Source organism: Eucyclogobius newberryi, unplaced genomic scaffold (assembly GCF_026437365.1).
Source record: "Eucyclogobius newberryi isolate DKJ021-1_F unplaced genomic scaffold, fEucNew1.0.hap1 SCAF_16, whole genome shotgun sequence".
Classification (NCBI taxonomy): domain Eukaryota; kingdom Metazoa; phylum Chordata; class Actinopteri; order Gobiiformes; family Gobiidae; genus Eucyclogobius; species Eucyclogobius newberryi.
In genome coordinates, this window is record NW_027315790.1 from 19,261,459 (window position 1) to 19,549,816 (window position 288,358).

The following is a 288,358-nucleotide window of genomic DNA, read 5'->3' on the forward strand; positions in this document are numbered from 1 at the left end:
TTTGACGTGAACACTGCATCTGCTGTGAGACGTGATCAGCAGAGACTGCACCAGGGAAGTCCAGGAAGTTCAACTCCTTTTCCTTCCTTTCTGTGTTGTTTTTATCAGTCCTTAATGGAGGTGGCTTTATGTGTTTTTCCTTTATTTGCTGGTTTAACAACCGCTCTGTCAGAGACAAAAGCAGTCTTGATTCTAGTGTTAAATCAGTTCATAATAATAACAGGAGTGCAGCAGAGAGAAGCTTATTTCTATAATGCACAGGCCTTACAAACCCCAATGTGATTCTCAGCTCACGGAGCCAGTTTTCTTTCTTTCCTGTTCCTTCTAAGACAAATGCGTATCTGAAGTCTTTTGTCCCTACTTCCCTACAGACTACAATCGTTTTATTGGGTACTTTTACTGACCTCAGAGCTTTGTTCACAATCGCTCTATTGTGTGTTGTATGTTCTTGTGGTGTGTTGTGTCTACGGTCTATGTGCTCTTTTACTGCCCCTGATGGGATTAATAAAGTTGTCGGATACTGAATCATACGTGTCTGTTTCAGAAGTAGGATGTAGTAAACCTGATGCCCTACCTGTTACTCTGCTTATTGAGGAAGAAGAAAAGCTGCACGTGGAGACTATTCGTCCTGCATTTCTATTCACTGCAGTTTTTGTCTTTGTCTAATATTGTATTAGAGTAATATGTGCTGTCACTATAGTGAAGCATGTACAACACATGGATAATCCTATGGTAATTGTTTATTATTCCTGGTTCCACAAGCAGAGATGTTTTGTGTACTCATTTTACAGGTATATAAGATAAATGTGCATGTTTCAACATGATTTGCTCAGTAACGCAGCGGTTAGCGCTGGGATCAATTCCCACGTGGTGCGGTGTGGTGTTTGCATGTTCTCCCCATGTCTGCTCAGGTTTCCTCTGAGTACAATAGGCTCTTTGAGACCAGGACTCCCCTGAAAAAGAGAAGTTCCATCTCAGTGGGACTTTCCTGGTTAAATAAAGGTAAATAACTAAATTTAAAATGAGGCATCAATGAAGTTTCAAACATAATGTTTTTTGCACACAAATCCAGCTGTGTATCCTGGACATAAACAAAACAGACCTTTAATCCGTGCCAACACATACATTGGCTGTAGACCAAAGTTGATCATTGACCATTAGAAAGAACTGAATCTCCAACTCAATTAAAACTTGAGTATTTGCACAGTGGATTTACTATAATGTTATTGCTTCATTGTCTCTCCGTCATAATAAATGTGTAAATGTCAGGTTTGGTGAGGGTATTTCCCTTGTTATCATGGTTCCATTCAGACAGAAACCAGCCCACACTTGCATTTTTCATGTGGTTTCACTCGTGGCATGAGGTAGCTGAGCCTCTTATTTCAAATCAAAGCTCCCCATTGAGCCCCGTCACAAGAGATTATTGTAACACACAAGAGACGAAGTGTCCATAAAAGATACAATGCCCACATTTACATTGGACATGGAATTTATAGCCAGAGCAACTGCTGACTGGTTCAGATGATTACAGGCTTCTCACACTCAGTGACACAGGAAATAGGTGAAATCTACAGGTGCACTGTGTAACTTTTCTGGTGGTTTGCCATGACTCTAGATTTCCCCACGATCAGAAATGTGCAGTGGACACCTGGCTTAAGAGCTGCTTTTACGAAAGATTTGTATTCACCTTATTCTGCCCCGCCCACTTTTTCTTCTATTTTCCACTGGCACTTCTGTTGTAATTGCACTTCCGGTCCAACAGGAACTCTATTCTTAGAAATGAAGAACGAGGGAAAAGTCTCGCTGCTAGAACATGCTATAAAGTAGACTGATTTGTGTAAAATGTTCTATGTTCAGAGCATATGTGCCCGAAAACGGCTTTTTAGTGTGTGTAGAACTTCTTTTCTCTGGAGGTCAGCAGCTCTGTGTTCACTAATACAACCGGAAGGAGGATTAAGTGGAATGGCGGGCTCAGGCGGACTTCTGGAATCATATGAATGGAGTAAAACAGATTTTGCTCAACTACAAAAATCGGGTGGAGCGCTTGAATTGTCGTCGAGTTTGAATCTGACAGAAAAAAATAAAAATGTCCATCTCCATAGAACCATCAGCCTCCTCAGCCTCTACATCTCCTCTTGCACCTGTGTCTAGGACCAGGAGAAATACTTTATTATTAGACAAATATTGTTTATTCTCAGTCGACTTTCCCGGGTAAAATTTAGAACGTTGTTAATTCAAAATCATCAAAGTCATTCAAATGTATCTTATCTATACGGTAGTATGTTTGTTTGAAGTATGTAGTTGCAGTCGTGTCACATATAGGACTATGCAGTAGTGTGGTTTAAAAATACTCTCGTGTACTGTATTTGCTCCAAAAACATTCAAACAATCACAGCCCAATAATCTAATTCAATTCCAAAACGGTCTAAATACATTTTGACAATAATAACCAGTTGATGTTGTAATAGCATTGGTAAAATAAGGTGCACAGGGTGGATTAAGGAGGAGGAAGTTCTCAGTGACACAGGGACATTAGTCATTTAGCTTCGCACGTACTTTTATTGGAACGATGGAAAATGTTTAGTAAGAAGATGAATAAATCTACTTCCTCAGCTCTGTGTTTTTATGAGCTCTTGATTTTTATACATATTGGATTGATTCACATTAAAGGTTTAAAAGTGGAGTATTTTAAACTTAAACATTCTTCCTGTGAGCGAGCTCGTCTGGCCTGGTGGTGCCAACTGCTCGTCTCCATGGAGATACGTACATTTAATGCCATAATGCCTGTGACATACTAGGCAAAGTAATGACATCTCCACAGAGACAAGCAGGTGGCAAATCCTCGTTTAGAAAAGTTACATAGTACACTTCAGATATATACATAAACCCCATCAGTTTAATTTAAACTGAGTATGGCAGGATTTTACGATTTTCTAATATTGACTTCTTACATATAAATTATACTTTTACACCAATCGAGTAGGTATTTGTGGAGAAAACACTGAAACATCTGTGGAAAATGACAGAAATTGACATCACACTAGGGACACTCTTCAAGTCAGAGTTTATGCTTAATTTAGACACACACAAAATTACTTTTTTGACTCTAAACATTAATTCAGCAAAATAAAGGTTCCTCTGTATTTTTTATTCGTCAAATAAAATAATTGTAACATTAGATGAGTTTGTACGCAATGTTTGTTGTTCTTAAATAATACTTAAGTGATAAAAAACTATTATTTTTTTGAGGCGAGGGGAACAGGACAGGGAGTAGTGCCCCAATTTGAATTTGGAACTTTTGGAACACTTTTCTTATCTAATCAAACAAATACTAGAAATATACATGTATTTGCTCAAAGTTAAAACTTATGGTTTAAACACATGTTTAAAACTGTTCCTGCTTCTTCTGCAGAGTGTGCAGCGTGTCCTCCTCCATGGTCCCGGTCTTGAGCCGTGTGCTGTGTCCAGGCCCTGTGATGATAATGAGGGATCCACCCATACCACATGTGGCCCTTCTGAAGTCATGCCTCCTCCCTGTGAACTGTGCCAGCCGGGAGTGGTGATCAGTAAACTAATACTACGACTAGTCTTGGGGGGGGAAAGTGAATTATTGTGATACACCAGTCGCCTTTACTCCTTAATTCAGACTCAGAACCTTATTATCAAGACAGTCTCACACCAAAATGTTAGTTATAAAGGTGATAATGGTAGAATAATGTGGAGCAATTCACCTGGAAGCCTGAGGGCCTTAGTTTGGACACCTGTAACAGATCAAGATGTTTGAATAACACTAAGGAAGAAATTATCTTTCAAATCAGAGGCCATGGACTAAGAATTATATTGTAAGTAGCTTATTCAAGGATTTCATCTCTAGCCGCAACTATAGTGACATTTTGACGAAAACGTTGACAGTGAAAATGATGCACTGAGTGTGATGGATTCTGACCTGGTCAAGCCTGTTGCTACATTCAATGTTTAAGTGGAATTTTGAACAGAACAGAAATAAATGACCTTTCTCAATCTTTGACAAACAGCCTTCATAGGAATAGTGAGGTAACTCGTTTGTACTCAAGTATCTATTTGCTTTGTATTGAATAATTCACTATTGTTGACTCAGTGAGAACACACCACAGTAATCAAAGCTCCATATTTTATTTTGCCAAACGACTGCAGCTGTAGTATTAGTACGCAGTGTATAAAGTGTCTCTGTGATGTATTGATCCAAGGACCAGGCGGTACACATGATGTAAATTGAACAATATAAAAAATATGACTATGAGGGAACATACGATCACACATCAGATCATCATGTTCAGTCGGGCATATCTGTCCCAATTAGTCCAAAGTCTTACGATTTTTTCCATTATCAAATGGAGTTTGAATGTACTTTTTTCCATAACAATTTCAGGCCAGTCCTTGATCGTCGGTACATTTTGTGTCATTCATGGGCCTTTTCTGTGCTGCCAGGATTATGCTCTAGAGACAGCCATTGATTGTGTCCATGGCAGGAGTCCAAATATATAGTTCTGAAATCTGTAGCACTTTATTGAAGACAAAACAATAACCCAGAGCAACAGGACGGTCCCAGAACACAGGGTTTGCCTCCTGCATTTCATTATCATACAGGGGTGACCTGGACACACCCTTTTTTAATTTTGTATTTAATTTAGTTATACAGGAATGAAAACTACACAAAACAAACCATAACAGAATCTCTAGCTAAAATGTCAATAAAAAGCACTAGCATTTTGGGTTGACTCTAACAAGTGCTTTGAATGCATTGAAAGGCATAAGATAATTTAAATGAAAACATTTGAGCAATATTTGTGTTTGGAGGACCCTAGTTTCCCCCATCTACCAGACAAAAAGAGAAGGCAGAATAAATCATTCCTGTAAGTATTTCACAGATTCTACATGGTTATGGGTTAAATTGCAAAAGGAAGTTAACACTTTCTCAGTGGTTTCCTCTGATCTTCCTGCATTCTTTTCAAATCAACAGTAGCGATTGACTGATGCAGAGAACACTTTCCCCAGCTTTGAAAAGGCAAATGTGTGAAAAACGATGACATAGTAAAACTAAAGGTGTGAATGCAAATGAATAAACAAGGGAAGGAGGAGGTGGGCACAGTTTCCTGAGCAGTGGGAGGGGGCAAACATGGGGGCAAACCTGGGGTCAAACGCATCAGCATTTCCCCTTTTACAGCACATCTGCTCCAGGAGTGAAATGAGCGAGAACAGAATCTTTTTTTTTTGAAAGGTGTGAATTCTCCGTCCATCACAGAAAGATACCGTGTGGTTTTAGCAGGCTGTCCCGAGTTCTGCTTTTGAAAATACACACTCTTAGTTTTGAAACCCTGAAGAGAAACATGTCACATATGATTGTTTGTTGAAGAGAAGGCAATAGGCGAAATATTATAAATACTTTTACAATACTTTATAAAGACTTAGCAAATGGAACCGTATACTGTTTTCCGCGGTCATAGACAAGCCGAGTGGTCTAAGCAGCAGCACATGTGCCAGCCATTTGGCCGGCCTCAGTTTTGTTTTGAGATTTGTTTTCAGCTCTGACAATTTGCCGGAAGTCCTCCCTATTCATCTTCCCCATTTCAAGCTACACTGTCCTATCCAATAAAGCTTACAAGCGCACATAAAATAAATAAAAAATAAAAAAGACAAGCAAACTATGTCAATAACCTTAAAAACTAATACAATCTGACTTATCATACTTATTTTAAGAGAGAATGAGTGTGTGTGTGTGTGTGTGTATATATATATATAATATATATACACACGTGTATATATATATATTATATATATATATATATATATATATATATATATATATATATACACACACACACACACACACCCACATATACACACGTGTATATATATATGTAAAAAAAATAAAAATCTTTTTTTCTTTCTTCATATAGGTTAGTTTGTGTTATGTGAGTTTCGTTGCTGTGTATTTAAAAGATAATAAATAGAGAAAAAACTGAAAAAAGATGAGGCTACCCCAAATAAATTGTATGTTTGCTGTAACCCGACCCAACATTTTTCAAGTGGGTCGGTCGGTAGGTAGGTAAATTCTTTTTTTTTTTTTTTACTGTGAAGGCAAAAAAAAAAAAAGATCAAAATTTTGCAATTTTTCGACTCTGAGTGACCGCCAGGGGTCAGGCTTCAACAGTCAATGACGGAAAAACGTCTCGATCAACCCGATCAGGAAACTAAATCTCACAATTTTAAGATATTTCAATCGACCTTTTGTTTGCCGTCATCCTTTATTTTGGTAGTGAATGCAAGCGGGGGGAACATGCGGGGGACATGTTTGTTCTGATGACGCTGCTGGCCGTGTTTCCCTCCCAGAATGCATAGCGCAAGTCAAATTTTAATGAAGCCACACCATGAAGCAGAACGATATGAGCGGTGGCCAGGCCAGTGGCGCTGACAGAGCCTAATCAACAGGTAAAAGACAATGTAGATTCCCTCCTGCATGATCAGTGTAAAACAGAAGCATATGGAGGACAGAAAATGAAGATCCATATGCGTTGCGCAGTGTGTTATTTGTCAGTTGGGGTGAAAGATAGGCTTACCAACACTATAAAATTATTCTACATGGCGGTTTAGGATCGAACGGTCGGCGAAATATTTGAAAAATGAAAGAATTTGGCGGGATTTTTTTTCTACAAAATGCTGATATTTGTGTTTCAGTCTGCTAGTTTTAGACCGGGTCGGTCGGGTTAGGGCAAACAGACATATTATTTTGCTCAGCCTGATGAATCATTGTTATATCAGCTGGAAAAGTAAATCAAATGATACTGGCATGCGGCCTATGCACTGATAATGGACGTTCCTCATTGTGTTTGCTTTTACTCTCCCTTCAACGTGTCAAAACTCAAAGTGAAACTCCACTAAATGAAGGAAATTCTTTTTTTTGCTGCCTCATGCATTGCTTTGCACAGATCATGGGTTTAATCACCCAAGTTTGAATCATCAGTTATCTGTACATTTTTTTGAACCTTTAGATTATGCAATATAGCGAAGCAAATATCTGTTTTGATGATACACTGTTGCAGTGTGGTGGAAGAGAATGGTCAAAACCTAATTGAAATACTGTAAATGTGAAAAGTCAAATTTTATCTGTTCTTTGTTGTTTCCTTCTGTACCTACTTTGTGTTGCAACACTGGAATTCCCCCATTGTGGGACAAATAAAGGCTTATCTTATCTTATATTATCTTATTATCAACAATGCACCAGTGTTGGCTTGAATTCCTATTTCATGATGAGCATTCCACCCTGAAGAGTCAGCTTTATTACATGGCTTTCTTCGGCGCGCAGACCTCTGCAGAAGACATTGTGATTATGGGTGTGCCATGATAGATCTATATGAGATGTCTCTGCTCAGGGTCTGGAGACTGGTGGTGGTAGATATGATGAAGAGGGCAGAGAATGTGATGAGGATGATGTGAGGGAGGCAGAGGAGGAGAAGGCGACGTGGTGGGTCTCAGTACGGTCTGCAAGTGGCTGAGTCAGCTGCATGAGGGTTTGAATGGGGCAGACTGTGCACTGATTGGGTGTAGAGGAGGTGCGCCGTCCCACGGGGGGGAGTCACTCGGGCGTGTTGATTGAGGCGCAGGTGAGCTCTGGTGGAGCAGTGGACGTAGATGGGGTGGAGTTAAATCTTCCAGGCTGAATTTGTGCTTAGCTCCATTATTCATTGTATTGTTTTTATTGATACAAATCATAGTTCTGAAATCTAGTGGGATGTTGGTGTCAAAAATGGTCCGCAATCTCTTGTTAATGGTCAGCGCAATTACTGACAGCCCAGGTCAGAACAAGAGGTGTGATCATGCCAATATGAGGTGAAGTGAAGAGAATTGAGGGTGTGGTGCATTCTGTGAAAGGCCAGACTGCACCATATTCTGTGCTCAGCGCCTCTTGGTTTAGTCTGGGTATAGTCTGGGTATAGTCTGGGTTTAGTCTGGGTTTAGTCTGGGTATAGTCTGGGTTTAGTCTGGGTTTAGTCTGGGTATAGTCTGGGTATAGTCTGGGTTTAGTCTGGGTTTAGTCTGGGTATAGTCTGGGTTTAGTCTGGGTTTAGTCTGGGTTTAGTCTGGGTTTAGTCTGGGTTTAGTCTGGGTATAGTCTGGGTTTAGTCTGGGTATAGTCTGGGTTTAGTCTGGGTTTAGTCTGGGTTTAGTCTGGGTTTTGTCTGGGTTTTGTCTGGGAACCCTGGGGGTTGCGCAAAACAAATAAAGGTGAATTAAATAATGTAATAACTCTCAGAGGCTGCCTTTCAGTATAGTTATTTTATTTAGGCTATTTTAAAATTTTGGGAACTCATTATAAAACAGGAACTCAAACCGTTTTATTGCCTGAATATGAGGCCATGACAAACATCTCCCACACAGGAGGTGCTTTTGAAGTTCTCAGTCATTGGTTCAAACACTATCACCATATATGGACTGGCACATCCCACTCCCATAATACGGAATCGGGAAGTTATCGGGACAGAAGTTACAGAATCCAATATGGCGGCCCTCGTGGCGGCCCAAATCACTATCTTAAAAGACAATAATTATGTGGCGGCCCTCAATACGCTTCAGACACTGGGTTTGGGTTTGGGTTTGGGTTACACTTCGGATTTGGACCCAAGAGAGAAAATGATTGCCTGAGCTGTATCAGCGGGACCGGTCTCAGTCGCCGCCATGTTGGAGTCAGTAACTTCCGTTTCGGTCACTGCCATATTGGAGCACTTTTGTCCCAATTCCGTATGTGATCTAGTGCCAACCCAGAGCTAATGTCAGCAAGGTAGCAAAAGATGGACCTGGAACAGCCCCCTGGAAAAGGCTCCTATTAATACTAAGTCCAGGGGCAAAATACTGCCCTAGATGTGAAACTCTCTTGACCACAGGTCACTGAGCTCAGACAGAGAATGAAAGGAGTGTTATTCATTATAGTCCAATCCTGTTGTTAACAAAGTGGTAGAAACAACATACAAATTAATCTATATTTAGACTATCAATGGCTCATGAATGCCATTCTAAAGTGCATGACGCATGTGTATGATAAGATTAAAGCGCATTTTTGGGCAGTGGAATACAACAATCGTCATCATTTGTCTACAGCAGGAAGTGAAACATCATCAGCTCAGGTTAATATGGATTGCACATATATATGACCATAGGATTGTGAAATATTGAGCATGAATGATGCTTCTGTGGTTTGTTATTACACTCATCATGTCTTTCCAATCCAAGTGACCCAAATACAGAAGCCCCTGTTGACGCAATGTTTGTCAAAAATCAGTGACATTGTAGTGATCAGCAAAGAGTAAAACAGCCACTTACTTAAAGACAATCCAAATGACACTGTGTGATATGAAGATGAGAAGGGCTTTGGGAACAACACCAGCTCTGAGGACAAAAGACTGTTATAATTCACAGCATACACAGTGAAGCTACTAGAACAGGAGCATTTGCCCAACTGGATGGTAACTGGTTCAATACTTATCGAGAAAAATAAAAAAAAAACATATTTTTGTTTGTGTTTGTGTGGGATTGTGACTTGAGGACAGAAAAAAAACTTTTTCAGTACCATTAAATATGCTATATTCTGGATAATTTAATCATTATTATTATATTAATTAATAAATTATATTTGGACAGTTTTTGGACACCTGTCTAACTTGAAATATTGCTTGTCTATGGAATTGCTTTTGATGAGAAAACTACATCCTGCCTTGATTAAAGGCTAAAAAGTTAAAAAGGTCATACAAACAACAGTTAGATCTAAATGTTGGTGCTGGAATGAAGTGATTTTTTGAAAGGCCGTGGCTGGAGAGCCGCGGCGCGGTCAAATGGCTGCGCAGTTTCAGGGACCGCGGTATTTCCCTTATAGCCAGTTATAGCCTCATGGCTAACCCTAACCCTAACCCTAACCTTAACCTTAACCTTAACCTTAGCCTTAACCCTAATCTTAACCCTAACCTTAACCCTAATCTTAACCTTAACCTTAACCTTAACCTTAACCTTAACCTTAACCTTAACCCTAACCCTAACCCTAACCCTAACCCTAACCTTAACCTTAACCCTAACCCTAACCCTAACCCTAACCTTAACCTTAACCCTAACCCTAACCCTAACCTTAACCCTAACCCTAACCCTAACCCTAACCTTAACCCTAACCTTAACCATAACCTTAACCCTAACCCTAACCCTAACCCTAACCCTAACCCTAACCTTAACCCTAACCTTAACCATAACCTTAACCCTAACCCTAACCCTAACCCTAACCCTAACCTTAACCTTAACCCTAACCTTAATCTTAACCCTAACCCTAACCTTAACCTTAACTCTAACCCTAACCTTAACCCTAACCTTAACCCTAACCTTAACCCGGCGCGGTCTAAAACGGCACTAAAACGCGGTCAAATAGTGGCGCAGTTTCAGGAGCAGCGGCGCGAGGCCGGCACAAAAATAACATGGCAGTTTCGGCCGCGCGCCGCTGCACTGCAGACACTCCCTTTTTGAAAAGGGAAAAGTGATTTATTTATTTTCATTACTCATTACTAGTTTCAATCACCTCCAAAATTAATGTTCAACCTCACCCTAACCCACTAAATATGGAACTTCAACAAATAAGATTTCGTTTTTTAAATTCACCACAAAATTCCCACAGAATCGGTTCGAACTTCCATCCACAGTCTCTTTCTGAGCGCGTGTGGAGTAACGTTTGCAGTTTCCTCTTCCTCTTTTGTGACATCACCATGGACTTTCCCTCAGCATTGATTCAGATATTTAAGGGCTTGCTTGCTCCTTTCAATCTTATCCAGTCAAAAAACAAACGCGACAGACAAGAAAGGATGTCTACAGATATGAAGGAGTACAAGGTCCAGATGGAGGAGAGGGAGATAAGAGAAGAGAAGTTCATTCCGTGCACCAAGACCAATCTGGCTCTGATGGTTTGCACTTTGTTACTTCTGGGATGTGCAGCGACTGTTCTGCTCATGAAGCCAGGGAATCAGGTGAGAAACTGCCATCGATCATTTGAAATATGAATGATTATGCCAAAGTAATGCAAGTTAATTAAAGTATATTTTTGTCTTGTCCATTTAGAGTCAACAACAGCAAGACGGACATTTTGAAGGTAAGAGAATACAAATATATACATGATAGTCAGTGTTCTCATACTCTGCATTTACCTGGATACCATAGAATCTATAAGAAGATGTACATGCTGCAATATTTGAATAAAAACAGTTGCTACAACACATTTGAACTTGATTTAGATGTTTTATCACAGTTGTTTGAGGGTTTGTCAAGCTTTCAAACAGTATTACATTGTATAAAAACAACGTAGACGCAAAAAAATGAATGTGGTTTTGATGTTTGATAATGTCCGGTATCATTCAGTCATTTAAACAAATAAATCATCTTGGCTTCTTGTTTTTTTTTTCCAGAGCTGAGACACTCTCTGAGGCAAACCGATGTCAGAGCAGCCATTCATCTCGATGGTAAATGTGCACTCTACAGTCTTTTATCACCAACAGGAATAGAAGTACAAACAGACTACTGTACCATACATTCACAGCTAATACTTTTAGGCATTTTAGAAGTAACCAGAAATTTACAGCACTGACAAGACTTCTGTGCTTTTGTGCGGCCGCAGTGTCAGTGTGACTTCAGATCTGAAAACTGCAAAATTTGCTGCATGTCCTCCCTTCTCTCATCCCCATGTCATGCTAAGCTGTCCAGTCTAATAAAGCATACCGGCCCAAAAAGCTCACGACACTGGAGCATAAAACATGTCCAGATGACTCCCACTGAATGATTACAATGACTACTTCATGTCTACTGCGCCGTACTTATACTTAAGCCCTTTGTTAGCCCAGTGCAGGAAAACAATGTTAGATATGTTACAAATGCTCAAGCAAAGACGACATTCAAACTGAGCGTCCTTGTGCTGTTGTGCAGGTAAATACCAGGAGACGTCTAAAACAGTGCAGTGGCAGCTGGACACGGACCAGTCGTACGCTGCTGGTGGTCTGACGCTGGTGAAAAATGAGATCGTGGTCCCTCACAGCGGGCCCTACTTCGTGTACAGCCAGGCGTCGTACCGGGTGAACTGCAACAGTGACCCTGAGGAGCAGCAGGAGTACAGCCTGGTGCACCTCAGTCACGTGGTGGAGCGCTGGACCGACTCGATGAGCTCAGGGGAGGAGCAGGAGACCGAGTACAGGCCCATCCTGCACGCGGTCCGGACGGCCTGCGAGAGGCACCCGCAGCGGGGCCACTGGTTCTCCGGGGTCTATGTGGGAGCCATGTTCAACCTGAAGACCGGAGACCGCCTCCGCACCAGCCTGACCAAAGACCCACAGCTGCTGTCCCAGCTCGAGGACGGCCACGGGGAGACCTTCTTTGGGGTCTTTGCTCTGTGAGCTCAGCCTGAGGCTCACGCTCAGACTCTTATAAAGTCTATGGTCGAAGTCCAGGCTGGTACCTTGGACTAGAGATGGACCCAGGACCATGCTCAGACCAGGCCTGGACTGAGGAAAAGGTCCAAGTTCTGCCGTTACCTGCTGCACTCACTACAGACAGGAGCTCAGGGACAAACGAGACGTTTACAATTGTATTTATTTAGATATTTATTTATGTGTATATTTTTGTATTTATTTATTTCTATTTAATGCAAATGTTCCTATTTAAAAGCTGTTGATTTGATATGATTTTATTTATTAAAACGATGTACTACACCTGTGACAGTGGTGGAAGAAGTATTCACTCTTGTTACTTAAGTACAGATACAGGAGTAAAAAAATACTCACAAATAATACCATACTTTTATATGGTACTTACAAAAGTAAGTACCATATAAAAGAGTATTGAAGTACCTGTTTCAATATAGCCTACTTTTAGAGTAAAAAAGTACTATTTCGCACAGATTTTGAGTCAAATGTACCGTATTGAACTGGGTCATCAGTTGTGAATAAATTATTGTCTCAAATTTTCTAGTCATTTTGATTTATTTTTGTTTGCTAAAAGTCGGGACGTGAACTCAAAACCTTCAGATCGGATGTCACCATGAATGCACTAAAAATAACCTAAATACACGTTGAGTACTTTGACTGTTCAGTCAAGTTCAAACATGTAGTACAGATATCTGCCCCTGTAAGAGTAAGACTAATCATTAGGGCCGTTGGCCAATAAAATGTTGTTCAGTTTTGTCATTCATCCTCTGACCTACGCACTTCCTGGGTCTGGGTGTTGCTCCACGTTCCTCCGCTCTCCAGTGCCGTGGCCCGTCACCTGGTACCGCTTTGTTAACGCTCCGATGTGATCTCTGCTGACTCGGGATTGTTGTGGTCTCGCTGTCATGGCCCCACAATGCGTTGTCCCGGGCAGCTAACGTGATGTAACGTGATGTAACGTGATGTAACGTGATGTAACGCGATGTAACCTAAACTCTCTGGAGCGGCGGTCTGCGCCGGAGCCGTTGCCTTGCCCTGCCCTCTGTTGATATGGATGTCTGTGCCTTGTGTTGTCCAGATCCACTGGACTCTTAAAAGACTATACATCCACGCATAAAGAACTGATACGAACTGTGTTGTTACCTAAGCCTGTGTTGGCAAAGTATTTATTAAATTAATAGCCTGTTAAATAAATTACATGTGAAACTGGAATCTGCCTCTGTATAATCAAGAACGAATCTGTGTCCTTTTAGTTAGTTTTCCGGGTGTAAGCCCGGTGGCGTTGTTGGTTTTATTTTCTTTATTTTTATTTAATGTAAATTAGTTTAAAACATTTATAGTACCACCCGAATGCCACACACTGTAAAGTAAAACTGTACTTAAGTACAGTACTTTGTTACTTTCCACCACTGACCTCTGAAGCTGTAATGAGACCTTTGGCCATCAGAGTTACTTTTACAGACCAGTCACACTGAAACTCTAAATATAGACACAAATCTATTCAAAGTCTAATCTCCCACAGTCCTCTCTGTGGGCCGCAGCCTGCGCCACCTCAGAAGCTGGTGTGGGATGTTTGATTGGGACTTTTATTTGGTTAGACACTACTTCCCATTTTCTTCAATGGAAATTCAAAGCTTCCTTTTTGTTAGACTGAATGCAAAAGTTGTCAACAGTTTGTGGCCTGTCCCTGATCTAAAAATAGGCCTTATTGAAAGTAAAGGTGCAGTCCCTCAGCCGGTGATACCATTGCGTGGGCGGGGCGGGGGTGTGCTCATGGGGCCCGGGGACTTCCCTGCTCTGTGGACAAAATGAGGATGCAGGGCACTTTCAGATACACGTTTCATTTTCAGGACATTTAGCAAACTGTTTGATACCAAAGGCTGTGGAAATCCTTTTATGGACGTACACATATTTGTGACATAGTCAGTCATCTTGCCTCACACCCAGAAGATCTGTGGTTTGCAGAGGTGGGAGTAAACTATGTGCCAGTCACAAGCAAGTCACAAGCCTCAAGTCATCATGTGTGCAAGTGTTGCCTAATCTTCCCACAGTCTTTATGTTCAGGGCCACACAGAGCATAAAACATGTAAAAGCAAATAAACAAGACAAATCCATCACATCCATTTACATTGGAGTAGTAGACCTTTATGTTTTGATCCTGACACCAATGAAATATAGCCAATTTGTAAATAATACACTTCAAATAATCAATATGCTAACGCTAACTAATTATTTAATTCGAATGTGATTTTGTTCAAAGTCTGCTTTCTGTTTTAGTTCATTTTACGTCGTTAACAAGGTATTATCATGTATTAAATTGAAAAAACGCCCCTGGACGTCTGTCTGCAGTCACAGGAGTGTGGTCTAACGTCTAACGCCCTGATTATGTTTCTAAAGAACTATAATGCTGTAAATGCTGTAAATGCGTTGTGTTTACATGGGCCGTGTGCTCTTGTACTTTCAGTTTCACAATCGCAACGCTTCAAATCACTTCAGAACAGGATCTAACCACAGATATCTAACTGTGTGGCGTTTGCATGTTCTCTCTGTGTCTGGGTGGGGTTCTATACTGTAGCTATGGTATGTTCTGTAATTAATCCCACATTCACCAGTAAAGACCCTCAGGACGCTGCGACTGCTGGAAACAACTGCATTTGTGTTTAAACGAGTCTAGTAAAAATACCAAACTCACACCGCCCTCGGGTGGTGACAGTAAGAACTATTATTCAACTTGATTTTGAGAACAAATAGTCAATATTTAACTTCCAGCTCCATTTTCTAACATGAATTAATGTATTTAGGAATTTTGATTAAACTAAACTTTGCCCGCTATATTTTAAAAACATAAAACAACAAAACAAAAAGAATAGAATAGAGGATTTGTTATTTATTTTACGTATCGTGTTGTTTATGAGGGTCTTATAACCAGAAAGTTTGTGGTCCAAACCATTTTTTTTTCTTATTATTTTCTGACCCTCGACACTTCCCCCAGTTCAATTCCAAATTAATGATGCACTTTAACCAGCAGATGGCGCTGTCATCCACAGACAAAACCTCAAAGCCATCTGAAATCATAACAACCAGGTTTATTCATAACTGTTGCATTTCATATCTTCAGTCTGGGATATGTCCGCATATAGAAATATAATTTAATACAGTTCCACATGAAATACACACTCAAACGCCCGGATATGTACAAGTCATGTTTCATAGTTACCGTTTACAAACTCTACGCCATATTTGGACACACATACACATATTTACAGGTTTGACATGATGCACAAAGTTCTCACGCTTGTTTTGTCCAATCACGGCTCAGAGCGACGAGGATTAGCCAATCACGTGCTACCACAGAGAGGACGGCTAACTCCACACCGGCTAAAGTCCCACAGTGAAGTCCAGAGCCAAGGATGAGCACGACACAGCAGCAGAGAGGAGGAACTTGGTCGCCATGGAAACAGAGATGAAACGTTGTAAAACTGGGTTGACATAGAATCCGTTTTATGTCATATATCCATAAGAATATAAGAGGCAGGTTATAGTTGAGATGGAGGGCAGGCCGAAGTTTATGACTCTAGTAATGGATGTTTTGTTGAGGTTTGTGGTTAATATCGCTGTAATATTGAAACAAGGCACTGAGTTCATTAAGAAAAAACAAAAATGCCCCTTTTCTTGCCTCATTTATGTTCATGAAGTCTTTGTTTGCTCAAATTAGCTTTAACAATAAAATGAAAGCTGAAAGTAGTTTTTCGTTGTGTGCAAGGCTTAACTAGGTGGCTTGCTAACAACAGGGGGAGATAAAGGACACTTCAATTAGCACATTTCTGTAAGACATGGACTCAGAAATATCATGTTTAAGGTATTTAGTTTGACTGTGTGTGATCCCTACGCCTGTGTGTTCCTGTTTATCGTTTTTTTAAATTGTTGTTTGGTTTATTTTTTTATTTTTGAGATGTAAGGTACAAACTGAACATTTAGTTATTAGAGTTATTAGACTGTTGCAGCTCTTTCACATTTTAAATGTGTTTGTAGCTCGCCACTGACATTGGCAAGCCCGCTTACAGTAAGGATGTACGTTTTACAATGACATAAATACAGTATATTTGAGTCTATTTTGTGAGTGTCAAAGGTGGGGATTTAAGTAAGGAGAAATTATTTGAGCAGTTTTATAAGTATGTTTATGACCTTGTAGGGCTGTGTATTTCATCAAAATTGTGATTTCAATTATCATTCAATTCAATTACACATAAGTTGTAATGGAAAAGACAATGAATGAATACGTAGCCTGCCCTCCATCTGTTCGCCATGACATCAGATTCTAAACAACACTGAGAGGGAAGTTCACTTTTGTGGTTTTACTGATGCATCATTTGTACCTTGTTGTGAAACATGATAATGACAACAATATTGACATTTTCAAAAGTTGGAAAATTGGCAACAATGAGGAGTTTCCTGAACTTTAAACTAGAAGAAATACTGACCTCTTGAAATTGTTCTTTCCTCTCATATTATAAATAATGATGAATTACTCTGTCTACTTTTGGACACCTTCACCTTGGCATTTGATCTTTTACAACTTAAAATAATGGACATCTATGAAAAAAACAACAATAGTCAAACAAATTGTAGTCATTGGATTTGTAAACGAAAAAAAGGACATGTTTGCCAGCAGAGGGCACAATTTCATCACCTCTGCAGTTGAAATGAGGCCAAAGACAATGAGCTGCTCAATTCATAGCAGCAAAAATACCTTAATTTTTTAATTGAATTCAGAATATTGATTTGAGTTATTTCGATGAACTAGAGTCAATTCTACTTGCCTGGAAAATTCAGAACGACATCTCTCTGTATTTGTACACGGATCGATATCAGTCTGGTTGCGCATAATCTCCCAGAGTTCAGATGGCCGTGATTGACAAGTGGATTGGCCAATCAGGGACTGTATCAAAATAAACATGGCTGCTTGCGAGGAAAAAGGAAACAAAAATCTACTCCAATATCAAGTCATTCTGAATGAAGTTACAAAACAAATACATTCAAATGCTATGAAACTGTAAATATTCTCCACTTAAAGCCGTATTGTGCGACATTTCAGCCAATTAACAGCCAAACTAGGCAACACATTCTGAATTCCACTCGTGTATCTAAACTAGACTTTCCTTCTTGCAGTGTGAACAAGCGTGCAAATCTCTGCTCAATCCCACAAAGCCCAAATCAAATGACACACGTCGCTCTTCAAATTTTCTCTTAATTCAAAAACGCAGAGTATTCTTATAGTCCAGGCACTCCTTTAGTCCTTCCAGTGCCTTTAGGGTCTCCTTAAACAGAGACTGATAGAGGATAGAAAAACCACCATAGAAACACACAGGAGCTAACATGACAAAGATAAGTCTATTGGACACGACCACTCACTTTGTCAAGACATCATCACAGAGGCGGCCCTGGTCTGCAAGAGTTTGAGGCTACAGTTATAGTCAGGTAAATGCTTCACTTCCACACGAGAAACCGGCGAGCCAACCAGGAAGTCTGAAACGGCGCTTTGGGTCCAGGATAAGAAAGATTCACAGTTTATGGAATCATGTCCGTATTCTTTTTATTGACGTCCTTCCAGTCATAACTGTTGCGACTGGAGTGGGTTAAACATCACCAAAGACACGATGACAGAATGGGCTTGGGCGGGAAGGGAGACAGCAACCCTTTGGTAGATAGGCAAATGCTTAACCCACTACACCACTGCTGCTCTACAACAAGCTCAATATAGATTCAAAATGATCGTAGTAATGACCACTAGACACAATGTGAGCCTGTCCTTAGTGTTTTTTCCTATAGTTGTTAGCATTAGCCTGCAAAAATCACAAGTTATGAATAATTAAAGGTTGAATGGACGATTTTTTGGCATAAATTTGAGTCTTATTTCCTCGTGGCGTGGACTGCCGATTAGTCCTGCCACGTATCAATCATAAAACGCACCTACCGCTCACCTGCAGCCGCGTGCAGTTCGTCCCACATTTCCGCGTGTCTAAGCGCATTGATCTATCATAATATAGTTCCTTCAGTGTACGGGCCAAAATGAAGACGGAGAAGGACTGTTCGAGCTGACGCAGAAGTGGACTGAAATCTACGGTAGACGAGCGATGCGATGCGCTCCATCGCGCTAATAAACAAACACACGAGTGTGTTGTATCAGTCCGCACGGGGGAGTGCGCATGTGCACTTCCACCTGCGTTCTCAAATCGCCGAAAAATCGTCCATTGCGCCTTTAAGTGGGTTCGGGCTGGTACCAACCCATCGAGCACATTTAAATGTGGTCAAAGCGACATTAAAAGTCTTAGTTGAGTGTGTAAACCTTTCGGTGTTTTATCTTAGATCATAATTAGCATGTAAAACTGGGATGTGCTGATGTGTGCTATAAGCTAGTGACCGCTAAGCATGTTATTAATGAGGAGACGAGAAAAATGTCATATGTATCATGAGATAAACATTTGACATACTTTAATATGTTCTTGGCTTCAGCATTTATTTGTAAGTAAAGTAGCTTTTGATTTGATGTAGCTGGTTTCAGTGGTTAGCTGTAGCTCAATGAGTTGCAACACAAAAAACTCAACCCATTTTTTCTCTTGAACCGGTCAATATTGATTAAACTCCAAAGAATGTTCAAAACTGGAGAAACTAGTGACTTTAAAGAACTGGATTGAGAACTGTATCTGATTAAAGGTTAGTTTGATTGATGAATTTGTATATTTTTCGAACAATTGCGTCACAACCCACAGTTTCAGACTTCCTGTTGAACTGACTCGGTCTACAGTACAAGTACGTAAGGTAACACTTGATCTCATCCGTCATGGCGCGGCTGCCCTATCCGTGTCACTTCCTCCAACTTCCCTCCCCCGCTCATTTTCACTTCCTGTTTTTGGTCACATGGTTTTGCCCCGCCCTTCACTTGTAGAGCATCTGCAGCCGGCTGGTGTGGCAGTTGTTGCGGTTGAGCTTGCTGTCAGCCTGGTACAGGTTGGAGTTGGGGAAAGTGGGCGGGGACGTGCTGATGGCGGGGTCCAGTGTCGGGGCGGGATATCCGGGGGGCGGGGCCAGCGAGCGGGTGTCGCTGATTGGCTGCGGCGGGGTGCTGCTGTGGTTCTGGTTGGTGGTGATGGTGGAGGCTCGTCGCCGGGAGCGCAGGGCCTGGCGCTCGGACAGCTGGTTCCTCAGCTCGGACACGCGCTCCTCTTTCTGCAACGAGAACCAACGAGAAAGACGGTTGGAACATTTAGATTAGCTAGGACAAAAAAGGAGTTTGTGCTTTTGTATTTGGCACCCACACAGTTGTTCAAGTTGCATCTAAAGAGGAAGTCACTGCCTCACCAGGAACTGAAGTATCTGAATGAGTTGCCTGACCAGCCATTCCCAACACATTTTGGCAAACTACTTATCGAAACTGTGTGTGGGTTTTGGGGCTCGACCGCTGCGTTTCAATTTCTAGGGCGGAGTCTAGAGAGCAGAGACAGAACCAATCACATAAACCCAGAAGTGACGCAAAAAACACGACACGCTTAGGCGGATGTTACGTAGCCCGTGTCAACAAGACGTGTTCCGCGTTATCCGTCCCCGAACGCAGAAAATGTCTCCTGAATCGCGATGACGCCCTTCGCATAACCGCATCTAACGCACGTTCATCACGGCGAGTAGAGCGGACTTTCCTGATTGTTCAAACCGAAGCGAGAGCGGAAGTAAACACTCGGTCATGAGCCGGGTCACGAGCCGGGTCACAAGCTGGGTCTCGAGCCGGGTCCGCCATCTTGAATGTTTTGGAACGGGGGTGGAAAGCGCTACTTCCGTATCTCAGTGTTAAAACCTCCGACTGGGATTGGATAGGTAAATGGATTACCTACGATTTCATTGGCTCTGACTCCGATTCCAGACCCTTACGCATTCGAACAGAATGTGGGCGGGGCTGGCAGGTCAGGCAACTGAATGAGGGGTGAAAGGTCTGCACTTGTCCAGTTGACCAGATTAAATGTTCTTTTTCTATCTAAAGAGAAAACCTGTACTGCGTTAAAGGCCCAAACTCAGTCAGACCACTCTTCTACAGCAGGTCAAAGAGCCAAAATGGTGGGAACGGGGGCTGAGAAACAATCAGAGGCTCCTCACTAATAATTTGCTCTCAGTAGAACAAATAAAAATACTCTGGTAGTTTTGACATTCACTAATGCAGAGGCCCAAAGCTGAACAACACCTCTCTGTGGTCATCTCTGCTAATCTAAAACGACACGTCCAATGCATCCCCGGCTGCTCCTGACCTGGTGCAGTTGAATGCCACTTCTAATCTGCTCCAGTGTGATCGCACAGCACTGTTACATGCAGCACTACACGCACACTTCTACAGACACCACCACTGAACATGGAGGGTGAGGAGGAACGTTCTGCTGCACACAATTTGAAGCCGTTACATTGGACTGTTTCATATGAAAGTATCCGGTAAAGCACAGAGCTACAGGCCCCTACTCCCATGGAGAGGGGACAGCTACACATGCCACAATGTCAGAAGGATTTCTTCACTTCGGTTGCCATGGTAACATCACTAACCACTGATGACACTTTGCTCAGGGTCATGAGATGGATGTGTGCCCTGTTTCACTCATAAATACATGATTCACTGTTCTGGGGGCGTCATTACTCACCTTTATGTGCGACGCCAGGTCAAATGAGTACGTTTTGTGTGAACACAGATTTTTGACGACTAATGTATGTATAAAATATTCTGTCTGTGTTACTGTAGCAACATGGAAGAAAAAAGGCTATATTTTATGCTGTGTTGCTGTCCTTGGAACTCGGAGTGCTGTTTTCTCTGCGTTTGTGTGTTCCAGTTTCCAGTCGGACAGACAATGAGCTGAACATTACAGTTCATGTCGGCTACAGTAGCGACTCAAGTCATTGACGTGGAAATGTGCTCAAACAAGACTAAATGTGGATCCATTTAAGTAATGTTGACTTTTTTACGTTTGTAAGTTATGAAAAAGGGAAAGTTTGAGAGAGAATTTCTGCTTTTGTAGATTTATGTTGAGCTGCTTAGACATTAGCAACATTAGCATCGGCGCATTATACCTGGAGAGGGCAGGGCCGTTTCAGGTGATAACTCCTCCCCTCCGGTGGGGCTAATCCAGCTCAGAGCAGTATAACATCTAGTTTCTCAAAACATTTCTGGCTGATGGAAATGACTGTTGGAAGGAAGTCAAAAGTCCTAATTCTGATTCTGTGATAACTCTGAAGCTGTCTCTACTGTGGACTACACCTGGACAAAATGGGATTACACTGAAATGTGAAACTACAAAACAGTATTCCTCATGCGTCTATCTCCTTTTAAATACCACACTTGTTGACCTAGATGCCTGACACATTTTCCTCATCAAGCCTGGATAGTCACTTGCCTGACCCGCCAGCCCCGCCCATATTCTGTTCGAATGCGTCTCGGTCTGGAATCGGGCCATTGGGGGGCGTCAAAAAAAACTTTCCAGCATTTACCGGTCCAACCACCGCCGCTAATTTGTGTCACTTGTCTCTCAAATGCGGAAGACTTTGTGTCACGTGTCTCTCAAATGCGGAAGACATCTCTCAAATATTTTCGGAACGTTCAGAACAAAATTTATAACTTCATTTACCTCAGATTTACAGAGTTTAGTGCGTCGCTTGTTGACTCTTTTTATCCTTTCCTCGTAATCCGCCATGTTTGTTTAGACACGAATGGACAATGCGTTTGTCTGATTGGTTAATCCGCCTGTCAATCACTCCCTTTGGAAATTGGCGCGACTGGGTTGGATCCCAGACCCTCAGGTTTTGTAAAGTAGTCAAAACGTGTTGGGAATGGCAGGTCAGGCAAGATAGTCACATCTTGATGCTGTTGCTCTCGGCTTTGATTGTGAAACCACTAATACTGTGTTTTTTTGCATCTGTACATCCCCCTAATTAAGAAGTGTTAATTCCTAGTTGAATCCCACATATTCCAATGAATCCCTATGAATTCCCGATATTTCATTTTCCAACTTTTTAAATAGCAGACATTTTAGAACCCTAATTGTGAGTCTGGTGTAAATTGTATGAAATGTTGTGAGACCTCCTGGATGATCTTCTGCAGCTCCTTGTTCTCCCTCTCCAGCTGCCTGGACTTCTCCTCGTCGTTGTTGTTGGTTGAGGAGCCGGTCTTCATGGTCTCCTGGGCGTCAGACTGCCACTCTCCTCTGGTGATCAGGCGACGCATCTGTAGGAACACACACGCACACACATGCACACGCACACGCACAGACACAGACACAGACACAGACACAGACACAGACACACACACACACACAAAGACACAGACACACACACACATACACACACACACACACACACACACACACACACAGACACACATACACACACACACATACACACACACACACACACAGACACACACACACACACACACACAAGCTTGGATTTAGTCAAATTCAAAAACATTAAAAGAGACAAATTATGCTTTTTTCCCCCATGTGTTTAGAATTGAACTGAATGTCATCAATTTACATTTTGTCCATTGAAAACCACATACATTCTAATTATTGTTATTATTATAATTTTCGAACTCTAAATGTATCACTCTGAGAACAAGGATGTGGGCGGAGATAGGGGGTAGGTGAAAACAGGAATTTTCTGAGGACTAAAGCCCAATACAGAGTTACTCAAACCATTCAAAATACACTGTTGTGACAAAGTTTACCGCTCATTAAAGTTGATAGAGCATAAAACGTGACTAATTCTCTGGTATTTTATTTAATACTGTAGCTTGGTTTAATTTGAGTCGTTTTTTCCTCTACTCCTGTGGTGACAAGGGCGGACATTTGTTTACATTTCTCTCTTCGACGAACAGGGATCATATTTTATTCATGTGGATCTGCCCGCTCAGATTACTGCCAGAAAATCCGAATGTGGCTCCTCTGGTTCCTCTGCATCAGTGACAGTTACATAACCACCACAACACACACGTACAGTATGCTAATGAGCAGACAGGAAAGTCAAAGTGTAGTTAGCAGCATCGCCACTAGATGTCACCAAACGCCTGCATCAGAAATAATTCAACTTTAACGGTATCTTCAGGCTAAAGGCAACAAACCAAATGTAGGGAGAATATCATTTTAGCATATTATTCACCAATATGTCTTGATGAATAAATAAAATAAACAAAATAAATAAAATAAATAAAATAAATAAAATAAATAAAATAAATAAATGAGTACTTCTTAATTTGTCTACCTGAATGTAAAAATAATAATAATAATCAGCATGTAAAACGGAGTTATTGCCTCAGTTGTGAACATTTTGCGCCATAAACATAAAACACAATAGACAATTCAGTTCAGATTGGTGGTAACTGTTCTTGCCAGATTGTGTGGTCATACCTTGGGCACAAAGAGCACCACCAGAGTGATGTAGACCGAGAAGACGATGGCGAGGGAGGCGAAGGCGAAGGAGGCATCCTGCTGAGATGACAGGATCATGGTGACCGGAGCCGTGATCATACACAGGACCTGCAGACACACAAAGCACAAGGCTGTAAGTGGACTCGCACAGGGGACATACATGTTCTGTATGGTTCAGACGAAGGGCATGGGAACACTTTAATCTATGAACCATTCTTACATGTTTGGAAGAAACCGACAAACAGAAGATCCACAAATGTTCAGACTTTTTTTTGGGATTGGGTCCACAAACTTGCCATATTATTCTATTGGCTAAAACTTCTTTTTTCTAATTGTCTTTTCAATGTGTCTGTGTGAAACATATTTCTAAATTAATGAAATAACATAAACCCTACACCAGAACATCATATCTTAACTGCAGATTCTATCTCATGTTTGTAGAAGTCTAAACCAGGGTTCCCAAATTGCGGGTCGTAAGGCCCTGTGCTGGAGATTCATTAATTATTAATTCATTTTCTACCGCTTTTTCCCATTAGGGCTCGCGGGTGACTGGAGCCTATCCCAGTGACTTTGGGCCTTAGGTGGGGTACACTCTGGACAGTGGGCAACTCGTCGCAGGGCCAACAGACATAGACACAGACAACCATTCACTCTCACATTCATCCACTAGGGCCAATTTAGAGTTGCCAATTTTGCCTAAAACATACATGTTTTTGGACGGTGGGAGGAAGCCGGAGTCGGAGAGAACCTACGGTAACACGGGGAGAACATGCAGACTCCACCCAGAGTGTGATGTTGGTCTGGCATGGGAATCGAACCCATCCATTCTTGGGAGGCAATAGCGCTAACCGCTAACCGCGCTGCCTTAATTTTCATTTGCAGGGCTCATTTTTGTATGTTTCTGCTTTCTTTTTAATTTAATTTATTTTGCGAGTTGTAGCCATTCAAATCAAATTTCAGATGCAATGCGTTTGGCAGAACTGCTTGGCAGCTCTATTAAAACGTACTAAGGAAAAAAAGAAAAAAAACTCAAACTTTCCCTTGTACTAAAAGTGAATTGCAAACAAATTGCCTCAAAGTAGCAGGCCAGAAAAATGACAGAGGTAGAAGATGGATGATGGCTGCGATAGCGGAATATAAAGGATCTCACACAGCCGCCGCACTGAGCAGAAGAAACATGAGTCTCGCTGAAAATCCATACATATCGATCTCACGCCGCCGCGGAAAAATCCCTCTGGAGGGGTGAAGAAGGAGCGAGCGGCCATGTCCTCTCCCCAGCGCCATCACTCACAGGCAGAGCAAGCAACAGGCCCGAAACACTCCTATTCATTTGAACAGGAGGCTCCCCGGGACAAACGGAGAGCAGGGCACTCGCTAAGGAATTGCGGGTACAAATCGGAACAGACACATTCATCAGTGTTGAGACGGCAGATGCACCAGGGAAAAAGGGGTTTAGGAAATGGGTGTGAAAATGTAAACAGCGATGTAGTGGTGGTGCAGTTGGTCATCCTTTGCCCTCCAATGAGACGGTAGTTGGTTCAAACCTTGCCCAAAGCTTATACTGACTGTGCCCTTGGATGAGAGCGGGCATGATGCTACAGTTTTATATGTTACAGTCTCTGTTTCTTTGTGTGTCACATGACTTGCGGACACAGATAAAGTCAGACACATTAATCAGCTTTAGCGGACGCGCCGTGGCACCAGGGACCACAGTTTATCCAGAGCAGAGGCCGTGTCGTGTGTTTGGCTTCTGCACTCAAGGGCCGGGCTCCAGTCAGTCTGTTCTGGACAGAATATGCATTAACCAAGATGGCAATTCTGAACGTGACACTAACGCTGATTGCAAAGAGTGCAAAATAAGCATTAAAACGATTAGGAGAGATAAGGGCTGAGCAGTATATCGGTCGGCAAAGGGGAGGCGCTGGATTGAAATGCTCTGAAATAAGCTAACAAAAATAAAAGTTACATTCAGCTGAGATCACAGGGGTAAGATAAGTGATATTTACTGCACATTGCACTTTAAAATGCTCGAAATTGTTTCTGTTTATGTATCTTTATGTAGTGAGGAGAGCTAGGAAAAGAACTAAACATAAAAGTTAAGCGTCCGACGTCAGTTCTGGTCTACACTTCCATTAGAAGCCGTTTCTACATGTCTTCTCAAGCGTCTGAGGAGGACAGCAGTGTTGTGGATTGAATAGATGAGCTGACAAGATGAATTTACTGCCCTCAAGTCCAAATAATGCAGCCGTCTAGTGGTTCGTTATTGTGAGAAAGCCTATCTTGCGTCTTTTGTTAAGTTCCATAACAAACCGTGCTATCGCTCCATGCCGTCGACCAATCAGAAGTGAGTCGGGATCAGGCAAAGATTTGTTTATCGGATTGTTTTTTGATGTGTCTTAAATTCTACCTATAATCAGTCAAATTTGGTGAATTTTAAAAACACTGCTGCTTCAAAGAGCACTTTATACAATTATTGCTTGAGTATTAAATAACTTGTTTAAAGTCTACTACTTAAATTGAAAGATAAGTACACATTTTATTTTTAAAACTTGCAAACACTCTCCAGTTTATCCATTCAATAAAACATGAATCGCTTGTTTTGCTGGTTCAAATATAAGTCAATATTATATAAGGCCTGTTAAAAGTAAAAAAAGTCACATGATTTCTTTTGCAACCTTGACACGTGGGAAATGAGAGCGTGTGATTGGTTTGATGGAGGAGTACACACATGCCAGGTCATATCTATATCTCCTTTAGGGCGAAGGCGGCGTCCCGTCTCGGATGTCTTCACAGCAGCAGGACGGTACATGGAACAGACGAGCTGTCAGCAACAACCGGATGGGCTGCGTACGTATGTCCAGACTCGTCCCCTGACCCGTCATTCACTATATAGTCCTGCACTATTAAGCAGACTTTATGGAGTACTAAATCACAGCGCGATTCGAACACTGAGCTCGCTACTTTCTCCACGCCGCGGGTCACGTGACTCTGGCGTTTGAGTGAAAAAAAAGTCTGTGAAACATAAAAATAGATCTATGTAATAAATATTGGTAAAATCCAATACAAACGGACTGGATTATTCAACTTTTTGCCTGTGATGGTGACTCAAGCTGAGGAAAGCGGCTAATGCTAGCAACTTAGCAGCGTAACAGTTTATTTACGAGTGTTTTCTTCATATCCTCGAGTCAACAGTGCATTTAAACAGCTGCTATAACAAATACATACAATTATTACTGAAAATACTACCAACTACTCACACTACAAACTATCTGTTCTTTTCCTCTGTATCTAACTGCGTTGCAACAATGAAATTTCCCCTTGTGTGGACAATAAAGGATTATCTTATTTTATCTTATTACTACTACCAACTACTACAACTACCAACTACTCCCACTACAAAGTACTACAACTACTGTCAATGACCAGCAACCACTACTACTACATACAGTAGTTAAAGGTACAATACTCTGCAAAATGTCCTTTGTTTTTAGCTCAAACTGTAGCGGATACATTGAAGTAGTTTTGGTGTGTTTTTGAAGAGGAAACATCATAACTTGATCTGCATATGATATGAGCTTAAAATATTCAAATCCTGCCGGGTAATTCAACACTTTCAAATATTCCCAACATAAAAAATGTCTTGAATAAATTATTATGTTATTCTCTATTACAAAACAAATCCTTTTAATTCACGTCATGCAACTTGAGTCCCCCCTCGCCTCGGGCTAAATCTGGTCCATTCAAACGTGCTGGCTGTGGTGGGTAGAAGTTTCTGCGACACGTTAAACAGTACGGTGTGTGACAGAGAGAGCATTAGCACGGAAGACTGACAACCAATGTGTGAACTGATAATTAAGTGCAGAAGCAGACACCTCCAGGTAAAATGTGTTGTTCAGTCGCGAGGAAAAAAAACATGGGGGATCAAAAGTTCTCACATCTGCAAATGAAAATCAAACGTGCTGTATGTAAAGGCTGTATGTAATGTTAGTTAATAGATAATAGTGAGTCTCGACTATAGCTTTTGTCATCATGTACAGCGATTGATAAAGCACTGCCATCTATTTTCAACATTCCACTTTAAAACGATGTCCATTATGGTCGACATTGTGAAATAGTTCTGCAATATAAGTGTTGAAATAATGCATGAATGTGTGTCTATCAACAGTATTAATTACAGGAAAACATCGCCGCCACCGTCTGGGACTATCAACTCCTGCAATGGAAACAATAGATGGATATCTTTGGAAATCCCTTTTAGCAGCATTAAAAAAGCTAACACAAAGAAATGGATGACACATAATGAACCAGCTGTGGGCTTTAATAACATGAATGGAACAATAAATAATGAATAACAATACATATTTACGACATGCACGGCTTCTAAAGGATTTGCTACACTTGTTTTGTTACTTGTCAGTTACAATGACCTAATCCTGATACTAAGGCGGCACAGTTACTGCATTAGCGATATGCTCCTAGTATTCCGCAGTGTCGTGAGTTTGAATCCCGACCCTGACATTTTACTGCATGTCCTCCCTTCTCTCTCCTCCCCCATTTCACAGTCTTTCTTGTCTAATTAAGCCTACGGGCAAAAACTCTAAAAATAAGGGAAAAAAGTGCCATATAAAATAATGTGATAAACAAATATGTTGAAGATCACTTTGACACTAAAAATAATAATCCCTGTAAACAAAATTAATGTTAACGCTGGCCAAATATAATATTGTTCATCCGTCATTTTGATTATTAGGAATTATTGTGACAGGCAATTCATTTCATCAGCACAATGTCTTCTGGTCCAAAAGTTATCTTACTTGTTAAGCAAAATTCTCAGGGGCCTAGTTAAAAAATACTCATTTATTTGAATAGGCCAGAGCAGGCTGCTGTTTAATTTGCATGATTCGAAAGCTTGTGTGCGGCTAAAGCTGCACTAATGAGAGCTGTGGTGAGGGGCGGAGCACAGGGGCATTTTTGAAACTAACATGAGCAAAAGTAGCTTAGAAAAACAAACTTGTGTACTATGTTAGTGTCGAAGAATGAACCATTTGAAGGCCGATTCTTTTGCTGTGGTTTGCAATATTGTTTCCTTAATTGCACACTTTGCCATTTGCGCATGGTCATTTAAGAAGAAATGTTGATCGCATTTTTGCAATGATGATCAAATAGTTAGGTGTAGGGGAATGGAGATGGACATTCCACGGCCAGATAACAGAAAATCTCTCTTTGAACATTGGGGGTTTTCGTTCTCCCTCTCTCCCTCACCGCAGGGGAGCCGCTGTGACTTTTTGTGATAACAGATCTTCTCCCCAGTGACTTACAGGAAGACGCCCCAATGAAAACCACGTTTTATGTGATTATGCCATGAATGTTCGTCTGAACCAACTCCATACACCGCATGTTTCACCTTGTGTTACGTATTTTTCCACTGTTTAAGGTTTATATTCCCAATGCTTTAACTCAAGTGCCCGTCACAGGTGAAAGAAGATGTAAAATGTATCTACCTCAAGAAATAATGTGTACAAACTGCCCAAAAATGTTTAACGTGTAAATGTTAAAACAGGGTTTAAATGTTTTGCCATTATTTATGTTACTCTAGCTTTATTTTCTCGGCCAGGAAATGTTAAACGGGAAATCTGCGCAGTAGCGCCCGCCCCTTTCGCTCCCAGCATGCCCTGGTATCATGGTACCATGCCAGGTATCAAAAGGACGCTCCAAGCTAGAAACGCTCTCTTGTTCTCTTCTTCTCATCCCCTTTGTCTTTTCTCTTGGAAGCCGTCTCCACGGACGGGCCTTTCACTTTTCCTTTGTCTCAACAAAATCCGTCCGACACGTGGTCGACAAGGCCATGCCAGCCCTGGACTCTGAAACCACCTGAAACCACCTGGAACTACCTGGAGCTAAGCTTAAGCGCTAAACCGGACAGAGACTTTCTTTGCTACTTCGTTTCTCTCCCTTTTTGAAGTAATCTACGCCGTTTACGTGGATCAGCGCTACGTTCTCATCTGAGTAAAGGCCGCGTGAGGAGCTAACACGCCGCTAAAGCGTTCTACCGCTAAGGAACTCCCGGACATCGCCTCCGTTGCCGCCGCCGCTTCAAGGACGTCGCAGCACACCGCTCCACGGCCGCCGCCCGCTTCACGAACCTTCGCCGTCACACCGCTCCACGCGACGCCTCGCTACGGACCTCGTCCGCGGACAAGGACCAGTCGGACCGAGTCTCTACAAACCGTAAGCCGAGTTCAGTGTGCGGTTCTTGTGTGGCGTGATTTGGGTAGAGCTCAGCTGTTCCTCCTCCCTTTAGCTTCTCACTTTCCCTCTTTTTGATATAGATTAGCATAGACACGTTTGGTTATCAAAGGCAAAACCCTGGTTTAACATTATCTGCATGAAATTTGCTGTTAAATCTGATACAACATCACCTGTGATTTACCTGTGCGCATTTCTGCTCCGGTGTGTTTGATTGCCCTTTGGATAAATAAACTACACTAAAGAGTTATTGACTTGTTTGTTTGATTAGACTATGTGTAAGTCCCTGAATCGTGAAACACCCTTCAGACCTTTTTAACGAGCGCGATTAAGGACCGTATCTTAGCTCTTTGGGTTTTACCCTGGTGCCCCGTCTTGTCTCGTTTCTGCTAAGAAATCTCCCTTAATCATAAACTGAATACCTGTAGTTTGAGACCCTACATAGGTCTGTCTCCCATTACTCACTGCCACGTTGTAGATGGCCATGCCCACGGCGCGGTGGTCGTTGATCTTCTCTGTGGAGACGGACTTGGTCTCGTAGGCTAAGAAGATCCCCAGCAGCAGGAGCAGGCCCTTGTACCCGTAGACCACACCTGAGGAGGGGCAAGAACGTTATGAAGGTGGATTTAACACACAGGAGCTTTAAAGGTGTCCTATGTGACTTTGTAGATGAGGGGGGATACAACAACCTGCTTGTTTCCATGGAGATGTTGTTGCTTTGACCTGGATTGTTTTACATTTTAGTTACTTTCCACCATTTTAATGTCAAACTGTGAAAGAACTATACTTCAGTGTTTCTGTTCATGGTGACATTTGCCTAAAGGTTTTGCGCAAACAAAACCGTATTAATAAAATTACCTAGAAAGTATGTAGACTTTTTTGTGCAATATTTTTCATCCCCTCTATCTGTCCTTTTTAAAAAAAATAACAAAACTGAGTACTTTTTCCATCCATCTTGCTTTTATTCAATTCTAGGTGTTTGTATTGCCAAGAAAATACAATTAAAAAACACCCTTTCTTACTGTGAGTGGGCTCGCCTCTACACAGACCTGACATGTGACCTGACCTGGTGGCGTCCCCTGCTGGTCTCCATGGGTAGAAAGGCTTAATGACATACTATGGAACATTCCAGGCAAAGCAATAACACATCCAAAGTGACAAGAATGAGGTGGACATCTTTTTTTTGTGGTTGTTGTCTTTATATTCAGGGTTGCCACGATTAGTTGGAAGGTGATGTGGCAAGTTTTTCTGCAGTGAGTCTGAACCACGGACCCTCTGGTTGGTGGGTAAAAATCTAACCCACGGCACCAACATCGCTCTGTTCTAGAATCACGAGGAACCAAATCACACGCTCAATCGCTCTCACCCAGCCACGTGTTCATCTTCTCTGAACTGCAGTGCTCGAGCAGAGGTTGGATCAGGACATCCAGGTCTCCTTTAGGGTCCTCTCTGGTGAATTTCTATAGAGGAAAAAGTCACAGTGCATTAGCATGGCGTATTTTGCTTATTATCTATGAGTTAGCGACATCACAAACGTGTTAATATGACATGGTAAAGAAAGCCGTACAATTCAAAGTGGTAGTGACATGGCAGGTCTAGTTGTCTTACCTCCACTGTTATGTGCAGGGGGTCCACTATCTGCCAGATCATGAGGGACAAGACATCGATGCCCAGAAGGACACCTACGGTCGCGTACAGCTTCCATGGTTCAAGGTGCTGCACAGAGAGATGAAAGAAAGACAGAGAAATGGTGTGATTTAAAGCTTTTTAACACAGTACATACATATCATTCAAATCTAGTTCATTAATCGTTTCTGTAGTTTTGGTTTAGTTCTGGTTTGGTAACTGGCTGAAGCATCAATTTACTGTGAATGTTCTTTAATGGTGGAGAGTCCAGAGAAGCCAGAAAAAACCCACCCAGGTACAGGCAGAATATGCAAACTCCAAGGAGAATTTCCTTCAGAAACATGTCTTTGCCTTTTAAAATGCTATGTCATCAGAAAGTAAAAAAATGTTTTATTCCAATATATTTCTATTACATGTTAATTTTTATTGCAGGCGACTATTACATTCTGTCTTATTTTTCAAATTTTTCTGTTGTAGAGCTCCAGTGCCAGAAGGAAAACCGTCGTCCAAACTCAGTAAATCGTGCCGCCTTTGATTCCCTGCAGGAGGATTTATGGAGCCACAAACAGAGCGGCCAAAGCACAAAACACTGATCCATCACTAACTGGGGCCAATTCAATCAAAGTGTGGGCACTGGGCCATGACAGTGCCGGGCGAGGAGAGTACACACGGACATCCACACACAGATAAATGTTAGATGTTTGTATAAGGAGCAGCGGGACGTTCTATAAAATGATATTGCATTATCTTCGCATGTCACCTGGACGAAATATGAACAGCAACAACTAAGGGATTTTCCAGCCTCAAAAACAGGCTTGGTCAATGTGATTCAGTTGCTGGCTGTTGGAGAACCTTCCATCGCACACGTGACTCACCTCCAGCCTCAGTCGCTAGTCCGTAAAGTAGTAAACAAACAGCGGCTGTCGACAAAAAGAACGTCTGTTTTCTTCTTCTTCCCCTTAAACCATTACAGACACAGACAAACGTCATAATATGCTAGAATATTTCTGCAATTGAACAACTACTATGACTAGTTTGTCTGAGTAAATATCAGCTTGCTGTGGTCGCTGCTGTTGTACCAGTCAGCTGTTTCTTGCTAGCAGCGTTTTTTGAGTTTGTAAAAGTTACGAAATTAAAGGGGAATCGGGAGGATTGTGTTTACTGTTGAGTCACATGTTTGACAGAGATTGATCGTAAACACAGGGATAGAAGCTCAGTGGCGTGCGCTCGGTGCCTGGGCGCTTCCCCGCTGTTCCGAGGAGCATTATGGAGCCGTCTCCCTGTGAACCACCGGCAGGAGGAACTGTAAGGGCCCAGCAGAGATGTCCACGTAGAGACTGGGCAAGGCAAGTTTATGTGTTAAGCACAGTTTGTACACAAGGCAATTCAAAGTGCTTCACACAGCAGGAAAAATGCGTTCAAATCACAAAGACGTAACAGAAATCACAAATCATTTTAAGACATAAAAGAGAAGAGTGTAAAGACAATAATTTCAGTCATATGCACAGCTAAAAATAACTGTTTTAAGCTTAGATTTGAACATTGCCAGAGTAGAAGCCTGTCTCACATCTTCAGGAAGACTGTTCCAGATTTTGGCTGCATAAAACTGAAATACAGATTCCCCATGTTTTGTCCTGACTCTGGCACCAGCAGGAGGCCGGTCCATGTTTTGTCCTGACTCTGGCACCAGCAGGAGGCCGGTCCATATTTAGTCCTGACTCTGGCACCAGCAGGAGGCCGGTCCATGTTTAGTCCTGACTCTGGCACCAGCAGGAGGCCAGTCCATGTTTAGTCCTGACTCTGGCACCAGCAGGAGGCCGATCCATATTTAGTCCTGACTCTGGCACCAGCAGGAGGCCGGTCCATGTTTAGTCCTGACTCTGGCACCAGCAGGAGGCCGGTCCATGTTTAGTCCTGACTCTGGCACCAGCAGGAGGCCGGTCCATGTTTAGTCCTGACTCTGGCACCAGCAGGAGGCCGGTCCATGTTTAGTCCTGACTCTGGCACCAGCAGGAGGCCGGTCCATGTTTAGTCCTGACTCTGGCACCAGCAGGAGGCCGGTCCATGTTTAGTCCTGACTCTGGCACCAGCAGGAGGCCGGTCCATGTTTAGTCCTGACTCTGGCACCAGCAGGAGGCCGGTCCATGTTTAGTCCTGACTCTGGCACCAGCAGGAGGTCGGTCCATGTTTAGTCCTGACTCTGGCACCAGCAGGAGGCCGGTTCATGTTTAGTCCTGACTCTGGCACCAGCAGGAGGCCGGTCCATGTTTAGTCCTGACTCTGGCACCAGCAGGAGGTCGGTCCATGTTTAGTCCTGACTCTGGCACCAGCAGGAGGCCGGTTCATGTTTAGTCCTGACTCTGGCACCAGCAGGAGGCCGGTCCATGTTTAGTCCTGACTCTGGCACCAGCAGGAGGCCGGTCCATGTTTAGTCCTGACTCTGGCACCAGCAGGAGGCCGGTCCATGTTTAGTCCTGACTCTGGCACCAGCAGGAGGCCGGTCCATGTTTAGTCCTGACTCTGGCACCAGCAGGAGGCCGGCCCCTGAGGTCCTCAGAGTCCGAGATGTTTTATAAGGCACCAACATGTCCGAGATGTACTTTGGCGCTAGGCCATGGAGGGACTAGGCTCTCTCCGACGCCACAAAAATGGATGGAGAAATTGGAAAGATACTTCCATAATCCAAAGTGTGCGCTAAACCAAACTCAGCTTGTCTTTGTCAGACCAGTCTTATCCCAGTCTACAGCAGCTCAAAGAACAGAATATATGCCATCGGGGGCTGAGGGACATTGAGGGACATTAAGTAGTTTCAAGCAATACTTTGTAGCTATAATTGCTAATAAAAACGGCTATCATATGTACAACCACACTTTTGGCAAACATAGATAAGTGACACCTCTTTTACATTGACCATTGGAATTTCAAACATGCTAGAAACTGCATTACTAACAAGTTATCTACTCTCCAAATCCTGTAGTTTTTAACATTCATTGAACGTAGTGGATCAAAACAAATCAACTAGTACTAGTCTGCAGTGATAGGATCTGGTACCTCAAGATACTGTGGGTTCAAAAGGAGAACATGACAAATGACACCCAGCTTCCTCCAAAAATCTTTACATTAGATTAGTGCTATAATCATAATTTGGTGTAACCCTGGCTTTAGCTCCAAATACTTCAGAGTAATAAGCGATGATGAAAATGCTGAACAAAAACAGTGTATGAACAACATATTTATCAATTAGTTTACAATAAATTATCTCATCTTCTTGTTCTTTTGGACACGATTTCATGTCTGGTCTGATCTGGTGGAATGTGTCTGTCTCACCCAAAGTAGCATCAGGACATCGACACTGCACTTAAATCAGCCACAACAAACACACGCTTTATGCCAGGCTTCAAACTTCACTTTTGAAACATTGTCTTTGGACGGAAATGTGTAGTGTTAATGTGTTAATGTGCCCGTATGATGGAGCTAAACTGTGTGTTTTACAGCAGCGTCGCACACAGGGACCCGGCACACACTTGGGGCTTTGAGGAGATGTGTGAAGCCTGCGGATTTACATGAGTCACAGGCAGAGCTTGATGGAATAATCCCACATGAAAAGAGCTCTCCTCGTATGGATACTCATTTCCGGGATTAGCAAAGATTGTATTTTCTTTAAGCTAAAATACTTGACTTTTTCTTGGATCTCCAAAGTATTGGCAGCTAGTATGGGTGTCTTAGAGGACAAAATATGTTTCTGAAGGAATCTAAATAGGCTGATTTTAGTTAGTTGGCCAAAGTCAAGGATTTTAACATAGAAGCTGGAAAGAAAGCGGTACAGTTGTCAAAGTGTGGGTAAAATGAGACACATTTTGAAATGTGACTTGGCACTGACCATTTTAAATCTGCAAAGCTGTTTATCTGTAAGCATTCACATTCAGAATGACTTTTACTCACTCCCAAAAGGAAATTATTTTTGTTACAGACATGCAGCCGGCCAGCAGAAGATCAATATCATATCAAAAGAACAAACTAAAACAGAATATCAGTATCACAATAAATCCATCTTTTTTATCAGCTAAACCCCCAGTTAAAAAATAATACATTTACATTTCAAATATAAAAATATAGTATAAATATTTGTCCAGGGACACTAAGAAACTCTTTACTGAGTCTCTTAGTGTCCCTCATACGTACCACAGTGCACATGATGGCACTGGACACCATAGACTTGTAGAACATCCTGAGCTTTGTCCTGCAGATGTCAAAGGACCTCAGGCGCCTCAGCGTTCTTATTCTTTCTCCAGTCCAGTTTATCTTCCAAATACACCCCAAAGTACAGTACTTGTCCTCCTCTACCACGTCCACTCTAACCCTCAGGATGGAGGGGGGGTCACAGCAGCTGTTTAGTCTGCCAATGAGGTATTCTGCACACCAGGACAACAGAGGGGATCTACCTGCATCACTGCCTGCTTCTCCGCCCGCAGAGCCGGCCTGATCATGGTTAAATGTACTGAAGTCAAATGACTCTCACAGTGGTGCTTGTCCAGGTGTAGAGCAGCTAGATGATGGGGCTGGTGACGCATTCTTTATATTGTCAATGTTTTGTTGATGAATGTACATTTTTAATACTGTTAGTTTAAAAAAAGGGTTTTTATATGGTCTGCTTTGGGCTTCTATTATCAAAAAGAAATACGATTACTATTATAAACTATTAGGTAATGAAACTATCTGTGACAAAACTTATGATGAAATACATTAGTCGACAAAATGAACACAAGGTCAAAGATTGTAGGTCCCTCTTTATTATAATCCAACTCCATGGACTTCATCCAACCATGCCTGCTCATCCATCTTCCATATTCAATACCCGACTAAACCTTGCTCCTCCTATAGCCTCACAATAGGACAATCTATTCTGAAACGTCCTAACCATCACGTCCTTTTCACCGTGGCACGCTTCACTGCCGTCACGGAAACCAGGGAACCGTCCACTTCTGCTGGGACCAATCGGAAACGAGCACAATGACAAATAGATGCTAAGTCTTGCTCAGGGCACAGCCAGTAGCCGCAGAGTCAGTGCTCCAACAGGGAATTTTAACCATTTGACTTCATTTACACGACCTTGAAACATAGCAAATGTGCTTATTAGGGACTGTTCTAGAAGCAAACAATGAGAGATGCGTGGTGTTTAGTGGATGGTGGAGCTGCACGAGGGAGCCATGCTTCTTCATAATTGGTCCATTTGAAAAGGACAAAGTTGCTTGTCTGAAAATGTAATTGACCAGATTTGGCCTTGTGTTAATCTGTTTAGTGGGGTCACGAGGCAAAGTCCATCCAGATGATAAAACTGCTCCTGAGCTGAGGGATACAGAAGACAAAGCACATTGAATTTAAAACAGTTTCTTTGCAAATAAAAGAGTAAGATAATGTATTTATATGAATGGATAGATAAGGAGGCTTAGGCAGCAGACTTTGCGTGGAAAAAAATGACCAATATACTAGAGTCAGCATCCAGGGAACGTCCACTTACAGACCTCCATGGGGAAAGAGTGGTAGGAAGATTGTGCCCAAAACAGATATGATGAAGACGAATCAAATCATCTACCTGCCCAATTTCGTACAGTTGCTAACGGTAGCTGTGGGTAAATGCTATCGCTATTGCTAATGCTCTTTTAAATCCATTGGACAATCGATTTACTTTTCTGAGGTAACGCAAATAATACATACAACAAATACATTGCCAGGAAACATTTTAAAAAAGAAGAGAAGTTTTTTATGATGTGTGGCTGAATGTATCAATGAGTACATCATTATTTTGTATGTCTTCATTGGCTTGTACTTTCTTGTTCTTGATCCACTGCTTATTTTGTTGCATGTTAACGCAGATCACGTGTATCAGTCAAAAACCTGTATGAAGGAGTCCCGCTCCCGTCTACACGCGATGCTCTCCTTTTAGTCCCTGCCTCCCTCTCTCAGCGCACTCAGAGATGAAGAGCAGGTTGTATCAGTGCAGATGTATGCAGATGACACTGTGCTCTACATTCACAGAAACATCAAAAACTCACACAGGCCAAGGTTCATATCACTGACTGGTTTCAAAATTCATCTTTACAGTTGAAGACATCCAAAACCGTTCTTCACCAAGTCCCAGAGCAGCTCCATCGTTGATCCGGACGTCCTTGTGTCTGGCGAACGGCTTCAGGTGGTGACAGAATATAAATATATCGGTGTTGTCCTCGATTCCAATCTCACATTCAAGTCACACACACACACAAATCTGTAACAAATGCAACCTCAGCAACTTCAACTTCAAACACAACAGACACCAAATGTGCATAAGAGCAGCAAAACCCACTACTGTCCAATACTGCAATACTACATACTGTCCTACTCACCTGGGGAAACATGGTCCAATACGCTCATCTGTGTCTCATTTACAAATCAATTCATGGCTTGTCATCTCCTCCACTCAGACAGTTCCATTAACATCTTTAGAACACAATAGAACGAGAGGAGCAGCGAGAGGCGACTGCAACGTCCCCCTCAGAAAAAGTCTGTTTGACCAAGAACCACCTTTTCTGTACGAGCTGCCCATCGCCATCGGAAACCTCAGCACATACGCTTCATCTAACGTGCAGTTAAAATGACTCATCCACAATAAAAGCTTTCAGCATCAACATATTGAAGACCCAAGCTGACCGTTCACAATTAAAATGGATTGATTACTTACACAGCCCTGCTCTGAAGTCTCTAAAGAATATTAGCTTTTTGAGCTGCATGTATCCTGAGACAAGGAGAAATCGGACTCCAATCAGACAGTTGGCGGTGTATTCTGTGCGAGTAAACGTGATGACTGTGAAAGATGGGAGGGGGAAAAAGGAAAGAGGCCTTCTTGGTTGTATTGATGCTTCACAACTAAAATCCATTATTAAAGTAGATTGATTATGCTCTTTTAGGTATGTAGTATTGGACTATTAAAAAGGATGATCACATTTTACAATTTCTTCATTGTAAACTGCAGTACAGTACAGTGCAGTACAACTGCAGTGATTTATAACAGCTCTGTAATAGAAACAGGTCCACTGACTTCCTGTTCAAAAAGATTCTTCATCGTGACATTTCACTGTAACAAGCAGGAGATTGTCATTTACATGTTTTTATTTGTGGAAAGTGGCTATGTGACATTTTGGAACCCTATATCTGGCACTCGGAGGCAACATTTTTCAAATGATTGTAACTACCGAGAGGACATGGATGTGGGCGGGGATATGGGGTAGGTGAAAACAGGAATTTTCTGAGCACTGTAGTCTCAGTTGCAGGACAATACAAGATGACTCAAAGCTCTATAAAGTTGATTTTGCATAGGACATACAGTATGTGTAAAGGTCTGCATTTTACCTTCCTGCGGTCCTTCTTCTCCTCCTTCTTGGTGAAGACGGTGTGGACCCACCAGATCTTAGTGAACATGCTCCCGTAGGCCAGACTGAAGCCCAGGCCCAGCAGCCACAGCCGGAACTGCCAGAGAAACATGGAAAAGTAATTCTGAGTTATAAACTGAAGTGAAGAACAGCTCGTTCCCCTCTCTCTCTCAGTCTGTGGAACGCCTGTGGGGTCACCTTCAAGTCCAAACACTATCTCGCTCCAACTTGGACGAGCCTCGGACAAATTAGCAGCAGCCGCTAAATCAAGGCTCAATTCGGAGAGGAGACGTGTTCCTAATCAGTGCTTTGACAGTTGATTAAAAACCCTGCACATAATTAACACGGCAATAAAATAATAACTGGGAATAAATCATTTTGGTGATTGGGGACTGAGGAAATGGAAGGTTTTCATTCCGGTAAAACCAATCGCAGTACAACTCTGGAAATAAGGTGGAAAATTGTTTTATGCTGCTCCGTATCACCAAAGCAAGTTCCTATGTTTGTGTATTTTGCCCTTATGATATAGTAGCCAACTGGGTGTTGAGGGCTCTGCACTTGACTGGCTCACATCCTACCTCACCAACAGGCAAGAGTTAATTTCCCTCTCCGGTCACTCATCCACCCTCTCCCCAGTAACGCAGGGGTCCCCCAGGGCTCAGTCCTCGGCCCCCTCCTCTTCATCTGCTACATCTTCCCCCTTGGTCACATCCTCCGCCAACTCAACCTGGACTTTCACTGCTACGCTGACGACACCCAGATATACCTCACCACCAAATCCACCCAAAACCCTCCCCTCAGCCACATTGAAACCTGCATCTCTACAATAAAATCATGGCTCACTCTCAACTTCCTCAAACTGAACAGTGACAAAACAGAGCTCCTCCTCATTGGCACCAAATCCACTCTCAATAAAACTGGTCCCTTTTCACTCAGCATCGACACCTCGACCATCACCCCCTCTACCCTGGTACGCAATCTCGGTGTCATCATGGACCCCACCCTCTCCTTCACTCCCCATGTCAGCCACATTGTCAAGACCTCATACTTCCACCTCCGCCGCATCGCCAAAATCCGACACTGCCTCACCCTCCCCGCTGCTGAATCCCTCATCCATGCCTTCATCTCCTCCCGCCTCGACTACTGCAACTCCCTCCTCACTGGCATCTCCTCCCATTCCCTCCATAGACTCCAAATGGTCCAAAACTCCGCTGCCCGCCTCCTCACCCACACCCGGTCCCGTGATCACATCACTCCCGTTCTCCGCTCTCTCCACTGGCTCCCCATCAAGCAGCGCATAAACTTTAAAATACTCCTCCTCACCTTCAAAGCTCTTCACCACCTTGCCCCCCCCTACCTGTCTGACCTCCTCATCCCCCACCGCCCCACCCGAGCTCTCCGATCCTCCTCCTCTCTCACCCTGACTGCACCAACATCCCGACTCAAAACTTTTGGCGACAGAGCATTCTCCCGAACAGCACCCCGACTCTGGAACTCCCTCCCCCAACCTGTCCGCCACTCTCCCTCACTCACAACATTCAAATCCCGCCTAAAAACATACCTCTTCACCCAAGCCTATGACCTCCCCTACCCCTAGCCTCCTCTACCCCATTGCCTACACTTCTACCCCCTGTTACATCCCCATCTTTTTCTCTCTACTTCTTCTGTCTTGTTCATTTTATCTGTATATTAATGTGTTCTGTACGTGTTGTCCCCCCTGTCTGTAAATACCCCCCCCTTTTTTATTATGTTCAGCGTCTTTGGGTCACTGAAAAGCGCTATATAAATAAAAGTTATTATTATTATTATTAGTAGTATCATAAGGGCCCTGTCCATTTTACCTGATATTCATTTACTTTGTGCCCATAAAAACATGTATTGAAAGCCACTGCGGTTAAACTAGGACTCAGAAGGCACAGGTGTGAAATATGTTCAAATAATATACTGTACATGAAATAAACTCATTGAGGGCAATGATGGACAAACTTTGGCAGGTAGAGAAAGAAAAAAACATGCTATTTAGTATATATTTCCGATTTGTTCTTTGCAAACTACTATCAAGCACATTCTTATTTGTTCAATGGCAATAAAGTTGTTGAAACAGCAATAAATTAGTATGTGGCATTACTCGGGTCAAGCCTGTTCTAAGGGTATTTCCGCTCATATATCCTGGCTCTTGTTCATTAGTTTGGGGAGGATGGAGCGTGAGATTGCCTTCCACAAAATGGTGGAAGCAGAAGTCAGCTCAGGTAAAGTGGTTCAATAATTGGTTCTTACTTTTGCTGAGGAGTATGAGAAAGTGAACAAAATCCCAAATACTAATAACAAAAACTGGTTCAAAGAATGTGGTGTATCCAACGTTGAAATGTAAAACTTTTAATCACTGAGAATCCATTAAAAACTATTATAACTTTTATATTGGACATGATTCGTATTATTTACAGTATAACATAGTTTAAATGACGCATTCTGCTTCATCTGAAAGTTCACACTAAATCCATCTGTCACTCACTTGGAGCCTTAGAGCTGATATATAAGGGGAGTGGGAAAGTAACTGCATTAAATAGAAAAATAGGGAATCATACATGACGATAATAGCAAATTGTCAAAGATGAGACATACCATTGTTATCATCGTGTTATCCAGCACTACTTTCAGCACCCCCTGCTGTCCACATTGAGGACAATAAATCACTTGCAATGAGGTTTGGATTAGATTAGCCTTTATTGCCCCCGTTTGACTAAGGGTTTGACTAAGGGCGCACTCACATTAGGCTTTTTGAACCGTGCAGAGCGTTCTGTGGCCCTCACTCATGAACCGACCAATGGGCCAGTGACATAATCACCATTCACGAGGCACAGTTTGTTACATGTGGCAATAAAGTGCTAATGCTGTAGCTGAAATAATAGATCCAGCAGCATGAATTATCTCTAGGTTAATATATTGAGGCAGAGATGAGTTTGTCAGTATGATTAAACAACATCAGTGAGAGAATTGTCATTATTAAGCAGAATAGAATGTCAAAAATGTGTTTGTAAACTGAAAGTGTTTCTGATTTCCTTCCCTCTGAACAGGGGGAGTTGTGTGTCGTTCGTGCCCCTGCCCTTCCCCCTACAGTGCTACATGTGTTTGTGCTGTAGCGACTCTCCTCCCCTGTGGACTGTACATCACGACCTCTCAAACACGAACACTACATGTTTTACTACTGCATAGGACCCAAGGGAGTCAGGGGAGAGATGGTACTACATTTTATATACAGCTCATACAACACTCTGTCAATGTTATGTTTAGTTCATTCTCAGTGCGGAGGGATCAAACATAATAAAAACGGTGTTATTCTTTTATATATATTTGCATGTTTCTGTTTTGTCCCACTAGAATCCACGAAACCAACGGTAGTAACACAAACCTTGATATGATTAAAATAAAAATGATTTGTGGATATTAGCAAGCAGATGTATCTTAAGTTAGAGTAAATTCCAAAGGGCTTCAAAGATATTTCTGCTGGTATTTTCAGAGAAATGTGGAAAGGCCATCTTACATAATGCACAATGTGCTTTAATAATTTACTATTTATGTGCACACTTACAGCAAACATCAGACTTGCCCTTTTTTGTAGTACTTTTGAAATGTCAGACTTTTGAGTCGAAATTTCTTGTGTCCAGATGACTACAACTGAACCTTTTTTCTACAATTACTCGTTATAATTTCAGCAAAACCCCTGCTCCGCCCCATCTCCATCACATCAGCAGAACCCTCAGCCTCCACAGCCTTTCCATCTCCTCCTCTTGCACCGTTCATATGTCGGATTATTAATCTCTCCTCGCTCGTTTGTCTGCGTCTGTCCCGGTTGAAACAGTTTGGCGATGGCATACCTGGCACACCACGGGGAACTGCCTGCGGTGCACGTGGAGTCCATCGATGCCCAGAGGGAAGACTGCGGCCAGCGCCATCATGCAGCCCACGGCCGTCATGTTGTTCAGGTACGGCTGCGAGTTCTGGATGTACCTGCACGAGACACAAAACACAAACAGAAGACAATGCATTTAGAAAACTTTTGTAATTAAAGAATCACAGTTTTACTTTTTTTTTACATCTTTTTCTTCAATGTTGTTCTATAGGGGTTCTTTAAAATTATGGTAAAATAATAATCATGTCTCTACCTTATTCACACATGTAACTGGGATTTATGTTCTTTTTGGTGGGCAGATATTTCCAGCTCTGAAGGCTTTTTTAAATTGGTATTTCATGTAACTTAAAACGTGTTTGTTTGCAATACAAGTAAAAGGATACACTTTTTTTTGCATTATTTGTATTGTGTTGACCTTTAAACATGCTCTTGTGGACCTTTGCTTTGGCATTTCATGTTTAGAACTTGAAATAATGAGATAATCAGATTACAGATGTCATGTTCCTCTAGAAGTGCTCCCTATACTAGGATCTGGTGTTGGAACAGCATCTACTGGCAACAGAGGAAATTAGCAATGAAAAACCTGTTCCAACATGCTAATATAAGCACACAGCTGTAATGAACACTGTGGTTTGAGAGCAGAAATGTTCAGAGCCTTTTTTTATGGACGTAAAAACAGCGCAGGAGACTGGGAGACATTTGTTTCAAAGTGTTTTTTGAATGCTCAAAAGAGAGAACTTGATGAAAAAAGTGTGAATGAAGCTAAATACAACTTCAGCTATGTTTTTTTTTTGAGGGAAAAATGTTATAGCATATAATTTGCTAATATGTGTCCATCGACTCATCTGATGTAAGAAATACTCAGCTCCAGCAGAATGTGCAAAGACTCCACCTTAGTGCAAGCAGAAAAGTAGTGTTGAACAAGTGAAAAGGTTGTTAACTTCAAAGTTGGCTAGCTGCGTAGAGGGGCACAATTTGAGCCCTGACATTCAATATTTTTTCAGTCAAGACTTTACAACGTGATTGTCTGCTCCTCAGTCACTTGTCTGCAGTCTTCAGCCTGTGACGGACACTTGAGCACCCTGACAATCTCCTTCTCTGCTACATTTCATTTAGTAAAGACACCATCCATCTTGCTATTTACACTGGCGTTCAGTGTGGAGTCAATGACGCTAGGCAAAGACCTGTTCAGCTCAGCTGCTCTTAAAACAAAGCTATTAAATGAGTCACTGTGGTGAGCAGCACAGATTTTTTTAGTTGATATTTTGGTCAATGTGATATTTTTGTAGACTAAAACAAAATGTCATCCAAAAAGACGACTTTTTTCAAGCCCCAACAGATTATTGCGCCCTCAGACTGTTACTGAAATAGGGTAAACATCATATCCTGTTTATTTTAATGGGCCAGCAAACTAATTACATACATTTTGGTTTGTTTATAACAATTTGCCCGTTAAGAGCTATTATCTCACTTCCAATTTGGTCACTAAAGGCTAGTTAACCTTAGATTCAAGACATGTTTATTACGTGGCTGTTCAAATTCATGCCATTAAGATGAATTATCTACACTAAAAGTTTTCAAGTGAGGCTTTGATATTATTCAAAAACCATGTATTGTGTATTATCCCAGTCGGGAAATTAGTGCTCTGCATTTGACCCATTCTTCAATGGCTCTGGGGCATCTCCTCAGGGGCAGTGGTCACTGTAGTGCAGTGCTCGGTCAGGACTAGGCTCGGTCAGGACTATCGCAGCTGGAGGATTTTAACTGCTGCATGTTTTGGGTTGATGGGGAAAATTGAAGTTTCTGGAGAAAACTCACCCAGACCCAGGGAGAAACATGCAAACTCCACACAGAATGGCGAACCCTTCTTGCTGTGAGGCTAGAGTGCTAGCCACTCTGCCACCATGACACACAGTATAGAAGTGCTGAAGAGGACAGCTATCAAGTCCTGTTACTCCAAAATAGTTTCCAATAGAGACCATTTCATGGCACTTCAGACTGAATTTGAGCCAATTGGAGCAAATCACAGGAGCAGCGGAAGCGAGGAAAGAACAAGCATCCAAGCTATTTGCTAAAGCTCATAACATCTAACACTGAACACTCTGCTTGGTGCTAAGAGACGTTCAGGGGTGTCTAGTAGTTTATTATTAGCGCTAAAACGTTGTAGCTATAACTGCTAACACATAAGGACGTTTTTGCCAATATAGATAAGTGTCAACTCATCTACTTTGGCCATGATTGTCAGACATGCTAAAACACACTTTTCTACGTTTTAATGCTTCGTCAATAAAAAGCTCAGATTGTACAGCAAATAATGTACCTCCAGGCGTCCTTGTACCCGGGTTTGGGAAGCCTTGTTGTAGATTAAATCCTTTTCTTGTTTTTAATTTAACAGTTCCGTGATTTCAGCACTCAGAAGTCGTGCCTCGCTTGCGGCAGTTTGTAGGCCAGGCCACCAGGGGAAACGGGGTTGCACTGCACTTCAGTTTGCTGTATAAAACCTACAAGACATTCATCCTCCCAAGGCTAACATCTAACTCTGAACTCCAAAACAACACTCGGAGTTCAAGGCTTTGATACCAATACATCCAACTTAAAGGGGACGTCCTATATTTCAACTTTTATAAGCTTTTACCCTTGTTCTAACAGTGTTTGCTTATCATTACCGCCCTTAGAGTTTTACAGTATTTTGATTGACTGATATTTATTTTATTTATTTCTATTTTATTCATTTATTTTTATTCTTATTTCAATTTTAATTTTAATTTTAATTTTAATTTTAATTTTAATTTTAATTTTAATTTTAATTTTAATTTTAATTTTAATTTCAATTTCAATTTCAATTTCAATTTCAATTTCAATTTCAATTTCAATTTTAATTGAATGTTATTTAATTTAATTACATTTTATGTATGTATGTATGTATTTATTTAAACATATTTAATATTTAATATTGACAGAATATTTAAATGTATTTATTGTTCGATATGAATGTGTATGTTTGTGCTTTTAAGGTGAAAGACACTGACGAAAAGGCCTGGAGCCAGCTCAAAACTACTGAGATATGGGGGGAATAGCATTAGTTTTAATTGGGCTTTTGCATGTTTCTTTTATTAGGTGTTTGATTTTAGGGTATACTTTAGATTGGGTTTTACTTGGTTTACTTTGGTATGGTTTTACCTAGCAGTATATAAGGCAGTAGCATGCGGTGACATTTTTGAATGGGCAAGCAGACTTGGGGTGTTCATCAATATCTAGTGGATAACATTTGCACGCAAAAATGAAACAAAAAACATCTCCCATCTCCCGCGTGAAGGGCAAATGCCTATCGTACTGAGCCAAACTCCCAATACCTGTAAAAACTGGAGTAAATAGTCTCACTTCACCAATCAATTCAGTCCACAAACTAGCTCTCTATATTCTCTATGTAATACTGTCTGTATTTCAAACTAACATCTAATTATTAGAAACATGAACAGAACCTTAGCTACAAACACAGTATCTAAAAAAAAACTGCAAATATCCTTGATTCCCACAGGTTTATTCAGTGTGGTTTGAGCACAGATCCATGGGTTTGAGGCTGTGTGGTCCTCAGAGCTCATGTGCAGACCTCTAAAAGAAGCTGCTGTCTGCTCTGGATCTAAAAGCTCATGTTAGAGAGCGAAGCATAAACGGGCCTCGGAACACGCCCGCAGACTGAAAAGGGGAGAAGAAGAACCAAGCTTCCCGCGCAGTATTGCTCAGCTGCCTGTAGAGGACACTAAAAGACACCATAACTTCCAGCCAAGCTTCAGAAGCAGAAGTGAGGGGGAAATGGGCTTATTTGGATATATTAGATTTTATTGATCAATCACTGCCCTGACCACACCAATTTAGCCAATTTTACAATGTCCTTGTTCTGCTGCTGGAGTAAACCTGATCCGGATCCTCCTCGCACTTTCCTTTGGTCGCTTTATATTTTATTTGTAAAAGAAATAATGGAAGAAAAAAATCCACTGCTTGCCACAATGAGAAGGCGGGGCTGGATTTTTTTTAACGGGAAGTCAATGGTCCCATTTCTATTACTAAGCTGTTTTAGATCCTGATTACAGTTTGCAATGAGCAAAATTTTGACACATGTGTTTACTATTAAGAACTAGAAAAAAAACAAGATGGACACGTGGTTTAAAATGTTCTTACGAGAAGGAAACATTTGTTCTTGGAGTAAAATACTTTGCTGTAAGGTTAAACTGACTGCTGCATTCGCATGCATTGTCTAATTAATCATTTTAATGCATGGAGATTTGTTGATGTTGCCTAGGGTCACCCCTGTCACTCAGACAAAAAGTCAGACTGTCACAGAGTTAATGTTACTGTGTTGTTAATGTTGTCACAATACTAACATTTCAAAGATTTCGATACTAAGGAATAGGCAATACTCGAGACTGATTTCAGTACCAAATGGTAATTTTAAAAAGCTATTTTACAAGACAGTAGACTCATTTTCAACACAAACTAATAGAGCTTTCTTTATATCACCTTATGCTCATATACTAGTTCTGATAAAGCTCAAGGTCATTCTGAAACTCTTCAGGAAAGGTCAAATTTTGTTTGGTTTATGTGATTTTTTGGGGGGGTAATTAATATTGTATCACATAAATAAGCCTTTAGTTTCAATATAAGTTTTAGTATCATTTGATGTCTGATTTTTTTATTGTTTTGAAAGCCCTAGTTGGTGTATATAAGTAAACTCTTCACAGTCGGAAAGTAGTAAAACCTGAATACGGGGGAAGAAGGTTTGTGAGAGCTAGAGACACGTTCAGACCACGATAAAATTCAACTTCATCCCTCTACTGCCGTTTGAGAACCAGAGAAATCAGGCTTTAACTCAACGCTTAACACATTTTACAGACTGCCACCATCATGCTCTCAGCAACATCTGCACTGGAGATGCGGTTTAGAAAGGGAAAATCTCTCCTCCTACACAGCCCTGGAGTGGAGCACAGATGGATATTTCTGTCATTCAAACGTCTCCCGGCTGCTTGCCTCAGTATTAGCTGTCTGTCAGGCGTAGCTAACACAAGAAGCGCTCGGCTCCCTCATAGACTTGGATCGGGTCTGGATTACACCTCTCTCTCTCATATTAAAATGTCCCGCTGGCTCAGAGCAGGGGCGCAAAAGCTTAAGAGTGGAGTGTGGCTTTCTCCTGGAGGACGACAACACACACTCTGGCACCGGAAACGGAAAATCCTCTTTAGCGGTGAAAGCTAATCCAAAACATAACACCGCCCGCAAATACACACTTTCTATTGTCTTGTCAGTAATTATTGTGGAAGGAAGATTTTCTAGAAGATCGGAATAAAGTGTTCAAAATGTGCTCATCATTTTAGAACATTTGCTTAAATCAGTTTAAAGTTACCCGTTACTTTTTTTTCTCCTCATTAGCGACTATACAATATGCAACAAATACAAAATTGGTGTACTGTGTGATTTTTCGAAGGGGGTACGCCACTAGCTTGTTTCCATGGAAATAGTTTGCTTTGCCTGGATTTGTTCACAGTGAATGGTGCGTAACATTCCAGGCACAAGGAAGTGGTGCACCATCCACCAGAAAAGTCACAGTGCTTGATAATTTTAACAATACATGCCAATATATTATATTAAGTATTTAAAAAGCAAAAAAAATAGGACTTTTAAATGGATGCGTGTATTTTATTGACATTTACTATCAGATTCCAAAGCAGTCCTGGTAAGATGAAAACATTTAGCTCCGACGTACTTGATTTCTCTTACACTACTTGACTATTATTTGACACTAATTGTTGGACACATTGGTTTGTGCTGGGGTAACGACAGTCGTGAGGGACGGCAGCTCTACCTGACATTGCTGTTGTAGATGTTGAAGGTTAGACACACGATTCCCAGCAGAATTCCCAAACCGGCGAACACGGACACGGACACAAAGAGCTTCTGCGACAGGTAGCGGAACTCTTCGATGACCACCGTCTGGTCGGCAGGTGGCCCGGCGCCTGTGGAGAGAGAGGAGAGGAGGGCATGAGCGGACGGCAGAGGACATAATGAAGGGAAATGGAAAGGAAAGATAAAGTCAGCGCTTCAGTAGACCATTATACATTCACTCCGCATACTTGCTGGTGTAAGCGTATATAGCCGCAACAGCCCAGGGGTTGATTGAGAGACGTGGCTGCCATGTCGTGCCAATGGGCTCTCCGACAAACACCAACTGACCCACTTGCACACGCCACATTCAAACAAGAAAAGTGAGGCGACACATAGTTCTCTTAAGCCCTTTACAAACCCGGGCGATCTCTGGGTCATTGCAGTTATGTCAACGCTACTATTTTACCCACATGTGTTAGATGTTAAACTCTCTGTGGTTCTCATACTTTTCTAATTATGACATTGTTTGGTGTGAATAGTGTTGTGGTAAATAGTGTCTGTGGTAAATATTTATCATCGTTTTACATCAGTGAAGTTGCAGTTTGTGAAAATAACTTTGTTTATATCATTAAGAAGCAACATGACATAAAAAATGCTGGGACAATTGGAAATGCAACTGACATATTTTTCACACAACTTAAACAATACTTCAACAAAAAGGTTAAATGTATGATCAGGTATTATTATTTGTCAAATCATAACTATTGTGTAATCTATATGGATTTTGGCCTTTGTTTACAATATGGTTGCAGGAAGCAGTTATGGACCTCTATTTATGTCACATGCTGCTCATGTCCAACCAGGAAGTTCAATTCTAGACCTCACCAAAATGGTCAAAGTTGGGGAAAACAAGTTTTTAGTGAAAAATATACTAATGTTTGTACTGAAATATGTAGTCTAAGTTGCTTTAAGTAAATAAGGAAATGTGTCCAAAAATAAAAAAACAAATTCCAGGTGGCGCAGACAAAGCTTTAACACACATCAATCTGCTTTGGAACAGAGCAATAAGCCTTCATAACTCAATTTTGCTTTGAGCATGCACAAACTGTGACTGAAAACACATCTTAAAGCACTACAAGAAAACTCAGGTGTCTCACTAAACAACCTTCATTTCTCTGCTCACACACCTGACACGGCCTTAGGCTCTTGTCTTTGATTTAGTCAGTAATCTGCCCAAAACATGGTTAAAGCCAGCCACACTCAGCACCGGGCACTGGAAGTATCACATCCGAGTGGGAAAAGTGGATGTAGCTGTGTAAAAATAATTCAACACTCATCCGTGCTGTCTAAGTACATTTGAAATGTTTTATTTGGAGAAATAACCAAAACAAACCACTAATCATCACAGGATACTTCAATATATACAGACTTTTGAGTTACCATCAACAGCTGGACTGACACATTCATACTACTAAGCAACAATCAACAATCTGGTGCAGAACATCTTTGTTTTTTATGAGCTTAATGTCTCTGTGTGCATTATCCCTGCAAATAAAGACTAATCTAAACTAAATCAAGTACACAACATTTCCAAAACTTTCTTTGTTCTCTAACTTTGAATGATGTCACTTTGAAGTTGGCACAAAGATGGCACACAAATATTATCTTATTAAAAAATGTTTCCTAGGAGGCTATTATTTTTGAAGCTAAAAGCAGCTTATCACGATGGAGAGAAAGCTGAGTGACAGACAGGGCCCGTGCTGTCCTCACTGTGTTCAAGCAGAGCCCCACACAATACATAATTATAGCGTCGACATGATTTTTGACATTCAGACGGAGGGGGAGGAGTATGGGCTCGTGTTAACATAAACATGGGTGCTGTGTTTTGTCCAATGACTGCGAAAGAAAATATGAATGAAAAACGAGCAGGGCACATGACTCTGAAGACACCATCCCCACTGTCGATCACAGTGGTGGCAGCATCATGCTGTGGGGCTGCTTTTCTTCAGCAGGGACAAGGAAGATGTACGGCGCCAAATACAGGGCAATCATGGAAGAAAACCTGTTGGCGTCTGCAAAAGACTTGAGACTGAGGTTCACCTTCAGCAAGACCACGACCTAAACATAAAGCCAGAGCTACAATGGAATGGTTTGGTTGTGAGTATTCAGTCAAAGTCCAGACCTAAATCCAATCGAGAAAACTGCTGTTCACAAACGCTCTCCATCAAATTTGACTGAGCTTGAACTGTTTAACCAAGAAGAATGGGTCGAAAATGTCAGTGTGCAACGCTGGTAGAAACCCAAAAGTTGTAGCAGTAATTCACACATAATTCTAAGTTCGTAACCAAAACAATGGTGCAGGCAATTTTCTGGCTTTATTCACACATACGCCTTCCCTGCATTGGTCCTGGGAATTTACCAGGAAAATTGCCATATTAAAAATGCAGGGAACATTCACATGTGTCGAGGCTCTGCCAAAATGCCAGGTACATTTCCAGGTAAGACTTATTGTGTTTATTGTGCATGTTCAACCTGTCAAATTGGGCATTGTTGTATAACACGGCATCATCCTTGTTTCAAGCCAGGCTGCATTTTAAAAACACACTCACTGCTCACTATGTATCTAAATGATAGCAGCAGTCTGGCCTGTGGCGCGGTGCCATCCATCAGAGCGTCTGCCTGTCAGGGTTATGGATGTTCAGACGGACTGAGTCGGTTTAGAGGTGTCCTGAAGCAGACACAGAGCGAAATGTATGCAGGGGAAATGCATTGTTCCAGGTTTGCTCAGGCAAGCGTTTATGGGCAAAGCTCCAGCCACGGAAACTAAAATGAGGGTAGGATTGTCAAAAAAAACCACCTAAATATTAATTGACGCTAAAACAAAAGCAAACAGAGGTTTTTAGGAGTGAATAAGCCAGTGTGTAAAAGCCACACTGTCAGATCAGGTTGAGTTCAGACAAACTGTAGACGCCTTGGGCCTGTGTCTCCTCTCCTCCAATCCTCAATTTCTCCTCCGCTCATTCTCTGCTCCCCTTTTCCTCCCTCCTCCTGTTCAGAGATGTCTTTCCTGACAAATATAGCCTTTGACCCTTCACTCAAAAGCATATCTATTAGGGCGCATCAGAGAGGGGAGTGACTTCTGTAGCCACAACTGCCCAGGGGCAAACTGTCAGCTGGTAGAGGGGATCTGAACCGCTTCTTGTGGTAAATTGAGTGAGACAGGGTAAGATGTCACTCTTAAGACACGCTTCAATTTGTATATGGACAGTCTATCTGAAAGACAGATGTAAGACTTTGAAGGCTTTGAAGTTTATGTTGTGCCTTGAGGACTCGCAAAACCAAATTGTTAATATTTGAATACTGCCTTGGCACAGCAGTCAGATACACGTCTGGAGGAAGTGTACTACTGACAGTATGTTATTATATGGTGTTGATTGTCTTTTGTATGTTCTTTGTTGTTTATAATTGTTCTATATGGACCCGATTATGTCCGAAATTAAAGTTTGATTGATTGATAAAAACTGCCAGTCTCTGTGTCACAGGCTAACTCCGTTATCTGTTAAACCTCTACGTGAAATGCCTTTATCTCTCACCTTCATGTCTTGATGTGAGGCATGTTCAAAAGCAGGGTATGACATTTGAAAAAGCACAACAAGCCTCTCAGTCTGCGCGCTAATGAAGCAGCAACCTCCGGGTCAGGATTCACCTCAACAGCTAGACTGTGTAAGCCATGTCAACATATCGCCATAGCAACAGAGACATCATACCGGCTCTATACCTGCAGGGCTCATTATGAAAGCCGTCACTGGGTAAAGACTGTGGAAGAGTGTAATTGTGCACCATGAGAGGCTCTGAAGGATATTAAATGTACAGTTTCCAGTGGCTTCCAACTGAGAGAACAGAAACGGAGCTTATGTGTGAGTGGTACGCCGTGCATGGGATCGAAACACACATATATCTTTTGCGCATGAGATAGTGGTGGGAGATATTGGAAAATGTATCTTAAATTAGAGTACAGGCAACAGGTATAGTCTATAATAAAACAAATAATTCAAGTGATGCCTGGTGGTCAAGTGGTTAAGGCGGCAGTACACTTGCCATGCTTAATGTTGTAGTGTTGTGAGCAGTGTCCCGACTCCGACAGTGTACTGCATGTCCTCCCTTCTCTCTCATCCCCATTTCACGCCCAGGGACAAAAACTTAAAGGACATACAAAGGGCATCATTTGCATTCTCATTGGCCTTGAAACCTGCTCTTGAGTTGATCTTAGGCATTTAGTTTTAAAATTAAGAAATAATTTGTCTACAAAAATCGCACATTAAATCATATGAGACAGGCATTTCCCGGCTGAATTGAGGATTTGACGGCTGAAATGCTCAAAACGAGTCTGGCCATGATTTATGAAGTTAAAACTGCACAATAGTTCACTAGCAAGGACCACGACACAACAATGGAATATGAAAACATGTTTATTGATAATAGTGATGATGGATCGATGATGGATCGATGATGGATCGATGATGGGTCGATGATGGGTCGATGATGGGTCGATGATGAATCAATGATGGATCGAGGAGAGTTGGCTAGGTAGAGACTCAGAATGGGGGCTCTGTCTCGGATTATCAGCCCAGCCGATTCAGATGATGATGTGTTAAGGTGAAGATGATAGAGACATGGGGTGGGAGAGCAGAGAGCAGAGAAAACAAGAGATGCTGGGATAGACCTGTATAAATAGGGCTTCTTGTGTAATTAGGTGTGGTTTAAGAGTGGAGGCGTGGTTGCTGGAGCAGTAGGAGGTTTAGGCGTGGTCCAGCTCCTGAAACTCAGTCAACAATTAACATCATCAACTACATTTATTGGAGTTCGACATATGATGTCACAAAACTGGACCATTCCAGTATTTTTTGAGGCTCAGAGGGAGAGGACTTACAGGATTGATCAAAAAAGCTTAAATGAATCTAAATGCAACTCCAAGTATGTTTTGATGAAGGAACAATGTTAGGACATGGTTAAAAATGTACATTTCTGTATAATATCGGACCTTGAAAATAATATGTATTTATTTATTTAATTGTTTGTATGTATTTTTGTTGTTTTGTTTCTTAATTTTTTGTTTCATTTCCTGCAATGTTGTTTGTCTATTTTTGTTTTACTGTGTTCTATTTTATTGAACACTTTATTATTTTTGATTATATTTCTAATGGCCATATTGTTTGAATATTAAGATATATAGGTCATATCAAAACAAAAAAACATTTTCACCAACATCCCTTGCCCTGTAATGTGACTTGGGTTGGGTATTACAGCTGCAGATTGACAGTCACACTCCTGTCAGTTCGCCCCAGGGCAGCTCAGCTGTATCTTACCACCGCAATGTGGTCTGAGTAATTATCTCACCTCTGCACTCCAAAACACATACTTCCACCGGGCAAGGCAAGTTTATTTGTAGAGCACAATTCATACACAAGGCAATTCAAAGTGCTTCACACAACAGGAGAGAAAAATGCATTAAAATCACTCAGATATGACAGAAATCACAAAACCTTAATTTCTATTAATCCAATACTTATATGAATCATATATTTTGTCCGTGCTTAGTGATCCGCCAGATGGAAAACCAAATCTGTTGGAACACACTCCAGACACTCTTTCCCATATTTATTTGACATTATCAGCGTGACAAGTGTCTCCTGGACTGGCACATCGCTCTTAGATTGATTCTTTCCCACGTTTGACCGTCCCGAGATGTCAATGCGCTATCTGCCTCTGCACACGTCCGTGCTGAAAGTGGAGGCCTCCACCTTATGTGTGGCGCTTTTGTATCTTTAACGACGGACACAGTCTCGTCCTCCCCCTCCATAGATTTAGGGAAACTACCAGACAAAACTTGACCAAAGCTTTTAGTGTTAAAACTCGCTCTTGATCAGTGGGTAGGTGCGCCAGGCTCTTCCTGGACTTTGTAGTGTGAGTGTGTTCTAACCCTCCCCAGGCACCCGCTATGCGGCTGCGCTTGGACACCTATTGTGTCGAGTGGAATTATTTATGTTCAATTGTAATTGTGTCTAAATAATACTTTTATAATTGCAAAGAATTTCTCTAGAGTAAGACCTTTTAAGGAGCTATTTCCAGTCTAGCTGTCAAATAGTTAAAGTAAAATCCCAAAGACATGACAGAAATCACAAAACCTTTTAAGACATAAAAGAGAAGAGTGCAAAGAAAATCGTTTCACTCGAAGCTAAAAACAGTTTTGTTTAGCTGTGCATATTATGCACAGCTAAACAAAACTGTTTTTAGCTTAGACTTAGAGTAGAAGCCTGTCTCACATCTTCATGAAGACTGTTCCAGATTTTAGCTGCATAAAACGGAAATGCAGATTCCCCATGTTTAGTCCTGACTCTGGCACCAGCAGGAGGCCGGTCCCTGAGGTCCTCAGAGTCCGAGATAGTTCATATGGCACTAACATGTCCAAGATGTACTTTGCTGCTTGTACACAAGCAGAGCTGCTTTAAAGTCTATTCTCTGAGCCACAGGAGCCAGTGCAAAGACCTGAGAACAGGACTAATGTGTTGGTACTTCATGGTTCTAGTCAGGACCCGAGCAGCTACACTATATTTTGATTTTGGTAATGTTTTTTAGATGGTAAATAGCTGTTGATGTAATTGATTTGATGTGGCTGTTAAAATTCAAGTCTGAGTCGATTATTACCCCCATATTTCTAATTTGGTTTGTAGGTTTTAGAGCGAGACTCTGGAGGTGACTGCTAACACTTTCTCTTTGTTTCTGTGGCCAAAGATGATTATTTCAGTCTTGTCTGAGTTCAGCTGAGAAAGTTGTTTTGCATCCACAAACTGATCTGTTGGATGCAGTGACAGAGTGAATCCACTGGTCTATATTCACCTGTTGTCAGTGAAACAAAGATTTGAGTGTCGTCTGTATAATTGTATAAGGACACAATTTCGCTGCTTATCAACTGACCTAAGGGAAGCACATAGAGGTTAAACAGAATTGACCCTTGGGGCACTCCACAGGTCAGGGGTATGTGGTCTGAGACACAGTTACCAATTTCAACAAAGTAATTCCTGACTTCCAGAGAGGACCGTAACCAATTTAGGGCAGTGCCAGTGATGCCCACCCAGTCCTCTAGTCTCTGTAAGAGGATCCCATGATCGACAGTGTCAAAAGCAGCGCTCAGATCTAACAGAATTAAGACGAAGCTTTGCCCGCATCAGTTTTCAGGCAGATGTCATTTGTCACCTTGACAAGAGCAGTCTCAGTGCTGTGATGAGGTCTAAAACCTGACTGAAAAACATAAAAGGAGTTGTTTATTAAGAAGAAATCCGTGAGCTGTTGATAAAGAACCTTTTCAAGGACTTTTGCCCAAAATGGCAGATTAGAGATGGGCCGGTAATTACTCAGTACTGCGGCATCAAGACGGCTCTTCTTTAGGAGAGGCTTTATGACCGCAGTTTTCAAAGACATTGGGAATGTTCCAGATTGAAGCACAGACTTTAGAAAATCTGGTGGGTAACACATCGAGGCAGCATGTAGATGAACTCAGACTGGTGATGATCTCCTGGACAGTTTTGCCAGTTACAGGTGCAAAGTAAGTTAGCTCTAAATGTTTAGGTGGTTTTAGGGTTATTTTTGCATTGTGGAATTTATAGCATTTTTAATGCCCTGAACTTTGTCATTAAAGAATAATGCAAACTCATTACATTTGGATGTGGAAATTAGGCAGCTGAGCTGGAGGGTTTGTTGATCTGTTTACTGTGGCAAACAGGATCGTGTGTCCTGTTTGCCACAGTAAACAGATGTTACTGCAACTTCCAATTATTTTAGAAAAACATCCTTCCCTAGTTCTACATAAATTGAGTTTGTACATGTACAACTTCTCTCTGTAAATATATTTTTGAACCTGGAGCTTTGACTTGTGCTATTTCCGTTCGGCCCGGTGGCACTCCCTTTTCTGTGCCCTGACCGAATCATCATTTATCCATGGCGGGTTCTGCTTATTTCTAACAATGTTAAAGGGGCAATGGTGTCCAGAACATTCAAAACACTAGATGTAACAGAGTTCAACTAATAGTTTACATTAGAACATGAAACATTTTTAAAACTTTATCATTTCCATAAACAGTGCGCCTGTGCATCATTTATGTGTCTCCTCTGAACAACTGCAGGACCGGTCAGGACAGGTCAAAGAAGACACAGAAATGATCAGACAGAGCAGCATCAACAACACTGACATTTGAAATATTAACCCCCTTGGTAATTATGAGATCTAGAGTGTGCCCTCTGCTGTGGGTGTGGCCTCTCACATGTAAGACTGAAGGTTTCAAGGACAGTGTTTCTGTCACAAATACTATCAACATGAACATTGAAACCACCTGTAATGACCAAACCATCAAAGTCTGTGCATACGACTGAAAGCATCGCAGTAAAATCATCAATTAAACTATGGCAGTGCTGGGGAGGCTTGTATAAAACAATGAAGAGAATTGATGGAGACTGTTTGGATCCATTTTAAAGGATACATACTCAAATGATGAAAACACCCCAAAGAACAACCTGTGGGTAAAAAAAACTGCACAGATACCTCTACCCTTTTTATTTTCTCGTGTTTCAGATTCAAACTTAAAGTTGGGTGGAGCAGATATGATTAGAACTACATTTACTGTGTTTTTGTTAAGCCACGTTTCAGTTAAAAACATAAAAAAATAAAGATTATAAGATGAAATATACTTATTAATTAAGAATAATTTGTTACATAAGGATCTGACATTAAGCACAGCAAGTTTCAGACTAGATTCAGTGGGACAGGGCGTTATCTTTTCAGGGAACATGAATCAAATTCCTCAGATTTGGCAGCCTGACTCACATTTTGTTTTCCCACCTGAGTGTTGTGAATAGCACTAGAGGGGGCTGATTGTACACAGGGCCCCGTGTTGGTTTGATTAATATTATGACTATGTCCCGGCAACGCTGAGACCCAGTGCATCCTATCTATGGGAGATACCAGGTGAAAGGCGAGGGGGGAACGGTGGGGCGGCTTTTGTTGATGTAGCGAGAGCTGGGGAGAGTTTGGGAACAGGTTTAAGGCGGGGGGGGGTGTAGATGGGGCAGTAGGCAGGAGTGGAGCAATCTTAATGCCTGATTTGAGCAGATAAGCAAGAAGGCTGGGAAAGCCCCTGGGTGAGAGTGGAGATGGGAAGGAGAGTGAGGAATCTGTAGTGGGAGTAGATGTTTCAGAGGGGACCCAGGGCTGCTCTGAGGGAAGGGGCAATGACAGGGATGCTGCCGGTCCTGTCACAGATGGGCCCAAGGCCTTTGATGAGGACCCTGTGTGAAATAACTTTAATGACTCTTGCGCTGGCCGCGGTGAAGAGTGTTGTGGTGCTGCTGCTGATGAGTCCTTCGCTGGAGGAGGTGTAGGTGATTGTGGAGAAGCTGGAGCTGAATTCTCTGCTGGTGGTTGTGCAGCTGGTAACAGTGGGCAGATTTTTACTATGCAATCTACGCTCACTCGGCTAATGAGTGGCTCACATGTACACAGCATGTATTAAAGGGGATGTAGAATATGCTAAATCCAAATTCTTTTAAGAGCAATGTAAAATATAATATATGTTATTTGCTCCTCAAAAACATAACTGTAGTTTGATTCTTTCATGTATAAGTGAAATAAATGTTGCTAGATTTACTTTTTTCTCTTCCGTGTGATGGGTAGAGCTCATTCAAAGTCAAATTGAGCAAAAGGTTAAGTAAAAAGATAAAAGAAAATGTAGAATTTGCTTTTGAGTTGTCAAAATGCAAATGTGTTGACCATGTTTGTGATTACTGTCATTTCTCTCAGCACAATATTGACATTGTATTGAAAAGTGTTGGTGTAATTCAATTATGCAGGCATTACAGTACAGTCAGTTGAATGCCACAAGCTGGGAAAGACGCCGCGCTCTGCTTTCTTTCAAGGAGTTCTACACGGTGGTGGATCCGGTGACGTCATTTCCGGTGAGTGTGTCGCGTTTTCAGAGCTGTTCGTTCTTAGAGCCTTTTACCGATTAATCCACGAATTATACACACTATTTACGCATCACATTCACGAAAGTGAAAGTTTGATTACTCCGCAAACAATCCGGAGCCTCAAACCGCTCGCTTTTCAGTATTTCGTGGATTAAAAAGCCCTCCTCACTCTCTAGCTCCAGCCTGAACTAGCCTAGCGTAGCCTAGCCGCTAGTGTCATGGCTGGATCTACCTTTACCTGTTTGAGCTGTCATATGTCGAGTCAGAACCCTGGCTCCTTCTCTGATGATAGGTGCGTGAAGTGCAGTGTAGTGGTAGTTTTGGAGGCCAGGGTTACGGAGTTAGAAGCGCGGATCCGCTGTTTAGAGGAGCTTAAGTCCAGTTATAGTTCGGTTTTAGCGCGAGGGCTACCGGACCGCGCTGCAGGGCGTAGCATTAGCATTAGCATTAGCAGTAAGGCCGAGCTCAGCCCCTCAGCGTCTCCCGTGCAGCCGGGACTAGACCAGGAACAGAATAGGGACCAATTTGTGACAGTTCGGAGGGGACAAGGCGCTAAACGCCGAACCTCAGAGCGCTGTGAGCTTCACGTCTATAATAGGTTTTCTCCCCTCAGCGATCACACGCCCGCTGAACACACGAGAGAAACTCTTGTAATCGGGAGTTCTATTGTCAGAGACGTGAAGCTGCCAGCTGCTAGCGTTAGGTGTTACCCGGGGGCCAGAATGGGTGACATCGAAGGAAACCTTAGGATCTTAAAGCAGAGTAGGACCCGTTTCCGGCGAGTCGTGATTCACGCAGGCGGTAACGACGCCCGGCGGAGACAATCAGAGGTGCTCAAAGTTCAAGTAGCCGCGGTGTGTGACCTAGCGAAGTCGATGTCAGACACTGTAATATTTTCTGGTCCCCTGCCCAATCGGATCAATGCTGAATTGTACAGCCGTCTCTCAGCATTCAACAACTGGTTATCCAGATGGTGCCCTCAAAACAACGTTGTCTTTATTGATAACTGGAGTGCGTTTTGGGGAAAGCCCGGGCTCATACGCAGGGATGGCATCCATCCGACTTCGGAGGGTACATCCCTATTAGTTCGGAATTTGACCGATAGTCTTAGTCGTGTTAAGTGACCATCTAGGGATGAGCCCCGGGCGCAGAGCAGCAGTTTAAGACGCTCCTCTGTCGCTGAACTCTCGCCCGTTCTGTTACATGTGAAGTGTTCAGATTCAAGACAGATAGAGACTGTCTGTGTCCCTCGTGTCCCTCGTACAAATAATGCCAAAAAGTCACATCTCAGAAAAAAATATTTCAGGCGTCAGACCAAATAACTTAAGGAAAATAACAATCACAAATGACACAAATATACAAATGAATAAACACGTAAAATGTGGACTGCTAAACATTAGAGCAAATCCAAATCGCTCTTAGTTAATGAATTAATTAGTGACTATAACATAGATCTTCTAGCTCTAACTGAAACGTGGCTTCAACAAGACGACTACGTCAGACTAAATGAGTCCACCCCATCCACCCATGTTAACTTTCAGACTGCCAGGAGCACAGGCCGAGGTGGTGGTGTGGCAGTGATCTCACACTCAAGCCTACTCATGAGCCCTAAAACTAACAATGCATTTCACTCATTTGAAAGCCTTATGCTGTCAATCACATGTCCAAATATGAAAAACCAAAAAGGAGTTTTGTTCATAGTTATCTACCGACCTCCTGGTCCCTACTCAGAGTTTTTAACAGAGTTTTCTGACTTTATATCAAACTTAGTGTTAGCCTGGGATAAAATAGTTATAGTTGGAGACTTTAATATCCACATGAACATGAGTGATGACCCTCTCAGTAATGCCTTCAGCGCCTTGTTAGACAGCATTGGTTTCACTCAGAATGTAAATAAACCGACTCACACTCACAAGAACACTCTGGATCTTGTCCTAACGTATGGAACAGAGATTAGTGACCTCATTGTCCTCCCTCAAAACCCTATATTGTCAGATAATTTCCTAATTACCTTTCAGTTTATTCTTAAAGATCATCCAGTCCCACAAAATAAAGTTATAATGAAAAGGACAATATCTGAAAAATCTATCTCAAAATTCAAAGAAATAATGGAGCCAATATTCAGTGACATGTCATGTGATCCTGCTGAGAACAGCTTTAGTCCCAGTTTAAGTGATCAATGTGTCGACTTGACCATGAATTCTCTGAAGTCTGCTCTTGACGTTGTCGCGCCGTTAAAACAGAAGGTCATTAGGCCAAAGCGCACCTCCCCATGGTACAACCAAGAACTGCGTTCACATAAACAAAGAGTTAGAAAGTTAGAGGGATTATTTCGTCGCTCTCACACCGAAGAATCCCTAAAAGCATGGAAAAGTTGCCTGCTGTCCTATAAGCAGGCTCTGCGTAAGGCTCAAACCAGATATTATTCAAATCTAATAGAAGTCAACAAAAGTAACACTAAATTCCTTTTCAGCACTGTAGCTAGGCTAACAAACTGTCACAGTGCAGTAGAGCCCTCAATCCCAGCTACACTTAGCTCTGATGATTTCCTCCTATTTTTTAACAATAAAATAAACACAATCAGAGATAAATTAGATGAAATTACCCCCGCTATTAGCCCTGAACTAGCCCAAGCTTTAAATCTAATGTCCCATATAAATCCACCTGTAAACTTAGAAAGGTTCACAGCTGTTGATCAAACAGAGATAACTTCAGCCATTATGTCCTCTAAAAGCTCAACTTGTGTCCTAGACCCCATTCCAAGCAGACTCCTCAAAGACATTCTCCCCCTAATTATAGACCCTATTCTTAATATAATAAATACTTCACTCGAAAGTGGCTATGTTCCACAGTCCTTCAAACATGCAGTCATTAAACCTCTTCTGAAAAAGCCTAATCTAGATCCCAACCTATTGGTAAACTACAGACCTATTTCAAATCTTCCCTTCGTCTCTAAAATCCTTGAAAAAGTTGTAGTGAAACAGCTTTGTCGCCACCTGCAGGATAATAACTAATTTGAAGTTTTCCAGTCAGGGTTCAGAGCCCACCACAGCACTGAAACTGCACTAGTTAAAGTCACAAATGATTTGTTATTAGCCGCTGACGATGGACTGGTCTCAATCCTGGTCCTGTTGGACCTCAGCGCAGCGTTTGACACCATCGACCACAACATTCTACTGCAGAGGTTGGAATGTGATGTAGGTGTTGGAGGAACAGCCCTCAGCTGGTTTAAATCCTATCTATCTGATAGGTACCAATTTGTTAATGTAAACCAGAGCTCCTCACCTTGCTCTAAAGTAATTTACGGTGTGCCACAGGGTTCGGTACTCGGTCCAATTCTGTTTACTCTTTATATGCTGCCATTAGGCAACATTATCAGAAAGCATGGCATTAACTTCCACTGCTATGCAGACGACACTCAGCTGTATTTATCAATGAAACCTGATCAGAGCGATCAAGTAGACAGACTTAGTGCTTGTGTGAAGGAGATAAAAACCTGGATGACACTAAACTACCTGCTTCTTAACCCTGAAAAAACCGAGGTCATTGTGCTTGGCCCAAAGCATCTACGAGATGCTCTATCTGAGCAGATAGTCACACTGGACAATGTTAGTGTAGCCTCCAGTTCTACTGTAAGAAACCTTGGAGTCTTATTTGACCAGGAGCTCTCATTTAAAGCTCATATAAATCAAGCTTGTAAAACAGCCTATTTCTGTTTGCGCAACATCGCCAAAATCAGAAGAATCCTGCCTAAAAGTGATGCCGAAAAACTTATCCATGCATTTGTAACGACTAGATTAGACTACTGTAACTCCCTGCTTGCAGCGTGTCCTAAAAGCTCCATAAAAAGCTTTCAACTGGTTCAAAATGCAGCAGCAAGATTACTAACAGGAACAAAAAGAAGAGAGCACATTACGCCAGTGCTGAAGTCTCTTCACTGGCTCCCCGTTGAGTCTAGAATCAAATTCAAAATTCTACTCTTGACCTACAAAGCCATAAATGACATGGCCCCATCCTACCTCAAAGATGCTATAGAACCATATCATCCAAACAGAGCTCTTCGCTCTCAGAATGCCGGCCTTCTGGTGGTGCCAAGAGTCTCTAAAAGTACTGTAGGAGGTAGAACGTTTAGCTACCAAGCTCCTGTGTTATGGAATCAGCTCCCGACCCATGTTAAATATGCTGACACAGTCTCTTCATTTAAGTCCAGGCTTAAAACGTTCCTCTTCGAAATCGCTTATGGTCAGACTAGTTAGGAACAGAAACATAAACCCACAGCTTTAGCTACGCTGCCCTAGGAGTAATTATGCTGGGGGAAGTATGACAGCTTGAGCACTATCCTCTTCTTCTGACTACTTATGCTATCAAACAATATTTATTTTTTGATTCCACTTGCAAACTGTTCACCGCCTTCTTTTTCTTTCTTTCACTCCTGAGGACCTGTGGACCCAGATGCCCCTCCCCTGGTGAAGTGGTCCCTGCCCTGTGTGGACGGTCCCTCATCTGCCTGAAGAGTGGGTCCAGCTCGCCCCGACGGTCCCTCATCTGCCTGAGGAGTGGGTCCAGCTTTTTTCCCAAAGAGGTTTTTTTTTGTAGTTTTTCCTGGCCGAAAAGGAGAGTCTAAGGACAGAGGACCCTGGGACATCGTCCCTCGCCACCACAGACATTGTCTGACTCCCTCGCCACCACAGACATTGTCTGACTTCATCGCCACCACAGACATTGTTGATTAATTTCTCCCTGTGGCCCTCAGAGGCAACTGTTGTTGTGATTTTGGGCCTTACAAAAATAAATTGATTTGATTTGATTAAAACTGTGGATTTTCCATTTGGTTGTCATTTCTTTTCAAAAGCAATAAGTTATACGACTCTCTGAAATTATGACATCAAATTCTGTCATGTCGTGATTGCATTCTCTTTCATCTTTTAAAAAATGGCTGTGCCGCCAAACATGAATTCCTCATTATTCACTGCTTGCAGTTGCCAGCAGAGGGCTCCACATATCCAAATGGAAAGTAATATAGAAATTGCAAAGTTTATTATCTGCTATTTAGTCATTATCCATGACATCTGTGGATTTTTATATTTTGGACTCTTTAAATTGCAGCATTGATAAAACTACTTAAAAGAAAGTGCCAGTAGGAAAATGCAGCACTATTTTCCACCTGCCTCTTTATGGTTAAAGTCATCGCCACAAAAAACCGTGCTGCCAGACCATGTTGCAGAACCCGCCTCAGGATAGTTACAACTCACGCAAGCAGCATATTAAGAATTAAAATTCAGAGCCCCAGTAAGTACAGAACAGTGGGCATGTCTGGGGATGTGGAGATGGCAGCGATGTTCACTCATGAATCCCTCAATTACAAAACAAATTCCAGTGGGTAAATGAGAAGGGAAAACAATTATAACAGGTTAAAAGCTCTTAAAAGTTTAAATTGAAGAATGGATCTCCTTTAAGTTATGCAACATGAGGCAATTTAAAGGTTTTCAAAAAAGCCACAGCAAAATACTACCACTATTAGAACCAAGCATGGCCCCTGTATGACATTTGAAATCTAACAGAGTTTGTAGCCGTTGTATAGCTGCCCTGAAGGAGCGGTGTCCACGCTTCAGCAGTCCGTCTCCTCTCACAGCCTGGCACAGTCCTGTCTAAAGCCGACCAGAATCTCAGGGTATTTTTACACACTTCAACAATGAGTTTTCCTCTGCCTCTGACACACGCAGGACCATAGCTCAAGGCAAAGGCTAACCCCGAGAGGATTAGCTATAGAAAATCTGCCAAATAGGCACTTTTTCATTCTCTTTTGTGTCATGCAGTCACTTCCAATAAGTTTTAGGACAATTTAAAGTTAGAGGGAAGTTGAATGGTCGGATCTTTAGGGATTTTGCATATTCAAATAGGCGTTGTGTATAGTCCTATACATTTCATCCCTATTTTCCGGACATTGGCAGTGAGTTTTGAGTTTGAACCACCAACTAAACAGTGCCTGGTTCAAATCTGGCGCAAATACAAAATGCTCTTACGTATGGTATGATAATAAGACACTCAAACTACACTTTAGATATCTTATGTTTTAGTTGCAACTGGAACAGGCCTATTTTGATACAGCTGGTCCTGTCGTTGTCTCCATGGAGATAAGTAAGTTTAATGCCATACAGTGGAGCCATCTAGACAAGCAATAACATGTCCAGATAAACAGATTGTAGACCCTCACTGGAAACATCACATATAGGGCAAATTAAACTTATTTGTCCCTTTAGAGAAATGTATCGACTGTATTTGACCCATTGTTCAATGCCGCTGGTGTCACGAGCATTAGGCGACCACATTGCAGCACCCGGGGACCCATGACCACATTGCAGCACCCGGGGACCCATGACCACATTGCAGCACCCGGGGACCCATGACCACATTGCAGCACCCGGGGACCCATGACCACATTGCAGCACCCGGGGACCCATGACCACATTGCAGCACCCGGGGACCCATGACCACATTGCAGCACCCGGGGACCCATGACCACATTGCAGCACCCGGGGACCCATGACCACATTGCAGCACCCGGGGACCAGGTGCTGTCAGTTTACAATACCATGTAGATAGCCCATTACAGGGCTGTTAGAAAACAAAGAGGGTAATTTCAAGTAACACCAAATACTCCCTTTATCAGGAGGGCCCGCCCAGTGGGCATGGCTTACTCAGAGTAGGCTAAATATCTGTGTTCCCAAGCTCATTTCACAGACTGAGAATGACTCTTGGATGGGAGTCGAAACGTCGAGTCCAGATGATTACAACTGAATTGTTTTCTACACCGTTGCCATAGTGATTAACAATTTAAAAGGATTTTTTTTTTTTTTCAGAATTTGAAAAAGTCCTCAAAACGTTGTATATACTAACAGAAAGCTAGTATTTAAATATAATTTAACTTAGTAGAGCACAGCAAAAATATAGATCTTACTCAAAGGAGCAGTCCACAGAACAATGTGACATTTAAAAATACACCACTGCTTTCCATTTTCTTCCGAGTGGGCGACTTCATATTGGCTCCAAAACAATCCTCGCTAGAGCGGCTGCAGTAGAAAACGTGATCGCATGTTTTATTAATGCGCTTTCAAAATAAGATACCACTTTTTTATTTAGAGCAGCTTTAGCATATTACACATCAGCTGTGGAGCGAGCGCACAGTGCTGAGGAGAAATGAAGACAGATGTGGTGCCAGGGAAACACGGCTCAATGGGAAGGGCCATTTGTGATACTTATACTTTGGGGTAAAATAAATCAACTATTGTGTATTTGTAGTGTTTGTTGGATGAATGAGAGAAAATCGGGTGGACTCTGTGGACCTCAACAGCAAGAGAATTATGTCTGAAAAAGGATTGACTGGTTCAGCTGCATGGGCCAGAGTCTGTGAGCAGATTTCAATCATAGATATTATTCAAACTTGACTTGGAATGCTGTGGTTTGAATTCACAGAAAAGTGGTGGAGTTGTGTTATGTTTCATTTGCATGCATTTCAGTAAACCTGCATGTTAAATTTTGTTCCATTTATTTTACGAAGAGCCCAAAATCACAATTTTCACAACATTTCTGAATACCTTTACTTTGGTATTGCATGTTTTAGAAGTTCCCACGTTAGAAATTGAGTTAGTGCTCCATCTACTGGCTGCAGAGAGGATTACAAAGGGGAAATAAACAACCCTATGGTAACTTTCCCTCGACGCAGTTGTAATGAACATTGATTGTCTGGCAATGATTTATAAACTTATAAATGAACAACATAGAAGTCCTTTTTGTGAACTCTGATGCATATTTTTTGACGCTCAGATAGAAGAAACTTACAAAACAGGATTCAACAAACAAGCATGAATGAAGCCAAGTAGTCATTGTTTGGTAGAGGCACCAACAACCTTTCCTCGTCTCCTGCCCCAGACCTCATGACGCCTCCTGCAGCTGCTCTATGTAATCACATCCTATTCATGAAGCTCCTCTGTGTATTTTAACCTGTTCGGATCATTTCCCTGCTCAAATTGCCACTGTAAAAGACAATTTAGCAGCATAGCTAGTAGAAAATCTGCTTGACAGTGAGAAATGTAAGTGCTGATGAGTGCGACAGTGTATGGACTTCAAGGTGCTCTATACAGCTTGTCTGATGGTGGGTCCGCCACTTGGACACAACCTCATCAAACAAGCTAGAAAATGATAACGTACAGTACTCTAAAAGGTACCATTACCTATTGTCTATTCTTTTAACACAAGCCATTTCTCTTCCACTGTCTTTTTCTTAAACACAGCTTTTAGTATCCAAGGCTTGATCATTTGCTTAAAGTTAGGCCGTGCTAACATACTCATGGTTAATGGAGGGCGAGTGAATGGGCTGTCAGCTCTACAGATGAGGGCCTTATTAGAAGCAGAGATAGGCTTTGGAACATTAACTCTACACAGACGGAGCGGCTTACTGGAACACGTCCCAGTGGTGGAGATAATGTTTATTTTACTCTACAACGCTGCGTATGAGAAACAAGTCAATATTAGCATGACAAACTTTGTTGGTCGAGTGTTGAGAATGCTATTACAAATTAGATTAGAATTTGTTTTTGTGAAAAGAAAAAGTCCAAAATGCTCATGATGTTTTTGCGAGGAAAAACAAACAAAACAAAAACATGGTGTTACTATTTATTTCAATCATAAAAACATATTGCCATCCTTGTTATTTTTACTAAAGTGAAAATATTAAGGCCCAAAGTCACTGGGATTGGCTCCAGTCACCCGCGACCCCCAACAGGAACAAGCGGTAGAAAATGAATAAATGAATGAATGAAAATATCAATTATATATCAAACTTAAGATAGATTTCTATCCATAGCGAAAAAACAACAACTAACTAAAATTATGGGCCAGAGCAGCAAGCCAATAATATAATATCTTGGTATAATTGATAGTTTATGAGTAAATTTGAGTTTGCAATCGTACGTGGACGGAGGAAAACCAACTGACACCCTGATAACCGTCCACATTTAGCCTCGTCTCCCTGGAATTGACTTGTGCTGCTTTTCAAGGCCTTCCCGCAGTGTTACAAATGACAGCAGACAAACAGGTCAATGGTCCGTCCACAGAAGGTCAGACAGGAACAGTACCTAAGGCCCAATCGATACAGGCAAGATGGAACGTGTCCTCTGCTTAGACACAGGGGACGGGGGGACGATCGGACCACAGCAGCACAGAGTGGGACTTTAAAGTTGAACAGTTGTGGGCTATTAAAGCGTTTTAACGTTTGTGAAGTGTAGAGAAATGTATTGTTGCTAGGTCTGCCATGAGAAAGACTATATTGATTTTAATAAAAGATCTAACAAAGGTTTTGGGGCTCATTATTTATCATGTGTAGCATTTCTTTGCATTAACAATAAACTTTACTTTAGTGTTTTGTAAACTGTCAACATGTGTGCAGTAGAAGGTGATTAATTAACAACTACAACTCATTTATGGCACTAATTTTAATACAATAAATCTCACTTCAAAATGTGTTCTGAATCCGTTTAAAGGTTCATTATATATTGTACTTCCTTGTCTTTATGAATATGTTATTGTTTTGACTAGAATATTCCACAAATGCCATTAAACCTACTTATCTCCATGGTGACCAGTGTTGGTACGATTATTTATTTTAAAATATTATAAATAAAATCATAAAAAAGTGGAGTGAAATGCGTCACGATGAAGAGAATTAACAAAATAAATAAAAGTACCTACAAGCTCAGAGACTAAAATAGAATAGTGCAAGTACACTTTTCCTCTCAAGGAAACATGTTAATCGATTAGATTAATCGATGTTGCTAAACGTGGCTAAATAAACTCCAGAACACAACTCAAGAAATGTTTCTGTAAAGAAACAACAGTATGATGACTTTTGTTTAAGATTAATGGCGACCAAATGAAATGTTTTATGCCTGAATTTAGCAAATTGCAAAAACTGAAATGATTTAAGAGCCTCTGCAAACACAACATCACAGATTATGTTAACAACAGTAGTTTAGACCACTACAAACAGGTGATTAGTTTAGCAGCACATATTTCACTCTCCTCTCAAATGATGACACTCCATGTGTATAAAATGTAGACAAATGTCATTGCAATACTTGTCTGACAAATCTCACAACATGTTCAGCCCACATTTGTATTCAGTGCAAGTAGTGCACGTCTCCAGGAACTTCATAATATCTGTATGGTGTAGATTTTGATGAATAATATAATCCCCGCCAACATTTCCCGATGGTTTGTAGAACTAAAGATGATAAATGTTCAAAGTTTCCTCAATTTGTTTTATGTGGGAATGATCTGACTGAATGACAAGCACAAATATTTGGGTTATTTTATTACTGATGAGCGTTCAGATGATCTACAGCGTTGCATGATGTATGCACAGGCAAACAGGCTTGTGTGCAGAAACTGTAAAAGAGCGAGCATACAATGGATGCAATTGAAAAGTCTGGGAAGGGAAAGTCACCAGTTTGTGTCAGCCGGGATCAAAACTTTTCAGTACAGTTTCATTTGGAGCCTAAATGTCTTATCATGAGCCGGACTAATGTCTAACCCAAAGTACTAGTCTGATCTGTGGAGACACTGGTACAGATGAATGTAAACTATGGTGCATTGTGTCAGAGGAGTGGTCTTTTAAACTTTTAATGGTTGAATGGACGATTTTTTGGCCCAAATCTGAGTCTAATTTCCTCGTGGTGTGGACAGCCGATTCGTCCTGCCACGTATCAATCATAGGATGCACCTACTGTTCACCTGCAGCCTCGTCGGCTCGTCTAAGTGCATGGATCTATCATAATATAGTTCCCTCAGTGTACGGGACAATAAAGACGGAGAAAGACAGTTCGATCTGGCTCAGAAGAGACGGAAATCTACGGGAGACGAGAGATGTGATCCGTCGCGCTAATAAACAAACGCACGTTTGGCCGCGAGGCTTTTCTCTGCATCCGCTTGAGTTCTCAAATCGGCGAAAAATCGTCCATTACGCCTTTAACTCAGAGTTTGTAATAAACTTTTGATGATTTTTGCCCAAAAGAAGGTGTAATGTATGAGGTGTATTATTAACATAAAGAGTTTAGACCTAATTCTTCTTTTCATGTAATAAAGTAAATGTATGTATGTTAATATTTTAAAAGCAGTTTTTAAGGTCAAAATGAGACCACTGTGTGCTGTCTGCATCTAATGATCGATTCTCTGTGAAGCAGGGAGTAAGCTGCTAGCATGCTAGTTGTTGTTAGCTTTACCGTGACAGCAAAACTGGTCCTTGCAAGCAGTGAAAAGTGTTTATGAACTCAACACAGTGAATAATTAAGATTACGACCACTGCAAACAGTTTCAAATGAACTTGTTTAGGTTTTCTTTCCTAATCTTTTTTTCTTCATTCTGTCCTCCCTGGAATATTAAACTGCTCGAATTAATGTATCAATATAGAACTTTGTCTTCCAACACTCTTCAGATCCCTCTCCACTAAAACTCTATCACTCTGACAAATTGGAGAATGATGGTAATGAGATTTAGCTTCTGTCAAATTTGCGTTTCATTTACGAGTCGGGCTCAAAGCGCTTGGAAGAGGACTGTTCTGTGATGCCTACTTAGCTCTTTCCAACTTATTTGTGTGTGTGTTTGGAAGATTTAGAGTTTGAGTGAAAATGATAACAAAAGAGATGTGGCTTGTGTTGCGAACAGGCAGATCTGAGCCCGGGAGCTGCATGGTTCATGGTTCATGGTTCACCGCACAAAGAAGGGGGATTCGTTAGTCAATAAGGGTAAAACATGAAGTAAAGGATGCTGGGAAATGGACGCTTTTCAGATACTTAACAAGTTGGTGGCGGATTCTGTTAACTGCATTTACCACAGCAGAATTTGAGTGACACAGAAGTAAGAGAAAAAAGGAAAATGTAATAAATTGTAATAAATGTTGAACAAATGTACACAAGAGGCTCTATCAGCACAGAAGAAATACAAGTTCAGGACCACAGAGCGCCGTGCATCTCCATCTTGAATCCTCTAATCACTCGTTTGAAGACGGTGAGGTGAAGGTTTTAAGCAGGGAGAAAAGATGGTTTGAAAGAGGAGTCAAGGAAGCTATTTTTGTTAAAAAGAAAGACCTTCTTTAAACAGAAATGGAGGGCTAAGGTTTAATCTTCCTGTTATTTATAATGGGATACTGAACCCCTGGAAAGGTAGAGGACCAGCACAAGGACATTAAGATGCTAATCAGGTACTCAGGGTGGTTGAGCCAGGGTCTCACAAAGACAAAGAGGTTTCTAATAGCCCATTAAGATTCTGAATAGGCTCGGTAGATACAAGGGGGGAGTTTCTGTTGAAACAAACAACTCTTTCTACTTCAGGAAGGCTCCGCCCAATGGGCGGGTCTTACCACAGAACAGTATTAATATCGGAGTTCTCGATCTAAATTCTTTTATTGACAATGACTCTTGGATGAGAGTCGAAACGTCTATTTTTTCAAACTGAGTCCAGATGACTACAACTGAAGCTTTTTCTACTATGGAACACGCCTGGACGAATGAGGGATTACACCGACAAATGTACTAGTAGTTTTCATGTATTTGCAATTATATATATAACGACATATATTGAAATGCTACATAGTGCTGAAATGACCAAATTAAGAATATATATATGATAAACAATAATACTGAAACTACATTATGCCAGTGACACAATAACCCAAAAGCAGGATGAACTAAATGTATTTATATTGTTTAAAAAACATGAGCTTCCATAAATGTCTAAGATTTAGACTTTCCTTAGGCTTTCCTTTTTAGCACTTAAAAGGCATTTACAAGGATTCATCACTTGGTTATTGGAAATTGTTCATTAAGCAGCTTATTAATGCTCTTACAAACATTTTGTACATGTTTCATAACACAAGGTTTTGCTAATGGCTCAGTTTTAATGAGAAAATAACAAACGTCCTCCACTGTGTACCTACGGGAAATATTGTATTTTAGATATTGATGCATCTATCATTTATATAAGTCGGAATAGAAATGATTGGGACATATTTTACGTTTTTTGAAACATGTGAGTGAATACATGAAGTTGGTTGGCTGAGTGTGTAGACGGAGAGGACCTTCTTATCTTTAACATAAAAGTAAAACATTTAGGACAATCCACTTTTATCTCACTTCACACATATTATATTCATCCCTCATGAGGACTAATGCATGTATGATGAATTTAAATGAGTGGTAAATATGATTAGCAGTGATTGAGTTACATTAGTGATGGATGGGCGTGACATGTCTGGGATTAGTCCAATAAAATATAGACGTTCTGGGGTAAATGTGTCTGTGTGACGCACAGAGGCTCACAGGGGCTCACGGGGGCTCACGGGGGCTCACGGGGGTCTCACGGTTCATCTGCCTGACAGCTGTGTGGAAACGCAATTACAGGAGACTCAAGCACACCATTACACGGCCCATCCGCGCAGGCGCGGCCACGCTTGGGTGTCATAGCGCAGAAGATGGTGCTCTATGTTTAGCAAAGCATAATGTGTAACAGAGTAATAGAGTTAGTAAAAGTTTGCTGCCAAATCAGGAAGATAAACAAAGAGATGTTGCTAAATCAGCCTTTCAGACACACAACCACTAATCTCATCAGAATCTCATGTTGCTGAATTCATTTCGCACACAGTAGGGCTGGGAACTTTTTTTTTTCAAGACCAGTATACAGCAACGTTCTGTATTTTTTTTTTTTTTGTGCCTGTATTTTTTGTAAATTAATCACTATTTTTTTGTAAATGAATCACAAATGCAAACATATTTTTCAAGCTTTTAACCCTGTCATTACTTAAAAATATGTCGTCTGTTCAGTTGTGACCCAAAACAAAAGCACAAACACAGCTCAATCCTCACATTTGAAGTTAAATAATAATAGAAATTATTATTTATTCACGTATATATGGAACTTAATGTCAAGACGGCACAAGTATTTATGTGAAGCTTTTACCTGGAGTGAGGAGGAGGAGGATTATTTTGGAGGAGAATAGATCATATCTTTGGGATTTTATCAAAGTTTGTTGGTGTACTTTTGTGAAATGCAATAAGATGTTGTCAGCAGTCAGAGTGTACAATGAAAACATAAATAAATGAAGCCCTTAGGTAGCTTGAATACAATGCTTATAGCGCCGTGCTTTTGGTGTGAACACAATTCGACCACAGAACAAGAGGTGTTATTATTTGCCTCTGTTGAAACTATCTGGAGAAAGTTTAAACTTAATGCTTTTTTAGTGCTCAGAGAAGACAACCTTGTAAACAGGATTCATAAAACAGACGTGCAAGATATGTGTCCTTTAAGGCTTCTCTGTGTATATATTATATCAAAATATAAAGTAATTTAAGTAAGTAAATTATTGAACAGATCATTGAAAGTCTAAAATCTAACTAATCAGACCGTAATGGCTCTAAATATTGAACCTCTGACCTCCTTGTTGTGAGACAGGACAAATCTCTCATCGCCCTAATTTCTATAAAAATATCCCTTTTTGTGGGTAGTCAAACTTCAAATGTTGCAATGATTTATAATTCCAAAAAAGACTTCACTTTTGCAATCCCCATTACCATATGTTACTGCCATCTGCTCCGTAATGATTCAAATACCAGATTAAATGGCTTGAAGCTGAAACTGTGGGGAGGCAGAGGATCGGGGGGGAGCGAGTCCTGGAACTGGACTGTCCTTCCCATGACACTCACACATGCTCATTGTGACTTTGGACATGACCTTGGACATGACCTTGGACATGACCTTGGACATGACCTTGTGATTAGGGTTAAGTGTTAGATGCATGACCAACACACTCATAATGACGCACTCTGCATGTTTGCTCCTGTCTCGCATTAGCACAACTTCTACACGACTTACTACAGTAGGTTCAGTGTGAGTGTGTGTGTGTGTGTGTGTGTTGTACTAAACTCTGAAAATTAAATCATTATAACATGAACATAAAGTTGTTTAAACATGAAACTTAACTTGTTAGAACATGAAAATAAAGTTGTCAAAACAATAAAGCTAACGTGTAAAATATTCTCGTTTTAAGTTAATACTTTTTCATTTGAACTAAAAACTCAGAGAACAAAGTTTACGCCACACTGAAAGTTCTATGTGTCAGTGAAAGGTTAAACACACTAGGAGCCCAATAGATTGAAAGGTAAAAACCCACCTCTGTTAGAAGATAACAGTCACTTTTACGTTAATAGAGCCAGGAATGACAAAACTATGAACCTTTAAAGACTCTCTTTATATGTCATTAAATGAAGGCTCTCAAAAACCCAATCTTTTTCCTTTCGACACTATCTCAGAGAAGGGTCTGTTAATACATTTCTTTGTAATGTTACATAAATTCAGCAATCTGAAAGAAGAGAAGCAAAGAGAGCGTTCAGTGTTTTAAGAGAAGGTGACTGTGCAGGAGGAACAGGAAAGCAGCCCACATTAAAAGCATATTATAATGCTGTTTATTTCCACCAATTTAAAATTCAGAGCTGTAAATCATTTAACCAAAGGAACTAAAACTCATAGGTTCATATTTTATTCTAATTACCAGAAAAAAGAACATGGTAAAAGTTTTCGACAAACAAGTCAAAATTGAATGGATATCTTGACTCATGAATCGTGATACATAACATTAACTGTAACTAATTACTTTTTTGAAGGAGGCTGCAAAACACTCAATTATATCCAATTAATCAAGTCCATTTTTAATTATAAGTATACTGTATATAGTCCATTTCCTCATGTAAAGCCAAGAAAAGGTCAGCCAGTGCGTCACCGCTAATTACTCGTTCATGGCATGTACATTTTTACAGCATCTTGGCATTTCAGGTGCTAAAAGTTTAAACCTTTCCCAGACGACCTTCTCCCACAAGCCATTTTTCTTAATTAGGACAGGACAACCATGACAGCATCTTCAGTATTTGACCAAGCATGTGACGGCGTGTGCTAAAGCCAACCTTTCTCCTGAGTGGGAGGGTCGCACACAAAATCCATGTGCGATGCATGGATTGTGCTAAGCCATGCAAATTTGTTTAATGCGTTTACATATGTGGGCAACGGCAAACACATTAGCATATTGGAGGTTGTTTTGCTACCTCAATTGGGAAATGAGACAGATAAGCAATTATAAATATGGAAGCAATATACAAAAGCAAAACAAATTTAACAAGGTCAATCAATACACTTGGGACAAAATATATATAATGTAATATATATACATATATAGTTATATTTTTAATAGTGTTTATACATATATAAACACTATTGTGGCCGGCAGGTGTGAAACAATAGCTGCTTGCCAGTAGTAAGTCAAGAGAAGGTACTTTGAGTGGTAAAATGGCCAAGTTCAGTAAACGCAGTTGAGTGTCTCATGACAACGTTTTAAACTCATGAGAAAAACATGTGCTTCAAATAAATCTCAGCTTTTGTGATCTCAGCGAGTGAACTATGGTTATAAGATCAAATTATTAGTGCAATGAGTTCTTTAAGCCGACCTGGCAGCAAAAGCATTATAAATATACATCTAAATATGTTTGATATAGATGTAGAGATCAGCCAATAAAGTAGCTCTTACAAACACCAAACTGTATAATCTTGTACCCAACAAGAATTTGCCAGTTCATACAGAAGGATTTATTGATCTTTAGTTCTATGCCTGATATATTAAGGTTTTAATTTCCAAAAATTGGGCAAAACAGTTTTTATGCAAATTCTCAAATTCTAGATAAAATATCCAAAATACTCAGTGTGTATTTTCTTTCATCCAAAATGTCAACACAATTCAGCAAAAAATGTAAACCTGGCTTTTTCAATTCAATCTAAATCCTAAATATGTCCAATTTGGGCAATTTTTACAGATAAAATGCCTTATTTATAAATGAAAATATTACATGATACTTAAATGTATGTACACAGAACTACAGAAGCGGTTTCAAATAGACATGTCTAAATTTTACATTTTCTGCAGTCTCGCTTCGAAGGGAACAAATTATGCAAACTTGACTTTAATGAGCTTTTAACCTTGTTATAATGATGTTTCCTCATCATTAGTTTCCACAAATAAGTATTTTGATGGATTTCTGCACGTTTGAGTACTTCTGTATTGTCCCTTAATTGCAATTATTTGAAGAAAAATCTAAACTCCGAGTGATACATGTAGAGTTCTAAGATGTCATGTAGCCACTGCAGAAATAAATAAATACATTCATAAATGTTACGCTGAAATAACACTATGAATGGGCGGAGCCTCAGCAGCTTTGAACAGGAAGTCAGTGGAACAATTTCTATTTCTATTTTTTATATAACTATTTCAAATAAATATTACAATGAACAAAATGTCAAATGATGAGCTAATAGTATATAGTTCCAGCACCTGGATTATATGTCTGCTTTGATACTAATCATAGCATTTTTGCCTCACCATCTTGGATAAGCCTTAAAGTATCTGAAACCTTGCCATACTGCAATATGATGAGTTATTGTATGCAATCCCCATGAACATAATGCAACTCTGCACAATGCCCCCTCAATGTATGTAAAGCCTATATGTGCATAGCATAGCAGACTGTCCTTTGGGAAAACATTCCCCAGCACTAATACCTCCAGCTCTGCCCTTGATGCTGGAATCGGGACAGTGCGTTTCCATGGCAACCGGGCCTTGAAACAGTTACCATGGCGATGTGGGCGAGAGATGCAGGCAGTCCGTGGTGATGCAGCAGCAGCGGCGGGTTGTCACGGAGACGGTGGGGACCAAAAAGACTGTGAACAAATAGTTTTCTAAACTAAGGATGGATGAGAATGTGTCGAAAAACCAACGGGAATAACACACAAAAAAAAGAGTTTCACGCCAGCGCAGCAGCAGAACCATGCCTCCTTCACATCTCTAATTTGCACCACCACCACCACCACCACCACCACCACCTTTCCTCTCACAAATCTTCATCTCTTATTAAATGACAAAATCCTCAAATCACTATGCATCACTTGTTGAATTATCATAAAAGGATTGGGTCAACTTTAATAACTTTTTTGAAAGGTTTTTGCTGTGGTTTATGCAGTGGCAACCTTTGGATTAGTCTTTAGCCACTAATCCAAAAATGTATGGTTCAATTCAAACTCTGGTCAGTGCGATTACAGGTCAAGGGGAGGAACATTAACATATATTTTCTCAAAAAATATACTATTTAAATAAAAATCAAAAACCAATAAAAAACAGACCAACAGCCATTTAATGTCCAGCTTGTTCAATCTGTACTATTAGGACTCGTCCAATACTTTAGAATAGCACACAGTGTTATACTTGTGACGCACTTTATAGGCTTTGGTAGCTTGTGGAAGCTTCTCAAAGCCCTACATTGAAATAATAATTCATATTCAGTGGTGGTAAGCTACACTTATAGTCAGCTGCCCAGGGGTAGCTTTGTATTGTGGTAAAAAATTAAAACAGAACTAAGTATTAAAACTGTGAAAAATGGTTGTTGATTTTGTTTGTTACATTTGCCAGCAAGTCAATATTTGCAGTATCAAGCGATTGTGGTCCTCCTATATTTTTCTTTCAATCAAAGGTTGTTAGATCTTATGCTAATTTCTGTGCAAATCGCTACCTACATGAATGAAGCCAAACACTTTTACACGTGTAAATGGTTTTAACGAGCCTCACGTCTGGTCACACTGAAGTCAGGATGGATGAACTATTCTAAAATAATAGTGACAAAAAAATAATCAAATACAATACAATAGAACATCATTTGCATAGCAGGCAATTTAATAAACCATGTTTTGTTTTTGATTGTCTAATAAATTGGGCCAATGGTTCCAAATATAAATCAAACAGGAGGGGAGACCAGTTACAGCCATGCCTCACCCCCCTTTCCAGATGACCATTGATTTTAATTCTTGATGTTGGACCATCGTAAAGAGCCCCAATATTTTTATAATTAAATAGTCGATTCAAAATTTCTTTAGCACTTTAAATAAATATGGCCGAATAACAGAAACAAAAGCCTTCTGAGCATCCAAACTAATTATTACGGCTTTGTTTTGTTATTTTTGTATACGATTCATTATGTGTAAGACTTGTCTTGTGTTTGGCGTCTGCTAATGCATCCTTTAAAGAGCATTTTTCCTACCTAGTTTGTGTGAAGTCAGATCATTAATTTCTCCTCTTATCTTTTTAATTTCTTGTAGCATTTTAGGACACCTGTTTTTAGCATGATTTTCCTCCAACAATTATTTTTTTTCTTTCAGATCATTTAGTTTTTTTCTCCTTTGTTCTCCTTTGTTTCTTTTTTTCGGAGGCTATGGCTATAATTTGTCCTCTTAAGAATAACGCATCCCAAAGGAGGTAGGGAAATTTCCCCAGTATCATTTTCCTCCAGAGAAGTCAATGTTTTTGGAAATGTTTTCTTTAAACAAAAGGTCATTAAGCAGGCTGGCATTCAACCTCCAGTATGTTTTTCGTCTTTCCTCTAAATCTACAGAAATAGCATGATCACTTATAACTATTGTGCCTTTATCTGATTCAGTGATTTCAGATCTGTCTTTATTGAGAACAAAAAAGTAATCTATTCTGGAATAGATGGTATGTGGGTTAGAAAAATGGGCATACTGGCATGGCGTGCCCTAGGGTTCATTTCCCTCCATATGCAATCAATGCTATATTCTTCAATAAGATACTGAACTTCCCTCAGAGTGGTTCACAATCAGGTCCATGAGATCAGCATAGAAAGCAATATCACTTTCCATTAATATTCCCCTTAACCAGTACATATCTGCCCTTTATACATTCAAAACTCTGTTCAAGAACTCTTCGGTTTGAAATCAAAATTGCAACTCCCCTTCTATGTTTGCCTTTGTATGATGAATGATAGGAATTTTATAACATCAGTTTTTGATGTTCAGTGTCATTCAAATGTCTATTCTTTCTTTTTTCATATTTGTAAAAAACTTTGTTTGTTTGATTAACATTGAATGATGCGACTTGTAACTCTTCTGAAGCCATTGGGTTGATTGTACTGATCGTATCGTTGATAACTCTTGAATGTTTTTATTCTCTCTGGTCGAAAACAACAAACATACACAAGAACCATAAGAACACAGAGCAACTGAAAGGGAAAAAATGAAAAAAAAAGGGTTCATGCTAGGAACAGGCATAGAACCCAAAACCTGATCAAGAAAAAGATCGTAAAAGGGAGGGAAGTCCAATCCTAATGAAGGCCACCCCAAAAAAACTCCCCAAGCACTCCTGACACCAATCCTCAGAAGGAACTAGGTATTTGACCTCATTAACTCACCACAACCTGGCAAAAAATTCCCACAAATCTAATCTCCCACATTATTATATCTAGTCACAGAGTACATGTACAAAAGCAGACAGCCAACATAAACAAGCATAAAGTCATCAGTCATCAGTTCAGTTATTAACAGAAGTGTATCACCATGTGACCACAACCCGAACTCACATACCACAAGCTGGAGACTCCATCTCTCGAACTCTTCGGCTCTCTGTGTTTTGCATCTCCCTTGGGAACACCTCAGCTTCTCCTGGTGTTCTGAGCATGTGTTTTTTACCTTCAAAAGTCACCAGAAGAGTTGCGGGAAAAGAGAACCCATGTCTCAGTTTTCTCTTCCTGAGCTCTTCACAGATGTGATTGAACCTTTGCCATTGTTGACAAACCTCGTATCAGATATTATCTGGAGCAAAGAAGACACGCTTGCCTTTGTACTGGAGGTCTCCTTTAGCCCTCGCAGCCTTCAAGACACGTTCCTTCATGCGATCGTTAAGAAACCTCATTATCAGGCCTCGTGGTTTATCAGAGACTGGTCTTGGTTTGCCCAGGCGATGTGCTCTTTCGATTGTGATGGGAGGGACTTCAACTCCTGAGCCATCAAGGAGCTCAGGAATAATCTTCTCCAAAAAGCGTTCTGTATCCTTTCCTTCTTCTCCTTCTTCTACGCCCACAAGCCTCAAGTTAGGACGACGTGATCTGGACTCCAAATCCAGGATCTTATTTTTCATATTATTGTTCTCCAACTCCAGCGTCGTCACCCTGGCTCGCAGAGCCTCCATCTCGGCTCTTACTGTCTGCAGATCGTCCACATTATCTGCTCTGCTTACTCCTGCTGCCTTCAGCTCAGCGGCTACTGCAACAGAAACGACCGGAGCAATGGCCGCCATCATTTCCGCTCTGAGAGACACCATATCCCGCTGCATTTTGGGTCTTATTTCAGACATCATGAGCAATAACTGATGATTCGTCATATTCTCTTCCCCTTTCAATTCAAACAAGTTGCGAGAATCACCATCTGGGCCGGCGGGACCCTGCGTCTCCGTTGGGCAGGGATCGCGTTTCTCTTCGTCAGGTTTGCTGGCCATGTTAGATGTTTGCTTTGATACCGTAGTGTTACCAGACTTGTTTATTCCTTTTTGACTCATCTTTTGTTCTTCCTCTTTAGGATTAGGTGGGTCAAACGTGTTTTGCAGCGGCGGTGGAAGTTGAGTCAGCTCTGGATCTTGTTCTAACATATAGAATAGAGATTAGTGACCTAATTGACTTCCTTACAATTGATGTTGCAGCTCTGTTAAAAACAGGTATTCCCAGGCCAGCCAAGAGACATAGTCCCTATGTCACATTGTAGTTGAGCTCTAAATCCCAGCTACTCTCATCTGATAATTTTCTTAAATTTTCTAAACAATAAAATCACAACAATTAGAGATAAACTAAATTAAAAGACTCTCACTATTAGTACTGAACAAGCCAAATCTGTAAAACTAGTGTTCCATATAAATCCATCAGTAACACTAGAAAGGTTCACTGCTGTGGATCAAGCAGAGATGACTTCAACTTTTATCCTAGGATCTATTCCAAGCAGACTCCACAAAGACATTCTTCCCCTAATTATTGAGTGTCTGCGTGATGACTCCGCAGACACTATATGTTCTTGTATTGTGAGTGATGTCACAATTTTTTTTTATTATTATTATTATATTTTCCATGATTTTCCATTTAGCCAGTTTCAACTCCTTAACGCTTTAACCGATTTCAACAATTTATACCTCATTACGATCGCTTTCACAGTAGTACATGTGCTATTACGTTTGACATTTGAAAAACTTGTACTTTTTGCAGAATTTTCAAAAGTATTAGTACTTTTTCCCCATTTAAATGAATTTGGGCATTATGAGCGGCAGTATGAGATGGGGGGAGAGGGAGAGACGCAGACACTCCAGCAATGGCTTCAGCCATTGCAGATTTTCTAGTAGATTATGTTCTTAATATAATAAATACCTCATTAGAAAGTGGTTGAGTTCCACAGTCCTTCAAACATTCAGTCATTAATCCACTTTTGAAAAAGCCTAATCTTGATCCTGACCTGTTGGTAAACTACAGACCTATTTCAAATCTTCCCTTTGTCTCTAGAATCCTTGAAAGAGTAGTTTCAGCTTTGTCACCACCTACAAGACAAAAATGTATTTGATGTTTTCCAATCAGGGTTCAGAGCCTACCACAGCACTAAACTGCACTAGTTAAAGTCACAAATGATTTGTTATTAGCTGCAGACGATGGACTGGTCTCAACCTTGGTTCTGTTGACACTATCGACCACAACATTCTACTGCAGAGGTTAGATTGTGATGTAGGTGTCGGAGGGACAGCCCTCAGCTGGTTTAAATCCTATTTATCTGATAGGTACCAATTTGTTATTGTACCTATGGTGTACCGCAGGGTTCAGTACTCGGTCCAATTCTGTTTACTACTTATGCTGCAGTCTGGTAACAGGATCAGAAAGCATGGCATAACTTCCACTGCTATGCAGATGACACTCAGCTGTATTTATCAATGAAACCCAACCAGACCGATCAAGTAGACAAGACTTAGTGCTTGTGTGAAAGATATAAAAACCTGGATGACACTTAATTATCTGCGTTTTAGTCCTGTAAAAATGAGGTCATTGTAATTGGCCCTAAACATCTGCAAGATTATTTATCCGAAGAGGTAGTGAATAATGTCAGTGCAGCCTTCAGTTCTACTGTAAGAAACCTTGGAATTGTATGTGACCAAGAGCTCTCTTTCAAAGCGTATTTAAATCAAGCTTGTAAAACAGCCTACTTTCATCTGCATAGAATAGATATAATCTGAAAAATCTTTTGTTATATCCAGGGTAAAACGCGGCAGCAAGATTACTAACAGGAACTAAGTCTCTTCCTTGGCTCTCTGTTGAGTTTAGAATCAAATTTAAAATTCACCTCCTAACTTACAAAGCCATAAATAACATGGCTCCCATTCTACCTCCACTTTCTGGTGGTCCCAAGAGTCTCTAAAACCACAGTAGGAGGTAGAGCGATTAGCTACCAAGCTCCTGTGTTAGGGAATCAGCTCCTGTCCATGTTAAAGATGCCGACATATTCTCTTCATTTAAGACCAGGCGTAAAATATTTATCTTTGAAATAGCTAATGATCAGGACAGTTAGGAACAGGAAAAAAAATGCTCCTCAAATGCCTGGAGGAACACTCTCTACTCTAGATGAACGGCTCTTCATCTGGATGAACTGTCTTGCTGGATGAGCCGCTCTCTCTCCTCCTGAGGGGTCCTGGCCCCACAGTCTATCTGCAAATGGAAGCGCTTCAGCCTGTCCATATGTGCGAATACAATATCTCCTTCACTGTGGTTGTTCCAGATGTTTCTACTTTTTCTCACAGGATTTTGTAGTTTTTCCTTGTCGAGAAGGAGGGGCGTTATCCATTTGCTAACTTCCTATGAACATTGTTTAATATGTTTTTCATTGTCACCCTTCGAGGCAACTGCTGTTTGGGCATTACAAAAATAATCTGAATTGAATTGAATTGAACTGAGATTAATATTGATATAACGTTAATGTAGCATAGTCACATCTTACATCATAAACCTAGACAGATGAATGACATGTTTCATGATTTGTGAAATGTGTGTGTGTGTGTGTGTGTGTGTGTGACTTGTTAGCTTAGATTGTATTGGTGACAAGCTCCCACTGCTGCTGGTAAGCTGTTTGTGTGTGTGTATTTGACCTTTTTATGAATGAGTGGCACACTGTTAACCTGCTGTCACTTCTGTCGCCTCTGCTAATAGAAAATAGCCATCTCTGGTCTGTGCAATAATTTAATTCTGCAACGTTACTGTCAAATAAATGAATAAATACATGAGTAAATAAATCAAATTGGTGAACATTTTGTTTTTCCTAACATATCTCTGCCACCTAAAGTGCTGACAGTGGCTATGCTTTTGTCATCTTTCATCTTTACGGTATTTAGCCAAAGCTGTTTCCTCTTTGGACTCTGGAGCCTTATAAGCCAAAACAGTCTTTATCTTAACTTCCACTCAAGAATCCCGCCTCGGACTGTTCCTGTCTGAGAGCTGAGAGAAGAGGAGACTTAATCCTGGCTGTCGGGACTATTTTTGGACAGGACTTCCAGCAAGGACACAAACCCCTCCACACCCTCCGCCACATCAAGCACAGAGACATGTTGTTGACAAGTAACCAGGGCTGTCAGGGTCAAGAGGCTAGCTCAAGTGTACAGCCAGGGGGGACACTAATAATCAGAAGTTAGTAGAGGAAAACAAGGAAATCAAGACGATATCGATATTCACAAACTAGTCAAAAAAACTGGCAAGCTAAATTTCTGTATTTGAAATCTGTTCCAGGATATTTGTTGTGTCGATATTCTTGTTGTGCCAATGTAGTAAGTTCACATTGTTTGCACTGTTCTTTATACAATGCCTGTCCAAAAAAAGTCCCCACTTGGATTAAACTAAGCAAATACAGGAGTAGGTGCTCTCCTCCAACTGGATAAGTGCTGCAGTATTCAAACCCAACTGATGCAGTGAGAGTGTTCGAGAAGGGTCAAATCATTGGCATCAAGCAGAGAAAACATCTAAGGAGAAGCAGAAACTAATCTACTACAGTTCTGAGCCCCAGTGAGAGTGTTTGGGACGAGCTGGAGAAGGCTTTGTGCAGTGGTCACTCTCTCCATCATCAATCCAAGATCAATAGGTGAAATTGGTGTGTGATGTAATCAAAGCTATAGGCGCTCCTACGAAAAATTAGTGCAGGTTTTTTCCCTGCATAATTGTGATAGGACACATTTTTGCTGCGTATCAGCTGACATAACGGCAGCATGTAGAGGTTGAACAGAAGGGGACCCAGGACTGACCCTTGGAGCACGCCACAGGTCAGGGTCATGTGGTCTGAGACACAGCTACCAATTTCAACAAAATACTTCCTGTCTTCCAGATAGGACCTTAACCAGTTTAGGGCAGTGCCAGTGATGCCCACCCAGTCCTCTAGTCTCTGTAAGAGGATCCCATGATCGACAGTGTCAAAAGCAGCACTCAGATCCAACAGAATTAAGACTTTAGTGTTTGGTCCAAAGTCCAGCTGTAAATGCTCTTGCAGACCATAGTCCAGACCAAGCAGCTGGTCGTCAGTTCAAATCCGGTTCCCAACATAAAAACACCCTTGATTGTAAAGCACTGTAAGTGCCTTGAAGGTGGAAAAGCGATATATTTACCATTCGGTCTGTGAAAAAGAGGCAGTTTAATCCAGTGCAGTGTGAATGTGAAAGCTGAGACCTCTGGACCAAAGCCAGGAAGAAACAGGAGTTCGATCATGAGTTCAACCATGCAGAAACAAGCGAACGTGCAAAAAAACGGGCACCCAAACGTGAGGAGAAACCGTGCACAGTGAAGAGTTACGCAGCTCTCGATTTCATCCAGTGTCAAATAACTATAAAGAAATCCGCCAAAATACAGCCTGCTGCTTGTTCGAATAGAAGATTTGCCAGATTTCCTCAGCGTTCAACAGCCCTATAAAACAGAGTACTATCATCTGCAAACAACCACAAAAACACAGGGTAAACTGCCATGTACCAAACGCACGCCGATACCAGAACATATCATACAACAACACTTGTACAGTTAAAAGTAAAGGATGAAACGCAAAATAAAAGACAGTACTTACCATGTGGTAGACAGCTGTATCGTCTGCCTCACATCTTTTTTAGTGATTTATAAACTAGGAGTGTTATATGGCAAAAAATAATATCACCATTTTTCAAGCCAGATCATTTTATTGTGACTCGTGAACACGTCTATTTTCAGTTTTATTTCGTAATTATGTGTTCAATATGCCAGTATAAAACATAATAACCTACTAAATGGCGATGTAATGGGTATGAAAATGGTCTCCTCTTATAAACAGTTAATGTTATCGATTAAATAATGTCTGCTTGTCTAATGATAAAAGTCATCATACGCAACTGGCTTTACTATAAACTTATGATTAAGGATATGGAGTTATTAAGATAAGATAAGATAAGATATTCCTTTATTGTCCCACATGGGGAAATTTCATTGGTGCAACGCAGGTAGATACAGAGGTAGATACAGAAGAACAGATCACTTATAGGAAGTCTGAAAAACACTTTCAGTAGAAGATCTCCTATAAATAAATAAAAACTCCCATAGACAAATAAATAAATAAATAAATAAATACCATTGCATGTGATCCCGACAGTAATTGCACATGAATATGTGTCACGACAGCACATAGATTGCACATGAATTTCACAGTAATTGCACATGAATTGCACATGAATTCCAACAGCAATTGCACATACGACAGAATTGCACATCAGTATTAGGTTAGGTCAGTATTGCGACGGGATAACGTGACGATCTCCGGGTAAGACGACTGTTCTCCGCAGTTTCATTAGTTCCTCCTTTGTGTAAACGCGGTACGGCGCCGGCCGGGGGGCGGGGCCGGAGCCGGGGGGGCGGGGCCGGAGCCGGGGCGGGGCCGGAGCCGGGGGGCGGGGCCGGAGCCGGGGCGGGGCCGGAGCCGGGGGGCGGGGCCGGAGCCGGGGGACTCAGAGCCAAGACACATCGCAACGACACGACGAAAACACTCAATCCAGTCGAATAAAGTCAAAACAAGTTAATTTAAAGCGATTCCAGTGAAGTGTCCCGATCGTTCGTGAAGTTCCTCTTTCATATAAACGTGTATATAAACGTGTACCGACGACACGCCGTACTTTAGCGCGGCCGGAGGGCGCGGGGGGGAGGGGGGCTGGTGGGCTCGCTCGGAGCTAGCTCACGTCACAACAACACAACGAACGCAACGAAAAACGCTCAAATCCAGCCGAAAAAAGTCAAAAACAGTTGAATTAAAAAACTATTCCAGCGCGTGTCCCTATCGTACAGTAAAATAGAAAAAATATACTAACTATATTTACAAAATATAGGAGATAAAGCACAATAAGTGTGAGAAAGAAGAGAGAGCGTTTACACCGGGCTGCCAGCTGTACCAGCGCCTTATGACGTATTCAGCCAATATCCAATATGTGTTTTGCAGTTGCTGAATACTGGGATACAATATCATTTTTAAAACCATTGTGGCTTCAGGGTTCCTCAATTTCCATTTTAATACACTAAAAACAGTGGTTTGAAAAAGACATCTGATTCAAATAACACATGGACACTCAGAGACAGCGCAGAAATAAATAAAGGCACAATTTCTGTCAATCAATAGTACCACTGGTATTGTTAATCCCTAATCAAGCTTGTATGCTCTATTGTAATCATAAAAAGTGTTAAGAGGCAACAATATCAACATTAAAACGATTACTATAAAGATCTAGTTTGAATCAGCGCTGGTGTATTGATCTATGTGCATAAGAGCATAACTTAAATTCAGTTGCTAAATGTGTAAAACTCATGAGTGTCTTCTCATTGTTAGGTCCCACGCACAACAAACTCCTTCCCACACTGACAGCTCCTCACACAATGAGAGTAGACTTTTGTTTGGAGCAGCAGCTAATTGATTTAGTTGTCAACATTCAGAAAACGTCCAATTACGTTGGCTCAAGTGGCGAGAACAGTCGAAAACTCTCAGAGAAAAGCGGTAGAGAGGATTTCCAGGGTTACGAGTAAATTGGAGAGTAAAAGCAAAGAATAGGTTTAACCATGGCATTTTGGATGTGGTTTTCCTTTTATAAATAGATGTACACGGTAAGAGTTAAAGCAGTTCACCATCAGCCAATTACACCTTAGGATGTTTTACACCCACAAGACTTTATGAAAGACAGACAAAAGGAATCATAGACCATGCAATGTTTCCCACAAGTTTACACAGAGGCTATAGTTGTACAAGCGACTCATCATTCATCAATTATTGTATTTGTATTAAGATTTTTTTTGCCACTTAGTTGACACTGCATAATACTCCTCATTGTTTCATGCTTATGTAAAACGCTGCTTAACTAAACTAAACTAAATCAGGTAGACCAAACTTGGACAAAACCAGGTATAACACTCGACTAAATTAGGACTAAACCCCATGTAGCCCAGAAGTAAAAATAACAGGTATAATATACTATCAAAGTAAACCCCCCTCTGATCAACACTGACCACAGCAGCTGAGAACATCAAACAACCAGGATTAAATCATAGACACTGACCACTGAAGCCTAGTAACACCACTGAGGACATTTTCAGCATTTTCAGGACATCTTTAAACCGGAAAGCAAACCCGGTCTAAGGAACCTCTATTCCTAACAACAGCTGACCAGTGACAGCCCAAAAACAGTTGCGGTTTTGGATTCGTTCTGACCCGATTCCTGCCACCTGGCTTCACATGTCAATCGCCCTAATGTGATAGCTTTTTCTTTGCACAATTACCATAAAGTCACTCATCAGTACATCCCAGTATAATCCGTACAATGGTTGTCCATGTGTCCGATTCATCAGTGTCTTCTCATTGTTAGTGGAGACAAAAGCTGAGTGTCCATACTCCAAGGCTCCACTGACAGCTTGCTCCTCACACAATGGAAGTAGGAATTTGTTTGTTGCTGTAGTTAATTGATTTAGTCATCCACATTTTGAAAACGTCCAATTATGGGCGCTCAAGTGGGAAGAAGATGCTAATTCTCTCACAGAAATAGAACGCACGGCTTAAAAGCCTTCTGCGGCACGCTCATAACATAAACAAAGCATTAAAAAAAAAACATAAGTAAAAACCTCTAATGGGCTTGATGTTTGTGAATTTGTGCATTTGGGGGATTAAACAGTCTTAATACATCATTTTTAGACATTTCAGGACACAATTGTGAATCTCTACGTGATCAATTCCTGCTTGTTTTGTCCTCTGAAGCCTCTTAGCAACCTCAATGACTGCTTCATGTGACCTTCAGCCATTGTCTGTGCGCCCGAATGGACATGCGGAGCTGGAATAATGAGGAGCACACCGGCAGACTAACCACTAGCCTGCGCTTGAACCTGGCTTCTGAAACATTCTTCTACACACACTAGTAGCAGGAGCGCGCAGAGAGAGAAGTAAAACAATGCAGAAAGAGCCGAAAGTAAAAACAAAGTCGTTTTCCAAATAGGACTGATCTGTGCCAAACGACTGCAATCATGGTCAACTTCCGATCAATGAATCCTTGACCATTTGCCTCGACTTTTCCCTTTTTTCACTCTTTCGATAATCGCAAATGCAATCACACGACAGCACATCCCAAACAAACAAACCCAGGTCGCCTCATGCTTTTCAGGTTCACCCACCTTCTCCCTTTCACGTGGACTGGAAGCCAGGTGGAGGGAGACGCACATGTGGACAGAGCTGACAATCCCAGCAGAGGACACGTTTGTTCAAAGTATTTCATAAGAGGAAAAACAAACATAGTTTCCTGTATAATTTTACTTTTTAATTTTGTTTTTGTTTTGGCAGAGATATATTGCTAAATGTTAAACAATTGTAAATGCATCCTACCGGTATCACTATTGCCACAGAATGTATTACCTACCTAAATGCTCAGTGGTGCCCCCAACCTACTTCAAATGTGTAAAAAGTACGTAGGCGTTTGATGTCTTTAATTCAACATTTAGGAGACTATTTATAGTTATGTTTTATGTCCAATATTCCCAACCCGAAAAACTGGAATATAGTTTATTGGTATTTTTTATGAAAGAGCAACATAAAAAAAAAAAAACAATAAACTGCAGCGTGCTAAAGTAGCTCTTATGATTCAATAGAGCCCCCATGTGTGATCTAATCTCAGTATAAATGCAGCATTTCTGTGAAGGCCACATAAGTTTTAAGATAATGTTGGGGAGGAAACAGCTTCAGGGATTTCAAGGAACACACCAGACAGGTCAGGGATAAAGTTGTGGAGACATTTAAAGCAGGGTTAGGTAATAAAAAAGATTTCCGAAACTTTGAACATCTCACAGAGCACTGTTAAATCTATCATCTAGAAAAGGAAAGAGTATGGCACAACTATGGCCCTCGAAGAACAGGGGATGCTGGGACGTTGCTAAATTCCTATTAATATTGTTTAATCTGTTGTAACTGCTGTTGTAATTTCAGGTGCTACAAAAAGTGTTTTAATTGAATTGAACTACAAACCTACAAATTTATGGCCGTCCACCAAAACCTACCGGCACAGAGTAGTGATATGCAGCCAAGAGAACCATGGTAACTGCAGAGATCCACAGCTCAGGTGGAGTGGGAATCTGTCCACAGGAAAACTATTAGCCATGCGCTACACAAATCTGGCCTTTATGGAAGAATGACAAGAAGAAGCCATTGCTGAAATTCAGCCATAAGAAGTCATGTTTGCAGTTCGTCAGAAGCCATGTGGGACAGAGCAAACATGTGGAAGAAGGTGCTCTGGCCTCATCAGACCAAAATAGATGTTTTTGGCCTGAAAGCAAAAAGTTATATGTTGTGGAAAACAAACAGGGCACATGACTTTGAACATACCATCCCCACTGCCACTCACAGTGGTGGTGGCAGCATCATGCTGTGGGGCTGCTTTTCTTCAGCAGGGACAAGGAAGATGTATGGAGCCAAATACAGAGCAATCTTGGAAGAAAACCTGTTGTGTTGACGTTTGAAAAAGACGAGACTGGGGCGGCGGTTCACCTTCAGCAGAACAACAACCCCAAACGTAAAGTACGACGCACAATGGAATGGTTTAAAACAAGACATTTTAAAGTGTTAAAACTTAAAAACTGCTGTTCACAAAAGCTCTCCATCAAATCAGAGCTTGAACTGTTTTACAAAGAAGAATGGGCAAAAACTTCACACACTATAATTTGGGAGAAAGGCAGTTCCACAAAGTATTTACTCAGGGAGGATTAACATGCTGCACTTTTCAGTTATTAGTTTTTTTCTTAAATCTTTGAATCTTGTATATTTTTTGTATATAATTATGTGTCCCTTTCACAAAAATGCCAATTAGTTTGTGGCCATGATGTGAAATGTGGAAATGTTCCAGTTGTACAAGCCGCTGTACTTCCACAATACGAGCTGGCCCATTGCGTCACGACAGAAGCGAGCGCCGCTGCAGATCAATCAGCGTGATGGCGGCTCGAGCGGAGCTATCGCGGGCACAGAGCGAGGCCAGGCAGGGCAAGACCTTACAACGCTGTCTTGGGCACTTTAAAAGCATTTAAAGAATGTAAAAGGTTCATGTTGTGAAAATGGAGAGGAATCGCTTGAAAATATGACCTTTGTGGAAACTGTAGGTGCCTTACCTGAACATTAGCAGCTTAATTTCCCACAAAAAAACAAAAAACATTGGATCGCTGTGGGAGAATTCTGGAGCTCGAAGTGCAGTCAAGTATGGAGTGGCAACTAATCAAACTCTTGCTCTCTCTCGGACGGATGAGGCCTTGGTTTATCGTGAGAGCAAGGCCCACACATGTAGCCATTCAAGCTGTTTCTCCGAAGATTAAAGACATTTCCAAACGTAAATTTCCAAAAATAACTAAAAACAACAACTATATCTTGCCATTGCATATTCAATGATCTTACAAATCCCACAAACCATCCATCTGCCATTTGACATTCTTGATTCATGCATTGTATCTAATTCAATCAACTTCAATTGCTCTGTATTTTCCATAGTCCACAACACAAATCATCCCGGCACATTTCTGCGACGCGTTTGCATAAGCTAGCTCTGAATGTGTACTTGAGTGAACAAGCTCGCGGCCGCAAAAATCCAAGGTCAAGCCCAACGCCAATCCATTTATCTATTCATTCAGACAGCTAGCATCTTAGCGCCTCTCTCGTTAGCGCCCAGAGTTTAATTACTAAATGGATTGAGAGGCTCTGATCTATTAGCATGCTCATCCGGCTGTGGCTAACTCCCCAATGTGCTCAAATGTGAATGTTGCGATTGATGAGTGCTGTGCGAGAAGGAGGAGTGGAAATTAAATGAAAGTTTTAGCTATTGTGGTGTAATTCTTGATTCGATCTGGTTTAGTTCTGGTGTAGACCCAGTGTTTGTAGACCCAGTTAGTTCTGGTTCAGGTATAGTTTAGAACTGGTTAAGTCAGGGGTATAAAAAGTCTTGGTATGTTCTCGGATGGGTCAAGTATTGGCCTGGTTTAGTCCTGGTTTAGTCCTGCTGTAGTCCTGGTTTAGTCCTGCTTTAGACCAGGTTTAGTCCTGCTGTAGACCTGGTTTAGTCCTGATGTAGATCAGGTTTAGTCCTGCTGTAGTCCTGGTTTAGTCCTGCTTTAGACCAGGTTTAGTCCTGCTGTAGACCTGGTTTAGTCCTGATGTAGATCAGGTTTAGTCCTGCTGTAGTCCTGGTTTAGTCCTGCTGTAGACCTGGTTTAGTCCTGCAGTAGACCTGGTTTAGTCCTGATGTAGACCTGGTTTAGTCCTGCAGTAGACCTGGTTTAGTCCTGCTGTAGACCTGGTTTAGTCCTGATGTAGACCTGGTTTAGTCCTGCTGTAGTCCTGGTTTAGTCCTGATGTAGTCCTGGTTTAGTCCTGCTTTAGACCAGGTTTAGTCCTGCTGTAGTCCTGGTTTAGTCCTGATGTAGACCTGGTTTAGTCCTGCTGTAGACCTGGTTTAGTCCTGCTTTAGTCCTGGTTTAGTTATGGTTTAGTCCTGCTGTAGACCTGGTTTAGTCCTGCTGTAGTCCTGGTTTAGTCCTGATGTAGACCTGGTTTAGTCCTGCTGTAGAGCTGGTTTAGTCCTGCTGTAGACCTGGTTTAGTCCTGATGTAGACCTGGTTTAGTCCTGCTGTAGACCTGGTTTAGTCCTGCTGTAGACCTGGACCTGGTTTAGTCCTGCTGTAGACCTGGTTTAGTCCTGCTGTAGACCTGGTTTAGTCCTGCTGTAGACCTGGTTTAGTCCTGGTTTAGTTCTGCTTCAGACCTGGTTTAGTCTTGGTTTAGTCCTGCTGTAGGCCTGGTTTAGTCCTGCTGTATAATCCTGCTGTAGACCTGGTTTAGTCCAGGTTTAGTCCTGCTTCAGACCTGGTTTAGTCCTGCTGTAGACCTGGTTTAGTCCAGGTTTAGTCCTGCTTCAGACCTGGTTTAGTCCTGGTTTAGTCCTGCTTTAGTCCTGGTTTAGCCCTGATGTAGACCTGGTTTAGCCCTGATGTAGACCTGGTTTAGCCCTGATGTAGAACTGGTTTAGTCCTGCTGTAGTCCTGGTTTAGTCCTGATGTAGACCTGGTTTAGTCCTGCTGTAGACCTGGTTTAGTCCTGATGTAGACCTGGTTTAGTCCTGCTGTAGACCTGGTTTAGCCCTGATGTAGTCCTGGTTTAGTCCTGCTTTAGACCAGGTTTAGTCCTGCTGTAGACCTGGTTTAGTCCTGCTGTAGACCTGGTTTAGTCCTGCTGTAGACCTGGTTTAGTCCTGCTGTAGACCTGGTTTAGTCCAGGTTTAGTCCTGCTTCAGACCTGGTTTAGTCCTGGTTTAGTCCTGCTGTAGACCTGGTTTAGTCCTGCTGTAGACCTGGTTTAGTCCTGCTGTAGACCTGGTTTAGTCCTGCTGTAGACCTGGTTTAGTCCAGGTTTAGTCCTGCTTCAGACCTGGTTTAGTCCTGGTTTAGTCCTGCTGTAGACCTGGTTTAGTCCTGCTGTAGACCTGGTTTAGTCCTGCTGTAGACCTGGTTTAGTCCTGCTGTAGACCTGGTTTAGTCCTGCTGTAGACCTGGTTTAGTCCAGGTTTAGTCCTGCTTCAGACCTGGTTTAGTCCTGGTTTAGCCCTGATGTAGACCTGGTTTAGTCCTGCTGTAGTCCTGGTTTAGTCCTGCTGTAGACCTGGTTTAGTCCTGCTGTAGACCTGGTTTAGTCCAGGTTTAGTCCTGCTTCAGACCTGGTTTAGTCCTGGTTTAGCCCTGATGTAGACCTGGTTTAGCCCTGATGTAGACCTGGTTTAGTCCTACTGTGACCTGGTTTAGTCCTGCTGTAGACCTGGTTTAGTCCTGCTGTAGAGCTGGTTTAGTCCTGCTGTAGAGCTGGTTTAGTCCTGATGTAGACCTGGTTTAGTCCTGATGTAGACCTGGTTTAGTCCTTCTGTAGTCCTGGTTTAGCCCTGATGTAGAACTGGTTTAGTCCTGCTGTAGACCAGGTTTAGTCCTGCTGTAGACCTGGTTTAGTCCTGCTTTAGACCAGGTTTAGTCCTGCTGTAGACCAGGTTTAGTCCTGCTGTAGACCTGGTTTAGTCCTGCTGTAGACCAGGTTTAGTCCTGCTGTAGACCAGGTTTAGTCCTGCTGTAGTCCTGGTTTAGTCCTGCTTTAGACCAGGTTTAGTCCTGCTGTAGACCTGGTTTAGTCCTGATGTAGATCAGGTTTAGTCCTGCTGTAGTCCTGGTTTAGTCCTGCTTTAGACCAGGTTTAGTCCTGCTGTAGACCTGGTTTAGTCCTGATGTAGACCTGGTTTAGTCCTGCTGTAGTCCTGGTTTAGTCCTGATGTAGACCTGGTTTAGTCCTGCTGTAGACCTGGTTTAGTCCTGCTTTAGTCCTGGTTTAGTTATGGTTTAGTCCTGCTGTAGACCTGGTTTAGTCCTGCTGTAGTCCTGGTTTAGTCCTGATGTAGACCTGGTTTAGTCCTGCTGTAGAGCTGGTTTAGTCCTGCTGTAGACCTGGTTTAGTCCTGATGTAGACCTGGTTTAGTCCTGCTGTAGACCTGGTTTAGTCCTGCTGTAGACCTGGACCTGGTTTAGTCCTGCTGTAGACCTGGTTTAGTCCTGCTGTAGACCTGGTTTAGTCCTGCTGTAGACCTGGTTTAGTCCTGGTTTAGTTCTGCTTCAGACCTGGTTTAGTCTTGGTTTAGTCCTGCTGTAGGCCTGGTTTAGTCCTGCTGTATAATCCTGCTGTAGACCTGGTTTAGTCCAGGTTTAGTCCTGCTTCAGACCTGGTTTAGTCCTGGTTTAGTCCTGCTTTAGTCCTGGTTTAGCCCTGATGTAGACCTGGTTTAGCCCTGATGTAGACCTGGTTTAGTCCTGCTGTAGACCTGGTTTAGTCCTGCTGTAGGCCTGGTTTAGTCCTGCTGTAGTCCTGGTTTAGTCCTGATGTAGACCTGGTTTAGTCCTGCTGTAGACCTGGTTTAGTCCTGATGTAGACCTGGTTTAGTCCTGCAGTAGACCTGGTTTAGTCCTGATGTAGACCTGTTTTAGCCCTGATGTAGACCTGGTGTAGTCCTGCTGTAGACCAGGTTTAGTCCTGATGTAGTCCTGGTTTAGTCCTGCTTTAGACCAGGTTTAGTCCTGCTGTTGACCAGGTTTAGTCCTGCTGTAGACCAGGTTTAGTCCTGCTGTAGACCTGGTTTAGTCCTGCTGTAGTCCTGGTTTAGTCCTGCTGTAGGCCTGGTTTAGTCCTGCTGTAGTCCTGGTTTAGTCCTGCTGTAGTCCTGGTTTAGTCCTGCTGTAGACCTGGTTTAGTCCTGCTGTAGACCAGGTTTGGTCCTGCTTTAGACCAGGTTTAGTCCTGCTGTAGGCCTGGTTTAGTCCTGCTTTAGTCCTGGTTTAGTCATGGTTTAGTCCTGCTGTAGACCTGGTTTAGTCCTGTTGTAGACCAGGTTTAGTCCTGCTGTAGACCTGGTTAAGTCCTGCTGTAGACCTTGTGTAGTGGTCATGTTGTACAGTGTGCATGTTGGTGGATGGGTGCAGGGACATGGGGTGCAGGGAGTAAAGTGGGTGCGGGCCGATGGTGCCGGGTCAGAGGGAGCAGGAGATTAGGGGCTGGGACAGTGATGGATGCCGCTCACCGATCCACTTGTCGTTGCCGTACCAGGACAGATTGCCTTTGGTGCTGTCGTAGTATCCAATCTTCTTGTAGCTGCCTTCTGTGGACACAAACACACGGCCGAGTTTAGGAGAGGAAAGCATTATGGATTTTCATCAGCGTACACAGACATGGGCGGGACTAAAAGGAGGAGACACGAGATGAAGTATCGGGCGAGTGGACATGTAACAAACTTCATGGGTGTTGTTTTTACGTCTTGTGTCTGGTACCAACTTCACAGTCTGACAACCCATATATCATTCACTCAAAAAATCAACTGAATATACTATGTTACTGTTTTTCATTTTAATTATTTTATATTAATAATTAAAAAAAAAGTAAGATGGTCATTATGTATATATATATATATATATATATATATATATATATATATATATATATATATATATATATATATATATATATAGGAAAAAGGAATACTAAGGAAAAAGGCTTAATTCAATGATGATTTGATTAGTTTTAACTTTTATTCACTTAAAGAACTTTGGATTGCTTTGATTTTGGAATGTAACAAAATGTATATTCTGTTTTATGCACAAACGTATCTGTAAACATGTTTTATGCAAACATGTTGTAATTTGAACGCATGTAAAAAACAATAAATAAAATTCATACTGAAATAACTAATAAAATGACTAAACATAGCTGCATTTGATTCAACATTTGATTCAACCTTTTGTATAACTAAACATAGTACAAATGATAAAATTAGATCAGTCATTCTCTCATCTGCTGCACTCTCAATGTCTAATGTGTACATTTATTGAATTCAACCATTCATATTTTGACTGGCCCAAGAACATAACTGTAGCACTATTCCTACTCACAAACCTCGCCCTCAAAAACAGACCCTTGGATATTATGGTGTTGACTGTTTGGTAAAAAGGCCTTTGCCTGATCTGCAGAGGTTTGTTTAGTCATAAAGTTAATAGCTTGCAGTAAACGCAGACATTTAGCACAGCTGCCTCCATTAGCATTTAGTGAGCATTTGCTTGATTATAATGACAACAATGCAGTGTTACGGCTGTCCAAATGTCTGCAAGAGTTTAACTTTAAAGCTAAAATAAACTTCACTGTGCCTGTATGAGAAGCTTATCCTCTGCATTTGACCCATTCTTAGTGTAGCTTATGAAAAATGTATTAAATTGTATACCTCAATATTTACTTTCAACATCCCAATGACAATAATCGGACAATATTTTGGCAATCCATTAGAAATGTCCTACAACATGTGAATGTCTCGTAGGTAGGACTGTTAAAATGAAACGCAAATGTGGAGAAATAAACTCTTGTACGGAAGTTTAGTTTATTTTTTCCATTTATTTTATCATTTATTTTTCTGTTTATTTTATTTCTAAATAGTTTTTACTATACAAACATTTCAATCACATAATGTTCAAACAAACTTTTGGCCGGTATGGATTTTTTCAGCTGATATTGGTATGTGTCTTGCTGTGCAGGGCGACACCCGACATATGTCAATACAAGGCCAAAGCCCACAAATAGAAGTAAATTTAAGACGTTAAACTGAAATAATAACTTCGTCCTTTGGTAAAAATGTTTTAACTGAATATGTTTTTTAGATAAAGATCATGTTTTATGTACTTTTATGATTTTGACAGCCACTTTTTAACAGCATCATCGATGCCTCTTTCACCTATAACGTCTTTATGGACACATCTCCAGCTCTTAACCTGGATCCGTGGACTAGAGTATGTAGCAGGAAGATTATCTTCTGATGTATGTATGTTTTAGATTGATGGAGGAAATCAGAGTACCTAGAGAAAACCCACCCAGACACAAGAAGAAAATGTAATCTCCACACAGAAAGGCCCCGCCCGCCTCGTCACTCATTCAAACACACTCTATTTTCATTAACCAAGTGTCAATGCTTCAGGTGCTAATAATCCATGTGAGCAATGAGCCTATATTCATTGTTTGTGGACTACATATTAATGAGCACACGGTTATTTCAACCAGAGACGGGCAAATGTGCTGCAATGAATATATAATGACTTTGGTGCGTAGACCCCGGCAGGTAGAAAACAGGGATGTGATAGAAGGAAAACCTGGTGTCCTCTCTATGAATTGTTTTATAAGATTTATAGATGTCTTATAAAAGAAAAACATGTCTATGCAACATTTTATTCCGGGGTTTGAATGTTTGAACAGAAATGTCTCCTGAAATCAGGAGGATTTATTCAAACAGGAACGAAAAGTCCAAATACATTAGTAACAATTTATAACAAATTAGCTTTTATAAAACATTTTCAAAAATACTTAATTATTAATGAACAAAAGATGTATTAAGAAAAATTCAGGCTTTGTAAACTAAAATTCATACCTTAACCCAGAGCTCCTAAACTTTTTCTGGTGCACCCCCCTGGGAGATGAAAAATAACACCCCAAAAATGTGTGTAACTCTCAGACTCAAGGTCTTTCTTTGGTTTGTGATTGAAGCTATGAGGAAATGTCACAACACAGAGCCTGACTGCTGTACAAATGTGAGCCTCACTGCTCTACAACTCCCTGAGTGCTCTTCTGCCCCTCTGGCTCTTCTCCTCAGCTGTGCAGACAGGGCAGGTCAGTTACCTGTCTGCAGTGGGACAGTGCAGAATTGGCGCTTCACTGCGGGGAATGAGGCGTTTCAAGGAGAAGACGCACTCTCGTTAGTTCTTGGTCACTTTTACCATTTACCACGACTGTCACAAAGACACTGTTTACTCTGCTGTGCTGACTCGTACCACAATGCTTATGGTTCATATTCAACACAAAAAGCGCACGGGATCAATGCGGAAATGAAGCAAATGTAGACGTTATGCCTTCCCATATTTTACAGATATACTTTATATCGCCCTACGAGCTGTCAGAAGCTGAGATAAACCTCAAGTGTAAAAATAAGACTCAAAAAGGGCAGGGAGGAGACGAGCGGGTAGGGAGGCTATTCAAAGTGTAGTTATGTGAATAAGCTTGTGATGATTATACCAACGTTTCCTTAAACAGGTCAGGACACAAGTGGTGATGAAGAGGATGAGATGAGGCTGAGGAGGCTGGTGGCTCTGCTGCTGTGGAGGAGGAGATGGGGCCTATGTTAAAACAGCAGGATGAAGGAACAGAGAGAGAGTGCACTGAAATTGGATGAACATAAAAGGCATAAAAAATTAAAGTGTAAAGCCATTCTGTATTTGGAAGAGGAAAGAATAGCACAGTCCTATATTTGAGTCACACTCTGATGATTCTGTGAGGAGCCCGTAGCTATGACCCTGCTGAAATATTGAGCAGATGCTTGATAAACTCCTGCATTAATAATATTTAATGTGGTGGGTTTGCTGAGAGCTGCTGTGAGAGGGCAGAGGAGTTAAGAGGCAATCAGAGTTCACAAAGGTGAGTATGGTTCAGAGCATTATAACAGGACTCCCATGAGCACAGCAGGCTGAAGCAGAGGAATATTTGAATGGAAGTGCACATTTCAAGTGGCCAGGCTGGTTAAGACGCTCATCCATTTCTATTCAAGGAGGCTGGATTTTAGTCTTCAAGGTTTGATGGGCATGATTTACAGGCAGCCCAATAAGCCCAATGAACCAATAAGAGAACACAAACAAAGAAACCAAAAATGGCGACTATTTAGAAATGTTTGGAACAAGATAATTACACAAAACACTATGAAACAGCTCATATTTCTACTAAAATCAGAAAATGTATTATACCTTTATTTGTATTGGATTTTTTCTTTAACATGCTCTTTATTTGGCATCTCATGTTTATAAAATATTGCACATATTGAAAACTTTACAGGACTAAACAGCAAGGCATTCCCTCCTCAAGATGTGGTGTTAGCACTATTTAACGGGAGCAGAGGGAATTAAGTGATTGCAATGATTTATAGATTAATCTATAGATTGATTTTTAGACTTAAAAACAGCACAAGACACGTCTGCATTTTATTTTGACATTTTCGGAGTCCCAGACAGAGACAACCTTGTAAACAGGATGAATGAAACAAGTGTGAATGAGGAAAACTATTACTCCTGTTGGTGTTAAAGTGAAAAAAAAAAAAAAAAAAAAAAGCCCCTGTATTTCGGCTTATTCCTTTTTCTTTTCAGCCATAACATTGGTATTTTGCCTTTTTTGGTTTGAAACAATAGTGCCAAAAGGCTTGGCTCCGTTTTGTCACAGTCTCCTGGCTCGGTGTGCTCTCTCGGTGCCACAGTGGTGCATGTGTTGTTGAGGATGTGCTGAAGTGACATGAGCCTGTTCCACACGGCTCTCAGAGGAGCATGTTAGCTGCACCTGAGACTCACAAGCTACAATTCTGCGCTCAGACAGGAACAGGGTTTTCTGATAGATTAATTTAACATTTTCTGTGGATAATACACATTAGACTGTAATAGAGACTTTTTTTGGACCAGTTCTAGTCATGCATGGTTTAATCTTGGTTCAGGCCAGGTTACTCTCACACACACACTGCATCCGTCCTCAAAATGCAAGACAATGTGACGACAAAAATCCGATTATGATCTGATCTCTATGACAATCTGTTATTTTAGTGAAACTGTGATTCAGTGCGCTACTGTTTAATGCAGCTCTGTGCCCAAACACAGACACTCCATCCAACTAACTCACCTGTCATGCTCTGAGTGAGTGACAGGTGGGTTTAACCAATCACAGTGAAGAGTGAACATACTGTATGGGTGGAGATAGTGTTTTAACGGTGTGACATTAGCATGGATTTTCAGTGCGCGTTCACAAATTTTGCGTTGTGACAAGTGCACAATGCGTAACGTCACATTTAAGTATCACAATGCATCGTTGCACAAAAACCCTTCAGTATTCCGGCGTGTATCTAATATATGCATTAAAATCAATAGCTTTATTTAATGGCACTGCTACTACTACAGTCTGTTCATGCAAATCAAGATCCCGTATACAAACAAACACTAGTCTATTTACAATGAACAGGCTACAAAGCATGTGTTCTGTTAGCTATGATACATTAGCGGTCGGCCCAATCCTCCATGGAGATGTTAAAGTGTTGTTTTTGCACAATTACACTATTCAAAAGAGAGAAAGTATTCTGTCTATGAAGATGAAAATAGTGTATAATAGTAGAAGTGCAGAAGCATATATTTTAAAATAGCCCGGGGAAAGAGTTGATTTGTGTGGCATTTATTTTTCAACTTAGTAAGACGCAAATGCGCCTTTGTTAAGGAAGCGTGACAGCAAACTAAATGTAAAACTAATTAGGGGTTTCTGACGGGTGAAGTGTTCTTGGCACTCAACTGTTCTAACTTATTTAAGGCAAGAAAGCTAAAAGTGAAAAATAAATAGGGCAGGTATTTTTAATAGTCAGTGATGTAAAAAAAACATGTTTAGCGAATAGAGAATAGCATCTAAAGAAAGCAAATTCATTGTGAGAAAGAGACAGTAGTTTTTTTTCTAAGACTTTATTAATCATGTCAAATAAGAGCTGTGAAAACAAAAGGCACCCTCACGTGGCACCTAGCTTGAAACGTTGTAGAGGCTTGTGAAAAAGACACTAGATTGTTTGCTGGACTTTTCCTTTTGTGAGTTAGAGAGTTGATCTATCCCGTCACGATTTGCCATTTATCACAGTGTTGATTATGAAAAAACTCAAATGAATTGGATTTATCATTCAGCCCTACGTCAAAGTCAATCAATTAACAGGAAAATGTAGTCTAAAATGGGGGAGAGGGCAAAGAGGACATTCAGCAAACTGTTGGAGCTGTGACTCAATCTCACAATGCTGACGATGCTGACCACACTTTGCCTCACAGTTACTGCAACTTAGACCCCTCGACTACCTGGAAACATTTTGAATTAAAGCGGTGTAATATAGAGATATATTATATATGAACTATTATAGATTACTACACTATATACCGGGGATTAAAACAGGCTGCAAAATTCCCCCAAGTATGATTTAAAGTGTGCATGATTTCATTCATTTACTTGCAGTAGCAGTTAGGTGAGGTTTGAACTGCTGCTTGTTGAGAGAATGCTAATTGCAACATTCTGCCATGTTGTTCTGTTCTCTTGACCCCACATATTCCATATGTATCACCACATGGTGTGCGAGAGTATCCACGTTTGCTGTTCCGTGGGGTCAGTCCCATACATATGGAGAGTTTTTCTATTCAGAGAACCTGGGTTACAACATAAATAGGTTGTATACATTGTTTTTTTGTTTTTTCTAGGAATATCCTTCTTTGAACAGAAAACAGATATGTTCAAAAATATCAATGGGGCTAATAATGAACTTCACCATCTCGGACTCTGAGGACCTCAGGGATCGGCCTCCTGCTGGTGCCCAAAGTCAGGACTAAACATGGACCGGCCTCCTGCTGGTGCCAGAGTCAGGACTAAACATGGACCGGCCTCCTGCTGGTGCCAGAGTCAGGACTAAACATGGACCGGCCTCCTGCTGGTGCCAGAGTCAGGACTAAACATGGACCGGCCTCCTGCTGGTGCCAGAGTCAGGACTAAACATGGACCGGCCTCCTGCTGGTGCCCAGAGTCAGGACTAAACATGGACCGGCCTCCTGCTGGTGCCAGAGTCAGGACTAAACATGGACCGGCCTCCTGCTGGTGCCAGAGTCAGGACTAAACATGGACCGGCCTCCTGCTGGTGCCAGAGTCAGGACTAAACATGGACCGGCCTCCTGCTGGTGCCCAGAGTCAGGACTAAACAGGGACCGGCCTCCTGCTGGTGCCAGAGTCAGGACTAAACATGGACCGGCCTCCTGCTGGTGCCAGAGTCAGGACTAAACATGGACCGGCCTCCTGCTGGTGCCAGAGTCAGGACTAAACATGGACCGGCCTCCTGCTGGTGCCAGAGTCAGGACTAAACATGGACCGGCCTCCTGCTGGTGCCCAGAGTCTGGAATAACCCTGAGGTATCTGTGTTTCAGTTTTATGCAGCTAAAATCTGGAATAGTCTTCCTGAAGATGAGAGACAGGCCTCACCACTGACCCGCCCTGTCCCAATAATCAAATTATGCTTTACTAAATCTGTTCTGCTACTACATAAGAAACTCTTGTTTTCATAGAAATCCAACAATTTTCTCTCATTCTTCCACTGCCTAATTGCCATGACTCCCACTGATCCCGTCTGTTATGCGTCTCCGTGGCTCCGACATGCTTTCACAAGCAGCAGCAGGATCCATGGGACAGATGCAGAAACTGTCCAATCTCATGAGCAAGTTAAACTGGAATGAAGGTATTCAAATGAACATTAATGCTTACTGGCAAAATGCAGATGGGCTAATGTAAAGCAGTGAGTGGATTAAAAGTGCATTTTATTGTGTCCTTGCTTAAGAATATAGGTTGTGAAGAAAATAACACTAACTATAAGTACTTACAAATGCCCAGACCCTCTATGTTTATAGGGCTTGTTATAGAAATGTAATCACTTTAAAAAGCATTAAATAACATTGACTTTTAAAAATAACAATGCAAATGTTCCGGGGTTAAAGTGGAATCTGGTGGTGGAACACATGGCAAAGCATGTATATATTGTACATATATTTGTATTATTTAAGTCTAAGATGCACATGTAGGCCATTTAGGTCATTTAAGCATATTGAAATAATATGTGCCCTATTAATCGTTGGCAAAGGTATATGCCTATTTCATATGTTTGAATTTCATTATTTCATTTAGTCCCAAGAACACAAGATCTGCTGCATTTGGTCAAAGCTCTGTTTTTCATTTGAGTCACATTTAGTGAAGGACAAGAGCACCATGGAAACGCTAAGGTGAGGGGCCTGACAAGCTCAGACTCAACTTTAGTGTTTGAAGTCAGGACTACCAACAAACAATACTGTGTGAAGGACCAACGAAGTAAACAAGTATGGCACTCTCTTTTACCTGTCTCCTCCTCTTTGCTGTACGAGCAGCAGAACACAAATGCTGCTTAAAGGAATAATGGAGGATTTTTTGCGAATTTGATAACTCAAGCGGAAGTGCTCATGTGCACTCCCTCCGTGCGGAGGCACACAAAAGCCTCGATGCTACACGTGCGTTCATGCACTTAGACACAGGCAAAGGTGCTGCTCTCCTGGGGACGAGACAGATCGCGGCTGCAGGTGAACAGTAGGTGCGTTTTAAGGTGATTCTATGATTAGGACTAATCGGCAGTCCACGTCACGAGGAAATGAGACTCAGATTTGGCACCAAAAAATCTTCCATCACGCCTTTAAGTCATGACTGTAGCTCGTTGTAAAACTCGCGTTTAAAGTACTCATGGTAGTGAGTTGCCCCGTGTGTAATCAAAAGCCAGACGTTAAATGACGCTCCAGAAAACAAATCTAAACAGGGCATAACTTTCATTCTCACGTCTACTCTCCTGACAATGCAGAAGTGGCTGCTTAATTTATTTACTTATCTACTTCAAACTAACACAGTGGTAGTGGCAAATAGAGAATGACCCAAAACTAGTCAAGTAAATAACTCCTGAACATTGTCCATACAAATAAAGGATTACACTAATTTTAAAAGCACATGTCTGTTTGTATGTTTATCCAGTCAGTAGATTGTACATTGTGGACATTAAATGCATTTTAGGGGTTTTAAAAAGTACTTCGGACTCCTGGGTGAAGGGAACAGATAACATTTAATTATTTCTTTTGGGCTGAAGCAAAGCAGAGGAGGTGCCCGGGGCTCGGATATGCTTCATCACTGACCCTCACAAAGCAGCACAACAACATCCATTTTTTTTTCAACACCCCCGAGAGCACAGCGACACCACAGCGCATCTCTGCAGACAGGAGAGAAGAACAGTGAGAGCACCAATAAAATGACAAATTATGGAAACTCGGAACTACAAAAATAAAACGGTCAGGAATACACATCGAGCGTTAAACAGCGTCCAAAATGTTAAAGGGTGTCATGGATTATATACTGTAGAAGACAAAAGAAGAGCAAGGATTTTTCAACATCATAAATCACAGTGAAATTTGCAATATATAATGCCTATACATTCCCCAGATATGAAATGAATCAAACTAGTACTCAATGTTGACAAAACTAAGCTAATGTTGTTTCCAAAGTTTAAGAAGGTTCCTCGATCTGTTCAGTATTGTCCTCTCTTGAAGGAAATACCTTGGGGTCTTAACTGACGACTCCAAAACATTTATTTCTATTAAAAAAAAAAACAATTTTAATATACAAACCAACACAAAGACACAGAGAGTTTTTATTTATACATAATTTAGTAGTCCAAGATTTATTGTCTGGCATATTTGTCCCAATTAGTCGAAATTTGTCAATTTTCAAGTTTGGTCTGATTGTAATCTTCTAGATTTTTCGAAGGTCAATTATAATTCAGTCTCGTCCTTAGGTGTTTGTGTCATCCATTTTCCCTGCAGCCAGAAGAATGTTCCAGAGGTATCCATTTACTGTGTCCATTGCAGGAGTCCTTTGAAATTGAGTGGGATGATGATGTCAAAAATAGTCTGCATTGCCTTGATAATTACAGTCTAGTAACAGGACATACAACACATGATAATGACGAGGCTCCTTGCAACCACAATATCTCCAACAGTTAGATCGTCCTGTAAATAATTTGCACTTTGACATTGTGTTATGAAAAAACATGACACATTCTTCAAACAGAATTCTTTTCAAACAAATCCGTCCAATATTTATGATTATATTTATTTACCACCGATATCAGTCTGCAATGTTACTCCTTGGTAATGAAAGAGGTAACTCTGCCGTCTTTTTCAGAAACAGGAAGAGAACTACCGTGGACAGAGCTGTAAACTTGAATACAGTCTTTATTCTGAGCCAAAAGACCGACAGACTTAACAGACTTAAAAGCTTTAGACAAAACTTATCTTAATATAAATATAAGCACGACGAATTCACTCACACTTTGACAAATTTTTCTCTTAAACGAAGCAGCGACAGGAATGATGACTCACAGACTAGAGGTTTGATTCTTTCTCACACTTCAGTCTGAGAAATAATCAAAATTAAACAGGATATGGAAAAGTGTGAAGGCTAATTGAAATCATATATTATAGCCTACATTTAAACACAGAGATAAAGAAAACACAGAGCTAGAAAACCAAGAAAACTTTTTCTTTTTCAAACGTTGACCTTTTTCCCCCAAATGAAGAGTATAACATGTTCTAACTCTAAATCATAAAAGAGATTTGATTCTTACTTTAAAATACAGCCGAAATTGACAATGACAATGGACAAAATAGGACTTTTCTTTTAGATTTAAAATGCTTCAACACTTCTTTTCTTTGGATGCCATTCCTTTACTTTATAATTGCATTAATTACTTATCCTGTGTGTTCTCTTCTGGTCTATTTGTTTTTGTTGTTAAAAAAAAAAGAAAAAGGGATGGATCCAAGGGAATGGAAGGAAAGTAACCCCACGACCTCTGTCAGTAACTGTCACCTGGAGCCATCTTGGATTCTGTTTTAGGATGGGTGTCACGGCAGAACGCAGTTTTGGTGAATGGAACACTTTCCGGGTGAGGCCAGGGGGAGAGTGATGTGATGCCGCCTGACACTTCAATGAGCTGTTTGACAAGTCCAGGATCCGCAGAGAGGAGCCACAGAAAAACTGGGGCAAAGCACAAGTCAAGACGATGTTTGATAGAAGTGTGAAGCAGCGCCACATTCAGACGGGAGACTGTGAGAGAGAGGTCGGATTTTCATCTAAAAATGTTCTTTGAATTTAAAACAGAAATAGCTCCTCCATCATTTATGCTCAAGGACAAGCTCTGAGGTTCAGGGTTTAAGCTTCAGGTCAAAAAAGCAAATAAAAAACATGCACCCCATGAACCCCAAACGTCAAGTACCCAGATAGGCTTTTGAGCAGGTTTAAATATGATGCAGTATTTTCCTCCGGCCACAGACGAGCACAGAGCTGGCCTAAACCCTTCACTTCCACAAAATGATTCTTCAAACATTATTTTATTCCACTGCAAACCAACAAATCTGGTCCATGTCCTGTCACTGCGCTCAGTGATCATTGAAATGTTGGTTATTCCAACATTCACTGCACTATGGGCCATTAACGATCAGTTTCATGATATGTTCACTGTGTAATAAGTATCTGCACTAGTATCAGTGGGTATGAGATATCTGGCAAATACCAAAGTCGGGACTGAAAAGGCTGGATTGCGAGCATGACTACAGCCTTGCTTAATTTAGTTTGGCTTTTTGGAATGTTGGTAGGATGTTTTATTTCAGGATTGACAATGTTTGAATCTGCACTTGACCAATGAGTTCTCACCAAAATGTTTCTTTAGAACAAAGGACTCATTTGTGGAGAGTGGCAGATGGCTCCAGACTCTCTCTCTGCACATTCTGGGAAGCCACAGATTAACAATGATGATGAATCTCTTATGGACAGCATCTCTGGACACTATTTTAACTCATTGATGTTTGCAGGTTGATCTATTGCTGGGCATTCGGTGCCTGAGCCCTTTGTATATTAGATGATATTTTCTAGCATCTGACTCAGTAGTTGATGTTGTCTTGCAGTTTCTGTTTCCTCATCAGCTCTTGGGAGATTCAGTTGTTCTGAGTCTATGTCGGAAGAAGAATCCTCATTTCCTCCTGAAATCTCACTGAGGTGGAAAAGGGAAAAGTTTCTGTTCTGTTTCTGTAAATACCCTGTATCTTTGAAGCTAATTACATTGTTGGAAATTGTTGGAGCAAATCCAAAAAAGCATTCTCATCCTCAAGACCAGACCATATATTACAGAACATTGTAACAACATCCTCAAGTTATGTGGCTGCTTCTAGATTTGCATTCGATGTAACAAACCTGTTGTGACCCTATACAGGCCGAGAAATAATTTTCAAAGTTAAGGGCCAGGGGTGCCCCCTATCTAAAAAAGATAGAGGCCCCCCAGCAATTTCAGGGGCCCACAAGCGCGCGCGACATCGATAAATGTGTTGTTTTAAACCTCTTTATTAGCATGTAAAACAATTTAAAGTACTTTTAAGAAAACATCTTTTGAAATTATATTTATATTTCGCCCGCCTGTTCAATATATTTCATCGAAAAATCCGTAAACCAAGTAATAGAATAACTACGGCCTTACTAGTTAAATCTTGATTTTTTTCGAGGAATTTCGATACAGGGGCACGGGGGGCCCCCTCCAAATTTAAACCCCGTGCCCGCCGGCGATTTGAGGGGCCACGGGCCCCGGGCCCCCATCTATTTCGAGGCCTGCTATACTCCAATGGATTCTTTAGTCATTACTGTGCACAGTGATCCATCTTGGACAAAGTAGTCAGTTCCACATTTTGCCCAAGACCACCATCAGGGACCCTCCCCATCAGGGACCCCCCATCAGGGACCCCCCCATCAGGGATCCCCCATCAAGTGATTTATCCGTTTTAGGTGGTCATATTTGGATTCAGGATTAAAAGGGTAGAACACTGCAAGAGACAGCAGCCCAGACCCCATGTGACCGCGGCCTCAGGCAGCTGCAGCCCCAAGGTGACTTCTGTGGCACAATATCCCAGCGACTGCATCCTCATCCCAATCTTTGCTTCATGTTTAAGTATACCAAGCCCAAAGTCAATGAATTTGACCTTGAATGGCTCCTTTTTTGTGGTCCACAAGCATCATATTATCAGGCGTAATATCAGTGTGCAGACCATCCAAAGCAACCAGTAGCTCCTTGGCCATTGGTCTGATTTCGCTCAAAGAAAGAGGATCTCTTCGCATTGTCATCATTCCCTTCACATTCAAATCAAGCATCTCAAACACCAAAGAGTGAATCCCTGGCACTGTTTGGAAATAACTGTTGAAACTTATTACAATGTGGCATCTGTGTCTCGGATACTAATTGCTTTGAGAATTAAATCTTTCTCCTTATCACATTCTCAATGTTCATTTTCACACATTTTACAGCCACAATGTGTGCTTAGTCAAATATTCAATAACTTTGAAGAAAATCCCCTTACCCATAACCACCAGTCGAAGATCCATATCGTCAAGGTTAGATATGCTGTACTTTTTTTTCTATATTCAACTGAATTTTAGTAGTTAAAATGGATCAATAACAGGTGATAACAAACAAAGTTTGCATCTGAATCTGGTAAGTGAATGTAACAATTGTCAGGAGTAGAGATAGTTTGTTTTCTTTAGAGGTTTATAAGAAAATAAAGAATTGATGACATCACAAACAGTGCCAATCTGTATGGAATTCTTAAATATAGCATTATCAGAGCTTGTTTTATTCAAACAAACATTTTTATATATATATATATATTTTTTTTTTAATAAACTGCATAGATTCATGTCAATTATTATTATATCATTTAAATTGTATTGTTTTTGGCAATTGAAATGTTGTTATTGTGAATTATTTATCTTTATCTATTGACCTTTATTTAACCAGGAAAGTCCCACTGAGATGTAGCATCTCTTATTCAGAGGAGTCCTGGCCCCAGAGGGGAGGAGCCTATTGTAAATATTTTAGCATGTTAATGCCAATGTAAACTAAAAATGGCAAGCGTTACTTCTGGTGTGAGTGAGTGGGGCCCTGAAGCGTCATCCCCCCATAGTCTCTCTGACACTTGGAGGAAACACAGTGTTCAGTTCTTAACGCTGCTCGTTCAGACTTGTTGCATGCTTTGTGTGGTAGCATTGATCAGCTTATGATGTGACGACAGGGGGAAGACGTGCAAAGTGTTTCACTCTAATATGTCGCCCAAACTTGTTTCAAGCCTTTACGATTGTCAGTGTAATTAGACGTGTGGGGGGGACAACAGTGGTTGTGGATAGTTAAATGTGGATGGACAGCAGGGCCTCAGCACACCTCTGCAGGTGAGCTTTAGGGTCGCTTTGGCCTTTTTACTGATGGTTGCATTTGGAAATACGAGTGTTTGAAAGTCTAGGTCCTGAGGCCACAGTTTGTGAATACAGGACACGATTAAGCTCCTACAAACAGCCTTGGGAGAGCAGACCTTTGGCTAATCTGCTGCAGTTCTCGGGATGTTCCTCACATAACAATTCAGTGAGATATTTGATCATCCATTTTCTACCGCTTGTTCCCTTTTGGGGTCGCGGGTGACTGGAGCCTATCCCAGTGACTTCGGGCCTTAGGCGGGGTACACCCTGGACAGTGGCCAACTTGTCGCAGGGCCAAAATATGAGCAATATATTTGAAAATAAAAAAATTAAACAGCCATGCAAATGATCCTGACATTACATCAAAGTTCTACAGAAGTGCACGTCTCATTGAGCTGACAAATGAGCCTAGGAAGCACAGCGGGGAACAGAAAGATTAGGCATGTGGAAGTAGCTCACTTTGTACTATAAACAAAGCTACATTTTGAAATTGTCCTTGGATATTTTTGGACCAGTGGGGATTTCTCTCCCAGTGAGGCCAACCAAGAGAATTATGTTTGTTGGATTAGCAAACTCATTTTAAAGTGTATGATGAAATATTTCAATTCTCCTTAACTATTAATATCTTCAAAATGGTAGGGGGCACAAAACACATTTTGCAGAACAGATTAGTGGCCATATTAAATGTTTGGTGAGATTGTCCCTGTGGGAAACAGTTATCATAGTTTTTCATCAGTCAAGTTGCAGTTTGTGAATACATTTGACAAATAAACGTCACTAAAACAGGTCATCATGTTTGATTAACTCTTAAATGTAAGAATATTTCCTTTGTTTTAATGAAAAGTGTAGTCTAAGGTGTCATTTGGACTTTAAGTGTAAGATAATAAAACATGTTTTACTAATAATTATGAATTGCACGTAAAATATCATTAATCATTTGTATGCCGTTATTTAAGAGAGCTTCGAACCACAGAACTATATCCTAAAGTCAATATTTCACTCTCCTTTGAAAGAGCAGCTCACTCCTCCCTGGTTAAATGATAGATGGATGTAAAGTATGTAGGACATGTACAGGTCAGTGGATTATGAAATAGAAGAGGTGAGGGGCCGTACCTTGAAGTTGTTCAATCAAAGTCCAGGCCATGCGAGAACCCTGAGCGTCAAACACAACGTGACCCTGAAGAAAAAACAAGAGGAATAATCATGTTTTACAAACTCCTTTACTGTTTTTCTAATTATGACGTAGTTTGGTGAGAAGTATTAATCATAGTTGTTAGTCAAGTTGTGAAGAAAATTGGACAAATAAAAGTTGAAAATTGCAGGAAGTAGAGCAGAAAAGGACTAGGAATCATTAGAAAAAAAAATTATCTCGGAAATTCTTCATTTTGTGGTTCGATGGCCAACTGGAACAGCCCGCAGCATCGTGAGTTTGAATCCGGCTGTACGTTTTTGGACAATAAAAGAGTGAAGAGTGAAGAACTGTCGTCTGCAGGTCCTACTTTATGTGGACAACAGGCCCATTTCACAAAAAGTGTGGATCTTCACCCCCCGCTCCATTTATTCTCTATGTGGAATAAGCTCAGTCTCGCTAAAATAAATCAACAGTTGAGAGCGAGTTACAGATGGTAAATCACTGGCAGCATTTTAAGACCTTTACATACGATGTAAATACTGCACCAGGGGGAAAACCAGGGTTAAACGGTTTCACACAACCAGGTAGGTTTGGATTTTGTTTTCCCTAATAATAAAAACCTTGACATGCAAAAAAATAAGACATCAGCACGCTTTTTCACACAACTGTAAAAGGTGGTGTTTGATCCCAAGCTAATGTGAACCTAAATAAAATGGAATCAATGATGTTAAAATGTGGGGTGCACGGTGGCAGAGCAGTTAGAGCACCACCTGCATGTCCTCACCATGCAACTCTAAAAATGCCCCTAATGAATGAATGTGAGAGTGAATGTCTGTGTGTCTGTGACTCTGTGTTAACCCTGCAACGAGCTGGCAGAAAGTGGTGGAAAATGAATGAATGAATGTTAAAATGTCACCACAAACTGAACTAACCGGTTTATATTTAAGTTCATTTGTATTAGCCTTCAGCCTTTGAGACAGAAACACTTATAAACACACAGGTTTCATGCAATATTTACATGGTACATAAAGATCTTAACTTAACATGCTGTCACATAACATTATCCATCTGTAACGGCTAACACCCCAGAGAGAATGAAAGGAATGGGACGTGAAATCTGCACTTTGAGGGAAACCATAACTAGCCAGGCGGTATCATGAAAAGGGCCTACTGAAGCTATATTTTTGTACAACTATCAAAGAAATCAACATGTTAGAGAGTTTTGAAATTGCCCTCAACATTAAGCTAAAATGCCAAAATGAAGCCGATGATTACTGACCGACACTCCCTCGAAGGAGCTGGTGTTGAGTGCTCTGTAGATCTCGGCTGTGATCTCCCTGTTGTTGTAGTTGAAGTCCTCCAGCCTGTAGCCCTTTGCCTTCAGGGGACCCACGGTCTTGTTGAGGGCCAGAGCCAGGGCCCACACGGCGTCGTAGGCCAGAGGAGCCTCCTGGAAGCCCCCCGTGTCCTCTGGGTTCTTCCCCCCCAGTTTGGACATGAGCTGGTCCAGGAACTCCTGAGAGGTCTGAGGAGAGAAGGAGAGAAGATTGCTCAAAAATATTGGACTGAAATGAAAAAGGCATTGAATGTTTTTGGCCTCAAAACTCCTGCCATGAAAACTGTCAATGGATACATTTGGAGTGTACTTCTAGTGGCAGCGAAAAAGGCCATTCCCAAAAAGAATTATGACACAGACTGCTCTGACAATCAAGGACCGGACCAGTATTATGTAGGTCTATACTACAATACAACTAAAAAAGGACCTAGAAACTCGACAGAAAAGCAGATTATTTTTGGGATTTTATGTCCATAAACTGTGAAAATGCACAAGATTAAAAAGAAGACAGACATATCAATAAATGTGCTTGAATAATGTTCACACAATATAACAAAAACACCAACTGTGGGCAGTAATAAGGGGGTTGGTGGAAACAGACATTTTCTGAGCACTCAGGCCTCAAATGCAGGAACATACAGGATTACTCACACATGCACCATTCAATCAATATAACTCTGAGTAAGCTGATGGCGGGTATTGTTATAACATATTTAAAAGCTCACATAATATGATATGATGTAACACAATTTACTAAGAAAATAAAGAAAAGGATGACTTCTTTTCCTTATGTAAAATTCTTCTTGTTGCTCTTCTTTGCATATACTTTTTACGGTGTCCAATACTACACAATATACACTATTTGATACTGTAATATAGTAGAGGGCATGAATAACCCACAGCCTTCCTCTCGCTCCCGCTACAGCTGCATGAAATATTCACATCTCCTCTGGACTCCAAGTACCTGTTGGAACACATCAATATGTATGATGCCGCTGAATGCTGTCAGTCACTTGATGTTCCTCAAGGCGTCATAGATATTAACTTTAAGTCATGTCGGCTGCAGCATACAGTACGTGTGAGGCGTTCATAACATGTGCAAATGTATGGAGCTGTGCTTGTGAGGCCAAATTGAAAGTCTTTATGACAGATTAGAGCACACTTTCAGTAAAACAAAGGGAAAATTACTATATTTAAGATTATACCAAACATTTAGCCTGTTTTTCTCCAATTTAGCAATTTTGGTGACATTCTTTGTTTGACATGGCCAGCAAATAGGACATAAGAAGAGGTAATTCCACAACTGTTATCTAGCAACCAGATTGTAAACAAGGGCCTAAAGCCATCTAAATCACACAATAATTACGATGACAAATAATAATAACAGCTGATAACATATTTATTTTGTCACCTGATTGTTTAAACTGTCATGTAAGACGCATGCAACTTTTGTCTGAATGATTGGCTGGCGCTTTTTGATGACATCACAGAGATGGAGGTATTCTGTTATAGAACTCGTCACAAACTGAAACTTGACTGATGAAAAACTATGATCATTATTTGCCAATCTCACCAAACAACATCATAATTAGTAAAACATAAGAACCTTTCACATGGGCTTTAAGAGGAAGATATGGCACCACAAAAACAAATCATTAAAGGAGCAACAGTAGCTCAGTGGTTGGAAACTTCATCTAACCTACCCGAAAGTGTTAGGTTTGAACCTCACTCAGGTCAGGGCATACTGTTGTTGTGTCCTTGGACAAGACATGTGTTGGCGTACACTATGTATGAAGGACAAATAAGCCCATGATCTTACTATCTTACACGCCCCCTGAACAAAAATAAACTATAATTCATGGCACTGAGCTCCTTCCTCATCAAAATGATATTATAAATTATATTCTCATCAATTTTGCTCTAGGCCTTTGACCCATCCATCATCTGGTGTGTACTTGAGCATGAGAAAGGAGTCAGGAGCTGGAGGATGTTTGAAGGAACCATGTAACTATACCTTAATACCTTGATTAGCCTTGATATAGCATGAAAACAAACTTAATTCATAGTGAAGAAAATCTGTTTATTAATAATGGTTCAGGCTTAGTAATTATTTAATTAAGGGGTGAATTATCAAATTATGAATTAAATCTATGTTCATGCTTTGTTAAGCCTAATCAACGTTTATTTTGACCAACCGGCGCAATAGAAGAAAACCCAAAAAAGGCCCGTAAAGTTACAGGATTGGAACCCAGAATCTGCTGGCTGTGCATGTCATGTCATGCCATGTCACATTTACTCCTGATGCCCAACTATACCAACCTCTTTGCCCAACCATACCAACATCTGTGCCCAACCATATCAACCTCTGTGCCCAACCATACCAACCTCTGTGCCCAACTATACCAACCTCTGTGCCCAACCATACCAACCTCTGTGCCCAACTATACCAACATCTGTGCCCAACTACACCAATATCTGTGCCCAACCATACCAACCTCTCTGCCCAACCATACCAACCTCTGTGCCCAACTATACCAACCTCTTTGCCCAACTACACCAACCTCTTTGCCCAACTACACCAACATCTGTGCCCAACTACACCAACATCTGTGCCCAACTACACCAACATCTCTGCCCAACTATACCAACCTCTCTGCCCAACCATACCAACCTCTGTGCCAACCATACCAACCTCTGTGCCCAACCATACCAACCTCTGCGCCCAACCATACCAACCTCTTTGCCCAACCATACCAACCTCTGTGCCCAACCATACCAACCTCTTTGCCCAACCATACCAATCTGCTCCTCACTCCAGCGTGTAGTAATGTTCGTATCATCAGCAGCCATTCCCTTCCTCTTCCTTCGTCTCTGTGATGCATTTACCTTCCATTAATAAATTTCACCGCAGGTTCACATGTTTTTACAGACAATTAGCTTAATAAGGCCACGCTAAAGATGTTAAACAATGGTCCAAGATGGGGGGCGGGCTTTTGGGTGCAATGACGCATGGCGATGGGTGCTTTATTTGGGTGCTCAGGGCCGACAGACAGCTGTGCTCCAACAACTGCAGCTGTTTGAAGGGGAAGCGGTGGAGAGGCCAAGCGTGCCAAACCTCGTTGTAATTCTGAGGAGGGCTTCGGAACAACAGATGGAGAGAGAGGAAGTGAGAGAAATGGAGAGGGAAAGAGAGAGAGAGACAATTCCCCCCTACGCCACTCAAGAAAGGTTCTAGGAAGATTCATATTAAAGGAGAAATTTTATTTAAATCAGAATCGGAATCAGAAAGGGGTTTATTGACCGCGCTTTTGACCATGTTTTAATGGTTTCCTCTCATCATTAACTCACTCGAAGTTGTACTGTAAGTGATACCTGTTGGAGTCTTTGTGAAGCACTGTTAATTGCCTTGTATAGGAATTGTGCTCTACAAATAAACTGGCTTCGCCTTTAATCTTTATTGTAATGACTTGAGGTGTCATTGATCTGAAAAGGCAGGTTTTCCCATACCCCGGACCTGTTTTTTTACATCCTGTTAAAACCATTCAGGATTAATTGCAGACATACAATAAAGTGCATGTTGGTCTATTTCAACAAAAAGTGCATTGTAGTAGTCTAAATGTCAAAAAATAAAAGCATGCATGACACGCTCCAATGTTTGTGAGATTACACAATTAATCATTTGTTGCTGTTCTAGTCGTTTTGAGCAGTTAACATGGCGTACATCATAACCACGGGAACAAAGAGTGCTTTGAAGTTTAGACTTTTCTGAAGTTACAAGCTGGATTCATGCATCAAGCCCCAAAGGGAGTTTACACAGTTTACAGCAGAGTCCCATGTCTCACAGAGGACAGATTTGACTGCATCTGAGCAGAGCAGCATTTCACGGACAAAGAGTTTTCTCCTGTGGGCCTTTACTCTCCTCAAATTGTCTCTATCTAGTTATATATCTATCCATATTTGTACATTTTCTTGGCATAAAACATAGATAGCTCCATGGAGACAAGCATGTGACTCCACCAAACCAAGTCATTGTGGCAAGAAAGACATCTAATGGAACAAATGAAAAATACAGTGGCTTGCAAAAGTGTTCTCCACATTTTCTCACATCACAACCACAAAATTAAATAACTCATATTGGCATTTTTTGTAGGAGAGCAACACAAGTGGGACACAATTCTGAAGTGATCAGTATTGCTGAACGAATGAATGGTGAGCTAATGATTCAATAGAGCCCCCCTGTGTGTAATCTAATCTCAGGATAAAAGCAGCATTTCTGTGAAGGCCACAAACGTTTTAAGAGAATTTTGGTGAACAAATAGCTTCAGGAATTTCAAGGAACACACCAGACAGGTCAGGGATGAAGTTGTGGAGAAGTTTGAAGCAGGGTTAGGTTATAAAAAGATTTCCCAAGCTTTGAAGATCTCACAAAGCACTGTTCAATCTGTCATCTGGAGAAGGAAAGAGTATGGCACAACTACAAACCTACCAAGACATGGCTGTCCACCAAAATGTACAGGCAGAACAAGGAGAACACTGATGCAGACAAGAGGCCCATGGAAGACACAACACACATTTGCACTGTGGGCTGTTTCAACAAAAGTCTCAAAACAAAGGATTCCTCTTCTATAACATCCCTATAGACTCTGTTTGTTGCCAGAAATGTACGACTGCGGTAAGGAGGGACCAGTGGACTTACAGAAATCACTCGCAGACCGTTTAACAAGCCTCATTTCCATCTGTCCGGGTGTTATATTTTAGGATCAGCCACAAAGTCCGTGCTACTTAAAATACAGTGGCTTGCAAAAGTGTTCTCCACATTTTCTCACATCACAACCACAAAATTAACTGCGCCAACTGGGTGTTGAGGGCTCTGCACTTGACTGGCTCACATCCTACCTCACCAACAGGCAAGAGTTAATTTCCCTCTCCGGTCACTCATCCACCCTCTCCCCAGTAACGCAGGGGTCCCCCAGGGCTCAGTCCTCGGCCCCCTCCTCTTCATCTGCTACATCTTCCCCCTTGGTCACATCCTCCGCCAACTCAACCTGGACTTTCACTGCTACGCTGACGACACCCAGATATACCTCACCACCAAATCCACCCAAAACCCTCCCCTCAGCCACATTGAAACCTGCATCTCTACAATAAAATCATGGCTCACTATCAACTTCCTCAAACTGAACAGTGACAAAACAGAGCTCCTCCTCATTGGCACCAAATCCACTCTCAATAAAACTGGTCCCTTTTCACTCAGCATCGACACCTCGACCATCACCCCCTCTACCCTGGTACGCAATCTCGGTGTCATCATGGACCCCACCCTCTCCTTCACTCCCCATGTCAGCCACATTGTCAAGACCTCATACTTCCACCTCCGCCGCATCGCCAAAATCCGACACTGCCTCACCCTCCCCGCTGCTGAATCCCTCATCCATGCCTTCATCTCCTCCCGCCTCGACTACTGCAACTCCCTCCTCACTGGCATCTCCTCCCATTCCCTCCATAGACTCCAAATGGTCCAAAACTCCGCTGCCCGCCTCCTCACCCACACCCGGTCCCGTGATCACATCACTCCCGTTCTCCGCTCTCTCCACTGGCTCCCCATCAAGCAGCGCATAAACTTTAAAATACTCCTCCTCACCTTCAAAGCTCTTCACCACCTTGCCCCCCCCTACCTGTCTGACCTCCTCATCCCCCACCGCCCCACCCGAGCTCTCCGATCCTCCTCCTCTCTCACCCTGACTGCACCAACATCCCGACTCAAAACTTTTGGCGACAGAGCATTCTCCCGAACAGCACCCCGACTCTGGAACTCCCTCCCCCAACCTGTCCGCCACTCTCCCTCACTCACAACATTCAAATCCCGCCTAAAAACATACCTCTTCACCCAAGCCTATGACCTCCCCTACCCCTAGCCTCCTCTACCCCATTGCCTACTCTTCTACCCCCTGTTACATCCCCATCTTTTTCTCTCTACTTCTTCTGTCTTGTTCATTTTATCTGTATATTAATGTGTTCTGTACGTGTTGTCCCCCCTGTCTGTAAATACCCCCCCCCTTTTTATTATGTTCAGCGTCTTTGGGTCACTGAAAAGCGCTATATAAATAAAAGTTATTATTATTATTATTATTATTAAAGCTCTGGGGCTTGTCCGGTGCAGTGGGATGAGCAAGAGCAGATTTAAATGTCTGCAAAAGTTTGTTGTGGCAAGTTGTCACTGCTTTTAACTGTCATCGACTTACTGCTGTAGATAAAGATCAAAGCCCTTAACTTCCGTCTTCTTGAAATATCAACCCTTTTCATTTTAAGTTTTATGCTGTTTATCATGACTATTTCACAGCGGAGATAAGCAACAGCATGTGGTGACATCTTAAAAATGGCGGTGACAACAAACCCAACTGAAACCCATGGATTAGTCGTGAATTACACAACTCTGGCCTTTACGGAAGAGTGGCAAGAAGAACCAATTTTTGAAAAACAGCCATAAGAAGTTCTGTTTTCTCACCTCCGGTTCAGACGTCATTCTCAGGTAAGTTATGAGACACCTATGGTCTAAAAGTCACAATGTCTAATTAAGATGTGCTGCTGCGATTGATTTAAATTTCTGTTTTCTCCATAGGGCTCATGCTTGGCAGACGTGAGGGTGTGAAGTCAGCCCGGCTGTCTCCACACCTCCTCATGAGCTCATATCATTATCACCGTCTCACTCTGAACGCATACACCGCCATTAAAGTGACATATTCTGCTAAATCAACTTTGTGGGGCTTTGATCGACTCACAATTATCATGGAAACATCACAAGGACATCACAAAGTCATTCGAGGCCACGCAACAGGCGTTACAGCTGTAGTTCTGTGTGGTACATCTGCCTCTCAGTCACTGCAAAATCAATACTGAGACACCTGATATGCTCAAAGATCGTGGGTCAACCCTTGAACGGACTGTTTGTGACCTCATGTTACAACAACACTGTGCGATTGGCCAAGAACATCGATTCTGACCCCAGTGCTGCTACACACTGTGTGCCATGCTTCACGGCTCAAAGCATCCTTCATACATCGGTCCATCTTAAAACTAAACCAGGAGCTTAATCATCAGCTTAAACATAATTGATGTCTAGACAGATTTGTTTGTTGTTTGTTCCGTTTGTCTGTAATGTCCTTGTGTTTGTGTGACATGGACTGGACCTGACAATAAAGTATGATCCATCTATAATCCGTGATAATATGTGTCTGACCGTGGCTAAACCAGTTACATGTCTACCCGGAGACATTTTGAGTTATTCACAGATTCTGAAAGTGTGAATTCAAAGCTTTCAAATGATGTCTCACTCATGTAGATCTGATAATATTTGAGTAAGTTGTGGTCATTTGAATGTATACAACTCTCAAACCCATTCACTATGTTTTCTGCCACTAATAAACGTCCTCATACACCATATCCATACCTGTCAAAGTCGTTTTAATGCTTATTCTGCTTGCATTAAAACACATTTTTAGTTTTTTTTTTATAATGCCTTACTCTAAAATGTGTTTAAATCTACCGAGAGTAAACTTTTCTTCATCTCTCATTCATTTGTCTCTTGAAGTCTTTCCAGTGAGATTGTTAGAGTTTGAGGCCGCGACTTAGCTCCGAGAAAATGTGTCTCTATCTTTTGATTCGGAAGTCAACAGTGAGGCCATGAGCATCTGCAGCACCAGAGCTGCAGATAAAAGGCCCAGACAGAGGGACCAGATTTGGTGCCATATGTCAGAGTGACGATGAGAGCCAAACCACAGAACCACACAGCTTTGATCAGAGAGAGGCTGCTGCCACCACCAACCACCCTGACAACTGGGCACGAACAGGGACAAGTCAGGCACGCTGTTCAATAGCTATTTAGATGGATTCAGAACTTGAAAAAGCACATCCTAGACAGGCCACTTTTTCAACTTCGTCAAGTTAAATTCCACTTGTAATTTTCACTGTAAAGACTTTCAACACAGAGTAAAGCAGTGATTGTATGTCGTACAGTTTGTGTTATTGTTTGCTGAATGTTTTGTATTACAGTTTTATGTTTTTCTATTGTTTTGATTTGATTGGAAATATTTTTTTTTGGGTCACCTTAAAGGACAAATATTACACATGATTTGCATTGTTATCGACCTTTGAACATCCTCTGGAGTATTATTTTAGAACTAAAAACGCAATGATTTCATGTCACTTCAGCGTTTCCCATCACAGGAATTGACTTGGGCTCCAACTACTAGCTGCAGTTAAAATTACAAAGGGGAGATAAACAAATGCGAGCTTCCCCCCCGACAAGCTAATGCAGCCACGCACTTGCAATGAACGTGATGCATGATAGGGCGGCATAAAAGCTCAGAACTAGTCTGGCAATGATTTACAGACTTAAAAGGGCAGATATCGGAACTCGACGTATGACATAATATAAACTGTGAAATTCAGAATATGTGAAGTGTTTTCTGAAGCTTGGAGGGAGAGGAATTTCTAAACAGAATTCAACAAACTATTGTAAATGTGTTGAATACAATTCCAGGTATGTTTTTGATGAGGGGACAATGTTATAATATGGTTAAACGCTAAAGAAAAATAGGGCAAATTGTGATCAAATTAAACTCACACAGTACACATTATCATCTAGGCTCTTTTAGAAGAATAAATAGGCCATTATAATGGACATTTATCCCGTGCATTACATACTGAAGTTGCCATAGCTCCTTCCTTTGCCCTTGTGAGTCAATCACTGTCATCAATCATAAATGCAGTCACAGTAAATGAATTCCCATCTGCTCCACAAGTGCCTCTCAGAGCAGAATACAGCCGCCTGATAAAGCCAGTCAACTGAAACATAAATTTAACCAAGAATTAGAAGAAAAAAAGGTATGAGATTTCCACTATGATAAATATGACAAAAAATATCACTTGGAGATGTAGAGTTTTTGAATGCTTAAAATATGTGAGGGATTCTTAAGTACAAAGTGTTTGTTCCTTGGTTATGCCCTACTTTACTGCAGAGATTTGGGGAAACACAGAACAGTGCTCAGGGTAAAACAAGTAGTGAAAGGCACAATAATTGAAATGTTATTATTTGTTTATTTGACAAGGACAGAGTAATATATAGTATAGTAAATGTACCAGTTTATTTTTAATCTGTCGTCCCTGGCCAGATTTTAAAATTGTCTCCCTAAAAACAACATTGATTCAACAAGAAAAGATCCAACATGATACTAGTGAGTCAAAAGACAAAGCTCTCGATTTACCGGTCATTATACGTTCCTGCCCTCACCTACGGTCATGAGTTTTGGGTAATGACCGAAAGGACAAGATCGCGGGTACAAGCGGTCGAAATGAGTTTCCTCCGCCGGGTGGCTGGGTGCTCCCTTAGAGATAGGGTGAGGAGCTCAGTCACACAGGAGGAGCTCAGTCACACAGGAGGAGCTCAGAGTAGAGCCACTGCTCCTCTACATCGAGAGGAGACAGCTGAGGTGGTTGTTCCGGATGCCTCCCTGGCACCAGCCTGGGGAGGTGTTTCGGGCATGTCCCACCGAAGAGGCCCGGGGAAGACCCAGGACACGCTGGAGGGACTATGTCTCGGGAGGAGTTGGAAGAAGTGTCTGGGGAGGGGGAAGCCTGTGAGTCCTAGCTTAGACTGCTGCCCCCGCAACCCGCCCCCGGATAAGCAGAAGAAGATCATGATACTAGTAATAATAAGACTTCAAATTAATCTCTTCCCTTCTGGTTATTGATGAAATGTTCTGTGTTACATTAAAAAACCTGAATTGACAATACGAAACATAAATTATTTTACGTGCATTTCTGATCACCAAAAACATCTATTCTTAAAGAAGATTGCACTTCTGTTGAGTAACAATTTATTTCTGGTGACGAAGGAGTGTTTTGTTTATCTGATTTACATGTTTCAGCTACGTAAAATATCTTTCCTCACATCACATCCCAGGATGTTGTAGTGACGGCCACTACGTTGAACAATGTTTCGCCGAGACAGGAAGTCTAGTCTCTGGTCTCCAGAATTGCGGTAACAGTCTGATTCCTTCCCATGTGTGTCACAAGGTGTAGGCTCCCTCACCAATTATATTTCTTGGACCTTGTTTGCGGATCTCGGTGCCCTCTCAAATCCAGCTGTGTTATTTGTTGGTGCTGGTTCAGATCTGGTTGCTTTTCTTTTCTTTTCATTTTTTTTTGTAATACACATTTCTTTATTCTGGACATTAATGCACCAACAACATAGCGGGCCACATTTGACTATAAAATGTGTGTTTTGTTTCATCAAGTGCAACAAATCCTACAGTAATAAGTTAACTTGGATATCTATAGGTATTAGTCAGTGGCAAATGTGATGAACCTATAAACAACATCCACGTGTCTGTCAAGTGCATCTATTCTAAACACATCACTCCTGGAGGGTTTGTGGGAGCATTTCGAGCAGGTAAGCTATGGAGCACCACTTCCCTTTGACCCTGTAAGAAAAATCTAAGGTTAATTCAAACATATGAGAATGAAGCTACACGCAAGTCCAAAAAAAATCAATTATGTATACGTGCCCTTTAATCAATTTCTTCCTGTTTACATTGGACTGACAAGATCCACAGCTGTATTGGATTCTTCTGCTGATTTATTCTGAAAGTGATCTGCCTAACAATCCCAAACGCTCTTCATTCTCTCTGTTTGCGCTGCCTTTGGAAATTCCGTCTGTCAATACCATATGAGATTATTGTGAATCAAAATGAAAAATGTCCCAGTTTGCGCACAGCCTCATTAGTTTGGTGGGTCGATATTGAGCTGACAGGTAGACCAAGCACCGGGATGGAAAAAGAGAATTGAAGATTGCAATGAAAAGAGGTGAGCTCCAAAAGGGGCCAATTTCAGTCTAATTAATTTACTTTTATAGACAAAATAGAAAGCTTGAACTTGAATAGTCAGTTGAATAATGATGCCATGTTCTCAAATCTTTCTAATAAATAATGTACTACTATTCTGTTAGTGTGGAAATAAATTATTAAAGGTTTTCATTTTCATAGACCATTTGCTAATCTGATACCGTCTTCCCTGGCAAGTCCCAAACTAGATTTCTGTATTTTTTTTCATTAAGTAACATCACACTGGTCCCCATCCCCCCATCACGCCTCAAGCCAAACTCGTGCAGAGATGTGCAATCAAATTTGTATATTTCAGTTCAATGATCATCTTTCAGTTAAATACAAAGCCGAAATTCTCTCACCTCAGATTCTGCATCAATCTACATTATTTTTCAGTTTTCAATGATATGTTTTGTCCCTCTCTTTTTCCTTTGTAAGCTGCCATGTTTGTTTTGACAAGGACAAACTCGACATGCCCCTGATTAACTGATCCACCAGTGTCCAGATGAACATTTTTGTAGAGTATTGTTTATTCTGGATGACAGGCAAACAACTGACAGCAGTGTGAAGTGACACATTATGAGAAATAGGGTTAACATGACAACATGGCTACTGTCAACTAGGGCTGTCGCAGTACGATCACTAAAACCGCAAAAGTGACCGTGGTAACAGCATTTTACATTTTAATGAAGTTTTGCGCACATGTTTAGCATAATTGAACTGTTTAATGATGAACTATTTCATGTTTTCACACCCTCTTCCTTTGAAGAAAGCGTTCCTCGTGTTCTTCCATCAGAGTCGGCTCGAGTCTCGAGCAGACGGGAGTTTGGTCTTGGCTTTAAATGAATCTCGTCAATGAGTCGATAAATACACAGCACAGATGTGACAGTGCAGATGTGCACGACTGAGCATTCTGCACAAACAGCACCATGTTTAACATAAGCCTATAATGACTCGAACAAAGCACGGTGTATCAGCTTATCAATAAAGAACTGAAGGGCCAGAGTGGCCCTTATATCCTCCCGATGATCCACACTTGGCTGTAATCCTCCTCGATCCAGGAAAAGACGTAAAACCCAAGCAAATGTGGCGTGGTTAAACTCTAGTGAGAAGATGCAGCCAAACAGAGTCTGTGTAAAGTTCAGTCAAAAGGAAAACTATCCACTGCAGATCTACTCAATCTGTCATAATCCTTCTCCTCCACCCATAAACGTGTAGTCAAATCACAAACACATCTGTGCTGTATGTGCGAGAACAAAAGTGAAACTTACATGAGAATCAGCTGTGAGCTGATGCCAGGCGCTTTTCAAGATGCTTTTTTTTACATAATATTGACCAGTAATGTACATACACATACTGTCCCTTATGCCTGCTGTTATTTTTGTTGCTATTATTCAAGTTCAACCTCAATTTAATTTGCTGGCCCCTGTCCAGGGTGTGCCCCGCCTAAGGCACAAAGTCACTGGGATGAGCTCCAATCACCCACGACCCTGAACAGCAACAAGCGGTAGAAAAAAATATGAATGAACCTCAATTTCTATGCATTATTATGGGCTTATGGGTCATAACAGAATACCGCAAACCGTGGTGCTGAGGCATGAAAAGTTACCGCAAGGGAAATTGTTTAACCACGACCCCACGGCCCTACCAGCAAAACATGTTTAACAATGTGAAGTACCGTAAACACAATTTTGGAGCCTGTTGTATTGACTTCCATAACAGCAAGTTCCATTATCAACATTAGAACGTTCAAACCAAGAGTTTACAGAAACAAAGTATCCAAAGTGACCAAGTGTGCAGCATGTCTTTTCTGATCGGAGGCCCGCATTCTTCTTGTCTCCATTGAGATGTTCAGGTTTTGCCTCGAATAGGACACAGTATGGCATTAATGTTCCACTCCAACGTTCATGTCATTACAGGTCTTACTGTGAGGGGAGCCCCTACACAGATCAGATCTGTAACTTGGACTGGTGGAGCCACCTGCTTGCCTCCATGAAAATGGATAGGTTTAATGCCAGAATGTGGTACACTTGAGGCAAAGCAGTAACATAGGGATGCTCCATTATTGAAACTATAATCATGATGAAGATTCAAACTATTATTTACTTTAAAATGTTATTCCCCAGAAAAACAAAATACGCTTTCTTCTGTCCCCATAGGCTATAGATAAGTCAATTTGTTTAATCTACACATCTACATCAGTATTTGACTCATTAGTAGGGTTAGGAAATCCTGCTCATTTCCACGTGGAACAGTCCACATAGTGGGATGCATACCTAAACCCACGTTCAGGTTCAAGTCCGGATTCGAATCCAGAGGTTTAGGTTCAGGTCCGGACCTAATGAGTCCGGCTGAACTTATGCCATTTTTGCATAATATTATAACAGCATAACACAAGCTGCTTGGCTAAATTAAGTTGAAGACACATGAACAAGGACGACTATCAAACACAAGGCTTAACTGCAGATTGAAATAAACTCAATTTATCTGGTTTATTCACTGTTTATTAACATAAGTTACAACTTACTTACAAGCTACTAGCTAACACACATTCATGTGTTTTACTAGAGGAACAACTTCCGAACAAGAGCAAGTTAAGTATTGGTATTGGGGCAGCTGTTTCTGTGTTTGTCAAGTGTATTACTGGTTTGACTGGGCTGTTTCCCACACTTGAAGTTTAATGCTTTAGATACATTTCCACTCTTTATTTTTGCAGATCCATTGGCATCAAAGTCATGTAAAAACCTTCAAAAACTCGCATAAAAGTCAACTAGAACCACAATCAACTTAGCAGTATCAAAAATAGAATATGAAAATATTTTACACTACACACAATACATCATATTAACAGCATTAAACACAAGACAGTATTTAACAACTGCAGAATACAAATACTATTACAAAATATAAGCTCCAGCAATTAAACAATATTACTTTGACTTAGTATTTACTTAGATGTATGAATATGTATATTCCACATTAACCCACCTAAATAAATGCTACACCACAACATAACAGTTATTTTATTCATATTGTAGCGACCCTAGTCTCTAGTGCGCGTGCGCGGTCTCTGGGGCGGAGCTAAGAGCGGGCTCAGGAGACGAGGTGGTTTTTGATGTTCCTGCTCCATCACCATGGTTACGGCCAACAGTAACCAACTCTGTTCAAGAAATAAAGTGGCAACTTGTGAGCACTAAACCAGCATTACTGACCTGAGTGAGAAGTTACAATATTTACACCCAAACCAAAGCACAACCCGCTCCTTTAACGTCTTAAACTAACTCACGGAGCGGCACAAGCGGCGACGCACGCGGCGGCTTCAAACGATTCAAATAATCCAGCGATCTTCCCGAAGGTTCGGTCTCTCGCGTCTTTAAACTCATTGCGCCGGCTTCAACTTCTGCCGCGGGGAAGACGCGTGCGTTGCTGATGCTCAGGACGCGCCATTGACAGCGATGTCAGTGTTAACGTCTTTTCTAGCGCGAATTTCGCGATCTATGGAAGGTTTAAGATGGTTTAGATTCTAGAACGTAAAGGATATAGAATGTGAGTGGTAGATTTTTAATGAGTCCAGAACCGAATCACCGGGATTTCGGTTTTTTTGGACCTGAACCGAAACGTTTTTACAAGTCCGGATCCGGTCCGTCGTAGCAGTACGCATCCCTAATGTCACCTCTCAATTACACATTTTTTGTAATTATGTAAGGGCTGTAATTAATTTACAGCCCTTTCAATAACATCTCCATGGAGACAAGCGGGTGGCACAATCTACATCATAAAAGTGACATGGTGCATCTTTGAATAATCCTTACACCAGAGATGCTCCCTGTTGGATGTTGGTCTTCACAACAGTATTTATAGTACAATAACGTGCCTCTTTGTACTGCTTTAGCTCAGTGGATAGAACCATTCAAATACATCCAGGTGGTTCATACAGAAATGATTAGGAAAGCAAATTGAAAACCTAATCTCAATCCCTGTTTAGTTCTTGTCCAATAGTGCTGAGTTTGGACTGATGCCTCATACGTCTTATCTGTGATAGACAGCACCTCCTTTGCATATATCAGGAGTCAGTGGAGACTTTGGTGTTACTGCCTTTTGCAAAGGCCGAGAATCAAGAGAACTGCCACTTTTATACTCTTTGATGTCAATGATCAACCAGAAATTGTATAATAATTCAAAGATAAAATGTTCAAACTGCTGTAAATCTTTTTTATTTGATTGTTTTTAACTAAAAAAGGGAATGTCAGAGAATATTTCAGTTTAAAAACGAACGCAGCATATAAATTTGGCACCTGAAACACACTCCCTTAGAGGTAACCTTCCTTACACTTAATATTAAAGTTCACAAACTTGAGACACCATCTTGAAAGGCTCCTGCTGATTTGTTTGCAGTCCGAATCAGTGGTTTAATGTACCAATCACAGGCCATTTGGGCCCGCAGGTGGGACTGGAACCAATCACTGATCAGCATTGCAGAACCAAAACAAACAAGGCAGGCGGTGCCTACTTAGGAGAAATACAGATGTTTTTGTTTGTCAAAAACGTGCGCACAATGGCCCTTTTTGCATTTGTGGATGAGAAAGAAGACGGTGCTTTTCTGACCACTGGATTAACACAACACATTGTGTGGCAGGGAGCGTGGCCATCTTCTCCTTCACTTCATAAACTCCTCCACCATCAGTATTTCAAACCGATCGTCTCGTTGCCACTCTGACAGATAATTCCATCTCATTCGATAGTACTGCCAGAGATTTTGTGCTTTTGTACCAGCTGCTCCTCATTTTCCAGGGCGTCAAATGTGTTCTTTAATTTGAATAAAACTGGTTTCAATAAATAAAAATAAAGAAATAGATATAGAATTAGAAGTCTTGAAATTAACTCATGCCTCACAAACCCCTGGGCATTCCAAAAAGCCTATTTAGGATCATAGAGTACCTTACGCTCCATTCACCATAATCAAGCTTCAAACTATTTTTGGTACCTCATTTCCAGTAGTATAATTTCTATATTTTCACGTCCAGACCTTTTCGGCTTGTTACTCATAGCAGGCCACCTCTACCATTATCCTGTGTTCAGACCAAGAGAGCTAATGTCCAGCTGTGGTCTACTGTGGGTCATCAAAGCGGCTCGTGTGATTGGCCCCTGAGCTCTGGAGTCCCGCCCACTGGTGTTATTTTGGGCTGTAAGGCTGTTGTGCGTCTGTGGTGCATGCCTCTAACCGCAGGATGTGTTGTGCGTCACTGTCTGAACACCCACACTGCTCCACACGCACTCTTCCTTAGGCGATTGCAATCTTTATTTTTCGTCCAAAGCATTCATCTATTTGTGCTGTTATGCTTATACTGTATCAGGCCCATAGTGTTGAAATGTGATTCAAGTTTTGAAATATGTATATTCATTTTGTTTTAATTAAAATTCAGTTCACAGTGCACATAATAATGTCCTCTTATGTTAGTTTATTTATATGAGAGAGGGACAGTGCACAATATGCATTAACCTTATCAGGAGAGATTATTGTACCAGGATGTAACTCAAGCTAATTTCCACCTGTCGTCTCGTGGCAGGCTGATGTTATTAAGTCCCACTGTCCTAGGAGCCAATTGGACATGTTTTTAGTGGTAGGGAAATGGAGTACCCGGAGGAAACCTAGGCAAAAGAAAGAACATGCAAACAGAAAGGCCCCATCGGGACTCAATCCCAGGACCTTCTTGCTGTGATGCGAGAGCTATTACAACTGCCACCCATTATGAACATTTTAAATAGTATTTAACTTAACTAAGTGTACCAAGCAAAGTTAGTAAAGGGACATTTAGTGCTGAAATGATCAGAAGGAGTCTTGTAAAAGTTACTTGAAAAACTGCAGTGGCTAAACGAGTGATTGGTGTACTGTGGGCAGATTGGCAGCCTCACTTATGTCATTCTGCCCCAGGCAGCTGTTGCTTCAAATGTTCACCGTTATCATGTGTAAAATTAATAATGACCAATACATATATAAGGCATTATTAGAATGAATGCAAATGGATGAAAGTTTGCCTATGTTATGGTTAAAATCTCACAGGTTCACATGGATGTGTCTCGTATAAATCTGCACAATTATCAACATTTTCCCAAAATAAAGGTGAAATCCAAAGGTTGACTGCTCTGTTACTAAGTCAGATTAATCATCGCCAGACTTAGAATTTTTGTCATCAAATCACGTCCTGTACAACTGCTGGCTTAAACATGTCGGCCATGTTCTTGGAAAACTAGCTTTTTTAATGGTGATTCCCACTGCTGCCAGTGTATGTGTATTCAGATTAGGGAGTACAGACTGATGCAAAGTAGTGTGTTTTTTTTTTTTAAATAGTAGCTTTTTTACATTCTAAATCATATAGGCCAGGTATAGGCCAATAACAATACAAATGATGCTTACTACACTGTATGTCCTTTAACATGCAACGTCCCGCCGAATAAATCAACATAAATAGCAGTAGTTCATATAGTGCCCAGTAAACACTGCTCTAATATTCTAAAATGAGCAGCACAACTGCAATAATTATAGTATTGATCCGCCCATGTGTTCCCTCTGTAATTACATAGAGCTAAACAAACAGCACAGTGGGCTGGTCCTGTGTGTACTGCAGAGGAACACTTCAGGCTGTGCATTTAGCATTCACAATCCCACCAGAGACCCTCACATTAAACTGCTGCCTGAAGCTACAGCGACAGTTAACAATGTGATAAAATTACATCTTTGAGATAGACTTCATGAGTGCCTGAGCATGTGGACTCATAAGTACTAATCATGTGGTGGACTGATGAACAGACTGAGGAGTATAAATGGAAGAGCAAAAAAACAACAAATTATATCATATCTCAAATAAATGCATTCTGTTACTTATTGTCATTATTTATTTATAAGCGAAAATTTCCTTTAACTTCTGAAATAGATTTGTGGGCCTTGCTATACATTTTTAAATTGAAATATCGGCAACAGCAGCAGGCCAAATATCAAATATCGGTATTTTGTCCAAAAAAAACCAAACACATTTCACAAATTATACATTTTGCTCTACATCAAGCTGTTCTTTTTTTAACAGCCCAAAGCCACTGTAAAAACTGTCTGTGGACTGTCTGTCTGTGTTTTCCGTACCAGGTTGGAAGCTCCCCGGACCGTCTCGGGGTTGAGCATGACGATCTCTGTGGTCACATGGCCCTGCACGGCTTCGGTCATCTGCTCCACAGTGCAGTTTATTGCCGGGTCTTTGATTTTGAACCAGTTGTCTGCGTACCAGCCAATCAGGAACCACACATACTTTTTACCAAACAGCTTCTCCTTGTACACCTGCAACAGAGGAATAACACCAGGGTGGTACTGCCAAAAACAAGTCTGAGTGGGGTTAAATGTACTTCATGTATGTTTGTGTGATCCTGGATCTTTCTTGGGCACTATTCAAAAACTATTTGAATCTTCTTTTGCACAGGTGACCGCCCACAAGTTTACGTAACCAGGAAGTGTCTGCGGGTATTCTGCTCCGCCCTCGCCCCACAGAACAGAGCGGCAGATAGGAGCGCTACAGCTACAACACAGTTATTTATGACATATTTTTGGGGGGCTTTTTATTAAAAATGTGTTCAGACAGAAGTGCATTTGGAAATCCAGAAGGCACACTACTATTCACACTTCCCAGGAATGAGGCAACTCAGAAACAGAAAGGGTTTATTGCCATTGTCCATGAACAGAATTCATAATATAGGAACTTGCTTTGGTGATAAAACAATGAACAATGATAAAACAACCTATAAAAGTCAAAAAGAAAAACAATTACAAAATGCTATAGGATACAAATAAAATAGGCTATAAGATGGGGGGAAAAAAAGGCTTACAATGTACACAAAATGTACAGTTGAATTTACATTATGTAGTGCAGAAAGTGAACTCGGTGAAAGGGTAGCACCATCTGACCATCTGAGAAAGTGTGTTTTGTTTGTTTACCCCATTTCACCGAAGGCTGTAGCTTCTTCAACAAAAGCTTGTTGAATAATGGACTAAATAAAACACTGCCACTAAAAAAGGATTCTCTCCCAACAGTTAAGAGAAGTCTGGTGAGTAAGTCTGTTTTGGATACAGATTTGTCAGTGATTACTATCATCAGTGGTGAGATACATCATGCAAATAATCACTTTTGAAATGCTCTTCTTTGTGTTTATTATTGTTATACTCTCATTAAACTGTGTGTGATTGTGTTTCTGTGCTGCCGCTGATTCAACACGTTGTTTTTGGTGAGCATTTTCAAACCAACAAAAGGTTGACATGATGTTCTATTATGCAATGTGTTAACAATTAATACCCAGTAAAAGTGTATTTACCCTTTAAAGAATTTCATATGAACTAAACATTTTTCAATCCTTGAGAACTCGAGAAATGTTTTTGATTTAACGTTAGTGATGGGTTTTTTTTCAAAACAAATAACTTTTAGCTTTTGAAGAGGCTGACAAGAACCAATCCTACTGGTCATGTAGTGGGGTAGATAAATTGTATGTTGACATTAAAGGTGCTCTATGGAGAGAAAGTAAGCAGTCGGGAGTATGTGAGCAATAAAAACACTTGTAATAAATGGAAAATTTATTGTGCTGTAAAATGTCCACCAAAATGTCCATCTCTATTTAAGATAGGATAACCTTTATTTGTCTGACATTGGGAAAATTCCAGTGTTCCAACAGAGTAGGGACTGAAGTATAACAATAAATACAGATGACTTAGAAATACCACTTATTTACAGCTGTTATATGGACAGAAAATATTGCACTGCAATATTGATGTTCACTGGTGAGGGGGCAGCAGAGTTGCATCTGCCGAAGTCCACCACCATTTCCTTGGTCTTCCCTGCGTTGATGAGGAGGTGGTTCCGCTGACACCAGTCCACAAAGTCCTGCTCCAGTCCTCCGTACTCCGCATCGTCCTTGTCCGTGATGAGTCCGATGATGGCAGAGTCGTCAGAGAACTTCTGCAGGACACAGCTGTCCGTGTCGTGTCTGAAGTCTGCAGTGTAGAGGTTGAAGAGAAATGGCGCGAGGACGGTGCCTGGGGCGCCCCCACACTGCAGGTCCTGGTGTCAGACACACAGTCCCGTGCTCTCACAAACTGGGGTAGTTTGTGGGGTAACGGTGTAGCAGGGAGATGACGGTGTCCTCCACTGCGATGCCAGGCCGGTATGCAAACTGCAGCGGGTCCATGGCTGAGCTTCATCAGATGGGACGTGAGAGCCACCGGTCTGAAGCTGTTGAGGTATTTGGTGCTGGTACCACACAGGAGGTTCAGACCTGTGGTACCACCCTCAGCTTCAGGCTCATGTTGAAGACATGCTCCATAACTCCACACAGTTCATCTGCGCAGGACTTAAGGAGCCTGGGGCTGATGCAGTCAGTTCCTGCACCCCTCCTCACTTTAATCCTCTTCAGCTCTCTCCTCACCTATGCTGTTGTGACAGTCAGTGGTTGGCAGGGGGACTGTGTGCTGGGGGGATGGGTGAGTCCAGGTGAAGTGATGAGCTGATGGACCGAAGCAGAGGTGTGAAGAGGAACGGGTGTGGGCCATTGTCCAGCTGTGGAAGAGGGAGCATGCAGCTGTGCAGGGGGAGGGGTGGGTAATTGATCAAATCTCAGGAAGTGAGAGTTCAAATCATTCACCCACTGTAAATCCCCCTCCATCTGGGCAGGGGGGACTTTGAAGCCTGAGATGGTTTTCAGGCTCCTCCACACTCCCTGAATGTTCTGCTGCTGCAGTTCTTCCTCCATCTTCCTCTTGTAGCCTTCTTCCTCCTGTCGGATCTCCCTCCTCAGCTTCTTCTGCACAGGCCGCGACTCCTCGTTGTTCCCTGTTCTAAAGCTCTCTCTCTCTCTTTTCCCTCAGCAGAGCTTTCAGTTCATAGTTAATCCACGGCTTGTTGTTTAAAAAAATACATTTATATAGTTAGTTAACTGACTCTTCACAAAATACAGCTCAACTCTTTTTGAGGTTCCCCCAAATTACAGCAAAATTATGTTAATAACTTTGAACATGTCATGTAAAATTATGGACGAAATAGAATGTGACTTATTTTAATAACTCCACACCTTGGACCTCACCCACTGCCGCTCAAACGTATTCGAAAACTTGTTCATTTGAATTCTGCTCAGTGTCTCGAAAATTACAAAGCGTTATAGTAATTACCTCGCAGAAGACCTTCCTGGCCTCCGTCTCGTAGAAGAGGCCCACGATGATCCGTGCGTCTTGGCGCTGGGAAAATAAAAAAGAAAGGGAGAAAGAGAAAAACAGAAACATTAGCGAAAGGGCCAGCACTGCAGAACCCAGCGGTACAGATCTTCTTTTCACTATTCAGACACACAATTAAACATGGGCGACACGCTGAGCTAGGGACGAGGAGACGAGAAGACGAGGAGGCGAGCGAAGGAGCAGCAGAGAGGAAGTGAAAAGTAAGGACTCATCATTAGTCAAATCAAAAACTCTAATTTGTGCCTGTTTCTGCCAGTTGAGCTGTATTTCATTTGCAAGGAGGAAAGCTGAACATTAAATGTTCAACAGTGCAGCTGCATGGATACTTGATTGGGCGGTTAGGTGTGTGTGTATATAGATGTATGTAGATTTAATAATGAAACAGAATAAAAACAACAAGCTTTATTAAGAGTTTAACATAATTTAAAGTAGATCATTATTGTGGTTGTGAATGCTCTAATTAGGACTGCCGGATCTTGGAAAATATTTTGATATAGCTGTTCAGTACAGCAATATTGATAATACTGCGGTATATCAAATGACTTTTTGACACATTCATTAAAACAAAAACTAAGTTACTTGTCAAATGAAGGGCATGTAGAGGTTAATCTTGGACTTGCATTTTCTTTTCTTATATGTTTTCTTTTCAAAAACTCATTAGTGTTATTGTGATACAATTTTGTTTGTGCATCTGGGAAGTACTCACAGCGTGTCACTTTGTGCACATTGTTGTTGTTGTGTTACAGCCTTATTCCAAAAAGGATTGAATTAATTGCTTAAAATTATACCCCAATAAACAATACCCCATAATGACAACATAATGACAACCATTCTTGTGTACACACTTGTACATAAGTATTCAGAGCCTTTGCTCAATACTTTGTTGAAGCAGCTTTGGCCCTAATCACAGCCTCTTTTTGTGTTTAATGCTACAAGCTTGGCACAACTATTTATGGACAGTTCATCCCACTCTTCTTTTGCAGAAGCTCTCAAGTTGTTTAGTGAGTGTCGGTTCACAGCCATTTTCAGATCTCTCCAGAAATGTCCAGTTGTTTAAGTTTAAGTCTGGCCTCTGGGCCACTCTAGGACATTCACAGAGTTGTCCTGTAGCCACTCCTTTGTTCTCCTGGCTGTGTGCTTAGGAACCTTCACTCCAGTCTGAGGTCCAGAGCCTCTGGAGCAGGTTTTCATCAAGGAAGTATCTTTATACTGCTGCATTTATCTTTCTGTTGATCCTGACTAGTCTCCTAGTTCCTGTTGCTGAAAAACATCCCCACAGCCTGATGCTGCCACCACCATGCTTCAGTGTAGAGAGTCAGGGGACCCGTACCATCCTCCAGACATGACGCCTGCTATTCAAGCCAAAGAGTTCAATCTTTGTTTTATCAGACCAAAGACTTTTGTTTGTCGTAGTCTGAGAGTCGTCAGGAGCCTTTTTGCAAACTCCAGACAGGCTGTCATGTGCCTTTTACTGAGGAGCGGCTTCTCTCTGGCCATTCTACCACACAGGCCTGATTGGTGAAGTGCTCCAGAGATGGTTGTTCTTCTGGGAGGTTCTTCTCTCTCCACAGACACACGCTGGAGATTTTTTCAGTGACCATTAGGTTCTTGGTCACCTCCCTGTCAAAGTCCCTTTTCCCATGATTGCTCAGTTTGGTCAGGCCCAGCTCTAGGAAGAGTCTTGGTGGTTCCAAACTTTTTCCATTTATGGATGATGGAGGCCATTGTGCTCAGAGGAACCTTCAATGCTGCAGAAATGTTTCTGTACCTTTCCCCAGATCTGACAATCCTGTCTCAGAGGTCTACAGACAGTTCCTTGTACTTCATGTCTTGGTTTGTCCTCTGACATAACTGTTCACTGTGAGACCTTATACAGACCGGTGTGAGCTTTTCAAATCATGTCCAATCAACTGAATTTACCACATGTGGACTCCAAACAAGTTATAGAAGCATCGCTAGGATGATCAGTGGAAAGAGGTCAATATGTACAAGTTATTTTTTCTTTCAAGTTGTCATTATGGGGTATTGTTTTTAGAATTTAGAGCACATAATGAATTAAATCCTTTTTGGAATTAGGCTGTAACAAAACAAAATGTGGAAACAGTTAAGTGCTGTAAATTGTGGAGTTCTAGAATATTGATCTGTAGCTAGTGTTGGAAGATGTTCAATTAATGACAAACTGTTTTGATCACTAACCAATGACGTGGTATGGGCATGTTGACATGAACAGGGTTAGGGTTGAATATTATTATATATTAATAATAGGGTAGAAAAATGACTGGAAATTATCTAAATTTGGACTAGTAAATTGCAAAATAGCTAATTAATATTCAGTTCACCTTGCGTGTTTAAACACACCAAGGTTGCTATATTTGCTTATTACGACTTTTATTGAAATTCTGATTTAATTATGATTTTTTTGCTCTAGACCAAATAAAAAAATACTGACTTATGATTTGCTTTTAAACAGCTAACCTCAAATCTAATTCTATCAAACTTCACTAATATCACTTAAAAAACAACAGTCAACCAAAGTGCTGTACACCAATTAAAAAATGAAACAAAACACCACCAAAACAGAAAATAAAAGAAACAAAACAGAAAAATGTTACCCAATTAAGAACAGAGCTCATTCTATGGTTTAAAGATGAGTGGCGATACTAGAAAGCCATGGTCCTGTAAAGTCCCCCCAGGCTGGTTGACTCCATTAGGCAGTGGCACAGATAAAGCTCAGTGGAGGATGTGAGGTGTGGTTAGGGGCTCCACAGGGAGATGGTCCCTGGATGACCGACTTCAGATTTGGCAAGCACAGCCCCCAGTGGAACATATCCCTCGGGAATTTCCCCATCTTCCACCATAATAGAGAGGACTATGCAGGGTATTTTACTTTTCATTGCGTCAATTCACCATCTACATCATTTTCAATGAGACATTTTGTGCAAAATGTTTTCGGAGCTTTTAACCATGTTATAATGGTCTTCCCTCATCATTATCTTACACATTATCTGGATCAACAAGACACTTGTCATAATCAGGTCCTTTAATTGAGCTAATTCAGCCCTGATGTAGACTTGGGTAGAACCCTTTTTAGTCAGTGTTTAGTCCAGGTATTGTTCCAATATTTATGTGGTGAATGTGCAAGTGTGAATGCACCCTTACTCAGAGTTAGCCAATACTGACAAAAATGACAAAAATGTTTTCAATATATCTTTGGGAGAATCCTCATAACGGTACTCAGACAATATTATGTCAATCCAGCAGAAATGTGTTAGAATGTGTTCAAACATCTCTTTTCTGTCAAATTAATCACAAAAATAGCCGAAAATTATTTTTGCTTTAATTTTTATTTTTCTTTATGTAGCATTTTTCCTACAAACGATAAGGTCAATATTCAAATTTAGCATATCTTCAAAACAGCATTCACAATTTGTATGTAAACTTTCATATATTGCCCACCTCTACACTAGTTACATCTGAAAGGCCAATATGAGGGGGCGGAGCCTCTGTTCTGCAGTGTAGACCAGGAAGTCATTGAATCTCTTTGGGTGGTTTTAGATAAATATAGCATTTTACAATAAATAAAATAATGATCTATATATTCCATTACTAAGTACCGTATTTTCCGGACTATAAGTCGCACCTTTTTTCATAATTTTGGCCGAGGTGCGACTCATACTTATATACTTATATTCCGGAGCGACTTATATGTGATATTATTTGTTATTTTCACACTTGCAACCGCATTTCATACTCCATTGCAGCTTATATATGTTTTTTTTTCTTCAATATTATGCATTTTTTGGCTGGTGCAACTTATACTCCGGAAATACGGAATGAGTGTACAAAGTACTGTACTCTTTGGGCTACTTTTCCCTCACGATTTGAACCCTGCGGTGCATACAATGGTGCGTCTAAATTTATAGATTTTTACTGGCTAACGGCCACCGGGGGGCACTCTAGCAGGAAGCGCAAGCGTTTGACACACTGTAGAAGAACACATCAATGGACATTATGGAAGAACCGCGCCAACCAGGCTTTAAACATTCATGCAACTTCAATCAGGAGATCCTTGCAGTAGTGGAGGTAGCATCTTTATCTAACATGGCCAATTTTGTGTTTTCTGTTTGTTAAGCTTCAAAATGCTGTGTGCTTTTTTACAATCCAACTCATATTCACTGGAAAATTAGTCTAATCAGTATAATACTTATGTGTAAATATCTCATGTTACAGCATTGTTACCTGCGGCTTATTGACAGGTGCAATATGTAAAATGTATTTTTTATTTGTGAATTTTGTGCAGCTTTTATTCAGGAGTGCTGTATAGCCCGAAAAGTACTGTACCTGAATTAAAATCCACACAGGAAAGGATTAGGAATAAGACAGGACACCGAGTTTGATTTTGAATCAAAGTAGCTTACCACTAGTGAGTAAGATTCAAATTAATTATGCAATTTAAAAAACATTGGGTCATCTTGGAAGGTGTATTTTCAAGGCATTATTATCATGAATAAACTAAGTTATCATCTAGTTTAATGTAAAATGCAAATCAAATGTAAATCAAGTATTGCGTCCAGAACTATCTTCATTTGATTTATGTATGAGTTTAGTTCTCAGTTAAAACATGAAGACCAACAGTGATGAGAACAAAATGTATATATATATATATATATATATATATATATATATATATATTTCTATTTCTATTTCAAGCCTTAAAGAAGCAAAGAGATCAGTTCTAAGCTTGGTGAATGTTCCAGTTCAGACATCCTGCTGGTTCTGGCTGGTCAACTGTTTCACACTCACAGGGCAGGAGCCAGAGTCCAGCTGAGAGGAAAGGGGCATGCAACACTTTCCCACCGAACAAAAACAGGAGAAAAGACATGTATAGAAGCTGCGGGAACGAATGCCGAAGTTCTGTGAGCAATGAAGGTTGACAGAAATGATTGTAAATGGGTTTCAGCTTCCAAGTTATTTGCAACATTTTGAGGGCTTATCCGAATGTCCAAACTAGCCCCTAACCCCCTCATTCACTGCATAGTCCTGCACTATTTAGCAGATCATACAGTCACGGTGCGATTCACTACATTCTCCTCACAGCGGGTCACGTGACTCTTTCATCTGGGTAAAAAAAAAACTGCAAAATCAGATAAAAGATTATTTCTGTATTAAATATTGGTTTAAACTGATATGCACATAAGTGTATTTGTGGACTAATCATTATAATACAAGTTTAATTTATTTAATTTGTATGTTTTGATAAGCTGCTTCCATGTTGTAAGCACAGTTTTTGCCCAGGTATTCTCAACATCCATTAGATGACTCAACTGTTTGTCATCTGCCTATAAAGCCAGTACAGGAATCCCAGGCACAACATTAATCTCAATGTTTGTCCATTGAGCTTCATATTCTGGATCACACCAGTACAGCAATGCTCTGATTTGAGCCGAAATAGAGTCATTTTTCAGACAAGGCAAACACCAACCTCCTTTTCCCTTTAACAGTTGAATGGTTTTGAATCGGACTCAAGGTTTTTGCCTCTCCATACAAATCTTGAGATTGTTTTATTCCACTCATCAAATAGCTGAATGGAGTTGGAAATCAGGAGAGTCAGTAATAGATAGAGAAATCCGGGCAAAACATTCATGTTTATAGTTTCAGTCCTTTGCCTTAGACTTAAGTATGGGATTAGAGTCCATTTTTCAAGATCTTTCTTCATAGTGGACAAAAAAAACGTTAAATAAAATGTGCAAATAACCCTTAAAACCACATGTTTCTATTGTCAGTAAAATAATTGGCAGTAACACAATGAGCTTCTGTTAAACGGCGCATTGTCCTGCCCCCAGTATCTCTCGCTCTCTTTTCCTCCAACTAGAGGACACGAGGCACTGGCAAAAACAGACACGGAAAACTCAAAAAGGTACTTATTTGAGTTTGAATTTTTTTTTTTTCTCCATTATTTGACTAGTTTTCTTCCTAAACAATAAGCTTAGACATGTTTACTGCATATAAATTTAGTGTGAGAGGTTTAAAGGAAAGAAGAGACTGAGTATGAGGAGTCAACATGATGACACATGGACTGGAGAGGCACAGAGAGACACTTTAGCCCTGTTAAACGGTTAAAAGACTTGACCCTTGTGTACAGTTTTCAGCAATTATTGGATCAATATACAGATGAACAGCTCTGACAAAGTCCTGTCAGAGCTGACTATGTTTAGAGACATATGTCTCAAAATGTGCTCCTGAAAAAACCCTCTATATGTAAATATGGCCTAAACACATTTCCAAACAAAATTCACAAGGCATCTGTATAACAAATATGGATTACGTACAGATTTAGATCAAATAGTGATATATGGAGTCAGTTTAAATGAGAAATACATACATTTAAGGACTTTGTCTTTTGTAAATTCTCCCAAAGAGAACAAATAGTTTTGTCTGTAGTGGAAAATGATAAGTTCACCACAGGGATCCAGTCCGTGGTTTTAGGCCAGGTTAGGAGTAACCATTTGCTTTATTTTCTTTGAAGATAAAACTGTTGTCACTGAGATGATTCCAAGGCCTGAGGGACTTAACGGCCTATCTAGTATTTCACAAAGAAGACATTCAGTAAGTAGTGGCCCTATGGAGACACTTTCAGACAATTCCATTCCACTCCAAAACAAACCAGTGGGAACATGGATCTATATACAGTGAGGAAAGTAAGTATTTGAACACCCTGCGAGTCTGCGAGTTTTCCTTAGATATTATGGACGGGTCTGAAGTTTTCATTGTAGGTGCATTTCCATTGTGAGAGACAGAATCTAAAAAAAAGATCCATAAATCACATATAATTCTTAGATAATTTATTTGTAGGTTATTGCTGTAAATAAGTATTTGAACACCTGAGAAAATCAGTGCTAATATTTGATACAGAAGCCTTTGTTTACAATTACAAAGGTCAAATGTTTCCTGTAGTTCTTGACCAGATTTGCACACAGTGCAGCAGGGAGTTTGGCCCACTCCTCCACCCAGATCTTCTCTAGATCTGTCAGGTTTCAGGGCTGCTGCTGAGTTTCAGCTCCCTCCAAAGATTTTCTATTGGACTTAGGTCTGGAGACTGGCTAGGCCACTCCAGAACCTTGATATGCTTCTTACAGAGCCACTCCTTGGTTCTCTTGGCTGTGTGATTCGGGTCATTGTCATTTTGGAAGACCCAACCACATCACATCTTCAATGCTCTGGCTGAGGGAAGGAGGTTGTCACCCAAATCTCACAATACATGACCCATTCATTCTCTCCTTAACACAGTGCAGTCGCTCTGTCCCCTGTGCAGAAAAGCACCCCCAAAGCGTGATGTTCCACCCCCAAAGCGTGATGTTCCACCCCCAAAGCGTGATGTTCCACCCCCAAAGCGTGATGTTCCACCCCCAAAGCATGATGTTTCCACCCCCAAAGCGTGATGTTTCCACCCCCAAAGCATGATGTTTCCACCCCCAAAGCATGATGTTCCACCCCCAAAGCATGATGTTCCACCCCCAAAGCATGATGTTCCACCCCCAAAGCGTGATGTTTCCACCCCCAAAGCATGATGTTTCCACCCCCAAAGCATGATGTTCCACCCCCAAAGCGTGATGTTTCCACCCCCAAAGTGTGATGTTTCCACCCCCAAAGCGTGATGTTTCCACCCCCAAAGCATGATGTTTCCACCCCCAAAGCGTGATGTTTCCACCCCCAAAGCATGATGTTTCCACCCCCAAAGCGTGATGTTCCACCCCCAAAGCATGATGTTCCACCCCCAAAGCATGATGTTTCCACCCCCAAAGCATGATGTTTCCACCCCCAAAGCATGATGTTCCACCCCCAAAGCATGATGTTTCCACCCCCAAAGCATGATGTTTCCACCCCCAAAGCATGATGTTCCACCCCCATGCTTCACAGTAGAGATGGTGTTCTTGGGATGGTATTCATCCTTCTTCTTCCTCTAAATATGGCGAGTGGGGTCTCATCTGACCACATGACTTTCTCCCATGACTCTTCTGGATCATCCAGATGGTCATTGGCAAACTTCAGACAGTCCTGGAAATGTGCTGACTTAACACACGTTGGGGAACCTTCTGTACCTTAGAGACTGTGGTCCCAGCTCTCTTCAGGTCATTGATTCCTCACCTTTCTTATCATCATTGAAACCCCACGAGGTGAGATCTTGCATGGAGGCCCAGTCCGAGGGAGATTGAAAGTCATCTTTAGCCTCTTCCATTTTCTAACAATTGCTCCAACAGTTGATCTTTTTTCACAACGCTGCTGGCCTATTGCCCAGTAGCCCTTTCAAGCCTTGTGGAGGTCTACAATTTAGTCTCTGGTGTCTTCTAATAGCTCCTTGGCCTTGCCCATGGTAGTAGTTGGCCTGATTGTGGGGTGGACAGGTGTCTTTATGCAGATAATGAGCTCAAACAGGTGCTACTAAGTTAGATTAATAAATTGAGCATAGGTGGACTTTTCAAAGGTAAACTAACAGGTCTTTCAGAGCCAGACTTCCTGCTGCTTGGCAGGTGCTCAAATACTTATTTGCAGCATTAACATACAAATACATTATTTAAAAATCATACAATGTGATTTCCAGATTTCTTTAAGATTTTGCCTCTCACAGTGGAAATGCACCTACAATGAACATTTCAGACCCCTCCATTATGTTTAAGTGGGAGAATATGCAAAATTGCAGGGCATTTCAATTTTTGAAAGTGAGAGGAACCTATTGATCATACATGACAGAAACCAGGGTGAAGTGTCTTTCCCAAGCACCCAACAGTGTATAATGCCAGTAGTTTAGATTGAACAGCCACTATGATCATATATAAAAAGAAATGTGTGATTCATTAGTATTCTTCTGGACAGATTCATCATTAGTTTGCATGAAAACCCCAGCAGCACCTGATCGTTAGGTGCTAAAACCTTATTAAAGAGAATCAATAGTCATTTACTCATTGTTTTGGGGGTCCAACTAAGTTAATTGCATATTATAGATTATGTTTAGTGGTGAGTAATTAATACCACTTGTTCAATAAGAGGAACACGTGTCAATCCAAAGTAAAATGAAAGATGTCAACTTTTGAGGCTATTTTACAACAAGGTTAAGTGTTAAAAAACAAGTGTCTTGCAAAATATTCCACCTTTTTGCCACATGCTGTCGCACTCCGTCAATAGGAAATGTGGGTGAAGTGTATAGTGATGAGGATTTGATTAGCCACGATCTGGAGCATGCAACTCTCACTGCATCGTTGAATATTATTCCACGATTCAAACAGTAACAACCACCACCAAGAAGAACAAAATACTGCATTCAAAAGAGGCTAAGTACCTGCCTTTGTCTTCCTGCTGTTTTAGCTGATACAACTCTCCTCTGCTCTGCTCCACCTTCAGCTCAGCCTCTTCTCACCTGAGTCTAAAAGTACTATTACTTTAGAAACTATTACTCAAGCAGAAGTACAAAGTACCTTTGAGAGACTACTCAACTGAGTAAAAAAAATGGGGAAGCTACTACCCAAGTAAGAGTACTGCACGAGTAAGTGTATGGACATGATTTATAATTTGAAGGTACAAGTGTCATACATGATTTTTAGCTTCTTGAAAATGTGAGAAACAGAACTAGTTCATTTTAAATTGAAAACAAATTGTTCACTTGCCTAATGCATTCCAAGCATCCTAATAATTCACAGCGATGAGTTCAACCAATTTTCACAACTTTTTGATGCTAAAGAAAAGTTCACTGTAGCGGCAACAAATATTAGCACGCTAACGGCACACTTCCTGCTTTGCAGAGAATAAAATGCTCTATAATTAGATGCAGACAGCACACAGCTGCCTCATATTGACCATATTATCTACTTTAACAGTATGTTGAGTAACACCATAACATGATGCAAAAATTATGGCATTTTCAAAAGATGGAAACAAAATAAAATAATATCAGACGGAGCGGTGTAAGAAACACAAATCTTCAAATGTTATTGTCAACATAAAGTTCTTGTCTCTTACAGTGAGAAGGGTCACCAGAACAAAAGCTACTGTTACTGGCATATATTACTCAAAGTAGAGTGAAAGTGTGGCATGTGAAACTACTCTGAGAAGTACCAAGTTACTAAAGTGTTTGAGTAAAGGTAACTGAGTAATTTGACCAAACAAATCAATCATGTTCCACTTTCACAACAGACCTACCAAGGTCAGAGTGCCAAGGTTCATACATTCAACAGATTTAATCCCACCTCACTAACACTTGAAACATCAGTTCATCTACGCCTGGAATCTGTTTGTTTTTCTCCATGGTTTAATCATTATCAAACATCGGGATTGCATTCAATATTCAGTCGAACAAAGTTAATGTAGAGTCAGAGCTACACTTGTGTGTCTGTTAGGTCCACCTACTCACGGCTCAGAGGTCGGGCTGGTGAATGTGGACGTTATTGTCACACCAACACTCCCTCACCAGTCAGTGTTTAGTTTAGTTTAGTCTTTATTTGAAGGGACAATGTACAGAGACATTAAGCTTGTAAAAAACAAAGATGTTCCGTACCAGGCTGTAGCTAAATAGCTCATTTCTACCGTTAGTCCCTGAGTAGAGACATTGTAACAGTTATTGGTCCTGGTGGCCCACGTTATTACAGTCCGGATTTCATAAACAGCTCGAGGCATCAGGATATGATTTTGTTATGAAGCGGCTCCTATTTTTGCTCGGTGAGTTTTACCATCTCCACAAGGCAGAAAGTCACATTTACAGACAATGAAAAGTGAGAAAAAATAGATAAAAATCAAATCATACTTTTTTTCTATGGAGCACATTTTACTATGGTATACAAATAACCAAAAGATGAAGCCAAAGTGTCTCTTACATACAAGTATAATAGCAATAATATTCGTTTCTATTTTTTAAATGTATAAAACAAAACTGAAAACAAAAACACGGTTGACACAGAGAGAAAAAAACAGACAATAGCGACACAAGTTCAAGGCACAAGTCGCCCAACATTGAGTTTAAATGTAATTTGTCAAGTTTTAACAGTTGTGTCCAAATTGGTTGGTTCAATTAATGTGTCATCCATTTCGTTGTGTCCATTGCAGGAGTTTTCAAGCAAAATAATTATAAGTTAAGTAGTTCTGAAGGTATAAGAAATACCCACGCCAAAAACATCCAGAAGTCCCAAAACATATGATAATAATGGTGGGCCATATTTAAACTTTAACAGCTGAACAAATTCACTGCATTCACGCATTTTAACTACAACTTTTCATATTTTAACTATTAACTTCCGAGCACATTTTAACACAGGCCTATACTTCACTGCTGACACAACTTCAACTGTGACTGTATCAGCAGAAATATTAAGAAAGCAGCAGGTGTCAGAGAAAATGTCAAAGGTACGTTTTTTCTTCGCCCTGATGTGGGTAGGGCATAGTACTTGCACTTTGTCGAGATTGTTGTATTGCCGTTGCTAATTCTAATCCTAAATCTAAAAAGTTAAGGGCATTTGTAACAGTGGAACGATGAAAGGACTGTAGATTCCACGGTCCAATTGTTGACCAGACTGTCAAGGAAGAACAAAATGTCCCTGGGCCAAAATATAGACATGAAAGACCTGTCACCAAGATGTCACAAGATTTGTCACAAAATGTCCCCAAGAGAGCCTGAAACTTTGGCAGAAATGTGCAGTCGACCAAACTAAAAACTTTAAGGACACATACAAGGCAAAACTGACCTTTGAAGCTTGTATCCGAGTTTCTCTTGTCAAAAATATAGATATAGAAGACTAAAGCATAATACATCTTTGAGTTTGTGAACTACAAAAGGACAACTTGACATGGAAATGAAGGGTTCGATCCATAACCTCTTTTACTCTTTTACTTTTACGCATGTGTCAAGACTAATGTGTCCAAGAGTAAAAGAAACTATTGATCATTTAGAACATTTCAAATATGAATGATTTTCTTGACTGTTGGAATAGAGCTTTTACAGAAACAGCTCAATTTGTCCAACCATCTTTTCATCCGTATGCAAATGACGACCCATTAAATTATTACAATGATGAAATGATTCAATTATATCTGACAATTATTTTCTGACAGTGTATGTGTTCTGCCATCGGGCCCATTCACTGAGCTAAATTAAAACATATAGGAGAGTGTGCCGCTGGGGGACGATTATATTTGAATGCCACCACTCATTTGAACAGATTTAACAAACCCCAGGCCACTTCACAACTGTTATGAAAATTGTCCAGATTTTTGGTCCAGTTTTAGCCTGAGGGAGGATCAGCGTCACCCCAAATAACTCCAGTGAATGCAAGAATCTATTAGTGAAACCACTTTTGGACTAGTTTTGCCTCTAGAATAGCGTTCACAAATGAATGGATAAAATAAAGTGTCAAAATGTCCAATTTCAAGTTATGGTCACAACAAATACTTTGCTTTTACGAATCTCACAGGTCAAACCAGGAGCTCGTAGACATACGTGGGTTGCAGCATTCTTAAAGTGTCTGTATGGCTTTCAATTCTCAATAACAGCTCACGGTGTTCTTGAGAAATCAAAGCCGTGCAATGGTCGTGGGGTTGTTACATTGTGCTCAAGTGTGCTGTGGCGTTTTCCTAATGCACCTTTACATCAGTCCTACTGAGCAAAACAATCACTCATGTTTTGTGAGTGACTGTTTGTACGGGTCATTGTGGCCGAGGCTTCAGAAAAGGTGCAATATGCAAGTTTAGTGTGGAATGGACAATATAGCAACATATACATTTTGATTTTATCGCTATTGATTTTTATCTCTTGATGATTTTCAATAGATTACATTTTGAGTTCATTAGTGCACTCCATGTGAGCAATCCGCAGAGTCATGAGCTTAAATTCCGGAGTCCATGCTGTACTGTCAAAGAACCCGTGAAGGACACACATTATGCGAAATGTACTTGTTTGAGCTTTTAACTATGTTCTAACGTTGTTCCCGCATCAAAAACATAGCTGGAGTAGCATTTAGCTTCATTCACACTAGTTTGATGAATCTGGTTAGAAAATCCTCTCCCATCTGACCATCAAAAACACTCCGTCCTGAATCTCTGTAAAAACTGATACTTCCTCTGTAACTGATGTAGTTCTGAAGTGGCTCTGAGAATCTTCTCTGCTGTTTTTAAGCCCATAAATCATCTCCAGACTTGTTTTGTGAATTTATTCAGTCTAATCACACTGCGACTGCGTGCCGAAACCAGGAAATGAGAGCTATGTTATATTCGCTGGCCCCATCTACTGGCTGCAGAGGGAATAACACAGTAAGTCCCATGGGGGAAAAGTAGAGATCCAAATGTAATTTTGTTTGTTATAAACTGTTTTTGTTGTTGTTCTAAAACATGAGATGCCAAACAAAGGGTATTCAAGAGCATGTTTAAAGGCTAATATCAACAGAAATGACGCATAACATTTCACCTTTATAAAGAAGAGAAAGGGACATTTACCTAAGAAAAAACACATTATTCCTCCAAAGTTTGAACTACAAACTACATGCTTCTATTGACAAAAGATGTGCACCAAACCCAAGCTGATTCACGATTTCAAACAGTTGATCATCGATTCAATTCAAATTCAAATTTGACTAATTGCACAACTCTATATTGAGTATACAGGTTTTAGTGCAGATAACAGTGTTGTTGAGGGAGAGTGTGTGTGTGCGTGTGTGTGTGTGTGTCTCACCTTGAGGTTCTTGACAGCCACAGCGGGGTCAGTGAGGAAGCTCTGTCGGACACTAATCTCGATGCCCGCCTCCTTCACCCGCTCCTCCAGGTCGTCCAGCGTCTGGGGACAAGAGGCCGACAGCTTAGTATTCAGTCCAACACAAATAGTCAGTCAGTCAGAATAGGGATGTTGTTAAGTTTTAGTTTAATAACGTTGTGAGTTTCTTGACATTTCTCGATTACTATACCAGATGCCAGAGATTGTTTTATTCCAGTCGAGTTAGAGGCGAGAAGAGCAGGCCAAAGAACGAGCAGCAGAGTGCGTCAGGCTGCTGTGACTGCACAAACTGGCCTCTGAGGAGCTGTCAGTGGCGCTTCTTTACGCTTTGTTTTATTGTGGGACACGACCCATTGCCAAGTCGAGTCTCTATTCACGAGCCCAAAACATCATAATAATAATGCTAGATAAGGTAACATCATCTAACCAACCATGGCCCTTTCAAAAACGAATCTACATTGATGAGCTGCAAAAAGGGCCTTATTATGTAGAGGTTTCAAAATGACAATTGTCCTAAAAGCGGCAGCAAAATATAAGTGTAGAGTTGTATAAAATTATTATTATAAAACGACTGGCAGCTAATATTATGACCAAAATGGTATTATACTCTTATCTGTTGTCACAAAATAGTAAATTAATGCTTGTAAATCACTCTATACAGGGTGAAATGAGGGTGTATAAAAACATTTCACCTTAAAATTGGACTGTTTCTTTTTGTACATTTGTAATTACAAGAACCGCTTCATGACCTCATTATTCAGACTTGTTCTTGTATGCTCGTACTCACAGAGGTGAAGACTTCGGTGGTCTGCTGGATGGTGGCGATCTTGGTCCACTTCCACTTCTGGAACAGCTGCACTCTGGTGGGGTTGTGGAGGGTGGCCGAGGGGTGAGTGCGGAAGAAGGTGGGGAAGCGCTGGCGGTTGGAGAGCGCAGGGGAGCTGGAGCCGTACGACAACTGCAACAAAGCGAAAGGACTCGGATCAGCGTGGTTCTGGAGACCATGGAAAAATAATATTAACCCTGCTATATATCACATGCAATGGTATTTATTTATTTATTTGTCTATGGGAGTTTTTGTTTATTTATAGGAGATCTTCTACTGAAAGTGTTTTTCAGACTTCCTATAAGTGATCTGTTCTTCTGTATCTACCTCTGTATCTACCTGCGTTGCACCAATGAAATTTCCCCATGTGGGACAATAAAGGAATATCTTATCTTATATCAATCCGAAAGGGCTCCTCTTGAAGAAACTAAAGAGGAGGATGGACTTTTAGTGGACAAATTTGCAGCAAATTTAACCAAGCAAAGCTCAATCGCTCCACTCAAAATAGCCACGTTCCGACTGGCCCTGGAATAGTACGATATTTTATCCTCAGAAGACAAACAAAAGACTGGTTTGATAGAGGAAATAAAACATACATAAAATCAAGGAGGGCAAAATTAACCTTCTCGGAGTAATTTAATGGTTTTCCTGAATAATACTATTTAATGGTGAGGCTGAAGGCTCTGGCTGAGGCTAGAGCAAACATAAATACTACTTTCTGTTTATACATGTTTCAACGTCTTGGGTTTGGATAATGTTCGATGCACTTCAAATATAATATTATTGGTCTTGACCGGAGTGCCATGTGTCGATAAACAGGAAACAGCTGGTGCTAACGTGCGCTAGCTTTGTTTTGCTAAATCCGTCAATTCAAAACCCTAGATAATGATTATTTGATCAGTAAATTTGTTGACTATTATTTCTATAATTGGTTGATTGGTTGCAATTAACTGATTAAGCAGAATAAATAAATATGAATGTGTGGACAACTTTTTTGAATCATTATTTTGTATGGTTATATTTTATTGTGGATGAACGTGTAACAATTAGTCAAAATGTTTCAAGATTTGAAAGATTACATACGCTAACTTACTTATTTCCTTACTTGCTTGGATATTTACTTATTTTTTTCCCATAAAAATAACCTAGTTGGAGTATTAGCCGTAATAAAACACTATTCCATGTACCTGTTTTTCCTATGGTGTGACACTCTCAGTAACGCGTACATGCAGTCTCTCTTTTCCACACATTTTCTGCTCTATTTGTGCACATCGTGTCCATCTCCGCTCCACACTCACAGCCAGAGTAATGGGACTTAGCACTTGTTCTGATAACGTCATGTTTACTGCACTCACGCCACACATTTACATTTGGCTTGCACAACAACCATCCCTGTGCAATGATTTATGTCCATGTTAGGAGTAATGAGCCTGGATTAAAGCAGCGTGTAATGGCGAGCACTGTTTAAGTAGAAGGTCACACATCACTATTACAACAATTTTAGATGTAATGTATGGACTACTTTTGGTACTAAATTAAAGTACATAAAGGAAAAAAAAAGAAAAAACATCTAAACTACGAAGAGTGAAGCAGTTTAATCATGAACGGGACAATAGATAGATTTACTGTACATGGGATTATGTTTTGTCTTAGTTTGAATATATTAATACATTTATTAATACATTTATATTTATAAAAATCAAATCACCTAAAAGCATAATCATATTTACTGTAGCACTATAGCTTTTTCATGCCAATACAGATTCTGATTCCAAACCCCAAAGGTATTTAGTATATATATTATTGTATACAGTATACACAAGGGAAACTAACAGTCCCTGTAGGTTTGTCTTAAAGTACAGTATCCCCAGCCTGGCCTGAATGTGAGTCGGAGCTAGTGTGAAAGGAATAGCTGCGCTGATGTAAAATTAATGAATGGGTTTGAAGGTTTTTTTGGGTGCGGGAGTGTTCTGTGAGCTCTTGCCCCTGGAGTGCACACATGAGGGCAGTGAGCAGGTTGTCTCCTGGCCCTGAGACAGCCACGCAGCACACAGGGGGGCTAACAGGGGGCTGACATGAGGCTAACAGGAGGCTAACAGGGTGCTAACAGGGTGCTCCACCCAATAACACCCAGATTTGCAGGAAGAGCGGGAGTAAAGGGATGTTATAACACCCTAAAAGACCTATAAAGGGTGTACATGACGTCACAGTATTTGAAGTAACGACATGGCAATACTGATGAAAAACATTTGCAACATTTGTATGATTGACAATTTAACAAGTGCAAGACAAAATCTTTATAACTGTGGCCTTTACCCGTATTTAGGCTGTTGAAAGCAACAGCGTGTAACTTTCTGGAGGTGGCACATCACTTGCATGATTCCATGGAAATAGATAAATAAAACCATACCTCTGAACAATCTCCATGGAGATGGGTAAGCTTTATGTCATACTGTAGAATATTATAGCTTAAGGAACATTTCCATGGAAACTAGCAGGAGGAAGCTGCTCCAATGTTTTCAGTGTAATAAAAACATTTTTAAAATTTATTTTAGTTATTTTAAGGCCAAATAATGATAATAATAATAATAATAATAATAATAATAATAATAATAATAATAATAATAATAATAATAATAAATATAGCCGCAAGCGGCAATGATCGGCCCTCGCCACGCCGCCGCCACGCCGCCGCCACACCGCCGCCACACCGCCGCCACGCCGCAAGAGGAGGGGGCGCTAACGCGCCCCAATTGTCCTTTTATTACGCCTACTGCTGAATCTGTGACGCTGTCACATCTTCTCCCCTTTGTTTTACCATCAAAAAGCAATTTTATTTTGAATTCTTGGCAAAATGTGCGGCTTTGCCGCACAGACACCGTGACTCTTTGAATGAAAATGTCGATAACTTTTGATGGTCTTGAAGATGAGTCTCACCAAATTTCAGGTTAATAGGGCTGACGCCCTGGGAGGAGTTTGTGAAAGTCTAAAGTGTAAACATGTTCTGGCGATTTCCCCATTGGAATAACATGAAAGGTTTCGGTCATCGTTACGGCAACGCCATAACAATTATGACATGAGTCATTGACTTTTTTGATGGGGATGCTAAAATTGAGTTGTGTGTCAAATTTCATATAATTTCGCAAAACTAAACATTTAACCTCCATATAAAATCTGTAGGGGGCGCTGTGGCGCCAAATGAATTTATTTCACTTCAAGTAGGTTTAGGGCAAAGAGTTTAACAACTGATTCTAATTTGACGCAATTCGGACTTTATCTGCGCAAACGGCAGAAATTTTAAATATGGGAGATTTCTGAAATTCTAGCTACAGTTTGCGGCTTCGCCGCACAGAGACCGTGAGAGGTATCAATGTAATTTGGATAACTTTTGATGTCCCACTCCTCAGTAGCATTTTCACCAAATTTCAGCTTTTTAGGGCCAACGCCCTGCGAGGAGTTCGTAAAAGTACGACGTTTGGAAAAACTCCGAAGTCATGTTTAGCCATTTTTGAAGCAATATGGCCGACATTTGGTTGGGCGGACGGCGTTGCCGTAATAATATTTTTTACTTCTCTTGTCACCATCTACCTCTGCGCCAAATTTCATGATTCTACGATCAGATTTTTTTTGGGTCATTTCCCATCTCTCAATGCATTTTTGGTACATTTGGGGGCGCTGACGCGCCAATTTTTTTAATTTTAGAAAAGGGAAATAGCCAGAATGTAGAGAGGCACGATTTTTAGAGGCGTGCAAATTTTTGTGACTTTTCGTCAATGTTCACTGGGTGAAAAATAGGGGGGTTGGTCCCGAGAAGAAGAAAGAATATTAAAGCCGCAAGCGGCATCCAACGGCCCTCGCGGGCCGCCGGCCTTCCGACTCTGCTCTCTGCATTTTACAGAGATGGCGCTAACGCAATTGTCTAAGAACTAAGACAGCGACACATTGGACATGTACAATGCTGTGCTTAACCAGTGCAAATTAACACAAATGTCGGTCAAATGTGCAGCTCCAGCGCACAGAGACCGTGACACTTGGAATAAAAATATGGATAACTTTTGATGCTCCGCTTGTGTAGATTATTTTTCCCAAATATGAGCTTGATCGAGCTATTGCCCACAGAGGAGTTTATTAAAGTGTGAAGCATAAATGTGAACATTTCAAGGATTTGGCGTTTTTCCCATTTGTGACAGTATATTTGCAGCTCCACGGCACAGAGACCGTAGCACTTAAAATCAAAATATGGATAACTTTTGATGCCCCATTTGTGTAGATGATTTCCCCAAATATGAGCTTGATCGGGCAATCGGCCTAGGAGGAGTTGGTGAAAGTGTGAAGCGTGAAAATGTGGTCATTTTGGAGATTTCGCTGTTTTCCCATTTCTGACATATATTTGCGGGTCCGCCACACAGAGACCGTAGCACTTAGAATCAAAATATGGATAAGTTTTGATGGCCCGCTTGTGTAGATGATTTTCCCCAAATATGAGCTTGATCGGACAATCGCCCTAGGAGGAGTTTGTTAAAGTGTGAAGTGTAAAAATGTGGTGATTTGAGCGATTCTACGATTTTCCCATAAGGATAACATGGGATGTTTCTGTCAACGCTACGGTTACGCCGTACAAAATATGACTTTGGCTCTCATACTTGTATGATCAGGATGGCAAATTAGAATTTAGTGCAAAATGTCATGTCATTTGGAAAAACTCTATTGTTTATAGGCCACTCTGAAGGCCAAATAGTCAGAATTCTGGGAAACGTTTGCGGCTCCGTCGCACAGAGACCGTAAAAGTTATCCTTAAAATTTGGATAACTTTAGATGCACCACTTGTCTAGAGGACGTACACCGATTTGAGGTTGGTGGGCAAAACGCACTAGGAGGAGTTCGTTGAAGTGTAAAACATAAAAATGTGGTAATTCGAGAGATTTTGCGGTTTTCCCATAGGGATAACATGGGAGGTTTCTGTCATCGCTACGACTACGCCGTAAAAATTTAGGCATTTTTGTGATTGGCTTTTGTGATCGGGACGGCAAAATAGAATTTTGGGTAAAGTTTAGACAATTTTGGTAAAACTAATTTTTGACCTTCAATGTTAATTTAAAGGTCACTCTGTAGGGGGCGCTATCGCGGCCATTTCAATTTTGTCAGCCTAAACTGGTCCAAACTAGAAAGTTTAACAACTGATTCAAATTTGGTCCTAATCGGACTGGTTTTGATCAAATGGGAGCAATTTTTAGATCTGCAATATTCCAAAATAAGTTGTCCAACTTTGCGGCTGCGCCGCACACAGACCGTTAAAGGTATCTCAAAAAATTGAATAACTTTAGATGCCCCACTTGTCCAGAGGACGTACGCCGATTTTGAAGTTGGTGGGCAAAACGCCCTAGGAGGAGTTCGTCAAAGTTTGACGTGAACAAAATGACTAACACAGCGTATTTTCATTTTCAAAGGAAGATGGCGGCCATAGGGTAAGTCTGGGGGCGTGGCCACAATGATTTTTTTTGTTCGTCCTCACGAGAGGAATACGTGTCCCGAATTTCGTAGCTTTACGCCAAAGTTGACCTCGGGGCGTCTCCCATAGGCGCAATGTATTTTGACTTTTGTCGGTGGCGCTGTCGCGCCATTTTTTAACGAAAAAAAAAATGGCCCAGAAAAAATCAAATTTTTCGCCGATTCTGAATTTTGGGCAAAGTTTGGTGAGTTTTTGAGCACGTTCAGGGGGTCAAATTAGAGATCAAAAAGCAGAAGAACAAGAAAAATAAAAATAATTAAAGCCGCAAGCGGCATCCAACGGCCCTCGCGGGCCGCCGGCCTTCCGACTCTGCGCTTTTGACTTGATAAAGATGGCGCCCTTATTGTGTGTTGAATAAAAAAAGAACTTGACAGACGGCGACACATTGGACATGGCCAATCCAGTGCAAATGAACACAAGTGTCAGTCAAATTTGCTGCTCCGCCGCACAGAGACCGTGACACTTGGAATAAAAATATGGATAACTTTTGATGCCCCGCTTGTGTAGATGATTTTTCCCAAAGTAAAGCTTGATCGAGCTATTGCCCACGGAGGAGTTTGTTAAAGTGTGAAGCGTAAATGTGAACATTTCAAGGATTTGGCGTTTTTCCCATTTGTGACAGTATATTTGCAGCTCCACGGCACAGAGACCGTACCACTTAAAATCAAAATATGGATAACTTTTGATGCCCCGTTTGTGTAGATGATTTTCCCCAAATATGAGCTTGATCGGGCAATCGGCCTAGGAGGAGTTCGTTAAAGTGTGAAGCGTAAAAATGTGGTGATTTTAGAGATTTCGCTGTTTTCCCATTTCTGACATATATTTGCGGGTCCGCCACACAGAGACCGTAGCACTTAGAATCAAAATATGGGTAAGTTTTGATGCCCCGCTTGTGTAGATGATATTCTCCAAATATGAACTTGATCGGACAATCGCCCTAGGAGGAGATGTTAAAGTGTGAAGCGTAAAAATGTGGTGATTTGAGCGATTCTACGATTTTCCCATAAGGATAACATGGGATGTTTCTGTCAACGCTACGGTTACGCCGTACAAAATATGACTTTGGCTCTCATACTTTTATGATCAGGATGGCAAATTAGAATTTTGTTCAAAATATCATGTCATTTGGAAAAACTCTATTGTTTATAGGCCACTCTGAAGGCCAAATAGTCAGAATTCTGGGAAACGTTTGCGGCTCCGTCGCACAAAGACCGTAAAAGTTATCCTTAAAATTTGGATAACTTTAGATACACCACTTGTCTAGAGGACGTACACCGATTTTGAGGTTGGTGGGCAAAACGCACTAGGAGGACTTCGTTAAAGTGTAAAACATAAAAATGTGGTAATTTGAGAGATTTTGTGGTTTTCCCATAGGGATAACATGGGAGGTTTCTGTCATCGCTACGACTACGCCGTAAAAATTTAGGCATTTTTGTGATTGGCTTTTGTGATTGGGACGGCAAAATAGAATTTTGGGTAAAGTTTAGACAATTTTGGTAAAACTAATTTTTGACCTTCAATGTTAATTTAAAGGTCACTCTGTAGGGGGCGCTATCACTGCCATTTCAATTTTGTCAGCCTAAACTGGTCCAAACTAGAAAGTTTAACAACTGATTCAAATTTGGTCCTAATCGGACTGGTTTTGATCAAATGGGAGCAATTTTTAGACCTGCAATATTCCAAAATAAGTTGTCCAACTTTGCGGCTGCGCCGCACACAGACCGTAAAAGGTATCTCAAAAAATTGAATAACTTTAGATTCCCCACTTGTCCAGAGGACGTACGCCGATTTTGAAGTCGGTGGGCAAAACGCCCTAGGAGGAGTTCGTCAAAGTTTGACGTAAACAAAATGGCTAACTCAGCTTGTTTTCATTTTCAAAGGAAGATGGCGGCCATAGGGTAAGTTTGGGGGCGTGGCCACAATGATTTTTTTTGTTTATCCTCACGAGAGGAATGCGTGTCCCGAATTTCGTAGCTTTACGCCAAAGTTGACCTCGGGGCGTCTCCCATAGGCGCAATGTATTTTGACTTTTGTCGGTGGCGCTGTCGCGCCATTTTTTAACGAAAAAAAAAATGGCCCAGAAAAAATAAAATTTTTCGCCGATTCTGAATTTTGGGCAAAGTTTGGTGAGTTTTTGAGCATGTTCAGGGGGTCAAATTAGAGATCAAAGCGCTGAAGAAGAACAAGAAAAATTAAAGCCGCAAGCGGCATCCAACGGCCCTCGCGGGCCGCCGGCCTTCCGACTCTGCTCTCTGCATTTTACAGAGATGGCGCTAACGCAATTATCTAAGAACTAAGACAGCGACACATTGGACATGTGGACAACCAGTTCAAATGAACACAAATGTCGGTCAAATATGCAGCTCCAGCGCACAGAGACCGTGACACTTGGAATAAAAATATGGATAACTTTTGATGCTCCGCTTGTGTAGATTATTTTTCCCAAATATGAGCTTGATCGAGCTATTGCCCACAGAGGAGTTCATTAAAGTGTGAAGCATAAATGTGAACATTTCAAGGATTTGGCGTTTTTCCCATTTGTGACAGTATATTTGCAGCTCCACGGCACAGAGACCGTAGCACTTAAAATCAAAATATGGATAACTTTTGATGCCCCATTTGTGTAGATGATTTCCCCAAATATGAGCTTGATCGGGCAATCGGCCTAGGAGGAGTTGGTGAAAGTGTGAAGCGTGAAAATGTGGTCATTTTAGAGATTTCGCTGTTTTCCCATTTCTGACATATATTTGCGGGTCCGCCACACAGAGACCGTAGCACTTAGAATCAAAATATGGGTAACTTTTGATGCCTCGCTTGTGTAGATGATTTTCCCCAAATATGAGCTTGATCGGACAATCGCCCTAGGAGGAGTTTGTTAAAGTGTGAAGTGTAAAAATGTGGTGATTTGAGCGATTCTACGATTTTCCCATAAGGATAACATGGGATGTTTCTGTCAACGCTACGGTTACGCCGTACAAAATATGACTTTGGCTCTCATACTTGTATGATCAGGATGGCAAATTAGAATTTAGTGCAAAATGTCATGTCATTTGGAAAAACTCTATTGTTTATAGGCCACTCTGAAGGCCAAATAGTCAGAATTCTGGGAAACGTTTGCGGCTCCGTCGCACAAAGACCGTAAAAGTTATCCTTAAAATTTGGATAACTTTAGTTGCCCCACTTGTCTAGAGGACGTACACCGATTTTGAGGTTGGTGGGCAAAACGCACTAGGAGGAGTTCGTTGAAGTGTAAAACATAAAAATGTGGTAATTTGAGAGATTTGGTGGTTTTCCCATAGGGATAACATGGGAGGTTTCTGTCATCGCTACGACTACGCCGTAAAAATTTAGGCATTTTTGTGATTGGCTTTTGTGATCGGGACGGCAAAATAGAATTTTGGGTAAAGTTTAGACAATTTTGGTAAAACTAATTTTTGACCTTCAATGTTAATTTAAAGGTCACTCTGTAGGGGGCGCTATCGCGGCCATTTCAATTTTGTCAGCCTAAACTGGTCCAAACTAGAAAGTTTAACAACTGATTCAAATTTGGTCCTAATCGGACTGGTTTTGATCAAATGGGAGCAATTTTTAGATCTGCAATATTCCAAAATAAGTTGTCCAACTTTGCGGCTGCGCCGCACACAGACCGTTAAAGGTATCTCAAAAAATTGAATAACTTTAGATGCCCCACTTGTCCAGAGGACGTCCGCCGATTTTGAAGTCGGTGGGCAAAACGCCCTAGGAGGAGTTCGTCAAAGTTTGACGTGAACAAAATGACTAACACAGCGTATTTTCATTTTCAAAGGAAGATGGCGGCCATAGGGTAAGTCTGGGGGCGTGGCCACAATGATTTTTTTTGTTCGTCCTCACGAGAGGAATGCGTGTCCCGAATTTCGTAGCTTTACGACAAAGTTGACCTCGGGGCGTCTCCCATAGGCGCAATGTATTTTGACTTTTGTCGGTGGCGCTGTCGCGCCATTTTTTAACGAAAAAAAAAATGGCCCAGAAAAAATAAAATTTTTCGCCGATTCTGAATTTTGGGCAAAGTTTGGTGAGTTTTTGAGCATGTTCAGGGGGTCAAATTAGAGATCAAAGCGCTGAAGAAGAACAAGAAAAATAATAATAATAATAATAATAATAATATTTTTAGCAAAAACAATATAGCCGTTTTTACTATAACAACAAATGATACATCGTTTGAAAGCTCTAAGCCTTCCCGATGCCGCCATGGGGTGGAATCATCATTACGAGCGCTTACGCGCTCGTCACTCCCTATTCCGTCGGGATGCCCCGCCCACTCCCCATAGACTTCCATTGATTTGAGCAGATACAAGCATGGCCCATGCCTGCGGCATGGATTCTCGCGTACGGGACGATGCCAGGAGGGTTTTTGGAGGAATGCAGCGCTTCGCGCTGCTGTTGTCAACAATTAGTGAATGGGCTACGCCCATTCACTAATTGTTGACTATTTCTGTCATAGCAGGAGTAAGTATGCATGATCCATGCCTTCGGCATGGGCTAGTTCACTGTACTTGCCAGGGGCGACGGGGTACCAAACATGCGGGCTGCGCCCGCATGTTTGGTCAGACAGTTGCAACGCTGCCTTCGGCAGCGTTGCGGGAGCAATAGGCCCTCCCCCTGCTGGGGCTCGGGCCTAATAATAATAAATATAGCCGCAAGCGGCAATGATCGGCCCTCGCCACGCCGCCGCCACACCGCCGCCACGCCGCAAGAGGAGGGGGCGCTAACGCGCCCCAATTGTCCTTTTATTACGCCTACTGCTGAATCTGTGACGCTGTCACATCTTCTCCCCTTTGTTTTACCATCAAAAAGCAATTTTATTTTGAATTCTTGGCAAAATGTGCGGCTTTGCCGCACAGACACCGTGACTCTTTGAATGAAAATGTGGATAACTTTTGATGGTCCACCCCTGAAGATGAGTCTCACCAAATTTCAGGTTAATAGGGCTGACGCCCTGGGAGGAGTTTGTGAAAGTCTAAAGTGTAAACATGTTCTGGCGATTTCCCCATTGGAATAACATGAAAGGTTTCGGTCATCGTTACGGCAACGCCATAACAATTATGACATGGGTCTCATTGACTTTTTTGATGGGGATGATAAAATTGAGTTGTGTGTCAAATTTCATATAATTTCGCAAAACTAAACATTTAACCTCCATATAAAATCTGTAGGGGGCGCTGTGGCGCCAAATTAATTTATTTCACTTCAAGTAGGTTTAGGGCAAAGAGTTTAACAACTGATTCTAATTTGACGCAATTCGGACTTTATCTGCGCAAACGGCAGAAATTTTAAATATGGGAGATTTCTGAAATTCTAGCTACAGTTTGCGGCTTCGCCGCACAGAGACCGTGAGAGGTATCAATGTAATTTGGATAACTTTTGATGTCCCACTCCTCAGTAGCATTTTCACCAAATTTCAGCTTTTTAGGGCCAACGCCCTGGGAGGAGTTCGTAAAAGTACGACGTTTGGAAAAACTCCGAAGTCATGTTTAGCCATTTTTGAAGCAATATGGCCGACATTTGGTTGGGCGGACGGCGTTGCCGTAATAATATTTTTTACTTCTCTTGTCACCATCTACCTCGGCGCCAAATTTCATGATTCTACGATCAGATTTTTTTTGGGTCATTTCCCATCTCTCAATGCATTTTTGGTACATTTGGGGGCGCTGACGCGCCAATTTTTTTTATTTTAGAAAAGGGAAATAGCCAGAATGTAGAGAGGCACGATTTTTAGAGGTGTGAACATTTTTGTGACTTTTCGTCAATGTTCACTGGGTGAAAAATAGGGGGGTTGGTCCCGAGAAGAAAGAATAATATTCCGATGCGAAAACAATGTTTCCCATTTTTCAAATATCATAAACTATACATTTTCGGAAAGCGCTCGCGCTTTCCTACCTCATGGTGTGGGTCCCTGGTCACTGACGGGTACTTTCGTTAATTTTGAGTGGGCTCCGCCCACTTTGTGTTTTTGGCCCTCTATACAGTAATAATGTTCAATTTTTGCATTACATGCTTATATGCACGGAACATGCAAGAGATGGGGAACGTATTCGTGAGCTACTTAGCGCAAATGAGTGCTTTATATGGGGATGACGACCGCTTCGCGGTCGTCATCTCAATGTAAAGTGCTCGTTTAGTGCGCACTTTTGCACGGGCTTCGCCCGTTTACAACGGTAATGTTCCATTTTCCTACTACTAATTAGTATGCACGGGGCGTGCATGAGTGAAGGAGTGCGTTAGTGAGTGTTTGGAAGTGGGCGAGCGCTTCGCGCTCGATTTCGTGCGCACTACGTGCGCACTTTCGCAGCCGTGCTTCGCACGGCCTTACGAGATTAATAGGCCTCTCGCCAGCTTGTGGCGCTCGGGCCTAATAATATTTTTAGCAAAAACAATATAGCCGTTTTTACTATAACAACAAATGATACATCGTTTGAAAGCTCTAAGCCTTCCCGATGCCGCCATGGGGTGGAATCATCATTACGAGCGCTTACGCGCTCGTCACACCCTATTCCGTCGGGATGCCCCGCCCACTCCCCATAGACTTCCATTGATTTGAGCAGATACAAGCATGGCCCATGCCTGCGGCATGGATTCTCGCATACGGGACGATGCCAGGAGGGTTTTTGGAGGAATGCAGCGCTTCGCGCTGCTGTTGTCAACAATTAGTGAATGGGCTACGCCCATTCACTAATTGTTGACTATTTCTGTCATAGCAGGAGTAAGTATGCATGATCCATGCCTTCGGCATGGGCTAGTTCACTGTACTTGCCAGGGGCGACGGGGTACCAAACATGCGGGCTGCGCCCGCATGTTTGGTCAGACAGTTGCAACGCTGCCTTCGGCAGCGTTGCGGGAGCAATAGGCCCTCCCCCTGCTGGGGCTCGGGCCTAATAATATTTTTAGCAAAAACAATATAGCCGTTTCCACTATAACAACAAATTATACATCGTTTGAAAGCTCTAAGCCTTCCCGATGCCGCCATGGGGTGGAATCATCATTACGAGCGCTTACGCGCTTGTCACTCCCTATTCCGTCGGGATGCCCCGCCCACTCCCCATAGACTTCCATTAATTTGAGCAGATACAAGCATGGCCCATGCCTGCGGCATGGATTCTCGCGTACGGGACGATGCCAGGAGGGTTTTTGGAGGAATGCAGCGCTTCGCGCTGCTGTTGTCAACAATTAGTGAATGGGCGTATTGTTGACTATTTCTGTCATAGCAGGAGTAAGTATGCATGATCCATGCCTTCGGCATGGGCTAGTTCACTGTACTTGCCAGGGGCGACGGGGTACCAAACATGCGGGCTGCGCCCGCATGTTTGGTCAGACAGTTGCAACGCTGCCTTCGGCAGCGTTGCGGGAGCAATAGGCCCTCCGCCCTGCTGGGGCTCGGGCCTAAATATTCCGATGCGAAAACAATGTTTCCCATTTTTCAAATATCATAAACTATACATTTTCGGAAAGCGCTCGCGCTTTCCTACCTCATGGTGTGGGCCCCTGGTCACTGACGGGTACTTTCGTTAATTTTGAGTGGGCTCCGCCCACTTTGTGTTTTTGGCCCTCTATACAGTAATAATGTTCAATTTTTGCCTTACATGCTTATATGCACGGAACATGCAAGAGATGGGGAACGTATTCGTGAGCTACTTAGCGCAAATGAGTGCTTTATATGGGGATGACGACCGCTTCGCGGTCGTCATCCCAATGTAAAGTGCTCGTTTAGTGCGAACTTTTGCACGGGCTTCGCCCGTTTACAACGGTAATGTTCCATTTTCCTACAACTAATTAGTATGCACGGGGCGTGCATGAGTGGAGGAGTGCGTTAGTGAGTGTTTGGAAGTGGGCGAGCGCTTCGCGCTCGATTTTGTGCGCACTACGTGCGCACTTTCGCAGCCGTGCTTCGCACGGCCTTACGAGATTAATAGGCCTCTCGCCAGCTTGTGGCGCTCGGGCCTAAATATAGCCGCAAGCGGCAATGATCGGCCCTCGCTACGCCGCCGCCACGCCGCAAGAGGGGGCGCTAACGCGCCCCAATTGTCCTTTTATTACGCCTACTGCTGAATCTGTGACGCTGTCACATCTTCTCCCCTTTGTTTTACCATCAAAAAGCAATTTTATTTTGAATTCTTGGCAAAATGTGCGGCTTTGCCGCACAGACACCGTGACTCTTTGAATAAAAATGTGGATAACTTTTGATGGTCCACCCCTGAAGATGAATCTCACCAAATTTCAGGTTAATAGGGCTGACGCCCTAAGAGGAGTTTGTGAAAGTCTAAAGTGTAAACATGTTCTGGCGATTTCCCCATTGGAATAACATGGAAGGTTTCGGTCATCGTTACGGCAACGCCATAACAATTATGACATGGGTCTCATTGACTTTTTTGATGGGGATGCTAAAATTGAGTTGTGTGTCAAATTTCATATAATTTCGCAAAACTAAACATTTAACCTCCATATAAAATCTGTAGGGGGCGCTGTGGCTCCAAATTAATTTATTTCACTTCAAGTAGGTTTAGGGCAAAGAGTTTAACAACTGATTCTAATTTGACGCAATTCGGACTTTATCTGCGCAAACGGCAGAAATGTAAAATTTGGGAGATTTCTGAAATTCTTGCTACAGTTTGCGGCTTCGCCGCACAGAGACCGTGACACGTATCAATGTAATTTGGATAACTTTTGATGTCCCACTCCTCAGTAGCATTTTCACCAAATTTCAGCTTTTTAGGGCCAACGCCCTGGGAGGAGTTCGTAAAAGTACGACGTTTGGAAAAACTCCGAAGTCATGTTTAGCCATTTTTGAAGCAATATGGCTGACATTTGGTTGGGCGGACGGCGTTGCCGTAATAATATATTTTACTTCTCTTGTCACCATCTACCTCTGCGCCAAATTTCATGATTCTACGATCAGATTTTTTTTGGGTCATTTCCCATCTCTCAATGCATTTTTGGTACATTTGGGGGTGCTGACGCGCCAATTTTTTTTATTTTAGAAAAGGGAAATAGCCAGAATGTAGAGAGGCACGATTTTTAGAGGTGTGCAAATTTTTGTGACTTTTCGTCAATGTTCACTGGGTGAAAAATAGGGGGGTTGGTCCCGAGAATAAGAAGAAGAAGAAGAAAGAATAATATTCCGATGCGAAAACAATGTTTCCCATTTTTCAAATATCATAAACTATACATTTTCGGAAAGCGCTCGCGCTTTCCTACCTCATGGTGTGGGTCCCTGGTCACTGACGGGTACTTTCGATAATTTTGAGTGGGCTCCGCCCACTTTGTGTTTTTGGCCCTCTATACAGTAATAATGTTCAATTTTTGCATTACATGCTTATATGCACGGAACATGCAAGAGATGGGGAACGTATTCGTGAGCTACTTAGCGCAAATGAGTGCTTTATATGGGTCGTCATCCCAATGTAAAGTGCTCGTTTAGTGCGAACTTTTGCACGGGCTTCGCCCGTTTACAACGGTAATGTTCCATTTTCCTACAACTAATTAGTATGCACGGGGCGTGCATGAGTGGAGGAGTGCGTTAGTGAGTGTTTGGAAGTGGGCGAGCGCTTCGCGCTCGATTTCGTGCGCACTACGTGCGCACTTTCGCAGCCGTGCTTCGCACGGCCTTACGAGACTAATAGGCCTCTCGCCAGCTTGTGGCGCTCGGGCCTAATAATAATAATAATAATAGCTTTGGCTTTAAGTTACTTAAGGTTCTGCCTCCATTCCACAAACCCTTTCACTGTATAGATTTGTGATGGTTTTACCATCTACACAGCCTCCACAGTCAGCTCCTCTGGGCATTAGCAGTAGTTACAGTGTGCAAGGAAATGATATCAAATGCTTCTATAATGGTAATGCTTTTTACATGGAAGATCAGTGAGTCAAATCTAATTAAAGGTCCTGTACCTGAGTTTTACTGTCTTAACTATGTGAAAAACAGAACTACTTTTTTGAACACAGCCCTACAACAACCTGTTCAGATGGAGAAGTGAAGCAGGGTGGACCACCCTTTCACAGCCAATCAGCTTCCAGTCCGTCTTATGGTGACTCACATGGCTCAGTCTTACAAGTTTGGGAATTTTTATAATATGATGAAAGCATCGTGCAGTGGCCTGATTGTTGTCCAAAATGTACTAATTTATGAGATAAACGTTGGATGATGCAGATTTAAATAGGATGACACCAATGATACAAAAGTTCTAAACAGAACAGAAGAAAAATGTGAATAAAATTGACTCAATATTGAGCAAACACTAGAACTGAAGAGGAGTCGGAGCATCACCAGAACAAGTGCGTAATCACCAGTACATGGGCCACAGCTTTCATGGGCCAAGTAAAAATAGAAACGTCTGTTTTTTTGTGAAACAGCTGTAATGATGCAATCCATTTGATTTTTGTTATCTTATGTGTGTCCAAAAATATTACTCTTATTCTTCCAATAGAAAACAATGGTTCACATTTGAAGGTAACTGGATTTATAAAATGCAATGTAAAGGCCCTTATTAATTGTATTGTTTGTAAAAGATTTTAGCCATCTCATATTGTTTTTATCTAATCAAAGTCTCTAACATCATTTAAATGTGTACATCATTTAGAGCTTTAAACCGTTTTAAACCTTAATCAATCAACTTTTAGGTGATAAGAATAAGACGCTGGTCAGGCCTGTTCTCCTAAAACGAGCTCTTCCTGGAGGAACCTGTCGTGTGGTGTTTTATGGGCCTAATACTTGTGTTGGACCCTGCAGTGCAAACAAATGAGTCCATAAATCAGCTTTATAACTGCACTTGGTTTTAGTGAAACTCCAATACGTGCTTTTTCTCAGCCAATGCATTATCACCACTGCCTTTGTGCTTTAATGTGGCCTCAGAGCTTTTAAACAGCTCCACATAAAAGGCATTCGTCAACATTATGAGCGCCCAATTTAAAACCAGTCAAAATCTACATCTGTGATTTGTGATTTTACTTGCTATAAATACAGAGGTTTATTTTGCAAATGACAGAGATGGAATAGATAAGAGTTCATTTTAGTGCAATGAGATTCACTTCCTGGAGGGATGTGAATGTGTTGTATCATAAAGTGAAACCAGGAAGTGCTCCAAAGTGTTTTTAAATCATTTTAGATAAAGCTTGAGATAGAACATGAAAAACGACGTTAATGTTATGTTAATGTTATTCAAATCCGCCATGTTTGTTGTGTGCCAAATGTCCATAGAACTGCTTTAGCCAAAACTGTAGTAAGAAGTCAACAAAAGACATGTGGAACAACTAGATTGCTAAGTCACTAGTCACTACTGGTCAAACCGTTTTTCACACTATGGTGTCGGAATACTTACCGAGGAAACTTTCGTAAACAGCATCTTGAAATGTATGATACTTTAACATCAGGCTTTATGTTATTCACTTTATGTGCATTATATTCATACCCAGATTTGATCCAGGACTAAGGCAGAATTAAACAAGGACAAAACCAGCAAGAGAAAATATATCATGAAATATTTGGAAGCTGGAAACGTTTAGAAGCCCTGATCTGGTCCACGGGCCTTAAGTTGAATAGGCCTGTCTTACATTGTAAGTTGACTTAAATTATTGATAATGTTTAAAGGAAAGATATTTCAGTCCGGATTGCACGCAGTAGTGGGAGTGTAAAGCAGTTAAAATAAACAGTACCTGTTTCTGTCCATGTGGAATGTAATAACACTTCTTTGTCTAAATGGCTTTTTAGTTTTTATGATGGAATCAAACCAGATGACTTAAACGTTCATGAATGAAACTGTTACAATTTCCTAAAAGTCAAAGGAGCCCATTACGGGGGCTTTAATAACACTCAGTGTTTTAGCCAGTAAAGCGAATACAGCTATTTCCTTGAAACACTTGGACTTCACGCTTTAAAACCAGTCCCATTCAAAAGCTTTGGAGTGAATATGCAGAGTGTTCCTTACCACAATGAGGTTCCACATGCGCGCCGCCTCTGCCACCAGCGTGGACACGGAGCTGCAGCCCGGCATCAGCACGATCTTTATGGGCTCTGTGTAGAGCAGGTCGTACAGGAGCTTAGTGGCTTCTCCAGGGTCGCACTGAGGACAAGACACAGGCAAAAGACTGTCAGGGACCAAGCCTCAAACACTGTGTGGGCCTTATGTCATTACTATGTCATTACTATGTCATTACAATGTCGTTACAATGTCATTACTATGTCATTACAATGTCGTTACAATGTGATTACTATGTCGTTACTATATCGTTACTATGTCATTACTATGTCATTAATACGTCGTTACTATGTCACTACTATGTCACTACTATGTCACTACTATGTCATTACTATGTCATTACTTTTGCCATAAAAGCATGACATTTAGAGAATTCTTGGAATACATGTTTGACTCCCTCTGCTGGTGGAAATTCAATAAAAGCACCGTCAGTTATGTGTGTTCTCTGTTTGTAAATGTTATGAAATAGTGCTGCACATATGCCAGGCTCCAAGTGCAGCCGGCCACAGTGTGGTGAGTTCAAATCCCAGCTCCGACAATTTGCTGCATGCCCTCTCTTCTCTCATCCCCATTTCACGCTAAATTGTCCTGCCTAATAAAGCATTTGGGTCAAAATAATTGTTAGTTGCAGGCTTAATGAAAAGTATATACAATAAAATCAGCATTTACATAATAAAAAACATCCTATTTTGCAGAGAGTGATTGGAATACATTTTGGCTTCCCTCTGCTGGTGACAGAGAATCATGCTGAAAACTCAAAAGAGGCACTAATACTTCAGACAGATGATGTAGTGAACCTAAACAGTGAACGGAGGGCAGCACTCTACAAGGACTGCATTTAGGTACTTGACGTTTGGGGGAGTAACACTTTTATCTTCTTACATATGTGATTTTTTAACGTCGCATCACAAGACCTTTCGATTACAGCAGAGGTGGCAAGTAACAATACCTACAATTATTGTAGGTTATTTTGTAGGTTGTTACTGTACTTAAATCATTTTTTTTTATTTATTTGAGTATTACAATTCCTTTTCAACTCCTTACATTATCAAAACAGGCTTGTTACTTTTGTTTGAATTTATTATTAATTTTTCCTTTTAAAAGAGCGTCCGAGTCATTTATCGCCCGATTTTTCCCTTTCACTTCTACTTTTGATCCAGCAGCGAGGTGTGAGCTCACAGACTCACGTACGAGCTGTTGGAAGAAATATAAGCCGATTGGACCTAAAGCCGTGGCGTGAACACGAGAAGAACCGGGGGAGAGAGAAAAGAGAGCTGCGAGGCGAGTGAGGCCTGGAGGTGAGAGAGGAGCAGCACGTTCACATGGCGACGGGGCAGGTAGACGCTTAAACAAACTGACAGGATCATTTTAGTGGTGTAACTTCAACTTCAGCACCTACACACTCCAAACTTTACAATCCTGTACTTAACAAAATTTTAACAACACATACAAAAGCATTTCTTAAAATCTAATCCTGCACTGGATTTATTGTTTAAAAAAAAAGAGAGAGTGACAAAATGAGGCCAATTTTTCGACATTTTCGAACAAATCTAGTTTACTCAAATACTAAATAAGATCCAAAAGCCACATGTGCACATAATGGCTCTACAATTTATATATTCAACAAATATGTGTAATTTTGGCAATTTTCAAACATAAAAGGCCTTCATGCTAACTTTGTATAATCAAAAACTTGATACACATTTTCCCTTAAACTAAACTACTGAAGAAGTTTCCATGGATATCTCTAAATTTGATGGATCTGTTCCTGCAGTTTCTCGCCTTAAACCTATTTTGTGGAATAACGACCTTCAATGATTTCTTAAAGTCTCTAAGAGATGACTTTTATTCTTGGAAAGGAGTGAATGACTGCATTGATGCATTCAGCCCTGGTGCTCAAAGCTCTTTACATCAAGTGCCTTTTCATTCACAAAAACAGGCCCAGCCAAGAGCCCAGGTTCCCAGTGGCCCGTGCCTCTTAGTCAGTGTCACACAGAGGAGCCAGCTTTGTGCTGCCAACCCTCCTGCTCACTGGACACCCTGTGCTACCTCCGGGCCCTCACACCTGTAATGGATCCAAGGCTCTGAATTGGCACTGTTAAAATGCATTCATGAAGTATAAAAGCAAAGCACATTTATTCTATCCAACTGATTCAATCCAGAAAATGTGCACCATTTTTAAATCTTGGTAAACGTTCTTTCCTCTGGTGAAAGAAGGTCCTGAATGTTCCCTAACAAAAGCTCGTTATTACGGAGATTGGCATCGATAACTGTACGATCGAGGCTTCATGCTTCCCTTGTATTCTCTGGGAATTATGGTAACTAGCAACGGTCAAGCAGAAAATTGCACCCAAAGCACTAATGTTGTAATTTCCTCTGGAGAACTGGGAAAAGATGTAGATACCCAGAAAGCTAATGAGACGAGCTTTGACCTTTCATCATGGCACAAACATGAAAATAGAATAACAAATTTGGGCATATTAGCTGGATGTTATGATGTGTACATATTTATGCATCATTCACAAGTTTAATGTAATCTCTATTTTGACTAAGCGTAATTAAAAGCTGTTAATATTGGCTTTTTCTTCAGCAGTTTGGAAGCTACAGTCTCACAGGAATTTACTTAATTACAGTGTATGCATATATTTTGGTCAAGATAAAGTGTTTCCTTTAGCTACGACCACAAAACACACTCTTCCCATTCACAAGTGAAAAAGGTCATCTTCTCCACAGCACTTGACGGCGCTGTCAATTTCTGGGGCACACGGAACCTTTTTATAGAGTTTGACCCTTTTAGGCGGTGGGCCGGAGCATATCTGCTTTTGATAGTGAAAACATAGGTCTCTATCGAGGGAGGATAAAGAATTTAACATATGGGTAGAATATATTTTTCCTCAACATGTGATATTGGCTGAGAGTAGTTATGCTTATGGGAGTTCTATAAACTGCATGGAAAAGCATTGACATTATCTTTCAATCTCTACATTTACATGCACAGAGAAATCAGTGCCAGTAAATATGAAAGCGAGTCAATCAAATCAAACAGGCAAGTGCAACAACTCCTGGCTGACAGGGGGCGACGTGCATCGAGGCGGAGCAATGGCTGGTGAGAGAGAGTAGTTCTGAAGGATTTCCATACAACAAATATTTGTAAAACTGTGACATGATGGAGGACGTTCTCAGCCCTGAACCTGTGACACTAAACATGTGTCATTGTCGTGTACAAACTCAGTAGCTGTGCAGAATACAGAGTGCTGGAGTTTCTGCAATGGCATTTTGTGCATGGAGTTGCAGGGATGTCGCGTGTGTAGTATCTGTACGTCCCAAAAGATCTGTAATAGGACATTACCTTTTCATAATTAAAAGCCCATTATTAGTGGGCTCCTTGTTGGACGTTAAACATGGCACAAATATCGACACGCTGCAGACAGCTGGATGGACCTAAAGAGCTCAGAGGAGGCCTCGACACACATCTGATCTACATCTACAGGACCTTGATCCACATTTGAGCCTTCCATCAGACACCTAAGACTGATCCAAAGGGTGGCTGAAACCTGCAGAGTATGGCATTAAAGGCCGTGGGTACAGAGCCACAGCGCTGTCAAATAGCCCAGCAGTTTCAGGAGCCGCGGGACGGCCATATAGCCTCATGGCTAACCCTAACCCTAACCCTAACCCTGACCCTGACCCTAACCCTAACCCTAACCCTAACCCTGACCCTGACCCTGACCCTAACCCTAAACCTAAACCTAACCCGGAGCGGTCAAATAGCCCAGCAGTTTCAGGAGCTGCGGCACGAAATAGCTTAGCAGTTTCGACCACGCGCCGCGGCTCTGTAGACACTCCCGGCATGAAAAGCAGTTGAGTTTCCCCTTTGATCAAATCTTTTTTCAATACCAGCGTTTCTTTTCACTAAGTTGAGCCCAAGCATAGCCGGTGTAAATTAATGTGTCATTAATTGCCTTGATATTTTTGTTGATTAAACCACACAAAATCATTCTGATTTATTGATCTTTCTGGAGTCATTGAGTCGAGAACTTCCCTTCACAAAATGAGACTGAGTAGGAATTCATGTTTTGTTGGACAAAGTCCAGATGTGTCCTTCTAAAAAATAGATGAATTAACTACCCACAATACTACATGAGTGATGTCCACAATGTAATAACTGGTCCCAGAGAATATGCATTAACTATTGGCTCCACCGAGTGAGGAGGAAACTGGACTAATATACTGCACTTTGAGTGATCGTTTCTGAACGATCTGAAGACAGAATTGAGCCATGCCACCTCCATCAACGGCCCGGGTTTACGTGCACTTTGGACAATCAATTTAAATTTGACTAGGATTAAGGATTATCCGATTTTCCTGGTGTTCATGTAAATGCAGTGTCCAGGTGTGAAGGTAATAGACCTTCTCTTGTGTTATGTTGTTCCTTGTACAACAGGTCCTTTGAGTTTCTGATCCAAAATGCAATAAGAGTTCTTGATAATCATGCTTAAAATAGCTATATTGTTGTTACTGTTCAATATCTAGTCCGTGCCTGTAATGTGTTGACTACTGCTGAAACAATAAGGAATAAGAAACTACTGCTCCTGCTCTCATGACAACAGTATAGTCTGCACTGAGTAAAATACATGAATCATTAAGTCTGCCTTCTTGTTCCACGATGATATCGCTTGTGCTTTTTAATTCTTTGCCAATAAAACGCTGACAATTTAACACCGCTCAAAAGTTACAAGTCACACTTCCTTCAACAAGATAAATTTGAATTATTTTAACGCAGCTAAATCTGCTAAGAATTCTGATCATGAGGCAATGGAAGAGGGGTGTCAAGTTGAATCAATGTTGTAATCTATCATGATAATCACAGGAATTTTATACTTTCAAATCAATAACCATTTCCTGACTTTGAAATATTGTGTAAACCATCACAGACAACACACTATGGCCACGGTATGATATTCATTAATTGGTTTATATTGGACAAACAACTGTTGCCCTTTCCCTTTTGTCCCGACTTGTTACGCTAAACCCTAAACCGCCTTCACGCTGAGTTGGCATGCCCTCTCCTCGCACCCCTGGGTCCACCGTTGTACCAGAACTTTCTACACCATATGTCTGACTATATAAGGTCACCTCTGTAAGCCAGCCGTGCTTCTGTCTTATCTGCGCTTCCCTGTCCGCCATCACATGACTGAAGGGAGGGGCATAGACGGGGCACGTTCCAAGGTGACCCGCTCTCTTCTCTTTACCTCCATCCCCCGTCAGGCGCGCTTGCACGGGGAGGAAAGACAAAAACATTTATCCAGCTGTCGCGCGCCATTATCGTGACGTTACAAATGCGGGCTATGGTGGTGCATTTACACAGAATACTCACTAAAAAATCAATAAGTAATTTGAATGATAATGGTGAGGGCATATGGGCGATTCCTCATGTGGTGCCGGGTAATGGAGAATGATCGGCTTGCTTTTATTTGTCCAGTTTTAAATGTGTCTTTAGGTCATTGTGATAAGTCTGTATTATAAGGCGGAGGTTTGTAATTAAATTGTACGATCACTGCAAGCGCGGATCGATGGGAGAGCATGGCTTTACGGTCATTTATATGGAAGAGATGCAGAATGTATGGAGGAGAGCGGCAGATTACACGGAAATAAATTTTATTTGAGAACATGTCGGTGTAATCCCTCATTTGTCTAGGATTGTTCCATTGTAGAAAAAAAGTTGTAGTCTTGTGGACTCTTTTTGCAAAAATGAAACATTTCGACTCTCATCCAAAAGTCATTCTCAATCTGCGAATCAAGCCCGGGAACTCAGATATTTATCCTACTCTGGGTAGGCCCTGCCCACCAGGCGGGACAACCTGAGTCTAAGTCTCCTTTTGTACCTGACTCACTCTCTCTATCCTCACTGAGTACCTGATTAGCATCCGAATTCTCTGGGCGTCTACCTCTCCAGGGATTCAAACTCCATTATAAAATACCGGAAGGTTAAATTTTAACCCCCCGTTCCAATGTAATGATTGGAACTTTTTTTTAACAAAAATGCCTCTTCAACTCCTCTTTCAAACCATCTTTTTTCCATGCTTCGAATCTTCACCTCACTGTCTTCAATAGAGTGTTTTGTGGCTTTAAGATGAAGATGCACAGCGCTTTGTGGTCCTGAATTTGCATGTCTTCGGTGCTGATAAAGCTGAAGTGGCTGTCTTCATTTGAGAAGATGCTGGGAGTGATTTGTATGTATTTTGGTGTGTTTAGGTATGGGATGTTTTATGTCCTGATGAAAACTAGTTTTCAGTCAAAACACGTTGGCTTTGGTATTTCAATAAATAACATATAAGCATCGGACATAGCTTCTTTTGTGTATGAAGTTTGATGTGTTTGAGATGTCATCAAGTAGGGAAACAGGATTACATACATCGAGGGGGGAGACGAGTGCGCTCTGGTCGTGGGGGGCTGACGGGGGAGACGAGTGCGCTCTGGTTGTGGGGGGCTGACAGGGGAGACGAGTGAGCTCTAGTCGTGGGGGCCTGACGGGGGAGACGAGTGCGCTCTGGTCGTGGGGGGCTGACGGGGAGACGAGTGCGCTCTGGTCGTGGGGGGCTGACAGGGGAGACGAGTGCGCTCTGGTCGTGGGGGGCTGACGGGGGAGACGAGTGAGCTCTGGTCGTGGGGGGCTGAAGGGGGAGACGAGTGCGCTCTGGTTGTGGGGGCCTGACAGGGGAGACGAGTGAGCTCTGGTCATGGGGGGCTGACGGGGGAGACGAGTGAGCTCTAGTCGTGGGGGCCTGACGGGGGAAACCAGTGCGCTCTGGTTGTGGGGGGCTGACAGGGGAGACGAGTGAGCTCTAATAGTGGGGGCCTGACGAGGTAGACGAGTGCGCTCTAGTCGTGGGGGCCTGACGGGGGAGAAGAGTGCTCTCTGGTCGTGGGGGCCTGACGGGGGAGACGAGTGAGCTCTAGTCGTGGGGGGCTGACGGGGGAGACGAGTGCGCTCTGGTCGTGGGGGGCTGACGTAGGAGACGAGTGCGCTCTGGTCGTGGGGGGCTGACGGGGGAGGCGAGTGCGCTCTGGTCGTGGGGGGGCTGAAGGGGGAGACGAGTGCGCTCTGGTCGTGGGGGGCTGACGGGGGAGGCGAGTGCGCTCTGGTCGTGGGGGGCTGACGGGGGAGACGAGTGCGCTCTGGTCGTGGGGGGCTGACGGGGGAGGCGAGTGCGCTCTGGTTGTGGGGGGGCTGAAGGGGGAGACGAGTGCGCTGGGGGAGACGAGTGCGCTCTGGTCGTGGGGGGCTGAAGGGGGAGACAAGTGCGCTCTGGTCGTGGGGGGCTGACGGGGGAGGCGAGTGCGCTCTGGTCGTGGGGGGCTGACGGGGGAGACGAGTGCGCTCTGGTCGTGGGGGGCTGACGGGGGAGACGAGTGCGCTCTGGTCGTGGGGGGGCTGAAGGGGGAGACGAGTGCGCTCTGGCCGTGGGGGGCTGAAGGGGGAGACGAGTGCGCTCTGGTCGTGGGGGGCTGAAGGGGGAGACGAGTGCGCTCTGGTCGTGGGGGGCTGAAGGGGGAGACGAGTGCGCTCTGGTCGTGGGGGGCTGAAGGGGGAGACGAGTGCGCTCTGGTCGTGGGGGGCTGAAGGGGGAGACGAGTGCGCTCTGGTCGTGGGGGGCTGACGGGGGAGACGAGTGCGCTCTGGTCGTGGGGGCCTGACGGGGGAGACGAGTGCGCTCTGGTCGTGGGGGGCTGACGGGGAGACGAGTGCGCTCTGGTCGTGGGGGGCTGACAGGGGAGACGAGTGCGCTCTGGTCGTGGGGGGCTGACGGGGGAGACGAGTGAGCTCTGGTCGTGGGGGGCTGACGGGGGAGACGAGTGCGCTCTGGTCATGGGGGGCTGAAGGGGGAGACGAGTGCGCTCTGGTCATGGGGGGCTGACGGGGGAAACCAGTGCGCTCTGGTTGTGGGGGGCTGACAGGGGAGACGAGTGAGCTCTAATAGTGGGGGCCTGACGAGGTAGACGAGTGCGCTCTAGTCGTGGGGGCCTGACGGGGGAGAAGAGTGCTCTCTGGTCGTGGGGGCCTGACGGGGGAGACGAGTGAGCTCTAGTCGTGGGGGGCTGACGGGGGAGACGAGTGCGCTCTGGTCGTGGGGGGCTGACGGGGGAGAAGAGTGCGCTCTGGTTGTGGGGGGCTGACGTAGGAGACGAGTGCGCTCTGGTTGTGGGGGGCTGACGGGGGAGACGAGTGAGCTCTGGTCGTGGGGGGCTGACGGGGGAGACGAGTGCGCTCTGGTCGTGGGGGGCTGAAGGGGGAGACGAGTGCGCTCTGGTCGTGGGGGCCTGACGGGGGAGACGAGTGCGCTCTGGTCGTGGGGGGGCTGACGGGGGAGACGAGTGCGCTCTGGTCGTGGGGGGCTGACGGGGAGACGAGTGCGCTCTGGTCGTGGGGGGCTGACAGGGGAGACGAGTGCGCTCTGGTCGTGGGGGGCTGACGGGGGAGACGAGTGAGCTCTGGTCGTGGGGGGCTGACGGGGGAGACGAGTGCGCTCTGGTCATGGGGGGCTGAAGGGGGAGACGAGTGCGCTCTGGTTGTGGGGGGCTGACGGGGGAGACGAGTGAGCTCTAGTCGTGGGGGCCTGACGGGGGAAACCAGTGCGCTCTGGTTGTGGGGGGCTGACAGGGGAGACGAGTGAGCTCTAATAGTGGGGGCCTGACGAGGTAGACGAGTGCGCTCTAGTCGTGGGGGCCTGACGGGGGAGACGAGTGAGCTCTAGTCGTGGGGGGCTGACGGGGGAGACGAGTGCGCTCTGGTCGTGGGGGGCTGACGGGGGAGAAGAGTGCGCTCTGGTTGTGGGGGGCTGACGGAGACGAGTGCGCTCTGGTTGTGGGGGGCTGACGGGGGAGACGAGTGAGCTCTGGTCGTGGGGGGCTGACGGGGGAGACGAGTGAGCTCTGGTCGTGGGGGGCTGACGGGGGAGACGAATGCGCTCTGGTCGTGGGGGGCTGACGGGGGAGGCGAGTGCGCTCTGGTCGTGGGGGGCTGACGGGGAGACGAGTGCGCTCTGGTCGTGGGGGGGCTGAAGGGGGAGACGAGTGCGCTCTGGTCGTGGGGGGGCTGAAGGGGGAGACGAGTGAGCTCTGGTCGTGGGGGGGCTGAAGGGGGAGACGAGTGCGCTCTGGTCGTGGGGGGGCTGAAGGGGGAGACGAGTGCGCTCTGGTCGTGGGGGGCTGAAGGGGGAGACGAGTGCGCTCTGGTCGTGGGGGGGCTGAAGGGGGAGACGAGTGCGCTCTGGTCGTGGGGGGGCTGAAGGGGGAGACGAGTGCGCTCTGGTCGTGGGGGGCTGACGGGGGAAACCAGTGCGCTCTGGTTGTGGGGGGCTGACAGGGGAGACGAGTGAGCTCTAATAGTGGGGGCCTGACGAGGTAGACGAGTGCGCTCTAGTCGTGGGGGCCTGACGGGGGAGAAGAGTGCTCTCTGGTCGTGGGGGCCTGACGGGGGAGACGAGTGAGCTCTAGTCGTGGGGGGCTGACGGGGGAGACGAGTGCGCTCTGGTCGTGGGGGGCTGACGGGGGAGAAGAGTGCGCTCTGGTTGTGGGGGGCTGACGTAGGAGACGAGTGCGCTCTGGTTGTGGGGGGCTGACGGGGGAGACGAGTGAGCTCTGGTCGTGGGGGGCTGACGGGGGAGACGAGTGCGCTCTGGTCGTGGGGGGCTGAAGGGGGAGACGAGTGCGCTCTGGTCGTGGGGGCCTGACGGGGGAGACGAGTGCGCTCTGGTCGTGGGGGGGCTGACGGGGGAGACGAGTGCGCTCTGGTCGTGGGGGGCTGACGGGGAGACGAGTGCGCTCTGGTCGTGGGGGGCTGACAGGGGAGACGAGTGCGCTCTGGTCGTGGGGGGCTGACGGGGGAGACGAGTGAGCTCTGGTCGTGGGGGGCTGACGGGGGAGACGAGTGCGCTCTGGTCATGGGGGGCTGAAGGGGGAGACGAGTGCGCTCTGGTTGTGGGGGGCTGACGGGGGAGACGAGTGAGCTCTAGTCGTGGGGGCCTGACGGGGGAAACCAGTGCGCTCTGGTTGTGGGGGGCTGACAGGGGAGACGAGTGAGCTCTAATAGTGGGGGCCTGACGAGGTAGACGAGTGCGCTCTAGTCGTGGGGGCCTGACGGGGGAGACGAGTGAGCTCTAGTCGTGGGGGGCTGACGGGGGAGACGAGTGCGCTCTGGTCGTGGGGGGCTGACGGGGGAGAAGAGTGCGCTCTGGTTGTGGGGGGCTGACGGAGACGAGTGCGCTCTGGTTGTGGGGGGCTGACGGGGGAGACGAGTGAGCTCTGGTCGTGGGGGGCTGACGGGGGAGACGAGTGAGCTCTGGTCGTGGGGGGCTGACGGGGGAGGCGAGTGCGCTCTGGTCGTGGGGGGCTGACGGGGAGACGAGTGCGCTCTGGTCGTGGGGGGGCTGAAGGGGGAGACGAGTGCGCTCTGGTCGTGGGGGGGCTGAAGGGGGAGACGAGTGAGCTCTGGTCGTGGGGGGGCTGAAGGGGGAGACGAGTGCGCTCTGGTCGTGGGGGGGCTGAAGGGGGAGACGAGTGCGCTCTGGTCGTGGGGGGCTGAAGGGGGAGACGAGTGCGCTCTGGTCGTGGGGGGGCTGAAGGGGGAGACGAGTGCGCTCTGGTCGTGGGGGGGCTGAAGGGGGAGACGAGTGCGCTCTGGTCGTGGGGGGCTGACGGGGGAGACGAGTGCGCTCTGGTCGTGGGGGGCTGACGGGGGAGACGAGTGCGCTCTGGTCGTGGGGGGCTGACGGGGGAGACGAGTGCGCTCTGGTCGTGGGGGGCTGACGGGGGAGACGAGTGCGCTCTGGTCGTGGGGGGCTGACGGGGGAGACGAGTGCGCTCTGGTCGTGGGGGGCTGACGGGGGAGACGAGTGCGCTCTGGTCGTGGGGGGCTGACGGGGGAGACGAGTGCGCTCTGGTCGTGGGGGGTGACAGGTGGGTGTTGAGTCTAGAGGGGTTTATTACAGTGGTCCACACAGAGGCGCTGGGTCTGAGAAGTCTATTTTTGACTGTTCTCTATATCACTATATCACTTTAGTATCCAGTATTATTTTTATACAAAATCATTTGTAAATATAGGATAAATATGAGACTGATAAAATCCTAAAACAGCTGAATTTCTGTGCGTAAGAATGCTCCTGACATTCTTTGTTAAGAAAATCTTTTGTGAATACCATAAACCTTGGTAAGAAGGCCTAAAGTGAGTAAGAACGCTTCATGAAAAGAGCCCAATGGTTTTAAAATCAGGACGTTTGGACTTCCATCCGTGATTCATTATCAATCTGATGGATTTGGTGTGAGAAGCTCGACTTTATACTGCTCTGAGCTGGATTCAATACAATGCTGTTAAATAAATGTATGTAATCTTTTTCCATATAAACATATACATTAAAAACAAAAACAAACATTTCATATTCACGCTAAAGAGCTCCATTTATACAGAAGCTTCCGTACATTTACAATATCTGTAGAAGGGCAAAGCAGGGTGAGCACATACAGCCTCTTTAAAGTCCACACTCATTTGTGTGTTTGAAGCCCCTGGTACAGATCGCATTATGTAACTTGTGTTTGCTGGACTGGAAACAGATACATATTTATATTGCTTTTTAAAACCTTGTCAAGCTTCAAGTCCATTATTCATTCACTTTCCACACTTGGCCGTGGTAAGCTTCTGCAGCCACAGATGCCCTGGTGCTGACTGGTGGAAACATGGCTGCCACACTGCTCTCACGCTCTTTCTAATAACACACTAACTATGCACAAGGATTCATTATGGTTATTGTTATTTTTGGTAATAATTTGATGTTCTGAAAATCAATATTCCACACATTTCCCCCATAAATCTAGATCAAATGTTTGTTACCACACAGCGGATTAGCTTTGAGCAAGGTTTCAAATGTATAGTTTTATTTATTTGTTATGTCTGTCAATGGACACAACAAAAACCCTTCCACTTTTGAACCATTCAAAAAGTGTTGGCAGTGTTGTGTTTCTAGTAATTCCAAGCCCATTCTACTGAACAATGGAAGTATAATGCAGTATTCTGTTACAAAACATCACAGTCATCGTTTAACTGATAAGCGATGTAACAATAGCTGCATGATTGTTTTCTGTAACATTTACAGACACATTTTAGAACAATTTCTATGAATTGCCATAATTTTGTCTGTTTATTGTCATCAAGATGATGATGATGATGATGATGATGATGATGATGATGATGATGAAGAACAATATCTAAAATATGTTATTTTTCAGAATTTCCAACCCCTACTACAAGATGCTTCTTTTGGACTTTTAAAATCTGTTTAAGTGGAAACCCTTCGTTACAGTTGCAGAGTGTAAAACGAAGAGGGAATTACATTTTCAAAATAACCTGTCTGAAATAAACTGATTTAGATGGTGCAGGGTGTTTGAGAGTGAAGGTTTCCATGCTGATAATGGGCCTCATTCATGAAGCGATCTTACATTTGTATTTAAGGCTTTCTTATGAAGGTTTTTGGCATTCACAAAATTAGCCAAGAATGTTCTTCTGGAAGAACAAATCCTAAGATTAGTCAGGAGCACTGACTAGGACTGAAATTCTGTTTTAGAATATTATCACTCTTATACTGCAACCAAAAAATGTAATTTCCATATGATTGTTAGTTTTATTAATTTACAAATATTTGTATAAAAGTATTATTGGATACTAAAAGTATGATCAGTCGTCTCCCGTGTTCTATGCACGAGGGAGCTCCATTACAGTGTCACACATATTTGGAAGATTCTCATCAAATACATATTCATCTTGATAAACTTGGTAAATAAACATGTAAATGAGTGACGTGGTGTTCATGCTGCTGTTCTTGTTTGGTTTCTTCAGAGCGCGTCATGACTCAGACTCATCTTAAAGTGGAAGTTAATGAGGCCCATTGTGTACTATTGTAAGTACTCACAGTTCTTGATGCATACAGAGACGAGTAATCATTTGAATCAATATTTTTACATGTACTGGAGTATAGTATTGTAAAGTATCTGACTTGAATAACACCTTTACTCTCCCCTTGCTTTGACTGTTACAGTATCTTTTCTCTGTCTGGAGCAATATTAGACTTTCCACAAGTTTTAAAAATCGATTGAAGAGACATGGAGCATGGCAAAGTAAAGCTTTATAAAACCCACTAGTCTGAAACTGTCTGACACCTGTAATGTCCTTGAGAAAAATTGAGCAATTTGTATAAAATTGCTGCAAGATGAGTTTTGTCATAAGCCTTGTCTCCTCTTTGGCTCCAGCGAGAATGTATCTGATGATACAATATTTTTATGATTTTGATCCATATGCAGAGATGGCTAGAGTAGCCTAAATTCTACTTAAGTAAGAGTAACATTACTAAAATCATATACGTAGTGCTATAGAATTTCCTCAAGAGTAAAACATAATTTGGGGAAACTACTCGCAGTAATTGTATGTGACACGCATTGTCGCACACTGCAAAACGCTTTAATATAACTCTTGGGCTGTTTTAAAAAGGATTACAAACAAAAGGGTTAAATCTACACACCTTTGCCAGCAGAAGGCAACTGGCACAACATCCAAGCGTTCTGTGCAATGTGAATGTTAGAATGTTCAACATTTTACAATTCAAATGATGAAATATTAATGCTTTAAGATTTAAATTGAGTTAAAATACTTCAAATGCATTCATCTGGTTAATTACACTGTTTGCAGCAATCTGCCGCAAAGTTGGAGCATCTGTAGAGTGACATCAGAGCTGACAGAGGGGTCAAAGGTCATTCCATTTAGCGTCACTAACAGTAACAGCTCATAATATCGGGCTGTGCTGTTTGCTAGTGTGCGTCCTGCTGGATACAAGGTCGCAGAGGGCTCTTAAAACCATCGACCTCATTAGAAAAAAATACAGGGCTAAACCTGGACTAAGAACAAGCTGTAACCACATTCAAACTAGGGGAATTGCAATGGTGTAAAGTGTACTCTACTGTAATGGGTTTCCTATTGGAAAAAGGTACACAACTATATACGTTGTTCACCGGTAATTATATAGAAAATGAACGTGTGTTCACATCGCAGCGTCCAAAGCGTCCAGTTTACATTCAAAGTGTATGTGGACGCGCATCTTGGGTGTCCTGTGTTTTTGCAGCGCATTTTGAGCAATTTCGCGGCGCAAATCCTGCGTTTTGAGCGTCAGACGCAGCGCGTCAGGGGCGTTTGAGCGCTGGACGCATGTCCAAAGCGACCAGAGCATCCAACGGCAGACGCTGCGCAGCAGCCAATCAGAGATTATGCTTCCAGTGACGTGCTACCCACAACCTAGAAGAAGACCCAAATAAAACCTTAAGACGCAGCTCTTGGAGCAAATAATGATATTGACTAAACTCTGCTCACCTCTGAAGTATCTGCGGGTCCCAGACGGGCCCCGGAGCCCATCGCCTCAGTTTTTGGATTAAAGTGCACCAAAGCCACTTTCTCCACCTGTTCTGCCATCGCACAGCTACAGAGGGAAACATAACATCCCCTCCACTGCAGCATGTGCGCTGGACGTCTCGGACGCGCGTCTGCTGGTGAGTTTAATTTTTGCACGAGCGTCCGAGGCGTTCAGGACAAGTACAGGTGTACAATTTCTGCATTGACCGCGAATTGAACGCAGCATGACCAATCACAATTCACCAACTTTGACGCCAGCAGCTATTGTTGTCAGTATGATTCAATTTACAGCCCCCCTTTCCTAGCCGGCGAGTATCCTCATTGCTCACGTCAAAGTTTTATAAATATAGACAAATGCCACAGCTTATTTATGAATTGAAAATTCCAATGTGTCCAAAGTAATACAGGATCCAATTTGAAGACAGAAGCAGATGCTCTGGGAACTGGTCGACCATTTCTGCCGATGTCCGTGAAGCATCATGACATCTGCAGCAACTCATCGGAGGGGACAGTGTAGGTTAGTCATTGCTATAATCACAACCTTGTCTCGCAATATCAAAGTGGTTCAAGCACACAGGAAAAAGGAATAATCCTCCTATAGGCGCCTTCATTAAAGGGATAAAGATCAGGACGTGACCCTGTCGCAGTGGACTGAATGTTCACATGTAAATGTGAACTGTTAATAAGCCCTGTATGCAGGCTCACACTAACACTTTAGCATTTCAAAGCACAGTACGTTTATGTAAGCTCAAATGAAAGTGGAATTTAAATAGTCTATACACCTTCACTGGATTAATTTTTTGACCATTTTAGCTCATCAAAACCCTTCACAATGCAGTTTACCAGCTTTGAAGCTAGAATCCACCTAATTTTGACGGTTTCTCTGCTTGATATGTGTAAAATATATGCATCCTACTGAATATGCTGTGACAGATAGTTGTATCCATCCACAAATGCATTGTTTACACTGGGTTAGTCCTGTAATGTGTTTGTGTTTAGTTTATTCAAGGCTTAATCCACATGGTACAAGTCCTGGAAAGATACAGTTCTCAGATCTGAGAGTCGGCCTGGTTTAAATCTGGATTAGAGTAAACTGGTCCTGGTTTAGTCCTAAGCCTCTTGAGTGGGTCCCAGAAGAACAAAAGAAAAGAAGCTAGTCCAGAGATTTTCCTCAATAACACTGTTCTCATTTTGATAAGAAGATGAATCAGAAAGCAACAAATTCAGCTCAATTTATGTTCTGATGTTTCCACAAAAACATTTATGTTGTTTAAGAACTAATAAAGCAGAAGCAGAATACGATACTTTTTTAAATAAAGTTAAAGTACCAGAACATGCGCACACACACACACACACACACACACACACACACTACAAAATGTACAAATTGCAGTAATTATTTCACTTTTAACTAAAGCAGTAAAATAATGCATTACTAAATTTAAAATGGACAATATAGTTACAAAGTTACAAAGGCATTTAAATATGGTCGTACTTTCAAATGTGGATCTGTGCAATTAAAAATAATAAAGTACAAATAAAAGTTGATCTTGAGTTGTGGTTCTTAAACAGTGGGCGAGGGTCCGAAAAGAGAGTGTAAATAATACAGTATATGAACAGTATTAGGTCATATGACAGTTTGATCAAATACAGTAGACAACCAGTTCCACAATGACTGGAAAATACAACAAGAATTATAAAATGATAATGAAAATGGGAAACTACAATTTGTGCTTGACTAAAGCAACTCAAATGTAAGGAGTGTAAGTAACTCAGTTTCATTTTGTGGACAGTAATATCGTTATAAAATATATATTAACTTTTTATCACTGTAACTAGAAATCTATTATGTATTACAGAGTTACTCGTCCAATACCGACACCGTCAAATTTGAATGTTTCAGGTCTTCTTGAGCAATATTTTACTTTAATATTGCACTGTAACTTTTCTTTTAAAACACATATAGTGCATTTATTTATAGACGTTTTTGTTTATTGTTAAAGAAAAACATGCAATGTCTCCACAGATCTAACCTATAACTGCTGTCACCTGCCTATCTCCGAAGGGAACATGTATTTAAATGTTATATCCATACTGTGGAACATTCTGGGCAAAGCAATACCATCTCTATGGGGACAAGCAGGAGGCTGATCTTCCATCAGAATTTACATAGTGCATCCAAACGTACTCCACCCATATCAATAAAACACTGACTAATAAAATAAAACATGTATAATGTATGTCGGAAATGTATACAAAACATCTTATTCTAACTCATGTAAGGACCAAAACAAATAATCACCTTCATAACATGTCAACTCTTGTATGAATCCACCAACAGGTCAAAGGGCATCTCAGTCAGAGTCAGTTAACCTGCAGAGTTTCCTGCCGCAGTGCTTTGCTAACACGCACGTGAACAGTTCCCTAGCAACAAGCGTCTAAAACAGGCAGAAGCAAGAACAGTAGGAGCCTGGAGATGTGCTGTGGTCTTCTGTGTGCCGTCTCCTCACTGTCTCTTCATCTCAGAGTCAAAGCCCTCTTTATTCTTCTCACTCCCCAAGAGAGGAAAATATACAGATTATCTTTTATTCATTGTAAGTTTTATTACTATTATTTTACAACAACATATATCTTAACCTAACCTCGCAAATGCCAGATTGATATGTGTCTCACTCTGAATTTAATTCTTCCCATGAATCAATGTGGAAAGTCTCTCGCTGAAGGCCGTCGGCAGAAAAAGACTTCACGCTGATTGACGCTAAATTCCATGTGATTGGCTTGTTAAACCTCTGGTGCAAACAGCAAAAAAAATCAGCGTGAGCCTGACAAGCTTCACAAGGGTTTGTAACTCACAAAAATTGTGAGAATAAATCTTGCTGGCGAGGTTAATTCTCTTTAGGGGCCATACATACAGTACATCCTCAGAAAACTCCCCCTAATCCAGGGATGTCCTAACTATGGCCCGGGGGCCAAACGTTTCTTTGCCCTCAGGCTTCCTTGGCCCAAATGACCAAAAGCAGAACTTTTTCACTTTTAAACTTCCTTAATAAACCAAATACTAATGTTTTTGGTGTGTCTCATTCATCTTCTCAGCCAAGGCTTGGTGGCTCAGTTTGGTTTCAGTGTTATTCTCTGTATAGACCATCAGTCTATGGCCCTGGATTAGCCCTCCACTAGGGCTGTACATCTATAAACGTCTCTAAACATCTATAAACGTCTATAAACATCAATAAACAACCTTTAATTAAAAAAACTACAATTTCAGTAATTCAAATGTCTTTCCTGCAAAGCATACATATTTTTTACCACCTGCAGAGGCCCTAGACACTAATACAAACGTTCACATCTACAATCAGTGAGTAGACAGTTTTTCTCCATGCATATGTTATTTTAAATTATTACTTTTTTTTTTTTTTATGCTAAAAATAATCTTTAGACCGTCTCCACACTGCCCCGCCTCCCCTCAGAGGCAAAACACTCTCCTTGCTCCCCCAATTGGATAAATTGGTTTGTAAAGTGCGGGGCAGGGATAATCCGGTGCTGCTAACCTTCCAAGCTGAGTCATTGATTAACTCTGGCACTCTAGGGAAATCAGCAACGAAATTCAAATGAGATTCTACAGACGCCGCTGAGCCCACCACGACCACAATCGCCCACGGCCCCTGGCCCATCCTAGCCCATCCTAGCCCATCCTGGCCCATCCTGAGCTGGGACCTCCGCTCAGCTCTGTGTGCTTGGCTGCGTCTGGACCCTGGTTTAATCAGGAGCGGAGCAGAGAAGCAGAGGAATGGGCCGCACGACTTAATGACACACAGTTCTCTGGGGCCAAATGTGGAAGACTGGAGATGAGTGGGACAGCCATTATAATAGAGGTTACATGCTACTATAGCAACCGTAGCTAGAAAACATGGTATTAGACTGTATTTCTGTGTGGATGTGAGATACTGTAAGGCCAAGAATGGTGACGGATCGAGTTTGTAATGAAAGATTAAGGTATATTTTGATGTATAAATAATAATTTGATGTGTAAAAACTGCAATTTAACTGGAAGAAAACTGCCAGCTGCAAAGACAACAAAATATCCTGCCATATTGTATAACAAAGCAGTTTAGACTCTACAAACATCTTCTGAAATGCATTGGATTCTTGAGTTAGTTTCGTAATTCAGTCTTCTCTCAAATGCTTCTGGACGTTTAAAAATAGCACTTTGAACAGACTCAAGCTGTTACAATATAAGGTGAAAATCAAATCGCAATGTTTATCCGAGGAATGTCAGTTACGGGTGACAATTCGTAACAACAACCCAACAATATAATGCAATGTATTCCGCATTCAAGACCCACAAATCAGAGTTTTTTAATATTGCTAAAAGATTGACAAAAAAACAAACAAACAAAAAATAAACCCAGGACTAATTGGAAAAAGTAGCTATTCTGAAAAAGGCTGTTAAATGTTCATCACCATAAACATAGACAAACTTACTTTCATTCTTCTCAATCATTTACATGTAAAGTTAGTGAAAGACTTGGATGCCACAAACTAAATGAATAAACCCGTCCATGTAGTGATCACATCCTTATTAATGTTGTAATGGAAGCGGAACAGATTTCTGAATGTCTTTCAACTTGTCCAAGCCTTGTAAAGCAGCGTGCAGTCTCTGATGCAGCTGGCTTTGCAGAGCGGTCGGGGGTAAAAGACGGAAAAACAACCATTCTGAACTCAACCTCAAGACCTCAAATCAACTTTCAGACGGATGCCACTGAAAATGATCACACGTTTTTGTTCTATACATTTACTGTAAGCGTTTGTTAAGATGGATTCTTTCAAGATTGAACAGTGTGACAATCGACCTCGTGTGAAGGGGGCAGTGCATCTCATTTATTGGACTAATAACTCTATTTATTTTCTATAACTTACTACATATTACTTTGAATATAAGATAAGATAAGATGATCCTTTATTGTCCACTCATGGGGAAATGTCATTGTTACAACGCAGTAGATACAGGCGGAAAGGACAGATAACTTATAGGAAGTTTGGAAAAAAAAACACTCTTAACAGAAAAACTCTTATAAACAAAACAAAAAACTCTTATTAACAAAACTCCTCTCATATCTTAATAGGGAATGGAGGAAAAATAATAATAAAAATAATAAAATAAAAAGATAAAAAAAATAATAATAAAATAATAATAATAAAATGAAGTAAAGGACAAATAGCTAGCATAAGACTAAATAATACTAATACTAATGGCAAGTAAACAAAACACTCTTGTTTGCATCAGTTATATGCACATGAATATGGCCTTAATTGCTTGTGAGTACGACAGTAATTGCACATGAATATAACGGTATTGCACATGGTTCAGTCAGTCAAGTATGTAAAGTATTGCACGTGTTCAGGGCTAAGTATAAGTATAACGTTTAAAGCAGTGATATTGAACAATACTTTCTTAGCTTTTTGCACATTTGACTAGACTTTACAGACAGAATTACATGAGAAAAGAAAAGCCACTTATTTCTAGCTTAAATGTGTCCTATATGCTTCTGTTAGACGCACTTATGGCTTTTAAGTCCTTTTCAAAAAGTGTCTTAACTTATATATTCCTCTCTTAATCCTGAATCAAAGTCTGTACGTATCCAAACTGCACTCCACTCTTGTTTATCATTTGCAGCTCTTCCTTTTGGCTATTCCCTATGCCAGTGTGGGGAAACCAACGCTCTAGCACAGCATATGTAAGCCCACCGTTCTCCACAGCTGCCGGACCCTACACGCCCGTGATCTGCGTCTCCCTGGCCTGAACTTCTCCTCCTTTTGGGCGCCGACGGCTCAATATGGCCGCCGCTCATCTCGGCCCATCTGCTCCTGTTTGTGCAATCATAGTAGGTGCATGATCTCGCCTCTTTCTCCTTGCCAACTCTGTGTTTGTTTGAACTGCCGTCGTCGCCGTGGTTACTGTTGTCATGCCAACCGTGACACCCCCTCGCTCCTGCCCCCTCTCCACTCCGTCTGCTCCTCGTGCGTTTGAAGTGGGGATCCGATGCAGATAACGCAGGGCCAGTGCGGAACTGTTGGGGCGGATGGGATGTTTTTTTTGGGGGTTGCCGTGTTTCAGGTGAGAGGAGGCGCGCTTTAAGGAAAAAAAAATGATAATCCGCACTTCAAAAAGAATATCTGAGAGGTTTTGTCAGGCAAATAAGGATATGTAAATGATGCTGGGTGAAGAGTCTGGAGCTATTAATATCTTAGACGGCGTGTGACAGTGACACTGACCACAATGAGATAACTATATGTGCAAGAATATCTGTACATGTTGAAATGAGCGCTGGGGCTGCATAATATTTGGTCTGTGGTTGACTAAGACAAGTAAAAGAGCCGTGCTGAAAAGCTCTCAGACCTATTAAGTATCTCTATGTTTCCACTGGATGCTTTGGGGCAGATTGGTATGGTCCAAAAGTGTTTGTTACACCATATCGGCGCCTTTAAGTGCGAGGTCTGGCTTGCTTTTAGCTTTTCGATGATTGGAGAGAGAACGCAGAATCAGGTAAAAACAAGGTGACAAAAAGGAGATTTAAAGAGTAAAAAGACCCAACGTATTGTATTGCCAGTGCATAAAGCATCTAACATCGGCCAACATTACATAGACATTCAAAACACTGAAAAGTCAAGTGAATGCAGAAAAATCTGACCATAAAGTGCAAGTAGTTTGTTACTAAACATCATGATTAAGAAGTGTAATCAAGGTACAAATTAGAATGTATTCATTAGAAAACATTTGTCATGTTTGGATGACATCAGCCAGGCCCTGAGACTGGAAATGCACTACGCTATTAAAAAAACGGTTTCAAATCGCTCCTTAGCAAACCAGTCTGGGGGAACAAGGCGTTAAAGAAGGTAGATTTGTCCTTAATCAGTCCAAAATTAGCTTTAATTTAATTTGAAGAGTGTTACATTTTTATTTGCTGTTACCATCTCTATTAAATATTAGCTGGTGTGTGGAAGTTTGTGTTGTTCTCTTAAACCTAGAGTTATGTTTTCATTACATCTAAGTTAGAGTGTATGGTGGAGAGACATCCTTGAATAGTAGATATCATTTTCCTTTATCTGAATATGTGACATTGTGCTCAGAATGGACAATCTGGAGCACAGTTATTAAAGCCGAATGATGCAACAGCTCACAGAAATCATTTGTTTTTGAAGAGCCACATTATGCTGCAATAATGATTCCTGTTGGAGCAATAGCCTCCCAGCAAGGTGTTATGAGCAGAGAGCAGGATAGACGTAGTAAAGGAGGAAGAGTCTTCTCTCCCAGTCGGCATCAGCTGTCCTTGTTTCACCACTGCAGAACCAGAACTGCCCACACTAAACCAGGGCTAAACCAGGGCTAAACTAGGGCTAAACCAGGACTAAACCAGGGCTAAACCAGGGCTAAACCAGGACTAAACCAGGGCTAAACCAGGGCTAAACCAGGGCTAAACCAGGACTAAACCAGGGCTAAACCAGGGCTAAACCAGGATTAAACCAGGGCTAAACCAGGATTAAATCGGGGCTAAACCACTATCAAACCAGGGCTAAACCAGGGCTAAACAAGGATTGATCCAGGGCTAAACCAGTATTCAACCAGGGCTAAACCAGGATTAAACCAGGGCTAAACCAGGATTAAACCAGGGATAAACCAGGACTAAACCCGGGTTAAACCAGGATTAAACCAGGACTAAACTAGTGCTAAACCAGGATTAAACCAGGGCTAAACTAGTGCTAAACCATGATTAAACCAGTGTTAAACCAGGTTTAAACCAGGATTAAAACAGGATTAAAACAGGCCTAAACCAGGATTAAACCAGGCCCAAACCAGGGCTAAACCAGGGATGAACCCAGGCTGATTCAAGATTAAACCAGGATTAAACCAGGATTAAACCAGGATTAAACCAGGCCCAAACCAGGGCTAAACCAGGATTAAACCAGGATTAAACCAGGTCTGAATCAGGTCTGAATTAGGACAAAACACAGACATGCAAACTCAGGACCAATGAAAAAGGTGATAACTGTGGTTAACTGTGCTGAAAATGTTACCAGTTTTAGTGCCAATGCGCATTTCTGCAGCAATATTTTTTGCCAATTAAAAATAAGATTATAATTTTTAATTGCCCATGAGTATCTGTAAGAGCATACAGCATACATTATAACGGCACAAGTCTCTATATAGGGTTATAGAAATGCATTCCAGAAGATAAAAGATTATCATTTTACTTCTCTGTAAAACAACCATTGTTTTATTATTAATGTTACAACTTCAGTAATCATTACACTGCTCTGGCGTTCATCTAGCACTGCTGGCGGCCTGACGACTCCATTGTCAGATAAAGTGCTGCTATCGAACCATAAACCACACAACAAACCACTGCTGGGCCTGTAGTGTGAAGACAGTATGAGCCCCACAGCCATCACCAGTGGGGCTCACAAACTTCTTTGAGCCTAGTAGATATACACTGTGTGCCGTGATATACACTGTGTGCCGTGTGCTGGCCCAGTCACCAACGAACAGCGAGTCAGCCAAAAGTTTCAGAACAAAGGACAAGTAAGAGGGGCGGGAACGAGAATTTGAATATACTGTATATGACACTGCCGCCCGCCGGTGCACTCTGGCGGTGCACTGCAACATAGCAGCCACGCCGCTAGTAAGTGGATAAGTATGTTTTGTTGCTGGAATTATTTATTTGCAATTTCTAAACTCAAATAAAGAGAAAAAAGTAATTGTAGCCTTGAGATGTATTTGAATTTGAAAATGTCTACCATTACATTGTGCACTTATTTACACAGGGGCAAACTCCAGTCTATGAACTATTGGTGCCAACTGTTTCATTTTGTTTAATCATTTTTGCACTTTGGTCAACCTGGTTGTATTTGTAAGTTTAAAGTTGCAAAAATAAATTTACTTACAAATTGACAGTATGAAAAAGTTGTATTCTGTTGGAGCTGTTATGCAAAAATGTAATTATTTAAGAATCGAAACTCAAAGGGGACTTAAATAAATATGTATTGATTTGCACTGTTGTAATTTTGACACGTTTCATCCTGCGCTTCGAAATGGATATGGACAGAATTGAAAAACCCTGACCACATTTTGGTGCCAGTGCGAAGGTTGGGTCTACACAGTGGCCTAAATGAACCCAATCCGTAAATATAGCAGTCCTGCCATTCTTGACTAAAGGCAAAGGAGCTGGCTGTGCATGTGCCGTTCGTGTGCGGTTGTTTGCTGCGCATGTGTGTCGTTTGTGTACGCACACGAGTGTTGTTGGCGTGTGCTGTTGGCGTGTGCTGTTGGCGTGTGCTGTTGGCTTGTGCCGTCGCATGCCGTTTGCTGCGTACGCATTTCAACTATGTCTGGCTGTGAACAGGTTCGGACCATTTAAAGATGTCAGTCAAAGTATACTTTACTGGTCAGGTTCGGGTGGAATTCTGTCAGGCTTCAGGGCAAGTCAGGCTCAACTTCTATGGCTCGAACGCCAATGACGATGTAATTATGCACAAGCCCCTTTGTATTAGAGCGCATTTGAAGCACGTGGAGTGCTGTTCGTCCAACGACCACAAGTCCCAGACCTCTGAACGTTTGGTCAATGCTTTTGTCCTCGCTTTTTCTTCCTCGTTTGTTCACATTTAACCTAGCAATGTGAGTCTTCCGCTCCCCTTTTGGCTCCTTCCATGGATCTATATTTCCATGGCTCCTGCAGACATGCACACCACACTAGTGTAAGTTCCACGTGAATTACCTATTTTGAGAGCAAAACTGCAATTTTCATTGAAAAGCGACTAGGTTGCAGGTATGAAACCGTGTCAAGACAAGGACTGGACGTCTAAATGTGGACTAAACTTGTCTAATCCAGGACTAAACTAGGTAGATCCCAACTACAGCAGACCGGGAACATTCCACAAGAGCTGCACCAAACTAGTTCTAAAAGCCTCTGATAGATAGTGACCACACTTGGATGCACCCTACAAGCGCCGTCATCTATAGTCACTTTTGCAAACTGGACCAAAGCATAATCCACTTAAATCTTGTGGCTTAATGATCTTTTCATTGACTATAATACATTTGGTGAAGTGTAATACTGCATGTTTTTTGCAAGTAAATTTAGGAACACGTTTGTTTTGACAAGAATGGACCATCTGTCTGTCCGATTGGTTTGGACTTGCCTGTAAAGCGCTATCAACGGAATTGGCAATAGGATACGGCTGAGAACTACACGTCTTTGTAAAGTATTGTCTCAGTTGGTCGTCTGGGGATTCAGTGCTTGAGTGAAGCTTCGTGAGGTGGAAAATTAAACAGCAACTCCTAGAAAAACACGGCACGACTCGAGTAGATGCCACTAACGTATTGCTGCAGCAGTTCACAGGTTACTTGAAATGATCATTTTGAATTCTTATATATTAACAGTAGAAGGATTTACACACTGACAGCACTAGTCTACATTTTGTGTGGTGCCAGCATGTGTGTGTTCAGCCTGGTCCCAAATTAGCTACAGGTGCTTCAGTCAACAACTTAAATCCTCACAATGATTCGTGTTTGGGCAAAAGAAATTGTCAGACCAAATGAAACAACCACAGACTACGGGAGAATACAAAGGCCAGGTGAGTCATCTTTCCTGACGCCGACATCTATTGTTGTGTGTCAGATGGGATCATTTGTGGCATTATTTCTGGAGAATGTGATGATTGCAGTGTAGTTGCCCATTACTTTCTATTGTAGTTTACTCCTTCATAAAAAAAATGGCTGTAAGAATAGAAAACATGTAGTCTTGGCGGACCAGGCAAACAAACTGGTGTCTAAACCCAAAGAAAACATGAGCTTGACCAGGACTAAACCAGGACTAGAAAAGGAGCAAACCCAGTCTCTATCAGGCTTGAAATGGCATTGAACCAGGACAAGAATGAAAGCAACCATAAATACATGATGTACTCTGTAATGATGTGCAGCGCTTGACACATTTCTCTGTATAAAGCCTGGTTCTGATGCAATAAAGCCTCAGTCCTCCTTGCGTCTTCCATTAGACATGTTTGTGAGGGCCTGACAGCTGCTGTCCCCGCGCCACGCCTGTGTGTCTCGTAATATGCCGTTCTGCCTTCAAAAGTCAGCCTTATCAAAGCACTGATTACAGCTCATGCTAATCGCTAACTAGCCCACGAAAGCATCTGTTTAACCTCATAACAAGCACCTCTGCACCGTGTTTATGTTTCAGTGACATGCGTTAGGAGGAGCAGACAGGAGCAGACAGGAGCAGACAGGAGCAGAGCGGGGCCCCTCACATGCTTTACTGCCAGGGTATGTGAGGTGAATATGTTGGAGGTTTCCGATCTCATTTATTGTCTGTCATTTATCTGTTGGTGTGAGTAAATCTACTGGAAACAAGCCAATAGTTTGGATTCCAACACAGACATTCTGACACGCTTCAGCAGAGTCAATCAAGTAATAAAACATTAAAATAAAAGTCTGACTACGTGTTTGGGTCCGTTATTATTTCACTTAAAAATAATGTATTGTGCATGCCACGATTTAAAAGAAAACATGAAATCAAACTAAATATTGTGTATTTTTGAGGACAAAGTTTTGACATCGACAGTTGATATTTTAGCCTTCTCTCTAATATGAATGCCCCTGGATATGTTGAAAGTGTGCACTGTGGCCATAGCAGACATATGTGTTGATTGGATAATAAATAATAAAGGTCGAAATATGGTAACTGAAAGCTTCTACATAGAGAATATTTATGAATAAAGTGTATTATTCATGAAAATCAGACACGGAATCATGTTGCTGTCCAGATAACGCTTCCGGAATATGGCTTCAGTTATTTTTTTATATTGACTAGCCATGATTAAACAATTGTTGCTACTTCAGTGTATGATAAAGCTGTTCCAAATGTGCACATGTCTGGATGTGAATGCCAAAAGGTCTGAGCTAGGAACTAGTTAGAAAGGCATGAATACATATGTCTTATTTTGGCGGTTAGAACATCAGATATCAAGATTTAAGTGTAATAATTTAGGGTCCACTGCAGTGATAGTGACTTAAGCTTAAAGTCCAAAGACAGGTTTTCAAATGATGAAGTTGTTTGGTGAGATTGTCCCTGTGGTAAGTATTTATCATAGTTTGTGAAGGAAATTTGAGAAAAAGTAGTTGAAAATTACAGGACGTAATGCTGAATTCTATAACAGAATAGCTCCACCTCTGTGATGTCATCAAAAGGCGCCATTCTATCAAAAATACAGAGAAGATTCGCACACAACTTTTACACAGTCATTTAACAAAATAAAGGTGTTGTCAGGTGTATGGACCTTATTTACAATCTGGTTGCTAAGTAACAGCTGTGAAATTACCTCTACCTATGTCATATTTGCTGGCCACGTCAAACCAGGAAGTGGCACAAAAATGTGCCAAATTAGAGAAAAACAGGCAAAATGTTTGGCCTCCCGGGAAAAAAACAAAGTAGGGATGTCCCGATCAGGTTTATTTTTGGCCCTGATCCAATTCCGAGTCGTCTGATTTTGGGTATCTGCCGATACCGAGTCCAGATCCGATACTTTTGTAACATATTTTTAAAATGCTCAAATGCAACATAAACAGCTTGTCCCCAGTTTTTATTTCATTTCTTAACACTTTAACAGCGCACCTTTCTTTGCGGTAGCTTGAATAAGAAATAATAGTGCACAAATAAGCAAAGTGTAAAATGTCGTGATCCATTCATGCGTTATACGGAGGTGAGAGACTTCTGCGGTTTTCCTGTCTAATAATAAGCTTGAAATGTATAGAGCTGATCAATTTTATTTATTTAATTTTATTTATTTAATATGGACATAGCATTGGTCGAACCAGATGCAATGTTTTAATTGTTATAGCAGAAGATGCTAATTTTCAACACCTGTCCATAGGGCCAATTTAGTTTCCAAATTTTACCTAACACATGCATGTCTTTGGAATTAATGTTACATTCTTCCCCTGCCCAGTAATCGCCTCACCGTAGTACAGAGGCTGAGCAGGCATATGACTCGTTTGCAACAACATTCTATTTAGTTACATGAACTAGACAGAGAGCCTACGGACCGGCAGCAGCAGACACACGCGCGCCCCGAAAACACAACGAAAAACACCAACACACTTCCGAGCTACCCACAATGCCCCCCTCTCTCTTAAAGGGCCAGCCAGGCTGGTAACACTAATAAGAGTAAAATGTATATCCAATTACTGATCGGGACGCAAAATCCGATTTCGATTAAGTCTGAAACGACGTGATTTGGACCGATTTCCGATCACGTGATCGGATCGGGACATCCCTAAAAAATGTATCTAGGACAATTTTTATTGTCCTAAATACTTAAATAATATAATATATAATAATATAATTATAATATAGAATATAATAATATTACTTAATATAATATAATAATTAATGTCTATAAAACATTGCTAGATGAAGTACAACACAATGTTATGGAAGAACATTGTACAAAGCGCCAGGGCAGAATATAACAAGCTATTATAGTGAATAAGAACGAATTTCATTGGACACAGAGTTATGACATCATCCTTCAGTAATCCCATTGCAGTATTTACCTGCTAAGTACATGAAGTATCTGACCTGTACATTTGTTCTCTGTATCCCCCTTGGTTTGTTTATCTATTCTACAGTCTGTAAGGATGGCAGCGGCGCCGTGTTAATTTATGCCTAGGACAAGCAACAGGCGAAGCGATAAGGCGAGAAAGGAAATATATGTTTTAACATCTGTACATACGTATGAGCTCATCTTTGTAACTTTTTCCCTCATTCTACCCAAATATGGATATTCTTTACATCTTGTTCTCTTATTGGCTAAACCGTTGGTACATGGATGGGCTCATGCCTGTCAGATATTGTTTATAGGTCTTTGTGTTAGTAGACATATAAAAGGCGAGGTACGCCCAGAGACTGGGTCTTCTGATCATCTAGAGACCCGGGCGCTGTTTTCTGCTGTCCTGTTATCTGACGCTGTTATCTGTATTAAACACCTTCGAAAAGTACAGAACAGTGTCCGCGACTTCTTCTTGTCACACACCACCCTATGGGAACGTCAATCGAGTCACATCATACACTGATAGTAAGTAGCAGGACAATAAAAACAACTATTTCAACAGTGCATCGTGTGAAGTCAGCACTCGTACAAAAATGTTTTCATACTTTCATGCTTTGTTGATTCGTCTCTCAGTCGCTCCATCCGTCTCCACATACAAAGTCTCTTGAGCAGATCACAGTACGCAGTAACAGTTTCATATATTACCCTCTCACGCTGAACCGCTGTCACCACCATTACTGCCCTGTTCTCCGGTTCACTCCACATAATGTCCTCTGTTTGACCTCTTTTGCACCGATACACCGCATTTTCCTCTCTGCTGATTACGTACTTCCATTAAGGTGCGCTGTCATTTTTTTCTACATCTTGATGGAAATATTGCAGGATGATGTAACCAGGCTGAAAGGCCCCATAAATCCTTCATTCATTATGGTGATGTTCTGCGGACTCAGATCTGTGGCACAGGTGTTGCTGCTGCCATTTTAGCGTAGCCCCGGTGCCATTTAGTTCCCGCAGGAGGCCCGTGCAGTGGACCAGCGGGAGGGCCGTCGCATAATGGAGTGGATGCAAGCTTAATTAATGATATCAATAACGGTGCAAGCTTCAGTCTCACAAGTCCAACTGTCTGCTGTGAGGAGTTTATTCTGTAGCTGTAGGCATGTTTTCTGTCCCCATGTTTCATTGAGGTATATCATGAAAGGCTCTATGCATTATTCAGGCTACAGAATGTATATGGACGAAAGTAAAAGCCATCTAGTACAGAGTTCTGAGTCAATCAGCTCGTGCTGCCTGGAAGGGTCACAAGAGAGAACGTCTGAGTTTGATATGTGAAGCATTTTTAATTTATACATTAGACACTCGCAGTCCAAAAGGTCTTTTTTTTATTCCTGTTTCCATTCCAAAGTTGACACTATTGCTTCATTATGTGCAGTCAATGAATAGTATGTAGCGCTGCAGTGTTGGTGCCTCTCTTCCTCTTGGTGCAGATACGTAAATACCGGTAGTGTACGGCGGTACATAAGCAAGAAGTAAGAGCTGAAAACAGTGTTCCGATTGGTTGTGCTTGGGGCGGTCAGAGCAGGTTTCTCTTCTCAGCCTGCAATGTGCTTAATTTGTTTTAATTTCCAGACACAACCAGAGTCTTAGAACAAGTCCTAAGAATGGATCTTTTTAATCAGGCATAAAATCTCTGCAGAATCATATGTAAATGACTCCGTAATCAGTAGCATTTGATTTGCTGCTGTTTTTTCCCCCCTCAATCATGTCTGTTGCTTTGTTGCCTATGCTATATTGTGAACGATATGATTGAGTGAAATTCTCCAGTGACATTGTCTTCAAGGTTATCACATCATGGTAACCTCCTTCTGTCTGTTCCTAATGCATTATGCACACTGAAGGGATCCGCTCAGAACAAATGACGCAGACACATGACAGAGAAGGTGAGCTTTATCAAATGGACAGGCGACATCCACATCCTGGCAGAAACACGGCAATACAACTTTAAAAATGTATCTTTTCTTTTGGATTAGTCAAACAATACATTGCAGTATCTAGGCTAATCAGGGAAACTTCTCAACAATTTGAAATGACAGGAAACAGATGACATTTATTCTAAAGATGAAAGGTTTTTGATTATCTGGACATTTGTTTTATTTGTCGTACACTTTGTATATCATATAAAAATGCCTTTCTTACTCCATTAGATGTCTGATGCCCTTCTACTGACAATATTAAGGAGTGAAACATTTGAAATGACAAATTAGCATGAGGCTAAAATACATTTATTGTTGTCCATATTCTGTACAGTACATATGTCACTTATATGTTTACTCTGTTTTTTCTGAAGGGAAAATATTATGCTAAATTTACTTATTTGTGTTTTTAAAGCTGTTACAGAATTTTTCCCTCATCAAACTCACCATTAATTGTGTTCACAAGTTGTCTTCTCTGCTCCTTCTCATGTCTGCCGTCAAATACTACTCTGTGCTTGTATTAGCATGTTCACTTTTGTTTATTTCCCTAAGGTAGTTCGCAGTAAATCGAGTGCTAACACCAAATGCTGCTGAGGGAAAGCCTGACTTATCAGAACATTGTTTTAAGTACTAAAACAGGAGATACTAAAGTAAAAGTACTCAAGAACATGTTTAACGGCCAATAAGAACACAAATACTGCAATATGTGTCATTTAAATGGTTACATTTTAGTTGTGTTCTTGTACTTAAATTTCCCCATTATGAGAAATCAAAGTCTTATGTTACTTTATAATGATTTTAAGCCCTAACAAAAAGTTTTAGTGTAAATTAGTGTATACGACATGCAATTCTTTACATGAAACAGGCCCGAGTTGAACCTGCGACCTTCTTGCTGTGAGGCGAGAGTGCTAACCATTCTGCAATCGTGCTGTCAAATTACTGCCATGTGGGAGACTTTTGGCCAACTTATGTTTGCAGAATTGTTGTAATTCAGCCACATTGGAAGGATTCAGGTCAGGACTTTGACTTTGACTAGGCCACTCTGAAGTCTTCATTATGTTGTTCCTCAGTCTTCAGAGGTGGATTTGCTGGTGTGGTGAGGATCATTGTCCTGCTTGAGGTCACAAATAGACAACAGACATTCTCCTTCAGGATTTCTTGGTAGAGAGCAGAATTAATGGTTCCATTTATGACAAGTCTTCCAAGTCCTGAAGCTGCAAACAGCCTGAGACCATCACACCACCACCACCATGTTACTGTTGTATGTTCTTTTTCTGAAATGCCCTGTTGCTTTTATGCCACATGTAATGGGACACACACCTTCATAAATGTTCAACGTTTGTCTCATCACTCCACAGAGTATTTTCCCAAAAGTCTTGGGGCTCATCAAGAAGGCAAATTTGAGACGAGCCTTAATGTTCTTTTTGCTCAGCAGTGGTTTTGGTCATGGAACCCCTTTTAGCCCAGCGTCTTTCTTATGGAGTCATTGACACTGACCTGAGGCATGTGAGGCCTGTAGTTCTTTGGATGTTGTTGTGGGGTCTTTTGTGATCTCTTGGATGAGTCGTTGCTGTGCTCTTGGGGTCCTGTTGGCCGGCCTGCCACTCCTGGTAAAGTTCATCACTGTTCCGTGTAGGGATGCACACCTAAACCCACGCTCAGGTTCAAGTCTGGATTCGAATCCAGAGGTTTAGGTTCAGGTCCGGACCTAATGAGTCCGGCTGAACTCATGCCATTTTTGCATAATATTATAACAGCATAACACAAGCTGCTTGGCTAAATTAAGTTGAAGACACATGAACAAGGACGACTATCAAACACAAGGCTTAACTGCAGAGTGAAATAAACTCAATTTATCTGGTTTATTCACTGTTTATTAACAGAAGTTACAACTTACAAATCACAAGCTACTAGCTAACACACATTCATGTGTTTTACTTGAGGAACAACTTCCGAACAAGAGCAAGTTAAGTATTGGTATTGGGGCAGCTGTTTCAGCTGATACTATGTTTGTCAAGTGTATTACTGGTTTGACTGGGCAGACCCCCACACTTGAAGTTTAATGCCTTTAGATACATTTCCACTCTTTATTTTTGCAGATCCATTGGCATCAAAGTCATGTAAAAACCTTCAAAAACTAGCATAACAGTCAACTAGAACCACTATAAATCAATCAACTTAGCAGTATCAAAAATAGAATATGAAAATATTTTACACTACACACAATACATCATATTAACAGCATTAAACACAAGACCATATTTAATGACTGCAGAATACAAATACTATTACAAAATATAAGCTCCAATTAATGAATCCAGCAATTAAACAATATTACTTTTACTTAGTATTTACTTAGATGTATGAATATGTATATTCCACATTAACCCACCTAAATAAATGCTACACCACAACATAACAGTTATTTTATTCATATTGTAGCGACCCTAGTCTCTAGTGCGCGTGCGCGGTCTCTGGGGCGGAGCTAAGAGCGGGCTCAGGAGACGAGGTGGTTTTTGATGTTCCTGTTCCATCGCCATGGTTACAGCCAACAATAACCAACTCTGTTCAAGAAATAAAGTGACAACTTCGGTCTCTCGCGTCTTTAAACTCATTGCGCCGGCTTCAACTTCTGCCGCGGGGAAGACGCGTGCGTCGCTGATGCTCCGGGTGCACCATTGACAGCGATGTCAGTGTTTACGTCTTTTCTAGCGCGAATTTCGCGCTCTATGGAAAGTTTAGGATGGTTTAGATTCTAGCACGTAAAGGATATAGAATGTGAGTGGTAGATTTTTAATGAGTCCAGAACCGAATCACCAGGGTTTCGTTTTTTTTTGGACCTGAACCGAAACGTTTTTACAAGTCCGGATCCTGCGGAGCGGTACACATCCCTAGTTCCGTGTTTTCTCCATTGGTGGATAATGGCTCTCACTGTGGTTCATTAGAGTCCCAAAGCGTTTGAAGGCCTTTAAAACCTTTCCCAGACAGCTAAATCTCAATTACTTTCTTTCTCATTTGTCCTTGAATTTCTTTGGACCTCAGCATGATGTCTAGCGTTTGAGGATCGTTTTGTCTTCTTTGTCAGGCAGATCCTGTTTAAGTGATTTCTTAGTTGAGAACAGGTTTGGCTAATGATAAATGTAACTTTGGTGTCATCAACCACAGTTAAGTCATTTTTTAACAGAAGGGAAACACTTATTCATACAGGGCAATGTGGGTTTGGATTTGGTTTCCCTTTGTAATAAAAATTGTTTACTCGTGTTGCCTTTGACTAATATTTAAATTCATTTGATGATCTGAAACATTTAAGTGTGAGAAACATGCAAAGAAAATACAAAATCAGGAAGGAGCAAATACTTTTTAACAACACTGTGTATATACTAAAAATATCATTACCATTTCCAGGTGATGTGAAGAACAATCTAGCTTTAGGGAACATTGGAACAGTTTGTAATGTGAAAAATGGGAACAGAAAGTGAAATTCAAATGGAGTTATGAATGATATTGTGCGGAAACATGCTAAAACTAAGTATTAAATAAATATTCTAATCACAATGAGGGTATGCCACCAGGTGGATGGAGGATTTTCACAAAGGTCAAGCGCTCACTAATTCTCATGTTATGAAGCAGCTTTAGCAGCGCTGCAGTGGCCTTTTGTTCAACAGTGCAACGCTTAACTCTTCCAGCACAATAGAAAACAGGAAAAAACAAACAAAAGAGAGGATGGCACTTTTGATGGAACCAATATGAAATATGGTTCATATGGTCATTGTCACAGACTCTGACCATAGTGCGGTAGTGGTGTTCCCTCTTCATGATTGGTGTTAGCAGCAGCCTCTAGGGAAATAAACCAGAGCTTCCTCTGAGATGATGTGAGCATCCAGTTGTAGTAAACGCAATTTGACGGCAGAAATGCTCAGAATATAGGCACGAGGAAAATACAAAAAGCTATTTATGTGAGAAATATTGCTAATAAATAATATAGGAGGATGAAACTAGAAATGTATTTAGCATTTCTTTGTTGCAAATCTGAGTGGGATTTTGAAAAGCTTTCCTTTACTTTTGGGTAATTCTAAAACTTATGGATAATATAATGTTTTGAGTCAAATGTGTTCCGTGAATGAAGAACACTTAACTTTTGTGACAACGGTGCACTCTGCATTATATTGCCTCATCCGGGGAAGACACCATATTGAAAATTTGAAAACTGGACAAAGCGTTCACAGAAGAAATCCTATTATAATATCCAAGTCACAGGCGTTCATTATTTACTTTCTCTCTGCTTATGATCTGCTATGTCAGGGGTGTCCAGACTATTGTCATTGAGGGCCAGATTTTGAAACTTATATGGAGCAAAGGGAAATAATTAACAATATTTACATAGTTTACATCTTACTTTCTACTGCTTTGCTCTGGGTTGTATTCGCTTCACCCTCAAACTCCTGGGGAAAGTTTCTGGTCTGAGCAATGTGAGCGTTTAGTTCCACTGTGCGCTCCTCTACTTCCCCGCACAGTGTAAAGCGCAATCTCTCTCTGGGGCCGCGACCCATTTACCGTCCCCGCTATGCTTTACAACATATACAACTCACGCAGGACTGCCAATTACGCTAACGAAGCTCCAGCTAACATGGTGCGCATTCTTAATTATGGTCTGAAGCTATGAAATCGATGGCCACGCTCTAACAGCCACACTTGCCACAGGGAGACACTGTAGCTTTGGAATCATTTGGTGCATGTTTATATATGGAAATAGCACATGTATTATATAAGTGCATCTTCTGAGCTGGAGGTGAGGTACTTCCTTAGATGGGGGAGTTCTATGTCAATATAAGGTATTATATATTTCATGTTTGTCTTTATTATTCATGCTTTTAAAATACATGTGGAGACTTGGTGCTTTTGGAGCTATGGCGGCCCCGTATTAAATGATGTATATTTAGCAACAGGTGCACATGCAACTGAAGTGAAACAGTTTGAAAAAGGCTAAAAACAATGGTTTCCACTTTATAATTAACGACACCTTAATTAGCCTTAATAAAGCATGAAGAAAGACTCAATTCCTAATGAACAAACCCATTGGCACATTGCTAATATCCACATGCACTTGTTTAGGGCTTGAGCACAGCTTTTCACAGACAGTGAATTGACCCTCGGGCAGACCACCCAAAACTCTTACTTTCTGGTTGATGAGAAATAAAATATATATTTATTAGCCACTGACAGCATGCAGTTGTCTCATTTTGTCAAAAAGCACAGCTTTTTTCCCGTAATGTACTCTTTATGGGAAAATTCTTGGGGCTGCAAGGGAATAGGGTTAGGAGTTAGGATATAAATAACTACGCTTGAATCATTCTTCATAAACTATTTCTTCAATATGAACACTGTCTTTGTTCATGCTTCGTTGGATAATAAAAGTATACTGTAGTTATTATTAAATGTTCTTTCTGAGCTTTGAACTTTACAATGTCAAGAACGTTCAGTGGATTTAGCATAATATTGAACCATTCAGAATCTAGCATTAAATAATATTTCAACAACTCCAAGTAAAAAGAAAAAAGAAAACAATGGAGGGAAGTTAATTGGTTGTTAAATATCATAATTGAAACATAACAAATTTGTATTTTAAAATTATGTACATCCTAGAACTGGGCATACAAATAAAATGTTTGAGTAAATTATTGAAGATCTTTTCTTTCTTTTTTTCCCCTATTAAGAGCAAACAATTTTACAACGTATGTAGCTCATGTATTTTTAATAAATGAGGATGCTGCATATCATTGTATCCTTCCACAATGAGAGACTGAACTGTGGCTTTTGTGGTTATTCAAAAGGACCATTTCGATCCTATAAATACATGGTCTGGGCACTATCAGTGCGCCCACAATACTGTAGGGAAGACAACACCAAGTATGACTAGGAAGTACATATACGCTGCGGTCATGGGTCATAATTCCTTTAACACTATTCATATGACTCTAACCTCTTTATCACGCCAATCATGGGAAAGGCAGGGTGGGAAAATAAATGGAGAGTTAAGTGTGAAATGTGTGAATATGTATATATGGATATTTTAACTGTTAAAAAAATAAATAAAATCAGTTGAAAACATAATAAAATAATATGAATTGAACATATGGATAGTATTGAAGTAGCTAATGTATTTATTTGACAGGGACGTTGGCTATAGATATACTGCACAGGGCAAAGCGACAGCAGGTTAAGAGTTTGCAGGTAAAATGGCCCATGCATTAAAATACAGTTGAAAAAAGACAAACAACAACAACAACAACAAAAACAACAACAACAACAACAACAACAACCAATCACCAGCAGAGGAACCACCTCATCAGCAATCCAAATCCAAATTTAAATATTTACAAATTTACACAATTCTTACAGACAGATCAATTAAGACTACACCCCTGATTGTCTTTAAGCCACTCCTTAATGTTAAGTTTTAAATGTCCCAGAGTGCTTCACTCCCTCAGTGTTGGAGGTAAAGAGTTCCAGGCTCCTGCTGCTTTAACAGAGACGCTTCTGCCCAAATGTGGTGGATCTAAAGTTCATGTCTCATTAGGCTCTGCGCGTCCTCACTCCATCATACAGTCTCAAAAACGTTTAAAGCCAGGTTGTGAAAATGATATACAATAGACTCATTACAAAAGTTAATATTTCCAAAGATGTAATAATGTTTCTCTAAAATATTGATTGCTTGTTCATACAAGCTTTGGAGAGGTTGCATTGCCGATCAAATAGACATTTTTGCTGAAATTTTTTCCACAGCATGATGTCTAGATACGAGTGAATTGGATGTTATGAACTAGAAAACGTGTAGAAATGTCAGATAAAATACAAATCAATACGTACAGTATTATAAGATTAAAAACTAAGTCATTTTGTACCAGAAGGTTTGATTCAAAAGTTGTTCCAATTGCATTCGTATGATCTATTAGACAACGTGAAGGTATAACTAACTTAAATTTCAAAAGACTACACAATTTAGCAGTCTCTTTGGGTCATAAAGTCAGCATGAAGTTACCAACACCTCCGTAGACTTTGTCAAAAACACACATATTAAAAACAGGTCCCACTCACCAGGCTGTCGTAGTATATAAGCTCCAGCTCGTAGTCTGGCAGGATGTCGCTGCGGTTGTTGACCAGGTCCAGGGCCATTTGGGCAGCGGGTAAGCAGGCTTGACCCCCCGGCCAGCCCCCGCTCATGGGGAACAGGGCTCCGATATACAGTTTCTTCTTCCCTAGAGCCAGAGGGGGGTAGGACAAAAGCACAGCCAGGGTCAGAGTCAGGTAAATGGTTGTGAAAGTGGCCATTGTCCTGGAATAGTCCTCCACAAATGGATTGGTAAAAAACTTGAAAATATTGTCCTCTCTTTCTTCCACTTGACTTAAGGTCGCGGGGGATCAACGCAAAATCAATTGTCTGGTCTCATGACTCCAAGAAAAGTAGCTCCTTTGTTAGAATGCAGCAACTTTGATTTTCAAAACAAGTCTACGCACAAGTACCAAAATCACGCCGTAGTTTTGCGTTTTTCCAACACTTCTACCAAAATTCCAACTAAGCCTGCCTCATGTCACTTTCCAAAACAACATCAAAATTCCTCCTCTAAACAAGAAAATCTAGCTGAGATTCAAGACGTTCCAATCTGCGTCTTCTGTCTGTCTTGCCTTCTCCTTCTTCATCTAGACGCCTACATGCTCTGTGCCGTGCTGCAGGGACGCAACCAAAAGCCCTCCAAAAAAATCCAAGCACATGAAAATAAATCCACGGAGAAGAGAGATGGGAAGAGGAGGAAGAGGAAGAGGAGGAGGAGGAGGGGATTCGGTGCGTGCGGAAAAGTGTCGGTGTGTTGCGGTGAATGCGGTGAGGCAGAGGAGCGAGGAGCAGCGCTGGTCGGTGAGCGGGCAACCAGGCAGGCAGGAGCGCGCCGTGCCGAGTGCTGTGGCGGACTGCAGCAGCCGAGAGAGAGGAGAGAGGGAGCGGGAGAGAGGGAGCGAGGAGAGAGGAGAGAGAGAGAGGAGAGAGCGAGAAGAGAAAGAGGAGGAGGGACGCTCTGTTTCACAAACCAGTCCGAATGTGCAATCCCTGAACGCAGCTCGTTTATCTTCCCGTCCTCCCCGTGTCGATTCCCCCTTCTCTCCTTTCCCTCTCTCTTTCTATTTACCTCTCTCTCTTCACCTTGTTACTTATCTTTCCCTCCTTACGCTCTCTCTCTCTGTCGTTCTTCTGTCTCTCTTCTTTCTAGCCATCTCTCTCTCTCTCTACCACTACACTCTTTCCCTTTCTTTATTTCTCTTCTTTGCATCTATTTCCCTCCTTTCCCTCTCTTTCTATCAATCTCCTCTTCTCTCTACACTCTTCCTTTCTCCCTGCCTCCCTCGCCCTCTACCTCAAATGTTTCTTACCCTCTTCCTTTTACTGTACATCTCTTTCTCCATTTCTGTCTCCATCTCTTTTCTATCTATCTATCCATCCATCTCTTCACCTTACTGCTCTCTTTCTTTTTTCATACACTCTAACTATTTCCTCCCCTCTCACCTTTCTTTCTTTTTTCCCTATCTCCCTTGTTGTAAATATAGAATAGCATTCATCCCTTTATTAGTATAGATGTGAAAATACTTTTATGTACAAGGAAAATGATTACTACTGCAACGACAACAACTACTACTACTACTACTACTACTACTACTACTACTACTACTACTACTACTACTACTACACACTTTAGGCCTGGACATTTTGGGAAACATAGTAACTCGTATGCATATCTAACCATTACTGTGGTTGTAAAAAGATATTCCATTTGCAGTGCCTTTTACACAAAAACCCAGTGCATTTTCAAACATCTGTGTAGAGGCCTTAAATGACAAGGTTTGCTGCGTTTACACATAATAAGACTCAACTGAGAATATTTTCTTCTCTGCAGAGGACATTATATCACCAACATAATTGCAGCCTTTGTGCTTCGTCAATAACAACAATTTGATTTGGTTTTATCACTCAGACTTAATTTGTTGTGCAATACAAAAGGCTTTGATTGGTCTGTGTCATTATTAAGGATATTGGTGGCTGTTATTTCTCCAGTTAGCAGTTGCTTTATATTGCCATTGAGTTCCCGCGGAGGACAGCCCCCACCCTCCATCTGCATTTACAACACAAGCAGCCCCCCAATCAGCCCGCATTCAGACACCCGCTCTCAGACGCTAATGAGCCGTAAGACAGTGAAACGATAGAGGAGCCAACAGCAGTACAAATGTGTCTGTATGTGAGAATAAAGCAGTACTGTCATTACTGTTACTATTAATGTGATACTTCTAATGTGTCGATACCTGACTAATTGGGGTCTTTATGTTGAGAGTTTGAAAGTTTTTCTTCGGGTGGCTCTTGAGGTCTAGGGTATTGTAGCTTCATTTTTCAAATTTAAAACAAGAGTATGTCACATTTTTAAATAAATAAAGGAGCATGCTTTTATTTAAGTCTATTTTTGGGTATACTTTGGCTTTAAATTGGCACAACGTTTCTGTTGTTGCCATTGCTTTACCTGGAATGTTCCACAGTATAATAAATCTCCATGGAGACAAAAAGGTGATGCCACCATATTTATTATAGATTGAATAAGGTAAAATAGAAAAGTGTAATGCCGCACTATGGAACACAAGCAGGTGGCAGACTTTCCACCAAAAAAAGGTATTAATCCTTTTTGTAAACGTTCACATTCAGTTTTATCAGTTGCGCCGTGTTAGGTTATGCAGTCAAGCCCACTCAGGACCCTCAGGCTGAGTCCGAGCTCTGTGCACTCCACCACATGCTTGTTTTTCACGTAATCATATAAATTAGTAAAGGTATAGTGTTAGCACCTTTAAACATAGTTATTTAACACTGTATATTTTTCGAATATAGCGCGACCGTAAATGGAAGGCTCTTATAAACCCCACATTTACCTGTGAGAGTCTGGCAGGTTTGACTTTGTGGGTGGGTGCACTGTGTTGGAGCAGACTGGTTATTTCAGCTGCTGGAGAGGTGGGTTTATTTATAGTAAATTGATTGGTGAAGGACACAGCAGGAGATATTGAAACTTAAATGACATGGCGTGGCCCCCTGAAGTCATCTTTATCCAACAACAGAAATTCAACCAGGAGATACTTTGAGGTCCTGTATTTAAACTTAAGTTGACTTAGACCTATATGTACAAACCTTTGGCAGCATTTTGAGCACTATAACATAAAGCATACAGGTGAAAATCTATGGAAAACGGATTCCTTTTACAGTATGAAAGGTTTCCAAAGGTGGTTCAGAACAGTATAACTTGAAGAAATTGTCCGACTTTATACTGTCCCGTCTTTGGTTTATTCTCAATGACAGCATGTCTGGTGTCAAGTTTGACCCGTAAATGTTCCGACTTGGCTCGCCTCGGGGAAGCCGGGCGGGGGGTCGTGTGCATACCATTAAAGATTGAAAGTCGCTTTGCTCTGTAACTTTTCATAGAAGTTTCCGCCAGAGCTCCGTGTGATGTTGCCGTTTCGGGTGCATTTTGAAGATGAGAGCTTGGGGGGGATGAAGGAGCGGGCCAAGGTTAAGCAGATAAGAGAAAGACCTTTAAAGGTTTATTTTTTTCCTTTTTAATACAGTGTGTGTTTGTGTGGTTTGTTGACAGGTAAGGAGTCACGGAGCAAGCTTCACCAATTGTTTTATTACGGTGATCACAAGATATCATCATTTTTTATATAATTGAATGGTATTAGAATTTTTTCATCTTGGGAAACACTGGGTGTCATAGTAGAAATAATTCAGTTGTATTGTCTGGACTCTGTTTTTAGAAAAACAAATGTCTTCTCAATCTGCGAATCGAGTCTGGGAACTCTCGTTTTTATGCCCCACTCTGTGAAAGCCGGTCCATGTAAATAAGAGTAGGATATAAAACCTGAGTTCCCAGACCCGATTTTCAGATTGAGAATGATTATTGGATGAGAGTCGAAACGTTTTGTTTTTCTAAAAACAGAGTCCAGACGATGCAACTGAACTGTTTCTACAATGGAACGCTCCTGGACGAATGAGGCATTAGACCGACTGGGTAGCATATTAACCACACACACAATCAATGTTTTTTAAGGCGGAAAGAGGATTTGGTGAAACATGCTGTAGTGACCTGCGGATGACCTCTGAATGTTGCCATGGTGATAGGAATGCGGGAGTAAGGCGGTACCATGGTACTGGAGATGTATGAGGTCTCTGCAGAAAGAGAAACTTCAAGCTTTGAACGTTGGAAAAAACCTTTTCCACCAAGCAACTAGTTTTGGATTTAAATTGAACTCACTGAGTCATTTTCTCTCAACAAAAGCTAAAACGCTATAAAAGACTATGTGGTTTTAGTAAACAATCATCTGATTGCAGATTTTATTCACAAGATGAATTTACAGTACATAAAGTTAAAGTGTTCTGCATGCTCATTTAACTGTTTTATAATTTGTCTTGTGAACATAATTACCTTTGTAACTATGTAAATGCTAAACAATGGCTGCATTATTCCGGATCTGTTTCTCTCAGAGAGAGGAGAGAAGACCAACTCAATTCCATCGGAGTGGTCCTCCAGATAGGATCTCGGGAGATGAGGGCTCATCTCTGGCCTAACAATGCTAAGCTAACATACGGAACAAAGACATTCCAGGGACACATCCGCGGAAGCTAACTTTCTTCTCCCATAAATGAGAATTCTGGGCCCGTTTTGTTTTAGACATGATTAAAACTGCATCATGCAAAATCAAGCAAAGGACCTTATTCCAACTTCGAGCTACGAGCTAAAACAAAACGTAGATCCAGGACAGTCTCTTCAGATCATGACTAGTATTTATATTATTTAGAAAAGTACAAAGACACACGCTGTGGCCCTCAGTCTGATGTGTTCAGTCATGTAGAGCCAGCACAGACTGGTGAGGCGAAAAGGGCATTCAAGTAAACTGGGCATAATCCAATACGTAATCTATGACTATTTTTGAAATCTGTTTATACTGTAGATTATGCTATTTATGAGATGTTATCCGACTCCTGGCATTAAACACATTTTAGCTAAACAGGTAACACATTTGTGAGAAAGGTAATCGCCAACTCCCACGTTTTATTTACTTCTTTTTTTTACCAAACATTTATTTCTATCGCCAAGTGACAATTTGATTTAAAATGAAAATTAAATGTCCATAAACATTGTATTGTTCAAAAACAAAGACAGTTATATATAAAGCAAAACACTGATGATTGATTTGACTAATTTCTTTTGTTTTGGTGGCTCACAATCTAACGTTCAAATTGGCTATTTTGAATTACAGAATCCATTTCATTTTTGTATTGTTGCCTCCAAATATGTACGATCAGTTTGACATCCATGATTAATTGTAAAAGCACTTGTACAACGTCTTTACTTGACAAGAATCCCACTTGCACTGAATGTGTACGCAAAGTCACAACTGATAATGACTGCCCCCCCCTTCCTCTATCCACCTACTCCTGTGCTTGAATGTGTTCCTCTGTCAGATCCGCTCATTCTCATTTGTCTGCTGCCTGTGCCATGTGTATCTTTAATAATGCATCATTCCAGTGACACCAAGCTTCTCCTTCATCCTCATTATGCCTGCTCGCTCCGGTCCGCAGAGATGCTCCTCGACACATGCCCAACCACGCGTTTTCACAATCTCAACTAAGGAAATAATACTAATACAACATGGCTGGTGCTCCATTGTGCTTTTGGAGAGGATGAGAAGAAGGATATGCTAATAAGATAGCAGCGCTCCTGTCCAATTTGGCAATGGTGTATTCAAATGCTTTCCTTTTGGATAGTGACCCAGTTTTGTCAATCAAATTTGAATGCTCAAAACTACAAATTTCAGACTAATTAGAGTGACACTGTGGACTGTTTTATTCTGGCTGTTTTGCACCTTATATAATTTATAGTATGAGTAAGAAAATGTATTGTTATGCCGTTTTCACATTGCACACATGCATGAACCCTCAGTTTATGATACCTCCTGCTGGTAACATTGTGAAATGAAACATGGCTGTTGTCAACATGACACGAACAAGGCAATTTGAGTGCTTTGTAGTGTAGCACTTTCTTGTTACTGCTGCTTAACTAGAAAGAAAAAAATAATTAAAAAGCATTTGTAGCTTGATGCTACTTCAATTTATCTATGCAATTAAACATGTTTTCAAGTGGCAGTATGATTCTCTAGGCCTATATTTGGAATACAGGTACAGTCAAAATAAGTATTCATACATTCAAGCATTAATTTTCGGAAAGTTAATTTACATTGTTTGATGCCGATTAATGTGCAGTAAAAATAAATATTTACATGAGTCCTTGTCTCCTTGACGCCGGGCTCAGACAGCAGTGCTGTGCCAGAGCAGTCTGGTTGCAGTGTGCCACTCACTGAGGGAGCAGAGCATTGCAGAGCTGCTGCTGTCACACAGACTGCTGACCTCTTCAACAATGGCTAAATACAGAAGTTTTATTTTTGATTTATCTCTAGTAGCCCATGGGCTTGAAAATAGAGCTAATGCGTTGAAACATACTATCTGACCCCGTATAACTGGTTATGACGTAATGTGCATGTGCGGCGGTAGTAAAGGTATAAAATCCTTGAAAAAGTCGTAGTTAAACAGCTTTGTCACCACCTACAGGACAATAACTTATTTGACGTTTTCCAGTCAGGGTTCAGAGCCCACCACAGCACTGAAACTGCGTTAGTTAAAGTCACAAATGATTTGTTATTAGCTGCTGATGATGGTCATGATCAGTACTCGGTCCAATTCTGTTTACTCTTTACATGCTGCCGTTAGGCAACATTATCAGAAAGCATGGAATTAACTTCCACTGCTATGCAGATGACACACTGTATTTATCAATGAAACCTGATCAGAGCGATCAAGTAGACAGACTTAGTACTTGTGTGAAGGATATAAAAAACTATCTGCTTCTTAACCCTGAAAAAACCAAGGTCATTGTGCTTGGCCCTAAACATCTACAAGACGCTTTATCTGAGCAGATAGTCACACTGGACAATGTCAGCATAGCCTCCAGTTCTACTGTAAGAAACCTCTGAGTCTTATTTGACCAGGAGCTCTCATTTAAAGCACATATAAAACAGCTTATTTCCATTTGCGCAACATAGCCCAAATCAGAAGAATCCTGCCTAAAAGCGATGCTGAAAACTTATCCATGCATTTGTAACGACTAGATTAGACTACTGTAACTCCCTGCTCACAGCGTGTCCTAAAAGCTCCATAAAAAGCTTTCAACTGGTTCAAAATGCAGCAGCAAGATTACTAACAGGAACCAAAAGAAGAGAGCACATTACGCCAGTGCTGAAGTCTCTTCACTGGCTCCCCGTTGAGTTTAGAATCAAATTTAAAATTCTACTCCTGACCTACAAAGCCATAAATGACATGGACCCATCCTACTTAAAAGATGCTATAGAACCATATCATCCAAACAGAGCTCTTCTCTCTCAAAATGCTGGCCTTCTGGTGGTCCCAAGAGTCTCTAAAACCACAGTAGAAGGTAGAGCGTTTAGCTACCAAGCTCCTGTGTTATGGAATCAGCTCCTGGTCCATGTTAAATATGTCAACACAGTCTCTTCATTTAAGACCAGACTTAAAACGTTCCACTTTGAAATGGCTTATGGTCAGACCAGTTAGGAACAGAAATATAAACCCACAGTTTCAGCTACGCTGCCCTAGGAGCAACTATGCTGGGGGAAGTATGGCAGCTTGAGCACCATCCTCTGCTTCTGAATACTTATTCTATCAAACAATATTTAATATTTAATTCCACTTGCAAACTGTTCATTGCCTTTTCTTTTTCTCCCTCCCGAGGACCTGTGGACCCAGATGCTCCTCTCCTGGTGAAGCGGCCCCTGCCCCGTATGGACGGTCCCTCATCTGCCTGAAGAGTGGGTCCAGCTCGACTGTCTCCCTCTGATTCGTTTTTCACTGTGGCCCTCAGAGGCAACTGCTGTTGTGATTTTGGGCGTTACAAAAATAAATTGAATTGAAAATTTAATTTAATTGAATATATATATAATACATGGGCTTGAATTGGAAAAAAACACCGGATGCATTTCACCCGCACACATATGATTTCCAGTTTGTCTGGCCTCGTTTTGACATCTTCACTGAAAAGGCCTATGGTGGGCTGCAGCAGTCCGCTGAATACTCAATCCAACGGAAAGGCTCTGGAGCAGCGCAGCACCTCCGCCGGACCACCATACTGCATGTAGCATTTTAATGCTACAGAAACACTGCGGTCACAGCACTGCAGCTGGTCAGCATGCGGTGTGAGCCCGGGGTGAGTCTGTAGCTCCTTGTGTCTTTGATGATTCCATGACATGCAGTTGTAGTCCGTCTCCGCTCGAGTTTGCTGCGCAAAATTACGGAGTCCTGAGGAGCTCAAAAAAGAGCATGTGCGGAAACCACAAGTTTGTGAAATACAATACTTCATTAAAGACCAAATAGCAATTTATTCTAAAGTAGAGGTGCAAGGGTAATTTTGCATTAAAAACAGCTACGTGAATGAGTTCATTAAAGTTTTTTCCTGGCTCTGTTTCAGTGACATAAAGGGAAAGTGCAGTCTACTGTGTCCAAATATCAAAGCAACAATGTGTAAAATCACAAATCATAAGTAATAATAATAAAATCTATGTGTATTTACTTTTCAAAATTGACATGTAGTGGATTCTTGAGTCCTTGTCTCATTGTGTCCTTGAGTTCTTGTCTATTTGAGATCTCATTCAATTGTTAAGTCTTTGTCTTTTTGTCTTCGTGAGTCCTTGTCTTCTTGATCTTTGTGTCCTTACCTACTTGAGTCCTTGTGTCCTTGTCCTCTGTGCTGGGCTGCAGCTCACTGACAGAGCGCCTTTCCGTCTGCAGCTCTGCATACGGCCTTGTGTGCATTGATCATTCACATACCTCCAAAGCCTGCTGATAATCCATATCTAGAATCTATAGTGAGATCCATGATGTGATGATCCATGAACATTTGATGCGCTGAGTAAAAAGCATTGGACTAATTTAATGAATAATTTTCTCTGTATTATATGTGATACATTTTTTATGATGCAGTAGATTGAATTTCATGAGGAATATGTTTCTTTCTTACTCCTGTTCTATCACTACCCCCATTGTCCACTTCTTCTTTTCGTTTCAGGCACAACTCTTCCCTGCCTCATCTTCACCACAGCAGCATAACCATCAGCCTCCTCAGCTCCTCCAACTACTCCAACAGTGTCTAAGCCCAGGTTGAGATATTGTCTTTCAATACTTCTGTTCTGCATCGCACTTTCATTATATCTGCCAGGGCATAAGCACACCAAAGTCAATTCCTTATACCTCACATATTTGTAGTGTGTGTATGTGTTTCTCCAGGTTGAAATTAATAAAATAAAAAAAACAGAAGACATGTTAAAATGTGTATAACCATCTACTGAACATTCTTTTGACCCTGATTCAAGAGACCCTGTAGTTCACAGTTTCAGTGTTAGAGGTAGGACAGGTACTTTAAGCATTAGATAGTATTCAAGTTTTTGTTTCATAAATAATTATGCAACATTAGAAAATCATGATTTTGTCTATGGTATTTTTTTTTTTTTAAAGCCTGCCAAAAGAGCAGATAAAAAAAAGACAGAACTGAAACGTGGCGTTCAATCTTCAAAACAAGAATAGATCAATTTGCACTTTATTTTATTATTTTGTGCAAGACTTGATGACATGTACAGAGAGGACTTATCCCTTTTCCCAGTATGTCACGCTTAATAACCCATTAGTGGTGGAAAGAGTACTAACAATTTGTATTGAAGTAAAAGTGCAGTTAGATGGCTTGAATTACGACCCATAAAGTACAAATTATAGTACAAAAGCCACTTCCAAATGATTACTTAAAGGACAAATATTATGGTTATGTGTACTGTTATTAGCCTTTAAACATGCTCCAGAGTACCTTTAGTTTGGCATCTCATGTTTTGGAACCTTTTTTTTTTAATATAAACAAAATTACATTTGGATCTCTAATGTAACCCTAACCCATGAGACTAACTGAGTTATTGGCGCCATCTATTGGCTGCACAGAGAATTACACACAGTTCACCATTAACATTTCAATGCATTTCAAGCTGGCCGCTCAGTTCTGGGTCTCTGCACGCAGTTATGCTGATCGTAATTAGACGGGAGAAATTCCCAGAACTAGTGAGTATGAAGTTAAATGCTACTCCAGGGGGGAACAATGATATAACATGGTTCAAATTTGCATAATATGTATGTGTCCTTTATGTACAATTAAAAAGTATGCATGAAAAATACTACTACTACAATGTATTAGCATTTATACAGAAGTGTATTCATTTAGGGAGTGTCTGCAGTGCCGCGGCGCGCGGCCAAAACTGCCATGTTATTTTTGTGCTGGCCGCGCGCCGCGGCTCCTGAAACTATTTGACCGCGTTTGAGCGCCGTTTTAGACCGCGCCAGGTTAAGGTTAGGGTTAAGATTAGGTTATGGTTAGCCATGACGCTATAAGAGAAGTCCCGCGGTTCCTGAAACTGCACGGCCATTTGACCGCGAGCCGCGGCTCTGCAGCCACGGCCATTAATTTAATGGTAATAGGCTGAGTCAACATATTTTAAACCTGAATCCACATATGTGTGTTTGTGTAGAAAAGAGCAGAGCCAGAGGTGAGACTACCGTGCATTTGGACAATTGGGATTATCCTTTTACGTATATTAGTATAGAGTATTTTAAAAATCAGCTCATAAAACTACAGTTCCCCCAAAAATATAGTCAAGTACAGTTCATTAAGCTAGCTTCCGTGCATCTTCTATGTCAAGAACTTACTGCTTGGTTACAGTTTCCCTGTTATTTGCAAGAAACTTTCTTTATTTTTGTCCAACCACAATTATTTTTTCAATTGCAATCCTTTAACATTCTGGTCCATTCCAACTGCACTCCCTGGACCCAGAGCAGCCCTAATCAGTGTTTGTGTTTGTGTAGTGGATACAGATCTCAGCCCTCTATCTGCTTGGCCATCTCTGGTTAATCCCCGCCCCCAGTGGAAAACACTATCAGAGCCTGCTGCCTCCTCCTCCGGGCTATGGATTTACTGTCTATACACAGTGACCCTGTCCATCCTCAAACAAACTGTCTTCATAAAATTCAAGAATCTGCTCTTAGGACTCCCTCTGGACCTAGGACCAGAAAACGTTAAGCTCAACGTATTTCCAATGTACTCCATCTTCCTTTTCACATGTCCAAACCATTTCAATCTTTTTTTGTCTAACTTTGTGTCTGAAACAACAACACGGACAACTGATGGACTCACAGCCGAAGAGAAACTCAACATCTTCATCTCATCTCAGCTCCTTTGATTCTGTTTCTTTTTGCTAGTCCAGCAATGCAAATCGAAAAATTCCTATTGCACTTGATCGCTACGTGCTGTCTGTATGTAATTGTAAATCGGGTTAGGGTTTTACATTACATTTACATTACAAACCTGGTTGGAAGAAAATAATTGTGACCTACATAATGGTTCATGTCGAGGAGTTTCAATGCATTTTAATACAAGATTGGTATTAGTATTTTATTGAATCAAAACTCAGTGGTACCGCCCATCACTAGCTGATGTGGTAGGTTCCAAAAAGCAGGCAGAATGGCTTAAAGGGAAATTTAAAGCCTATTTATTTATGTTAGTATCACAAAGTAACAAGAGTTTGGACAACTTGCTGTTTAATTGTGTGTGAAGAGTATTTAACAGGCCACTGCCTGCAAGCTACTACCTGCTCCAAACCTCTGCTAAGTGCACTTTCATGATGCACCATATTTATTATGCTTATTTCAAATGTTTTTTGTTTTTTTTTCTGAGAAGAGCAACCGCTCGTCTGCTCCTACACCAGAATCTACTTGTCTGTGACATCTGAATGAGGAGTGTTTTGTTATTGCTGCAAACACATATTTGAACAACTAATAAAATATTTGTTTACAATTACAGAGGTCAAACGTTTCTTTTAGTTCTTGACCAGGTTTGCACACACTGCATCACCACTCCTCCACAGAGTTTCAGCTCCCTCCAAAGATTTCCAATTAGATTTAGGAGACTTGCTAGGCCACTAGAACCTTGATATGCTTCTTACAGAACCACTCCTTGGTTATCTTGGCTGTGTGCTTCGGGTCATTGTCATGTTGAAAGACCCAACCACGACCCATCTTCAATGTTCTGACAGAAGGAAGGAGGTTGTTGCCGCCCAATGCCGCACTGTGGATCCACATGGCTCGATGCCGGTGTTCGCCGCGCTGTGGATATTCTGGTGCAAGCGCGGATTCCATCATCCACATCGGTGAGCAGCAGCACATTCTTGTCTCCTCATAGTCATTCTCATCCACTCTATTTTCATCGTCTGACGAGGCTCAGGCTCAAATATATGAGGCAGCAGTTGCAGGACATGTTCTTCAACTGGATGCTGTTCATCATCTGTTGAAATCCGCTCACTTGATGAGGATTTAGTTGTATTTTGGTCGCTATTGCTGTCCACTTCAGTGTAAATATCGGACGCAGCAAAAGAGCGAAATTCTTTAAAATAATAGTTTATTTTTTGAACCAGAGTATCGGAATACATTAAGACTTGGAACGATGACTTGAAAGCATAATTTCAAATAACTTTGCAGCCCATCTTTAAAATGTCCAATTAAACATACAATTTGGGCAAATAAAACAATTGTTGTGATAGTAGAGCAAAGAGGCCAAACTTTTTCTTTTTTTTTTTCATCATTTTACATTAATGATAATTTACAACTCTGGGTTTCAGTGACAAACTTGAACTTAAAAAGGAGTTTTGGCTTATAATTATCCAACACATCTAATTTAGGCCAGTCGCATGTTGAAGGCTGTGTTCACATTGATCCCTCTGAGCTTCCACCGCACTAAATGCCTCGTCCAATGGTCACACATGTTGGCGCTTTGACACCTGTTTGCGGCACTTGGTTGCAAAAAAACACGTCCTGCCTTACGCCTCATTCATGTTGCATGTCAAGGCGCCTCTACACAGGCTCATGCGGTCGTGTTCAATGTGTCTACAGCTTTACAGAATGTTGCTTTCATTGTGATCGTATAGTTTAATTGTGTCCCTCATGCAGAATTGCTGTATGGCAGGAAAATGGTGGCAGAAAAAATTTGAGACGCTTACTCACATGTATCCACTTATATTCCAGTCCACATATATATTATGTATTGAAGGAACAAGATGCCTGTGATAAATATGCAGAGGAGGATGGTTTTGATTGAGATGAAGTGATTTACAGTTTTTCCTGACCTCATTCCTCCGAAAACGAAAATCTGCTAATGAGGCGAGCAGCACAGAACAAGAGACATTCTCATTAGCAATGAGCAGTTCTCAGGATTTTGTGTCAATAAATACATTTCAACTTTCAAACGAGCACTATCAATCACATATGTGCCCCGCCGCCGCAATTGTCGGACCATGTCGGCCTCGGTGAAACTGAGAAAAACTTTTTTTTCCCCAAATTTGTGATTTTACTTTTTTTTGCAGAATGTGCTAGTTGAAGTTATGAATAAGCCCCTGTGTGCTTCAGATAACACTATTGGTTGTCTTAAACGTATACATTAAGCTGTTAAAAATGTGGAGCTTTTTCCTGCTCTCCTGGGGGGCGTCACCTTTTTCTAGCCAACGTATTGTTTACATTTTCCACCAATCAGCTGTGATCCGCATGGCCAGCTGCGTGCTCCGTGTTTTCCTCTCATTACTCCAGACCATCTGCAGAGCACAGTCTTCAGAGCTTACATTTCCTGGACTACATTGCAACGGAACTGTTTACTCAGGTACACTTTTACTTTACTACTAAATTATTGCTTTAACGCTGTGTTTTAAGGCGGTCTCGTGATCACTTTAGAATCTTACTATGTAGTATTTCTTGACCCGTGAGTTGTGCTTTGTGTGTGTTTTATGGTGCTAAACCGGCTGTTAGCCCCACAGCCCGGAGCTAAACGCAGCTATTCGGAGCTAAGTTGTAAGCTAAACTTTGCTATGTTATCGGGTTATTTTTCGGCGTGGGTTGGCCCGTGGGTTGTGTGGGTCGTGCTTTGTGTGTGTTTTATGGTGGACTAAACCGGCTGTTAGCCCCAGAGCCTGGAGCTAAACGCAGCTATTCTGAGCTAAGTTGTAAGCTAAACTTTGCTATGTTATCGGTTATTTTTCGGCGTGGGAAGAGAAAAAAACTACAACTCCCGATACCACTTCTGGTCACGTGGCTTACGTACGTTGCACGTCACGCACGCACTGCGTCACTCGAACCAATCACGCGCTTGCCTGGCCATTATCAGCTTCCTGTGTGTCTCTCTGTGCACGGTGTTGGGAGAGACAACAGGACGGCTGAACCAGGTAAGCTTTGCGACTAAAACACCCGCTTTTAATCACTTTAATCTGCGCCGGTTTTAAACTCGAGTGTATGTTTATGTTTTGGTGTGCTGTTCTGCAAGTGTTTTGCTTTTACGAGCCGTGTTATCTCAAGTGAGCTAGCTAGCCCCGCTAGCCGAGGGCAGATATCCCAATATCTCCGCGTTTTGCATCTTAAACACACCGTTAACGCCACAATGTGAACTGTTATCTGTGAAGCGTGTTATTCCCATATTACTGTTAACCCTAATCCTTTTTTTCCCCTTTTCAGAATTGGCAAAGACACCCTGACTGACATGACCTGTCTCTACGTGAAGTCTGCTAAGGAGCGTGGTAAGTGTAAAACATTATTTTGGTGATTTTCATGTTTTAATGATTAGAGTATAATTAACCATAAGCAACATCTGTTTTTAAGGTGAGCCTGCAGTTTGTAAATCAAGCTTCAGATCACTGTGGAAACAGCTTCTCCAACACATCAGAAGCTGCAGGCCACGCACAGATCTCTACAACAGAATCTAATTTGCTGTCTTTCGGACCCTCACTGCCAGCAAGCAAAGACATCAGGATGCATTACAGCTTTGCACAGCAGGTACTAATAATAGTGCAAATGCAGAATAGCAATTATAGAAACATATACGTCTTAATCAAATGTCATATGTATTAATCTAATCTCCTTTCTCTCTCTCTCTCTCTCTGTCTACTACAGATACACTTTCCGTCCAACCCTCTGCAGACGGGGCCAAGCTTCACTACACAATGGACATCCACTTCCTCATTGCTGGCCACACCAAATTCTCCCCTGATTGCGGCTTTGGACTTATCAAGCGAGCATACATGAAGACCAGGGTTGACATTTTGGAAGACATCGCTGAGGTTAGTTTATATTATTTGACTACTGTAATGTGTAAACATTAGCCTGGCAAACTTCAGTGCTGCTCTCTGCTTAAGATATGTTTCTTCTGTTCTCATTTTTTTACATTGTCGCCCTTGTCATCAGGGAGTGGAAAACATCTCTCCTGAGTCTCACCTCAATATCCCACAGCTTGTTGGAACGGCGGATGGCAAAGTGTTTGTCAAGAACTTCGACTGGCAGAAGCATCTGAGTCCCTTCTTCAGACGGCTTCCAAAGATCAAGAGTTATCAGCACTTCAGGTATTTATATTGAAACTCTCACATTGTGTTAAAACACTCATTAACATTTTTTATTTTTTTTTATGTGAAATAGTTAGCCATTTCTTAAATGTCCTGTTATTTGTTTACAGCTTTGATGCCAAGAGCCGAGAGTCACAGCACAGAAGAGTGCACAGACGAAGAAGAGGATGAGGATGTGATCTCTGATGTAATTGGACTCTGGTGGTGTACATATCATATCTATTATCTCATATCTCATATATTCAAAGCCATGGACCCGTTGCAGTTCGTATACCTGGCCCTGGCATCTGTTTATAAGTTCTTCTATTAAGAGTGTTTTTTAAATTTCCTTTAAGTTATCTGTCCTTTCCCCCTGTATCTACTGCGTTGTAACATTAAAGGCTATCTTATCTTATCTTTTGTTGTTTGTGTTGAATCATTCAGTGCACCATTGTTGGTGCACTGAATCACCTGTGAATTATGTTTATCGACAAATGCAATGAACACTATTCTGATTCTGATTCTTTGATTATATTCAGGGCCTTTTGTAATCCAAGTATTTCCATTTTAATATAGTAACTTCTAATTCTGATTCAAGTCCAGTTACCATCAATAACAACACTCCTCTTGAGTCTTCAGTGACAGCTGTAGGGGGAGGTGGTGTCAGTGTGACAGGGGGGAGGGCTTATCTCAATGAGATGCAAATGAGCCCCCCTGTGACTCTGGGCTCACTCCGGTGAGAAACTTTGAGCCCCGTTTTCTCAGTGAATGGGTTTGAGAGTTGTATACATTCAAATGACCTCAACTTACTCAAATATTATCAGATCTACATGAGTGAGACATCATTGGAAAGCTTTGAATTCACACTTTGTGAATAACTCAAAATGTCTCCGGGTAGACATGTAACTGGTTTAGCCACGGTCAGACACATATGGATTGATTGAACACAAATTGCTTCAAATTTGATAAACCATTTTGTAAGTAAGTAAGTGCATTTGATTGTATTTGTGTTTCACAGACAGAAGTCACAAAGTGCTTCACAAAAACTGTTAAAACACAAAATAAAATAATAAAAACACAAATCTTACAGTGAGCAATACACATACAACAATATACAGTAAAATCAGTGCCTAAAACAACTGTAATTAAAAGGCCTGACTGAATAAAAAGGTCGTTAAGCTGATCCTTTAAAGCAACAACAGAACCCAGGGACCGCAGGGAGCGAGGAGTCTGAGCGTAACAGCCTGGAAGGATTGGTCTACTCATCAGCATTTCTGATCCAAAGACCTCAGTGTGAGAGGGGGAGTGTAAGGTTTGATCAGATCACTGCTATACAAAAGGACCTGACCATGCAAAGCTCTGAAAGTATGTTCTAAAATGTTTAACTGTATGTGGTAGTGCCTGGTAGCCAGTGAAGGGCTTTGAGAATGGGTGAAATGTGGGCCCTTCTATTTGTGCGAGTCAAGATCTTGCAAGATCCTACGAGAAAGCTCCTTCTTGTTCAGACAGGAACGCAAACGATTATAATTATTATTATAGTCTAAACGGGAAGAGACTAAAGCATGAATTATGAGTTCCAGATCATTCCATACACCCTTTTCCACCATATGTCATATTGTCATTATCTTTAAAGCAGACATATAATCAACTTTAGGGAACTTTTAAGAATGTCATTGTTTTCTGTCAACATCATGTATTCAAGATGCCATTGCACTGAAATATCCTGTTTTCCCCTTGTCACAATACTCCAGTGACATGCATGCAGGGGAGGCAGGGGCGGCAGTGCCTCACCTGTCAATCTCTTTAAAAAAATATATATATATAAAAAAAAATCATATTTTGTCATCTGGTATTATACTGTAAACCCCCTTTCCGTTTGAATCAAATATCAAACAATATTTTTTCAAATAAGAATGTCAAAATGTTCAGATATTTGCTGTTCAGATACAGGGAGGAGGCAGCACCTGCTCTGCCTCTCGGAGCACACACACACTCCTCACAAACTGAGCTGGTGCAATGCAAATGATTGAAGGAAGACCTACACCGGAGTTGAACTGGTTGCTTCAGACGGAGTGATATCTCTAAAAACGCTAGGTAAATCAAGAGTACATGTAGCCTAGCGTTTAGCAACATGGCCTCGAGTTCAAGAGATCCTGGGAGCGACTCCCGCTTTCCGCAAACTTTTTAAACTTATACATTGCTCAGTCTAGTTTGTTTTAGGATGAGTTATGTCAGTCAGCAATGAACAGAGGCAATGGTTCATTTTTGATAACATCAGTGATCAGATTAAAGTCAGGTTTGATCATTTTGGTGAGCTAGCTTTCCTTGGTTTAGTGGATTGCACACATTTTTTTGAAATGTCCCAACATTTTGATGACACAAAACTGCAGAGCCTGTCAAAATATGCAAGGTGTTTTGACTGTGTGAGACTAAGGGCAGATCTAGTGGGAAGGTATATCACACAAACTGTGAGGAATGAATACGGTCTCCTGCAGCTTCTCCTCTTTTTGGTCCAGAATTACCTGTTTAAGGAGCTCTTTTGGGTTCATTTGCATTTTTAAATCTGACTCTGAAAGTGTTGGTGCCTCACTAGCCCTGAACCTCACCGCACGTCACTGCAATACTCTTGTCACCCTTAGGTGCTTGCCACACCCTATTTAAGATGGCCACCTCATCCTCCATTTACCTGATGAGGGCCTAGTGCTGAAACATTGTGAATATCCAAACAAATTCACAATTTACAATTAAAGTGGTGTGTGGGGATCTTTGCTATAACAACGCAATTCATTCAAAACATTTCAAACTCAATTTCGATACTAAGGAATAGGCTTTTAATATGCAGTACCTCCATTTTGATACAATTTTTTTTTTTATAACTGTATTTTTCATAGACAATGTATATTGTAGTTTTACAATATACATTTTAAATGTGACAAAAATAGTACTTTCTTTATGTTTCAATGTGGTCTTCTGATAAAGCTGAAGTCCAGGAGAGGTCAAATTTGATCTTATTAATGTAATAAAATATTGATCTAGAAGCATCTAGTTTGGATACTACCGTACTAGCTTTAGTATCAACCCCATATACATACTCACTGCTCTTGGTTCTTTTTTCTAAAACTGTGATACATGTTGGGTTCTACAGTGATTTGTTATAATGACGTTTACAGTGGCATAATTGTAAAGGAGCAGGGGAAAAATGATTTTCTTTTTTTTTTTTAAATTGCCCCCAACCTTAATTAATAAAGATCAAATAGGCCATAGTATCTTCAGCAGTCACAGCACACTTAAGTCTAAACTTGTTCTTGAAAACCTGAAAGCCACACGCCTTCGGAATGAACAAGTGAACACGTCTCTACACGTTTGACTTTGAAGCACAGGACTATTATTAGCAATGCAACGCTCCTCCGTTCCTTTCATAGACGCTTGGGAAATTTCACTTTTAAAACACTTTACCTGCCCGGAGCTGTTTAGGTATGAAGACAGAAAGCATTAAAGATGTATTGGACTGCCAGCAACCTGTTAGCCCGCTGAGGAGGGGCTGAAGCGTGGCTGATTATAGAGGCTCAGACAGGCGTGCAAAGGTAATAGTGTCATGGTGCGCTAAATATAGCTCATTGAAGGCTTGAATTCCAGATGTTTTAGCATTTAGGTGGGAAAAGTGGGGCATTTTTATTCTACTATTGATGGTTAAACAAGTCATATAGGAGTGACCAGGGCTTCTTCCACTGGTAAGTTGAACCTCCATTCCTGTTTATTTAGATACTATTCAGGTAACCATCAAGGATGAGGGAGTTACAGCTATCTTACAATAGGATTTTGATTGCCCATTGCAAGGCTGTTAGGATTAGTTTCAAGCAAAACTGTAGATAAATATCTGACTAGATCCACAGATTGAGAAGGACTCTTGGATGAGTCGAAACGCCCAGATGACTACAACTGAATCTGTTTCTAGAGCAAACCTAGGAAGGTCCTTTCCTTATCATTAACCCGGACGTGCATCATCATCAGTCATGACAAAGACCGTCCAAATTGATCACTGAAATCAAAAGGCGTAAGGAAAGGAGCCTTTTTGCTTCCTTTCATAGATCCTTTAGCATAGGAACATCGGAAAGCTCCTAACCTCCTAACCAGTGTTAAGGAGCAATCCCCTGTACATATCACACAGCTTATCCCTTTTTGGATGAGTCTGTGGGCTTTTTGCAAGTTTTTGGTATGAGATCTTATTTTTGCAGTTTGTTTGTTCTGTTTTTGTGGTTCCTGTTTTTGTATTTCAACATGGTTAATACAATGGCATCTGAACAATTATGAATAGCATATTTTAATGTGAAAGGCATATTATGTCCAATTAAACAGTCAAATACTAAAAAAGATCAAAAAAGAAAAATAGACATACACCAACAGGAAACCCCTTTAAACATTGATTTAAAAAATATCTAAATATGGTAATAACAGATATTATGGTACTATTCCTTCCTATTCCTTAAGGTCAAATTTACTCACATTTAAAAAAAGTATCAAAGCAAGATAAAGAGCTTCATTCTAGCAAATCCATCCATCCATTTTCTGCCGCTTTATCCGGGGCCGGGTCGCGGGGGCAGCAGTCTGAGCAGGGACTCCCAGACTTCCCTCTCCCCAGACACTTCCTCTAACTCCTCCGGGGGGATCCCGAGGCGTTCCCAGGCCAGCCGAGAGACATAGTCTCTCCAGCGTGTCCTGGGTCTTCCCCGGGGCCTCTTCCCGGTGGGACATGCCTGAAACACCTCCCGAGGGAGGCGCCCAGGAGGCATCCGGAACAGATGCCCGAGCCACCTCAGCTGGCTCCTCTCGACGTGGAGGAGCAGCGGCTGTACTCCGAGCTCCCCCCGTGTGGCCGAGCTCCTCACCTTATCTCTAAGGGAGCGCCCAGCCACACGGCGGAGGAAACTCATTTCGACCGCTTGTATCCGCGATCTTGTTCTTTCGGTCATTACCCAAAGCTCATGACCATAGGTGAGGCTAGGAACGTAGACCGACCGGTAAATAGAGAGCTTTGCCTTTCGACTCAGCTCCCTCTTTACCACAACGGTCCGATGCAGCGACTGCATCACTGCAGCCGCTGCACCGATCCGCCTGTCGATCTCACGCTCCATCCTTCCCTCACTCGTGAACAAGACCCCGAGATACTTGAACTCCTCCACTTGGGGCAAGGACTCCCCACCCACCTGGAGAGGGCAAGCCACCTTTTTCCGGTCGAGAACCATGGCCTCGGATTTGGAGGTGCTGATTCTCATCCCAGCCGCTTCACACTCGGCTGCAAACCGTCCCAGTGCATGTTGCAGGTCCGGGTTTGATGGAGCCATCAGGACAACATCGTCTGCAAACAGCAGAGATGAGATCCTGTGGTCCCCAAATCGGACACCCTCCGACCCCTGACTGCGCCTAGAAATTCTGTCCATAAAAATTATGAACAGAACCGGTGACAAAGGGCAGCCCTGGCGGAGTCCAACATGCACTGGGAACAGGTCTGACTTACTGCCGGCAATGCGAACACAGCTCCTGCTCCGGTCATACAGGGACCGGACAGCCCTGAGCAAAGGGCCCCGGACCCCGTACTCCCGGAGCACCCCCCAAAGGACACCCCGAGGGACACGGTCGAAAGCCTTCTCCAGATCCACAAAGCACATGTGGACTGGTTGGGCAAACTCCCATGAACCCTCGAGCACCCGATGGAGGGTATAGAGCTGGTCCAGTGTTCCACGACCGGGACGAAAACCACTCTGCTCCTCCTGAATCTGAGGTTCGACTATCGGTCGGATTCTCCTCTCCAGTACTTTGGAATAGACCTTACCCGGGAGGCTGAGGAGTGTGATCCCTCTGTAGTTGGAACACACCCTCCTGTCCCCCTTCTTGAACAGAGGGACCACCACCCCGGTCTGCCAGTCCAGAGGCACGGTCCCCGACCGCCACGCGATGTTGCAGAGACGTATTCAGGAGGGGGAAGCAGTGCCTCACCAACACTGTTTACGGTGCGGGTGCGGTGCCTGCTGACCTCGACTGGGGATGTCGTCGGACGGTGGAAGGAATACTTTGAGGATCTCCTTAATCCCTCAGTCACGTCTTCCGAAGAGGAAGTAGAGACTGAGGACTCAGAGGCTGGCTCATCCATCACCCAAGCTGAAGTCACTGAGGTTGTTCGCAAACTCCTCGGTGGCAGGGCTCCGGGGGTGGATGAGATCCGCCCTGAGTACCTAAAGTATCATTTCATTATTTATCATTCTAGCAAATGTATAACTTTAATTTAATTATCTTTTTGTAGTATTTTCTGAGACTGTAATAATTGGTTTGAAAAGTATTGTTTCAGTTAACCAGACTGTAGTGGGCTTCATTTATAATTCATAAGTGTATTTTTAACACAATGATGGCTCAAATATTACTGTACCTTATTTAGAACTTGCACATAAGATCAAATACTATTGTAAGGACATAACGGTTAAGTCTTGTGCCTGTCTTATATTGACAGAGCGCAAAAAGGGTTTGAACTGGCAATCTTCTGGTTGGTAGTGAAATCCTTAACATCCATCCTTAACAGTATGGAAATCCTAACAGAACAAACAACATTTTCTGATTTGATGACTAACGACATGGTACATTGCATCTCTCTCGATAAGGTTTATGTATATTGTGCACTGTCATAAATAAACTAACTAACACTAACTAACTAACAAAGACCTCATCTGACCTGATCAGGTTAATTTAAGTAAAGTGTTATGCAGACTCCTCTCTCCAGCTTGGATTCTGTTAGGCCTAGAACTTTCTCTCCGGGCCTGTCTGTCAGAAGAGCCGAGCGTCAGGGATGGCTGCTTCAGAGGGTATTGACATGCAGCATCCATGAGCTCTCTGTAGGCACATGTCAGCGCTGGAGAAGACAGGAGAGCACAGACCAGGGGGACGGGGGGCCCATGGGGGGGTCAGCTCCTAGGTTTGTGAAGAGATGGTACATACACAGAAGCTATATCGGACCCAATACTACTCCAGGCAGTGGATGGTCATATTCCCTCAAGATAACACTAGCATATTCTGAAAATGTTTTAATTTTTTTGTATATATTCTGATATATTTCGTATATATTCAGCAGTGTTCTCGCTGAGGGCTTTTGGCAATACGCCTCAAACCTCAGCCCAGAGAGAACACTGTTTAGATATCTATATATTCAGATATCTGCATATTCTGCATATTCTTTGCAGATCTAAGACTAGTTTTGCAAAGCGCAGTCACATACGACCAGAAGGACAATGCAGTTTGAAAGTCACAGCTCTATGTAGCTGTGATGCTAACTCACCCAGGAGTCTCTAAAATGGACATTAAAGTGGCAACAGAGGTGAAGAAGTTGGACACACGTCACATGGATTTATCAGAGGAAAACCTGAGTCATTTGGAGCTGTGTCCAAACAGATTATGACACCAACGGAAAAGCGAAGGAGGGATGATTTACATCGTGAGTGCTTTTATGTACGTGTGATGCGCTTTGGTTGTTAGTGCCAAAGTAGTTTCTGTCTGCAATCTTTGCCTTATACATTTGGTATTTAGTGGTAACTGTGCCTCAATGTTACAATTGTTTGTGCATCTCTCTCTTTCAAAAATATGAAAATAGAACGTTTTAGCCCAGACACTGTTTCCTTTGGCGTGTTTGCGGAAGTGTCTGTAAACAGTCAGCTGTACCTGTAATTGTAGATGAAATAAATTAATTGTACATTTAATTAATTCACTGTGCCATTTTAAATAATGAATGACATGATATAACTAATTCATAATTTTGCATGTAATAATTTTATTTTAGGACACAATATTCTCCATATAAAAGGTGATTTGGCATATTTCCCCTTTAAACAATAGAAAATGCTCAAACTAATAAGTCAAAAACGTTGTTAGATGCCTGAAAAACACAAAAAAAAAACCTTTCCTTCTCATTTCCCTTTAAAGCTATTCTTGTAACACTGTTATTTTTGTTGTTTAGTTTAGTTTTTGCCCCAAACCAGTTGGAAGTGTGCCCATGCTTTGTTTGTTGTCTTAATGCTAGTCGCACTGTGACGGGCCGTGCAATTATCCCCCCGATTAGCTCGGAGCGGAGTGTTCTGCAGTAACTCGTCCATGATGGGCCCCACACACCGTGACTAAGCAAAGCCCCACCTGAGCCCTGAGCCTACCCCAGCTCTGCTCTTCAAAGTGGGGCACGCCGCAACTATTACACCCCCTGTTAACGCAGGGAGGAAGGAGGATTAAGGTGACGTGTTAATTGCATAATTGAATGGAATTGTGTGGCTTCCTACCATCCGGAAGGGTTTTGTAAGCGGCCAGGCCCACGCGTAGCAGCAGCTACAAAGCTTTAATGGTAATAATGGAGGTGTGGAGGAGGTACGGATTTACAACGGTGGCATTTTAAATGCTCTGAGTGAATGAACGCTTGATCTTAAAAACCTCTGAGTATTAAGGCTATTTTGTTCATAATACATCACTTCCATCTCATTTTTATCGGGACAACCCAGGCTGTCTATGGTTTATAGTATATTTTATCACCCCATATAGAGATTTTTTTTCCACTGCATTTGAACCATCCTACAAAGCTGCTTGTGTTCCCTGTCAGGAGCCGCAACAAAGACGCATCTCTATTGAGCTGGGTCAGAACTACCCTAGCTTGAGGATTTTGCTATGTTGTACCCAGGAGCTCTTCGGCCACCATGTATAATATAAGTACAAAGTATAAAATGTCAAATAATTCAATATTTCTTATTTATATAATTTCAGGTAAAGCAATGCTGTATTATGGCTGTCACATATGTTTTATTTAATGTATTATTATTTTTTAAGATTAATACAATTAAAGTGGAAGCCTTTGTTCTGTTAATTTCATCCTCATTTTTGTCCTGCATCAAACATTCTAGACCTCCTCAGTCCAAATTCATATCTGGTATAATCCTGCTCTAGTCAGAAAGTGATTCTAGTGGTTAGGCAGCTGTTAGAGAATCACTGCACTGGGACTTCCATGAATCCATTGGATTTATCTGTCCATATTATGAGTTCACCAGGGGAAACTTGATATTTCTATGTGCGAGCAGACATATAATGAGCTTGGACACTTATTTTGGTGCATGTCTACGAAACTGAAGATCAATGGCGCAGACAACCAGGCTAGCCATGCTACACCTATAAGCTCCGTCACAACACCACCTCCTAGCTCCACTCACACTAGCTCCGGGCTGGGTGCCGCTTTGGTCAAGACCAGGAGCAAGAAAGATCTAGTAATTATAGTGGCTTTGTGCGAAATATAATTTAATAATTCTAATAATAGATAACAAAGGCAGAAATGCGTGATTTGAAATCAAAGACTGGCGAATTGGACCGCCGAGCCAGAGCAGCCGAAGAGGAGATCTCCCTGCAAGCCATAGGATTGTCAGTATTCCAGAGGATAATGAAGGTAGATGTGGTCATGTTTATGGCGACTAAGATCCCCAAATCTCTAAAACTTCCAACAAAAGCACAGAAAATAAAGGTTGACCGGGCACATCGCTCCCTGGCTCCCGGGACGGCCCTAAACCAGTTCCATCACTAAACAGCGTGTCATGACTGCATCTAGATGTCTCGCTGTGGGCCAGACTGGATCAAACAAGCCCCACGTCTCTCTCTCTTCGACTACTCTGCGAGAGTGGTCAAGAAACGCAAACGTTTTGACCAAGTGAAATCTCGTCTGATCACTAACAGTAACAAAGGTAATGGTGGTGTTACTCACGTGTAGTCGGGTGTTTGTCAGTTGCCAAAGTGACACCGGATTTTGAGTTTGTGATGTTAGGATGTCCAATGAAAATGCATTGGTGCTATCTCTTGGAATAGTACTGCAAATGGAATACTGGTGTTTTGTCTACAGACACTGGAAGGGTCAATATCATGTGATTGAATATGAAGTTCCTATTGAACACTTACTATCAGTCTGTTATCACGTAAATTGTGCACATGCGTTCGAAAGGTACTCCCTAAATATTTAGCATTTCATCGAGGGCAGAGCTTGACGTTCTCTCTTTATTTTGGCATTTTATTTAATTGCATTGGTGGTCTGAAAAAGCAGTCATTGTGTCGCAACCAGGTTAAGGTTAGAATTAGACGAGTTAACTTGGTTTAGGTTAGGGCTTTGGCATCGGTTGTGCCTGGACAAAATGCCAAACATTTAGGAAGTCCAACCTGAAATGTTTTATTTTTAGCTGCAAGAACGCCCCAGAGCTTCTTCTTCTGTCCCAGTCTGATAACGTAGTCGGCTTTATTAAACACTTCACCTTAATGCACTGTGCTCTGCAGGCACAGCCCACCACTGCAGCACACACATACTAATGCTGCCACTTTGCTCACAGTTTAAACTAGATATCTTTCAAGTTATGACATATTTTCACTTCATGTGAAAGCCATTACCCTGTTTTACCCGGGACACAGCTGCAGCTAGGCTTCTATAACAATCCAAAAGACCAACTAACTGACCTCCCAGAAGAATATTAACTTGTGTTTAAGTCTTCTACTCAATAGCTGGTACAGCTAGATGATGTTACATTTAGGAGATGCTACAATTATTTTAACAAACAAAATCCGCGTTTTGCCACCTCAGGGCAAAACCTTTGCACATGTGACATAGTCACAGATTTCGACTTAGATATGGACTGAAAAGTCCACATTTCACATGTGTTGAGAGTGGGCAAAGACATGCCATGAGTTAACAAAAGAGTAATGAAGCCATCACAGAAAAAGCTTTGGATACACTGCTTATTTTACAGACAATTAGGAAAGCCTCCAAATTGTTGGCAAAATTCTCTCAAAAACTGCAGATTCCTTTTAGTCTAGTCTTTGCAACACACTCATGCAGTATGATGTATATAAAAAATATCGCAATATAATTGTTTATATGGAGAAAATTATGCAAAATTAGCTTAATGAGCTTTTAATAACAGTGTTTCCTCATATATAGTTTACTAAAAGTTGTACTTTGATTGATTCCTACATGTTTGAGTAATCCTGTATTGTCCTGCAACTGAGGCTAAAAGGCTCGGAAAAATTGCTGTTTTCACCTACCCCCTATCCCCGCCCACATCCCTGTACTACTTGGTTGCAAAAAGACTCAGAGTGTTACATGTAGCTTTCTAGAATGTCACAATGCAACTTTTCAAAAACATAACAGTTAAAATTCTGCTTGCCACAGTGAAATGTCACAATAAAGGCTTCTCAGTTCTTTAGTTTTGAACAGTGAGTTAAAGAACCTGTTTCTATAGCTATGACATTTTAGATCAATATTGTGGTTTACAATGAACAAAATATTAAATTATGATCTGCTTTGAATTACCTTGTGTACAAATTGTGCTCTACAAATTAACTTGCCTTGCCTTATGTTATAGTACCTGGACAAACAATAGGCCTCTTCTAAAGCTGTGGTGTGCCGGCCTTTAAAAAAAAAAAAAAAAAAGTTTTATTTAATGAGTACATGCTTTTAAACACGTGTTTAAAAGCATACTTAAAATCCCTTTGTGAAAAAACTAGATGACTAAACTGCTGTGCACTGTCTGTATCCAATAATTAAGTATTTCAGGTTACCACATTGCAATAAGAGCTGAAAGCAGCGCTCTGATTGGCTGTGCTTGGGGTGGTCTGTATGAGATTCACTTTACTGTCTCGAAAAACCTGTTCAAAAGCTGAGCCCGTGCCTGAATATTTTTTGCTTGTGGATACCAACGATGTGTTAAAGGGTTTGTGAGAGCAAGGAACGCATTTCAATAGATGAATGGTCACAATTACATATGCTGTATATCAAGGAACCCCTCACCCATTCACACACCAGTGTACATAGACACTGGGGGCGAGGCAGTATGTTGACAGAATGTTTATGTTGAAGATACCTACTTTCAGTTTTTATGTGTGAAAATTAGGTAGACCGGCTTTAACACTAACTTGGAACTTTTTTTACTCATAAACACAGTCCCACTTTATTCAATAGACTTATAACTGCCCATTTCTGCTCTTGTTTAAAGTTTCTTCTCCTTTCTCTCCTCTCAGCAGCCCTCCAGGAAGCCCCTATTAACATTTCTCACCTTCTGCACCACATTAGGCCCAGATAGGATAGAACCAGTTTGGAGATCTAATTTCTTTCCACTGGCATTAAGCTTCTCAATGGCCCTGCAGGCATCTCCCAAGGCCTGGCTCTAATCTGCCCAGTGCCATGCCGTGATTGGTCGCAGCACTGCCAGGTCACTCGGTGAGGGTTGTTTGGCAGAGAAGAGGGGTGGGGGGGGGATGTTGAAGGAGATGTGTGATTGGCTCAACAGGCTGCCAAGATGGCCGCCCCAGGAACAGGGCAGGAGCCAGAGCCAGAGCCAGAGCCGCTGCTGAAAATGACTCGATGTTACTCATTCAGAGGAACACAGAGGCTGCAAACACGGCCCTCCAGTGTGATGTGCAGATTGTGAATGTGTATGATTTATGATTCATGCATGGGATGGGACTGTATGCTCTCATAATGCCATAGCAATACTATTATTAACATTGGTAAATAATCATGTCCCACACTCACTCACTCACGTTTGTATGCATGCCAGGTAAACTAGATAACTGGCTAAGACCAATCAAAACTGATTTATCAAAATGCAAGTAAAACTAATTGTAGTTCCCCAATTTAGGCATCATGGTTTGAATCTCAAAAAGCTTTGGTACAGGAAGAGAGCTGCCAACAATGGATTTGATAGGAGAAATGTTTGTACTGCATGTAAGGAAGTAACCTACTAAAATTAGGTATGTTTTGAAATCCCTTCATGACCTGCTCAAAATGGGACCGCGAAATACCGACAGCTATAGGTTGTAAACCTCTGCTTTCTGTGGAGGGATGCTTTCTATTTTCTTTATTTGTGCTTTTATAATATCTTACTAGGGATGTTAGATTAACAGTTTTTTTCAATTACAGCGATAATTTATGGTGGGGTGTTTTTTTTTTTTTTTTGCTGATAATCGTAAGCGTTGGGTCGAGGCATCAGCTTCGACCAGTCCAGAACAAGGCATCAGCCTCATGCAGGTTCAGCTTGAGTGTGGAATGGATCATCAAACCCCCACTCTACACTCTCTCCCCGGCCCCACCTCACACCCGGAGCCTGCACCGCTCTGCGGCTCTGCCCCTGCTGTGCCCGTTGCTCTGGTCGTGTTTGTGCTGCTCTGAGCCCGGGAAGTGACAGGCTTCACTGGCACGTGCCACTGGGCTTTAGGGTCATCCACCAACACTCAAAAATGCATTTTCGTTGAAACAACATTGATGCATTTCCACAGTTTTCCTGCTAATCTGAGCGACATCATCGAAACAGCAGTGGCCCCTATTTAGAGAAATGGACTCGACCAGAGTGTCCCGTGGATTTAATGGGTTGTACCAATACCGTGAAAATTGTGGATGAATTGTCATGAATTAGATAAATGTTCAACTTTAAATGTTTCTTTAAATTATTTGACACATTTAATTAATTGACAATTCAATTAAATCATTGTACATTTACCATAATTTACTGATTGTACATTTAATTAATTAATTGTACAATTTTAATTAATTTTTGACATATATAATGAAATCCTAATTGTGCATTTAATATTTTCATTTCGGCACACAAAAAACCTACAACCCTACAAATGTGTGAATATAGAGCTGACCCGCATAGTTTATGAAGAAGAGAAAGAAATAACATTCATGAGACAAGCAGATGGCAAACCGTCCACCAGAATACTATGCTATGTTATTAACGAATATAATGATAAATGTATAAAACCACCCATGATCCACGCCACTTATTGTCTTCATTCCTGTAAACTATTCACATTTATGTTGAAATTGGTTATCAGATTGAATGTGTTTAGAATGACCCAAACTGAACCATCTTCATTAGTGTAGAACCGCAGTATACACGCTTTTAAATGACCATAATCAAAATAATGGACATTGCTTGATTCGTTTTTCACTGTGGCCCTCAGAGGCAACCGTTGCCTTGAATTGAATTGAATTGGATTGAATAATCTGGTTTGATTTTGTTATGGATAAACAATTCATATCTGAATTTTGTGAGTGAAATTGTACAGTAAGAATATACACCGTACTTTTCGGGCTACACTGCGCTCCTGAATAAAAGCCGCTCCAAGGAAATTGACATCGAAACAAGAAATTGTACATATATGGGTCACACTGTCAATAAGCCACAGGTGCCCACGTTGTAACATGACATTTACACACACCGGTTGTCTTTTGAACCGGGGTTCTCGCAGCACACCAATTAGACTAATTGGGATTGTGATAAAACACACAGCATTTTGAAGCTTAAACAGAAAACACAGCTGTTCCTACTGTCATAGAAATATGGTCCATGGTAGTGAAGCACATGTTTTCTTTTGACTCGTGAGTCAGGTCTGGTCAAGAAAGTTTAATTTCAATGTGGCAGGTTCTAAACTGCAGACCGCAGTATATCTCATGTCCACGCTCCACGTGTCTTTGCGTTTCGCTGCATCTAGATTCACTTCCTCATTAGACTCCATGAATATGAGTCTAATAAAACACATAGCGTTTTCAAGCTTAAAATACAGTGACCACTGTCCACTGACTTCTTCTTCTACAGTGTGTAGAATGCTTGCACTTCATGCTAGAGTGCCCCCCGGTGGTCGTTAGCCAGTAAAAATCTATAAATTAACAGCACCCGCACCGTTGTTTGGGCCACAGAGTTCAAAGCATTGGAAGAAAGTAGCAGCTTAAAGTCCGAAAAGTACTAGTACATTTTAACTGCAAAACTGATACAGGGTAATGGCTGCGCAACTCAATAAAACCTCATGCATTTGAGAACATCTTTGTGGGGTTAGTATGTTTTGTAACCATGAAGATACAGGGACCTTTTGTTCAACATTCCAACCAGGCTTTTTTTCTCCATAGAGAAATAAACGCCTTAGCAGTTTTATTTTCCATCCCTGCATGCTGTTTTCTCATTTGATCCATGAACTATTCATTTCATCACTCCACCTATGAGACCAGCAACTCAATTTGACATTGTATTACATTTCTTCACATATTTCACCACAGAAATGACATGAGGGCCAGTTAGCGGCTCCCCTCGTAGTGATCAGCCCCCTGCGTCGTGCAGAGGGGACAATCAAACAGCCGGCTATGGAATCACTGGGGTACAATGTGTCTGAGGAAGATGGGATCGCTCTGAAATGACAAATGCTTAATGCTTTATGTTGGGGCCCACAATACCATGAGACCATTAAAGTTTGGAGCCCCTCCCTTCTCTGTCCGCACTGGTGAACTGTGAGAATGAAAAGTGACCAGCCGACGCTTCATAACACACCTGCTGTTTCAACCGTCTGTCCGGGAAATTTCATAACTGGATTCTCTGTTGAGTCCCTAACATCCCATTCTTTTTTGTTTTGTTTTTTTCCTATGTTTGTATTTTTGTACGCTGCAGAGTATACTTCATGGCGTGAGCAATACTATATATTTTCCTGGTTAAAGGTTCACTTTGTAACTTTTCAGCATGTCATGATGATGTGATTGCTTTGCCTTGAATGTTGCACAGTATGACCACTTATCCAGCATTTATTTTATAACAGTTTTTTATTGCTCAAATATCAATGAAAAAAATATCTGACCTGTGTGTGTGCCCTCAACCAGTCCAAACGAGTCATTTCTGTGAAGAGACAAACTGGACCATAGTTTAGCAATGAAATAACTTCCATATTTTATGTAATCCCTCACTCACATTTTAATTGTGCGTATTATTGTATTGTGTTTCTGGAATAATGTGAATATAATAAAAATAAATAGTAAATAAAAGCGAGGAAACATTTTTAGGTTTTATAAAAGAAATGTGCATTTCTTTCTGTGGAGGGATGCCTTCTGTTTTATTTATGTGTGCTTTTATATTCTCTTACAAGGGATTGTAGATTAACTGTTTTTACAGCGATTATTTATGGTCTAGGTTATTTGTGGGTAGTTTTGTTTCTTTTTGCTGATAATCGGGATTAATCGTAAACTCCTCACAATAATCTTTACTAAAATGTTGCTTACTTTTGAAAAGCAGCTACATTTGAGCAGCACAGGGGAATTATGGACACACAGACACAGACACACACACACACACAGACACACGCACACGCACACACACAGACACACGCACACGCACACACACAGACACACACACGCGCACACACACACACACACACACAGACACACACAGACACACACAGACACACGCACACGCACACACACAGACACACGCACACGCACACACACAGACACACGCACACGCACACACACAGACACACACACGCGCACACACACACACACACACACACAGACACACACAGACACACACACACACAGACACACACAGACACACACGCACAGACATGCACGCACACACACACACACAGACACACGCACACAGACACGCGCACACACACAGACACACGCACGCACACACACACACACACACACACACGCACACAGACACACAGACACACAGACACACAGACACACACACACACGCACACAGACACACACACACACACACACACACACGCACACAGACACACAGACACACAGACACACGCACACAGACACACAGACACACAGACACATAGACACACACACACACACACACACACACAGACAGACACACAGGCACACACACAGACACACACACACCTGTGACTATCATTAAATCATTCATTATATCAATATTCACAAACCCTCAACAAAGGACAGGTGTGCAGACACCTTTTTTAAACTTTATGGGAGACTTTAGAGGGATTGAGACAAACTTGCTGTCTTGGAGCTTGTTTAAAGGGCTCATATTATGCAAAATTAACTTATTTGAGCTTTTAACCATGTTCTCCTATGAATCCTGGTTATAAAATCCTCTCCCCTCCCAGGATTTCTGCACATCTTCTAGAGTGAAATGTAAGTTTTTTAAAGACCTTTTTAAGACCATGGCCAGAAAAAAGTAAGACCACGTGCGCTTTAAAAAAAACATACATATTTAAATTATACATTTTATAGGCCAACTATTTTTACTATAGATATTGTTTGTGTATACCATAAATAGAGGGCATTACATTTGGAACATAAAAAGCACCCAGTAATCATCATATAATAAATGGAATAAATTAAAATATAGGATTTCTATGGTGCCGCTTTTATATAAAGATCTAGTTCATGTTGTCCCTTCATGAGTTCCCTGTCCAGATGTGAGTCATGTGAATCATGCCTCACGACTGAAACCTGAGGACGTCACATGACCACACCTGGTCAGGTGCATCTGTCTCTCTTCCCACCGCTCGTCAGCCATGACACTCATGTCCAACTCTTTGTATGAGACGGCTTTACCGCACAGATACAACATTTTCTACAGCCTCTTATGTTTTAGTAGCTTTTGTAGGTGCCAGTGATGCTAGTGCAGTAATGTTTGATTTGCATTACTGTGCAGTGAGCTCAACTGTCAGTCTTCAAAACCTGTCCGTTCATAAGTGACAGCTTCCTCCACTTATGCCAATTCAACATGCCAGTTCTTGTTAGATTCCAAAGCTTTGAGGCTCCATATACAGTACAGTGAGTACCTTCTACAATCTACAGTCAATGTAGGCGACCCATACGGCTCATCGCCGTGGGGCGCGGCTCTTCGCCACAGGCTCATAGCTCTGAAAACTCTGCTGTCCTGAGCTGTGGCTCCAGGCGCATCTGACTCATATTTACATGGCTGGACTTCAAAATAAACTGAATATCTACGACACAAACATGCACATTTTTATTCAATTTAGATGAACCTGCACGGAAAGCATGGTCTTGAAAATAGGTGGCTCAAATTTAAAACTATCTAAGACCTTAAATTTCCAAAATCGAATTTAAGACTTTTTAAGACCTTGCCAGAACACTGCCTCGCACCGACAAAAACAGTTCTCTCTGTATCTCCACAATAACTGAAGTTTCCTCAATAACTGACGTAGCTCTGATGTAGCTCTGACAATATTCAGTGCTGTTTTTCCATAAATCAGTGAACGCTTCATGAACTATCCAGATGTGATCAGCACTTTGAATCATGTTTTGGAGAACTGTTTCAAAGCTCACACACTTCAGGGCTTCGAAACTGTGCCAAAACACCTGTTTCAATACAGCCATCAGAACATGGCTGCACTTTAGATAAAACAAAGGTTGTTTTTTAAATATTGCAGTGATGAACTCTCTTTTCACTAAAGCGGAACTTATGCTTGGGGCCTATTTTTCCAAAAATGCCTAAAATTACCCTAATTTGAAACTGAAGCTGTTCCTGAACCTCTGGAGCGCAAACAATTGGCTGGAGCCTTTGTGAAGCGGAGACTCTGTAGTTTTGGCCTCTGATCAGATTTTAAATTCCGCCTAGGTTTTCTTTGTTAAATATATGAATGAGTAAAGCTGGTTTCAGGAGGGATCGGCTGTTTGATTAAGGGATCCAAAATGTATTCTGTTATTTGTATATGTTAGCAATAAGCAGCAGTTAGCCTGCCAACTGTAGCTTGTGATAGATTAAGCTACAGACATGCAGTTATCAATTTATACTTTGTTCCTCCACCAATAAACTTTACAAATTATACAGCAAACAATTAAATTAACTATATATATAACTTACAACACAATACATACTAGACTTGAAAAAAAAAAAATACAGGAAGAAATACCGAACAAAAACTCATAAGATTGCTAGCTCATTTATCATAAATCATGGACATTAGCAGGTGTTTGATATGAAAACACATGTATCTAATACACACATATATGATTAGCTTTGAGTCATGTTGGTTGGTTAAAAAACGCTTACATCGTCTGTGAATTGTCTCAAGCCAAAACACTGGTAGTTTGTGTTCCTTTTGTCTTTGGCAATTCAAGAAAAATCCATAAATATACTTTTGGGACGTTTATTTTCAGTTTATCACCGATCGCTCCCAAGTCATTTCTATGGATGCGGCATTTGTTTTCACTCAAAAGGGGGCGGGGACATTCTGGTTGCACAGGAAGTGACATATGACCACTATGTTGGAACCACAGAGACACAAAACATGTGTTCAGTAAAACCCTTTTGAGGATTGTGATTAGCGCTGTATAATTTGATCTTGGTCTATTCAATGGTTGGGAAACACTGACCAGTCAATTCTATTCAATATTGTATATTTATAGTATTTAAATTAATTTTACACATTTCATTTTGCATGTTCTCATTTTATCTTACTTATAGTATAGTCTATACTTTCTACTATTATAATATTATTATTGTAGACACCTTATCACTGAAGCTTTGTAAACGGTTCACTGACAACTGCAACAGACTGGAGCTAATGCAATCTTCTTAACTGTGAATGACTGTATATGAAGACGCTACACTCTACCCCCTTAATGTCCCTCCACAGTGCACGCCGGGGCTGCTGGGTAATTGAGGGCGGTTTGTCTCCATCTGAGTGTGTTGTCCTTGTCTCTGTGCACTTGTTTGCAATATTTTCTGCTCTGTTTATCTATTCTCTGTCCTCTGGAGAGTCCTCATCCTTACAGTGGTGGAACTGTGGTTAGATAACTGAGCACAGATAAGAAAGCAAAAATAATGTACTCTTGGTAAAAAAATAAAATAAGGAAAGGTAAGGTCTACTTTATTGTCCCCAAGAGGAAATGTATCTTTAGCGCCAAATAATCATTGAGAACATTACACACATACATCATTTCAACCCCATGTACCACATCTTCTTCCTGGTGAAATTGCTGCACAAATCTACGGTTTATAATGACCGTAATAACCCGTAAGAAAATACAGAACACTTTAGTGAAAGATTCAAATAAGAAATATGAATAAGTTCTACCATCCAAATCCCATCCACAGCTCGTAGTTAAGATTCCATTACAACCAAATACTGTAGGTCACAAGAACACCAAAGAAGAAGAATTCATTGCACAACAACTAAAAGCTGAGCATTCACGCAATAAACATAACGCTAAAACCTAACCCTGAATACATTATTCAGATCACTAAAACAGATCAAGGGCCCCAGTGTTCAAACTACACCAATAGGTCACTAGTTCTAAACTTATAGCGGTTTGTTTTATATTTAATGGCTCTGAATCGTCTGAAGGTAAAACTCTGAAATTATTTGGTATTTTCTTTGCGTGCCTGACTGTAATTTCCTCAAAAACAGTTTGTAAAGATGGCTGGTCATTGCTTCCAATAATTGTCATTGCTACATTGAGGAGCTTATGAAATAAAATGTTTAAAAATGTGGTTAATCTTTCTGTATGGAGACGAACAGGTGGCGAATTGACAAATCAGGTCTGTGGAGAGGTGAGCCCTCTCAGTAAATCTACCCAATCTAAACAAAAATGTAATTATTAAAATCACCTGTGATGAAATCAATGCTACTTATATAGATTAGGTTCAATGCTATAATCCCCATAATTCTCGGCAAAGCAATAACATTTTCATGAAGAGTCAGAAATGTTGCACCTTTAAATTGTGTGAACATATCAACGAACAGTAGAGAGGTTTGGTTAATTTGATATGTATAAGTGTAATAATAGGTTTTAAATAGAATATAATTACAGGAAGAAAAAAAGTTGGAAAGGATTTTCTATTAGCCACAGTACATTAAAGGTGGTATGGACGATTTTTTTCAGCAAATTTTTTTATCATATTTCCTCGTGGTGTGGATAAATCATTTGTCCTGCCACGTATCAATCATAAAACGCACCTACCGCTCACCTGCAGCCGCGTCAGGCTCGTCCCCACGTTTCCCCGTGTCTAAGCGCATGGATCTATCATAATATAGTTCCCCTCAGTGTACGGGGCAAAATGAAGACGGAGAAAGGCGTCAGCTTCGAGCTGACGCAGAAGTGGACAGAAATCTACGGGAGACGAGCGATGCGATGCGCTCCGTTGCGCTAATAAACAAACGCACGTGTGTGTTGTATGTCCGCATGGGAGAGTGCACATGCGCACTTCCGCCTGCGTTCTCAAATCGCCGAAAAATCGTCCATACCGCCTTTAAAGAGAACTACAAATTTGTATCCCCAATTTTGGTAATAAAACAATTGCAAAAAAGAAAAAAAAAAGGATTTGACAGTGACATTCCTATTTACTTTCTACTCCTAAATCCCACAGCCTCCCTCTCTCTCACAAAGTAATAATGTTAATGTGATCTACAGTGTGCCCATATAAAACACACTAATCTGGGCTGGCGGGCGGCTCAACCTGCTTACAGCTATTTCTGGATCTGATTTTCCTGTTGGTTATGGGGAGCACGTAGCCACTGGAGCGCTGACTGCTGAGGGGGGACTGAACGCCACAATACACAACGGCCAGTTACCAAGCCAGTGACAAAAGCGTAGACTACTTCCAGCTGATTACTGGGCAACAGAAGCAGGCTGATTATGTAACTCACGGTGGCCCACAGTTCCAGTCCTGTTATTTGAAATGTAAGAATGTGCATCCATCTTATATCTATCATGCATGTACAGGTCCGGACTGGCCATCTGGAGTACAGGGAGTTTTCCCAGTGGGCCGGTGCACTTCTGAGCTGGTCCTTTCAACCGGCCATCAGCTCACCCTTCTTAAGCTCTAGTTAGTCTGAGTTCACGGACATGTGGTCCCTGGCCCGGCCCCTTGTCATCCGGAACCGGCCCATGGCAAAGCCGACACAGGGCTTTGCTTGATGCAGAAGCCCTGTGGACTCAATGCAGCTAGGAATTAAAACAGGTTCAACTTTTTTTTAAACTTTCAACATGACTCAATCTTGACGCTAGTTTTTACTTTACTTTGATGGACCTCATATTTGCGTAGTTCTGGTTATTCTTCTCCTCATCTAAAGTTGATTTTTGTGCAGCACGATTCAAGTGTTTACCGTGTATAAGGGCCACTTTAGACCACTACTGTTCACTACAACCAAACTGCGGGGTAAACCACAAATGGGGGGAGCATCCAAATCCAACTGAGAAGCCCCTAAATGATCATGGTACAGACCACCATACAAGTGGGTTTTCATAGTCTAGACTATTACAAATCATTATAGTTCTTGTAGCAATAATCTTGACATTATAATTAGGCTTTGTAACATCCCTACTCTTTATTCCACGGTCCTCTCTTCCACATTGACATGCAGCCCACATAACTCATCTCCTGGCCTCATATAGTGGAATCTTAACCTGCACTGACCCATCCTGCTTCAGACAGATGAGAGCCGAGCGCCTGACAGGCCAATAAATCACTGCATTAATAAGAGCACCAGCATGGGACAAACACACTCACGACATGACAAGACAGACACTTAGAAATATGAGGTCACAGCGGCTGACAGCCAATGGGTAACAGCACAGACACAGCACTGCACTCAGGGTGGGAGAGCTGGTCTATAGTCCGGAGAGTCATGTCAAACTTGGAATACAAAGTATTTTATGTTCCGAAGTTGAGTTCAGAGTTAAAGTCGAGAAGTCAAAATAAAAGTACACTATGTAACTTTTCCACCTGTTTTTCACCATGAAGAAGTTATAGCTTTGCCTGGAATGTCTATCCATGCAAGAAGGGAAGAAGTGACCCAGTTCCAACAAAGAATGCATGGTTTTCAAATATTGTTTAAATTTAAAAACACAAATAAAAATTAAAGCCGCAGTAGTGGCGATGATGGCTCTCACCACCCGCGCGACCGCCTTCCCGCGCGACTGTGTTTTGATCGCGATTGCCCCGACACTGCATTCTCTTAGACTTTATTCTTTAGACTTTATTCTTGAGACTTTATCATCGGTCACCTTTCATTTTGATATAAAAGAGTAGTGGTGACAAAATAGATGATGATAAGCATCGTGCACATGTCACAAAATTCAGTGCTGAAAAACATTAAAACGGGACGGCGGGCATGTCCTGATGGTCCGCTGAGCCCGCTGTACATCCACATTAAACTCATGCGGTGCAAATCGAGCTTCAAATGACCATCTCCTCTCATGCTCATGTGCATGCGGGCTGCTGACCACATGGGAAGAGCTAAATGCATCAAGCAGTTTACACTACTGAAGATGATGTGGCCTAAATTTAAATAAAATATAAGAGCCTGTCTAAAGAAAGCCCTCTTTAGGATAAAATGCCTGAAACTAAATAATTTGTCATTACTTTGTCAAAAAAGTTGAACATAATGACACAAAAATTGTCATAATTAGGAAATGATATGTACAACAAAATGAAGAACAACAAAATTGGTTTTGGAAAGAATGTTATTTTTATCATAACATCATGTAAAAGTGGTCACTTTTCACAGAGATATGCTGACAGTTGAGTTTTCTTTTATCAAGTGGTCCATCATTACCATGTTTTTTTGGGACGGTCCTGTTACTCAGAAATATTGGCTTGAGATCAATAAAGCGCTCTCCATTTCAAAACTATGGATTTGGGCCTCAAAACTCCTGCCATGGATACATTCACTGGATACTTTTGGGGCATAATCCGAGCAGTAGGAAAGAAGTAAAACACGGATGATGCAAACTGAACTAACAATCAAGGACTGGACCCAAATTATAACTGACAATCATAAAATGAAAGGAAAAAAAAAAAAACATTTGGACTTAATTTCAAAATGTATCTTTTTGACAGACTTTGGACTAGATGGGACTCATTTGCAAGATGTGCCATTTTTATTTTATTTTTTTGGTTTGTTTATGTTTTGTTATGTATGAGTTTGTTTGCTCTGTGTTGTGTTCCTTGTTTTATGTGTCTAAATATTTAAATCAACATTTTAAAATAAATTCTACATATTGTACAGTATGCTATGGGAGCGACCAATTAACGTTCAACTGTTGCAATATCATAGGGTATCAAGTTAATTCTTTTAGATTCATCTTAACTTAACATATTTGCAGGTGACTGCAATGTAGGGCAAACATATTGTATTCATCTTTCAGACCAGTATTGTCCGGAAAATTTGAACCATGAGTGAGTAATATGGTTTAAACAGCCGGCTCCGCTCACTTTGTCCCTCATTCTAATGTTGCACTGTCACGACCACATGTGGCCGTGTGAGATTATAGTTATTTTGTGCGCGGGTGGAGTTTGGTGCAGGTGCCGGCTTTGAAAGCTTGAGCACTCGCCTCTCACATCTAAGTCACCTCTGTGCTTTGTGCTGTCCTTTCTTTTCCTTATTTCCTCTCCTCTGTGACTCATCATACAACGCTGCTCACACACATTCTGATCACACGCGCACATACACTCATTATCTCTGTCGACGTTTCCGCATCACTCAAACGTCGACAGAGCCGGTTTGTTTGTTTGTGTGGCCTTGAGCTTGTTTGTTAGCTTGTGGTCGTGTGGCCTCATGCCGTATTCATGTGATCTCGGACACTCTGTTGATCCGACCTCGGCCCCCTGATTGACCACAAGTCGGGTCGGAATTTCAGCTTGGAAACTTGTACAAAGTGTTGGACTCCGAATTCACAAATTTACGCCAGATTGATAGGTCTGTTTTGGACACAAACTAAGGGGGATTTTGTCTTTAAGTACACACTAACAATTCTACTTCACAAATAAAATATATTAAAGTCATAATTCAGCCTTAATTAAGTTAGAAGCCATACATTACATTGCAAATATATCTTAAAACCTTTATTCATCAGCAATTTGCCAACAAGAAACAACACATCTCCTCACTAGTCTCCTTTAACAATAAGAGTTGTCTACTTTAGGGTGTTTTTCCGTAGCTGCTCGAATAAACAGACTGATTTTGGGAAGTGGGATGATTACGTAGGGTATCTCTGAGTTTCAAAGATCACATGAATGCGACATCAGAGCCGGGTCATGACAGGCACTATGTCAGAGAAACACTGTTTTAAAAGGAGATTTTATGCTGTTTTCAGGTTGTGCCTGGCTCAGACTGGAGGGGTGTTGTTGAAGTTCTCACAGGAAGACCGAAGCACTGCTGGGCTCTTGTCAAATCAAATCAAATCAAATCAATTTATTTTTGTAAGGCCCAAAATCACAACAACAGTTGCCTCTGAGGGCCACAGGGAGAAATGAATCAACAATGTCTGTGGTGGCGATGGAGTCAGACAATGTCTGTGGTGGCGATGAAGTCAGACAATGTCTGTGGTGGCGAGGGACGATGTCCCAGGGTCCTCTGTCCTTAGACTCTCCTTCTCGGCCAGGAAAAACTACAAAAAAAACCTCTTTGGGAAAAAAGCGTAGAAACCTGGAGGAGTTCCAGTGAAGGAGAGATCCGACTCTCACAGACGGACAGACAGACTTGTGGTCACGGCCTTTGATCACAGCACTCACGAGACCCTGTTCTCACGCTTTAACTAACCATTCATATAGGAAAGTAGCTTGTGCTTGTGGAGGGCTGCGGTGTCTGGTCAAAATAGACTTCAATGGACAGAATCCAGAGGCCCCCGCCGGCACCACCGCACAGCGTGCGGTCTGAGCTCCTCTTGTTACTTTTAATATTTTGGAATCCGGGCTCAGGTTTAGTATTCAACACAGATAGGTCATTAATTTACATTTTATTCATCGCAAACCACAATAATGATCTAAAAAGGTCCATTGACTTCCTGCTCAAAACAGCAGAACTGATAAGCCCCGCCTCCTCATTTTGAGGGCTTACAAAGCACATGCACATTTTTCTTTACCAATGGAAATTATACAGGATATAACACTTGTTGTCTCCTCTCCCAGGCCTTACTAATGTAACAGACTAAAGCAGGGGTGGGCAAACTACGGCCCGCGGGCCACATCCGGCCCGCCAGGCCTCTCAAATCCGGCCCGCCAAGCTTATAATATAAATAAATAGTAATATAAAAAAAAAAAAAAAAATTGGCATCTGTCTGCACTTGTATCCTTAATAAATATGACGTGAAATTAATTAAATAATAGATTCAATAGCCTATATTTGACAGAAAAGTGATATTTTATTTGATATTTAATTTTGGGGACTTTTTTTTTTTCACACCAATGATCGCGGGCCGGCCCTCCGCTACTTGCTTGGATTCGAATATGGCCCTCGGAGGAAAATAATTGCCCACCCCTGGACTAAAGCATTAACCTGTTCATTATTAAACCAGATCATTATTTTATAATCAGGCATCAAAACACGTCAGGGTTAGAAGACCGTACCCAGCTAGATCAAATAATCCTTAAATCCAAATAAAGTGGACCATAAAGAACTAAATGAAACTCATCCTCCACCACACACAGGTCACACAAGTCGCTCCTCCTCCGGGGGCCTTTGAACCGGCCCACCTCCACTGCCAGAGGATAAGTACCGGTCCTCAGCTGGGCACAGAGGGGCCACTGTTTCCTGGAGAGGTTCAGGTGTATGTGCAGCTCTGAACGTGTATAAGATTCCTCCACTTTTGTGCAAATATCATACTTCCATTGTTTTTGTTTAATCAGTCAACAGTTTTTGATTCAACAAATTGGGTTTTGTTGCAGTCTATTTCTGTAAATTTCAAATCTGACACTGAAAAAAGTGTTGTCATTTCATTGGCCCAGGGACAATTAGAGCAGTCCCATCTGAAACTCCAGGTGAGTCCATGCTCTAGCAGCTGTTTAAAGCTAGTTTAGTGGTGAACCTTAATGGTCAAGCTCCTTAAAACCTCACAAAACTGCTGCGTAGAAAATAATTGACCCAACAATAGCACTAAACAATTAAGTATCAACAGAAAAGCCTGAATCAGGTATAGTTTTTATTTTACTCACTCTAGAGCACAGAGCTCTCCTGCTGACTCATGAATTCATTAAAGACCAATTCTAGGTATTTGTAAGAATGTATGAAGGCTGGAGGAGACAGAGAGGAGACAGACCATACATGAATTTATAAATACTTCTTGGTTATTTTGTTTTTTCTAAAATGCATAATCTGTATTTCATCTTTGTTTAGAGCCAGTCTCCATTTTGTACATCATGCATCCAGACTATTTAACATATTTTCTAAAGTCTCTGTCAACAGAGTAATATCAGCAGCATACAAAAAGAGAATTAGAAATCACAAGATTGGCTTCATTCATTTCGTTCACCAGGTCATAGACACAGAGGGAAAATAAAGTGGGTAATAATACATCCCCTTGCTTTACACCATAAGGAGGCAAATGCCCGCACACTGATGATAACATGCATGGTCAATGCAGGCCCTGCCTTCTCTAAAGCCGTTCTGCTCCACAGCCAAAGATATTCATAGAGTATGTTATTGAGGATTCCTAAATAGAGTTTGTATACAGTGTTGATCAGGCTGATGCCGCTGTAGTTCAGTGGCATGCTAGAGTCGAGTTTAGGTGATTTAGGTGTAGGTTTAATAATTGCTTGACACCAGACTGATGGAATACAGAATGTTCAAAGCAGACCAGGAAAAGACTGTGCAGCACTCAGCCTTGAGAGCCTTTTTGGAAGCTCAACATTACTCACGGCTTTATTTGCTTTTGCAATGCCTATAACTTTTTTTAAAAACTCTATCAGAATTTAACATATCATTTTGACCCAAATTCGCATGCAGCATCTCAATTTCTAAAGTACTTTTCATAAAACAAATTGATAGAAATGTTAACAGAACAGTAACCTATCACATCCGTAGAGAGCACTGTAATCTTCCATTTTGATTATATCAAATCAGGTTCAACAGAAACCTCTCCATTAGTTTCAATAATCTCCACTGGGATGGATGTCTTTTACTGAGGGCCTAGTTTATAAATGTCTTTCCAATTTAATGTACAGTTTGACTGTAAATGTTGCAGCTTTGTCCTTTTCTATGTGTTTTAAATTAATTTATTAGATATTCTTTCATTTGGGTCTTTACATTTTAGGTAGCATTTCTCTCCTGCTCTCACAGTCTTTCAAAGATAATGTGGCTTTTTGTTTCAATAAGGTCGATTTGTTTGATAATGTTTAGGCTTATTATCTGTAGCATTTCTCCCAGTATGAGAGCAGCCCTTTTCATTTAGATACCACAAAATAATGCATACATTTGGTCCATCTTTTTCCGGGTTTTCGGCGCTTTCATCATTATACATAATACATACAGTGTTAAGCCCGGGAGAAACCACACATAGCATTTTCAAGGCATGTGTAAAATATGTATGATGTTGTAATTTATATGCATATCCAAGAAGGTCACGTGACTGCCGGCTCCATCCTCATGTGACCTCAATTCTTTTATGTTCGGGGCGGGCAACAAAATAGCACAACCAAGCAATTAGTCAAACGATTATGTGGAGTCGTTTGTACATGTGGGATTGATGTGATAAAATGCCCAATGCAGCAACAACTCGAGGGATTATAACGACAAACACACAATTTTTACCTATCACTCAATACTTGCCTGTCAATCCTACTGGCAGTACGATATTATCACAATATTCCCTTCACTGTATGATATTTATTGCAATATTGTGGAGTTGCTATTACAGAATATGCTGCTTTTTCTTTAAAATGTTTCATCATTTCTGTCATATACCAAATAATTAAGATATGAAAATGCTTATTTCTTATGGTCCTGGTCTATATTCCAGGTTACTAACAGCTCAAGCCCCTCATTCCTGAAGAAGGAGTAGTGCAGCCTCCTCATGTGTTAGCGATGAGCGGCTTTTAAGAAAATGTTTCAAATTAACAGGGAGTTAGTGTCTTTCCGTCGCATCCCCTCTCTCTCCCTTTCCGTCCAAACATGCAGGAGCTCCTTTTGAATCTTCTGAAACTGGACCTCGGTTGGAATTTATTAGTGACCCCTGGGCTATATTGTGACATTATTGTAAGACTTTTGATGTGCTAGTATCCGCTCTGCAGAGACTCTATTTCCCATGTGCCCCTTGTGTTTGTCTTGTGCTCCCATGGTTGTTTCTGTGTCTCCGCCCCTCACCTGCTGTCTGTTACTTCCTGGATTTCCCAGTCACCTCCCACCACACCTGCTGTCAGTCTTCTCATTACACTGATTAGTTTCTCCTGCCACTTGTTTGTTTCCCACCAATCACCTGCTTCTCTGTGTGTATTTAAGTTCTGTCTCCCCTTTGTTCTGTGTCTGTTCGTCACTTGATGTCTGTCCTGCTTGTAACTCCTGCTCTGCCATGTTTACCTGCCTTTTTGGAATTTTGGATGTTTAGTGTTTTTTGGACTTTTGGACATTTTGAGCCTGTGTGCCTGCCTTTGGATTTTGAACTGTTGTTAATAAATTCTAATTTGCTTTTGGACCGCTATTGGGTGTTTTGCCACCAGGATCTTAACATGATGAAAGTGTCAAAATAAAGTATCATAATAAATAATAAAGGATTAGCCTGCTGTGCACCCAGGCATAGGAAGAACAAGCATTATTTACAGACCAGCTTGTACAGATTGTCCAATTCTCTGCGCCTTCCCCTTCAGATAACCTTTATTTGTCCCACAATGGGGAATGTTGCAACGCGCTCTGCATTGAAAGAACAGGAGAATAGAGACAAAAAATATATAAATAATCAAGGTATGTTCTGTAAATAATAATGTATAAATATCTTGAAGTATAAGACCATGTGGTAACAACTACGATTTTTTGTTGAAAATTCCAGTCTATTTCTTTATTATGATAGTGGTATCGAAATCAGTATTGAGCCTATTCCTTAGCATCAAAATCGAGTTTGAAATGTTTGTTTTGTGACAACTTCAGTGAAAGGTTCATTTGCATTCAGTGTGGTAACGGTGGTACTGAAACTGCATTCAAACACTGACAAAAATGTTGACATCTATTATTTGTTTAATGGGAATCAAGTGAAGTGCTGGTGATTCAAATTCCAATTGAATTTTGTTTGTGACCAATACATTGAACACACATTTTAATGCAAAACGTTTTGTTTTTGCTATATTTTTTTATGAATATACACAAAATACCAATTTATTTCAAATGTTGTTCACAAATCCGTCTAAATCTGTGTGAATGAGCATTTCACCTTTGCTGTCACTTTCACATGGCTTATCATTATACGAAAACAGGAAAAATTAAAGCCGCAAGCGGCATCCAACGGCCCTCGCGGGCCGCCGGCCTTCCGACTCTGCGCTTTCGACTTGATAAAGATGGCGCCCTTATTGTGTGTTGAATTAAAAAAGAACTTGACAGACGGGGACACATTGAACATGGCCAATCCAGTGCAAATGAACACAAGTGTCAGTCAAATGTGCTGCTCCGCCACACAGAGACCGTAGCACTTGGAATAAAAATATGGATAACTTTTGATGCCGCGCTTGTGTAGATCATATTCCCAAAGTAAAGCTTGATCGAGCTATTGCCCACGGAGGAGTTTGTTAAAGTGTGAAGCATAAATGTGAACATTTCAAAGATTTGGCGTTTTCCCATTTGTGACAGTATATTTGCAGCTCCACAGCACAGAGACCGTAGCACTTAAAATCAAAATATGACTAACTTTTGATGCCCCGCTTGTGTAGATGATTTTCCCCAAATATGAGTTTGATCGGACAATCGCCCTAGGAGGAGTTTGTTAAAGTGTGAAGCGTAAAAATGTGGTGATTTGAGCGATTCTGCAATTTTCCCATAAGGATAACATGGGATGTTTCTGTCATCGCTACGGTTACGCCGTACAAAATATGACTTTGGCTCTCATACTTTTATGATCAGGATGGCAAATTAGAATTTTGTTCAAAATATCATGTCATTTGGAAAAACTCTATTGTTTATAGGCCACTCTGAAGGCCAAATAGTCAGAATTCAGGGAAACGTTTGCGGCTCCGTCGCACGGAGACCGTAAAAGTTATCCTTAAAATTTGGATAACTTTAGATGCTCCACTTGTCTAGAGGACGTACACCGATTTAGAAGTTGGTGGGCAAAACGCACTAGGAGGAGTTTGTTAAAGTGTAAAACATAAAAATGTGGTAATTTGAGAGATTTTGCGGTTTTCCCATAGGGATAACATGGGAGGTTTCTGTCATCGCTACGACTACGCCGTAAAAATTAAGGCATTTGTCTCATTGGCTTTTTTGATCAGGACGGCCAAAAAGAATTTTGGGTAAAGTTTAGAACATTTTGGTAAAACTAATTTTTGACCTTCAATGTTAATTTAAAGGTCACTCTGTAGGGGGCGCTATCGTGGCCATTTCAATTTTGTCAGCCTAAACTGGTCCAAACTAGAAAGTTTAACACCTGATTCAAATTTGGTCCTAATCGGACTGGTTTTGATCAAATGGGAGCAATTTTTAGATCTGCAATATTCCAAAATAAGTTGTCCAACTTTGCGGCTGCGCCGCACACAGACCGTAAAAGGTATCTCAAAAAATTGGATAACTTTAGATGCCCCACTTGTCCAGAGGACGTCCGCCGATTTTGAAGTCGGTGGGCAAAACGCCCTAGGAGGAGTTCGTCAAAGTTTGACGTAAACAAAATGGCTAACTCCGCTTGTTTTCATTTTCAAAGGAAGATGGCGGCCATAGGGTAAGTCTGGGGGCGTGGCCACAGTAATATTTTTTTTTTGTCCTCACGAGAGGAATGCGTGTTCCGAATTTCGTAGCTTTACGCCAAAGTTGACCTTGGGGCGTCTCCCATAGGCGCAATGTATTTTGACTTTTGTCTGTGGCGCTGTCGCGCCATTTTTTAACGAAAAAAAAAATGGCCCAGAAAAAATAAAATTTTTCGCCGATTCTGAATTTTGGGCAAAGTTTGGTGAGTTTTTGAGCATGTTCAGGGGGTCAAATTAGAGTTCAAAGCGCTGAAGAAGAACAATAAAAAAAATAAAAATAATATTTTTAGCAAAAACAATATAGCCGTTTCCACTATAACAACAAATTATACATCGTTTGAAAGCTCTAAGCCTTCCCGATGCCGCCATGGGGTGGAATCATCATTACGAGCGCTTACGCGCTCGTCACTCCCTATTCCGTCGGGATGCCCCGCCCACTCCCCATAGACTTCCATTGATTTGAGCAGATACAAGCATGGCCCATGCCTGCGGCATAGATTCTCGCGTACGGGACGATGCCAGGAGGGTTTTTGGAGGAATGCAGCGCTTCGCGCTGCTGTTGTCAACAATTAGTGAATGGGCTACGCCCATTCACTAATTGTTGACTATTTCTGTCATAGCAGGAGTAAGTATGCATGATCCATGCCTTCGGCATGGGCTAGTTCACTGTACTTGCCAGGGGCAACGGGGTACCAAACATGCGGGCTGCGCCCGCATGTTTGGTCAGACAGTTGCAACGCTGCCTTCGGCAGCGTTGCGGGAGCAATAGGCCCTCCGCCCTGCTGGGGCTCGGGCCTAATAAAAGTGTTGTTTTTTTTTAGAATCTTCGTTTTTGACCTTGGCGGGCTCGTGAAAAAACGTATTAAACTCTTGCCTAACTAACAGATTTATATAATTCAATTCATTATACCAGCTTTTATAGCTATGGTTGGTTATTTGTGGGGTTTATGGAACCTAAAGTATACTGCAGAATTGTGTCCCAGTCAAAAAGACTGATTAAACGCGCTGAACATCCAGTCCGTTAAACACGGAGGTCCACACTAACGCGAGTCAACTGCAGGAGCTACAGTTGGTTTTACTGTATCATAAAGGGCACCATGTTCAGATATTATTCCCTCATCAAAACATACCTGGAGTATCTGAGTTCCCTGTCTTGATTCGCAGATTGAGAATGACTCTCAAATGAGTGTCGAAACGTATAGTTTTTTCAAAAAACAGATGACTGCAACTGAATCTTTTTCTACAACTACCTGGAGTAGCATTTAGTTTCATTCTCGCAAGTTTGACAAATCCTGGATAGAAAATCCTCACCTCTCCAACAGTCAAAAGCAGTCCTCTCTGTAGCTCTGCGACTACTGACATTTCCACCATAACTGATGTAGTCTTCTCTTCTGTTTTTAAGTCCAAAATCATCACCAGACTCGCTGTGCTTTCCTGTCATCATAATCAGTACAACTGCATGCTGAGACCAGGAGATACCATCAGGCTGCTTGTGTGGTGAAATCTTATCTTAAACTATTGAGTGGTGGTGCCATCTACTGACTGCAAGGGGAAAATATGCAGTTTAGAGTTGACCAAAGGAATAGGAAAAGGTGAGAAATATCTTTTTAAGCACTTTGAATTGTCTTGTACGAATTGTGCTCTACAAAAAACTTGCCTTGCATTTTAAGCATCTGTATGAACCCCGTTTATACCACTCTGAGGTGAACCCATTTCTCAAATGTTAGTCTCTTGTTAGCACCCTGTATTTCAGCTCTTTTTTATTTAACTCTTGAGGGTGTCTAGGCAAGGCAAGGCAAGTTTATTTGTAGAGCACATTTCATACACAAGGCAATTCAAAGTGCTTCACAGCAGGAAAAATGCATTCAAATCACAAAGAAATTACAGAAACAGAAATACAATAAAATTTAACTAAATTTAAAAATTATCAATCCAACTGATTTTCTAAACTAATAAAATCACAAACAAAAGAAGAGTGCAAAGAAAAAATCCTTTCAGTCATATGCGCAGCTAAACAAAACTGTTTTTAGCTTAGATTTGAACATTGTCAGAGTTGAAGCCTGTCTCACATCTTCAGGAAGACTGTTCCAGATTTTAGCTGCATAAAACTGAAACGCAGATTCCCCATGTTTTGTCCTGACTCTGGGCACCAGCAGGAGGCCGGTCCCTGAGGTCCTCAGAGTCCGAGATGGTTCATATGGCACTAACATATCCAAGATGTACTTTGGTGCTAGGCCATGGAGAGACTTGTACACAAGCAGAGCTGCTTTAAAGTCTATTCTCTGAGCCACAGGGAGCCAGTGCAGAGACCTGAGAACAGGACTAATGTGATCATACTTCCTGGTTCTAGTCAGGACCCGAGCAGCAGCGTTCTGGATGTACTGCAGCTGTTTTACAGCTCGTTTGGAGAGGCCAGTGAGCAGGCCGTTACAGTAGTCTTATCTACTGGAGACAAACGCATGGATAAGTCTCTCTAAATCTGGTTTTGACACTATATTTTTGATTTTGGCAATGTTTTTTAGATGGTAAAAAGCTGCTGATGTTATTGATTTGACGTGGCTATTAAAGTTCAAGTCTGAGTCCATTATTACCCCCAGATTTCTAATTTGGTTTGTAGGTTTTAGAGCGAGACTCTGGAGGTGACCGCTAACACTTTCTCTTTGTTTCTGTGGGCCAAAAACGATTATTTCAGTCTTGTCTGAGTTCAGCTGGAGAAAGTTGTTTTGCATCCACAAACTGATCTGTTGGATGCAGTGACAGAGTGAATCTACTGGTCCATAGTCACCTGCCGATAGTGAAACATAGATCTGACTGTCGTCTGCATAATTGTGATAGATAGATCTGAGTGTCGTCTGCATAATTGTGATAGGACACATTTTCACTGCGTATCAACTGACCTAACGGCAGCATGTAGAGGTTGAACAGAAGGGGACCCAGGACTGACCCTTGGGGCACTCCACAGGTCAGGGTCATGTGGTCTGAGACACAGCTACCAATTTCAACAAAGTACTTCCTGTCTTCCAGATAGGACCTTAACCAGTTTAGGGCAGTGCCAGTGATGCCCACCCAGTCCTCTAGTCTCTGTAAGAGGATCCCATGATCGACAGTGTCAAAAGCAGCACTCAGATCTAACAGAATTAAGACTGAGGCTTTGCCCGTGTCAGTGTTCAGGCGGATGTCATTTGTCACCTTGACAAGAGCAGTCTCAGTGCTGTGATGAGGTCTAAAACCTGACTGAAAAACATCAAATGAGTTGTTTATTAAGAGGAAATCTGTGAGCTGTTGGTAAACAACCTTTTCAAGGACTTTGCCCAAAAATGGCAGATTAGAGATGGGCCGGTAATGACTCAGTACTGCGGCATCAAGACTGCTCTTCTTTAGGAGAGGCTTTATGACCGCAGTTTTCAAAGACATTGGGAATGTTCCAGATTGAAGCGACATGTTAACTATGTGAGTGAATGGTGCTAACAAACTGTTCAGCACAGACTTTAGAAATCTGGTGGGTAACACATCAAGGCAGCATGTAGATGAACTCAGACTGGTGATGATCTCATGGACAGTTTTGTCAGTTACTGGTGCAAAGTGAGTTAGCTCTAAGTGTCTTGGTGGTTTTAGGGTAATTTTTTGCATTGTGGGATTTATAGCATTTTTAATGCCCTGAACTTTGTCATTAAAGAATAATGCAAACTCATTACACTTGGATGTGGAAATGAGTTCTAACGGCAGCTGAGCTGGAGGGTTTGTTAATCTGTTTACTGTGGCAAACAGGACACGCGAGTTGTTACTGCAGCTTCCAATTATATCAGAAAAATATCTTTCCCTAGTTCTACATAAGATTAGGTTGTACATGTTCAGCTTTTCTTTGTAAATCTCTTTTTGAACCTGGAGCTTTGACTTGCGCCATTTCCGTTCGGCCCTGCGGCACTCCCTTTTCTGTGCCCTGACCGAATCATCATTTCTCCACGGCGCCTTCTGCTTATTTTTAACCATTTTAGCCTTTATAGGGGCGATGGTGTCCAGAACATTCAAAACACTAGATGTAACGGAGTTCAACAAATCATTTACATTAGAACATGAGACATTTTCAAAGTTTATCATTTCCATAAACAGTGCACCTGTGCCATCACTTATGTGTCTCCTCTGAACAACTGCAGGACCAACCGGAGGTTGGGGAGAAACAGACAGGTCAAAGAAGACACAGAAATGATCAGACAGAGCAACATCGATCACATTAACATTTGAAATATTTACCCCCTTTGTAATTATGAGATCTAGAGTGTGTCCTTTGCTGTGGGTGGGGCCTCTCACATGCTGAGTAAGACTGAAGGTTTCAAGGACAGCATCAAGCTCTTTAGCGTTTCTGTCACAAACATTATCAACATGCACTTTGAAATCACCTGTAATGACCAAACCATCAAAGTCTGTGCATATGACTGAAAGCATCTCAGTAAAATCATCAATAAAACTTTGGCAGTGCTGGGGAGGCTTGTATAAAACAATGAAGAGAATGGATGGAGACCGTTTTAGCTCCATTTTAAAGGATACATACTCAAATGATGAAAACACCCCAAAAAACAACCTGCGGGTAATTATTTCATCTCTAAAGACAGCACAGACTCCACCCCCTTTTTTGTTTTCTCGTGTTTCAGATTCAAACTTAAAGTTGGGTGGAGCAGATTCTATCAGAACTACATTTCCTGTGTTTTTGTCAAGCCATGTTTCAGTTAAAAACATAAAATCAAGATAAGAAGAAATAAAATTATAGTAGAAAAAGCTTCAGTTGTAGTCATCTGGACTCAGTTTGAAAAAATAGACGTTTCGACTCTCATCCAAGAGTCATTGTCAATAACAGAATTTAGGTCGAGAACTCCGATATTAATACTGTTCTGTGGTAAGACCCGCCCATTGGGAGGAGCCTTCCTGAAGTAGAAAGAGTTGTTTGTTTCAACAGAAACTCCCCCTTGTATCTAACGAGCTAGCCTATTCAGAATCTTAATGGGCTATTAGAAACCTCTTTGTCTTTCCGAGACCCTGGCTCAACCACCCTGAGTACCTGATTAGCATCTGAATGTCCTTTACCTTTCCAGGGGTTCAGAATCCCATTATAAATAACAGGAAGATGAAACCTAAGCCCTCCATTTCTGTTTAAAGAAGGTCTTTCTTTTTTAACAAAAATAGCTTCCTTGACTCCTCTTTCAAACCATCTTTTCTCCCTGCTTAAAACCTTCACCTCACCGTCTTCAAACGAGTGATTAGAGGCTTCAAGATGGAGATGCACGGCGCTCTGAGGTCCTGAACTTGTATTTCTTCTGTGCTGATAGAGCCTCTTGTGTAGAGGCTGTTTTGTCTCACCTATGTAACGTTCTTTACAACTTTCTTCACTGCATTGGATCGAATAAACTACATTGCTCTGTTTTTGAGTCGGCAACTTGTCCTTTGGGTGAACCAGTTTTTGTCTTAAAGTGTTTCCTGGTTTAAAATAAACAGGGACTTCGTGTTGTCTAAAAATTATCTGCAGTTTTTCCGACAGGCCAGACACATAAGGGATAGAAACACCCTTCCTTCTCTGTTCAGTTTCCCTTTTGTCCTGCTTCTTGGTTCTCTTCACTCTGTTGAGAGCCCAAGCGGGGTCTCAAAAACCGACTCAAAAACAGAGCAATGTAGTTTATTCGATCCAATGCAGTGAAGAAAGTTGTAAAGAACGTTACATAGGTGAGACGAAACAGCCTCTACACAAGAGGCTCTATCAGCACAGAAGAAATACTAGTTCAGGACCTCAGAGCGCCGTGCATCTCCATCTTGAAGCCTCTAATCACTCGTTTGAAGACGGTGAGGTGAAGGTTTTAAGCAGGGAGAAAAGATGGTTTGAAAGAGGAGTCAAGGAAGCTATTTTTGTTAAAAAAGAAAGACCTTCTTTAAACAGAAATGGAGGGCTTAGGTTTCATCTTCCTGTTATTTATAATGGGATTCTGAACCCCTGGAAAGGTAAAGGACATTCAGATGCTAATCAGGTACTCAGGGTGGTTGCGCCAGGGTCTCACAAAGACAAAGAGGTTTCTAATAGCCCATTAAGATTCTGAATAGGCTAGCTCGTTAGATACAAGGGGGAGTTTCTGTTGAAACAAACAACTCTTTCTACTTCAGGAAGGCTCCTCCCAATGGGCGGGTCTTACCACAGAACAGTATTAATATCGGAGTTCTCGACCTAAATTCTGTTATTGACAATGACTCTTGGATGAGAGTCGAAACGTCTATTTTTTCAAACTGAGTCCAGATGACTACAACTGAAGCTTTTTCTACTATGGAACACACCTGGACGAATGAGGGATTACACCGACAAGAAATAAAATTATTAATTAAGAGAGATTTGTTACATAAGGATCTGACATTTAGCACAGCAAGTTTCAGACTAGTTTCAGTGGGACTGGGCTTTATCTTTTCACAGGGAATATGAATCACATTTCTCAGATTGGGCCTGACTCGCATTTTGTTTTTCCATCTGTGTGATGATGTGACTACAGAAATAGCACTAGGGGGGGCTCTTTTTACATAGGGCCCCGGGTTGGTTTGATTTTTAATGTGACAATAAGTCCCGGCAACGCTGAGACCCAGTGCATCCTAGCTATGGGAGATATCAGGTAAAAGGCGAGGTTGGATGGGTGGTGGGGCTTTTGTAGCCAAGGAGAGTTTGGGACCAGGTGAGAGGCGAGGGGGGATGGGTGGTGGGGCTTTTGTTGGTGTAGTCGGCATAGCCCTTGCTATATTGGGCGTGAGTGGAGCCATCTTAATGCCTGATTTGATCAGACTTTCAAAATGGCTGGGAAGGCCCATGGGTGAGAGTGGAGATGAGAAGGAGAATGATGAATCTTTAGTGGGAGTAGATGTTGCAGGGGGAACCCAGGGCTGGTGTGAAGGCAGGGGAGATGACAGGGATGTTGTTGGGCTTGTCACAGATGGGTCTAGAAAATAATTTATTTCATCTTCTCCGACAAGGCATTTTTTCACACATATTCACATAAATCCTCAAATATACAGTATAGTTATTGTTTTTTAAAATTAAAAGATGAATCTACAAAACTGTAACTGTACGATACGTGGCTCTGACTATGAATATGTACAGTGCAGAACATATGGGCAGATTAAACAGCAGTTACATTATTGCAGATTACTACAGGCGGATTGGTGTTATACTTTTTCTTACACCTTTTATAATGATTCTGTAAACATGTAGCCATTGTTCATTTAATCCCATACAAAATGGGGAAAAAAATCCTCCTCCTAAACTAACACAATATGGGTATTCTTCTGATATATCAATCCATCCCGACTACCTTGCTGTGTCACAGTAAATACGCTACACATGTGACTTATGAGATATACTGTAATAAAGGCTCTGTTTAGGTATGATATGGTATATACAGTATGCTTTCATTTCTACAGGGACAGTGCACAATACATTAACCAAGATAAAGTCACATTTATAGCATGCTAATTTACACCTGTAAGTCCCTGAGCAGCTTGGTAGAAAAGAAAAGGTAGTAATTTACAAGCACAACCAAAAGTGTAAAATAACTTTGATAAGAAAACAGAAAAAGTTTGGAGTACACCGTCTTGGTGCTGTTCCTACTTTACAAAGCCTAAAGCCTCACGACAAGTCCAGTTGAATTGACTTGGCATTGGGTTTTGAATTTCAAAAATAACTTGGGCTTGTGAGCAGCTTGTCTCTCTCGCTCAGCCTAACCTCTCTGTTCTGAGTTGGGCGCAGGTAGGAGGCAGAGGCGTACTGGGACACACGCGCGCTTAATTAAAAGATGCTAATGCGTGTTGCTACCTGCTGTCTGCACCACAGCTCCGGGCCTGCGCGGTAAATTACTGTTAAATCCGGGATTAATGCTGCCAGCCCGTAGAAAGCTGAGCGGTACAAAGCAGCAGCCCAAATCCCACACAGGACATAGTTAGTGCTCAGATACAAATGGCAGCATTTACCTGAAAGGGACAAACGCTAATGCTAACATGCCCACAGCTGATGAAGGCTAAAACCCATGTGATGGATGCATTTCATCATTTCAATGCTCATTCGCCATGCTCCGAACAGGGAACTTTGCCCTCTTTGTGTGCTCACAGCTCTCAGATAGATTCCAGAAATAAATATTGTGTTTTGTCATTTGGCTACTCTCTTAAATTTGACATTGGATGCTTTTCCTGTCCTGTAGCAGTGGGGAAAATGCCTTACGCAAAGAAACTTTGAAGAGATTTTAACTGGCAGTAAAACATATTGTATAAATCATATATATGGTAAAATTGAACACAATTCTTAGCCTTAGTGTTTTCAGTATAAATAATTCTCCTAGATTTGAATTGCACATGTCATTAATACCGCGGTTTATGTATAAGAAGTGCATGTTTTTTTCCCAAGGCTCGTGAAATGGTTGTCACGTGTGAACTCTGAATACAATCTGGGAAAGAAGCCATTTGTGCTGGTGACACAGTTGATCTTTAACAATGGCACACATGCAGAAGCAGCTGGGGGCCTGTCCATAATAACCCAGTATATGTGTTGTTTACTGGCAGCTGAGAGAACACCATGTCCCTACACTGACCCGGTGACAGATTAGACAGGCCTCAATGAGGAGTCACAGTCAGCCAGGTCTACAGCCTCATTATCTCCAGCTGATGCCCGAGCTCCATGCGGCGTGTGATGTGCACCCGATGAAATATGCTCCACGCCTGTGAGTTTGTTGGAATGTAGTTCTATAATGCTGCGCCTTCGAAAATACTTTTTCAGCTACGATAGCAGGCACTTGTATCTATAACATTTTAAACTTTCATTCTAATGTAAAACACAAAGGTTCACTCGTTGTCCTGCTTTGAGCCGAGTTTAACTCCAAATATGGATTTTGTTTGGTCCCATTCTTGTCCTGGTTCAGGGTGTTCACACTTCCTGGTTTGAACCCAGTTTAGTCCAGATTTAAACTTTGTTTAGTGTAACACTAACTTAAAATAATACGCATGTGACTGTCAGAAGTGACTAAGTTCGGCCACAGGAGCTTGTGGGGAAAAAAGTAACACAGGAGGACGTTGCAGTATAAATTGTATAAATTGTATTAATATAAATAAATATAAACAAAACAACAAAAAAGGTTCCCAGCAAAGTTCTGTTCCTTTGGGTTCTTAAGTTCAGTTTGTACGATCTCAAAAAAAAATGAATATATTCCGAGTGAAACGAAAAAAATATTCAGACTTAGGGTGTCCGTATCCGGGGAAAAAACAAAGAGTGATCCTACCAGATTCTCAGTTCACATGGGTCGCTCGCCACCTATTGCAGAGGATAAAAATCAGGGGGTGTCAGGGGGAAAAAAAAACCTGACCATTGAGTCTTGGAATGATCTGTAACCGCTTCAGTTAGTTGCGAGACGTTTTCAACAGTTCATAACCAGACGTTTCAGTCCACAGCCGGAGCAGGAAGCGGAAATGGCTTGGTGGTTTGGCCATTTTTATACTAGCGCCCCTTGTGGTTGGGCCAATGAAAATGTATGAGGGGGCAATATCAATCATTTAGAACCGAATTTGAGACATGGGTTACATTAGTCCTGGTCTAGTCCAGGTTTGGGTCCAGGCTTTGACCCAGTTTATAGTCCAAATGTTGTGATCGCTTGAATGCACCCATATATTTTGACTTTGCATACAGAATTCTTAAGGAACCTCCTAGGGCTACATCATAGCTCCCGTCTCTTCTCCAAAAGGATTGTCTTCCTGTTACATTATTTTAGGCAGAATTGTCTAATTAGGCCACTTAGCACAAGCAGTGGTTACTAATGATGACAGCACCCGCAGCTAACAGTAGCACCATTGTTTGGCACGTTCAAATTCTTTCTGACAAAACCTTTTATCCATTGTAAGAGTTACCACTGGCAATCTTCTTCAATCTGGGACTTTTCAATACATTTAATTTTGGCAGCAACAATGTCTAACTGTGTGTTTGCATATCACTATTTTAGCTACCAGTGTGTAAAAGCCAGGCCCTGTACACTCCAACCTCCTCCTCACGCAGTCAATCTGATGAGGTTTTTAATTACTGCACTGTGCTGTGTAAAACTTCCTCAGTGCATCAATCCAGAGAAAAGAGACGCTGGCTCTTTCCCATGGAGCTGTGTCTGCTCTGAGCACATCTTCATAGTGCATTAATCTGCTGATCACAGCTGCTAAACGCTGTGCTCAGGCAGACAGGTGCTGCACAAATCCTCCGTTCTGTTGCTCTGATGTTCTTCTGAAAACATGACAGGACACGCACTCATTACCACTAACAAACACCCAACAAAAGGCAGTGTTTTTGTTTTATACTTTAGATATTTGAGTTTTCAGTATTTCTATGTTTATGAACAGCAAAGAATCCATGGAAAATATCTTTGAATGTTTAAGGTGGTTATTTTCACTTAGAATTGAGTGAATAGAGAATCATGAAAGGGTGAATTTGCAACATAAGTGCTTTGGAGTTAGGGTGGGTATCGTTAAGGATTTATCAATACTACAGTGAATCATTTTCACATTCACAATAATTAATTTCTTCACTTTAAAACATGTATGCATGATCTATTTTAAACTTTAAAAAATAAGCACATTTTCTCAGCACTGATAAAGTTATGTTTTATGTGGTTGGGAAATTTATAACGTTTCTTTTGTGAGAACAACACTGACTTTGCGCTTCCATTTGTCGCTGCGTTACTGTCAGTTTGCATCTTTTGCATCTTTCTCTGTGAATATGAGGCTGAATAACATCAAATAAAAGACATTTTGTAGCTTGACACCGGTGTAACCCTGTTAATTTTGCTTTAATAAACCCCTAACTTTTAATCTGATGTCAACACTTGAAAAGACGATTTTAAGTGTAATTCATATTTTCGCCACTAACCAGCAGTGGATAAAAGCGCTCTAGAATGTACTTCTTCCTTTTTTCTCTACCTGCATCCATTTTGCTAAGCTGAGCATGAGCGGAAAAAATGAGGTAAAAATGCAATGAAAGTTTATTTTTATGATTTAAAATAGATCCAGAGACTTACTAAGACGATTGTAATTGTATCTTAAAGGTCCTGTGAACGCTGGGACTTAGAAATTAACATTTTGAATGTGATTATCTCGGTGAGTCATGATCACAATTTTCTGTTGCATTATCGCACTAAAGAGTCAATGAAAATACAAGTGACTAGAAGAAGTATTTGTAATTCATGAAAACCAGTCGGGGTAATGTTTTATTGTTATAAATGTGAAAATTACTCTTAGTACTTTTGCTCTCTTTTGTACAGCCTTGTTCACTGTAAGAAATGCCCATAGTGGCCACAGACTGCAGTGTCCAATGCAAAAAGTGTCATTGTATTGTATTCTTTTGTATTCAAAATTATATGTATTTGAAGCTAATGATCCAAATCTTTGCACCTTAAAGGAGGAACATTTTTGTTATTTTGTACAAACTATGTTAAATGGAACAGTATTATTATTGCACTTTTGTTTTTTGGTAATTGAAGTCTACAAGTGGCCCTAACCATTGATTGTTATAGCCATTACTAGCAGTACTACCACTGTAGGGTTACACCAGCAAAACAAGGCTATGAGGCTGTCATTTTCCCAGGGGCCCTGATCTGCCCATGCATCTGTTTTGTTCGGAAAAAGGTGACACCTTTAAAGAAGCGCTCGAAGAAGTGAATGCGGGGAAAGAGGAGAGTAAAGTTTGTGCATGTCTACATGAAGAATTTTTTTTTCTATTAAGATCTGTTCCTTTCTTCTGTATCTATTTGTGTTGCAGCATTGAAATTTCCCCATGTGTGGACAAATAAAGGCACATCTTATCTTAGAGCAAAAAGTGCCACGAGGGAAATGACAGTTAAGCATCAGTGATCAATACAAAAATCATAAATTACACCACTGTTGGCATCTCTTACCCACAGCCAGCTGGATCCACAGATCAGACCCACACCTGTGGGGTGGGCCAAGGAGGGATGTGACAGGGCAAATGCTTGTAATGCATTTAGAAAGGGACAAATCAAAGTAGATTGCTACTCAGAATAGGGCAGCTCACAAGCCATAAGTTGGAGACTCTGTTGTAAACCTAAACCATATAAAAAATATACAAGGTTATTTGAATCAAGTAATAAACTAATGCCGGGTTTTTGCCAGCTGCAATGAAAGACAGTGAGACGATTAAACTTTGAGCCATCGCACGACCAAAGAGGAGTTACCAATCATATGGAGCCCTTGTCTCACTGCTTCGATCAATATGTCAAATATGTTTAAACACAAGCGCACCTCTAAGCAACAGCAGAACCGGACCTCATCTTCCCATTTCATGTACTAACTAGAGGTCGATGTAAAGTTTTTCAAAGTTTGGTCTGCTGATTCTAAAAACTGCAAACTTAATGTAACTTAACAATGGTCTTGATCCATTATGAAAAAGTTCTTGAACTTACTAAACCTATGCCTAATGCATTTGAGCACATTCAGTCAGAATAAAAATCACTTAAAATGGACAAGGACATTAAGTCTTCACATCTCGTCTTTCTCTTTCGCTCACTTTCGCTCGCCGGCATCACACAGAAGAGCAAAGTGACAGGTAAATGAGCTCGCACAGAAACTGACGACTGCACAGACATGTTCTCCACATTTCAAGCTGCAAAGGGACATGTGTTTTATTGCAATTAGTCTCATATTCACGGAGAAATGAGCCCATGAATTTGGATGTGGCTAAATACAAAGGTATGCGTGTTCCGTGAACATGCGAGCGAGCCGGAGCCTGTCATGACCCGCCCCAACTCCACCCCCTTTGAATGATCGTTTCTTTGTTCATTTCGAGCCGAGGGCAAAAAGACAACCCACGCATCACTTGTAGCTTGTGCTGCAGAACCAACTTAGAACAACAAGAATTAATTGGCTATTGCAATTAAACTTTACTTTTCATTTTACGATGACGTTTTATCGGTTAAATCAACGCTGTAAACTATGGCTTGGAGCAAAAGTAGTAAACACCGAGCTCAGCTGATCACTCTAGCTGTATAAGCGCTCATCGTTTGATCGCGGTGTGGTGGGGTCTTTCGGCAAAGCTCGTCCACTCAAGCGCCTGATCAAAACTCCTACTTGAGGACCTACTTAAAGTCGATTGCATATGGAAAAAAGGAAGTAAATATCGGCTGATAAATTGGCTGACGGCTATATCGGTAGATCTTTATTACTTTTACGGATGCAAAAACACAATTTCCCCATCATTAGCTAACTCAGTGTTGTATTTTGATGGAATCATGCATGTTTGAATAAACCTGAGGCTCGAGTGTTCCTGTTTTCACCTACCCCCCCGCTCTGGTTATTTTAAGACTCTGAGTGATACACGTAGGGTTCTAAAAGGTCACATTTTAAAATAAAAAAAAATAAATGCCTATGCACGGCTTGCTACAGTGAAATGCCACTATTAAGAGGTGGGGCTTATCCATTAGTACAGTATTAAATATTGCAATTTATAACAAACATCTATGTATGTTATAGTCCAATTCTAAGTACCTGAAAAAGCACAACAAAAGTATTAGGCATTTATTATGAATCCAAATGTATCCTTAACTCCTAGAAGGATTCCTGGCCCTACACAGCGGCATTTGTAAATACATCCTATACATTTGCTGCTGTCCTGTCTCCACCTAGGGATGCTTTACCTTCTCCTCCCTATCTGTCCATTCTATTTGTCCTCCCTCTTTGTCCCTACGCTCCTGTCTCCTCCTCGTCCTATCTGCCTGTGTAGCAATGAACCTAAGTGTGCGTGAGCTGAAGCATTCATTACAGGAGCCAGGGCCCACACATCTGACACTTTCCAACATTTCTACAAGATTATGTCTCCACTGTGGGCCCTGTACGTCTTAATGTTCTCATGCGGGGGTGTCACTGAAAGCAGGGACACAGTGCCCTCCAGTGGGACAAGAGAGTACTACAATCACCACAGAATGAAAGGAAATAAAAAAGGGATGTTGGTGGTGTGAATTAGGAAGAATTGAGGAATTGAGAAAAAAATAAATCTATACAAAAATCTGCCAGAAGATTTTGACTGAAATCAAATAGTTTGTATCAACCAGCAGTCAAGATCAGGTCTGATTTGCACGATTGTAGAGCACCTTTCATAACATAACTCATTAAAAATGGCTTTCTTTCATATCTTATTCATATTTTTATTACATTGTTGTGAGCACGTTTAAAAAAAATCCTTTTTGCTTTTGGAAGGACAGAGAAAGTTTTTCTGTGAACTACTGTATTAACACAATGTTAAAATTGAAACTCCTGCACAATGACCTGTTCAGTCTCGCTATATTTTGGTGTGAGCGTGTTATCATCACATCTTTAAGTAAATTACCATGATTATATATGCAACGGCTGTCAATACAACAAGTTGTTTTTTAGTTTTTGAATCAAGTCATTCTAGATCAATATTGTGATGTCCAAAATATAATAATGATCCAGAGTTGTCATAGGTAAGAACTATATAGCTAACAAAAGCGCAATAAGTCTTCTTTAACAAATAATCAAATACATTGTTTGCTAACCGGAGTAGCTCTACCATCTGTACCGCTTTTATTTGTACTGTCCTGCCATTTGGGCTTTTGTCCCACATCCCGCATATCAACCTTGTGCACCGCCTTTTTCATCTATTTCCCAAAGGTGACAAGTCAGACCAACTGCTCTGTCTGCATGTCCACAAGGGGCTTTTAGTGCACATCCATGCAAAGACAGTATCATGGGTCATGGGACGTAAAAAAAAGACACACAAACGCACGCACAGTAGAGCGCCACTGGCAACAATAAGGGAGCCAATCATATGTTGCAATCTGACCTGACAACAAGACAACAACCAATAGGCTTACATTTTACTATATAATGTTGCATCTGGTCGACGGTGTCCCACCAAATCCCATGGTCCGTCCCACTTTTGAGACTTTTTTGAGGTGGTCTCCCTAACTATGTCAATGTCATTTTGCCAAAGGGAGAAAACGTTTTGAGAAAACTGTTGTAATGTAGTGTTGATATTGTGAAAACAATGTTTTAATCATCATTAAGTACTATTTTTCAAATGTAATCTATTGATCATTGTTTATGTTGCACTGTATCACCAAAGCAAGTCCCTATGTTTGTGAATTTTGTTCATTAGCAACGGGAATAAACCTTTTCTGATTCTGAAAAACAGGTAGACTATAGATAATGTAGAAATATTGCCTGCTACTGGACGCATTACCTTTTAGCGGCATGAAAGATGGGCTGGCAATTCCTTCATGTATTTTTGTATGTAATGTAGTGTGTGTTGGTGTTGGTTTTGTTGTATTATACATTTGACTTGTCGTCATTGTACTTGAACCCTAATGATAGTCACAGACTCACCTCTGTAATGACGATCATCTACAAAAATGAAAGAGAGAGGAATATTTAGAAAACTATCAGATGAATGCTGATCAGTAGTGTTAGAGTGAACAGAGACTTACAGTGGCACACAGGCTTGGGGCTGTCCCACTTTCCAATCTTGTTGCACTGTGTTGAGTTGCGTCCTACGAGGATGAACCCGGGCAGGCAGCTATAGTGCAGTGTGGTGCCCTCCGCAGGTGGACCCTGGGGCCACAATGTCACCCGGCCGTTCTCAAGAGAAGTCCACATCCGGGGACACAGCAGCACTGGGGACAGGAGAGGATCACCAAGATGCAATCAACAGTCAGGTTTTCTTTTCTTTCTTTTTTTTCAAGTTAGAAATATGGGGGTAACAATGGACTCGAACTTTTACAGCCACGTCAAATCAATGACATCAGCAGCTTTTTACCATCTAAAAAACATTGCCAAATTCAAAAATATCAGAATCATAATAAGGTTTATTGCCATTTGTCAATGAACAAAATTTACAAACATAGGAACTTGTCCTGGTGATTCGATGCAACTCAAACAACAAAAGATTGAATAATGAATACAAAACAATGAACAATGAATAGCTACCAGATATATACAAAATAAGTAAGTGAAGTTAAAATAAGGTTAGAAATAGGCATGATATGTACATAAATATAATATGTAGTGCAATAAGAAGTGAACTGTGCAGTGAGTGCAAGGTGCTTAGGCAGTGTTCATGAGTCCAATGGCAGAGGGAAAGAAACTGTTCATGTGACGGGAGATTCTGGTCCGGATGGACCGTAACCTCCTGCCTGAGGGGAGTGGCCGCCTGCCTGAGGGGAGTGGCCTCCTGCCTGAGGGGAGTGGCCTCCTGCCTGAGGAGAGTGGCTCAAATAGTCCGTGTCCAGGGTGAGAAGGGTCGGCTGTGATCCGACCTGCACGTCCCAGAGCCCTTGAGACGTACAGGTCCTGCAGAGATGGAAGTCTGCGGCTAATCAAGCTTCTCAGCAGAGCGCACAATGCGCTGCAGTCTCTATTTGTCCCTGGCTGTGGCTCCAGCGTACCACACAGTGATGGAGGAGGTGAGGATGGACTCGATGATGGCCGTGTAGAACTGCACCATCATCTCCGCTGTCAGCTTTGCTTTCCTCAGCTGCCACAGGAAGTACATCCTCTGCTGGGCCTTCTTGATGAGGGAGCTGATGATGGGCTCCCACTTGAGGTCCTGGGTGATGGTGGTGCCGAGAAAGCGGAAGGAGTCCACAGTGGAGATGGGGGAGTATAGAGATGGTGAAGGGGGGCTGGGGGGCTTTGACTATCCTGAAGTCCACGATCATCTCCACTGTCTTCTGGGCGTTGAATTCCAGGTTGTTACAGCTGCACCAGCTCCACCTCCCTCCTGTAGACAGACTCATCCCCCTCCGAGATGAGCCCGATGAGGGTGGTGTCATCCGCAAACTTAATTAGTTTTACAGAGCCGTGGCTGGAGGTGCAGCAGTTTGTGTACAGGGAGAAGAGCAGGGGAGAAAGTACACTGCCCTGTGGAGCTCCTGTGCTGATAGTCCGCGTGTCTGAGACATTCTTCCCCAGCCGCACGCACTGCCTCCGATCCGTCTGGATGTCAGTGATCCACCTGCAGGTGGAGTCAGGCACGTTGAGCCGAGAGAGCTTGTCCTGGAGCAGAGCAGGGAGGATGGTGTTGAATGCCGAGCTGAAGTCCACAAACAGGATCCTGGCATAGGTTCCCGGGGAGTCCAGATGCTGCAGGGTGAAGTGGAGTGCCAGGTTGATTGGGTTGTCCACAGACCTGTTGGCTCTGTAGGCGAACTGCAGGGGGTCGAGCAGGGGGGAGGTGAAGGACTTGATGTGGGGGAGGACGAGGCGCTCAAATGACTTCATGACTACTGACGTCAGCGCCACAGGTCTGTCCAGTGATTAAGTCCAGTGATCCGGGGCTTCTTGGGGACAGGGACAATGATGGATGACTTGAAGGAAGCTGGGACATGGCATGACTCCAGGAAGGTGTTAAAAATGCCAGTAAACACAGTGGCCAGCTCGCCAGCACACCGTCTGGTTCAGCAGCTTTTCGAGGGTTGGATTTCCAAAGTAGATTAGACTACTGTAACGACCTGCTCACTGGCCTCTCCAAACGAGCTGTAAAACAGCTGCAGTTCATCCAGAACACTGCTGCTCGGGTCCTGACTAGAACCAGGAAGTACCATCACATTAGTCCTGTTCTCAGGTCTCTGCACTGGCTCCTGTGGCTCAGAGAATAGACTTTAAAGCAGCTCTGCTTGTGTATAAGTCTCTCCATGGCCTAGTACCAAAGTACATCTTGGGCATGTTCCATAGTGTTCATATTATGAACCATCTGGGGGTCAGGACTAAACATGGACCGGCCTCCTGCTGGTGCCAAGAGTTAGGACTAAACATGGACCGACCTCCTGCTGGTGCCAGAGTCAGGACTAAACATGGACCGACCTCCTACTGGTGCCCAGAGTCAGGACTAAACATGGACCGGCCTCCTACTGGTGCCAAGAGTCAGGACTAAACATGGACCGGCCTCCTGCTGGTGCCAGAGTCAGGACTAAACATGGACCGGCCTCCTGCTGGTGCCCAGAGTCAGGACTAAACATGGACCGGCCTCCTACTGGTGCCCAGAGTCAGGACTAAACATGGACTGGCCTCCTGCTGGTGCCAGAGTCAGGACTAAACATGGACCGGCCTCCTACTGGTGCCCAGAGTCAGGACTAAACATGGACTGGCCTCCTGCTGGTGCCAGAGTCAGGACTAAACATGGACCGGCCTCCTGCTGGTGCCAGAGTCAGGACTAAACATGGACCGGCCTCCTGCTGGTGCCAGAGTCAGGACTAAACATGGACCGGCCTCCTGCTGGTGCCAGAGTCAGGACTAAACATGGACCGGCCTCCTGCTGGTGCCAGAGTCAGGACTAAACATGGACCGGCCTCCTGCTGGTGCCAGAGTCAGGACTAAACATGGACCGGCCTCCTGCTGGTGCCAGAGTCAGGACTAAACATGGACCGGCCTCCTGCTGGTGCCAGAGTCAGGACTAAACATGGACCGGCCTCCTGCTGGTGCCAGAGTCAGGACTAAACATGGACCGGCCTCCTGCTGGTGCCAGAGTCAGGACTAAACATGGGGAATCTGTGTTTCAGTTTTATGCAGCTAAAATCTGGAACAGTCTTCCAGAAGATGTGAGATGTGTTCAAATCTAAGCTAAAAGCCGTTTTGTTTAGCTTTGCATCTGACTGAAAAGATTTTCTTTGCAATGAATAGAGATGAAGGTTTTGTGATTTCTGTCATGTGTTTTTCTTGTAATTTTAATGCATTTTTTCCTGTTGTGTGAAGCACTGCCTTGTGTACGAATTGTGCTCTACAAATAAACTTGCCTCTCCTTGCCTATCTCTTCAGTGTGGCTGCAAAGATGTGTGTCAAAGAAGTGAATAGAAGCTAGAAAAACAGGATCCTTCTAAATATCTACCATACCATACTACTACCATAATAATTTACTTCTTTCTAGAGAAACTACTGTTTTTCCTCATTATGGATTAGGGCTAGGGTTAGGTGAACTTTGCCTAAACTATTAACATTTTGATTCTCAACTGTGTAAGACTGTAAATAAAGATGAGTCTTTCATGCCACAGGTGCCACATCTCACTGCCAGTGCTAATCGAGAAACAATATTGGGCTGTGCTTCATGTCAGAGATGTATTGCTCTGAACCAACCAATGAAATGACTTTGCTTTGCAGGATGGGCCTGTGAACCTATTTGCATGAAGCAAAAACACTCACACTCAGTGACTCAGTGTCAGTCTGTGACACAGAGAGACAATGGCACAAGAAGTCAGGATTGATCTAGACAAGATTTCCTGTTCCATCTGTTCGGATCCACTGAAGGATCCAGTGACCATTCCCTGTGGACACAGCTACTGCCTCAGCTGTATTAGAAAACACTGGGATTATGAGAAGTCTGTAAGCTGCCCAATGTGTAGGAAGACCTTCGATAAAATACCTCCGAAGAATACGATACTGTCAGATTTAGTGGAGCAGCTAAAGAAGACTCAAGATGTGGCCAGTGGCATGGGCACTACAACAAAACGAAGAGCTTCCATATCTGTTGAAGAACGTTCCTATGATAAACTAAAGATGCCCAAGCTCACAGACACTTGTGAGAGCCACCAGAATAATATATGTTCTCTGCACAATGAGGAAAAGAAGATATTCTGCCGAACAGAGCAGCAGTGCATCTGTTACCTCTGCTACATCGACAAACACAAAAGTCATGACACATCGTCAGCAGAGGCAGAGATGAGTCAGAGGAAAAAGGAGCTGGAGGCTGTGCACCAGAGAAGGGTCCAGGAATTTCAAGGGATTAAGAAGGACATACTTCTGCTCCAACAAAAGCTAAAAGACATGGACAGGTCAGCGGATGAAATGGTGAGTGAAAATGAGAAAATGACTGATGAAGTGATGGCGCTCATTAAAGACAAGAGTTCAGATTTGACAAACAAAATAAGACGGCAACAGAGATCTCAGCAGAGCCAGGTCCAGGATTTACTGCGGATGAAAAACAGGGAAAAAGACCTCAAAAAGCAGGGGCTGCAAAATCTGGAGAAGCACTTGCATTCTGTCAGTTACATACAGTTTCTGGAGCAATATCCGGCCCCTTCTAAATGTGGTGAGTTTTCTGACCGAATCAAACTACCAACTTTGCATGATTTTCAGAATTTAACAACAGCTCTGTCACAAGAAAAATGCAAGATAAAAGACACAACCGTTGAAGTATTCAGACGTTTGGCACAGATGGTTCTTCCTGATAACTTACAATGTCCAAAAACAAATGATAAATACCGTGTTCCTTCAGTACAACTCTCGTTAGATCCACACACAGCCAGCGAGCACCTGATATTGTCTGAAAGCAACAGAAAAGTCACCTTTGTAAAAGACGCACAGTCATACCCACCTTATCTAGACCGATTCAAGGACAAAAATCAAGTTCTGACTATTGACCGTCTTCCAGACTGCTGTTACTGGGAGGTGGAATGGAGTGGACTGGGGGTCTCTGTTGGAGTGGCATACAATGATATTAAGAGAGTCGGACCCGGCAGCGGTTTTGGGAACAATGACAAGTCTTGGGTGGTCGACTGTGTCACCGCAGAGAACTACGTCTACAGACACAAAGAAGGGAGAAGAACTCTGTCACCCTGTGAGTCCAGCAGAGTGGGAGTGCTTCTGGATCACAAAGCAGGCATACTGTGTTTTTACCAAGTGTCGGAGACTAACACACTCATCCACCAAGTCCAGACCAGATTCACCCAGCCGCTGTATGCTGGACTCTGGGTTCACTATTATGGGGCGACAGCAAAAATGTGTGTCAAAGAGAGCGGAAGCAGAGAAACCAGGCACTGAAGACAGAGCTTGCAAGATTATGCCGTGGCAAAATATGAGCCTTGGGTTATGTATACTGTGTGTGGGTGCAGAGCCATTTTATTATTTTTGAAATGTGTTCCAAAAAAGCTAAATATTAAAAAAATAACACAACACACAATATTGTCTTTATGATCTTGTCAATGTTTACAAGAACATGATGCATTTAATGGAGGAAACAACGTTTGAGGTGGTTTTCATTTCAGATGAGCTTGTTTCACGTTTAAAAAAACAAAGCCATACTTTCTAGTTCAGCTTAATAACAATTCTGTCAATTGTTTTTGGTTTATTTATTTTCTCAACAACTTATCCTTGAATATTAAATCATGGTTTCCACATATCACACTGTATCAAGCACGGTTATAAATAATTGTTGTTTTTATGATTTTATGATTAAGTGACATCAACATTCAGATGGACTTTGAGAATACAAATACATACAATGTATTCTCCTTAGATTGGGGCAAGGCAAAGTAAGATTCTGTGTAATGCAAAAGCCTTCGTTTGACTCTGTAGTCAAATTACTTAATAATAACTTATTTTACTAAACAAATATTCTTCCTTTTCCACCTCTCAGGGTGAACCTTCAAATGCAAATCTAAGAATAACAAAGGCCTGGAGGGATGTTGCAGACACAAATAAACTTGTATTTCAACTCAGCAGGAGGTGGTTCACTATTTGATATTCCCTAATGCATGTATTTGAATTTTTTTGTAAACTACTTGTAATCAATAAAAAAGCAACATGCATGATGATTTTTTTAATCAAAGGGACAATGTATATTATTTTCTCAAAAAAGTGACATGAATTTTTCATTTTTCATAACCACCTAAGCAATCCACACATCAGTTTATTCACTTTTAAAAAAAGGTTTGGTAAATAAAACCTTTTATTAAAACATTTTCCAAATCATGTTTTATGGGATATTTTTCTAAGAAGATTTTATAAACCAATGACTTAATGCATTCCTTTTGGGAATCTCTTTAGGAAACTTGATACGCTTCTCTAAATAGCTTCTTCAATGACCTTCTCTGTTTAGCTTTTCCGTGGCTCTCCCGGTCCTCCTGGCAAAAGTGAGGTAAATAATAAAAAGTCACCTGCAAGGTTGAACTTGTAAAACAGTCAGAGTATTATTAGTTCCCTGTTATTATTTGCTTAACATTAGCATGGAGAACTGGGAGAGCAACAGAAAAGGATCATCGCAGAAGGGAACACAAATTGCAACAATTTGTAAATGAATAAAGTAAATTTTTTACAAAAACATTTCATAAATTGTGTTTTAAAAACTGTTTATATCCGCGCACGCATATGAAGCCTGCGTAAATTCAGCCTGGAAGACCTAACTCCATCCATCTACGTCAAGGCCACTATGGAAGGACCCCTCTCCCCAGCGCCATCATCGCACTCAAGCGGGCGCTCGCCTGTCCGTCTGTGAGAGTCAGATCCCTCACTTCACCATGGACTCTCCCAGGTTTCTGTGCTTATCCCAAAGAGGTTATGCAGTTTTTCCTGGCCAAAGAAGGAGGGTGAAAAGACAAGGGGCGTCTGCACCATGGCCCTCGCACCAGCTCCTCATCCCCAATCAACGCTCTCAAGTGACTCCTCCCCGCTCCAATCAGCACCAGGCGGTCACATTTAAGCCCTCAGGCAGATGGCTCGGCCGCTCAAACCGTACTGCGACCCACCACCTCCCCAGCTCCTCCTCTACATTCCCCTCATCCTCTACCTTCTCTTCACATCTACCACCACCAGTCTCCAGGCTCCGGGGGGAGACATCTGATACAAATAGATCATGGAGTGCCCATGATTGCAAAATCTTCCGCCGGGGTCTGAGCGCCAAATAACTCACGAATAAAGCTTGCTAAACAGTCCATTCTCGTGGTCTCTTTGTCTCTCCAGGGTGAAATGTATGTATGTGTGAATGAATTATATATATACCAAAATGACCATAATTATTATTAAAAAAAACAATAAATAAATAACTAAAATACTATTACATGCTCTAATTTAAAATAAATTAAGAAAAAAAAATATATATATATATTATATTATTATATATATATATATATATATATATATATATATATATAATTTGATATCCATCTGAGATAGAAGTAACTGTAATGAAAACTGTACAATAAAACAACAATAAATTAATAAATTGGAAAAAAAAAAAATTGTCTGTTTTTCTTTTTCTTTTTGATAGATTAATGTTATTATATTGAATTATTGAGTTGGGCTATTTTCCTTCATTATTGTTTTTCTAAAAGCAGTATCCAGATGACTACTACTGAATCTTTTTCTACAGTGGAACACTTGAACAAATGAGGGATTACACCGACTTGCACATCACATGATTCCGTTGCGCACACAGACCGGGGGAAAGACCCCAAAGCCGCAGTGGGCACAGGCTGAATGAATGTAGACAGAAGTAGCTGCTTTTAAATAAATGCTCAGAATTGCGTGCCTCGGTTTGCAAACCCTTGTAATAAAGCATGAGTTAATTCATTATTATTAAATATCTATAAATATGATTTAATAAAAGTGTCATCCCATTTAACATGGCACTCAGGGGTTTCCATACAGGTCATGCATGTATTAATATAATTTCATGACTTTTTTTCATAGTGTAAAAGGATTTGATAACTAATGGTTGTCTATGAATAACATAACTCTGAAGACATTTGAACAAACATGATTACTGTATTTTCCGGACTATAAGTTGCACCTTTTTTCATAGTTTTGGCTGGTTTGCGACTTATACTTACTTAAATTTATACTTATATACTTATACTCCAAAGCGACTTTTATGTGATATTATTTGTTATTTTCACACTTGCAACCGCATTTCATACTCCAGTGCAACTTAAATGTGTTTTTTTTTCTTTTTCCCCCTTCTCTAATATGCATTTTTTGACTTATAGTCCGGAAAATACGGTAATTGCCCATTCTCAAGATCATACATGAACATATTTATTCATCAAGTGTTACCAACATTCCTGTTTACTGTAATCACCTTATTTATAGAACACCTTAAAAACAAAAAAGTCAACCAAAGTTCTTAACACATAAATGTAGTATCTGTACATTTCCACGGAGGCACCAGGTCACCCTCATTGTCCAGAAAATATATAAATATCTGAGAGTACTGATGGCGAATGACCAGGTAATCAATTAAGCAACGCAGGGGAACAATCGCCTCTGATGTTGAGCCCGAGTCCTCACGTGGAATCACTTTTGCTTCAATCTAATTTAGTAAACGTTTCATATTTACTCCTTTTGCAATCTAATACGAATAACATAGTTGCTTCCCTTAATCAGAGTAGTACTTACAGCACTGGCTCTTGTGGCCCATGTCGGTCCAAGTGCCATTGAGCAGACACTTCCTGACCTTTGGCCCCACGATGACCCGGTTTCCTCTGCAGATGTACTCGATCTCGTAATCCACCGGCAGCACCTGCACACTGCGGATCTGGACACAACACAGAATAAAGTACTGCGTATCACGAGTGGAACTGATCTAGTATTGATGTGGTCAGTAGTCCTAACCCTACGGTGATATTTGAGAAGTAGAGGGTCAAATAAATAACTTTATAACTCATTAAAGACAAACAACTTAGGTTATTAAATTCTGCTTTTTATTTATTTTAATGATTATTGTGGCAAACATAGTGGTCATAAATACAACCTATTATAATAACATACAAAATATGATATTTCCAGAGAATTACTTAACTGACTTTTCTTACTGGAAAGACTTGCAAATTAGTGAAGTAAGAGTATTGCTACTGTGTCATCAGGACTGATACAACATAAAGTGCATCAGGGAAGTATTCATAGCGCTTCACATTTTCCACACTTTGTTGCCTTTTTCCAAAATGGATTTAATTCATTATTTTCAACAAACAATATCCCATAATGATAACTTGATTCTCGTGTACACACTTGTACACAAAAGTATTCAGAGCCTTTGCTCAATACTTTGTTGAAGCAGCTTTGGCCCTGATCACAGCCTCTTTTTGTGTTTAATGCTACAAGCTTGGCACAAGTATTCATGGGCAGTTCCTCCCATTCTTCTTTTTCAGAAGCTCTCAAGATGTTTAGTGAGCGTCGGTTCACAGCCATTTTCAGATCTCTCCAGAAATGTTCAGTTGGGTTCAAGTCTGGCCTTTGGGCCACTCAGGAACATTCACAGAGTTGTCCTGTAGCCTCCTTTGTTCTCCTGGCTGTGTGCTTAGGGTCGATGGAAGGTTCTTCTCTCTCCACAGACGACAGAGATCTGTCCGAGTGACCATCGGGTTCTTGGTCACCTCCCTGTCTAAGTCCCTTTTCCCATGATTGCTCAGTTTGGTCAGGCCCAGCTCTAGGAAGAGTCTTGGTGGTTCCAAACTGTTTCCATTTACGGATGATGGAGGCCACTGTGCTCAGAGGAACCTTCAATGCTGCAGAAATGTTTCTGTACCTTTCCCCAGATCTGACAATCCTGTCTCTGAGGTCCACAGACAGTTTTTCAAATCATGTCCAATCAACTGCATTTACCACATGTGGACTCCAAACAAGTTATAGAAGCATCGCTAGGATGATCAGTGGAAAAATACATTTGAGCTCAATGTCGAGTGTCATGGCAAACACCGTGAACTTATATCCATGTGTTAAATAAAATAAAACATAATTATGATTATGATTTATGTAATGAATTCAATGCATTTTGGAATAAGGCTGTAACATAACAAAATGTGGAAAAAGCGAAGCGCTGTGAATACTTTTGGCGAGACAATAGCCTGAGCTATTTTCCAACAGTAGAATAATATTATTGAGAACATTTTAACACTGTGGATTATTAAATATGGAAAACAAAAAACATTGCATAATTTATCAACAATGTTATATTTCACTCAATTACTAAGAAGATGTTATGTGTTGGCAAGTGCTCAAATAAGTATATATGAGGTTCTTGGCGATGCAGAGGTGTGCTCACCTGCTCCTGGGTCAGACCCCTATAGCGAATGCCTCCTTCCCTGGGGGGACGGATGATGGCACAGCCTGAAAGAAAGAGACACAGTCAGTAATACATCCACAACATGTCAGACGAGGGGCTTTAAAGGCTCTTTCACGTAACACTAAAGAGATTATCCACGGACTTTTAGGGAGGAAACAATACTGTTTAATGTTTTTTGAGTGTAAACTGATGGAATAAACTAATTCAGTTCATGAATATCCTTGTGACATTCTCAGTTTTTATTTTTTATTTGATATGAATTTAACATTTATATTGATTGAGACCACATGCATTGTTTTAAGTGTTATAGTACAAGTGGTCATTTACAACACCTGACCACTGGAGGGTTTTTAAATGATTAATATAGCATTGCTAGCACTAATCCGCAGTGTTGTGAGTTCGAATACATAGTCTCATCCTCATTTCACACTACACTGTACAGTTGAATAAAGTCTACGGGCCAAAAAAACAAACAAACAAACAAACAAACAAACTCAAAAACACATAAATTAGCATTATTTTGCTAATGTGATAGTAAACTCACAGAACCTTTTAAGTATCCCAGTCGCTCCCTCCATGGAAGCTTTAGACACGTTTAACCTGAGCAAGCTGTCGCACAAGCTTTACGAGCACTAGAGCACTAGCTTACAGCGAAACAACAAATTAAGCTAACTTAGCGCGCTACTTTCACTATTTCCAATTACAAAGCCAAAGTAAGAAGAATAACTGGATAATGTGGCTTATGCCTATTATTGTAAACAAAACCTCAGTATCGTGGCCTTTTGATTATACTGTGAGCCTCCCCACAATGTCGCAATAAATATCATGGTTCGTACCGCAATAATATTGTACCGTGAGATTTGCATATTGTTACATTATTTTCACTGGGGTAGTCGTAAAACTCATAAATTGCATCCACAGATTTCAGAATGATGAAGAATTAGGACCGTTACCACAGCAAATTAACCATTGAAAGCAAAATAAAATCAAAATGTTTCTTTTAAACAGGATTTACAAAATAATTTAAAAACTAGATTTGCACTGACGAATACCATACTTTTACTTTTATTATCATTTGTTATTATTATTCTTCAAACATTCACATGAAGTGTGCTTTCCCATTTAACGCAAATGAATTAAAACTCTATGACTACTTCCTTCCCTTGCCACTAGATGGAGCCCTCTGCCATCATATCCCAGTCCAGCTAAATGACCAGCAGCAGCAGTCAGTGTGCAGAGTGCATAGTGATTCCCCCTCTCTAACAGCTCTTCCATATGAGCTGGAGCTTGTTGCTGGCCGCGTGACTTATTTGTCAGTGCAAATGAAAAGAATTGGGGGTTCAGTGCGTGTAATGGGGTCAGTTGGGGTCTAATCGGAGGCACGAGACAAGGCCTGTCTCTGCGAACGCCACAACATAGCACGGGTTTGGGGGAAGTGACAAAAAGAATTATGTTCACCTCAATTAACTGCCTGCCTTTAGGTACAGAGGCGTTAGAGGGCTTGGGTAATGCGCAGGCGTGTATGGAGTGGAGCCGAATGAACAAAAAAAAGGTCAAAAATATGAAATGTGTGTATTATGTGTGACTAGAATGACTGGCTAAAATGTCAGACTAAACGTGAACTATACGATGTTGCAGCAGAGTTCAAGAGAAAACAGACATTTGGTGAACAATATGGCATGTAAAATGAGATAATAATGATCCATAGATTGCTTGTTCAATTCCAGCTCCCACAGGTGCAAACTGCCATTGAGTCCATGGGCAAGGCACTTTACACACCTCGCCTCCAATGTGTGCGTACACTGGATGCATATGAATGTGTTTGAGTGCCTGGAGGGGGAATAGCACACTGCTGCAACCGCCCGATTGTACTATTTTTACATTTTTACATCTATTTGGCCCTTGGTATTTCTCCAGTTCCTCCGGAGTGTTTAAAATGGCCAAACAACGTATGAAGAAAATATTTCCGTATTACATCGGTATTGGTATCAACCTAAAATTGCCATATCTGTGCACCACTAATTACAAGTACAAATGCTATTGCCAAATCTGTTCTACAAAATGCGATTAATTAAAGAGTTTAAAGCCGGATTACGTTGTTTAAATCTGTACTGGCGCCGCTATGGGTGTGCCAGGGCTGACCAAACAGAAAGCTGGCACACCCAAAAATATGAGTACATTTGTAATAGGCCTAAATATTTCTAAGGGTATTATTTACCCTCGTACTTGGATTTGCTGCTCTTGCTCAGTGCTCATGTCTCCTCCACGCTTTCCCCTCATGCGCTTCTCATTTAAGGCAATTTGCTCTCTTTTCCCTTGTGTTCATTCTCTGAAGTTAATATCACCTTCTCACATTATATATATAATGTCCTGCATTTGTTTAGCGCACAAACGTGTATGCCATTCAAATATTTCATTATGTCAGAACAACCTGCACTTGCCCCATTAGTGACCGCGATGAGTAACAGGTCAACGTTGGGCTGAGAGAGAGAGAGGAGGGCCAGAGATATGAACTCTTTATTGAATGTGCACACTTGTAGAGCTATTACTGCCTAGGGACTATCCCAGTGTCACCCAGGGCACAAGTCCCAAGTCATTGTCAAAAACAGCGGTGCTCAGCGAGGCCAGGACATTTATAGGCATAATAAACTGTCTTTATGAAGCCATCAGAATTCCCACTCAAAACATGGCAAAGAAATCGCATTTCAGTTATGCCCGAAAGTGGTTGCCCGAAAGTGGTTGTACATTTAGAGTTTGCTGCAGTCATTCTGCCCATGTTTTGGTGTAGTCAGCGAGGTTGATGATAAAATAATATTCCATTTTCTTTCACATGAGTCATTTGTCATTGTGATAAGGCCGTGGTCCTCTCAGGGCAGTGTCCAAGGGCTGAGAACAGAACATTATGTGACGCAGTGTCATCCTGGACAATGGATGAATGAATGAAGGGTGAAATTTAAGTTGATGACTTCCCGAATGACGGCTGTCTGGCTCAGATCGGCTCTGTCAGGCTGCAGTTGAATCCGTTTGATTTATCCGTCTATATTACGAGTTCGCCTGGGGAGATTTGACATTTTGGCGTGGAAGCAGATGTACAATGAGCTTGTACACAACGCTACAGCTAATACCTGCGGGCTGGGGGACTCTTTAAACAGAAGAGTGGTTGGTGGGATTTGTGTGAGGTGGTGGTGAGGCTGGGCTGTAGTGCAGAGTAAATGAGCCTTGTCCACTACAATCTCCAGAGAAAGCCAATTTCACGCTCTCAGATCTCACTGATGTGACACACAAGTGGAATCCAAAAGCAATCCACAACTGTGTAAGGAGCTATGTACAGTAGCAACAGAGACAGAGACGTGTGTGTGTGTGTGTGTGTGTGTGTGTGTGTGTGTGTGTGTGTGCGTGTGCGTGTGCGTGTGTGTGTGTCAGAGCCGATTAACATGCCGAGATGCTAAGGCATTTTATAACGGTTTATCTCAACAAAGACAACAAATTACACCACATTACAAACATTATATTGGCTTCGAATCCGTCATAGAATTAAATTAAACATTATTTACTTAGATGGCTAAAGTTAGATGCCTATAAAACAAACCATTTTCTATGTATTATTGGCATCGAACTGTAGCCATCTAAGACTTGCAGTTGCTGTTTATTGAGACCACAAACAGAAGTAGCTCTCTGCCCTTTCATTTGGTAAAAGTAGCTCTCAGAGAGGAAAAGGAAGGAGACCCCTGCCTAGGTGGTCCAAAGATTTTGACAGAGCTTTTAACTACTATTTTCGGCCTCTGAGATCAGCTGGTACTTTCCTTGGCTGTTCTGACCAACCATGACGAAGCCTCATTTGTTTCTATACATCCAAATTATGGAACTCTCTTACCACACATTTTCTCTCTGATTCTGTGGCACATCTACCTCTTTGTTGAATTATTTGTGACCATCTAAGTATGGCGCAGACTGCTAGTCGCATTGCTTTGCCCTGCTGCCGATATTTGCCTTTAAAATCTCCTTTGACTGATTGGGCTTAGCGTGGGCTCTGGGACGCCCGGGCCAAGTTCACCATCTTTAATCAGCTGTTCCGGCTGCTGTAAAGAAGATTCTCTTTTGTGCCTTCACTTTCAGAATCACTGCTTTGTCGCCCGTGTCCTTCTGGTAAGATTGTTTCAAAGATGGTCATACTTTGATTTACTCTTATCATGGTTAGTGAATTCACCCCCCCGGTTGGGAATTATGTTTCGTTTTGCATCTCTTTGCATGATTAGGGTCTGGTTAAAGCTCATTGATATAAACTGTCTCAAGTTTGTACAGCGTGCTTTATTTTCTGTGCTCTTACTGACTTGTTTTAGTTCATTTCGTTGCTTCTTTGTTGGGCGAGAAGTTACATTTGGACAGTTTTACAGTCTGGGGTCTTAACCTGTTTTTGACTGTTTGACTCGAGTTTAGAGTCCTCAGTCTGCGCTCTGTGATTTATCATTGGTTTGTGTTTTTTTTTAAAAGCATTGTTTGCTAATTCAGGCAGGTGGCGACTTGTTTGTGTACAAGGACATGCAGCAAGACCAAGATGATCGTTTGTGGTGGGATCAAGTTTTTCAATCCGAGATTTATGGATCAAACTCATTTTTAGAACCAAAAAAAATTCATGCAGTCTGCAGTAGTACGCTTGTGGAGAATCATGCTGCAAATAGGACCTGTGTCTTAAAGCTCTTCCAAATAGGTGTCAGCGTCCCATCAAACTTGGACTTAAAGCAAGACATTCTCTGACCGATTCACACTAAGATCTTTGAATGGAATGCTGTAATTAGTGTCATTATCACCACTATTTTCTTTTGGAGTTGACATATCTGATTTCAAACATTTTAAATTGTCCGTACTCGCACCCTTTTAGGTTTAAGCTGTCTCGTGTTGCGGCTTGGTCATTTTTTTTCTCCTGCTTTGTCGAGATCTGAATATGTAGAATTCAGCTCTAGCTTGACCTCTCCATGTTTTGATTGCATGAATTTCAGGTCATCTGAAAGAATGCTCTTATCCTCTTTGAGAGATGCAACTTTTTTCTGCCCCTCCCCCCATCAGAGTGGGCCCCCTTTGTTCCTCTGTCTCCCACTTCTGCATTCAGGCAATGGCTGAAGCGGATAGTCAGCTGTTAAGATCTGCACCTTCTCAGCACCATACTGCATTGCTGGACTAAAAAAATCTCTGCGCAGAGATCAGTGCCAAAGACGGCCCTAAGGACCCAAAGAGCTCAGATGAGGCCTTGATCCACATCTGAGCCTTCCCCCGGACACAAAGCAGTGAGGTTTCCGTTTGATTATTCAAGAACTGATAAAAAAGTTACTTTTCAATACCTGCGTTTCATCCTAAATTGAGCCCAAAAAGATTCAAAATAGTTATAATTGTTGGTCAATGATTTGACCATTCCCCTTATATATATATATATATATATATATATATATATATATATATACTGTATTTGTGTGTGTGTCCCGCTCGCTCTTAACATACAGCTTGCTATCATCCATGTAGAGGAGGTGACTGAGGGGGTGTATTGTTGATTATTTGGCTGAGGGGGTTCAGCCCTATGCAGAACAGTAATGGGGACAGCCCATCACCTTGATATATGCCACATTTGGCTTATACCAAGACTGACACTTGTGTAAGTGGCTTGCCATTGGCCTCAAGGATGGTTTTCCACAACCTCATCGAGTTCCCTATGAAGGCTCTTAGAGATGTACAACTCCAAGCATTCAATGATCCAAGAATGTAGCATTGAGTCATATGCTTTCTTGTAATCAATCCAGGCAGTGCTCAGGTTGGTGTGTCGGGTTCTACTGTCCCGTCTACCAGGAGCTGATGTTTTGCATTTAACCACATCTGAAGCATGTTAACAGGCAGCTAGAAGGATCAATGCACTACAAAAGGCATTACTAGATATCACGATACCAAATATGAAGTTAAGAGTGAACACCAAATTTTGGGACAAAGTACTTCATTTTTGGTTCTAGCCGCCTGCGCTTCAGATGTGGTTAAATGCTCCGGAGAAGACCTTACATCTCATTGATTATTAACCGCAGGCTTCGTGAATCTAAGTGGCCTCCCAGGAACACGGTTCCCCTCTGTGTGCGGCATTCCTCTGCTCTCACATCGCGCTCAAGGAGATATTAGTCTTCCTGCTCCATGGAACCGCTACAAATCTCTCTGGCAATATCAGCCCGCTCCAATCTTAGGAAATATGTCTTTTAAAATGCATCCATAAAATATTTGCATATGGAAGGACTTATGCAAAACTAAAAGGAATTATGGTATGGATTTATGAGTAACACCTTATGACCGATTCTGTCTGTATTTCACGTTTTATACCCTAAAAGTGCACCATGGAACTTTTCTGGGTTAGCCAACTGTTAGATATTGTATCTCACCTAAGAAAATATTTGGTGAAAACCAGGCATCTTATTTACAGGATAAAACATGCTTATGTATTTTAAAAGTTGTTATTTAAAATTTACATAAACTCAATTGGGCAAAATCTAATACACAGTAGCATCCACTTGTTTGTCATTCTTCTTTAGAAATAAAATGTGTGTTCCTCTTAATTGTAGAAAACAGTTGATCCAGGCTACATTTCTTTCAGTTCTAGATTATGGTGATATTATATATATATATATATATATATATATATATATATATATATATATATATATATATATATATATATATATATATATATATATATATATATATATATATATGCATTCTACAGCAACAGTGTTAAAACCTCTGAACTCAGTTTATCATTCAGCTCTAAGGGTCATTACAGGAGAAGGAAACAGAACTCACCACTGTCAGTTATACTCTGAAGTAGAATGGCAATCACTGGATGCAAGACGAGAACAGCACTGTCTTTTCTTTGTTATAAGGCTCTAGTTGGCATTTTGCCTGATTATGTATCAAGTTTATTGCACATCAGTTCAGGTATTCATCGTTTGAGGTCTCAGGAAACTTTTATCTTACAATCCCATCGAGTCAACACAGAGACAGGAAAAAAGCTTTCAACAATTTTTCTCCCTCCTGTGGAACAAAACTTTTATTAAAATTAAATATTTTTATGCCTTTTAATGATTTTAAAGAACTGGTCAAGGACTACTCCAATACTTTGCAAAGATGTTAGCCTAGACTGGGGGAAGTATGACAGCTTGAGCACTATCCTCTTCTTCTTCTGACTACTTATGCTATCAAACAATATTTATTTTTTGATTCCACTTGCAAACTGTTCACCGCCTTCTTTTCTTTCTCTCACTCCTGAGGACCTGTGGACCCAGATGCCCCTCCCCTGGTGAAGTGGTCCCTGCCCTGTGTGGACGGTCCCTCATCTGCCTGAAGAGTGGCTCCAGTTCGCCTCAGACGGTCCCTCATCTGCCTGAAGAGTGGGTCCAGCTCGACTCAGACGGTCCCTCTTCTGCCTGAAGAGTGGGTCCAGCTCGACTCAGACGGTCCCTCATCTGCCTGAAGAGTGGGTCCAGCTCCAGTCTCCCTCGTGTCCGTCTGTCCGTCTGTGAGAGTCGGATCTCTCCTTCACTGGAACTCCTCCAGGTTTCTACGCTTTTTTCCCAAAGAGGTTTTTTTGTAGTTTTTCCTGACCGAGAAGGAGAGTCTAAGGACAGAGGACCCTGGGACATCGTCCCTCGCCACCACAGACATTGTCTGACTTCATCGCCACCACAGACATTGTCTGACTTCATCGCCACCACAGACATTGTCTGACTTCATCGCCACCACAGACATTGTTGATTAATTTCTCCCTGTGGCCCTCAGAGGCAACTGTTGTTGTGATTTTGGGCCTTACAAAAATAAATTGATTTGATTTGATTTGATTAGACCAGGGGTGGACAAACTACGGCCCGCGGGCCACATGTGGCCCATTTGTCTATATAATCCGGCCCGCCAAACATGCCAAGTAATGTAAAAAAAAAAAATATATATATATATATATATATATATATAATTTTTATTTTTTTTTAATTATTTTTTTTCCTTTTTTGTTCTCAGGCATCTGTCTGCACTTGTATCCACTGGCAAATATTCCTGTGAGTGGAAAGGGTGTTCATTATAACAATAAACCTGCCTACCATTTATTTCAGAATTTATTTGAAAATGGAATATAATGGCCACAAATGGATTTAGTTAAACTAATATAATTGAAATAGTATACATTTAGGCGTGTTGACACCAGCTCTTTTAATCAGTTATAAGTGAGATGAGCTCCATAGTAATGTTCAGGGCTTTGAGAAAGACAGATCTCCTTTGGCTCACGTCAGTAACAAACAGCTTTGTGAAGAATTAAAACAGGTAGGATTAGGCTCTGGCACTACTTGTCTCCTCCTCTTCTCCTCCTCTCTCTCTCTTCTCTCTGCCAATTCAAATTCAAATTGTTATAAAGTTGCTTCCTTGCCAAAACATACCTGGAGTTGTGTTTAAACTAAGGAATTTTTACAATTTTGTTTGATGAACTCTTGAAAATGCATGTGGTCGAGCTGGCACTAAACAACACGTTACAAATGTATTTTGGCCTATTTTAGCACATTTACAGACTATTTTGTTTTTCAAAACATGCACATAGAAGCACTTTGTGTATTTAAGGGCAGGAAAGAAGTATTTTCTCTGACTGGATTTAACAACAGTTTGATTTATTGATTCTGGTCTGATTCTGATTCTGATTTCTTGGCTTGTTCCGCGGTTGTGATGCTTTGACCAATAAGATTCAAATTATCGTCATGAAGTTACACCTTTTACCGACTGCTTTTGACGAGAATTTGTCTGGAATGATAATGTGTAGAACTCAATACAGAGTGATTTCACTTTTCATGAGTTTCATTAGACCTGACCTTGTGTGTGTTTAATAGGAGGAGGAATGCTGTTAATGTTCTGAGGTCAGATGCAGGTTGCTTATGGTTACTTTTAATCTGTTCTAATAAAAAAGTATGACAACAGGGCAAAAGACAGAAAACAGTATGTTAGGGTCAAAAATAAAATCTTTCACGCAATGACTATAATGAGGGCTCAACTCGTGTTGTTTAGTGTATTTGTCAATGATTTGCCAGACGTGTGCTCTGCTGTGTCATGTCAATTATACGCTGATGACCCCTTAGTCTATGTCCAAAATAAAAAACAAATCAGCAGGCCGCCAAGAAGCTATCATCTGTAATGTTTTTAATATTAATATTTGCATCTCAATGTTATTTAAACCATGTGCATGTTCAAAGTCTACAAGCTGAGAGACCTATCCAACAGTTCAGGTAAGGTCAACTTGATGAAGGCGTTCATACAGTAAAACTGAAATACAAATACTCAGAGGATATGGCACAATCCCATTTAGAAAGTTAACCCCGCACACTCTTGGAATTTGGTCCCTACTGAACTGAGGAACATGGCATAATTGTCTGCCTTTAGTAGATGTATAAAACAGTGGCTTTTGACAATCAGACTTGTGAGCATAAAGTGAACTAACCTATGTGTTGTAACTAACCACTCCAACAAATGTTTGTATTGTTGGGAGATTGATTGTTCTGCCTAAATGTTTAAGTTTCTTGTGTGTCAGTGAGTGATTTGCATGCAGAAAGCAGGGTGGAGTTACTTTAAGCATTTTTTTTTTACATACTTTATGTTATTTTCAACATGATACAAACATTGAAATGTCCAAAAATAATATCCTTTAAAATTCAGAGCCAGCTTTCTTGCCTTTCTTGCAGTGTCACCTTGATGTGCACGGGGCTAATGTTGCGCTAACTACTCTTGGCAAGTTTACTCCTTCAATAGCGGGACTTATTCCTGCTTCATCAGCCACAGGAGCACAGAGCCTGGAGGTATAGGCAGAAAGTTATTTGAGGTCACACCGAAAACACCTCAAAGTTTTACAATGTTAGGCCAAAAAACAACACAAATATATTCTCAAGAGATAATCATATTTCTCTGGATCAATTTGGATGTTACATTTGATTTATAGCTTGACATAAGTGTAATTCCCATTTTCAAAAATAAGGACAAAATGAGAAATATTTAATCATATATGTAGGGTTATTAATGACCTATTGCATGTAATAGTGGCTTTTTGGGGACAATTGAATTATTGCAGTTGTATTATCCGTACACTTCAGTGCTAAAATGCTCAATAAATCACCAACAAATGAAAAACACTCTGAAAATGGTGCCTGACTGCATCTGCAGGTGGATCACTGACTTTCTGACAGATTGGAGGCAGTGCTTGCGGCTGGGGAAGATTGTCTGACACACAGAATATAGGCCGTGGCTGCAGAGCCGCGGCACGGTCAAATAACCCAGCAGTTTCAGGAGCCGCGGCACGGCCATATAGCCACATGGTTAACCCTAACCTTAACCCTAACCCTAACCCTAACCCTAACCTTAACCCGGCGCGGTCTAATAGCCCGCGGCTCTGTAGACACTCCCCAGAATATAAGCACAGCATCTCCACAGGGCTGTGTACTTTCTCCCCTGCTCTTCTCTCTGTACACAAACTGCTGCAACGTCAGCCACAACTCCGTAAAACTGATAACATTTTGTCACATCTCATTGTAATTTATATAACCGAAGAGCCCCACCAACACTGTATCCATAATATACTATTGCTACAATGTTCTTTTATTTAAAAAGTAATTTTAGCTCAGCACGAAATGGGGATGAGAGAAGAGAGGACACGCGAACACTGTGGCCGGCTGCACACAAAGCCTGGCACGTGCATCACTGCCCCAACCACTTGACTTTCGGGCAGCACAATTTCTACTATTTTCACACAGGAGGACACAGACACACACTGACACACACAGATACACACAGACACACAGATACACACAGACACACAGACACACACCACACAGACACACACACACACAGATACACACAGACACACAGACACACACCACACAGACACACACACACACAGACACACAGATACACACAGACACACACCACACAGACACACACACACACACACACACAGATACACACAGACACACAGACACACACACACACACACACACAGACACACACACACACACACACATAGTACAGTCATAACCTGCTGAGGTGTTGGAGGCATTGGCTCTGATGAAGGACCAAACGCTGCAGAGAAAAACCATGTACCACCGCTCCATTCCTCCACCTGAAAGACAAACACAGATGTTTTAAAAAAAAGGACCAACAAGAGAGGAAAAGAGAGAACAAGATTATTAAAACTTAAAGGTGGGATGGACGATTTTTCCAGCAAATTTTGTATTATATTTCCTCGTGGCGGGGATAAATCATTATTTCTGCCACGTATCAATCATAAAATGCACCTACCGCTCACCTGCAGCCGCGTGCGGTTCGTCCCCACGTTTCCGCGTGCCTAAGGGCATGGATCCATCATAATATAGTTCCCTCAGTGTACGGGGCAAAATGAAGACGGAGAAAGACAATTCGACCTGCGACAGAAATCTACGGGAGACGAGAGATGCGATGCGCTCCGTCACGCTAATAAACAAACGCACATGTGTGTTCTCAAATCGCCGAAAAATCGTCCATTGCGCCTTTAAGTTAAATTAAATTCTTAGTTGCAAAAACGTAGGTAAGGGACTTTTCTATTTTTTGTGATATAAGCTTAAAAATAAGCTGCCAAACCAATTAGAATAGGGCTAAGGAATTTAGGGGGGAAGATGCTTTGTAATTTATCGGATATTACAGTGCAGTAGTTATAAAATGTAAAATTAAAATAAAAGAAGACATACAAGTGAAGTCATTTTAATTTTAGTAGATGTGACTTTATTTTTATTATGTGAAACATCTAAGTAGATAGTAAGTAAGTAAATAAACAAAACAAAACGGAACGACCAGAGAGACTGAGAAAAAACACACAAGTGGACATCAACTAAACACAAATACAAACATAGTCACAGCTTATTTTGCCACAGACCGTTAGTTTTAACCAATGACAAAAACAATTCACGAGTTAATTCCGCCAAAACCCGAGAACGCGCCATAGCAACCGCTTTGGTAACCGAATGCTTCAACCGCGGTCGCAAAATCAGTGACGTCACACGGGGAACTTGCTGTAGCCGGACCCTCATTGTTCTGGTCGGACATGTGCTAAACAGAGCGGGATTTTACGTTTTACACGACGAATCTTGCAATGACACAGAGATAATGTTTATTCTGTATTATGTAGTGATGTACTGCTCTCAGGAGGGAAGCGGGCTCTTTGAGTGACCAAAACGGAAGGTTAGAGCACGTCTTTGGAAACGATTCGTCCGTACCAAAAGAATGTTTTGGAATCCCAGCTCGGCGATGTATGGCAAGTCTGGTCCAGTGCTATGCTACCGACGTTTCACAGAAGACAATTTCCAAAACCTCGCGAAGTATCGACTTGGATATTGGAAAAAGTAAGTTGCAAGATATTTTCACATGGCAGTTGTCTGTGCTTTTGTAGTCGCCGTATGCGGCTGTCTGACTGACACCGTGTGCATGATGGCTGTTGCTGTTCACGGCGAGAGTACTCACTTTATGCATATTACCGGTTGTAATAATTATACCAGGAAGTTGAATGGACCTCTCCTCCAGCGCAGCGGACTCACACCGGGTTCTTTCCCCGCCTCCAGCCACACATTCCCCAGGCTCACTGTGCCGCCTGGAATACGTACTTTTCGTCCGCGACTTTGGGATTTGCCTCGCCCGCAGCGTCTGTGGATTCTAGCGGCGGTGAAAGGCGACACCGCCGGTCTAGATGCGCATTCTGGTTCCGACCCGAGATGGAAACGCTGATTCCGGTGTTCGCCGCGCTGTGGATATTCCGGTGCAACACCACGGCAAGCGCGGGTGAGCAGCAGCACGCACGGGCACTTTAGAGAATGCGACTATCGGACTAGTGAACTTTTGGACTTGTGGGGTGGAACCGTTTGTCTAGTAATTTGCAGTTTCGAACTAATAAAGTAAGGAACCTCGTCAACATTGTATTTCACATCATTTCATGGGAAATATTCCAGTTTAACACGCACCATTCAGAAAGTCCATTGATGTCCAGTCGCCATCTCATTCTTGTCTCCTCATAATCATTCTCATTTGCTCCATTTTCACGAGGCGTCAGGCTCAAATATATGAGGCAGAAGCAGCAGGACCTGTTCTTCAACTGGATGCTGTTCATCATCCGTTGAAATCCGCTCACTTGACGAGGATTCACTCGTATTTTGGTCACTATCGCTGTCCACTTCAGTGTTGGCTAGACAAGGTCCCGGTGTGACAACACATTTCCAGGTTAGGTGAAGGCAAAAAGACGGCAGCAGCAAAAGAGCGTAATTCTTTTAAATAATAGTTTATTCTTTTATCAATAGTATCTGAATATATTAAGACTTGGATACTAACGGCCGACTTGAAAGCACAATTACAAATAACTTATTTAAGTCACTTTCAAACTGCTCAATTCGGGTCGATCCAATCAGCTCTCATTTTGTTCGCCATATCACGCTACATTTCGCATTTTATTTCACACATCATGAGCGTTACCCCTTATCCCCCCTCCAGCAGTATTACGCCGTGTGATTCTTTATCCAGGCCGGCAGAGTTGCGGTCAGAACCGCTAGCCCTCGCAAGCTAACAAGGCTACCGTTTTTTAATGGGGCAGTGGGTCGGCAGCTTTGTTTGTTTTGGTCCCATAGCTTTACCAGGCTTGTGTTTTCCTCGTCCACTCATTTCTTGTACGTCTTTTCTAGGACTATGTGTGT

At 41.5% G+C, this 288,358-nt stretch overlaps 3 protein-coding genes across 3 annotated transcripts in view; 1 reads left to right on the plus strand and 2 right to left on the minus strand.

Annotated features, from left to right (window-relative positions):
- Positions 1-10,829: 10,829 nt before the first annotated feature.
- tnfa (tumor necrosis factor a (TNF superfamily, member 2)) lies at positions 10,830-12,957 on the plus strand. The gene is made up of 4 exons (XM_072447818.1): positions 10,830-11,030; positions 11,122-11,152; positions 11,466-11,519; positions 11,980-12,957. Exons 1-4 carry the CDS (start codon positions 10,869-10,871, stop codon positions 12,441-12,443), a joined length of 711 nt encoding a protein of 236 aa, XP_072303919.1. The 5' UTR covers positions 10,830-10,868; the 3' UTR covers positions 12,444-12,957.
- A 5,803-nt stretch (positions 12,958-18,760) lies between these two features.
- LOC140361907 (gamma-aminobutyric acid type B receptor subunit 1-like) lies at positions 18,761-202,248 on the minus strand. Its single transcript, XM_072447815.1, has 18 exons — positions 201,801-202,248; positions 164,631-164,765; positions 147,129-147,299; positions 146,303-146,404; positions 132,535-132,600; positions 129,475-129,666; positions 111,403-111,648; positions 110,105-110,168; positions 95,103-95,180; positions 48,969-49,119; positions 43,077-43,209; positions 39,182-39,298; positions 31,778-31,885; positions 31,536-31,629; positions 30,635-30,762; positions 23,903-24,031; positions 22,579-22,722; positions 18,761-19,700 (listed from the first exon to the last, which is right to left on the minus strand). The coding sequence occupies exons 1-18, from the start codon at positions 202,032-202,034 to the stop codon at positions 19,410-19,412; spliced, it is 2,583 nt and encodes an 860-aa protein (XP_072303916.1). The 5' UTR covers positions 202,035-202,248; the 3' UTR covers positions 18,761-19,409.
- Positions 202,249-262,301: 60,053 nt separating this feature from the next.
- LOC140362325 (gamma-aminobutyric acid type B receptor subunit 1-like) overlaps positions 262,302-288,358 on the minus strand; it is a 117,518-nt gene continuing 91,461 nt past the window's right edge. Inside the window, exons 2-7 of the mRNA XM_072448437.1 lie at positions 285,685-285,768; positions 274,587-274,651; positions 272,942-273,080; positions 264,268-264,453; positions 264,167-264,184; positions 262,302-262,309 (exon numbers count right to left, since the gene is read on the minus strand). Of these exons, the coding sequence (XP_072304538.1) occupies positions 262,302-262,309; positions 264,167-264,184; positions 264,268-264,453; positions 272,942-273,080; positions 274,587-274,651; positions 285,685-285,760 (492 nt within the window). The 5' untranslated portion in view covers positions 285,761-285,768. The remainder of the gene's footprint in view (positions 262,310-264,166; positions 264,185-264,267; positions 264,454-272,941; positions 273,081-274,586; positions 274,652-285,684; positions 285,769-288,358) is intronic.

Excerpts from the sequence above, each read along its gene's own strand:
- LOC140361907 (XM_072447815.1), bottom strand. The coding sequence starts at position 202,034 with ATGGCCACTTTCACAACCATTTACCTGACTCTGACCCTGGCTGTGCTT. Across the intron at positions 30,763-31,535 it reads GAAGATGAACACGTGGCTGG|GTGTGGTCTACGGGTACAAG; the intron begins GTGAGAGCGATT and ends GCCCCTCCTCAG. Across the intron at positions 19,701-22,578 it reads TGCAGAAGATCATCCAGGAG|AAAGAGGAGCGCGTGTCCGA; the intron begins GTCTCACAACAT and ends TTCTCGTTGCAG.
- tnfa (XM_072447818.1), top strand. The coding sequence starts at position 10,869 with ATGTCTACAGATATGAAGGAGTACAAGGTCCAGATGGAGGAGAGGGAG. Across the intron at positions 11,153-11,465 it reads GCAAGACGGACATTTTGAAG|AGCTGAGACACTCTCTGAGG; the intron begins GTAAGAGAATAC and ends TTTTTTTTCCAG. Across the intron at positions 11,520-11,979 it reads AGCAGCCATTCATCTCGATG|GTAAATACCAGGAGACGTCT; the intron begins GTAAATGTGCAC and ends GCTGTTGTGCAG.